Source organism: Eucalyptus grandis, chromosome 3 (genome assembly GCF_016545825.1).
Source record: "Eucalyptus grandis isolate ANBG69807.140 chromosome 3, ASM1654582v1, whole genome shotgun sequence".
Taxonomy (NCBI): domain Eukaryota; kingdom Viridiplantae; phylum Streptophyta; class Magnoliopsida; order Myrtales; family Myrtaceae; genus Eucalyptus; species Eucalyptus grandis.
In genome coordinates, this window is record NC_052614.1 from 66408423 (window position 1) to 66660764 (window position 252342).

Here is a 252342-nt window from a genome sequence, read left to right on the forward strand (position 1 = left end):
AAGGTCAGGGCCAGAGAAAACCGCAGACCCCAAGAACAACCATCGGGGAATCCTCGATCAGCAGCCGGCCACCGAACTACCTTCAAAAAGCACCGCGCCGAACACGACCTAGCAGAAAAAAAGAAAACCCCCACCCGCCCGCCGGACGAGCGGCGCCAGCGAAAGCAAGCAAGGCGCAGCGGCGTACCTTCGGCTAGGGTTCCACCCGCCCGCCGGACGAGCGCCGCCAGCGAAAGCAAGCAAGGCGCAGCGGCGTACCTTCGACTAGGGTTTTTGACAAGCAAGGAAGCGAAGGGGAGAGCGGCGGGCGATTCGATTTCTCTCTTCGATTTCGGCGAAGAGAGAAAGAGAGAGGGCCGAGGGTTTGGGGATTTCTGGAGAGCTCTCTCTGCGTTGCGGTGGCTTGGCTGGCTGTGCCTTCTGCGACTATAAACGAGGCGGAAGAAGGAATTTCCGTGAATTTAGGATTTGGGTCCAGCCCATTCCCCACAAAAAAAAGAAGCCCAGTGCCTGTAGATCCAGGTAATCCGTCTTGTCGCTCTGTTTTTTTTTTTTTTTTTTTTTTTTTGGTGAAAGTAAGTAATTAATATAATGGAGAAGGTTAATATGTAAGTAATTAGTATAATGGAGAAGGTTAATATGTATAACCAAATGGCTCCAAAAACTTACTTTCACCAAAAAAACCAAAAGCAAAATCGCCAGGCAATACGGCGTAACAACCGACAAGACACCTAGCCAAGCAGCCTAGAATCAGGGGAAGAGAAGATAATAGGATCCACCACCATAGAATTGTTTTAAATAATCATTTCACAATTGATTAACGAGCCTGGAATTGTTTTTGGACTCCTTTCAATTTCATGCAATCCACCATAGGGCAAAAAATAAAAAAGGGACGCTTGGTATGCTTATATTATTCAGACTGTATGACTCTACTTTTGAATGATAATCTTGCATATCCTTGATCTTTACTATTAGATACTATTAGATTGGCACTTTTATTCAGTGATTCCTTAGATCCTCTGATGCTAGACAAATTGTATAAATACGGTTTACATTACTATCTGAACAAACTGGTGAACAATACCATGAGGACACACGATTTTACCTACAGTTGCTAGTTCGTTGTGACTATCTGGGTTTACTTTTTTTTTAATCTTTGGCTACTGTGGACAATGCCCCTATGCAAGTGGCTTGGGTCCATGCCACTTGCACAAACTTTAGTGCATGTGTGCACAAACTTTACCACAGGGAAGAAAGGTATGATAAATAAAAGATCACAACATAAAATGGCAATTTGTCCTCAACAGTGCAGTTGGGGCTTTCCAGATGCATGGAAGCACTCGCCATTTCTCTCATTTCTCTCCTTTTAGTGATCAAGAAATGGAAGAGGCAATTGAGATAGCTTTTTGATTTTCCATATAGCAGTTGCCATGGATTGTCAACCATTTGGGATGGATGATAGCTACCGGGCTTTTATGTTGTGGATGTTCAACGAAGGAGATGAAGAGCCAGGACTGGATGATAGCTACCGGACATTTTTGTTGTGGATGTTCCATGAAGGAGAAGAAGGAGAGAACGGGAGAGATGGGTCGGGACTAGTCGACCAGCAAGAAGAGGATGTGGAGGCTGGTGAAGATGTGTTCGGAGCACACGAGATAGAGATAGAGCTAGAAGACGATGGGGAAGATGCATTGACTCCTCCTCCAGTCGACATTGATCATCCCAATCGGTCCGTTTTGATATCTCTTTATTTTTTATAAAACAAGTATCAATTGAGTATCGGTACAGTGGACATTAATTTCTAGTATAGTGGATAGTGGAAAGAGCAAGGGCTTGGTATAACATATATTTGAATAGAATAAACAAATCAATTGCAAAAGCAACATTAGATTAGAGTGAGGTTATTAAGGGCTGTTATCTCTTAATTGTTCATTGCCTAGTTTAACTTCTAGCGATCGAATATCATAACTTATAAAATTTTATATGATATTCTTTTATCATGCCTCTCATTTGAAGCTTGTGGATTGAGTCACTGCTAGACAGATAATGATACCTTAGTTGATCTTTATTCATTTTGTCATTGCTAGACAAGGAAGGATTGAGGACTTCGATCCTCCGGCGAGGCTGCTTCCAAACAAGTATGCCACAATTTATGCCTTAGCTGCCTCTTTGACCACCATTTCACTAGCTTATGGTTAGTCTCTCTTTTGTTCAATATTGTGAAGGGAAGACCCTTAGTCTAGTGATTTTGGTGTACTTTTTTGCAAATAGATTTTCTCATTTTTATTATTTTTTTGAATTTTGGCAGTTCAATTACTAATAAGCGGGTCTGCGCCATATTTCAAGACGGACCTGGCTCTACGCGATTTGCAACTTCAGCTCATGACGGCCATTCTTGCTGTGTCCTCATTGCTTGGGTTGGTGTTAGCGAGACTGATTTCTGATAAGTTTGGTCGCCGTTGGACAATTGTGACGGCGGGGGCCATATATTTCGTTGGGCCTGTCATTATGGGTTCGGCCCAAAGTTATGTCATGTTGCTGTTCGGCCGCTCCTTGGCCAACCTCGGTGCGAGCTTCGCCTTGACGATTGCCCCAGTCTATGCGACCGAGATCTCCCTATCTTCTCCCGTGGCATCTTGATCTCCTTTCCTGAGGTACTTATTTATTTTCATTTCCTTTTTTCCTTTCTAATTTTATGGCATCTTTTTCATTTTTTGTTTCCATATTTAGGTGTGTATTAGCTTTGGCACTCTTTTTGGCAATCTATCAAATTATATCTTCTCAAAATTCCTCCTCGAACATGCACGGCGTTTGGTGCTTTCTACTGGAGCAATCCCCTCGGTTGTACTCCTGCTTGCCTTCATAGTTTTCCACATGCCAGAATCGCCGGAGTGGCTCATCATGCGGGGCCACCTAGGCCTCGCCAAGCCCATCCTTTCCAAGACCTCCAGATCTGAGGAGGAGACTGCACTCCGGCTTGCCCAAATCAAGAAGGATGCTGGCATACCTGAGGAGTGTGATCAGGACATTGTGGACACCCACCAGAATATGGGCGCGTGGCGAGACATCCTTCACCCAAATAAGGGCATCTGTCACATGCTACTGTGCACTATTGTCATTCAGTTTGTCCAACAAGCCTGCAGCATAGATACCATGATGCTATTTGCCCCTATCATTTTTGGGAAGCTCGGCATCATGGCGTCCACCAAAAGACTCCTTGTGAGCTTGATGGTTGATTTGCTGAAGATACCATCCGTCCTCTTTGCCACCTATTTTGTTGACCGGCTCGGGCGGCGGTGGCTATTGCTTAGCAGCATTGGTGGAGTGGTCATCTCACTAGTCTCCTTTGGAGCGTGCCTCAGGTTCATTGAGGCCAGCAACACGAGGCCCTTGTGGGCAATGGTGACGTGCTTGGTCACGGGGATTGGGTACGTGATCTCCTTCTCCATCGGGCTAGCACCTATAGCAGCAGTCTACTGTTCAGAGATCTTCCCCACAAGATTGCGTGCACAGGGATACACAATTGGTGTTGGCGTGAAGCAGATAGTGAACATAGGGTTGTCACTGAGCTACATATGGCTTGCCAAGGCCATCACCCTCGGTGGGACTGCCATATCATTAGCCTTTATCGCCTTGGTTGTGGGGCTGTTACTTTATTGGTTGATGCCAGAGACTAGTGGGAAGACTGCAGAAGAGATCGAACTATTGTTTGGTACATCCACCGCAGCGAGGGAACTGCAAACAATTGATATAGCTACGGCGAGGGAACTACAAACAGTCGATACAGCTGCATGAGGGGGTAATGACGACAATGATTCTAGGAAGGCACACTAACTGTTAGGAGTGAAATTAACCCACTTAGTTTGTCTGATGATGTATAGGAAATTGAGGTTATATATATAGCTAGCTTTCCATTAGTAGTCAAGCACACTAGTTGAACATGCCTGAGGGGTTTGTACCCTTTTGTAAAAATGTTGTCTCTGGTAATTTCTGGGGTTTTATGCCCGAAAATAGTTTTGGAATTTGCACAAACAAATTATGAAGAGATTTATCTGGGGATATCTTTTAGTTTAATTTGACAATGCTGGTTTTCACTTTCCTTAGATGTTGTTAATGGTTTAGACTATCTTAATTTGAAGTATACTTCTAAGTGGTGTGGTACTATTCTGAATAGTGGCTCTGTTAACTGTTACTGATGATTGTAACAAGCTTGTAGGAATTTTTAGTAGGAAATGACCAGGATAGTAGTTGTTCCCATTGAAAAAGCTAGCACAAATGGAGAGGGAAACAAATTCCTCATACTTTGAGCTGTTTGCAAAGTGATAAACTTCTTTTTGGATATATTTTGTTCTTGCGTTTCTCATATTCATGAAGAGAGAAAGGGGAAGGGAAAAAGAGGGGGCTTAAGCTGACATTACCATCTACTTTGTGTCCTCTATGTATGATGAGTTGCTGAAAGATTGTCTCCTCTCCTGGTTTACAGAACTTGTTCTTCACATGCAGAGTCTTGACCATATAAAATGCCGGCTTTTGAAAGGTACAAATGCTCAAGAGGTCAGGGCAATGTTACTAGACATACAATCTAGGTTGTTGCTATATATGCTGGGGAAGGGTATTAAGTCTGCTTTGATGATTGATTGATCTACTTCATTAAAAAATTGAATGGAGGAATCTGTATTATCATGTGCTATGAGCAAAGATATATTTTTGACACCTTGTCTCTCTCTCTTTTATAAACTTATGAAGAGCCTTCTTATCTATGATTCCTGTGTACTTGATTATGCTTAAAATTCTTGTATTGTCAGAAAAGTTTGGCATCACGTAGCTTTATGCCCTTGCATATCTTCTAATATGAGATGCTTTCTAAGAATGAAGGCTTTGTGTGTATTGCTGTTCCAGTAAGCCATTTCCTGAGGAAAAGTGAACCAGAAGCGATGTCTGTTCCCTCCTCCATTTTTCCATTACTTTCAAAGTGATCTAATTCTTGTTTCATTTTTGTCTACCATGGTTCAGTGTCACCATCTTGCATGTTACTGCATTGGTTTTACCATCAGCTATGGTTAGCTTGATTTGTATTATCAGTCTCGTGAACGCTATTTGTTGTTTCGTTTGTTTTAAAATCAGTATAGGTAGCTTTCCTCTAAATCTAGTACTCTTGCGAATTCGAAGTCAACCTTCGAGGAAAGATTCCTTTCTCAGCAGTCGCAAACCTCAGGTATGTTGATTGCCGTGGTGAGCTTATTTATGGTATCATACCATTGAGAAGGATGAAGTAATAATATCACATGGATCACTGGTTGTTCAAAAAGCAGAACCATTTTTGCTGAGATTTAGCTCTGATTGACTTTTGGACGAGAGTAAACCTAGGAAGCCCCTTGATTGGATAACTTTAGAGGTAGAAATTTGGCATTTTACTTTCTTTTCATCTTTACTGTCTTTGCAGTTTGATTCAATCCATGCTCGATTCAATTCATGCTCTTGATCAATAAATCCATTATTCAGTCTAACACAATTAGGTGTAGGTATCTGTGCTGGCACTGTAATCCACAATGGAACTTTGCAGAAGGGTGACTTCTGGATAATGGAGTTTGATGTTGTACATTAAGGATTGAGAGAGATGATAGTATGAGTATAATCTGTATTGAAAGCTCTTTGATTTATGCCTCCTAATAACTTCATTGGGTGTTATATATACTTTTAATTAAAGATACAGAAAGTCCATAGTGAACCATGTAGGAAGCATGGGCATGACCTCTCCTTTTGAATACAGATTTATGACATTGTGACAACGATGACCTGCAAGTTTCTTCTCTCTCTCTCAATTTGAGTTTTGGATACCTGATACATGAACTTGTTGCAGCTAGATGGCCCAATTTTCTCTGCGTATGTTCCGTATTTTCATCTGGATCTGTTCAGTTAAACTGGTCCCAGTGGCCTCCAAGTCAAAGTGGTGTTGCGCCAAAGTGGTTTCACACAAGTAAAGGACTCTTGGGTGCTGGTCCCAGTGGGATCATGGCTGCTGATGCAATCACAACAGACAGTAGTGCGATGCATGTTGCAGGTGTTCCAATTGTAAACCCTTCAACTGTTGTTGCATGGGAGGTCACTCCTCGTCCTGGAAATGGATTTCAAGCAACTCTGAAGGTTAGTGCAATTCCTGGGGTCTCGCCCTCAGTCAATCCACCCAATTGGGCTGGCTTTGCTCCTTTGGCTGCATATTTGTTCAGTTGGCAAGAGTATTTATTGTCTGAGGCGAAGCAAGGCAAAAGGCGGACAGATCAAGATCTAAATGACGCAGTATCTCTGCATTGTTCACCCTTTTCTAAATGATCTGTCTCCCACAGTTCATAAATAGTCAATCCACTACTTTTTACAAGTCTCGATTCTTTTTTATGACAAATTCCCCTTTCTTCTCTCCTCTTTGCCAGGGCATGAAGAATCTTATAATCCTTCTTTAGAGTATATACCTACACAGGAAGAGATAAATTCGTACCAGATTATGTATGAGGAAGATCGCCCTAAATTTATTCCTAGAAAGTAAATGTGATATTTCCCATTTTCTTGGCTGGTCTTCCTTTTCTCATGCTTCCTGCTTATTTATCTATTTATCTTTCTATCTAGGTACACATCTCTCAGAAATGTGCCCGCGTATGAAAATGCCGTTAATGAATCTTTTGAGTGATGCACGGATCTCTACATGTCATATAGAGCTTGGAAAAAACGCGTAAGTTGTTATAGCTGGCCTGGAAAATACGAGAGGAGACCAATACTCTCTGAGTATAATCATGTACTTAATAGCAAGTAGCAAATGCAATTTAAAATTCATCAATGGATTGATTTTTGCAATGTAATGCCTCAGCTTAACATTGAACCCGAGTCTTTGAAGCCCAAGTTACCTAACGGGAAGGATCTTAAGCCATACCCAGTGACGTGTTATCTTGAGTACAGAGGTCATGAGGGTGCTGTTGTGTTGATTTCTACTGAAGCTTCAGGGCAGTGGATTGCTTCAGGTTCGTGTAATCTCACATATTCTTCTTGCTTTGAATTTCATGACTTTAGACTCGCCCAATCTCTTTCTTGTCATCTATTGTGGCAAATGAAGGTTCTGCTGATGGAACTGTTCGTATTTGGGAGGTTGAAACTGGCAGATGTCATGGGGTGTGGAGTATAGGTGAATCGGTCCAGTGTGTATCCTGGAATCCATTGTCTGAGCTTCCAATTTTGGCAGTTGCAGCGTGAGTTCCAGCAGCTTGGTGTTTAATCTCCTATCCTCGTCCTGGCTTGATTGTTTTTGTTGATATTTTCTTGCCTTGTTTGTCTTTACAGGGGCCAAGATGTACTGCTTCTTAACACAGGACTGGGTAATGAAGAAGATCAGAAGAAGATCAAGGATCTTCTCCAGGTTGAAATATCAGGGACTGCAGGTGACTCTGGTAGGTTTAGTTACCATTTTTATGCAACTTTTGAAGATCGGACAACTTTCGTGATATTTGAGTTGGTGAAGATAGAGCTTCTCACGATTTCACCATTTAATGAGGAGTTCTCATTGGATTGGGATTCTTCTCCTTTTATTCCCTAGGTATCCTGTAGTAAATTTCTCTTTTCTTTTCGGAAGAATTAGTAGTCTTATTATTAGGATTTGTGGGAGTTCAATAAGTTTCTTTTTTCTCCTATTATAAATAAGTCATTCTGTTTTGTGTTTAGACATTTCCTACTTAGGTCACGCTTGTTGTTTGGAGGTTTTCTACCTTAACTTGAAATAGCATTTAATAGTATGTCCTGTGGAGATAGATTTTCTACTTAATACAGTTTGAATTATTAGCAGCCGTTTGCTTTCATGTGATGCAATTAATGCTTAATAAACCCCAGTGGCGATCCTTTTGAGATATGATTCATTGTCAGTCACTTCAGGTTTTCAAACGATTTGGGCTCATTATTTTGGAACTAATCTTTCTTCTCAAATTTGTTTGAAGTTTCATTTGAAGTTGATTTTAGCTTTGTCGGATATATGGCTGTGAGTAGATGAGCAGCCCTTGGTGAGCTGGCTTCGCGATGATAGGCACAAGCATGAGGCAATCAGGTTAAGACATTTCAAGGTACCCTTTTAGAATTCAATAAAATTATTTTGCGGTCAGGTCGTTGTTATCTAAAGGCCTTTTTTCACTAAAGTTTTTCTTGCGTTTGTGCAGACCATGACCTCAGTTGAATGGCATCGCAAAGGAGACTATTTATCCACAGGGACGCCTGCAGATATCCTTGTGGTTTGGTGCTTTATGACCATGCATCTCTTTGATGGGTAGTTGAATATATGGTTGGAAGAGAAGTGAGTACTCCCAGCATTAAGATATATCTGTAGCACTGATAGTGTGGCTTACATGAAATAACCCAGGACATCCGTTGTTGTAGTAGGATAAACTTTTTTCTAGAAGGAATGTAGGGAAAACGATGGTAGAAACAAAATAGGGCGTTTCAGAGCTTTTGTATCCATGAGTAATTTTGCACAGTACTAAAGGTCTAAGGTTTTGAGCCAGCTTTGAGTAATCACAGAGATGATCGACTCTTCTTGAAATTCTCTCCTTTTTCTCTCTTTTTGTACCAGCCAAGAAATGGTAAGAGGAAATGATGACCCCCTACTTTTTCCTGTTACAAGATCTAATGACACTGCCGCATTCATAATCCTTGCTCTATAAGCCTACGACAATTGAGAACATTGTAGACAGACCTGTGTTTGTTTACTGTGGCAGTTGACTTGTGGTCCGTTCTTCCTGTTTTTCTGGTAGAAGCATCTTTTGTTGATCAGTTCCATTATGAGTACTGTTTTACCCACTCCAGCCCTCTTTTGGCCATTAGCTTCTGTCTTCTTTTAGTATTGTCCTAGGCAAAAATCGTTTGTCAGTTCATTTTTTTGATCGATAATTGTTTCAGTTGACTTCCCAAATGAAACAAGAACTTTTATTTGCTTCTTTGCATCTTCTGGTTTTGGATCGCCATAATTGTGTGGAGTGTGTGGTAGTTACTTTTTAAATTTGCCGAAGTTTAGCGACTTCTTTTATGAAGTTTCCTTTAACTTCCCATACCTGAATACACCAGTTGTCAAAGAAGCTTACTCAGAAGATCCCATTCAAGTTGCATGGTCTTCCAGTTACATCAGTTTTTCATCCTTCTCGATCCATCTTCTTTGTTTCAACTAAGAATGTTTGCGTGTATGACCTCTTGAAGCAGAAACTAATAAAAAAACTTGAGACTGGACTTCGCGAAGTTTCCTCAATTGCAATTCATCCTCAAGGTATGTCTGAAAATCTGATATTAGTGTTCTTCTTCTTCTTGATTTCTAGATCCCTGTATGTCTTAGTTGTGTTCCCTTGCAGGTGATAATGTAATTGTGGGAAGCAGAGAGGGAAAACTCTGTTGGTTTGATATGGACCTTTCATCTCAACCTTACAAAACACTCCAGTAAGTCCGCTATCATCTTCGTGACAATGTGAAAGTTGTGGGAATTGGATGAATTTATGTTTTGGGGAAGTGTAGCTGATCAAACTGAGTTGGTTGTTTGTGGTTACACTTTTGCCTCTTCTGGGTACATTATTTTATTGTTTGCATCTATACAGTTTGGCAGATTTCAGCCTTTTCTACTCTTTTGTTCTGATTGTCAGGTGTCATTCAAAGGACATTACAAATGTGGCCTTCCATCATTCATACCCCCTTCTTGCATCATGTTCTGGTGATTGCACAGCCTATGTGTTCCATGGCATGGTTTATTCAGATTTGAACCAGGAACCCTCTCATTGTTCCTCTGGAAATTCTCCGAGGGCATGTGAGCTCAAATGGAAGAGGTGAGCGTCTGTACTCTTTTATGTGCGGATTAGATGATGTGCTACAGTGCTATGTGAAATGAAAAAATAATTTTTATTGACACTGAGGAGGAATACCTGCCCCTAGCTTCATGAAGCGTTCTTTATATTTTATTTTTTATTTTTGTGGGGTGGTTTCAAGTCAAGGATGAGTGAGTTTCCATAAATTAGCTTTGGGACACTTACAGGTCCACAATTCTGCTGTATGTCACTTGGCTTAGTGCAATGCAAGAGTTTCTTCCTTTGTTGAAAAAGTCATCAAATATTTACTCAATATTTATTCGTGAAACATTTACTTATAAGTTTATGAATCGGCATTGCACGTTAAACCAAAATTCATGAATCAAATTACCCAAATTAAAATTTCAGGAACCACATTCTATATTGAATCAAATTTCTTGGATAATTTTTGCTACTATCCCTAATTCGATTCGCCCGATTAGAAAACTTGATGATATATATTTTTGTAATGCATTTTTTTAGCTCATTTGAAAATAAGATATATCTGTCCAATATAAATTCATGCTTTTTTTCGTTCAATCCAATAATGCACGTAATAATCTTGCATTACTTAGGCAAGCTAGAGGCTTACTCCCTTTGCTGTCAAGAGACCTAGTTGGGTCATGTTTTGTTGGGTTAGAACTTGTAATACGGCATTTCTTGTCCATCCATTTTGAAACAGAGAAGGTCTTTGTTCTGTCGGTACTGCTATGATAAAACTTGTTCATATTGTAATGCTGTTGCTGGGAATTTATGGCAGGGCTCTGTTAAAACAAGCAATAAAGGAAAATCGAGTAATAATCATGCCCACGATGATAGTGGAAGTTGATTCATCTGAAGACGAGGTCTGTTTACTTCTCTAGACAGCTGGGAGCATATTTAGAATTGTATGATGCTCACCTATAATTAATTGGCACTTGAGTAATTCACAGGTTCCTTCACGGAATGCAATTGGTGATGTTCCTCTTGAGTGGTACCGGAATGAGGAACATATTGGTTACGACGTAAAGGGGAAAAAGATAAAAAAGAAAGAAAGACGAGATAAATTGGATGCTTTTCTAGCCAGTGCTGACGACTCAAAAAATTGGTGAGTTCAACTTTCCTTTCAATAGTTTCTCTCTATTGATTTCCTCATAGAAAATGGAGGTATCATATGCCTCAAGGTCATATTTGTTATATCTGTCACTTCCTATAATTTAGCAATTTAACAGGGTATGGATTTCCTATCCAAAGATGAAAGATGGGGCATTGTTGTTCTCACTTTGACATTGATTCTAGTTCACTATTTGTTTTTTGCAGCGTCTGGTATTTTGTTCCCCTTTCTCATCCTTGTTCTTTTAATATTTAGTCATGCAAATATTTTTATTTCCCTGCTGGTTACTTTGTTTAGTCTTAAACTTTGGAAAATAAGGCAACGGATTAATAGATGTTATCATCAGATGCTTTTGCTTTTTAAAGTGCAGCTCTTTGTACGATTCCTTTCCCTGATTGTCTTATCGTTTTTTTGCCTCGATACGTCGGTTTTCTGCATTGCCAGTTGCCTTTATCCGATCAGTGCTTAATCTGAGAAGAGAGCTTGCTTAGGATTTTATTTTTTTTTAAAGAAAGTTAAAAATGTTTGCTCTTTTCTGTTACTTTGATTCATTGGTTTTAGATAGAAGTTTATGTGTTTTTTTTCATTTGATTTCTACTCAGGGCGCAAGATTCATGATGAGTACAATGATGAGGTAGTAGAGCTGACAAAAGATGAAACAAGACTTATACGTAGACTGCTCGTAGGAAAAGCACTGCATGCTGGATTTGATCCTTACCCGGTTTGTGCCACTTGTCATCATTGTGCTATATATAAACCAAGGTTTACTTATTGATGCGGCTTCAATGTGACCTTTTTCTTTGTAAAATGCAGGATTATGTTGACTTTTTCAAATGAGATGATGCAAAACACCCACTATCAAATGCCCCAGAACCAAAGAGACGTTTCATTCCTTCAAAATGGGAGGCCAAAAGGGTCAGTCTTTTCATCATTTCTCTATTTGGATGACAATATGGGAAGAAGTCAGTATACTTTTGGTTCTCATTCCTCTACCTTTCGGTGACAATGATGCAGCGTTTTACTTTTGGTTCCTCAAACGAATTTAAGATCCTTCACTGGGGTCTTGATCCTGATAGCTTCTGTTCTTGTAGCGGTTGGCTTCGAACTGTGCTTATCAATTGCTGCTTACTATTCCTAATAGCTGACATCCATCTCAGATACTCAAGTTTCTGCTATCCAATGCACTATTGCTTTTTTTTTTTCCTTGATATTTTGTTGACAGTTAAATTTAAGTGTCTTCTTTCTATACTGGGGAAGCCCCAAAAATATATTGCTGCACTGGGAAACTGAAGCACTCAATAGCCTGCCTATATTCTTTCTACTTTGCAATTCATTTTACGACCAATGGATGCTGAAATATCCGTTGCATTTTGCGTCAGAATATCATTGTGATCATGTGAACATGGCTCATGTTGGCACTAAACATTTGCGGGTAGCAAAGTATGTTAGGGCAATTCAGGAGGGATTAATTAAGTTAGACAAGCCAAAAGAAGAGCCACGTTTGTATAACCTGTGGGGAGATGATCTCAACTCAAAAGACATGGCTGGGCATCTAGCCTATATCCCTGCACCAAAACCCAAATTACCAGGTGATCCGTCTCCCACAGTTCATAAATAGTCAATCCACTATTTTTTACAAGTCTCGATTCATTTTGATGACAAATTCCCCTTTCTTCTCTCCTCTTTGCCAGGGCATGAAGAATCTTATAATCCTTCTTTAGAGTATATACCCACACAGGAAGAGATAAATTCCTACCAGCTTATGTATGAGGAAGATCGCCCCAAATTTATTCCTAGAAGGTAAATGTGATATTTCCCATTTTCTTGGCTGGTCTTCTTTTTCTCATGCTTCCTGATTATTTATCTATTTATCTTTCTATCTAGGTACACATCTCTCAGAAGTGTGCCCGCTTATGAAAATGCCGTTAGTGAATCTTTTGAGCGATGCATGGATCTCTACATGTCCTATAGAGCCTGGAAAAAACGCGTAAGTTGTTATGGCTGGCCTGGATAATACGAGAGGAGACCAATACTCTCTGAGTATAATCATGTACTTAATAGCAAGTAGCAAATGCAATTTAAAATTCATCAATGGATTGATTTTTGCAATGTAATGCCTCAGCTTAACATTGAACCCGAGTCTTTGAAGCCCAAGTTACCTAACGGGAAGGATCTTAAGCCATACCCAGTGACGTGTTATCTCGAGTACAGAGGTCATGAGGGTGCTGTTGCTTCGATTTCTACTGAAGCTTCAGGGCAGTGGATTGCTTCAGGTGCGTGTAATCTCACATATTCTTCTTGCTTTGAATTTCATGACTTTAGACTCACCCAATCTCTTTCTTGTCATCTATCGTGGCAAATGAAGGTTCTGCTGATGGAACTGTTCGTATTTGGGAGGTTGAAACTGGCAGATGTCGTGGGGTGTGGAGTATAGGTGAATCGGTCCAGTGTGTATCCTGGAATCCATTGTCTGAGCTTCCAATTTTGGCAGTTGCTGCGTGAGTTCCAGCAGCTTGGTGTTTAATCTCCTATCCTCGTCCTGGCTTGATTGTTTATGTTGTTATTTTCTTGCCTTGTTTGTCTTTACAGGGGCCAAGATGTACTGCTTCTTAACAAAAACACAAACCGTCCTTACCCTTATTCACGTATAATTTAAGATCGCAGAATCAGAATCGCATCACATTTCTATTCTCTCTTTAAATTCATTAAGCAAGATCATTGCCTTGAGGCCTATGCAACCGGACAATTCGTATTCACACGTGGTAATCAGCCATGTCAAAATCATGTCATAGAAAAACACTTTTGGCTACCTCTATCGTAAAATCTATGCGTTTAAAATTTATGTCATCATATCATACCAACTTATGATGCGTTTGTTTCACAAAAAATGGACGATTTAGAGAGTATATATTTTTATTTTTCACGAAAACATTCAGATGTATATTACCGTCGACGATGAAATCATTCTTATTGATTATTATTCGAGCGATTATTTTAAAAGATATTTTTTCTAAAAATCGTAAATCGTAAAAAATGGATGCTTTGATCGTCCGGCGTTTGAAGAGCTTCTCAACGTACTCAACTTCAAAACCGAACTGAATCTCATACTGAGAGATAGAGAGAGAGAGATTTTCTTCTTCATCGGCGGCGATCAGAAAGAGAGAGATGAGCTCGACGCAGCGGCCGCACTCGCTGGCCTTCCGGGTGATGAGGCTGTGCCGCCCCTCCCTCCTCGTCGACCCCCCTCTCCTTGGAGAAAATATTAGACTTTTCCATTTTCGAGCCGTCCAAGTCAGTGAACACGTGTCGACATTTCAGTGGAGCCACCTAGGCTCGTGCGCACTACGTAGGACGATGACGTGTTGATTGCTAACCACTGAATATTTTCTCCTTTTTGAGATGTCTTGTTGAGTTGAATTGCCCACTAGCTTGCAATTGGCTTTTAGGCTTGGGCAACAACCTTGAAGGACCCAGTCTGTAACCTATCCTTAGAGTTCCTGGTCTCTGATCCATCTCTGCTATTCAAGATCTTTTGAACCATTTTTGAAATCAAAGTTTTGATAGCTAGGTAATTTTTGCTGATTATAGCTTGGATAGGTCGGTCGTTTTATGTAGTTTTGCAATTAGGCACCAAAACTTACCCCCAAAGGAGCGCTAATTTTTATGAGCTCAAACAGAAGTTATCACAATACAACAATAGATGAATTTCAATTATATTTTGAAGCTACAACAATGGAATCAACAACCCTAGGGTGCAAAAGCCTTTACAGCTGAGCCAAGGAGGGCATACATGACAGACGCTACTTAATTGAAACAAAGAAAGAATTTGCTTGTACTTTTTCAGACGGTGGAACATCTCCTTATTCTTCAAATCTTTACACTCATTTTGCTACCTGCATCAAGAGAGAGACTTGGCAAATTCTATACACAAAAGGGATCCTTCGAATTTCTCGGCAAAATTCGCTTCGACGTCGAATCCTAGATTCAGCTCATATCGAGATGTCAAACATGTTCTTCACCAAGTTGTCCATCATCTGATTCGCGACTTCCATGGCGCATTGTAAGTCCAAACTCCGATTATCAAACTTACTATACAATGTGGATGGCGACGGGGCCTTGTTGGTTTTGGGGAGTTTGAGAGGGCAAGAGGACAGGGGAAGAACCGGCAAGTTGTCGCAGTTGCAGATCTCGATCATGTAACCATCCGGGTCGTGGAAGAACAGCTGATCGACCTGGATGCCGCCTTCTTCGACGACCGCGGTCACGTACTCGATGTTCATCTCTTCCAGCTTCTTCATCACGAGCTTCATGTCGGAGCACTGGAAGGAGATGTGGTTGTCCTTGGGATTTATAGCCGCCTTCTTTGCAGGGACATCCTCCACCTCAAGCAAATGGATGCCAATTCCATAGTTGAACAGCCTGAAAACGAGAAGGCCGATTCGGTCATCAGATTCGGTCCGCGCCATCGACTAGTGCATCAAACATCTTTTTTGAATTCAACAATTTCGACAGAAGAAAAAATTCAATACATGTAGGTTCCAAAAGTACTAAACATCTACCTAAACAGAACTGCCTCAAAGAAGCTATCAGGTGATGGATTAGAGACAATTTCTTATTCAACTAATCAAGGCAAGACTGCCAGGACAAAAGAGTTGGTGGGAAGTAGACAAGATCTGGTTATCCCAAATCTTGGATAATCGACCTACCTGCTTTAAATGCAGGGTTATGTTAAGTTTTTTTTTTTTTTTTTGGTGTGCTCGTTGAGTATTTTATTACGAAAAACTTGCATACTCTGAGCCGTCACGAGCTTCGCACTTGTTAAGCATTTGATTATCCCCAAAAAATTACTTTAGAAAATCGTAATTATACGTAATGATTGTTTCGCCAGCGCACTTGGGGCCATCTGCTAAATTAAAAAGAGGAAAATAATAAATAAATAAATAATTATGACAAACGCACCCCTAAAGGGAAACCCCTATCACCACATGTTTACTCCTCTGTCTGCTTCTTTTCCACACTGAACAAAAGTCACTTTAGAAAGGCTGCTACCATATAAAAGGACAAAACAAGCTGTCCTAAGGAGAAATCAAGCAAATTTGAGGCTAAAATTCTTTGTAATCTCAGAAAGACTTTTCTTTGTAGGTCCAAAGGGGTTTGATGATGGAGACCACATGGGAGTAAATTTCTTTAAAACCTCTCAAAAACTATAAAAGGAAGAAAAAAAAAACCCACAATTTGGTTTCAAAGATGCCATCATAAAGAGTTTTTGGTCGCAAATAAAGACTGCAATTTCGAAAAAAAAACGTTTCTCACTACAAGTTGAGAGGCTCGTTTCAAAAGCTTGTTGTCGATTTGAGTGAAATGGCATATGAAGGATTCATGTAGATCGGCTCTTTCAACTCCCACCAACCATCTACATGCTCGAACCACACTTACATTTCCGGTCGGACCGGACCGACCGAAACACGTGAAAAGAAAGAAAAGGACACGTCTAAGTCGGGGCCAACGTGGTACGATTTTTCGAAGCATGGATCGGGAAGCGGTCCGCCGACGAGGGAAAGCTAAAGAGAGGGGGGCACGGCGGGACTTACCAGGCGCCCTCGAAGTCGAAGGAGGAGGGGCGCTTGATGAGGACGAAGCCGAGGACGCGCTCGTAGAACCGCACGGTCTCGGCCACCGACTTGCACACGAACGAGACGTGGTTCAGCGACAGCAGCGGCAGCTTCGGCTGCTCATGCACCGACGACGACGACGAAGACGACGAGGAGGATTCCATCAGCCATCTCTGCATCTCCTCCTCTGCGCTCACTATCTCTTTCCCCTCTCTCTCTCTCTCTCTCTCTCTCTCTCTCTCTCTCTAGGTGGGGAATGATGGTCAGTGTTGGCGAGCTTGATAAGTGGAGAGAACTATATGAAATGAGTGGAGAAGGAGGGAGGAGGGGAGGGTTTATATAAAGGCGGAGACAAGAGGAAAGAGAAATGCCACGCTTGTCTTTTAATACAGCAAAAATATCTGTCATCACGCCCAAAATATATTTTTGAAAAAAATGAGAGAAATTACAAAAATGTATAATAATGTCAGAGCGGCAGAGCCTTTCTTTTCAGCATTTTTCAAATAAATAAATAAATAAAAGTGTCATTTTTGTCAAGTTTTTAATAAGTGATGAATTGAGAAGGCTTTTTTCTTTTTCTTTTTTTCAAACGATAAATGGAGAATGAGTCCAAGAGAATTGGTGAGATTAGCTCGTGGGCAGTGGGCACGAGACGATTCATCTTTTTAATGCAAGTGGAGATAGGACTTGCTCAAAAATATGACGTGGTGAAATTAATGCGTTCTATACGAAAGGGTGAGAAAGGGATTTTTTATCTGATATTTTTTTTTCCAAAATGTTACCAATTTCACTTTCTACCCTAAAGTATTACATAGCGGCAGTAAGTATTCATCTATATATGTACGATTTAATTTTTTATACCAGTAAATAAAAGTCACGAATATTCAATAGTCCTTTCTTCATGAAGCATCTCTCTATTCTTTGGAAGGGAGAGAGATCAAGAATTCGAGTTACGTTCAGACGATTTCGAGAAAGATAGAGTGAAAAATAACGGTTCAAAAGTAGGGATTTTTTAGTGATTAATTTTTAACTTTAGATGTGTGTAATTATGTCTACATCATTCAATCCTTTATATAGGTCAATAAAGAAATGAAAGTGAACCAATAATTCAAACATTAGAAAGAAAAATTGCCTGAGTAGCCTCCAGCTACTAATTACAGCGTATTTTTTTTAATCTAAATTCCGAAATTTATTGATGTGAATCCATCTTTTTTGCTTTAGAATTAAAATAATTGATGCCTTTTAATTACGTGAAACTTCTAAAACATTATGGTGATCACAACCCTTTTTTGCACTAGTGTCATCTTTAAAGCATGCGTAACCAGTTTTTGTTGTGGTCACGACGATTGACATCACTTTTGATAATTATTGTTCCATTTGGGATACGTGTCACCAAGTACTTCGTAGCTCTGGATTGCCCTTGTTCCCCTCTAAAATGACTCAATAATAAAAAAAAATTGATACCACCAAAGATTTAATATTTATTATGATGTGAATACCTGAAATTTTTACTGTGTCAAATAAATCATAAGTTATGCCCACTGCTGTGATAGTATTTGAATTTAAGAAAAATTACCCCAATTTGTACTACACATATTGTCTGGATATTAACTTAATTCTAAATTTTTGTTCGAAATTTCAATATAATCTTTTCGGTCAATTTTCGCTAGAAATCACTAACACAGCAATAATCCAATCATCGTTGATAATTCTATGTGGCACATCATTACATCAATGATTTTCGACCGGTAAAAGTAGGTCGGAATCTTTCACAAAAGTTTCTAATCATAGTAAACTTGAAAAATTTATGATCGAATTTGCATTAATATAAAATATGGCTTGTGACAATTTTTCCAATTTTTTGTGTTGTCAAAAACTTTAAATTTGTACCAACGTGACAAAAATTGAGGCTTTTTGTGGCATATAAATTCGGATACTTATATGACAGTGTGTATAAAAGCCATGTGAACTGGAGCTACGGCAGGCGAGAAAGAAGACAACGTATGAACAGGCGGGAGGAGTTGTAGGGACCGACCGGTAATCATTAGAATTAGACCGTGGTCTGGGAAAACTCATTGGACTCTCTCCTTTTTCACTTTATTCTTTATTTTTCCAAAAATAAAATAATTCATTTCTTGTATTAAAAAATTAATAAATATACATGTGGAGCGGCGATCTTATCCACACCGAACTCCTGAACGACGCGGTCCTTTTCAAAGGCACGTGCAGCACGTTGCCTTCGCTTGCTTCGCCGAAAAATTGGGTCTCGCCGGTTTTATTTAATTTAAATTCTTCTGGTCCATCACATTGTACTTTAATTTAATATATTATTTCAAAGTGCACAGAAATTAAAACAAGAAATGACGACGGTACACAATATCACGTTTATTCTAAATTAATTTTCTTGTTATAAAAATTCTTGAACCAATACATTAATGATAAATTTACCTTCTACTCACTTATATTTCCTCGAAAGTTATTGACAAAAAACCCTTTGAAATATAAATCGATATGAACATCGATAAAGAGTGTGTAGGGTTTCTTATTGATTCTTAGATAGGATGATTTGAAGAGGAGATCGAAGGTACCAAGATAAAATTAAATAATTTATATTCATTACTTCGTTGGCAATATCTTTAGTCGAACTCGAGTCCTATAAAAGAAAGCAAACATGTCCCATGTGGTTCCTGAAATTCAACAGCATGTATTTTATATGCAGTTCCTAAACAAATCCAATACTCGAAAGCCTCACTTCTCCACTTTTCACATCTAGCAATACTTTTGTGACCTGAGGCTCCACTTCCTAAAGTTTGAAACGGCCCATTTTTATCCTCTATTAATAAAAAAATCTTGAACCAATACATTCATAATAAATTTATTCTCTACTTATTTGTGTCTCGTTGAAAAGTTATTGACAATATGAATAGATACGAAAATCGATAGAGAGTGAGTAGGGTCACTTATTGATTCTTAGATTAGAAATATGATTTGACGAGGAGATTAAAGGTAGCCAGATAAAATTAAATAATTTATATTCATTGCTTCGCTGGCAATATCTTTAGTGGAACTAGAATCCTATAAAAGAAAGCAAACATATCCCACGTCATTCCTGGGATTCAACAGCATGTATCTATATGCAATTCCTAAATAAATCCACTACTCGAAAGTCACACTTCTCCACTTTTCACATCTAGCGATGACCAATAATTTTGGGACTTGGGGATCCACTTCCCAACGTTTGACACGGTCACACGGCCCATTTTTCCCGGCTTCTATGGTCGGTAGCCTCCGAGATCTTCGGCTCCATTACATCATATGATCGTGTCGGTGCCTTTTCTCTATAGCCATACCGCCCCAGCAAACTGTGTCCAAAACTATTGGTGCCATTACTTGGACAACCACCTGGTATCTAGCTCGCAGTGATTTGTTTTAGCCATGGCCTTCTTGTTGATGAAATCGAGCTTCATTCATCAACACTCATGTATAAAGAATCAATAATTTCCTTTTGTTTTTACCGTTTCCAAAACTTTTTAGTCGTCTTGTTGAATGCCTATATTTCCCGAGTAAAAGCACCCAACGCTAATCGAATTTTACATTTGTGGCATTTTGCTCGCCCTCTCCGAGTCCTAGTGGTCAATCGGCAACTTAGGCACTATTTTGTGTCGACAACTTCCGTCTAATATCCCCTTTAAAATACTAGCGTGAAAACATGTATGGCAAATAACTTGAATAATCGTTTTGCAACGTGAATTTAATGTGCGAACTCAGCATGATTGGGTTAAATACAGAGAAATAAGGTAGGGCTAGGGCATACATTATCTCTCCACAGTCACGTGGATTATTGTATACTTAAAGTTGTACAGCTAGATGTCTAGTCACAACCGCGTCATTGTATTTCCCACGAGGGACCAACTATTTATTGAACTCGGTCCAATCCGTACTTATATAAGATCATGTTCATTACTAATTAATTATAATCATGACATCACAATTAATGGGGATAAATCATTCAAGCGATGGCTCATTTTAGTTTAGTAATAGATTTTGAATATTATTTAGTCGCTGAATCATCTTTGGTATTGTAGGGTTTCCCAAAAACAATATCAGTATGACTTATAGCTCCTTAATTAAGAATCCATACATCAATAATCACTCTTAGGAACTCCATGAAAAGCAACTTATCTGTGGCGATCATCTATGAATTATTGCTTATGGAGTAATACAAGAAATCATGTGATAATTGAATTTCTTGGTTCACACTTTGAAATGCTTGTACATAATGACTCGATCATCAATAATTATTTTTTGGGTATTTTTCAATATATACGTACAAGTTTCCCCCGTCAAATCAGTTGACTCGGATTTTTCGTATACTCCAATTATTCAATGTGAACCACTCATGTATTAAAAAAATATAAAAGCCCTTGATTTTTAATTATTTGGGTTTGCCAACTAATTTGACCTGGCAAATATTGAAAATGCTAAGTGAGGTCATTCAACACCTTGGCTCGCATCAAACTTCCAAGAAGGCGTTATAAAATTCTTATATATCGATCGTGCAGGACTAAAAGTAGATAAGAAGTAATGATTATCACCAACCACTTTAAGCTTGTATTTTTCATATAAGCTCTAGCCTCGTACGTGATGATCATGTTTTGTCAATCATGTTGAGAGTTTTAATTTAGAAATAATAACATAAATAGTCCATGAACTTCAAATTTATTCAATGAGATCTTTGATCTTTTGGTACATGTTCAATTTAGTTAATGAATTTTATGAAAATATTCAATATTATACTTGAATTTGAATTAATGGAAGAACCATTAGTCAATTGCTTATAAAACAAACAAAAAAAAAAAAAAAACAGCTTAAATTTATGGGAAACAACTTCTTTCTGCTGCTTGAAATGTTGAAATATAATACTTATGTTGAATTGGTACAACTTTAATTTTCTGATTTATTGTTTAGGGAGGGTAAAACTACATTAAGCAAGTCGCGAGACCAATATTAAATAGTTTCTCATTCGGACAGTATGTCACTTAAGGTATTAATGATTCTAACTGGAGATGATAACTGGGGTTGGTAATTTTTTTTTTTTTGGTTGGAAATTGAATTACCAGCACCAAAAAAAAAAAAGTCCCAGATTGTCGATTGTTCGGCTTATCTCTGAAATTAGAATAGGGCCAACGGTCAATAATAATGAATTAGCACAATTAAAGCGTAGAATCTCCTCCAAATCGTCAGCTCGTGGACGATATCCCCGTTCATCTTTAGTAACATGCATTATGCCATGGTCAATTATATGATGCCACAAAAGATTCTAGAACTAACATAATATCTATCATTTTTCTTGGCGGCTACCCATGGTTGATTATTGTTATAATAATCTAAAGTGAGAAGATTCATGATTAAATTATCCTTTTTTTTTTTTTGGGTGGTGGATTTAGTATCACATCAGATCATTATTTTCTTGCAACAAACACTTCATTTCAATCCCACCGATTTAAAAATAATGATTATAATAAATATGACGGATTTAAGGGGCCCAGAAAATATCATTTCACAAAATAGGATTTATTACACTTTTAGACCGATATTTTTTAGATTAATAATCTAGAAAAAAATTCCTGAAAATTATCATTTATATCGTTTGAAAAAATTAGCCAATGAAAATTTTTTTCATTATTGAAAACAATATATATGGTAAAAAAAATTCATTCGTTCATTTTTGTAAGTAAATATAAATTATCATTTTTAGAAAAATATTTTTAAATTCATTTATTTTTCACGAAACAAACAGAGCATTAAGTCAATAACGTGCCGTACTTTGCAATTCCACAATGTCAACCCTCATAATTACTTGTTTTCCTTCATTGAACTTGCTGACCAACTTGAGATTCACCATATTCAATATGAGTGAAATATAAGATTTTGTCTAAAAGGCAAAAAAGTCGTTCGCGTGCCACTTGCACATCAATAGTCTCTTTTAATAAGTCATCCTCGTCTATTTCACGAAAGATAATTTGATTTGAAAAATATTTTATTAAAAATAATAGCTTATAGTACTTGTTCCATCATTGACAACACTTTACATCTTAAAATTTTCATGGACAATGAATTTTTTTTTCATTATTCATTTATGTAAACAATATAAGTAATTATTGTTAGCAAAATATCTTTCGAATCATTAATTTTTCCCGAAATAAACGTACCCTTAAACACGTAATAAGCCTTTTCTTTACAAGAAAAATAATCCTTTTTGGTAATTACTAAGCACCACACGTAAATGATGATTGTATTCCACGCAATCGCAATGGATCAACATGAGCCAAATAATGCTGCACTTCAATCCACCTGGAAAAAGTCGTGCGTTAAGCATCCGTACACGTGTCCAACGGCTTGTCCACGTAAGCGGGCAGCCTGTCTAATTGATTATCCAATTCGTAAGCTAGAATGTCATTTTCATTAATAAAAAATACTTCTATTTACTCAAAATGCATTTATTTGCCTGTGACATAGTTCAACCGTGTCAGGGGCATAGAATATAACTCTGGCTTTGCTCCCACGGGATATTTTCGAGGCGGGGTCATGCACCCCATGCCTCGTCTCTAAGTCATGATTTAAACGAAGTGTTCCATCTCTAGTGATCAATTCATATGATGACGCCCGAGGCTCATCATTGATGATTACTTCTCACCCTTTTTGTCAATATATTAAAAAAAAAAAAATTAGAACGAGTGCACGGTCCATTACCCAACCCTTTGATTTTGTTTGATTGATTAGTGCTATCCTTTTCAAAGACATATATATATGTATGTATATGTAATTTGATATCTAAATTTGGACTTTTTCCAAAGTGGCTCTCAAATCTATAATTTGTGACATCAAGTCCTCGAACTTTTAGAATTTTCCAATTATGTCCTTTGGATTTTCAATAGGGAAAAATTGGAGTTTGATGCACCTTTTTTTTTTCGTCGATCTTACTCTAACTCTTAAGTCTCTCTCAAACTTTTGCCCTACTTCTTTATAAAGTATAAGAGCGGAACCCCATACTTGAAATTAAACATCCCCACCACTCGTGAGAAGGACAGTCGCTAAGGCACTGTTCCTAATTCTGATTTTTTGTTTCCAGAATCAGTTTGGAATGAAATCACATTTGGTAAAAATTTTATTCTCGGGAACAGTTTTGGAAAATAATTGAGAATAAAAAAAATGTGATTCTCCGTCCGAGAATAAAAAAAAATCAAAACAATGAAAGTCTCCTTCTTCCCTTTTGTCATCCCGCAACTACCATCCACCACCACCCCCACCATCCGTTGTCGCCCGCCGCCATCGTCCGCCGTTTTGGGGCTCACTAGGCCGGGCGAGATCTAGCGAGCTTAGTGGCGAGCCGGCCTCACCGGGGTAGGCGAGACCGGCTCGGCCACCGACGGGCCGGGCGAGCCTCGCCAGATCGAGCAAGGCTCGCCCGCCCGGCGAGGCCGACCTAGCCACCGACAATACTCCGGTGAGCATCATCGGCCCTCGTCTGGCTAGTCACCGGTCCGGGGACCAGCCACAAGAAGAAGAAGAAGAAGAAGAAGAAGAAGAAGAAGAAGAAGAAGAAGAAGAATAGGAGAAAAGGGAAAAAAAAAAAAAAAGTAAAAAGTAAAAAAAAAAAAAAAAAATCATTTAAAAATTAAAAGAAATTAATTTGGAATAAAATCAATGAGCACGGTATCAAACGCAATTCTATTCCAGAATAAAAAAATTTAGACAGTTACCAAATGCGTTTTTTCGAATTAGTTCATCGGAACAAATAAAAAATAATCATTTGTCGAATCAATTCCCGAGAACAAAATCGTTACCAAACGCGCCTAAGACAACTATCAGTGGTTTTGACGTGCCTATCGATATTAACAAAAAGTGTGCTTTGGAAATATCAATATGCGCAAATCGAACCATACAAAAATTAATGCAATACACAATTCACAGTAGCATTAATTAGTTGGGCACCGATATACACTTGAGCTTTGATTTACTGGAATTTGCGATAAAGGGCCTCGATTGGGAAAAAAAAAACTATAATATCTAATTATTAATTGCAAAAGTTACGATATCGGAACTCATGTTAAAAAAAGTATTAAAGAAAAATAGAAGGGAAAAAGTCTCGAAACGATTAGCGACCCATACATACATAAAATAAAGTAAAATAAAATAAACTGTAAGGCATTTGTTAAATATGTATAATAAGGAGATGTTCGACTTCAAAAATATTAATTATACAAATTACAAGAGAAGTTAACATAGTCATCATATCTTATTTAGTGGGTTTTTTTTTCCTTAAACACGTATCCCATTTTGCACCAGGCGAGGGATGTGAAGAAGTCAACATTTCCATGTCCGGTAGTAGGAGATTTTGATGGCGATTTATACAGAAGAAACGAGAAAACCAAATGAAGGTGTCAACGGTGACTGAACAATAATAAAGAAAGAGCAAGAGGTTGGCAAGTATGGCAACAGTAACATGTATGTAATTGTGCTATTGTTAATGTAGATTTCTAGAACATGAGAAACCAAATTGAGTATGCACCGCGTTCAACGTTGAAGCTGATATGGAGAAATTTGTTTCCAAATTGGGGATCAGGAATAAAACAAATGATTTATCAGTAATTTCGTGGTGACGACTCGGTCATCAATAATATTTTTTATATTTTTTGTGTTGGTTTCAAACATAACTTACAAGTTTCGCCATCAGAGCAGTTCATTCGGAGCTGCTTACTTGTAAATGCTCAACCACTCGAGCAAACAAATGTATATTTTTTTCCTCGCGTGTTGCTGCCAACTAATTTGACCTGGCAAATATAGAAAGTGGTGTATAAAGGCGGTTCAACACGTTTGCCTCCACCAAGCTCACAAGTAGGCATTATAAAAATCCTTGTAAATTGACCACGGGAAGATTGACTAAATAGTTTGAAATTACTGAATAGTTTGAAATTAATTATACAACGTTCAAATTTATCAATTTAATCATAGATCCTTATGTGGCATGATCGTTATATCAGTGATTTATAGCCAAAATTAGTCGAAATGACTAAATTAGTAAATTGTTAAAGGATTTATGACTAAATTTGTAATATTGAATAATTTAAAACTAAATTGATTGCTTGATTTTCTTAGGGTGCATAGTAGCGGAGTTCATCATTTGATTGGTAATTCAAACAAATCAAGCAACTCCTGCCAATTGCTTGTAAAATAAAGCAAGAAGATAAAATAATCAACTTAAACTATATGGAACAACTTATTTCTATTTTTCGACATAGTGAGATGTTTTAGGTCACTACTACCTATTTTAAAAGTTTAAATTATTAGATGGGGATATGATTTAATATTTGAATATTCTATCAAAAAGTTGTAACATAATATATATACATTGAATTGGAACGACTTCGATTTTTTGATTCACTAACAAAGGAGGGTAAAATTATATTATTTCAATCATATAAAGATTCTCCAACTATATAATACCCATCATTTCGATCGATCCACATCCATCATGAATGGTCAAATGATATAATGTCACATAGATCCTAGAACTATAGAGTATCTATTGTTTTTTTTTTGTTGCCTATCCATTGTTAATTGTAATAACGAGGAAAAAGATTCGTGATTAAATTATCCTCTCTTCTTTTTTCTTTTTTTCGTTTGTGGTGGATAGGGTACCGCATAAGACCAATGCTAGATCTATGCAGCTTCTCTCTACTTATGTTTTGTGTTGACATTATTTTATTTCAATTTTCACTAATTACAATTTCGGACCCATATTCTTGTAGATCAATTCAGAAAGGTCCCTTGCACTTTGCAAGTCCATGATTTTTATTGGTCTTTACTAATCAATTCGAGATTCACCTAATCAAGATTGGCAAAGTATATTATTTCGTGGGTCAAACATTGATCATCGTAAGACCGGCGTTCTCGTCAAATGGTTTAGTTGCTCCCAATTGAAAAGTCATTGCGTGTCTCTTGTAATTCGAGTGTATAAGTTGCTTACATGGCTACGTGTCATTTATGAATTTAGATTTTCTAAAAAAAAAAAATTTGATATTGAATGAAGCGGGCAAGAATTTTCTTTTAACGTGTCGTGGTACGGATTAAGCTATTTTTTATAAAAAGAAAAATAATATTTTTGTTATTATTACTAAGAACCGCACGTTAATGATGATAGTATTCCACGCAAGCGTGTCTGTGCTTTCAATTCAATCCGCTTGGTAAAATCGTTTTTAGAATCGGTCCAGATTCAGCACCCACGTAAGTTGGCGGCCGGTCTAACTGATTATCCAATCCTTTAGCTATCATCTTTTATTGACCAAAAAAAAAAAAAACTTTTATTTTATTGAGACGTGCCAAGAAAAGGAAATAATAGGAGGCCTTCGACTTTTGGGTACAACGTCAGAACGCGTGCAATTGCCTCGATGATTGGCGCCGTAGCGAAGTACTTTCAAGGGATTTCGGGACAGTCTTTGGTCACGATTTTGAAAGACCCTCAGATTCTCCTCGATCTCGGGGTACGGATGTGCAAAACGGACCTTGGGAATGTCACTCTGGTTATTAATTCCTAAAAATGAAAATCGATTATATATTCTTTTTTTCAAAAAAAGTAATCAATTCTTTTATTTTTCCAGTATCAAGTAATGGCAAAAAAAAATCAATTCCATTAAATCGAATGGAAACTGAATCAGATGGGGAGCTAATTACCCTTATTTGGGGGTTTAGCCCTTATTTGTTGGCAGCTTGGGTTTGGACCACGCCACTTTGCCCAGATTAACTCCGGCTCGACTCTTGAAATTTGTTTGGTAATCATCCAAATGATACCCAATTCGATTTTTATTTTGGGAGTAATTTTGAAACAAAATCACATTTGGTAAAAATTTATTCTCATAAATAAATTTCTATTTTTTTGTTCTCGGAAGTAAATTTGGAACAAAATCAAGAATAAAAAAAAAGTTGATTATTATTCCGAAAACAAATCTAAGAATCAAAATCAACTCTGCTTCTTTCATTTCTCTTTTTCTTCTTTTTCTCTTTTCTTCTTCTTCATCAACCGTTATCCCGATTTGCTGTCCGCTGCCGTCCGCTATCGCCGCCGGCCGTCGACAACCAATCCGACGAGCTCGCCAAGCTAGGGCGAGGTCCAGGCGAGGGATTACGCAAACCTCACAATCGAACACTTACCAAACAGTTTAAAATATTTAGAAATTATTTTCTAAAACATAATAAAAAATTTATTTATTTTTTTATCACAATTTGTTCTTAGAACAAATTCGTTACCAAACATGCTTTTAGGAGGATTTTTCACATGAAAAATTTGGCCCAACTCCTCTTGCCCTCGCACCACATCATTGAGTTACGAAACATCCAATTATTAGTGTGGAACTCCTATTAGGGATCACCGACACCGAGTCGTCCGTTCTCACTATTTTGATGATATAAAAAGAAAAAGAAAAAAGAAATGTCAAGATTAGACAAATATCCCCCTCCCCCCCCAAAAAAGGCAGTCTCTATTTATTTTTCTACGACAAAAAAAAGGAAAATATTTATTTATTTTTCCCATTCGGCGTGTCGGGTGTGTTCCCACTTTGTCCTGCGAGGGGTGGTACGAACGAATCGGTTCCAATCGTACTATAAGACAGGACAGACGCGGGGTCCCACGCACGAGACCAGAGCCACGTGGCGGGCCCCACCCCAAGCAAGTCCCGGTCCGCATCGGACGGTCGCGATGGAGGCGGTCCCCCATCCTCCTGGGCCCCACGACAGGCGCAGCTCCGTGTCGGACTCGTCCCACGATGTTGACTGGGACTGGTCAGTCGGTGGGCCCCCACGTCGGATTCAATAAGGTAATGGTGGCTTATCAAGGAGGAGAGGACGGGCTATCATTTTTCGTCTTCTTCCTTTCCGTCGTTAATAAGCGGTGGGGCCCACAGAAAGAACTAGAAGGAAAGTCTTTTTCTCTTTCAACGCGTGGTTTTGTTGAATGGGGAGGAAAAGGAGAAGAAGAGGGGGAGTAAAAAGGCTGGACCACTTCTGGAATTTTCTTCTTGAATGGCGACCACTGTTGTAATTCTTAATATACATTATATAACTTTAAATTTTTATTTGAAAATTTTGTATTTTTTTATCAGTCCTATTTTATTCCTACTCTACACTCACTCTCAGATTTTTGCCCTGCCTCTTGCAGGGTGTGGAAGTCGAAATCCACTCTTGAAATTTACGTGTCCCCACCCTCATCCCCCTGAGAAGGTGGGGATTTGAATCCTCACCTCCCTTCCATGTTGAAGGGTGGCCGCTGAGGCGAATCCCAATGGTTAAAATTTTGCGTTCTGAATAAGTGTACTGGAGCATCTCTCTGAATGAGATCTTTTGGTTTGTTTTTTTCTTTTTTTTAGGCCGCACCATTTAAAGTGGGACACCACCTAATTTACTGCCTATCCTCCATTCAAACCATTAATGCCACTTCTGTATTTTGAAAAAGGAAGAATGAAAATTTTAGGGGAAATCTATGAATAATTTAAGAAAAAGCTCGAAAGGAATCTTAAACTTTTTATAATTTTTATCTTCAATTTTTCTTTCTCCAACCTATTCAACTAAGCCCTAAATATGTTTCGATCACTCACTCACACTTAAATGAGATCCTTCGGACATTGAATTAGAAAGTTGTCATAAAAATTTGAGTAAGGAGTTGGAATAAAGGAAGAAGAGTAGGCTTAGAGCGCGCATAATAAAATTTCCACTTCTCTATTTCTATGTTCCTAGAAACAAGTTTGGAAAGTAAACAGTTTGGTAACACAATTTGATTTTTCTATTTGTAGAAGCAGATTTTATTCCGAGATAGATTTGAGGAATAACTCAAAAGCAAAAACTTTGATCTATTAATTTATGAAATAGAAATTGAGAAATCAATTTGGCCAAAAAACAATTTTTGTTCCAAAAATTTTGTCATGCGCACCCTTATGTCAATGGCGTGCCTTTCGATGTGAACTTAAGTCATCATATTCATCGATTGATAAAAGACAATTGGCTTTCCATTATTTGTTTGACAAATGCCCATTAACATTTCAAATTTTGGATTTAGCCATTGAAAATGACTCAAGTCATATAATGATAGAGAAGCGCATAGCTACATTGAGTTGTTATTTGTTACAAGTTCTCAATAGCAACTTATGGGGTTGATCAAAACTATTATTTATTAGTTTGGTTCGATCTTGACATTGACAAAATTTTTAATGAGTGATAATAACACTTTTTCAAGAGAATAGATAAAGGGATATGACTAGATAATGTCAATCAAAACAACTACTCGTTAGTTTGGTTCAATTTTGACATCGACAAAATCTTGGAAAAACTTTTTTCAGGATGATTAAAAATAATGGATATGACTAGATAATCTCACTTGTGTATGAACATGGGCGGACAAATCAACGTTCGAGAACGTGGGAATTTGACTTAGATCTGTTGACCAAATCCATTTTAATAGATTATACTTAGCAGTTGGACAGCATGTGATATTTCATAATTCCGAAAATGCCCTTACATCACATGGTTCTATTGGGTCGCTAGGTACCTGATGACTCTTTGAATATTAGGTGGCCATAATCATTGAAAACGATCCGATCCGTATGATGACACGGAAGCAAGTAGCTACGTTGGGTCACCAAGTACCCAATGATTTTTTCGAATGTTAGGTGGCTATAATCATAAAAAAAATAACCTGATCTGTATGATGGTACGCAAGCGAGTAACTACATTGGATTGTTACTCATTACATGTTCTCACTAGCAACTTCTGGGGTCGAGTACAATTACTACGTATCAGTTTGGATCCATCTCAGCATCGAAAAAATCTGACCCAAGAAAAAAAAACCTTCTTTTTTTCCAATTTCAGTAGGATAAAAATTTGGGATGTTACTACCACCCACCTAGGTGGCGCTGCCGGCAGCGAGCTTTTCCCCTTAACACAAGGGGAGGAATTCGATTCCCGGGCGTCGTAGGGTGACTTACCTGGTAGCACGTGTTGTCTCTAGGGTTTACTTGCTGTTACCCCGGCCTTTCGGACTGTCCGTGTTGATACGGTGCGTGGGTTCCCCAGGTCACAAAAAAAATAAAAAAATCAGGATGTTACCCACCTACGCGTGGCTACGCTTGTTGAGGCCTGGCCTCCTAACCGTCAAGTCAAAGGTTCGATTCTCAAAGTCCGCCACAACTCCCAAAGCAGTTTTGTGACTTAAGCGAGGGGCTTCAGCTGGTGGATTGCTGAGCTAGTCTCTTCCGAGATATAATTGGTGCTGTGCTCCTATAAGGTGAACTAGGCCAGATTCTCGGCATAAAAAAAAAAAAATTGGGATGTGACAAAATGGTCTCACTTGGGTATGAACGTGGACAGACAAATCAAGGGTTGAAAAATAGATGAAGAAAGCGAAAACGTGGGAAATGAGTTGGATCTTGGTCGGAGTTGGCAGTTGGATTGCAATTGAGATTTCACTTATGAAGTGGAGCTGCGGTTGTTGGGGGATGTACATTCACACGAGCGTTTGAAAAAGAGGTTAGTGAGAACATTAAAAGAGCAAATTCTAGTAAAGCCAATTCGCTTCAATCACACCGGCATTTTCGGTAAGGCCAATTCACTTCCCCACGAGATATGCATGCAACTGAAAAAGAAGAAGAAGAAGAAGCGAGAACCACGATTTCAAATCGGGAAAAGCCTCAGCAGCACGCGCGCATTGCTCGATCAAAGTCAGAACAAGCTCTCATTTGCGAGGACCAAAGAATAGGACTTTAAGGTAATTCCGAGAGAGTGAGAGGTGTCCTAATCATTCACTCCGTCAAATCAAGGGTGAATAAGATCGTTTGTGGAGAACTTCTTTTAACCCCGCCAAGTGCAATGATGTGGTCACGAGAGGATGGAAATAATAAATTTAAAAATAATAATAATAATAAATTAAGAAATTTCGGAGATAGTTTTCACCACCGGCCGTGGTAGTTCCGCTGGGTACGCTTCAGTGACCATTTGCATAAGAGGGAAGAGGTTCGAAGCCTTTGCAATGCAAGGGGGTTGGCAGGAGACGCTAGGTGTATTAAGAGTGACTCCGTAGTAGTGGGTCCTGCGCTAGCGTCATCGGGGGATTTACGACGCAGTTGTCGGTTGCAAGCTAATTCCTCCTGTCTCAAAAAAATAATAATAAATAAATAAATAAATTTAAGAGATAGTTTTTTTCCTTTTTTTGACTTTTTTTTTAACGAGCAAAACGGATTAAGTAAATGGAAAATATTGATAACTTTTATCATGGCGTTGAGTATATTGAAAGAGGAAATGATAGGTTTCACCACCATGAAAAGTGCATAGGAGAATAGCGCCCAATACACCGGCAACTCCCATCATATGAAATGGGTTCGATGTCCAATTATGAAACCCTTGGAAAAAAAGGATAAGTTCATTAGTATGTCTAGACTCTTTGGTTAATCGAGAATCAAAGTGCACTTATCAATGAATCACGAAAAGTTATGGATCTTAAATATTATTTATTAATTTATTCAGAAGTAATTCGCGAGATCATGCATCTTGGAGAAAGGATTAATATTTGTTCTATTGTTCTTTAAAGTAAAAATGGAATATGTCGGGTGGACCCTGGTGTTGTTTCCTAAGTTCCACTATGAGAAATGGTCGCAAACGAGGTTTCTCATTTAATATTCTTGAACCTTCTCTTCATTTGAAATTTCTTTTTCTTTTTTCTCCAAAATTTTACCAATTTCACTATCTACCATTACGGCCCTAATTGCTTATGTGTGATCTAATTTTACACCGGTAAAAGAAATTCATGAATATCCGCTGGTCCTTTTCGTGGTGTCTCTCTGAGTAGGAGAGAGATTGAGAATTCAAGTCAAGTACCATTGATTTCAACAAAAATAAATGGTCTGTTTGTTTTAAAAACTATTTACGGGAAATTAATACTTAGATGGTGGAAAATTAATTGATCTATGGTGAACGTTTTCCATTGATTGAAGAAAATAAATTTAGACTAGAGAAAAATGACTTCTCTTTTTGGTAATAAATAAATTAATTTAGCTAAACTATCAAATAAAAGAAAACTAATCATTTGTCGTTTCCTTTATCACGAAAGAAGCTCTCAGTGAATAAGCACACTATAATAATAACCAACGATTCAAAAGCAGGGTTTCTTAATCTTTAGTTTTATTTTATTTTATTTTATATATGTGTAATTGTATAGAATTATGTCTATATCCTTCAAAACTTTATATTGGTCAATAAAGAAATGAAAGTGACCCAATAACTCAAACATATCCATACTACTTTTTCCGCATCGATACAAACCAATTGTAGTTCAAGTTTGGATCAGTATGAATCAAGCCTGTCAAGCATTATTGATTGCATCCGACAAAACTTTTCATGTGGAGAAACATCGAGAAAGATCACATATTGGAAAAAAAAAAAAACTTTACTTAATTACCTCTAGCTAATAGCTACTAATTACAACATCTGTATTTTTTTAATATTATCTTAATCCTGAAATTTATAGGTGTAAATCCACCTTTTTAGCTTTAGATTAAAATAATTGCCGTTTAATTATGTAAAACTTTCTACAACATTCCAGCGATTGCAACACTTTTTTGCACAATTATAATCTTTAAAGCACGTGTAAAAAGTTTTTGTCGTCACTTTAATCACTATCGTTCTATTTAGGGTTACGTGTCACCTCGTATGTCGTGACTTGGATAGCCCTTGTTCCCCGCTAAAATGACTCGTTAATAAATAAAAAATGCAAAAAAAAAAAATAAAAATTAATGCCCCACAACACCAAATATCAACTGCGAGTCTGCGATGGGAATACTTATATTTTTATTGCGTCAAAAATAAATAAATCTCATTCTATGCCCACAGCAACACCGATGTCCCAAATCCTTTTTTGGAAAATTACTCAATTAGTACTAAATATGAATGTATAGATGTTTGTTCAATACCGAACTATTTAACTTTGCTAATTTAAGTTTATACCTTTTACGCGAAATTTCAATATGGTTATTTCAATCAAATTTTTGCCTAAAATTGCCAATGTGGTGATTCATTCGTTGTGAACCACATTAGCAAATTTCATAAAAAAAATAGCTAGAATGGAATTTTGCGAGATAGTTTAAAATTAAATTGAAAAAATGAAAAAGTTTAAAATTGATCTAAAATCTATATATAATAGGTCTGTCCTATTGAACAATTTTTTGCTTTTTTGAGTCGTCAATACCTTCAAATTTGTACCGCCTGACAAAAATTCAGGAGGGTTTTTATTACACAAACATTTAGGAAAACATAAAAGCCACTTGAACTGGAGGAGTTCCGGCAGGTGAGAATGGAGACACCGTGTGGGAACACTCACGACACTTCTCTGCCTTTTCATTTTTTTTTATTAAATAAAGTGGATTTTTGAAGTAATAAATTAATTAATTATGTAGAGCGGCGATCCTATTCAGACCTACTAAATGATTTTTTCAAAGTCGCGTGAGGATTTGTTCAAAAAAAAAAAAAAAAAAAAAAAGTCGCGTGAGGCACGTTGCCCTCGCTAATTTCGTAAATTTAATTTAATTTATTTTTTTCTGGGCCTCCAAATTATTGCTTTTTCCTCTTCTTTAATCTTCTGGTCGAGGACATTATTGATTGTTAAAATGAGTTCTTCTTTAGTTCCTGAATACAAGTTTCCATCTCAAGCCGTGGCGTCGAAATTAAAATGGACACATAAATTTTTTCTATTTGTTGGCATTGGTTTAATTCTCTGGATAGTACTAAAAAAACCTAAAATTAGTAATCCATGCTGCATTTACTTCCAAGCTGACTTTCGTATAAAAGAAAAATCTCAAACCGGTACACTCGTGATAAATTTATCTCTGATGGCTTCCATCCGATATTATCGTTGATGTGAAAACACGAGTGTCGCGACCAATTTTTTAGGGTGTGAACCACTTAAGATTTTGGCTAATAGATTGTTAAGCCTAGACTTAACTCGGGCTCTCCCAAGCCCATACCAATTCGCGACTTAGGTTTGAATTGTTAACATGCAATTTTTTTAATTAGGAGTCGCCACTAATCTATTTTTGGTGGGTCGATTAGAAACCCAAGTAAAGTAATGGGAGATTCACTTTACTCCTACGAACCAGAGATTTATGAGTTCGGGGGACTTGATTACGCTAGATTTCTCTAACGCCCTTTCGGTACCTTTTTCTTTTATTTTAAAAAAATTGTTTGGCAAGCAACTTGAATTGATTTTAATTTCTTAACATGTGAGGTGACCATGCATGTACGCAAACCACCAATTTAACACTCAAGAAAGCAAATGAATAAATTGCAGGACTTACCTTATATCAACGAAAGCATCTGCGTTGTTAGTTTAGAATTCACATCAGCAGTCTAAATATGATTTCTAATTAACACGCAATTTTTGTTTTTGTTTTCACTTAATTAATGAAAATCATGCGATATGCAATGCATGCCGCTAATTTAACATGAAGTGATATGACATGGCAACATGACTTAGCTATATGACCTAAGCAATATGACATAACTAAGCATGTAATCTATTCTAAGCATGAGATGATTTATTCTAAATAAATTTTTTTGTATTTTCTGTGAGATTCGAAATTTAAGAAATGCAACATTTAAATATGCAATCTAAATTAATCTAATGACCTAATTCTAATGACGGGCAATTTCTAATTAAATGCATCTAACAAAAATCACTAAATGACGTGCATTGTATGAAACTAATTCTATATGACGTGCACATGATTTTTATTTTCCTAATAAGCATGCAATCTATTTAGGAGAAATTATCTAAACCTATAATATGCAATCTTAACCTGCAATGACGTGCAAAGAATGCCCTAATGCTACATGACATATGCATGATGATTTTTTTTGTGTTTTTTTTTATTAATTTCGAAATTAAAATTTTCACATGCAATTCAAATAATGATAAAAACTAACATCCTAAATGAATGTGCTTTTTCTTTTGGTTTTCTTTTCCATGATTTAAAATAAAATTCTTATTTTAAATATAAAAGATAATAACCAAACCTAATCTTAACTCAACATTTTTTGGATTTTTTTTTTTATGAAAATAAGACAATTTTCGACTCAACCAAATATTTTTTGGATTTTTCGAATCAAATAAGATAAGATTGATATCTAAAAATTGACGAACCATATCTCGCGCATGAGATCGGGTTGGCCAATTTTAAATTAAATCGCAAATCAAATCTCGGGCTTGAGATTGGATTGTCGATTTTTATAAGGGATTGCGAGTCGGATTTCGGGCGCGAAAATCGGACTGTCAATCCCTAGCTTGAGGGACTATTTCATATTGGGATCTCAATCACATATTTAGGAACAATTCTACTAAAACAGAATATTAAAGAAATAATAAAAATAATAAAAGAAAACTACCTAATCTGATTTTTCTTTTTCTCTTTTTCTTTTTTGTTTTTGAACGGTGGCTTGGCATCTCGTGGTGGAGGATGGCCGGCGTCGGAGCTCGGCGAGGGCACGCAGTGCACGGTGAGGAGCTCCGGCGAGGAGATTGTCGTGGGTCGGTATGGGCTGCGTCGCGGAGCTGCGTCGGGGCGCTCGGATCACGAGCTTCGGCCGGCGGGGCGCTGCGGACGGCGGGAGGCCTCGGTGGCTGCGATGAGGCTCGGCACCGGCGAAAGGGAAGCGTCGAGCCGGGTCCGGGACTTCGTCGTCGGGGACCTCGGATTTGCAAGCGGAGGGACTCGGGGCCGGATCTCGACTCGGCCGCGACTGCGGGTCACCGGTGGCTTGGGAGGTCGACGGCGAGGTGGTGCGGGCCATCGAGACGCCGGGGCGGAGGTGCGGTGGCTCGGCCGAGGCGGATCACCGGCAAAGTGGACACACAGCAGCGAGAACGGGAGTCACTCGGGGGAAGACTCGGATCGACACGGCGGCGTCGGGGCGGAGCGGGGCGCTGGGCGTCGCGGGCCGTGGGGCCGAGGGCTGAACAGCAACGCCGGGGGTGGAAAGGAGTGCGATCGGCTCGGGTCTAGCTCGGCGGAGGCCAACGGGCCGAGCTGCAAGTCCCGGGCGAGGCGGATGCGCGAGCGTCGGGGCTCGTGGACGGAGACCGGCGGCTACGTCGGCGCTGGGAAGGCAGCTCGGGCGCCCAGCACGGCTCGGGCCTACTCGCGGAGGGTGGAGTGTCGTCGGGCAGCGGCGGAGCGGAGCGAACGAGGGGCTCGGGCGGCGGTCCGTCGGGATCGTGAGATCCGGAGAGTGGACCACGGGCGAGGAATCCGGAGCGGATCGGGCTCGGACGGAGGAGCAACAACGTTGGTGTAGGGACGCGGCGATGGGGCGAGCGCACCAAGGGCGAGAGATGGGTCGCCGCTTCACGGGGGCACGAGCACACGGAGACGGGTTGCGGGGCCTCGGCCCGAGGTTGCAGGCGGTGTTGGGCGGATCGGTGCAGCGTTGATCGCACGGTGAGACGCGGAGGAGCTCTTGGCAGTCGGTGGGATGGAACAGCAACGTGGGCGGCGAGATTGGGGAGACCATGAACAGTAGGAGTCAAATCAACCTTTTTACTTTACCTTTTCTCCTCTCTCTCTCTCTCTCACATTCTGACTTTTCCTTTCCTTTTCTTTTTTTCTGCATTTTTTTTTCACTGCAGAAGCAAAACTTCCCTTGACCCACCTTTCTGATTTTTTTTTTTCCAAAGAAGCTCCCTTTTCTCTCTCCGTACACGATTGCTTTTATAGGTAAAAATAGGTAATCTTCGTAGAATATTTTATCTCGTTTTTTCAATATGCACGAAGATAATCTATAACCTCCCGATCACCCAAATCCTTATCTCAAAAATATTCTCCCCCGATTTCATCATCTATTGATAAAAAATAAGATTACAATGCGATTTTTTTAATTTAAAAAAAAACCATAATATCGCATCAAATCTTAATTTTTCGCAAGATAATCAATTAAAAATAACAACGGGCTTTGATTAATTTTATCCTTTCATGGGCCTAGCCCGGCCTATTAATTTAAAATTCAAAACCACCAATTCGACCCATCCGCCACCGGTCCAATAAATAAAATGCAAAATATGCTAACTAAATGTAGCTATGCAATTAATATTTTTTTTCAGGGATAAAAATTAACCCCTAATTTTTATGCAATAAATGACTAAATAGATCGCCAAAATTTAGGTGTCAACAGCTGCCCCTCTTTGAAGGTGAGCTCGAAGAGGTTGCCTTCAAAGACAAATTGAGATCTAAATTTTGACCATGCAAATGCACTGAATGATGATTTTTTTTTTTTTGTCGGAAAATGAATTCCATTTTTTAATGCAATTTATATAATGCATGGAAATGCTAATGCAAATGCATGATGTGAAAGGAAAGAGCGTACCTACAATTACTTACCAGTCAGTGCGGTAGAGCATCTTGAGGTATATGATAAGTCCATGTTTACTCTACAAGTACCTAACTCTCACTCAGGTTCCTTGAAAAGCGTAACAGGTAAGAACATTAACATCCAAAGTGAAATGTTCAACAGAAAAAATTGAGACATCCAGATCCAGACTGAGATGTCAAATTTTTTGAAAAACTCAAAATACCTAGATCCAGACTAAGGTATAATGAGAAGGATTGACAAACATTCACATCCAGAGTGAAATGTTTGAATGAAAATAATCAAGACATCCAGGTCCAGATAGAGATGTCACGATTTTAGAAGCTCGAAATACCTAGATCCAGACTAAGTATAACGTGAAAGGTCGAAAAACATTCACATCCAGAGTGAAACATTCAACGAAGAGAATTGAGACATCCAGATCCAGACTGAGATGTCGAAATTTTGGAATGCAATTTGTATGCAAATGGTAAAGGAACTTACCTGGAATAACTTACCTTCAAAGAGGGTAGAGTGATTCAAGATAGTTGGTGTTACATGTCCAGGACCCGTACCATTCTACGGTCGCCCGGAATAGTAACATGGTTTTGCAAAGAGACTGCTTCCTAGGACTCGTACCATTCTACGATCGCCCAGTATGACAGTGTTTGGTTGTGTCTAGGACCCGTACCATTCTACGGTCGCCTGAATAGGGAAATAGGTTTTGTCTAGGACCCGTACCATTCTACGGTCGCTAAACGGGATTTACCTTCCAAGACCCGTACCATTCTACGGTCGCCTGAATAGGGACATAGGTTTTGTCTAGGACTCGTACCATTCTACGGTCGCCTAAACGGGGATTCACTTTCTAGGACCCGTACCATTCTACAGTCGCCTAAAATAGGGAATAGGTATTGTCGAGGACCCGTACCATTCTACGGTCGCCTTGACGGAAAATTGATTTTTCAGGACCCGTACCATTCTACGGTCGCCTGAATAAGGAAATTGCTTTTCTAGGACCCGTACCATTCTACGGTTGCCTATTAGAGCAATAAATGTTGTCTAGGACTCGTATCATTCTACGGTCGCCTAAACGAGGTTTTGCTTGGCTAGGACCCGAACCATTCTTGGTCGCCCAGCCTTGCAATGAGAGGTCAACGACCGGGACCCGAACCGTTCTTCGGTCGCCTTAATCGATTGAATGGAGGAAAATCTTTGGGGGACAACTCGGTCGAGTGTCGGTGTTTTCAAAAGGGACTCAGGCTATGACAAAGCACGCCAAGTCAATATAAAAGGACATCGGGCTACAAAAGCACGCCGAGTCGATAAAAAGGGACTCTGGGCTACGAAAGCACGCCAGGTCAATATAAATGACACCGGGCTACAAAAGCACGCCGAGTCGATAAAGAGGGACTCTGGGCTACGAAAGCACGCCAGGTCAATATAAATGGACATCTTGACCGAGTCAAGTGTGAAGAATGGGTAGAGATATACTTACCTGATGATATATCTAATTCTTTGGGATATGTCTTTTGGAACTTAGATATCCTATGGAGGCCTCTCACCTCCTGAATATCAGGTGCTCTTGGGTCTTTGAGAAAACATTATCTGTCAGACATGATTTAGAGCAAAAACTAATATGCATTCATCAAAGACATAGACAATCTAAGCTACTCTAGAATGCACATTTCAGAATTCAATGAGGTTTTCATCAACTCAATCGGGGTTTATGCATAATGATCTTTGCATCACCCAAATTTCCACTGGAGAGAATTATCGTTCAAGATAATTTTCACTCATGACATGGATTTCTTAAGAATACTAAATGAGAGACTTTCGGTTAAAAAGGACTTTCGCTCACTCTCATTTAGAATGGCTATTTTATGAGAATCACTCAATTTTATCATATCGACATGGGTCCGAGTATTCTCGCAAGCGGTACGATCTTACCAATCTGAGAGGTCTTTAACAGGGATCATAATTGGGGCTTGGCCAACGGCTTAACAAAAGGACTCTTTGAGTCAAAGCTATTGAATGAACTGTCTTGTAATCATCTCCGGGTTTACAAGTCAAGAACCCTGCAAAATGAAAAAGAAATAATCTTGCTCGCACTTCTTCGAGCGATGCTTATAAACATATGAACTCCTACGTTAATTCAAATGCCCTAATCTGAAGAGACTTTATAAGGGACGTAACGTAGGTTGGGTTCATGGGTTGAGAAATGAAAGGATCATTAGGCTCAAAATGTGTGTAAAGGTGTGAATTGATGATCATCTTGGCATTGCCACCAGTTTTCCTTTTCACCATTGGGGACCGTCTTCATGAAATGCCCCATTGATTATGAAAACTCAACTTTTGAGCTCTTTGAGTATTGCTCCATTGAAACTCAATTCTTGCAATTGACAGTCACCTATCTTGACTTTCTTTTTTCATCTATGGGCATTGACTTTGCTTTTACCAGGCACACCACTTTTTATGCCCATAACTCTCATGCATTTTTTTCACTTCTTTTCATGGGCATTGGCCTTGCTTTTACCAGGCACACTGCTTTTTCATGCCCCTTAATTATATTTTGAATTCAATTCTTGCGCACAATGCATGCGTCAAGCAATTACACTTTGAATGACACTCGAACTTTTCAAGAGTCTTCATATGTCTTTTGCCTTGCCCCAGTATGGGGGATGATCATCAACTGGGTTTAAAGTGAAATGAATTCATAGGCTCAAAGGGGCTATGCAAATGATATAAGTATATATGATAGAGAAAGAAATGCTCTTCATCATCCTAAGGCACTTAAATTAACACATGAATTCAATGTAATAGCAAGACAAGAAGATTGATGCAAGTGAGAGCAAGAAAATTTCAATTCATTTTACTCACCTCATGATGCAATTTTATCTCTTAGTTGCCCCGATGTGGGGTGATTCTTGACAGGGGTAATTTGAAAAGAATATCCATAAGTGTATGGGCTCAAAGGGTTAAGCAACGGATCACCTGTAGTGTTTAGGATAGAGAAATGAATTGCCTCTCATCATTTCGGTTATCGTACCTTTTGCGAGAGAACTCTTTACCTTGCGGATATGGAACTTCCTACACTCATCTCACAAGTGTATCAAGTGTATAAGTATGGGACTGTGTATAGGATAAGGCTTGCCTTTCATCATCCCGATACGTCTCATTCAGCATTCTTAAGCATTGAAGTCACTCCATTAAATTGTATATCTTGACAAATCTCCACATGAAATTGGTGAGCTAAATCAATATGAAAATTCTCTTTTCAAAAGAGTCCAGCAACTTTAAGCATGAAAAGTGTTTGTGACTTCAAAACAAATAATTTATTGCACTCAAAACATGGTTTTCAGCATTCATTCAAGGAATTGTCCCATGGAGGGATTGTCTCAGCAATGGATGTCCTGGGATTGAAAATCCGCTTTTTAATTTGATGAATGCTCCATTCTTGCTTTTGCCCCTGCACAAGAGAACGTGCATGAATAGGATACTATGCAACTCAAAGTAAATTCAAATTGCACAACCATTTTGGCTCGGATCGAGATTTTGTCTCGTCATGTCACTACTAGAATCTGTAGTGCCCCCAATTCGTCATCTGCAAGGAAAAGAACAGAGCGTCATCTCCCAAAATTATTTATGTTCAAAGACGAGATGTACCTCTTTCACCAAAGATGGATGATCCTCTCTTAACTTGCCCCTCATTTAATGGGCAAGAATGAAAATTCCGTCAAGCATGGAAATGGAACACACTTTGTTTGGCTCTTCAAGATGGATATTTCAAGTAGTATCGAGATGTGACCGACATTAACTCTTTAGAAACTTGTTGAGTAACAATTGAACCAATTGCAACCTGATGTGCCTTTTTCAGATGCTTTCTTATCGGGTCAAGAAAGTAATGCTCTGAAACATGAAGTAAATGAGTCAGAAAATTAAACAGGGCTAATCTAATGCATGCTTTTGGAAATGGCTTAAAAAATGATGATTTTTTTTATATTCTTTTTTGGATGAGGAAGCATGAAGAAGCCCAGTCCTCAGAATTCTCCTTGGATGATATTTTCTTTTTATTGTTGGATATTGTCATTGGACTGGTTTGGCATACCCCATCATGTCCTCAAAACAAAACTTGTAATTCTATTGATATCCATCAATCAAATTACATTTATTGGAATGTGATGCTCAAGCACAGAATAAATTGAAATCAATCCCTAAAAAGCAATAAGAATTCCCATGCAGGGGAAGGTGCATGCCCCTAATTAAATGAGGAAATCGAACTACTTAAGACCATGAATCATGTGTACTTGAATTCTTCACCCTTCTTGATCTTGTGATGCAAGCCCTTCAGGTTTGATATTCTTCCATAGATATGTTGCTACCCTCTTCATGATGGCATCAAATTCGACTACCTCAGGAAAATGAGACGATTCAAAAGGTCTTATTGGCTCTCTTTTTGGAGTTGCAATTTCTCACTAAAGATAAATCGCAGCACTTTCGCTTGACGAGATAAGCTCTTCTTTTATTTGTCATTTTAGCTCTCAATCATGAACATATGGGTGAGCGGGATCGTTCCATATTCACCTAATTCAAATAAACGGGAACATGTAAGCATGAGGGTAAATAGAAAGTCGATCCATGACAATGATCTAATCAATTTTTCCATTTTTTTTCATTTATTCATGAAAAGTCTATGCAAGAAAGGAATTTCCTAAAAATGGATATCCTAATGAAACCAAATTTTCTAAACATGATGTAAAAACAAATTCTCCAAAGTTTTTTTTTTTTAAAATGCATCATTCCCTAGCAATTTCTTATTTCATTTCCAATTGACAAATGAATCAAATCAATAATTGACCTAGATTGTCATGGACCGACCCAAGAATATGACAAAATAAATTGCATGGTATAGGAAAAGAACACTTACTTCACCAAGGAGAATCAATGGCAATCACATAGACATGCGCATGATAAGTGGCTCGATTTCTAATCTATAAGGCTTATCAAGGTGGAGCCACAAGGATGATCGGACTAGCCACGGGCTTGTGGACTATGTCGGGTCCTCATGACTCCGGCTTGGTCAAAGAGCCGACCCGGGTTGCGAGCATGCAGACCGAGGTGGGTACTCTTGACACCATGAAAGAAACTTCGGAATTGAAATGGGCGACTCGTACCGCAAGCATGCGGTCGGAGTGGTATCCATCTCAACACCATCATAAATGATCCTATGCGGCCCAAGTTCGGCGGCAGGTTGTGTGTGCAATAGTGTAGTGCTAAATGCAGGGCATGCACAATAATTTAAATCAAATAACACTTCAATAGTTTGAATTTAAAACATTCATCCCCAACGACAACCTGCAAGGCAAGGGTTAGCAAAGACTTCTCCTTATACCTCCCAATCTGCAAGAACATTTAACACCTAAATGTTAGGGACGCACTGGAATCCTCGCTGCCAAACAAAAGCATTTTTTCAAAAAAAAGAAAATTGGCCTAAGTCCACTAAGAATTTCAACTCACGTCCCCAGCGGAGTCGCCAAGCTGTCGCGACCAATTTTTTAGGGTGTGAACCACTTAAGATTTTGGCTAATAGATTGTTAAGCCTAGACTTAACTCGGGCTCTCCCAAGCCCATACCAATTCGCGACTTAGGTTTGAATTGTTAACATGCAATTTTTTTAATTAGGAGTCGCCACTAATCTATTTTTGGTGGGTCGATTAGAAACCCAAGTAAAGTAATGGGAGATTCACTTTACTCCTACGAACCAGAGATTTATGAGTTCGGGGACTTGATTACGCTAGATTTCTCTAACGCCCTTTCGGTACCTTTTTCTTTTATTTTAAAAAAAAATTGTTTGGCAAGCAACTTGAATTGATTTTAATTTCTTAACATGTGAGGTGACCATGCAGGTACGCAAACCACCAATTTAACACTCAAGAAAGCAAATGAATAAATTGCAGGACTTACCTTATATCAACGAAAGCATCTGCGTTGTTAGTTTAGAATTCACATCAGCAGTCCTAAATATGATTTCTAATTAACACGCAATTTTTGTTTTTGTTTTCACTTAATTAATGAAAATCATGCGATATGCAATGCATGCCGCTAATTTAACATGAAGTGATATGACATGGCAACATGACTTAGCTATATGACCTAAGCAATATGACATAACTAAGCATGTAATCTATTCTAAGCATGAGATGATTTATTCTAAATAAATTTTTTTTGTATTTTCTGTGAGATTCGAAATTTAAGAAATGCAACATTTAAATATGCAATCTAAATTAATCTAATGACCTAATTCTAATGACGGGCAATTTCTAATTAAATGCATCTAACAAAAATCACTAAATGACGTGCATTGTATGAAACTAATTCTATATGACGTGCACATGATTTTTATTTTCCTAATAAGCATGCAATCTATTTAGGAGAAATTATCTAAACCTATAATATGCAATCTTAACATGCAATGACGTGCAAAGAATGCCCTAATTCTACATGACATATGCATGATGATTTTTTTTGTGTTTTTTTTATTAATTTCGAAATTAAAATTTTCACATGCAATTCAAATAATGATAAAAACTAACATCCTAAATGAATGTGCTTTTTCTTTTGGTTTTCTTTTCCATGATTTAAAATAAAATTCTTATTTTAAATATAAAAGATAATAACCAAACCTAATCTTAACTCAACATTTTTTGGATTTTCTTTTATGAAAATAAGACGACTCAACCAACAGCGAATCAAATAAGATAAGATTGATATCTAAAAATTGACGAACCATATCTCGCACATGAGATCGGGTTGGCCAATTTTAAATTAAATCGCAAATCAAATCTCGGGCTTGAGATTGGATTGTCGATTTTTATAAGGGATTGCGAGTCGGATTTCGGGCGCGAAAATCGGACTGTCAATCCCTAGCTTGAGGGACTATTTCATATTGGGATCTCAATCACATATTTAGGAACAATTCTACTAAAACAGAATATTAAAGAAATAATAAAAATAATAAAAGAAAAACTACCTAATCTGATTTTTTCTTTTTCTCTTTTTCTTTTTGTTTTTGAACGGTGGCTTGGCATCTCGTGGTGGAGGATGGCCGGCGTCGGAGCTCCGGCGAGGGCACGCAGTGCACGGTGAGGAGCTCCGGCGAGAGATTGTCGTGGGTCGGTATGGGCTGCGTCGCGGGAGCTGCGTCGGGCGCTCGGATCACGAGCTTCGGCCGGCGGGGCGCCGGGGACGGCGGGAGGCCTCGGTGGCTGCGATGAGGCTCGGCACCGGCGAAAGGGAAGCGTCGAGCCGGGTCCGGGACTTCGTCGTCGGGGACCTCGGATTTGCAAGCGGAGGGACTCGGGTCTGGATCTCGACTCGGCCGCGACTGGGTCACCGGTGGCTTGGGATCGACGGCGAGGTGGTGCGGGCCGCGGGAGACGCCGGGGCGGAGGTGCGAGGCTCGGGCCGAGGCGGATCACCGGCAAAGTGGACACACGGGCAGCGAGCGGGGGGAGTCACTCGGGGGAAGACTCGGATCGACACGGCGGCGGCGGCGTCGGGGGCGGAGCAGGGTGGGGCCGGGCTGAAGCGTCGCGGGCCGAGGGTGAACAGCAACGCCGGGGTGGAAAGGAGTGCGATCGGCTCGGGTCTAGCTCGGCGGAGGCCAACGGGCCGAGCTGCAAGTCCTGGGCGAGGCGGATGCGCGAGCGTCGGGGCTCGTGGACGGAGACCGGCGGCTACGTCGGCGCGGGAAGGCGGCTCGGGGCCAGAGCACGGCTCGGGCCTACTCGCGGAGGGTGGAGTGTCGTCGGGCAGCAGGAGCGGAGCAGAACAGAGGGGCTCAGGCAGCGGTCCGTCGGGATCGTGAGATCTGGAGAGTGGACCACGGGCAGAGGAATCCGGAGCTGGATCGGGCTCGGACGGAGGAGCAACAACGTTGGTGTAGGGACGCGGCGATGGCTGGCGAGCGCACCAAGGGCAGAGATGGGTCGCCGCTTCACAGGGGCACGAGCACACGGAGACGGGTTGCAGGGCCTCGGCTCCGAGTCACAGCAGGCGGTGTTGGGCGGATCGATTACCAGCGTTGATCGCACGGTGAGACGGAGGAGCTCTGGGCAGTCGCGGATGGAACAAAGCAACGTGGGCGCGAGATTGGGGAGACCATGAACAGTAGGAGTCAAATCAACCTTTTTACTTTACCTTTTCTCCTCTCTCTCTCTCTCACATTCTGACTTTTCCTTTCCTTTTCTTTTTTTTCTGCAGTTTTTTTTTTTTTTTTTTTTTCACTGCAGAAGCAAAACTTCCCTTGACCCACCTTTCTGAATTTTTTTCCAAAGAAGCTCCCCTTTTCTCTCTCCGTACACGATTGCTTTTATAGGTAAAAATAGGTAATCTTCGTAGAATATTTTATCTCGTTTTTTCAATATGCACGAAGATAATCTATAACCTCCCGATCACCCAAATCCTTATCTCAAAAATATTCTCCCCCGATTTCATCATCTATTGATAAAAAATAAGATTACAATGCGATTTTTTTTAATTTTCAAAAAAACCATAATATCGCATCAAATCTTAATTTTTCGCAAGATAATCAATTAAAAATAACAACGGGCTTTGATTAATTTTATCCTTTCATGGGCCTAGCCCGGCCTATTAATTTAAAATTCAAAACCACCAATTCGACCCATCCGCCACCGGTCCAATAAATAAAATGCAAAATATGCTAACTAAATGTAGCTATGCAATTAATATTTTTTTCAGGGATAAAAATTAACCCCTAATTTTTATGCAATAAATGACTAAATAGATCGCCAAAATTTAGGTGATTGCACTTTCTTTTTTTTCGGATTTTTTTTATTTAGGTGATCACCAAAATTTAGGTGATTGCACTTTCTAACAAGCTAAATGATTGCACTTTCTTTTTTTCGGATTTTTTTATTTAAAAATTCATAATAAGATTGCAATCCTAAATATGCAAGATGACAACGAACCTAATCCTAATTAAGATTTTTTTTTTTTTTGATTTTTACGAAAATAAGATTTGACTCAACCAACTTGACGATAGCAAATCAAATAAAAGATAAGATTGATATCCAAAAATTGGCGAACCATATCTCGCGCATGAGATCGGGTTGACCAATTTTAATTTTTAAATCGCGAATCAAATCTCGAGCTTGAGATTGGATTGTCGATTTTTATAAGGGATTGCGAGTCGGATTTCAGGCGCGAAAATCGGACTATCAATCCCTAACTTGAGGGGCACTTTCATGTTGGAATCTCAATCAAACATTTAAGAGGAACAATTCTACTAAACAAAACCAGATATAAAGGAAAATAAATAAAAAACTATAACTGGATAAGCAATAATAATAAAATAAAAAATCTACCTAAATCCCTTAAATGTTTCCCGGCGGAGTCGCCAAGCTGTCGCGACCAAATTTTTTCGGGTTTCAACCACCTAGGGTTTGGCTAATGAATTGTTAAGCCTAGACTTAACTCGAGCTCTCCCAAGCCCATACCAATTCGCGACTTAGGTTCGAATTCTTAACATGCAAATTGATTTTATTTATGAGTCGCCACTAATCAGTTTATGGTAGGTCGATTAGACACCTAAGTAAAATAATGGGAGAATTACTTTACTCCTACGAACCAGAGACTCCGCTGGGGACTTAGAGTTGAAATTCTTAGTGGACTTAGGCCAATTTTCTTTTTTGAAAAAATATTTTTGTTTGGCAGCGAGGATTCCAGGTATGTCCCTAACATTTAAGGTGTTAAATGTTCTTGCAGATTGTGAGGTATAAGGGGAAGTGTTTGCTAACCTTTGTTATGCAGGGAGGTGTAGGAATGTATGGTTTACTTTCATATATGAAGTGTTGCTTGATATAAATTGTCATGCATGCCTTGCATTTATCACTACACTTTGCACACACAACCTGCCGCCGGACCTGGGCCGCATAGGATCATTTAGGAGGGTATTGAGATGGATACCACTTCGACCGCATGCTCGCGGTACGAGTCGCCCATCTCAATCCCGAAATTTCTTTCATGGTGTCAAGAGTACCCACCTCGGTCCGCATGCCCGCGACCCGGGTCGGCTCTTTGACCAAGCTGAAGTCATGAGGACCCGACATAGTCCACAAGCCCGTGGCTAGTCCGATCATCCTTGTGGCTCCACTTTGATAAGCCTTATAGAGTAGAAATCGAGCCACTTATCATGCGCATGTCTATGTGATTGCCATTGATTTTCCTTGGTGAAGTAAGTCTTCTATCCCTATACTATGCAATTTACTTTCGGTCCGTCCATGACAATCTAGGTTAGTCGTTTGATCTAATTCATTTGTCAATTGGAAATGAAATGAGAAATTGCTAGGGAAAAAAACTTTGGAGAATTTGTTTTCAATTCATGTTTAGGAAATTGGTCTTTTAGGGTGTCTATCTTTATTTTCCTAGTCCATTTTTAGGAAATGCCCTTCTTGGAAGAACTTTTCATGAATAAATGAGAAAAATGAAAAAAATAGATTGTTGTCATGGATCTGTTTTCTCAGTATACCTCGTTCTTACATATCTCCATTTACCTTAGGTGATAACGGATCCGTCACGTTTGCCCATCATCACACGATTAAGAGCTAGAATGGCCGAACAAACCGAAATGCGTGATCGTGTCTCCGCTGTGGAGACTCAACTCCAACAAGTACTCGCCTCTTTACAACTTGTGACGGATCAACTCCAATTCCTCCGAGCGAATCCACCGCCTGCACCTGCTCTTCCTGAAGTAGTTATCCCGAAGCAAGCAAACAAGGTTCAAACGATTGACGACGACATGCCCGAGCTGGAAGATGACCCAGTCATTGTTGGAAAGGCCAAGCTTGACAGCGTTCCCAAGACAGATCGGGATGAGCGTGTTGCGAAGCTGGAGGAGAAAATGAGACAGCTGCGCAGAGTCACAAATGTCCCTCCCGTTCGACCTCTCGGTCTATGAGAAGGTCAAAATGCCGAGCAAGTTCAAAATGCCAGAGTTTGAGAAGTATGATGGCACATCTTGCCCAAAATCTCATCTGCAGATGTACCATGTGCGCATGGCCCAGCACGTAAAAAACGAGCCCCTCATGATCCAATCATTCCATGCAAGTTTGACTGGACCCGCATTAAACTGGTACGTGATGAAAAATGTGAACCCTTTCGACACTTGGAATGAAGTAGCGACGCATTCCTCAAACAATACAAGTTCAACATGGACATCGCGCCTTCTCGAGAAGACCCGGAGCGGATGGAAAAGAAAAGGAGCGAATCATTTAAAGAATATCTTTTGTGAGATGGAGGAACTTGGCGGCTCAAATTACTCCTGAGCCTACCAACAAGGAGCTGATGAAGTTATTCGTGAAAACCCTTCCGTCCGAGTTTCGCAACAGAATGGCCAGTACATACGTCGAAAGCTTCAATCAGCTTATTCCTGTAGGAGAACAAATCGAGATGGGGATAAGAGAAGGGTGGTTTACTGAGCCATCTAACAAGAGGTTTTCTACCAAGAAGGAGAGGGACCCTGAAGCTGAGATTAATATGGCCTACTCTCAACTGAATCGTGATACATCCAATCGCGCTCCGGTAATTAAGATTTCTACCGAGCAACAAGGTGGAGGATATCGTTCTCGGGTCAACGACGTAATGTTAGGAGGCAGCTTACACCTCTTCCCCGGACCCCTATCCAAAGTTTTGACTGTTCTCCAAAAGAAGGGATTACTCTCTACCGAGCCGAAGCGACCAAATCCCGAGTGTTATCCCGCATATAATCCCTCCAAGAAGTGTGACTATCACATGGGAGAGATTGGTCACTCTACCGATGATTGCTATGTTTTGAAGCATAAGGTTCAAGATCTCTTGGATACAAAGGCATTCTCTTTCAGCAAAGTAATCAGCAAAATCCTCCGCCCAACCCCGATGAAGGCGCAAAACGCTTTGAGTGAAGAAGTGCTTATCTCCTAGGATTTCAAGTTTTGCTTAGGATTCTTTGCTTTTGAAATTTCAATTATCGCTTTTACTTTTAGGGTTTGGTTTGTTTGCATTTTCCATTCCAATAATGTAATTCATTTGATTCTATTCAATGAAATTACAATTTTATTTCAATTTTGAGGACATGATGGAGTATACCAAACCGGTCCAATGACGATATCCAACCATGAAAAGAAAAATATCATCCACGGAGAAATCCCGAGGGCTGGACTTTTCATGTTTCCTCCCAAAAAACCTTTTCAAAAACAAAAAAAAAGCATTTCATTGTAAAAATGAAATAAAACAAAAAAAAACATTTTCCCAAAGCTTGTAGCAGATTAAACTTGTGTGTTTGTCTGACTCATTTGCTTCTTGTCTCAGAACATGATTCTATAGCTTTATGACAAGGGACATCTGAGAATGGCGTATCAAGTCTCAATGATCATAAACTTGACTTGTGATCAACAGGTTTAGAGCGCACTTGTAATGAAAAAGATTTGGGGCAAGTAAAAGATGACCATCATTCCCCAGTGGAGTCGCCAAGTTGTCGCGACCAATTTTTTTCAGGTTTGAACCACCTATGGTTTGGCTAATGGATTGTTAAGCCTAGACTTAACTTGGGCTCTCCCAAGCCCATACCAATTCGCGACTTAGGTTTAAGTTTATAACATGCAATTGATTTACAATTACGAGTCGCCACTAATCTATTTTTGGTAGGTCGATTAGGCACCTAAGTAAAATAATGGGAGAATTACTTTACTCCTACGAACCAAAGATTATGGGTACGGGGACTTGGTTACACTAGATTTCTCTAATGCCCTTTCGGTACCATTCTTTTAATTTTGAAAAAATGTTTGGCAAGAAGTTTGGATTGATTTTAAACTAATTCCCTAACATGTGAGGTGTTCATGCAGGTGCGCAAACCACCAATTTAACACTCAAGTAAAGCAGAAAATAAATTGCAGGACTTACCTCAAAGCAACGTAAGCATCGCAATGTTAAATTAAAATCCACATCAACAACCCTAGATATGGTTTCTAATTAACACGCAATTTTTGTTTTGTTTTCACTTAATTAATGAGAATCATGCTTTATGCAATGCATGCCACTAATTTAACATGAAATGATATGACATAGCAAAATGACTTAGCTATATGACCTAAGCAATATGACATAACCAAACATGTAATCTATTCTAAGCATGAGATGATTTATTCTAAATAACATTTTTGTATTTTTTATGAGATTCGAAATTAAAGAAATGCAACATTTAAATATGCAATCTAAATTAATCTAATGACTTAATTCTAATGACGGGCAATTTCTAATTAAATGCACCTAACAAAATCACTAAATGACGTGCATTGTACGAAACTAATTCTATATGACGTGCACATGATTTTTATTTTCCCAATAAGCATGCAATCTATTTAGGAGAAATTATCTAAACCTATAATATGCAATCTTAGTATGCAATGACGTGCAAAGAATGCCATAATTCTACATGACATATGCATGTGACATTTTTTATTAAAAAAAAAAATGCAATCTATCCTAGAAATTGCAACTAATTTATCCTAAGACAAATTTTATGAAATTTCAAATGTTCTAGCTAAATTAAGATTCTATCTAATTTAAACTAGGGATTAAGTCATATTAAATCCTAATTTAAACTAAAACATTATCTAAATCTAAAATGCCATTTATCTTAAAAAAAAATGATCTAAATTTAAAATGAAGCATGCAATTCTAATCTAATATGCACAATGATTTTTTTATGGTTTTTTTAATTAATCTCGAAATTAAAACTAACACATAATTAACATGCAATTCAAATAAAAAAACTAACAGCCTAAATGATTGCACTTTCTTTTTTGGATATTTTTATTTAAAAATTCATAATAAGATTGCAATCCTAAATATGCAAGATGACAACAAACCTAATCCAAATTAAGATTTTTCTGATTTTTTTATTTTTACGAAAATAAGATTTGACTCAACCAACTCGACGATAGCAAATCAAATAAAAGATAAGATTGATATCCAAAATTGGCGAACCATATCTCGCGCATGAGATCGGGTAGACCAATTTTAATTTTAAATCGCGAATCAAATCTCGGGCTTGAGATTGGATTGTCGATTTTATAATGATTGCGAGTCGGATTTCGGGCGCGAAAATCGGACTGTCAATCCCTAACTTGAGGGACTATTTCATATTGGATCTCAATCACATATTTAGGAACAATTCTACTAAAACAGCATATTAAAGAAATAATAATAAAAATAATAAAAGAAAAACTACCTAATCTGATTTTTTCCCTCTTTTTCTGTTTTCTTTTTCTGCCTTCTTGAGCACAGCTTGCTCGTAGGTCTCCAAGGACAGGTGGTCACTGATCGGAGGCGGAGCAGCTGCTGGGCAATCACGGGCGAGTGACAGAGCAGGGCAGGAGCGGCGTCGGCAGGGGAAGCGTCGAGCTGGGTTCGGGCCTTCTGTCGTCGGGGACCTCGGAGCAGCACAGCAACAGCTTCGTCGGACGGAACAGAGGCGTCACGGGTGGAGGCGCTGCAGGCTTAGGCGTTGTGGGTCATTGTTGGCGGACGAGCGGAGCAGCGGCGGGTTCGGGTCAGTCAAGCTCGGATCGGCAGCAGCTTCGGGGGAGGCTCGGAGCCGACGCGGTGCAGCGGTGCGGCGGCAAGCGGTCGCGGGCGAAACGGCGTGCGGCTGACGGTGGGGCGGTGGTGCGTTGGAGAGTGGCTCGACTCGAGCTTGGGTCGTCGCGAGGCAAGGCGTTGAGGCACGGCGCGGCGTCGGGGAAGGACGGTGGCGGAAGCTTCGCGGATGGAGGTTGCAGAGGAAGGGCAGTGATTTGGGGAAGATGGTGAATAGTAAGGGTCAAATCACTCCTTTACTTTTCTCCTCTCTCTCCCTCTCTCACGTCACTCTCCTTCTTCCTTCGTACTCTTTCTCTCTTTTTACTTTCAAACTCCACGGATGGCTTCTCTCCTTTCTTTCACTTTTTCTTCTCTGTCTTCTTTTTTTTTTTTTCGACGAAGAGAAAAACCCCCTTGACCTTTCTCTTGACCTTTTTCTGAATTTTTTCAAAGAAGCCCCTCCCCAGGTCATCGTACACGGTTGCTTTTATAGAGGGTAAGAGATAAGCTTTCGATTTCATCTTCAAATCTACATCTGCGATACATTTTCACCAACCGATCACTATTGATAAAGATTTAAGATTATGATAAATATTTTCTCGAAATCTAAATCTCGCAAAGATAAATCGCAATATCGCAATATTTTTTCATAAAATTCATCCCATACTGATAATGATTCAAGATTAAGATGAGAATTTTTCCTAAATCCAAATCTTTCAAGGCCAAATCGCAATATTTTTTTAACCATCTGTCTTATCTAAAAAGATTCATATCTCGGAAAAATTTTAAAATATTATATTCCCATGAGATAATTTTTAATTATTAAAAAACGCTGAACTTGCCAACCTACTCGCTTCGTGGGTCGATCCATCTAATTCGAATTCATCCGCCACCGGTCCAATAGATAAAATGCAAATAACAAAATAAATGCAAATATAAATCTATATGCTATGCAATTAATAAAATTAACCCATAATTTCCTATGTAATAAATTTCCTATTCCAAAAAATGAATGCATTTTTTGGATTTTTCATTTTTCAAAAATTCGAAATAAATAAATTTCCTATTCTAAAGATGCAAGATAACCCTAAAATGATGAATATTCTAAGACGAACCTAATCTAACTCAGATTTTTTTAATCTTTCCTTTCTTTTACGGGAGCAATCAAAATAAGATATCAAGAACAGCACGGCAGCAAATCAGAAGCAAGATATCGTCCATGTCCATTTTGGAAATAAATTGACGAATCGTATCTCGCGCATGAGATCGGATTGGCCAATTTCAAATAATATCGCGAATCGTATCTCGGCGTGAGATCGGATTGGCGATTTTCCGTGCGTTGCGAGTCATATTTCGGCGTGAAATCGGATTTGTCAATCATACGCACGTTATGAAATTAGGAAAATTTCCTAATTCATGAGGGGATTAAGAGATCTTTTGAATATGGCAATACGAACAAATATTCAAATAAATCGCGATCCCATGGATCGGACAATAAAATATAAGAAAATCGAATCAATCAAAAATCTTACCTAGCTCTCGATATCGCACCGATAACTTTTCCAAATTGGGATGTCGACTCGAAACCGTGGACCAGCGGCAAAGGGGCTCACAAATGGCGGAGGCTACATGGCTCGCGGTGTGGGCGGGCTCGCGGAGATAGAGCTTGCGGCTAGTGATCTCGAAGGAACAGGGAGAGTGCTTTTTATTTGGCCTCATCCACAGCCGATCCCACCGAACTTTGTCCACATACCTCTCTTCTTTTTTTCGTGCGTTGCCTAAATTCTCTTCATCGTTCAAATTAATGCGGTTTGCATTTTTATGCAAGTGCAGGGAAACATGCAATTGGCGGAAGCAAATTAATACACGATCAGGACATGTACAAGCTGACTAAACAGATTCCTTTCGCCGATTAACTATATGCTCATCTTCACGTGAAAGCTCAATCTATTTGAATATTGATTTTGCAACACTGGACCGACGGACAGTTCGGCTCGGACAGGCTGGATGGCGTGCTTGGCTCGACTAGGAAACCTGCAAAGAAAGACCGGTATTCGTCGTTCTTTGGGGATTCCGCGAGATGGCCTAATAGGCCACACGGATGTGGCTTGCGTCGGGGATACTGTAGAGATCTTGAACATTAACTCGTTTGAAACAAAACAACAACAAAATATATGCGATCAAGGACTTGTGCGACAATTTCTTGATAGAGAAAGGAGATGAAAGTGAGATATTGATCGACAATGGGCGTGCATCTCCACGGTAGCAAAAGAATTTGATTTTGAAGACTTAGTGGGCAACGGGATCTTCAATTGGCCGGGGCGGGTCTCATTCTTCACGATTTCTCTTTCATGTGTAGAATGTCCTCTCTCTCCATTCTCTGCTCATCTCAGGTGTGGCCGTCTCTTCACTATTTTTTGTCGCTTGAAATAAAGTAGCCCCTTTTTGCGAATGTTCTTCTAGCGTCCGCGAAGGTGGGCTGTGTATCCATTGATGAGGGGATGAGATCATGAACAAATATTGGAGAGAGAGAGAGAGAGCTCTCCCTTGCGAACGTGTTCTCTTTTCCTTCGAGTGGTGGCCGTTTGTATCGATTGTGTGGCCTCCTCCTGAAACCCTACGCGAAAACCTTTTTATAGGCTGAAGATTAGGGTTTTATTTTCCTTTTCAAATCAGCATCCGCGAAGATTTCTTTTTCGCACGCAATATCACTTTTCTTTTATTTTCCGCATCTCTGATTTTATCACCTAAAGATAAGATTGTAACCCGATTTTCTTAAATTCCAAAATCCACCGTAATATTATTTCAAATCTCCATTTAGGTAATTCTTGTCATTAAAAGAAAATGGGCTCGGGCCAATTCACTTGCTTCGTGGGCTTAGTCCGACCTAAATCAAACCCATTTGTCACCCGACCCAATGTAAATGCAAATTAAGAAATAAATGCACCTAAAACTATATGCTATGCAATTAACTATTTTTCAGGAATAAAATTAACCCTAATTTTTAATGTAATAAATGACTAAACGGGCCGCCAAAATTTAGGTGTCAACAGCTGGGGAGTGGCTCGACTCGAGCTTGGGTCGTCGCGAGGCAAGGCGTTGAGGCACGGCGCGGCGTCGGCGGGGAAGCGTCGAGCCACTCCCAGCTGTTGACACCTAAATTTTGGCGGCCCGTTTAGTCATTTATTACATTAAAAATTAGGGTTAATTTTATTCCTGAAAAATAGTTAATTGCATAGCATATAGTTTTAGGTGCATTTATTTCTTAATTTGCATTTACATTGGGCGGTGACAAATGGGTTTGATTTAAGTCGACTAAGCCCACGAAGCAAGTGAATTGGCCCGAGCCCATTTTCTTTTAATGACAAGAATTACCTAAATGGAGATTTGAAATAATATTACGGTGGATTTTTGGAATTTAAGAAAATCGGGTTACAATCTTATCTTTAGGTGATAAAATCAGGAGATGCGGAAAATAAAAGAAAAGTGATATTGCGTGCGAAAAAGAAATCTTCGCGGATGCTGATTTGAAAGGAAAATAAAACCCTAATCTTCAGCCTATAAAAAGGTTTTCGTAGGTTTCGTGAGGAGGCCACACAATCGATACAAACGTCACCACTGAAGGAAAAGAGAACATTTCGCAAGGGAGAGCTCTCTCTCTCTCTCTCTCTCCAATATTTGTTCATGATCTCATCCCCTCATCAATGGATACACAGCTCCACCTCTCGCGGACGCTAGAAGAACATTCGCAAAAAGGGGCTACTTTATTTCAAGCGATAAAAAATAGTGAAGAGACGGCCACAATTCTGAGATGAGCAGAGAATGGAGAGAGCGGACATTCTACACATGAAAGAGAAATCGTGAAGAATGAGACCCGCCCCTCGGCCAATTGAAGATCCTGCTGCCCACTAAGTCTTCAAAATCAAATTCTTTTGCTACCGTGGAGATGCACGCCCATTGTCGATCAATATCTCACTTTCATCTCCTTTCTCTATCAAGAAATTGTCGCACAAGTCCTTGATCGCATATATTTTGTTGTTGTTTTGTTTCAGAAACGAGTTAATGTTCAAGATCTCTACAGCATCCCCGACGCAAGCCACATCCGTGTGGCCTATTAGGCCATCTCGGAATCCCCAAAGAACGACGAATACCGGTCTTTCTTTGCAGGTTTCCTAGTCGAGCCAAGCACGCCATCAGCCTGTCCGAGCCGAACCGTCCGTCGGTCCAGGTTTGCAAAATCAATATTCAAATAGATTGAGCTTTCACGTGAAGATGAGCATATAGTTAATCGGCGAAAGGAATCTGTTTAGTCAGCTTGTACATGTCCTGATCGTATTAATTTGCTTCCGCCAATTGCATGTTTCCTGCACTTGCATAAAAATGCAAACCGCATTAATTTGAACGATGAAGAGAATTTAGGCAACGCACGAAAAAAGAAGAGAGGTATGTGGACAAAGTTCGGTGGGATCGGCTGTGGATGAGGCCAAATAAAAGCACTCTCCCCGTTCCTTCGAGATCACTAGCCGCAAGCTCTATCTCCGCGAGCCCGCCCACACCGCGAGCCATGTAGCTCCGCCATTTGTGAGCCCCTTGCCGCTGGTCCACGGTTTCGAGTCGACATCCCAATTTGGAAAAGTTATCGGTGCGATATCGAGAGCTAGGTAAGATTTTTGATTGATTCGATTTTCTTATATTTTATTGTCCGATCCATGGGATCGCGATTTATTTGAATATTTGTTCGTTATTGCCATATTCAAAAGATCTCTTAATCCCTCATGAATTAGGAAATTTTCCTAATTTCATAACGTGCGTATGATTGACAGTCCGATTTCACGCTCGAAATATGACTCGCAATCGCACGGAAAAATCGCCAATCCGATCTCACGCTTGAGATACGATTCGCGATATTATTTGAAATTGGCCAATCCGATCTCATGCGCGAGATACGATCGTCAATTTATTTCCAAATGGACATGGACGATATCTTGCTTCGATTTGCTGCCGTGTTGTTCTTGATATCTTATTTTGATTGCTCCGTAAAAGAAAGGAAAGATTAAAAAAATCTGAGTTAGATTAGGTTCGTCTTAGAATATTCATCATTTTAGGTTATCTTGCATCTTTAGAATAGGAAATTTATTTATTTCGAATTTTTTGAAAAATGAAAATCCAAAAATGCATTCATTTAGGATGTTAGTTTTTTTTTTTTTTTTTTAAATTTGAATTGCATGTTTAATTATTTGGCTGTTTAATTTCGAATTTCATAAAAAATTAGAATTATGGCATTCTTTGCACGTCATTGCATATTAGAATAAATTGCATGCTTATTTAGAATAAAAACCATGTGCACGTCATATAGAATTAGATTCATACAATGCACGTCATTTAGTGATTTTTGTTAGGGCCATTTAATTAGAAATTGCCTGTCATTAGAATTAGGTCATTAGATTAATTTAGATTGCATATTTAAATGTTGCATTTCTTTAATTTCAAATCTCATAGAAAATACAAAAAAATTATTTAGAATAAATCATCTCATGCTTATGATAGACTACATGCTTAGTTATGTCATATTGCTTAGGTCATATAGCTAAGTCATGTTGCCATGTCATATCATTTCATGTTAAATTAGTGGCATGCATTGCATATCGCATGATTTTCATTAATTAAGTGAAAACAAAACAAAAATTGCGTGTTAATTAGAAATCATATTTAGGACTGCTGATGTGAATTCTAAACCAACAACGCAGATGCTTTCGTTGCTATGAGGTAAGTTCTGCAATTTATTCATTTGCTTTCTTGAGTGTTAAATTGGTGGTTTGCGCACCTGCATGATCACCTCACATGTTAAGGAATTAAAATCAATTCAAGTTGCTTGCCAAACAATTTTTTCAAAAAAAAGATAAAGGTACCGAAAGGGCGTTAGAGAAATCTAACGTAACCAAGTCCCGAACTCACAAATCTCTAGTTCGTAGGAATGAAGTAAATCTCCCGTTACTTTATTTGGGTTTCTAATCGACCTATCAAAAATAGATTAGTGGCGACTCCTAATTAAAAATCAATTGCATGTTAAAAAAACTTGAACCTAAAGTCGTGAATTGGTATGGGCTTGGGAGAGCCCAAGTTAAGTCTAGGCTTAACAATCCATTAGCCAAACCCTAGGTGGTTCAAACCTGAAAAAAATTGGTCGCGACAACTTGGCGACTCCACTGGGGAAGATGGTGAATAGTAAGGGTCCTTCTTTATTGACTCGGCGTGCTTTTGTAGCCCAGAGTCCTTCTTTATTGACTCGGCGTGCTTTTGTAGCCCGGTGTCCTTCATATTGACACGGCGTGCTTTCGTAGCCCAGAGTCCCTTTTAGTAGACACGGCATACTTTTGTAGCCCGATGTCTCTTTCTTGACCTGGCGTGCTTTCGTAGCCCAGAGTTCATTTTATCGAACCGGCGTGCTTCCGTAGCCCGGATTTCTTTTATCGACCTAGCGTGCTTTCGTAGCCCAGAGTCCTTTACACCGACACTCAATGGAGTTGTCCCTCAAAGATTTTTCCTCCAGATTCAATCTGATTAAGGCGACCGTAGAATGGTACGGGTCCTGGAAAGTGAATCCCCGTTTAGGCGACCGTAGAATGGTATGGGTCCTAGACAAAACATTTCTGCCGTACTGGGCGACCGTAGAATGGTACGGGTCCTGAGAAAGCAGCTCCTTTCTGCCATACTAGGCGACCGTAGAATGATACGGGTCCTAGGAAAGCAGCATCTTCACAAAGTCATGTTACTATTCTAGGCGATCGTAGAATGGTACGGGTCCTGGACAAGTAACACCCACTACCTCGAATTACTCTATCCTCCTCGAAGGTAAGTTATTCCAGGTAGGTTCATTTATCATTTGCATTAGCATTTCCATGCATCATATAAGTTGTATTAAAAATGGAATTCATTTTCCAACAAAAAAAAATCATTCAGGCATGGTCAAAATTTAGGTCTCAATTTGTCTTTGAAGGCAAATTGAGACCTAAATGATTGCACTTTCTTTTTTTTCGGATTTTTTTTATTTAGGTGATTGCACTTTCTAACAACCTAAATGATTGCACTTTCAAAATGTTGTTTTATTTACAACATTGAATTCGACATCGAAATTCATCATAAATGCTCTCCTAAACAACCTTGCCGTGGGGAGCTGGCTCCAAAGAAAATGAGCTGGGATTGGGAAATATGCTAAAATTTGCTATTTTTGCCAGAAAAATTCCCTTGAATTTTGAAAACCTACTGACCATAAGATTTTGATAAATTTATCACTTGGAATTTTCGTCATGCGAAAAGGTAATATAAGGTAAATATGAAAGAAAGAAATAGGAAAGATACCACCGCCTTAGTGGCCACGATGGTTTGAGCTCTCTCCCCCTCACGAAGGGGAGGAGTTCGAATCCGCTCACGGTCGCTTGGGGTCTTAAGTAGGATCCGCTGTACGGGGTTCCCTAGGTATCAAAATATATATATAGAAAGAAAATGAGGGGAAAAAATTCAATTTAAAAAAAATTGTAAAAACTGTTATGTTAGTGATTTTCAGTCAATTTAGTCAGAATGGCTATATTGACAAATCATTAATAAAATATTTAGGACTAAATATGTCATCTCAGAAAGTTTAGAACTAAATAGATTTACTATTTTTTTTAGATAATTTTCCCGAGTACCATTAGTTGGTAATTTCCTCCATTTGTTTTGTTGTCGTAATAATTGTTTTTTCCAGATGTACTAGACAGTCCCACAAATATGCTAAAAAGTTAAGTAATTGAACTTGGCGTAAACTAAACGTGGGCTAGCTTCCAGATTGTTCAAATGGAAAGCCTCTCAAGTTTTGCCTCCAATGGGTGCTTGATTGGCGGGCATAGTACAATAATAAATCACAATATTCGGACATAGACAAAGAAAATATTCGTACTAATCAACGATAATCACGACATTACGTGATATGTCGGGTCAACTTCCGCTTTTTAAACTCGATCCAACATGACTCTTCAATCCATTCATAAACATAAGACCATTCCACAGTATCATCAGGAGTCGCTTTCATGTAACCTAACCCTCACTTTAAGTTAATAATAGATTTCGAGTATAATTTGGTCACTAAACTATGGAGATATTGTAGGATTTTTCGAAAACGATAGATCGACGTGACTTAGTGTTCCTTAATTAAGCATTCATACATCAATAATCATTCCTAGAAACTCTATGGAAAGCAACATATATATTTGGGATCATCTAGGAATTATTACTATTAGACTGATACAAGAAATGATTTAATAATTTAATTTCTTGGTCCACGCTTTGAAATGCATGTGGATAATGACTTGATCATCAATACTTATTTTTTAGTAATATTTTTCAATATTAGGCACAAAGTTTCCCCATCAGATAAGTCGATCCGGAATCTTCTTACTTGTACCTTACTTGTCCTACTCTCCGATATATGTTGGAATTAAAAATTCAAAAGCCCTTGATTTAATATTATTTTGCTTTGCCAACTCATTAGACTTGGCAAATTTGGAAAATGCGAAGTAAGGTCGTTCAACACCTTTGCCTGCATCAAATTTTCAAGTAGGCATTATGAAGGTAGGCATTATAAAATTGTCTTATATGTTGATTGATCATGTAGGATTAAAGTAGATAAGAAGTAATGATTATCACCAACCACTTATTTATCATAAAATCTATGGTCTCTCGTACGTAAAAATCATGTCCTGCCAATCATGTTAAGAATTTTAATTTAACCTAACTTAGCATTGAAGAGATGGTAGAGAGTCCCGCATAGGATGGTCTCCCAATTGCATGTTGTAGGTTGCCCATGCAATCGGCTGGATCCATGCGGATTCTCCCTCTGTTTGTGTTTTGACATTATTTCCTTTCAACAAACACTTCATTTCAATCCCAAAGTTTTTTACCCTTTTAAAAATATCTGACAAATTTAAAAGGGCCAAAAATCTTCTTTTCACAAAATAGGATTATTACACTTTTAGACCAATATTTTTTAGATTAAGCCTTGTTTGTTTTGTAAAAAATAAATGTTTTGGAAAATATTTTTGTAAAAACGATTGTTTGTATCACTCAAAATAATTAAGCCAATGAAAAATATTTTCATTATCGAGAACAATTTATAAATACTTTTGTGGACAATGAATAATTTTTTCATTTATTTTTTTATAGAAAATCGCAAAAATCTTTATGCAAAAATCTTAATTAGACATTTTCAGCCAATTTGGTCAAAATGATTACATTGACAAATCATTGAAATATTTAGGACTAAATTTGTCGTATCAAAAAGTTTAGAACTGAGAAGATTTAAGATTTTTTCGGACAATTTTCTAGAATGTCATGAGTTCGTGATACTTTTCATTCATTTGTTTTGTTGTTGTAATTATTTTTCCAGATATATTAGGTAGTTCCCACATGTAAACTAAGTTAATTGATTCCACTGGTGTAAACTAAACATGGGAAAGCTTAGGTTCGACTTTGACATGTTGAATTTCTAGATGGTTCAAATGAAGACAGCCCCTCAAATTTCGATTATAGTGGTTGGCTTAGATCGGCGGACATGGCACAATAAATAAATGACAATATCCATACATACATAAAAATCATATTCGTACTAATCAATGAATATCACGATGTAACATGATATTTCAAATCAACTTCTGCTTATCAGACTTGATTCGATCTCCCTCTTTGATCCATTCATAAACATAAAACTCTTATGTATGAGTTATTTCCATGTAACCTAACTCGAAGTAATTGCCTCGATTAAGGAAAAAAAAAACCTGCAAGTCTTAAGGTGCAAAAATTATCGGAACGACACCTTCCTTTAAGTTAGTAATAGATTTCGAATATAATTTGATCACTAACTCATCGCAACATCGTGGGGTTTCATGAAAACGATATCGACATGACTTGTCGCCCCTTTATTAAGCATTCGTGCATCAATAATCACTCAAGAAACTCCATGGAAAGCAACGTATCTTTGGCGATCATCTATGAATTGTTACTTTTAGATTAATACAAGCAATCATTTAATTATTGAATTTCTTGTTTCACACTTTGAAATGCATGTGAATTTGGCTCGACCATTAATAATTATTTTTTGTAATATTTTTCAATATGATGTACAAGTTTCCCCATCAGACCAGTCAATTTGAAGTTTTGCTTACTTGTACCGGACTCGTCGTACTCTTCGACAAATTCAATGTGAACCAGTCATGCAAAAACTTGGAATTAAAAAAATTCCAAAAGCCCTTAATTAAATATTCTTTTGCTTTGCCAACTAATTTGAACCGGCAAATATAGAAAAAAAAAATGATAAGTAAAGTCGTTCAACAAATTTGCCAGCGTCAAACTTTGAAGTAGGCGTTATAAATTTCTAGGAAATATCAAATAAGAACTTAAAATACCATCATTTTCTCAAATAAATTTTTAAGTGAACATTATTTCAAATAAAAGCCCGAAATGCTATTATTTTCTCAACTAAGGACTTGAAGTGAATTTTGTTTTAAATAAAAGCTGAAGTAGTCATATCAATTTCAAAAAAGTGTCTCAACTCACTATTTGATAAGGGCAATTTTGTCTTTTAATTAATTTATTTTTCTGTTTTTACCATAAAAAAAACTAAAATATTTTTTTAAAAAGGAACAAAGATGAGAGGGAAGGCTCCCTCCCACCTATGGCCACCGCCCCATCACTAGTGGGGTAGTGGTGATGGCTAGCAGGGTTGTTGGCACCTAGGCAAGGGCTAATGACCTTCACTGACCGGAGGTGAGGGCCTTGCTAGAGGTGGGAGAGGGCGATGACCCTCTCCCACATCTAGGCAAGGGCTATTGGCAGTTGCATGAGCGTGAGTGACCCTCTCCCAGATCTGGGAGAGGGCAACGGCCCTCTCCCAGCTTTGGCAAGGAACCTACTGGCCTTTGCCTCAAGTTGACGAGGGCTATCCAGGTGTCAACAATCCCATCGGCCAGCATCATTGCCCACTAGCAATGGGGCAATGGCCACAGGCGAGAGATAAGTCTTGCTTATTTTTTTTTTTTTTAATCTAATTTTCAGACCAGAAAAATTTAATTCAATATAAATTTAAATTGTGTTTTGACAAAAATCCTTTGGGTCAGCCAAAATTATAATTACTTCAGGTTTTTCTTTGAGACTAATATGATTACTTTATTTTACTTCAAGTCCTTATTTGAGAAAAATGAGTGCATTTTAGGCCTTTAGTTGGAATTTTTCCTAAATTTTTTTCTTATATATTGATCATATAGAACTTAAAATAGATAAGAAGTAATGACTATCACCAACCACTTTAAGCTTGTATTTATCATATATAATCTATAGTCTCTTGTACATGACGATCATGTCCTACCAATCGTGTTAAGAGTTTTAACTTAATGTAACTTGGCACGTTAAAGATGACGGAAAGTCCTATATAGGATTGAGTTGATCATACCCAGCATCTAATATGCTTGATCGAGTTTGAGATTAGGTTGTAAAACCCAAAAGAAGCTCAAGACTTGAGTTTATTTGAAAAGTACCTACAACCCTTAATTTATCCTCATGCTCAATCGAAAAATATATTCATCGTTTACAAAAATATTTAGGCACATATTATAGACAACAATGAAAATATTTTTATTAAATAATTATTTCAAGTGATACAAGTAATCATTCTTTAGAAAATATTTTCCAAATCATTCATTTTCACAAAATAAATAAAGCCTTAAATTATATGGAACAACTTTTTTTACTGTTTGAAATATTAAATTATAACACATATTGAATCATAACACACGGTAAAAATTTAATTTTTTGATATATTAATTAAGGAGGGTAAAATTACATTAAACATGTCATGAGACAAATATTATGAATCAGCACAATTATAGTGTAGAATATTCTCCAAATCATCGGATCGAGGATGATATCTCTGTTTATTTTTAGTAATAGCTTATCCGTCGATCCATGCATCGTGCCATGGCCAATGGTATAATGCCACAAAAGATTCTGGAACTTATATAGCATCTACCATTTTTCTTGGCGACTAGGCTACCCATGGTTTCTTATTACTATAATAATTTAAAATATGATTGAATTATTATTATTATTATTATTATTATTATTATTATTATTATTATTATTATTATTATTATTATTATTATTATTATTATTATTATTATTATTATTATTTGTGTGGTGGATTGAGTATCACATCAGATGAAATGCAATCCAGACTGTTTATAGATGGTCCCCTAATTGCATGTTCAAGGTAGCCCATGGAAATTGCTTGAAAAAGAAAAAATAAATAACAGTGACAGAATTAAGGGGCCCAAAAAAAACCATTCACAGAACAGGATTTATTACACTTTTAGACTGATTTTTTAGATTAGTGATTTAGAGAGCATTTTCTTAAAAACTACCATTCATATCATTTGAAATAATTAGCTAATAAAAAATATTTTTATTATCAAGAATGATTTATATCTAAATATTTTTGTGAATGATGAAAAAGATTTTTGTTTATTCATTTTTTTAAGTAATATAAATGATTTTTTATAAAAAATATTTTTCAAATCATTCTTTTTCCACGAAAACCAATGGAATCTTAATTAATAAATGTCCCTTGTACTTTGCAATTCCACAATGTTGACCCTCATAATTACTTGTTTTTCTTATCAACCTTATTGACTGACTCATAATTTATCTATTCAATATTAGTAAAATATGAGATATGTGGGTTGGAGATATATCTATGTAAGATGGGCTTCCTAATAAGAGGGTTTAGCTACTTGTGAGTGAATAATGTTTGGTCTAAAGAGGCGAAAACGTCGTCATGTGTAGCTTACTATGTCGATAATTTAAGTTGCCTTGAAAGGAATAATTACATGGGTATGTGTCGCTTATGAATTTCAATTTCTTAAAAAAACCAACTGTGAAATTGGGTTCGAAATAAGTGGAAGGAATCTTCTTTTCTTAGTTAAAAGTCTCATCAAATCTTTTAACGAGTCTTCAAAAGAAAACAAGCTTTTTGGTAATTACCAAACACCGCAAGTAAATGATGATTGTATTCCACGCAAGCATGATGAGTCGACACGATCCAAATGATTCGATTCTTGAAAATTTTGAGTGGTGAGCAATCCTCCACGTGTCCGACAGCGTGTCCCGGTCCTAGTCAGCGTCCACGTAAGCAGGTGGTCTGTCTAATCGATTGATTATCCAGTCCGTGAGCTAGACTATCATTATCATTAATAAAAAAAAATGCGAAACGCTAAGAACAGGAAGCAGTAGAGGGGTACTGCTGAATAAGTGTGAAAAATAAAAGGGAAAAATCTTGAAATGATTTTTTCGGTCTAAAAAAAAAATCTCGAAATGATTAGCAACCTGCAAAAATACATAAAAAAACCTTAAGGAATTTTTAAAATATGCGTGAGGAAGATATTCGACTTCTAAAATATTAACCGTACAAATTACAAAAGAATTTGACTATTTGTTATATCATTTTTGGAGGGTTATTTATTTATTTCCCAAACACATTTCATTTTGCAACAGCCAGGGGCTGCAAAGAAGTAAATTATTCCATGTCTAATGGTAGAGATGTCGAGGGTGTCGAAAATGATGGATTTATTATTATTGATCTTGACGATGACTTATATAGAAAAAATATAAGAATTGAGGGTGTCAATATCGATAGTTCAATAGAGAAAGATTGAGAGCTGGCAACAGTAGCACTAATGTAATTGCCCTAGTGTTAATGTAGATTTATTAAACATGAGAAACCAAACGAGTATGAACCAAGTTGGGTTCAATGCCAAAGCTGATGTGGAGAACTCTATTTCCCAATCAAGGATGTGTTTTAGTAATGCTTAAAGAAATTAAAAAAAAAGTAATTTACTAGTAATTTTGTGGTCATGATTCAATCATTAATAATATTTTTGTGTTAGTTTCAAACATTTTCGCCATCAAATTAATTCATTCGGAGCCACTTACTTGTAGCTGAGTCGCAATACTCTCTGAAAATAAATGCGCAACCATTCGAGCAAACAATACATAAAAAAAACGGTGTATAAAGGTCGTTCAACACCTTTGCCTCCATCAAGCTCACAAGTAGGCATTATAATGTAAAATGATTGTAGAACTCATTATGACAAAATTATTCAAAAAGTTCAAATTGGAATTGTAGCTAATTTTTACCAATTAAGTCATAAACCTTTTTTAGTATTTGCAAATATAGTTCTTCACAAGCGCTAGCTATTCTATATGAAATGACCGCATCAATAATTTCTGGCCAAAGTTACCTAGAATGACTATATTAGCAAGTCATTAAAAGATTTATGACTAAATTGGTAAATCTTTAAAAAATTATAACTAAATTGGCAATATTAAAAATTTAGGATTGAATTAGCCATTATACAACAAATTTAGGATTTTTTTTGGAGAGTTATTGCAACTCCTTACTGAGCCACGTTATATGGAACTCAAAGCAAATAAGAAGTCATGATCATCATCAACCACATTAAAGCTTGTCATTTTTTCATCAAAAATTAGCTTATCGAAGTCTACCATCGGTTGGAAAAACAAGGAGAACTATGCCCCTAGAGATTATTATTAATAATATAGAATCGATCAGTGATAATAATTACGAAAATTGCTCTCTTGTCTTTCCATTATCACCGATCTCCAAGCTTTGTCATTCACTAATCCTCTGTTAAGGACATTATATTTCTCTGGAAGGAATTAGGAGGAACAAGAGAAAATAATGCCATGGACGAAAATGAAGTTAATTATATGAATCGGGGGGGGCTCCTAGTAGTACCTCAGTTGACTAATTATTTTATGCCAATAATTTGCTAATAAATGATACCATGTCAGTAATTGTATATTCTAAAAAAGATTTAGTTTGACATTAAATAAAATTAAAGTTACTTGAGCCGGAAGATAGAAAAATTAATTAGAAAAAAGGTCCTATCAATTCTATCACATTGTTCTTGCAACCACCAACACATATCACTAAACAGAGGCGCCGGTGGCCTGTCCTAGCCATTGTCGAGGCCGGATGACTGGCCTAGGAGGAAGAAGTAAAAGAAAGAAAAGAAAAGCAAAATTAAAAAAATTAAAAAATTAAAAAAATGATTTTATTTTTTGAGATAAAGTCATGAAATTGATATTATTTTCCAAATAAGATTCTAACACTAAGAATTATATTTGGTCACATATCACTAAACAAAATAAAACTAATCATTTTCCTGAAAAATGATTTTCCACATTATATTCTTCTTTTTCATTAAATTTTCCTATAAACAAACACACCCTTAAGTTGAATTGGAACAACTTTAATTTTTAATTGGCTAATTAAGGAGGGGACATTACATTATTTCGATCATATGAAGATTCTCCAATATATATGACCCATCATTTCAATCGATCCCATTCATCATGCATGATCAAATGATATAATGTCACAGGTATTCTGGAATTATAGAGTGTCTATTATCTTTCTTGTTGACTATACATTGCTAATTATAATTAAGGAAAAAAATAGGTAATTTACGATTAAATTATCCATTTCTTTGTGGTGGATAGGGTATCACATAAGAGCAATATCGCATCCATGCAGATTCTCTCTACTTATGTTTTGTGTCGACATTTTTTCTTTATATTTTTCATTAATTACAATTTTGGACCTATATTTTTGTAGATTAATTCAAAAATGTCCCTCGTACTTCCACAATTTTGATCCTCGTAATTACTTATTCCCCTCATCGATCTTGCTAATTGAATCAAGATTTGCCTAATCAAGATTGGGTGAATATGTTGTTTCGTGGTCAGACATTGATCAATATAAAACGGGCATTCTCGTTAAATGTTCTAGTTGCTCACTGGTGAAAAAGTCATTATGTGCCCTTGTATTTCGAAAGTTTAAGTTGCTACAAAAAGAGAAATTACATGGCTGTGTCATTTATGAATATAGATCTTCTAAAAGGAATTGTAAATTTTTTATTTTGAATGAGGTAGGTAGGAATCTTCTTTTAACAAGTCTTAGTACGAACGAAGCCTTCCTTTTTTTTTTTAAAAGGAAAATAATATTTTTGGTATTACTAAGAACCGCACGTTATTGATGATGTTGTATTCCACGCAAATATGATTGAATCAACATGGTTCAAATCACTATTATGTGCCTTCAATTCAATCCACTTGAAAAATCATTTTTCAATATAGAAAAAAAAAAAATGGATCGTACACCTATCCAGCAGTTTGTCTCGATCCAAATCAGCATCCACTGTAAGTTGACGGTTTATCTAATTGACTTTCCGGTCCATAAGCTAGAGTGTCATTGTTAATAAAATAAAAGTACTTTTTTTATTATAAATAATAATGATAATAATGCGAAAAGGAAAAAGTACAGCATTGTTGAATAGGAGATTCCCAACTTTTGGCGCCGTGCTAGACCGAGCGTGGTCGCCGCAGCAATCAATTTCGTGACGTAGAGTCTAGTCTCAAATGATTTAGAACCTCTTTGGTCGCTTGCCAACCTCTAGAAGCTAGCAATGGTTTATGTGCAGTATGGATTTCATCGTGCCATGACATAGGGTGACTTCAGCTCTAGTCCGTAGGATTGTTTTTGCAGGGTATATTTGCCACCATTCGAGGTGGAGCCACATGATGCACAGATTCCTTGCATTCCGGACCCATCCTTTTAAGTTGTTGCTTGAACTAAACATTATGTCCCCAACGTGAACTTGTAACATAACGTCCGAAGGGCCGTAAACACTGATTGCCCTTTCACACTATTTATACCTATAAAAGAAAAACCATCTTTTGTTTGTGAGACAAAATTTTACTGTAAAGTTGAAATCGAGTTTAAAGATGAAAGCAAATATAGATCTCGACCTTTCCAATTTCCCTTGGAAGAGGGGATTAGTGTTCTCTCTATGCTTCCCACAAGGGCAGAAGACATGATTAGGTAGAGCTCGAGCAATGGTATCCAGTTGAAAACTGGCCTAGTCCACAAAATTTGTATGAACTAGGATGAGCTTGTTTGATCGGAAACTTAAGTGCAATCTTAAGATCCAATTCTAATCCGTCCAATATCAATATTGAAACTTCTGCTTCGGCAACTTCCAAATATATTTTCATATTTCGACCAAAAAATGTATATGTTATATATTTTCATAAGACTGCCACAGCATTATATAAGAGCAGTTATCTTTTTTCCTTTTTTTTTTTTTTTTTTTTTTTTTTTTTTTCTCATGTGCCTTTTTAGCTTTTCCCTTTTTTCCCACGAGGCGGCACGAAGCAATTGTACCTTTACCTTCCTCCTCCTGACGACCTGTACGTCCGCTTTTTCCCCTCACGTTGATTGGACGGGGGTGGGGCCCGCCACGTGGCGTTCCACTCTGGACGGTCGCGGTGGAGCCCTCTCCTCCCGACAATGACAGCCTGTCTGTTGTCCTGGGGTGGGGCCCCCCGTTCTCTCGGATCTAATAAGGTATCGGAGATGACGGAGAAAGTCGCCGTCGCCGGCGCTTATCAAGGCCGCCGCGTGATAAGGAGAAGGCGAAAAGCCCCTTCTTCTCGTGATAAGCAAGGGGGCATTTTCAATTTATTTCTTGAAGGACGAAAAGAAAAAAAAAATCGCGCACACACATAGGACCACATGTTACAATTTATTTCTCGAAGGACAGCTACTGAACCGCGTTGGATATCTAATTAAGAATTATTTTTGTAATTTTTTATGTATAATATATTTACCATAACGTGTGTATATTCCATTATATATTTAATTCGGATCAATATTGAGAAAACGACTTCACTATGAGTCATTGTTTGAAATATTTTTTCCTTATTGATGAGTGTGTAGGAGTGCTCTCCGACAATATGTTTTATTTTAGGTAGTACCATTTTTGTACCACTTTAAGTAGTATAGCATCTAACCTTTATCAATCCTCCAGTCAAGCCATTGGCAATGCTAACGCCATCTTTAAAATAACAAAGAATAAAAAATCATGTGGAAGATTGTGAAAATTTTTGAAAAATCTCGAAAGAAATTTATTTTTATTTTTTAAAAAAATTATCCATTTTTCTTTCCCCAATCTATCCAATTAAGCCCTAAACATGTTCCAATCACTCGCTCGCTCACACTTAATTTGGATCCCTCAGATATCGAACTAGAAAGTTGTCTTGAAATTCTAAGAAAGAAGTTTTTTTTTTTTTTGGTAAGAATTCTAAGAAAGAAGTTTAAGTTGGAGTAAGGGAAGAAGAGTAGGTTTATGTCAATTCCGGGCCTTTCGACTTGAATTTAATCCATCACGTACACTTCAAGTAGGATACCACCTACTCTATTGACTATCCTCCATTCAAGCCACTATCTGGCTTTTAAAAAAGAAGAATGAAAATTCAAGGAGAAAATTGTGAATCTAATAATGTCAAAAAACAAAAAAACTTATTCAATTTTTCTTTCCCCAGTCTATTCAATCCCTAAATATGTTTCGATCACTCGCTGGCACCTAAATTAGATTCTTTGGACGTCAAGACGAAAAGTTGTCTTGAAATTCTAAATAACAAATTAGAGTTTGACTAGAGGAAGAATAATAAGGTTTATTTCAACTGGGTGCCTTTCGACAAAAATTTAAGCGGTCCCATTCATAAACTAATCTCGTCTTTTTCCGTCAGCTAGAATGGTAAAAGACAATTGGCTTTTCCATCATTTGTTTTGACAAATACTCGATGGCATTTTGAATGTTAGGTGGAATTCGATGAGTTATCACTCGTTACATGTTCTCAATGGCAGCTTATGGGGCCGATGGTAATTCTATTTATTCGGTGGTTTCGATCTCGACATTGACAAAATCTTTGACAAGACATGGAGGATCATAAGTAAGGGATGGGACTAGACAATCTCACTTGGGTATGAACGTGGACAGAAAAATCAACGGTCGAGAATTGAAAAGAGAGCAAAAACGTGCCCTTGCAAAAAGCACATGTTCCAATAGCTATTCTTCCATGAGAAAGTAAGAGAGCTTGGGTGGGAAGCTTGACTCGATTGATCATCTATTTTTTGGCTGCGGTGTCATGAGTAGTATCGCTTTCTTCTGGGTTGCTAGATGTAATTTGCATTGACGCAATAGGTCTTGGGAGGAGAATTTACATTGGGCCGCTACCTTTTTGATGGGTAAAGATTTTTATAAATGCATTTGCCGTTTTTCCTTCGGCACTCTTTGTCATATCATTTGGAAAAATAGGAATAACATCATATCATCATCTCTCGATTCCAGCCATGAAGAACCATTTCTTCAAAGTGGTCCGAGACAAGGCTATCACCTTCAGGCACGTTGAAAATAATTTTAGGAACACAAGGTTGCAACGAAGTTGGGGTATTGATCCGATCATTTTCTCCGGGGACTCATAGCCTTGCCGGAGTCTCTTCGGTTTAGAGCCATGGGCTACTCTTCTCCCTGGATGTCACTCTTTGCTTGATTGCCGGCTGTCTTTGCCGTGCTTGTCTTTGGCGTTGCGTTGTAGAGTGTGTGCCACGTGCTCGTGGCTTTTACATCACGGCATCATTTCACTTCTTTTGATTTTATCATTTGGAGTGTAAGTTTTGAAGCCGTGAACTTGTGTATTTTTGGCATCTCCTTGATATATTTATTACCTTTCACAAAAGAAAAAAGAAAAAAAGAGAGAGCAAAAACATGGGAAATGAGTTGGATCTTGATTAGAGAGGGTAGTTGGATTGAATGCGATTTCAATTATGAAGTGGAGCCGCAATTTTGGGGGGATTACATTCACATGAGCGTTTGAAAAAGATGATAGTGAAAACATTAAAAAGAGCCGCCCCCGTACGTGTTCGTCGAGATGCTCGTGAAGTAAATTCTCGAAACAATGACGGGCATGGTGGCCCACTAAGATTGAGCTAGCGCGATCAATTGGATCCGCAGAAACATAGGGTCTAGAATATGCCACTCCCCGTCTTAGATTCATTGTCTTTTAGTTATGGTTGTTCAAGTTCGATTGGACTTTTGATTGATCGTACGTAAAATTTGTATTTCTTAATTATGAATTGGACTGGGTAAGAAATTTCAGAACGACCATCGAATCCAGCCCTCCCATTCGTGAAGTTTACTTGGTGCGAATTTGGTCGAAATTTATAATAAAAACAAAGGTTCTTGCTAATTAGAAGCTTCTAATTAATGCCATTGGGCTAATTAGAAGGGTTGGAACTTTTATATTTTTCTTATCATGTTGAAATGATCATGGGCATGGGGCTCGCAACGACCAAGCTAGCCCAATCGACTAGGTGTGCAGAATTATTGGACTTTGACAAGTCATTTTTTTTCCTTGGGTTTCGCCGATTTTGTCTTTCTTGGGCTTGGTGGCGTGCTAAGATTGAGGTAGCGCGACCAAGCGGATTCACATAAACATAGGGTTTAAAAGACATCACTCTTATCTAAGCTACACATGTTTAGTTAGGATTATTCAAGTTCGATTAGACTTTGGTCGATCGTATGTAAAATTTGTCTTTCTTAATCATGAATTTGTCTGGATAAGAAATTTCAGACCTAATGTTGAATCAACCCATCCCATTCATGATGTTTACTCGATACAAATCTAGTTGGAATTTGCAATAAAGACAAAGGTTTTCTTACTAATTAGAAGCTTCAAACAATGCCATTTGGCTGATTAAAAGTGTCGGAACTTTCATATTTTCTTATCACGTTGAAATGATTGTGGGCATGGGGCTCACTATGATTGAGCTAGCCCGATCAACAAGGTATGCAAAATTATCGGACTTTGACAAGTCATTATTTTCTCTTGGGTTTCACTGATTTAGTCTTTTATGGGCATGGTGGCCTGCTAAGATTGAGCTATCGCGACGGATTGGATCTGCATAAACATAAGGTCTAAAAGACGTCACTCTCATCTTAAGTTCCACTTGTTTAATTAGGATGGTTCAAATTTGATTAGGTTTTGATTGATGGTACATAAAATATGTATTTCTTAATCAGGAAGTGGTCTGGACAAGAAATTCAAGCCCGACGTTGAATCCATCTCTCCCATCCCATTCATGAAGTTTGCTTGGTCCAAATTTAATTGGAATTTGCAATAAAAACAAAGGTTTTCTAGTAATTGGAACCTTCAAGTCAATATCGCTTGCCAAATTAAAAGTGTTGAAACTTTCATATTTTCTTATCACGTTGAAATGATCATATGCATGGGGCTATGATCAAATGCATAGCTCGATTGACTATAGATGCAAAACCAATGGATTTTGACAAGTCATTTGTTTTCCTTGGATTTCACCAATTTAGTCTTTCATGGGCATGGTGGCCTGCTAAGATTGAGCTAGCGCGACCAATCGGATCCGCATAAACATAGGGTCTAAAAGATGCCACTCTTATCTTAAGTTCCACGTGTTGAATTAGGATTGTTCAAGTTTGATTATATTCTATTGATCGTACATAAAATTTGTTTTTCTTTATCATGAATTGGTCCATACAAGAAATTTTGGACTTGTCGTTGAATCCACCACTCCCATTCGTGATGTCTACTTGATACAAATTTTGTTGGAATTTGCAATAAAAGGAAGGGTTTTTCTACTAAAAAGTCAATCTCACTTGGCCGACTAAAAGTCCAGACTTTCGTATTTCCTTATCATATTGAAATGGCCTGAGGCTCGCTAGAGCCAAGCTAGCCCGATCGACTAGATATGCAAAATCACTGGACTTTCACAAGTCATTTTTTTTTCTTGGGGTTCTTCAAACTGATTTAGTCTACATTTTATTTATTTTCACCTTAGACTGGTTAGAAACTTTGATCGATTCTACAGGTTTAAAATGTATTTTTTTCACCTTAATCAAATCTGACTCCCCTTCAGGTTTATTTTATTATTATTATTATTATTATTATTATTAAACTTTCAGACCTGATGCCGAATCTGCCCCGAGTCACACTTAATACACCTTCGGGTTTTAGGTTTATTTGCTTTATAGTTATATTTATAAAAGAAGAAAAAAAAAAGACCTCCGCTAATTGTGAGCTTCAATCAAAGTGATTTGGCAGATTACAAATGTCAAAACTTTCACATTTCCCATCACGTAGAAGATTGTAAAAGGGTTAATGGTAGCTCCTTGTGAAACATTCCTTGCATGCTTTTGGTGCTCATCATTGATTTGGAGAATTTGAACTATCAAGTCATGTGATTCTCCCGTCGGACTTATCTAACCTAAGCTGAGAGATGCCATCTCTTTCCTTTAATTTTGTCGAAATTTTTTTGTTGAAACTTAACATGATAGCATCCTTTCTTTGTCACGCATTGATCTTAGGCCTTCGAAAAATACGACATCCTTCTAAAAACTATGAAATATTTCCATTGTGCGAATCTCATCTTTTCATCTTGCATCACATTTCATATTAATGGAAACACCAACCATTCGAAATATGCATATATACCTGCATTGTCTGTGCATTTATTTATAAATGAGACCATGGGCTTCTTTGGGCTTCCACATGGTAATGGACTTTTAAATTCTTGACCCAAATTGAACCATCACTCGTGGCCCAACCAATGAAATTTCCCGAGAAAAAGAAGAAGAAGGGTTTTTTGCTGAAAAAGGTAAATGATAATGATCAGGCAAAACGTCATTTACCATAGAGATCCTAAAAAATTTGAGATAATTACATATGCACAATTATCCTAAAAAAACGATAAAAGGACCTCTAGATTTAGAGAAACTACAGAGCTTACTATGTGAATATTAACTTTTCATATATATATATGCATTGATTTGGGAAGTAGTGGGTGGTTGTTATCGAGATTCTAGGTAAGTGAGAAATTTTTCAGTAAAAATTAAATTAAGCAACCATCACTGTTTTATCAATAGTAATACCCCGCCCACCGAATGGTAACTTTCAAGTCACTTACTTTTTGCTGCTACGACATGCTGCCTTTGTTGCATAGATTTTGATCTTCCATTTATGTTTGTTATGTTGTTTTCTCAATAGGGTTCTCGAGCTTCTTTTTCTTAATTGGTAAAATTCAATTTTTGCTTCCTCTATACATATTTTCAATCTCACTTGTATATACCTATTGATTAATTTTGCTTAAAACTTTTGAGCAACCTATTAGTAAACCCTTATATATCATTAATCTTTTCATAGAGAGAAAATCATTTTTGTGTATTCGAATTCTTGCATTGTGGATAATCACAATATTTCAATTTGGTACGAATCATTTTGAATGATCAATTTCTGTAATTGACTTGATAAACATGGATAAGTTTGGGATAAGCATCCACCCTCAAAAAGGCTTAATTTCACTTGCAACAACTTGATTTTTTGGAAACCAAAGTGGAACGTCTACAAAGAGACAATATAGTGCAAAACCAACGTTGAAATCAACCTAAGGTTACTTTATGAAATAAGCATGTCCATGTTCATCATTCAATGATTCAAGTCGAATCATTTTAGTTACACTTTTCTTAGAGCCACCAACAATATAATGCTAATAATTGGGCTGGCCTTAATTTTTGCTAGGACTGTTAAATGGACGAGTCGGGCCAAAATTGATTTGACCCATATCGACTTATTTATTTGTAATACAAATCTAATAATATATACCCCACCTAAATTACTAAAACACACTACTAGCGGCATTTATATGGAATACAGTTGGTTTCCTTGGTACAAAAACTCCATAGGAAAGTGAGAATTTCAAGCGAGCTCAACACAATACATGAATTAGTGACTTATCCATTTATTTTCACACGTTTCAAGTGTCGATGACAAAACACAGCCCACAAGCATGGTCTAACATGTTATTCCAAACTATCCATTGCAACAGCGGAGTGCAGAGTCTCTTCTAGCGCTTGGTAAATCATCCGCCCGTAATAAACCAAGATGATTTCTCAAAGCATTCAGTGATCTGCCACCGATGACGACCAAGAACAGATTATAACATGAATTAGTGACCCATTTTGACAGCTCTAATTTTTGCATAAGCTTGCCCATCACATGATTTCTTATCTACGATTCTTTTGGCACTTTGGGCTTGGCTGAGGTCCCATCGAGTTGGGCTGGGCTTTCTCATTATCTGCCGTTGCCTAAGCTCGTGAAAAATTGTCTTTGGGCCTTTGCGCTAAAAGTAGGGCCCAAGAGAGCTTATGTGTCCCTAAACTATCTACATATGAATTTCAATTATATTTGGATTGCATGGAACCTTGACTAAACGCTTAATGGAGGACTAGTCGACTAGTAAGTAAACACCTCATTTGAACAACCTCGGATATAAAAAAATCCTAAACTTCTTGGCATTGAACATTAATATCTTAAACTTCTTATTCTTCTTTTTTTTCATCTCATCGATATCTCTAAAATTTGTACCATCTTTTGAGAATTCGTTGTGACAGTATGCGTAACCGTTGAAATTCTAACATAATTACACGTGATAACGTGCCTCCATTTGCCTTGCATATTAAATACTTTCCTTGCAATATTGATAAATACTAGTGAAAATCTAAAATGCCACTTGGTATAAATTTAGAACTATTGGTAAGATAAATTTTTTTTGGGAGTGTTAATGCCCCAAGAGAAAAGCTCTAAGATTTCTGATGGAATTATTCTAATGTCTAGAAAGGACACGCGTTGGTAACCATTTTTAATAAAACAATTGGAGTATCAATGTCCCGTGGAGAAAAAAAATCTAAAGATTTCTAATAGAATCATTCTAATATCTGAAAAAGAAATGCATAAAATACTAATTCATTTGGCAACCATTATTAATAAATACTATCGTGTCGGGAAAATTATTAGGACTATTGGTGAGACGAAAAAAGGAATTGGAGTATTAATGCCCCATGGAGGAAAAAACTCTAAAAGATTTAAGGTGGAATTATCCTAATGTCTGAAAAAGGAATCTGTAAAAATCCCAATCCGTATCCACTCATCCCTGCGACGGACCGCAGGCGATCCACCCCCACTCGAACCAGAGGCTGAGGATATTTACCATCATTCCCAGACACGAACTCCAGAGAAGAAAGAAGAAGCTGAAACAGAGCTCCTTCCCCACCTCCCTCTCCTCCCCTGTTCCTCCCCTGTTTCTCGCTCTTCAGCCATGTCTTTCTCTCTCTTCAACGCCCCCGCCACGCCCCGGCCACGCCTCCTCCTACCCATCTCCTCCCCCGCCTCCCTCGCCGGCGGCGGCTGCGGCGGCAACAGGCTCTTCCAGACCCCTGCTCCTGCCGGTTTCGTCAAGCCGCTCCGAACCCACGATTCTCTTCCTCCGCCGCCGCCGAGGCCCGTCGTGGCGCTCTGCGCCAAGAAGGCGTCGCCGGGGATGAAGGAGCAGAAGTGGACCCACGAGGGCGTCATCGTGGAGTCCCTGCCCAACGGGATGTTCCGGGTCCGCCTCGACAACGAGGACGTCGTCCTCGGGTACATCTCCGGGAAGATCAGGAAGAATTTCATCCGGATGTTGCCCGGGGATAAGGTCAAGATCGAGGTGAGCCGCTACGACTCGACCCGGGGGCGCATCATCTTCAGGCTTCGCAGCAAGGATTCCGGGGATTAAGGCGAGTTTGTTTTGCCGACGGTGCCGCGCTTGACGTGTTTGATGAAATGACTCTGTTGGGTATTCCTGTGAAGTGGTTTGCTAATGGGATTGGGAAGAGGTAGGCACTCTGTTTTTTGCTTATGTAATTAGTTTGAATACCTGACCTTTTAAGTTCAATTTGGCATTCTGGGAAGTGTTGTCTTTTAGCTTTGCATACTTGAGCTGGTGTAAGAATTGCTCTTCGGTTGAATGGAAATGAAATGTATTTATCTCAGATTGTTCCATGGAGAAAATCCGGGCTTTACGAAGCTAATAGTTAGCATCAATAGTTATGCAATTCAGTCATCAATGCCTCTTGGGAATTCTACTACATGAACACTGGTTGCGAATTTCTTATTTCGATGAAACTGAATGTGTCAGTAATCAATCAAGTTGTATTATCTCTTTAATTTTGCGGCATGAAAGAGTTCTCCTAGAAGAGGCAAGCTCTCTCTTTGCGAGCAGTGATTGATAATTAATAATCTCAGTTGAAGTAAGTAAGCACCTGGTTTCGTGACTGTTTGACCTGAATTTTGTGATCCAATATCCAGATTATGCTGGAACTAGAATTGGAGATTCAAAATTATATGTGGAGGAGAATTTGTGTGTATTTAAGAGTGCAAATATGTAATTCGTGAGCTGATTCATTCGATAGAGTCTGCGTGAGACACTCTGATGAAATTAAGTAGGAAATCGACGTAGGCTATGGAGAACTTGCTGCAATAGTTCTATGTATTTTTGAGTGTTATGAACTCAAAATCATATAGCTGCAGAGAGAGATCATTACACTGTTTAGTGTGTTGATTGATATGAGAGGATATGCTAATATATCGAGCTCTAAACTTCATCGTTGTTGTGCGCCTATCTGACCCTACTCAGAAGGGGAATCTTTTTACTTGTTAGCTCCTACTTCAGATAATAGAGTAATTCCATCAGAGTAACAGTTCTGTTGCATCCCTGGGTGTAAAAAAGTGGAGAAGATGATCTTAAAAGAGGCCAAAAAAACAAAGGTTGAGTTCTTCAATCTTGCCTCTTCTCCTGCATGAGCAGTTTACCAATTTGAAGAAATACAGCCCTGGCATGCTAGCAAAAGTTAATTAAGTGCCGCATTAGTGAGAGGCCCGGTGCCACTCGAAGGGGAGAGGGTGCTCTAAATGACAGGGATGTTGTATCTGTAGAGGCAATTCGGCGCAGAGTTGTGGAGGAAAAGTTTGCACTTTCTGCAGCAGGTCTTGGATTTCCATTTTGCACATTGAAAATTCTGGACATTTAATGGAATTGCACTATCTACTGCTCGAGTCTCGCAAGTGCAGAGTTATGAGCATGGCCTGGATGTTGAAGACTAGCCACTTCAGAGTGAGGAGAAAGGAAGAGAGCGAGGGTAGATGGGCTTTGACTTGCAGAGTAAATAGAATGGCTTCTCAACAGAGCTATCGCACTAGTCTTCTCTTGAGCTTCACTTCATTCTTTCTCATTTCAATCTCATATGGTGTTCTATTTCTGTTAAAAAGGATTTAGTTTGCAAGCAATGGCATTGCTAAACTTGACATAAATACCATGTAAGAGAAATTACATGGAAGTGTAAACTTCCACCAGAAAAAGACTAAAGAGTGCAGTAGCAGGATGCTAAATCTGCTATTGTGTTTGAAGAACATACCAGGTTCTATTGAGAGAAAGTATCTTGTTACTAAGTCCTATAGTACTAATTTGCCATCTTCAACATAAGAGAATAAAATCTGCCCAGTGAAAACTTCTTTTAGGGTGCAAAGAGTCGAATTTGAAGTTGCACTGACTGTCAATAGTTTACGTGATAGCAGGATTCGTACATTGAGCTTTCAACTCCATTACAGTGCAAGGAGAAATCTTTACACTGCAAAGTGCTGATAGATACAAGAAAGTTCATACATTGAGCTTTCAACTCCATTACTGTGCTTATGTATGACAAGGAACTGCAAGAGAAAATATCCCATGAACCAGTGAGAAAACAAAGATAATCTTATTAGCACCCCAGACTTTGTACAATATATAATTTCATCCCGTTAACGGTCCACTTGCATCTATATCTGTACAAATATGGAGGACGCCTTCAAAAGAAGGGGAAAAGAAGAAGAAGCAACATTTAAATTCTTTATTCTTGCCCTTTTTTCCTGTACAAAAAGCTTATCATTGCTCAATTTGATGTAGATAAAGCTGTGTAATGCCTAGAAACAGTTACCTCCTTTTGATGGATCTCGAGATTCCAAGACCTACAATTTCACGTATCTCTTCACAATCTTCAATGTACAGAGATTTCAGGCTTTTGAAGTTCGATAGGTCTGGCAACTTTTCCACAGATTTGCAGCCAATAATTCTCAAGTTCTCCAAGGACTCCAATTGGTCAAGGCCTTCAATGTCAGTTACCTTCTCGCAATTCTCGATCTCCAAGTCCTTCAGGTTCTCCAAGTTTGACAAGTTTGGTAGTCTCTCCAAGGATCTGCACTCCGAAATCTGCAATCCCTCCAGGGATACCAATCTGTCAAGCCCTCCGATATCCTTGATCTTATCACAATTCTTAATTTCCAAAACTTTCATCTTTTTCAAGTTCGACAAATCAGGTAAACTCCTGATGGATCTGCAGTCGGATATCTGCAGTTCTTCCAATGATACCAATTTATCAAGCCCTTGGATCTCAAGCAACTTCTCACAGTCTCGCAGCTTAAATTCTTTCAGCTTTTTCAAGTTTGAGAGATTGGGTAATCTGTCAAGGGACTCACAGTTACGTAGAACCAAGCGTCTCAGGGATTTTAACTGTTCAAGCCCATCAAGCTTTTTCAATTTGCAGTATATCACATCGAAAACTTGAAGTGACTCCAACCCTTCAAGGCCCTGAATCTCTGATATAGCCGAGTGAAGGAGCTCTAACTCTGACAGATTTCTCAAGTTGGAAAGATCAGGAACAATTGTCATAGACTTGCAGTTCCCTATATATAGTGTAGATAAGCTTGAGGGAAGTTCAGTAAAGGATTGCAGATCTACACAAGACAATACCAGCTTCTTGAGTCGATAAAGCGAACCCAGATCAGCTGGTAATGTAGTGATTTTTGAGAGGGAAAGCTGCAATGTCTCTAACTTGGATAACATTCCAAGCCACATGGGGTTAGGATCTTGAACCAGCTTGGTTGGGTCATTGGTGGGAAACCCATGTAGATGAGAGCCGTCAGACAAATACAAATGTCTCAGATTAATCAGATTGGAGAGATTTGGGATTTTCTCCATTGACTGAGAACTAACTCGTAAATTAATCAAACTATTAGGAAGCTCTGGAAGCCCCTTGAGCTCTTTGCACAACTCCAAATCAAGGGTCTGCAGATGAGAGAGTCTGCAAATAGTTTCTGGTAAACTACAGATACGATTATCTGACAAGCTCAGGATTCTCAGATATGCAAGTTCCCCTATATCACTAGGAATGTCACCCTCCAGGTTGCAACCCTTGGCATGAATCTCCTCAAGCTTTTCCAGCATCCCAATGACAACTGGTATTTGCTCTATGTAACTTCCCTCCACTTTCAACACTCTCAGTTTTTTCAGATTGCTTATCGAATCGGGCAACTCAGTAATCCCTGTGCTGGAAAGATCCAGCTCGACCAATGACTCCAGTTGCCCGATGGTGTCTGGAAGTTTATTTATTGACCTGCAACCTTTCAGAGATAAGCGCTCAAGTTTCACTAGCTCTCCAATAGAGGCTGGTAGACGAGTGATTTTGGCATTATCCAATGCCAGGTATGTGAGAGATTCCAGCTGGCTGATTGAGCTCCTAATTTGGGTCAATGACTTGCAATCACGGGCACTGAGAGTTTCGAGCTTCTTCATGCCTCCAGGCATGATGAAAATTTCTTGTACAGAGGTTCCATCAACAATGAGCTCTGTCAAGGCTTCCATAGAGGCCAAGTTTTCAGGCAATTCTTGGATTGAATGGCAGTCCTTCATGTTTAATGAAACAAGTTGTTTTAAGCCACCAATGGATGCATCGATTCCTATTAAACTTTCACAGCCTTCAAGAATCAATATCTCGAGAACTTCATAGGGAGAAAAATCGGGGTTCCTGTATAAGCACGTACATCCCGTGAGATTAAGAACCTTTAGGTTCTTCGACATCTGCAAGAATAACAACAGTGAGAGCGATAAAAACATAGGTATACTGAATTATGGAGCCACGAATAACAGAGCATGTCCTACCTTGATTTGATGCCAGCCCTCCCAATATTCGCTGATCTTGCTCCAAGAGAGATCGAGTATGACTAGATTCCTCAAATAAAAATTGGTAGGCAAGAAATTTGAAGGGCAATAGTGCCAACAAAGCCACCTTAACTGTGGAAGAAGATTTTCAAAGTTACCAGCAAGGTTCTCACCATTGACCTGGAGGAACCTTAAGTTGGATAGACTTGAAAATTCAACTTGAGTGAGATAGTACTGTGACTTGCTATCAAACTTAAGACGGAGGGCTTCAACCATTTCAGTACCCTACAAATGCAACATGAAACAGAATAAGGACAAATGACACAATAAGTCTAGGTATAGATCAGCAAAATTGCTTGTTCCTAGTTTAGAGAATTTTAAGGAGGCCATTAGTCAAAGCTTGTAACAGCATTCGGCTTTATGCAAGCAAAGTGAGTAAGCCCCCAAAATGAACGGTTATTTACTTAAGATAAAGGTCAACAAGGAAAAATTTCTACCTTGTGATTAATTAATGTGTGCAATGCTTCCTCATGGTTCCATATTCTACTACGCCTCCCGAATTCCATGTTACCTTCTTGTCGAACAATTTCTCGACCAAGGTCTCTAAGCTGGTCGTGCATCCACAGCTTGTTGTCATCACCAATCTTTATCAAAGACATGAGACGAAGGACTTCAATACCTTCCTCTGGGAAAAAATCAGCTTCATCCCATAAGTGAACTACAATTCTCTTGTCAAATCCAATGAATAAACATGCTATGTCAAGAAAGATCTGCTTCTGCCAGTGATCTAGAGCATTGTAGCTTATCCTCAACTTTTTCTCAACTTCATCACGAGGTACTTTTTCCAACTTCTTCAATGTGTCCTCCCAAACTTTTTTTGTTTTCCTGGACAGAAACGAACCTATGGTCTCAAGAGCTAAAGGAAGGCCTCCAGTGAAGTCAACAACCTTTTTTGAGTAGGTCAAATAATCATCAGGTGGGCGGTCTCTTCTGAATGCATGCCTACTGAAAAGGTGAATTGACCGATCTGCATCCATCCCTTCCAGTTCATATTTCCAATACATTTCAGGCACATTGAGCACATCTATGTTTCGGGTTGTAACAATGATCCTACTACCTGGACCAAACCAACTACTCCTTCCCGCGAGCGCATTTAACTGAGCTCTCTCGTCAACATCGTCAAGAAGGATAAGAACTTCCTTACCAGAAAATCTCTCTTTGATTGTGTTGATGCCTTCATCAACATTAGTAATTTCTGGACCCTTTCTTTGCAGGATGTGTGAGATCAGTTGATTCTGCAAAAATTCAAGGCCCCTGTTCTGTGATGTTTCTCGTACATCTGTGAGGAAGCTACAGTACTCAAAATGACTTGAAAGCTGGTTGAAAACAACCTTAGCAAGAGTGGTCTTGCCGATGCCACCCATTCCATGAATCCCAATGATCCTTACATCATTGGAACCCACATTCAGCATTCTCATGAGTTTATCCATGTGATCATCAATGGCAACTAACTCGTCAGTTACATTCAAATGGTGCACCTTCAGGCTAACCAGCACTTTTCGAAGAATTAAATCTATGAGTTTTCCTTGAAGCCTGCATTATTTGGATAATTGATGGCAAGAGATATGAGAATACTCCCATGGAAAGATCATCAAATTATGGAAATCAGAATTTCAGAGAATGAGTTATGCCATTCTAGTCCATCCAGGGACTTGACAGTGAGATCGGATAAAAAACTTTAGTTCCAAACATCTCTTATTACTATTCACGGATACAGACAAAAAAAAAGGGAGAATATCAATAAACATGAGACAAAGACTGAAATTCGTTCTACTTCTTTTTTGCGGCTTCCCCATCTTTGTTTCGTTTCCATGATTAAGAGAGATAAACTAAGGTTCGAAAAAGAATTCACAAGTAATGGAATAAAATAGCAGCAAGAGAGGTGAGAATACTCCAATAAGAAAGATCATCAGATTAAGGCAAACAGAATCTCAGAGAATGAGTTATGACGTTCTAGTCCATCCAGGGACTTAAAAGTAAGATGAGGTAAAAAACTTTAGTTCGACACAAAGAAAATGACAATATCAATAAACATGAGTCAAAGACTAAAATTCTGGTTGTGCTTCTTTTTTGCAGATTCCCCAGTTTTGTTTCGTTTCGTTGATTAAGAGAACTAAACTAAGATTCCAAATAAAATTCACAAGTAATGAAATAAAATAGCAGCAAGGGCCTAAAGAAAGCTACCCATTAGTGTCCTTTTCTAACTCCCAGCCCTTGATCTTTCCAACCTCCTTCAGAGCCTCTTCCCATTGGTGCACAAGGTTGGGCTTATGCTTCTTCTTGTGTTTATGGAGGGCTTCTAAGTATGGTCCCTTGTTCAGCTTCACATCAGATGGATCCACGTCGTAGAATAGGGGCAGAATCTCCAGCCCAGTTAGTTTACTGCATTCCACCATCTGTGCCAACTCAAGCAGGCACCATTCACTCTCTGCATAGTCTTTAGAGAAGATGGGTATGCATATTTTTGAGTTTTTGATTGCTTGGAGTAGCAAGCTGATCCTCCCTCCAACGGGGAGCTCATCATTGTCTCTGAAAGCACGGATTCCAGCATCCACAAGCCTGGTATAGAGGCAATCTACAAACTTTTTGCGAGTATCTGGGCCTCTAAAGCTCAAGAAGACTTCGTACTCAACACCTGGTAAATCTGAAGAGCTATAAGATGATAGATCACAACTTTCCCCAACATCTGAATAACTGCTTTGAAGTCTTTTTCTCCGATGAGAATCTTCATGAAACCTGTTGCTCCAATCAAATTTCTTTTGTGAACATTGTGTTGGAAGAGCACGAAGAGTTTCCCAGATGCATACCTTCAGAGTTTTACGATTAGATCTCTGAACAACTTTCCTGGGAGAAAATGAAAAACGAAAACCAGAATTAGCAATGAGGGGTCTACTGTACATTTGGTTAGGGGTTGGAACATTTGCAAATGTTCTGCATATCATGATGAGATGATGCAAGAATTGAAACAGGTGAGAAGTTTTTATCCTTATAAAAACAGGCCAAATGAACGATATGTTTGATGGTGTCTTCAGCTGAGGCAGCTGAGCTCCTCATGTATCTCTCCAAAACCTTGTTTCAGTAGTTCACACCGCTGGCATTCAAATATTAGTTTAGTAGATGAAAGTCGTTAAAACCAAGATAGGAGCTGCAAGACTTCTAATTATTTATCTTGATTGCCATCACAACACGGTCTTGACATTTTAGACCAATAAAGATTCTTGGTGAGCAAGTTTTAGTATTACCAGCTGTCAACTCATTGGTCGCACCGCTAATGACATTTCTAATACTTTTCCAAATCTCGAGAAAATTTTCCCTCCAAATATCACTCTAAAAAATGACATTGGCTTATCCATTTGCAGTCACCGAACAAGTACAAAAGTAGGAGGATCTCAACGGTAAAACCTTTTTGCACCCCAACTAGAAGAAATTCTGCTTTCCCTTTTGAAGCCTCCTTTCCACAAACTGCAGAAGAAGCCTGCCCCGGAATCTGTTGAACTAATTCACAACATAACTTTATTATACCTTAAAATACACTATGTGGGATTTGACTTTGACAGATACAATATATATACAGAGAGAGACACACACACACACACGAATTGTTTAATTTCCGATGATTATGTGTTCAGACCAATGACTTCAGCCAAACCCAACCTCTTTTCTCATAAATTGCGTTGACATTTCACGTGCAATGTCCATGAATTTTAAAAAGATGCATTCTTGTCAGATCCATCAGATGCTTGGAACATATTTAAAATTCATTTCTTTATGAGCAAGCAATAAAAAAGAGAATGTCTCCTCAATCATAAGAAAGCAAAGACTTTTAGCTGCAAAAAGGAAACTTCGGCTCAGATGCTTCCGACGCGGGAACAACGCGGACGATTATGCCATATTTCGGAAATCTTGGACTTCCCATCATGCCCATATCACAGCACTGCCAAGGAACGAAGCCCGTCTAAATCAAGAGTCAAATTCCCATAAACGAAAGAACCAGTCTTGAACCAGGGCGGCGCGGAGAAGAGGGGAATTTCCCCGGAAACAGTGGCGATCTTTCATGCTCGAGTTCGAGCTGAAGAGGGGGCAGTCGCTGAAAAACCCGCAGCTGCTTCGAAGCGCATTGCCGGTCGCGAGACGAAGGGAAGCTCAACGGACGGAAGGACCGACCGGAACCCATCACCGGCTTGAATAAAGGTTATCCCGACATCGTCAGTTACGTCAGTTGCGTCAGTTAGGACCGGTTTAGGATGCATTCGAATTGTGACTGAAAATCATTCATCTTTATTTTATTTTATTTTTATTCTCTGCAAGTGGACGTGATTCGATTTTTTTTTTTTTTTAAAATTTGGCGAGAGGGAGAAGGAAGATGAAATAAATTAATTGCTTAGGAAAATAAATTCAGGAAAAATGAATTTTATCTTTTGAAATTCTGAAATTACTTTTCAAAATATGACTAGGTCATGACTTGAACGAGATACTCCGTGCTTGAGCAGTGGGCTAGATTTAGAGGTCGAGACCAGGTTTTAAGAGGTCGGGCCCAAGATCCCGGTGCATGTGTCCATTTGCTTGACAATTGGGCTTGGTATCGCTGAGGTCAGGCTCGAGATATTGATGCCCGTGCCTGGATCCATAGAGGTCAGTTTGAAATCTCGAGCACCATGCCTAGGCCCATCAAAGTCGAGCCTCAAACCCTGGTGCTCATGCCCCGGATCCCCAATGTCCAGGCTCAAGTCCACATAGGTCAAGCTTGAGTCCTAGAGGCTGCTAGACTTGGTTCCTTGACGCTCAGGTTAGAGTACTCGATGCCCAAGTTCGGGTCCATCGAGTTTGGACCTGGGTCCACTGAGGTCGAGCTCGGGACCCCAGTGCCCTTGCCCCAATTCAATGAGGTCAAGTCCGTAGAAATTGCCATGTGAAAGTAATTACCATGTTAAAAGGAAAAGAGTTTGCAAGCAATGGCAATCTAAACTTAAAATAATTGCCACGTGAAGGTAATCATATGGAAGTAAACTTCCCCCCTAAGAAAAAGACTTAAAAAAGTGCAGCAGTAGGTTTGCTAGATTTGGCATTAGGTGTTCTAAGAAGAACCCTCATTATATAGTCCACTACTTAAAGATATAATACTGGCTTGCGTGACTTTATGGAGCGAGGCTGTATATACTGTGATTCCAGGTTCCATCTGGGGAAAGTTTATTACTAGATCCTATAGCACTAACTTGCCAACTCCATCAGAAGAGACGAAAATATGTTAAAGGCAACAGCCTTTTAGGTGTGCAAAGAGTTGAGTTACACTGACAGTCACTACTAGTACGTGATGGCAAGATTGGTCCACTAAATGGCAATTGCCATCAAACTGTTTGCTATTTCTGCCTCGATTTCTCTTCAAAGCTCTGATCTGAAATGACAATCGACTCTTCATTAGCTCTCAAAGCTCATAGCAAGAGAAAACTCGACTCGAGGCCTGCTTGACATGAATTTCGTGATCCAGTATCCAGATTATGCTGGAACTAGAATTAGAGATGCAAAAAGAAATGCTGAGTAGAATTTGTACTGGGCTTAAACATCGAGTATGTAATTCTTGAGCTGATTTATTTGACAGTCTGAATAAGTAGCACTGCTGATATTAACGAGGGAATTAACAGACTTTTGGAGACCATGCGATGACTATCCTATTGACTTTATAGTGTCATAAACTCAAAAACAAATAGCTGCAGAGAGAAATCATTAGGCTGCTAAGTGCTGATAGATACAAGTAGGTTCATACATTGAGCCCTCAACTCCATCATTGTGCTTATATATGACAGAACCACAAGAGAAATTCTCCCCTGAACCAGTGAGAAAGGAAAGGAAAGGAAAGGAATTCTTATTAGCACCTCACATATACAGTAAAATTGTTTCATTATGCTAACAATCCTGTTGCATCTATAGCTGAACAAATATGGAGGACACTGTTTTTAAAAAAGAACGAAAGAAAGAAAGAAAAACAACATTCGAGTACTTTCTTCTCGCCTTTTTTTCCTGCACAAACAATTTGCCATTGCTTAATTTGAAGCCAATAAAGCAGTGTTACGCCTAGAAACAGTTATCTCCTTTGATGGATCGCAGGATACCAAGACCAGCAATTTCACGTATCTTTTCACAATCTTCAATGTACAGAGATTTCAGGCTTTTGAAGTTCGTTAAGTCCGGCAACCTTTCCACAGATTTGCAGCCAATAATTCTCAAGTTCTCCAAGGACTCTAACTGGTCAAGGCCTTCAATGTCAGTTATCTTCTCGCAACTGTCAATCTCCAAGTCCCTCAGCTTCTTCAAGTTTGAAAAGTCCGGTAGTCTCTCCAAGGATCTGCACTCCGAAATCTGCAATTCCTCCAGGGATTCCAATCTGTCAAGCCCTCCAATATCCTTTATCTTATCACAATTCTTGATTTCCAGAACTTTCAACTTTTTCAAGTATGACAAATCAGGGAAACTCCCGATGGATCTGCACTCGGATATCTGCAGTTCTTCCAATGACACCAATTTATCAAGCCCTTGGATCTCGAGCAACTTCTCACAGTCTCGCAGCTTAAATTCTTTCAGCTTCTTCAAGTTTGAGAGATTGGGTAACCTGTCAAGAGACTCACAGTTACGTAGAACCAAGCGTCTCAGAGATTCTAACCGCTCAAGCCCATCAAGCGTTTTCAATTTGCAGTATATCACATCAAAAACTTGAAGCGACTCCAACCCTTCAAGGCCCCGAATCTCTGATATAGCCGAGTGAAGGAGCTCCAACTCTGATAGATTTCTCAAGTTCGAAAGATCAGGAACAATTGTCATAGACTTGCAGTTCCCTATATATAGTGTAGATAAGCTTGAGGGAAGTTCAGTAAAAGATTGCAGATCTACACAAGACAATACCAGTTTCTTGAGCCGATAAAGTGAACCCAGATCAGCTGGTAATGTAGTGATTTTTGAGAGGGAAAGCTGCAATGTCTCCAATTTGGATAACGTTCCAAGCCACAGGGGGCTAGGATCATGAACCAGCTTGGTTGGGTCATTGGTGGGAAACCCCTGTAGATGAGAGCCGTCAGACAAATACAACTGCCTCAGATTAATCAGATTGGAGAGATCTGGGATTTTCTCCATTGACTGAGAACTAACTCGTAAATTAATCAAACTATCAGGAAGCTCTGGAAGCCCCTTGAGCTCTTTGCACAACTCCAAATCAAGGGTCTGCAGATGAGAGAGGCCACAAATAGTTTCTGGTAAACTACAGATACGGTTATCTGACAAGCTCAAGATTCTCAGATATGCAAGTTCTCCTATATCACTAGGAATGTCACCCTCCAGGCTGCAACCCTTGGCATGAATCTCCTCAAGCTTTTCCAGCATCCCAATAACAACTGGTATTTGCTCTATGTAACTTCCCTCCACTTTCAACACCTTCAGCTTTTTCAGATTGCTTATTGAATCGGGCAACTCAGTGATCCCTGTGCTGGAAAGATCCAGCTCGACCAATGACTCTAATTGCCCGATGGTGTCTGGAAGTTTATTTATTGACCTGCAACCTTTCAGAGATAAGCACTCAAGTTTCACTAGCTCTCCAATAGAGTCTGGAAGATGAGTGATTTTGGCATTATCCAATGCAAGGTATGTGAGAGATTCCAGCTGGCTGATTGAGCTCCTAATCTGGGTCAATGACTTGCAATCACGGGCACTGAGAGTTTCGAGGTTCTTCGTTCCTCCAGGCATGATGAAAATTTCTTGTACAGAGGTTCCATCAACAATGAGCTCTGTCAAAGCTTCCATAGAGCCCAACTTTTCAGGCAACTCTTGGATTGAATGGCAGTCCTTCATGTTTAATGAAACAAGATGTCTTAGGCCACCAATGGATGCATCGATTCCTACTAAACTTTCACAGCCTTCAAGAATCAATATCTCGAGAGCTTCAAAGGGAGAAAAATCGGGGTTCCTGTATAAGCATACACATCCTGTAAGATTAAGAACCTTCAGGTTCTTCGACATCTGCAAGAATAACAACAGTGAGAGCGATAAAAACATAGGTATACTGAAATATGGAGCCACGAATAAGATCACACGAGTAACAGAGCATGTCCTACCTTGATTTGATGCCAGCCCTCCCAATATTCGCTGATCTTGCTCCAAGAGAGATCGAGTATGACTAGATTCCTCAGATAAAAATTGGTAGGCAAGAAATTTGAAGGGCAATAATGCCAGCAAAGCCACCTTAACTGTGGAAGAAGATTTTCAAAGTTACCAGCGAGGTTCACGCCATTGATCTGGAGGAACCTTAAGTTGGATAGACTTGAAAATTCAACTCGAGTGAGATAGTACTGTGACTTGCTATCAAACTTAAGACAGAGGGCTTCGACCATTTCAGTGCCCTACAAATGCAACAAAAAGAGAGTAAGGACAAATGCACAATAAGTCTGGGTATAGCTCAGCAAAATAGCTTATTCCTAGTTTAGAGAATTTTAAGGAGGCCATTAGTCAAAGCTCATAACAGCATTCGACATTATGCAAGCAAAGTGAGTAAGCCCCCAAAATGAATGGTTATTTACTTAAGATAAAGGTCAACGAGGAAATTTTTTTACCTTGTGATTAATTAATGTGTGCAATGCTTCCTCATGGTTCCATAATCTACTGCGCCTCCCGAATTCCATGCTACTTTCTTGTCGAACAATTTCTCGACCGAGATCTCTAAGCTGATCATGCATCCACAGCTTGTTGTCATCACCAATCTTTGTCAAAGACATGAGATGAAGGACTTCCATACCTTCCTCTGGGTAGAAGTCAGCATTGTCCCACAGGTGAATGACAATTCTCTTGTCAAATCCAATGAATAAACATGCTATGTCAAGAAAGATCTGCTTCTGCCAGTGATCTAGAGCATCGTAGCTTATCATCAACTTTTTCCCAACTTCTTCGCGAGGTACTTTTTCCAACTTCTTCAATGTGTCCTCCCAGACTTTTTTTATTTTCCCAGAGAGAAATGAACCAATGGTCTCGAGAGCTAAAGGAAGGCCTCCAGTGATGTCGACCACCTTATTTGAGTAAGCCAAATAATCATCGGGAGGGCAGTCCCTTCTGAATGCATGCCTACTGAAAAGTTGAATGGACTGATCTGCATCCATTCTCTCCAGTTCATATGCCCAATCAACTTCAGGCACATTAAGCACATCTTTGTTTCTAGTTGTAACAATGATCCTACTGCCTGGACCAAACCAATTGCGCTTTCCTGCGAGCGCATTTAACTGCGCTCTCTTGTCAATATCATCAAGAAGGATAAGAACTTCCTTACCAGAGAATCTCTCTTTGATTGTGTTGATGCCTTCATCAACATTAGTAATTTCTGGACCCTTCTTTTTAAGGATGTGCGAGATCAGTTGATTCTGCAAAAATTCGAGACCCTTGTTCTGTGATGTTTCTCTTACATCTGAGAGGAAGCTACAGTACTCAAAACGACTTGAAAGCTGGTTAAACACAACTTTGGCAAGAGTGGTTTTTCCAATGCCACCCATTCCATGAATCCCAATGATCCTAACATCATTGGAACCCACATTAAGCATTCTCATAAGTTTATCCACGTGATCATCGATTGCAACTAACTGGTCAGTTACATTCAAATGGTGCACCTTCAAGCTAACCAGAACTTTTCGAACTATTAACTCTATGAGTTTTCCTTCATGCCTGCATTACATGGATAGTTGACAGCAAGAGAGGTGAGAATACTCCAATAAGATTAAGGCAGACGGAATCTCAGAGAATGAATTACGCCGTTCTAGTACATCCAGGGACTAAACAGCAAGACAAGGTAAAAGGACTTCAGTTTGACACAAAGAAAATGACAATATCACTAAACATGAGTCAAGAATGAAATTCTGATTGTGCTTCTTCTTTGCAGATCCACCAATTTTGTTTCGTTTCCTTGATTAAGAGAACTAAACAAAATATTCCAAATATAATTCACAACTAATGAAATAAAATAGCAGCAAGGGCCTAAAGAAAGTTACCCATTAGTGTCCTTTTCTAACTCCCAGCCCTTGATCTTTCCAACCTCCTTCAGAGCCTCTGCCCATTGGTGCACAAGATTGGGTTTATGCTTCTTTTTGTGTTGACGGAGGGCTTCTAAATATGGTCCCTTGTTCAGCTTTACTTCAGATGGATTAGCATCGTAGAATATGGGCAGAATTTCCAGCCCAGTTAGTTTACTGCATTCCACCATCTGTGCCAACTCACGCAAGCACCATTCACTCTCTGCATAGTCTTTGGAGAAGATGGGTATGCATATCTTTGAGTTGTTGATTGCTTGGAGTAGCCAAGTGATCCTCCCTCCAACAGAAAGCTCATCATTGTCTCTGAAAGCACGGATCCCAGCATCCATGAGCCCATGATAGAGGCAATCCACAAACCCTTTGCGTGTATTTGGGCCTCTGAAGCTCAAGAAAACTTCATACTCGACACCCGGTAAATCTGCAGAGCTATATGATTGCAGATCAGAACTTTCCCCTGTATCTGAATAACTGCTCTGCACTCTTTTTCTCCGACAAAAATCTTCATGAGACCTGTTGCTCCAATGAAATTTCTTTGGCGAAAATTGTGCTGGAAGAGCACAAAGAGTTTCCCGGATGCGTACCTTCCGAGCTCTATGATTAGATCTCTGAACAGCTTTCCTGGGAGTAAATGGATAATGAACACCAGAAATAGCAATAAGGGGTCTACTATACACTGGATTAGGGGTCGGAAGATTTACAATTGTTTTGCACATCATGATGACGATGTACGAGAACTACAACAGGTGAGGAGAAGGTTTGATCTTTCAATGAATGAACAGAGGGCAAATGAATGATTTGTTTGACGGAGTCCTCAGCTGAGGCTGCCAAGCTCCCCTTATATATCTTTCTAAAACCAAGCTTCAAATGGTCAACCCACCAGAATTCAAATTACCTCGATCGCCAACGCAACACAGTCTTGACCTTCTTGACCAATAACAGAGATTCTTGGGGACCAAGTTTTGAAATCTCTACCATTCAACTGGTCGGTCGGTTGCTCCTCTAATGACATTTCTAAAACTTTTCCTCCAAATCTCTTGAAAAATTACCTCTCCTAATGTCGGTTACGAAAACGACAGTGGCTTATCCATTTACACAGTCACCAGACAAGTACAAAAGTAGGATCTCGACAGTAAAACCTTTTGCGCCCACTTCTGACCTCCAACCTACAGAAAAAAGCCTACCCCAGAATCTGTCAAACTGAATATCAACACGCCTCTCTCTACTTTCCCGGAATCTACCTTGCAATACACCACATGGGATTTGACTTTGAGAGAGAGAGAGAGAGAGAGAACAAATGCTTACTTTTTTTCCCATGATTATTTGTCCAAACCAACTACTTCAGCCTGCCCATCATTGGTGTTGGGAAATTCATGTGGAATATTCTTGAATCTTTAAAAAAAAAAAAATGCAATTTCCTCGAACAACCACCAACTGAAAGCATTCATATTGCCTCCCCATCATTGTGCTGGGAATTCATGTGCAATATTCACGAATCTTTAAAAAAAAAATGCAGTTTCTTCAGTCAACCACTGTCTGAAAGCAAGCATTCAAAGCAAACCATCTCTTGAACGTATAAAAGGAAACTTCGCTTCAAGTGCTTCCAACGTGGGAACAACGTGGGCGATACATAAAATATCCCGGAACATTTGACTTCACTTCATGCACAGAATTCACGGCACTGAAACGAGACGAAGTCGGTCCAAGCTAAGAGCCAAATCCCAAGAAGCAATCCGGAATTAAGAAAGAATCGGTCTTGAATGAGGCCCGCCATCGAGAGCTAGGAATTTTCCCGGAAACCGTCGCGGTCTTCCGGACTCGGACGGCTCTTCCGTCGCTGGAATGTCGGCTGCTTCGAAGTGCATTGTCATTGCCGGTTGCAAGACGAAGGAAAGCTCAACGCAAAGGCTGACTGAAAACCATCACTTTTGTTTTGCTTTTCCGCGCTTGAAAGTAATCCCAACGTACGACCAAAAAAAAAAAAAAAGTAATCCCCACGTCACCATGACCATTTTATGATGCATTCGGATTGAAGCCGACGTCATTTTTCTCCCATCCTTCTTTCCATATATATATAAATTTATAAACATATAGAAAGGTTTGAATTTAGGATAAAAATATTGAGATTTGAATTTTTCTTTTAGGAGGGTTATTTTAGGATAGAAAAATTAGATTACAATTATGAAACAAGTGAGAGATTGCAGAGAATTATAATTCATATATTTACTCATAAATTCAATACTTGCGAAATGCATATATTAAGGTCTTTAAAATCCTTTAATAGTTGAAATTTTTTTCCAACTTTGTAAAATGCTATAGATTATGACTAACATGAGAGAATCTAATGCATGTGGGATTGCATCGCATCATCAATTTCATACGAATCATCAATAGCTAGATCGAGTAAAGAAAAGAGCCATTGAAGAATATGTCCAAGGCATCTAAGGCTTGTTTGATAATCATTTGGTTCCTAAGAATAATTTCTGCTTGGAAATTGTTTTTCTTTTATTCCCTAGATGAGTTTTTGAGCATTTGAAAGTATTTGATAACTGCTTAAAATTTATATTCTTAAGATAGAAATGCATTTAGTAAAATCTCAAATTATTTTGTGATTTAGAATTTCTTTAAAATTTTAAACAATTTTATTATATTTTTTTCCCTTTTATTTTTGTCCTTCTTCCTCTATGGTCAATCAAAAACCTAGCAATTGCTAGCGGCTAACCAAACAATGGCCAGCAACCTCGTCAAAGCATTGTCACCTCGCCCAGATTTGATAAGGCAGAACTTGCATAGCCATCGGCAAAGCTCAACCTTACCAGGCCACCACAAGGTTGGCCTCATCATGGCCAAGCGACATCGCTCTTGCAGCGGCCCGACGAGGCTTGCCTAGCCCTCGCTGAGGCTCGATCTCCTCAAGCCATCATGAGGTAGCCTCGCCCTCGTCCAACCACTGACAAGGCTCAGCCTTGTTGGGGCCAGTGATGTTCCGACGAGGTCGTCAGCCCTTGCCTAGCCAATCGTCAAGGACCGGCCAAAGAGAAAAGAGAAGAAGAAAAGGAAAAAGAAAGAAAAGAAAATGGACTTGATTCTAAAATTGTTTCTTGGAACAAAAGATCAATTTTTTTTTCTTCTATTTATTGAATCTGTTCTAAATCTATTCTAAAAAACAAAAAGTTTCCAAATTGATTTCCGTTCTGTTTTGATTTTTTTTTTTTTTTTTGGGGAATAAAAGAATGGAATCATTCAGACCCTAAATGGCCAAATGAGTCCGCGCCGTGGCAGAGATTGTGGCTCTCTTCTCTATGCCAATCACGTGTGCATAATGCATGTTGACTTTGGTATTCCACAGCTGAAACTGTAAACTGTTCACCAAATTTTCAATTACAAGTTATGGTATATCAGAACTATATTGAGAACTCTATTAGAGAATATTCAGCCACTATTTCATCAAGGAGCGTGAATGTTAGTAAGGACGAGCATTGTCGGATGACAGAAAAACAATTCAAATAAGAAATTTTGATAAAGAAAGACACGAGTTTGAAGACCAATATAACCTTAAGATACAATAGACGGATATAGCGATATGGTATGGATAAATACTCCAGCTATACCCACAATTTTCTTAGATCTTCGATCTGTTCATGGAGCCTCACACCTTTAAAACAATGTGAAGGCTACCAGACTGATAATGCCGAAGATAACTTGATGGATTACAGTCAGACATACAAAAGGAATCATGTAATTTGAAGGCTTATAAGGTATTATGTGCACAATCTCTTCTGCAGCCACTGTACTTGGATAGACGCATCTTTCACTTCATGTGCTTGAAGGATGGCATGAGAAACTTAACTTTGCAATCAACATCGAGTTCTGATGACATGAAGCAGATGCATCGGCCTCCAGACTGCATGGAAGATAGTGTCAAGAGAATCCACAGGCAAGTAGAAACATCATTGAGAATCATATTCGTGAACATCACACTATAAGTTGGATCTTACATTTTGGCATAACATGCCCAATTGTGAACAGGAGAAGACTGCTGAGATGCCATTTCATAGTTCAGTTGACAGGCGTTTGCTCCTGTAGCAACAGATGAATGATGGAGCTGACGACTTCATTGCTAGCAGATGTATCCTGAAAACATGGAACTGCATCAGCACACTGTGTATTACCATGTGCAAGAATACGGAACCAGAGATCAGAAGGATACTCTACAATTTGCATCTATCCACATCTAAGGAAACTGTATAGTAAATTGTGAACACAAAATAAGCATATGTTTGCAACTAATACTTGCAATTCATGTGAAGAAAGGGTATGATGCTCATATGTCCATATCTCCAATCAAACATCTTCAGCTTCGAAGAAAGCAATAAAGGTCATTTCTTCCAACTTGCAATAGACCAAAAATGAGTGTTGTCCAAAGTTTGTTGCAGACATCATTGCACAGCATCATTGCACAGGTTTCTTGTGCAATGATTTGACAGCGTAACAGCCAATCTGAGTACACCTTACGAACAGTAAAGTGGTTGATGCTATACAAGGCAAATGTTGTCCACTTTGTCAAGGTCAGCAGCAGGATAAGATTCCAAATTCAGACAAAACTCATTTTGAATCGAAGGATAAACTCATTCAAAGGCAGTGAAGGTAATGACTTGGAAGGTGGTGACTCAAATTGAAATTTAAAGATTCACTTAATCAGATCAGATGATGTCAAATGAGTACAAATTTTTTAGGCATATAAATCAATTTCAAAGTACTCCATAATTTCAGATGAAAGGGAAGCATACAGCAGTACCTCAGGATTTCTGATAAGCGACTTCAACACAGAATGAAGCATCAATCGAAGTTCCTTGAATATGACAGCTGTTTGTGCTGGTGCCATCAGTTTCAACCATCCATCGATGATTAGGACTCCGGACTGAAACAACCAATCATCATAACCACTTAGCGTGAAGAAAAATTCCCAACAATTGGAGAAATTCCAACAAGTTGGAACCGTATGAGTTTTTCACATAAAAAGTTACATCTGGAATACTTCAAGTCAATCCCTAAAGTTACAACGGACATCTTTACAAAACAGTAAAAATCCATTGGGCATGTTCAACTAGTGTGATTTTGCTATTCCAGGAGGCAGAAGACACTTATTACAGGTGCATCTGCACCCGTCAACATGAACACACTATCTCCCCTCAGTTCATCTTATCACTACTGAATCCTCACAGACTAAAAGTGGATTACCGTCATCATTAACCAGATCTTTTATGTGTCTTCTTTCAGAAAGAAAATGGAGAGGGGAGACTCTGATGTATTTTCTACTTCCTAGTTTACAAATACATGCATATATTCAAAGAGAAATTCAACAAGAAGACTACCTTATGCTGAATATCAATGGATCCCCCAAAAAGCAAAATTGAGTAAGGCGAAACAATGGTCGTATCCCGCAGAAATACCTTGCCGGTTTCTACCTGAAAAATGACATTGTAGTCATCAAATTAGCTAATCACAAGAAGGCAGTGAATATTTATTTCTTCTATACAGAATTGGATTTCAACAAGCAACAAGTGTCGGCTTGACGTGACCCATAAATCATATCTCACAGCCTACAGAGTTCTAGAGCTCAAACAAAAACTTAAGACATGTATGCCACTTGTGAAATGAACTGTTTGTCACAGAACCAATTTCACATCTACAAAAGTACTGACCTCCCTATACTCTTTAAGAATAGGCGCTTTACCATGAATGTGTGAATCATGTGGCCCGATTATAAGGAAAACCCAGATAAATTCCAGGTTTCAAAAGTTCACTCTATCATTGTCAATTCAGGGAAAAGCACTTTAGATCAGCTTATGCTTATTAGAAATATAAAAGCTTTATGCACTAACCAGAGAAACAAACTGAGCAAACTCTCCAAAACAACACGGTTATTCTATAAGGTTTATTGCAAACCTGAGCATTGCCAACATGGAAACTGATTCTTGTGACATCTAAAAGTCCAGGACCTAATTTATGATCAGATTATGTGCTGCCAGAAAGTACTGCTAGACAAATTGAATTCCTTAGCGTTTATAAATAACTATTTGTCTGACCAATAATACTAAATTCTAGCTAGATCAGTGTGCCCAGAAAAATTTGCAGTCGTCCTTACTGAAGTATACATGTAGATCAGGAACTTAGTGCATTTCAAGGTTGGAGGCAACTTTTTGAGCTCTTTCTACCAGCCTACAATTTGCTCACTGTGACCCCCTCTTGGACCCCTATTTAATATGCACTGAACTAGTCATGTGTACTTCCCCATTGAAGAAAATGAATGTCCAGTTGTTTCATGACCAAACCTTGCCAGTTATCCAATTCATGCCAATATAGAAAAAAGAATGAGTTAACGTGTCTTATGATCCTAGTTTTCATAGTTTAACAATAATAGAGAAAAGCCAGGGGAGAAGAAACAGGGGAAAGGTCGACAACAAGACTAAGAGGTGGAGGTCAGAAAAAAGAAAGAAATGGTATCAACAAGTCATAGAGCTGAGCTTGGAACAGATTTTTATAATTTGATAACACATACAAAAGTAGAAGATGAAGAAAACATTACTGCATTTAATTAGCTAAAACTTTACAAACCTTTTCAAGAAAGACCAGAAATGGGTACTGAAATGATCTAAGGCTACTGTTGATGGAAGTATGATGTATGTAAACTTCCCTTCTTCCATCATACCAGGCTAGACTACCCTTTGACAACAGACCAGTCGACTGTTTAAGATTGCTAAGAGCTGCCCCAGCCATTCCTAGCTCGGTGGCCGCCACATTGGGGTACAGACCTGCACACAGAATTGCCTACAAAGATAATGTAAATTAATAAACTACCATGATATCATCAGACAAAAAGAATATGGTATAGAGTCTGTGGACAATAGATGTAACCTATGAACCGGAAAACCAAACTCATGAAAAAATGTCTCCAACACAATAATAAAAAAAGAGCCAAATGTTACTTCAACCTATTCAACCATTTGACAAATCAACCACTTCTTAATGATTTGACTATGAATGATCTGAAAAAAGAAAATTGGGAAGAAAAAAGATAATGGAATTTGACGATAGGAGCCAAAACTTTTGAGGGAAAATCTTTTTATTACTCAACCATTGATCGCCTATCAGGCTTGAGGTGCATTTACTAGTATACGGTGTAATCAACAGTGGAATACCTGTCAAACCAGTTCAATCGGCCTCAATTTGATATCATAACTAGCACTGAAATTGCATGCCAAAGTCAACTGAAAGAAATTTTTTTCTTACCTTTACAACTGAAGGATGATGCGAGTGCCTATTGAAAGGTTGTGATAAATCAGAAAGCCAACTGTCCAGATTTTCCTTCTTTCTTGGCATAACCTGGGGCACATAATCATGTCACTGTTAGAACTTATTTAAAGGTGGGTTCTTTCCTTATGATGTAATGCACCTTTTACCACCTAATGCATAAAAGACTTAAAGCTAAATTCACGATGAGTACACCATAAGACTTATAACCAACAAGTTTCAATAAAGTAGTAAGTTAGGACTATATATGAAAACATTCCTAAGGGAAACCATGGGTTAAATAAGTAAAATAGCCTTTTAGTGGAAGACGATATACATTTTCTGGTAAGAAATTTCTACGTGAACCCAGCCAATAAGACACAGGGGAAGCGGGGGAAGGACAAAACATATCCAGGCAGGTCAGATTTAATTGGTGTGTATCTTCGTATTTTTTTTTTTTTCTTTTGGGGGGGCGCACTAAAGTTTTGTGGTTGGATGATCAGCCCATCCATGTGTCCTTCAAGTCTATTTACCATGTTGGATCCATAATCCATCTTAATGGACATATTACGCATGCACACGTGTGTGAGAGAGAGACTACTACCCAAAAAAAGAACAATGCTACCCTTGCCCTTAATCTTTTGCATTGGTTTTTATCTGGAGTTCCTGTTGTTGGATGAGAAGAATCATAAGATTTCACTAGAAACTAACGTGAGCTAGAATGTCCCATTCCATTCCAGTAAAATAATTATGCTACTGGCATAACAAAAATTATAGTTTGAATTTCGAGTTAAGAACAAAATGTTCATGCTATTTGCACTGTTTTTTTTTCCGCTAAGATCTGATTTGTCATTGAGCACATCGATGATAAAGTGATCTGTTGCTCATAAAAACAATGCATTATCCATAGGGCACATCATTTGAGAGATAAGAATTCTAATCCATAACTTAATATTTTGGATATATAGGTGTCAATTATATACTCTTTCATTTAATCACAAAGAAAAATCAAAAAAGTAAAGGAGTAAATATAATTCTCTACAGATACATGCCATTCTCCAAACCATATACTTTGACCAATTTGTCGTTGCTGTCTTTACTCCTCTACCAAGATTAATAAAGAAACAAAATTAAACATTTTCTGTTATTTTGAGTAGCTAGGTGTCAATCATGATTCTTTAATTATATCACCAAGAAAAATTGATAAGTAAAGGACTAAAGATAATTCTCTACAGTTACACAATATAGTACCAGCAACCATAGTATAATTCATGTACCAATTTTGTGGTAGCTGTAATATTTTTTTAATAAGAGAAAAAAGGAAAGATTGTGTAAATGGTGATATTTCTGATAAACAATTTCTAACTTCACTATAGCAATAAATCTGATCTCTATAAAATCACCTTTGATAACATTAAATGTAAAATGGTTGTATTATGAAACAACAGTTACAGCTGCTTGAGAATATAAGGATATCAGTGCTTACAGCTACCCAATAGTGTAATTATCGATCATTGAACATCTCAAATTAGCATCCTAGGTTGTAAATTATGTACTACAACTAACTTTACATTATGCAATAGTATAATGAAGAAAATGCATAATATACAGATCAACTAGTGCATTAACTGCAGGTAGAACACCCACCCGGTAATTCTTGGGAAAACTGATAAGGCCAATATCTGCTAGCAGAGTTCCAAACTGTACCCTCATGTCCCTACAGATTAGTACCTCCATCAGAAAATCAGAAGGCGGAGAAAGAAAGAAGGTGGTGTTGGACCAGTTGGCTTACTACCAACATGGAAAGTTAAAGAGGAATTCACCTTATCATGAACATAACTGGACTGCTCAAAAAGTATGAATTGCAAAACTGTTGAGCAGCTTTGACTCCTTTCTGCAGAAAAAACAACGGTACAAGTAGTGAACAGCATGTTTTGGATAGACATGGTTTTGTTTGAAAATTACGTATATTATATTTGTGAGATTCTGTGGGACCATTACCAACTACTCTAAAAGCTTAAGTTGTTAAATGAAGGTGTGGTTTAATATATGAATATTCTATCACTTTCCCTCCACAAAATCTCACTATGAACAAAAGAGAGTTACTTCACTTACAGAAGTTCAATTTATAAAAGAGAGGGAAATGGTAAATAACGAAAAGGTAACTGGAAAATAAAGTCTCTTTGGCACAATCCACCAGGCGAATACCCAACTTATGAAACTAACTTACATGCAGGAGATATTCAAAAGGAAAAAAGAAAGAAATAAGCATAGAAAAGGAGAAAACATATTACGATCCCATAATCATTGTCCTGAACATGCATTACCACTACTTATCATGAATTTCATAACTCATGGTTTTGGAGAGCTATTTGAAGACCTAATGATGGCGAAAGCCAGCAAACCTCATTAAGAACTTTTTCCCATTTCTTGTACACAACCATCATTAATAGATGGTCGGACTGCCGGTCGCCCTCATTTAGATCTGTCTTATCGGTCAGCAACGCCAGTTTTGCCCTTTCAACAGTTTGCTTCTGAAGATGAAAATATAATGTTGTCATAGACTTGCCCAAGTTCATGTGCAAAGTCATAAAACAGAATATAAAAGAAGTCTGGAACAAACCTCATCCTTTGGGTACACAAATGGGGATTTGTAGCTCAGAACAGCTGATATTGAAAGAATGGGTGACAAGCAGCCAAAAATTGCACCATAAAGCATCATCTGGAATTTGAATGAAAATTGCAAATTCTTTAGCAAAGTGACCAAGGAAAGAAATAAAATGACAAAACCAACCTTCATCAGCAAAGTCAGGTTCTCCCTGCCAACATCTCACCATATATGAAATTTGAGAAAATAAGTTATTTGGTGGAGACAAGTCTTAATTATAGGAAATTGCAAAGTGGAACAAAATATACTGTGGATATTGATAAAGCATATCCTAGGCTGCAATGATGAATTAGCCTAGAAAGAGATGACGTGTTTGTACACTGATGTTGTTTATGTAGTCAATAGAAAACTTTACCAATTCAGCTTCTGTGATCAAGGTAAATCAGATTGAAATCGTTCCTGAATTATTGCATTCCTATGTTCCACTCTATATTATCAGAATAACTTCCAATGCATTGTTAGATAGCTCATGATAATGAAAGACTTTCCCATTAGGGGTATGCCTTGATCCATCAACAAAATTGAAACAAATAGGAATCCAAGTACTTATCCCCCAATCAGATCAGTTTTATATACTGGGACGACTATATATATTACAGTGTAAGGCAAATTCGCACCTTTTACTTTCTTTTAGTATAAGTAGACATGCCTTTTTCTCTCATGACATGAGAAAAAGTGGACATGCTTAATATTTCAGTAACTCTAGAAGTAAAATAAGCTACGATTTGTATTCCCAAGTACAACATTGGACACAGAGAGTATAAGTGTTGAATTCGTTCAAACCTTCCCTATCAGTACGTCAACTGGAAGTTTTGCAAGATGATATCCGAGAGGAGTCAACTCTTCATTCCCTTCCAATGCACCAACCTATAAAAATAAAGTAATAAATAAATTTGCAGGGATACCACAATATTCAAAATACCTGAATTCAGAATTAATGAATAATAGTGAATATCTATTTATGAGTATGACAAACCATCAAATGATTCTGCTAACATCATCTTTCTGGCAAGTTTTAAGGTAAAGTACCAAGTCTCTTTAGGTTCCTAATTCAGAACCAAAACTTAAGATTAAATTACTGATGGTCATTAAGAAGTACCTCATACAACAATGAAATTGCTGAAGTCATAGCCTCTTCTTTTGGAGGTTCTAAGGCCTGCCAAGCAGAATAATTGAACAAAGTAAACTAATATCTTTACAAAATAAGAGGAAAAAAGACACTTGATTGAGAACGAACACTAATTACCTTGAACAGGAAGGATTTTATGTAACCCAGAGAAAGTAGCTTAATCTGTAAGCACAACTCTACCAAGGGCATTCGAAGCATCTCAGGAGCCTTCCATCATAAAACAATCAAGTGAACACAATAAAAACAAATAGAATTGACTGTCTAAACAATAGAAAACCATCAGAAATCAATTCAACAATAAGCACCTGAAAAGGCCGCATTAGCTTCTCAAATCTATGATGTGTATATAAGCAGAAACACGTCCCCGGTTTCACACGCCCGGCTCTTCCTCGCCGCTGTTTTGAATTCGCTTGAGATATCCAATCTTCTACCATGCTAGTTAATTTCTAGACAAAAGAATCAAGCCACTGTAAAAAGTGCATAAACTCCCTGAAAGTTACAGTTTCTCCAATTATCATGACCCATTCCATTAGGTATCAACTATACCCAAGACTTTTTATGAGCATAGCCCATAAAATGTAGTCAAACAAAGGTGCACAGATGGATTAGCATATGAACATTCACACTTTACAGAACAAGATCACAAGCTAATTTAACTTAACAGACAAGTGAGCCACAAACAAAAGCTTATTTTCAAGCAATAAGATTATGGACATAGCAGGTGTTCACATACAAACAAAGGTACTCTAAGCATGCCACTTATTTGCATTATTGAAGATCTGCCATGAATAGTAAACCATGATATGCCAGATGGTTATTCTAAGCAATAAAATGCAAACAAGACTATCCTGGCACTATGCTCTACATGCTTGCGGTGCAATGCAAATCATAATAGAAGAGGAGTGAAGCACCAACCTTTTGCGGATTATACCGATTTTCCTTGTGCTTTCCACTGTCAATGACATAAACAACATCATCGATTGTTATACTTGTCTCTGCTATATTTGTAGCTACAATGACCTATGAAAATATGATAGAAGAACTTAAAGTCATAAAAATAACCAACATATCATCAACATGAGAAACATGCTCTTCCAAGTATGAGAAAAGAAATGACTTAAGATTTCTTCTTTCCAGAGAAAGCAAACGGTAAGACAACTTCTTCGTTTTCTGAAAATAAAGGTGAAATGTGCTCCTGGCATCTGCCAAGCACAGATGCAGCTTTCTTCACCCAGAACTTTTGGACCAATCTAGCTTTACTGTCTAACCTCCTAACTCCACCCCGTTACAGAAGTTTCACTCAATGAGAATCCTTAATTAAAAAAAAAAAAGGCAAAGTTTCTAGACCACTTGGGTAGAAAACCCCGGTATAAGGTATAAAATTCCTACTTTAAATGTCATAGAAGGTCTTCTTGCTTATTTCATCTTCATGGTAAGGCACTGTCTCCTAGGTATTCCATGCTCGTTTGGATAACTACCACCAATATATGATAACGTACCAAAAGAAAAAATTCTTAATGCATTTTCTATTCCATTTTTACACTGGAAAAAATGAGTGTCAATTTAATCCCTTGCTTCAATCAACAAATGTTACAAAACTCGTTTAACTGCAACTACTCATTACGCAGGAAAATTGTGGATGAGATGCAGAATCAAATGATTAGACAGGAAAACTTTTCCCTTCTCCAAGTATCTACTTTTCATCATATATATCTGTTATCGAGCAAGCCATTATCAAGTGTATTGGCCATTTGAAAAACAAGAAGAGTGATTTTCTGCTTAGAATCAAGGTGAACCGCAGTCAGAAGAGTGCTTAATCTTGGGAACTGGGAAAATTACAACAGAAGCATACCTTGCGTATATTTGCAGGAGGCTGTGAAAAAGCTTTCTTTTGGTCATTTGGTGCCAAAGATGAATGTAAAGGAAGAATCCAATCAGATGATGGCCCACTAAAACGATAAGAGGCGGTCAACTTATCAACTAGCTGATGAATTTCATAGACTCCCTGTGTACGTGGTGAAAGAGGAGTATTACAGTTTTTTCAGTATGAAAACATCACAAAACCGAGTTTCCACAATAATTTAAGCGACTTACGGGTAAAAAAATCAGTATTGCTCCATCACCACAAATTTCATCAACATGACACACCAAGTCTTCAAGAAGATCATAGTCAATGATATCCTCATTCAATTTTCTCTGTATAGAAGGTTGTGAAGTTGGAAAATAGTAATTGGAAAGAAAAGTAATCCATTATTTGATAAGTGGATCCTATTAACACTTACCAAGTTCAGGCGAGTTTGCTCGCTATAAGCTTGGTAATTACTTGGCTCATAATATGGATTCACAGGGTCTTCTGACAGCTGAGATTCATCACCCCATGCAGACAAGACAAGATTCTTCTTCCCTCGATGGTTGTCCACACCTCTCTGAAATGAAGGCAGATACATGACAATTAGAAGGGGGGGGAACTCTGCATGATGAACAGATAACACCCAAGTTTCCAAAACATAGGTTGATGAACAGATAACACCCAAGTTTCCAAAACATAGGTTGATGTGTAAGGAAGAAATTCCACTAATGAGATTTTCAGTATCCTTGAAAAGCAGGTCATAAAAGAAAAAAGGAAATATGCAAAAAAGGAAGAATGGAATTCCAACAACTGAGTTATCTTCTGGGAAGAAAAATTAAAAACTAACAATTTTTGTTAACCAAACAGGCAGCCTAAACAATTGGCTGACGAGGAATGACAGTGCCGTGTACATATACAGCTTGGCAGATCAACAAAATCAAGTCCATGGCTTCTGACAGGAAAATTACTAAGCAATCATGTTTATCCACATTCTTGCATGTGCATTATTCAAATGCATTGAATTCAACAATAACAAAACATGTACAGCTAAACACGTCCACCTTGTCCAGAAACAGAACACATGTTACAGCTAGTGCTTGTTGTCTCTACATGAAGAGGGCATGTGACTAGCCATAGAATGTCTATATTTTAGCAGAGAGGGCATTTACTTTACAGCCATCGTTTGAACATTATTTCAAATCTTTAATAAGGACTGAAGGTGCCAACATAGAACCCTAATTGTTTGATAGTAGCCATCACTTGAATGCCGGATGCAATCAACTTTTCAGTGAACACAGAAAGCAAATATATTTTACAGACATAGTGCTGCTGATGTTCTAATCCTATCAAAAGCCCTCCAGTTGAGAGACATAAGTAGATTCTTTTTCAAAAAATTCAGTGATCTTTTTTGAACATTCTCGATCTTGGTCAGGGCTGAATGTCAAAAATTTGAACTTGGAAGTTGCACGTTTCACTAGTGGGATACCTTGTCTTTAGAGGATGTTTCCCATCTTATAGAAGCTGGAGAATCTGAAGCAAGACGGTACTCCAGCGTCTCATGTATATCCTCCAGAAAGTATGTTGTCACAGGATGTGTCCGGCCTTGTGCTGTTATTACAGGGCAGTTACCAAAGTATCTTGAGAACAAAGCCGAATCAACCGTCGCAGACCTGGTAAAGGAAAATAAAGCAGATGCTAGGCGTTACCTAAAGCTCATCAATCATCATAAATAAATTAGTTCAGAATGATTTTGTCCACTTTAAGAGGTCAACTTACATTAGAATTACTTTCAGCACCCGCCCATTGTGAGCAGACTGTCTCTCAAGAAGATTCTTCAAGACAATAAGTAGAAAGTCGCCCTGTCACGGGGAAGAAACTGGTCAACGTTTTTCCAGGCCATATCCTTCATTCCAGCAGCACAAAGAACATGCTAAAGTTACTCAGACAGAGATTTGACAATTGGGAAGTCAGAGGGAAGGGGATCGGATAAACATAACTGTTAACTGTGTGATCCAGTCATGTGTATTCACACCATAAGAGAAGTTTTCCCACTTCATTTATTATTCACCATAATAGAAGAATTCCCATTCCATCCTCCTTAGGCCACAACTTTATGGACAACTCCTATTACTTACACTACCTCAATCTTTAATATTTTAACCTCTTGTACTTGCTCTTATGCAAGGGTGTCTTGAATGTATATATCAATATGCCTGGCTAGCCTGATGGGCAATGATTAGGTACAGGGAACCAGTCAAAGAGGCCAAACTTGCGTTTGCATATTCAGAAAAGTCTATGCAACTCCAGAGAAGAACGTGTTTTAAGAAAATAAGGATCATTGCCCATTTTACTTTCATCTCACTCAAATTTGTCCATTTCACTTCTCTTGTCATATGTTTGAAACAATTGAATGTCCATTTAAATCACCTTATCAGACTACTCTTTGTTCTTAAGATCCACTAAAGAACTTCATGTCATTCTCTATTAAATAATGGTCTAGGCATGTAGAGCAACAAAGTGATGGGTGGTCCAACTAATCTACAAAGATTTATCTCTTACTATGGCCTTAGACAGGAAAATAAGGTACCATTAGGATATTATATGAAAGAGGAGGAGATTATAATTCTACCTCTCATCAATGACGAAACGCATTTGGAAATCTAGATGTAATCCTTAATTTTGGAGGAAACCTCGAAAATCAAATGAACTGACACTTAGAATGTACAACAGCTTGACCTAAACTTTGACATCTATTTTGGTTGGAATTCAACATGAAAGTTGCCATCAAAGCGACTCAGAAGAGTAGAAGGCATCATGACAAGGCCCCAAATTCAGAAGAATGCACTTTAAAGAATAAAATCAGATCATACAGTTTAGGTGCAAAGAACAACTGAAAGTACAACAAATCTCATTCACTGTTGGACAGGAAAACATATAGTCACAAATATGAATAGAGTGATAAAACAATAGAAAGAAAGATGCATGGATTGACCAACAACAAATAGATTGGCCCAGCAATCCTTTTCCAAGTAGAAGTAGGAAACTCACATAGAAGGAAACCAATCAAACAAGATCAATGACAAAAGTTCCAATTCTACTAGGCTGAGTTCTAACTGGATTAGGACAAGTATCCTAACATAACTAACAAAGTCAAAACAATTTAGTAAGTCTGCTAGGGCAACTGATTTGCATCATGAACAGATGCATTACTCCATCTTCACTAAGTTTAAGATATTCTCTAGAGGGAGATCACATGTATATAAGTCCAATGTTGACATAGAATACTTTACCGCCCCCTCTCCACATGCAAACCAGACTGAGACCAAATGGAATCAACGAACAGGGAGCCACATGCAAAACAACCATAAAGCAAACCTGGCTCCGATAGCATGTTACAAATCCAACCTAAAAGTTTAAGCTATGAGGCGGAGGGAAGAGATGTATTAAAGGCCATTGTAGACCTTTCATACAAGCAATGTCGATGGTTTGATAGAGTCAATACATTAATATCTGGAACAACATCTACTTCTCTATTATTTACCCACAATGGAGATACCTTGAACTTGAGAATCGATTTTACATTCATCCAATTTATCCCCATCATCATTTACTTGAACTAACCACAAGATGATAAATTTTGTCTGCATATGCTTACATGGTTCACCACAACCTTATCTACTCATTTATTTTGCTCCCTTGCATTGCATGTAAACTCGCTTCCAATCGATAATTTCTATTATTGAAATCCTTTGTTCTCAAGCATGATAAAGTCTTTGCCTTGAAGATCTCAGAATCATTCTAGAGAACAAAAGTTCCAATTGTGCAGATGATGACTAAAGAATGTGAAGACACTAATCAATAGACAGCCAATTTTCAATGAGGAATAATAATAAAATGCAGGCCTGCAGGGTACCAAGATAAGAATTTAACTAATTGGTCCTTCACCAAAAACTTCCAGTCCATGATCTTTCAACAGCACAGAGATCCCTTAGTGGCACTTTCTTCTTGAAGCAATAACACTCTAAAAGATTGAACTAATATGGCATTAAATTAAGAGTAGATTGAATTCAGTTTATGGCTGTTCAACTCAACTTGATGGAAATGAAGAAAAACCCTCATCTTATGTTACAGAAGCTAAAATGGCTTCGACTATTTCAAATGTTTCCGACCAATATGTATCGCATAAAGTTTCCATGTGAAACTTTAAGGAAAAACGTGGACACCAACAAGATAATTAAATATGTTTTTTCTAAAATTTGCAAATTAGGGTACCTTTTCACAACTGACATAAAGAACCAGCATACAAGGATAGTACTAGATCATAAATTGATCATACTTGAGTATTTTGCAATTAGGCTGTCAGAAGATTCACCCAAAAGCATAAGCTAATGGGTAAAGGGAAAACTATATGAATGTAAGGCCCTTAGAAACCCCATAGACAAGCGATATAGGATACCACGTGAAAAACCAGCTATGGAACAGCATGTGTAGTTGACAAACAGGGGCCACACAAGCAAAATAAACTTAGAGAAAAACTTGGCTCATATAGCATGTTAGAAAGTCTAATCTAAAAACTTAAGCCAATAGGTCGAGGGATAGACTACAGAATATAAGGTTCATAGAATCCCCCATAGGCAAGCAATGTGGGACCCTTTAATAGATGAAAACCATTAGAAACATGAGGATAGATAAAACAGGGGATCCCCATTTGCTAAGTTGTTAATGCTCAGGATCCCCAGATGAAAACCGTTAGAAACAGCATATTAGATCATACAGACACAATCTCATGAACACGATACAGGTTGTGAAATTGTCACAAACTCACCAACAATGACCGCTCATGCACTTCATCAACTATCACATGGGTAATGCCTGTCAAGTTTTTGTCTCCCTGTAAATCAAAAAAAGAAAAAAGAAAAAGAAAAGAGGAAACAATCAGATAGAATCAGGAGAATATTATGATGACATCTTTTGATAAAACAACTGCTTATTCATAAAAGAGCATCAAGGGTGCCTCCTAGTACAAAGCTCTAATCCCTATACATTTTCCTTACACCTAATAAGCTCTTCAAGTACACTGTCATATGGTAAACAATCGCTGTCAAGTTTTCAGAAAAGAGGCCCATGTTACATATCAATCATGTTTCTTAGCATCTCCAATAGTGCAGTGTCAAAGGCTTTTTAAAAATCATGCTTTATCAACCAAAGTACATGATTGCACACATAATAGCTAGCTGCACAGCTCCTTACCATGTGCACTACACAGATGGAATTAATGATTAGACCACTTACAGAAATGCTCCTTAGAAGAATTCCTGTCGTGCAGAAAAGAAGCTTTGTCTTTTCATTCCTGAAATATTCGTGAATAATAACCATCAATAACTGAAGTAGAATAACAATGAAAATGACCATAAGGAACCTATCCTGCAGCTTGATTCAGAAATAAACATGCCAAGGAATGCAGATTTGCCGGCGCTTGGTTAAGCCAAATTAAACTAGTACATCCTAAAGGACTGGATCTAAGGTTACATTCCTGGTGCCGTTCGTCCTGAAACATACAAGAGCACTCAAGTCCCTACCTTTTCCACAACTGAGTTTTGATCAATGCTTCCCTCAAAGTCACGACCAATTACTAGTTCAAGCAAATTATATTGCTAAAATTAAAGAATAAAAGATCTGTTAAAGCTTGAGTGAAGGAGGGCTAAGGTTCCGAGCAGTGCAGTCGCTTGCTTTTCTTAAATACTGAGCATGAGGATAGATACGTACAGCGCAGCAGACCCTTGTCATTACAGAAGTTTCAGCCCCATGCATAGACTGCATCACTCTGATATATTTCTCAAACAGATAAAAGGTGATAGGCACACTAACATGCTGAGTTTTAAAGCAAGGAAGAACATTTGCATATTCTCTTCCACTCGGGAATCTCCAATTTAGTTTCTTCATTGTTGTTTCATTTTTAGTTCTTAATGTCATACTGCTTCGTTTACCTATCCTCTTGACTGCTCCTCCCTGATTTAATGCCAACCATTGTGATTTCTCTTCATCAAAAGTGGTCTATTAACATGAAATAGCTTATTTATCACGATAAATCTTGCTGTAAACGTTACAACATCAAAGGTTTAATTCCAAAAGAAATGAGCAAGTAAAAAGATTGCAGAAATCAAATTGAAACAAAATTCAGTACTGGTGAATGATCAGCAAAGCGTTACCAGTTTACCACCACCACAACCTCAAATTAAATCCACATTTACTTAGTAGACTAAGAGAAGGAGATGAAGAATAAACATTATACCGAGCACTATCAAGCCTAACTTGATAACCAATTAAAGAACCCCTAGAACCTGGGGAACCTTCACAACGCTCCTCAGCAACCCTTTCAGCTACAGAAATAGCCTACAATGAGAAATCAGAACAAAAGTGACTTCTCCACAAAGCTCCTATATTAGTGCGCTAAGTTTAAAAATGCCATCAGAATTTGCTGACAGGAATAAAAATGAACAAAAGTGATTTCTCCACCTAGGTATTTGCCATTAATTTGCAGTTAAGATGAAAGTAAACGAGCTAATGCTTAATTAAATAGTCCTGTGGTAGAAGACAAGATTTTAGAAGTATAAAGACACAAGAATGAATACCAAAGGCTGAATGCTGACAGAAGCATGATAAAAGGTGTTAGAATATTGATCAGAATTGGGGGTCCTAAGTTCAAATTTTTCCGGAGGCCCATTTGCCTCTCCAATTAAATTTCCACACTTAGTATTAGGCAAAAAGACCAAACTAAGCGTGAGAGGGAGTTTTAGAAAATTTAAAATTAAACCATACTTTCATCTAACAGCTTAAGCTATTGGAACAGCTGGCTGTGGTCCCACTAAGATCTCACAAAGGTGTTTCTCTACTTCACATTCTAGCCCCTTCAGGGTCCATGTACATAGAAGAATACATTAGGACATCTTGTGGAACATTGTTAAGTTTGGTATGCGAGATAAAGATGGTTCAGATCAACACTAAGATTAGCCAAGAGAATTTGATCTGTTGAATCCTGAGTCCAACCTGCAAGCTTTATCACTTTATATTAGTGGCCACATACTACCAATATCGTGAGGTACGAGATTAAGAACAGGGTAGGCTGTGTGTAAAGACCGCAGTATGTAAGGCATAACTTTTGGTTCATTAACTAGGTTCGGAGGTCCTTTTGAAGAATAGTTGAGTTATCCCTCTGTCTCAGACAGTTTATTTGTAGTTATATTTGCTTTAAAGTGACAAGGTGCAGTTTAATCAAATAAAGAAGGCCACCACTCATTGAATTTGCTTCCAACAAATCCAAAATCTTTAATTAGGTCAAAAGAATGTTCTAAAATAAGCTATAAACATTAGTTGTCATCTTTTGACACGACTCAGTCACATTTACCACTCAATTGTATGAGACAAAATCATCTGAAGGATTAATCAAACAGAACTCAGAGTTTGAATCAAATTGACTATCATGATTTTAACATTGCCAATTTGAATTGCTCAATTTTGACAACATTGATGTGGAATACTGGGGTATGCGGAAGGAAGTATTATGAGGAGAAGGAAAGGTTCAGAGCAAAGAGGATAAGAGGAGTTGAGAGAGTTGTATTTATCAGTTGGAATGGAGCTTACAATCACTCCAGTGAGGAGACAGCAGGAGTGACTGCCAGGGATAGCAAAAGCATCTTGTTAGCTGGAGATTGCAAGAGAATACATCTGCAGATGAAGAAGTAAATCAGGCTTAAGAAATCAACGTCAGAACGGAGCTAAAGGGAGGATGAAAATCAAAGTGGAAGGATAATTCGGAAATATTTATACTCACTGCGAAAGGGGAAATGAAGATTATTTGAAAGATAGATGTCCATTGTTCAGCAATTAACAGAGGCAGGTACAGAATATTAAAAATTTTATGTTGGAAAAACAAAGCAGATGGATGTGCTCATCGGGTTGCTACTAGTTGTAGGAATAGGATGTACTCCTAGAATTGGGTTTCTTGACCCCCAACTTCCTCCTTTGAAGAAGATGATGCCAAAGGCTTTTATGCCATAGGTGGGCTGTAAACTGTTGGGTTTTTGCTCTTTCATAACAAAAGTGCATTCCCTTGTGCCGGAAAAAATTAACAAAGAAATCACCACCCCTCTACACATGGACAATCTATCAATGCTTGAAAGTTTAAGCACTGACATCACGACTCAGCGTCAATGAATGGTGTTAAGAAACCACAGCAACCATAATAACAATGGAGCAGGCAAAGAGATAAAGGAAACTGCTAATGAAGCAAACATTACGGATCTATTCTCCCATTAATAATTGCAAGGTCACCACTGAGAGAAAATGTTGATCTCGCTGGCAGGAGAATCCATTTCTTTTATTGTATTGTTAGGTGCTGCATGGCTGTCGTCAGCTCGTGTCGTGAGATGTTTGGTCAAGTCCTAAAACGAGCGAAACAAATTCTAAACTCACCGCTATTCTTCTTGGCTGTGTGCATATGATGTTACAATATCCACCACTTCCTGATTCAATCATGTCATCCAATATAAATTGGGGGACCTACAATAAAGGCCATTTGAAAGCACATAAGGAAATGGCCATCAAATATCACATCACCACTTGAGAATAATATGGTAAAAATCAGATTCAATCAAGCACGTCACAACCCATCCACAATCATGTTTTTTAAATCATCAGAAAGCAGACATTCTTTCAGAAAACTAGTATAACTTTCACCTGAGTTGTCTTGCCAGAACCTGTTTCCCCACAAACAACAAGAACATTATTCTCCCTCAGCAGTTGCAGAATCTCACTCTTTGAAGCAGCAATAGGCAGCGCAGCTCTGGCTCTCAGCATTTCCTGAATGATACAACAACATTGTTTATGTATACTGAAGTTTTATTGATTGCAGAGAGGGAAATCAATAGAGGTTTTGCTATTAAATAATCAACAAGAAAGATTGCAAAGTCTCTGTGTCAAAACATGTCTATGAAAAACATTGCAACTCTTTTTATGGCATATTCATATTTTCCTGCACATGCTCACTTGTATGTTAACTTCCTAGCTTCTTGTGATATCAAGCCAATGATGTGCAAAGTGAATTACACCAGCCAGTTTATTGGTTGAACCAGGAACCACACCGAGGTCTAAACCTCAAAGCAGTTATGGTCAGAAACAGGGTCATGATCCGGGCAGTAAGACAGGTCAACTAAACCAAGAACCTATTTGGCTCTGTTTATCAGGGGAGAAATGCCCAAAAAAAAAAAAGAAAAAAGAAAAATAGCAATAGCAGTAGGGTTCAAACCAATAACAGTACTAGATACATAGTGCCAGTATCCAGCCATCCCTCACTTTCACTAAGGTCTCAATCAACTCAATAGATGACCAACAAAAATGTGAATTGAATACATCATAAGCTTTATGAAAGGCTTGAACAAGAGCATTCCCTGTTCTTTACGTCTTCTGCTCTCCATGTTTTTACTTGACTCTGTTTTCTCTCAATTTTTTTTTCTTTTGATGATTTCACTCTGTGAGAGGAAAAGTATTTTGTATTATTCAATAATGTTCAATATGCAAATAAAAAATAAACCCTAAAGATCCTAAAGACTAACCCCTATACTCTAACACACTATTAATTGAAGACAATTTCTTCGAATTCTCTAACTTGAAGTAGAGTTTTGATGGAGCTGATGAAAGTGGGATAAATATAATGGAGCAGAAGTTCTGAGCATTCAGGGGGAGAGATTAGATTCTTTTCAAGAACTGGTTTGTTTGATGGGACGATGGGCTGACAAGTCACATAGGTGGGGGAAAGAGAGAGGTGGCAAAGAAATCGTATTAAAATAAGAAGCAAGAAAGCTAAAATCCAAAAAGGAACTTTCCTTGGTATATATGCTGCAACCCGGCAATAGATAAACCTCTCCGATTTTGAAATCAAACAATAAAAAGGTCCAATATCATCATCACAAAAGCTTGGAAAAATTTTCTGTAGTCTGCCTTCCCAAATAATATATCAACAAGTCAAAGCCGTCATAGATCCTCCTTCCACTTAAATCTATTGCAAATCCTAAAGGATTATTTACTCGGGTGCAAAGAATGTTCACTCCAAGTATGTGAGAACATTTTTGCATGCAGATCAAACTTTTAACTATGAAAAGGAAAAGGGAACGACTAAGAAGCCAGTACTGTATTCATCCTCCAAAAAGACAATCGTTTCCACAAAAAAACAATAGATTTGAACCATGAAACTGATACACACTATGAAGCTTGCAATCCTTATGATCGATTTTAGTGATGATACCCATTATTAGTCTAGATGAAGATGATAAGTGGACAGGCACTATATTACTGAAAAATAGGGTGCAGAACTGCAGATATAAATATTTCAGACCAGATATCAACATTTGCTTAAGAGTAGATAAGAAAAAACAATCTACTGACCTTGTATTTCTGCATTTTCTTTCGACTCTCATGCTCCTTTCTCAGGTAAGAACTCTCTGCTTCTTTAGAGAGCTCTACTCCTGTATATTGGTAAAGTTAGACCATATTAAATATCTCTGCCATGCTCTTCTCCATTCATTGAGATCCCACTTTTTCATGAGATAATAAACATCCTTAATCAATTGATGTGAAAGCATTGATGTATGATTTGTTATGACAAAATAAGATCGCTAAAGGAGCACCTGCTTTTCTATGCATAGAAGTCCATGGCACCAAAAATCTCTAAGGCTGATTAGCTACATCCATTATCGCGAAATATCAGTAGCACTAGTTACAAGTAAACAACCGCCCATCCAAAATTCAGAAATTCAAGATGTGCACAGATACATTGACATGCTAGTACCTGATCAGATATTTTCAGCCCATCTGCAATCTAAAAGTTTGAAAATGCTCAGACATACTGACAAGCTAGTAATCTTAGTGATCCCCTTTAGCCACCGTGACATGTAACAATCATACTATTAAATCATAGTTTCATAGAAAATTTGAATGGAAAAATCATGGGAAATGTTTCTTTTCTCCTCTGGGCCTATCCTGCCAAATTTGCATTAAGCAGGGAAGTTGGAAAAGTTCTCACAAAGAAGAGTATGAAGATGGGGTAGTTATCAAACAGAGAACTCAGCATCCTCTCTATTCTAAATGTCCCAAAATCAAAAGTGTTAAAAGACAACCAATGCATCATGTGGCACATCAAGCAGTTCAAATTCTCACATCATCATCAGTTCTACATGAAATAACTACAATAATCGATCTTAAAATCTCAAAGTCATGTCTGGTGCAAAAGGCGAGAGCGCTATGGCAGAAGGGAACAGGGTGTCCGGCACAAAAGGCCAGAGCATGCAGAAGGGAATGGTTCTTTTTCCCATGTGAAAAACATGTAGCTTTAACTTGTATTATTTCCACCACAACTGACAAAAAGATATAAGGACCCAAATACAGAAGAAAAGATATGCATATACAAAATCATTCTCCAATAATTTCTTTCACCAATCCAAGGTGAACTCGAAAAGTCGATAACATCTACATGAACATTCGACTGGCTGAATAAACCACTCCAACCAGATGAAAAAAATGGTCAGTAGTGAAACACGTAAAACAAAAGCTGGACTTGGCTTGGGCCAGTGTCCGATTCAAGAGAATGTGTTCATGCTGATTTCTTTAGAAAAATCATGAAGTGCGAAGAAGAGAAGGCTGCAAACAACAAGTTCCATTAAGTTGCAAAACATCATTAGAATATGAGAAAACAACACTGGAATATATATGTGGGAATGGGTTGAAGGGTGCCAAAATAGGAACTCATTAGCATACTGAATGAGAGAAGACGCAATTGAAAATGCACATTCAACACAGAAGTAGACTACAGAACGCACAAGAGGAACATACTTTGAGTATCTTCATCACTATGTGCACTCTTGTTTTCTTTAGCATGAGGCTCTTGAGACTTTTCCTTAAGCGATCTATCAGTGACATCCACCACTTCACTTGATCTCAGCAATGAGTTTACAAAATCAGCTCTTCTATCTTCCTCACTAGCTTCACTGTTAATTGACTGCTCCCCTGCATAATTAAAGATGTCAATACAACAAGTATTGCCGGCGAAAAGAATGATTACGAACATCCTGGTTTCAAATGGGCTTGCCCAGTATCGTAGGCATGCTGATTTAGCTAAACATGCACAGTAGAATATGATCCAAAAGACTGAGTCTTCAAAAAGAAACACTTAGAATGGACAAACACTGACCTTCCTTCCACTGCAGAACAAGTGACGCATAAGGCTCTATGATCATAAGATGAACAGGAATATCCGGAAAAAGGTGACACAGAGCGTAGGCTGCAACTTTATTTTGCCCATCCTGTCAAAAGTTGGAAGGAGGTTACACTAGCAAAGAGCAGCACTATTATTTACATGAACTAAAAGCTCTTGGGTCAGACTGAGAATTGACTGAATAACTAAAACAGGCTTCTAATAGCATCAAAGCAGACACTTGATGAATCAACCAATGCTGAAGGAAAGAACATGCAAAATGATGCAAATTACGTATAGCCAAGAGGGTGCTATCAGTGCCCAATGTCCCTCCGTCACAGTATTAGAGTTCAACTGCTAGGGTATCAATGACACCCAGGGCAGTAGGTACATTATCAGATGAATCAACACAACTACTTATATGCTAAATTGAAAGACAAGTACCACTCAAAACAGCTACCTATTTGTTAAATCCCAATGCCAATCATAAGATATAAGGTCTTATCTGATTTTAAGATCATGCAAGATTAGAAATAAAAGTTGAGCATGGCCCTCCAAAACTTAACATAGATCACACAAACAAAAGAATGCTCAGTTTTGAGAATTGACTCTTCTCAATGAAGCTATTCTAGGTAAACAGCTTCCGAGTTTCTCTCAGGAAAGAAATTCTCTCTGGGTAAGCATGATTAGCGCCACATACGGCTCTATTTCTAGTGGTTGGTACAAAAATCAATGTGAACTCTCCATGAGGGATTGATTGTTTGGAACATATCAGGAAAGTCTGGGATTCTTTTAGCAGGGGATCAAATTCCAGATAGGTGAATGGATGTACAATTTATTTCCTCTCCATTGTTTGGTGCAGTAAATCTCCTCTTAGATCTAGGTTTCCTTCTCTCTTCTCCATCACTAATGATCAGAACACATGATGATTTCAGACATTTAAAGTGCTGGTTCTGGATATGTCACATGGGCTCCTATTTTTGGCAGGAACTTTAATGATTAATCATGCTTCTTCCTTCCTCTCTGCCTTTTACAATATCAAACTTGGCAGTTTGGGAGAAAACAAGCATCTTCGGTGTCTCTCCAGCAAAGTCTTCCAGGTTAAAGCAGCATACCAGCATTTTCACAACTAAAGAAACTAACTTACATGCGAGCAGACATATCTAGAAAGAAGCCAAACCCGTGTATTTGGCAACTTTCTCCAACCAAAGTGAAAGTTTGGGAAAGTAATTGCATAAATGCACCTCAACATGCTCATCTCAAAACAAGAATATGCATGTACAAGAGAATAAGTAGGGAGACAGTCAAAGACAGAGAGAGAGAGAGAGAGAGAGAGAGATTGAGATCAAGGTGGAGAAAACGGCAAAGGCACCATAAGTAAATGAAGGAAGGGGCCAGATGGTGGACCAAAAAAGTTCAATGATCCTTAATAACTAGATAGACAAGTGAAGCTGGTTTCAAAATAAGTTTGATGATCCAACAGAATTTTTTTAAAAGTTTGTGTGGGATTTTACTTTTTAATCTTTGTTAATATTTATCCAGTTTTAAGATAAAGAAGGCAAAGGAAATGAACAAGTGTGCAACAAAGATAAGAAATAGTATATAACATTAGCTGATGAAAGAAGGAAAAAGGCAAATCAAGGAACAAATCATTCTGCAGAAGGACTTAAGTGTTTTTCTTCCTTTGTTTTTGGCGCTCTGACCTAGGCAGGTATTGAGAGGAGGATCAAAATTGAACTCAAATCCTCCAGAGCTTCATAAAAGTGGAGCACCAAGTTGACCGAGGCCCCATTCCACATACCAGTCTTTTTTTCTCTTTTACTTTTTAAGGAAAAGCCACTCCTTTCAAGGGCTTACACACATTACCTTAGCCAAATATAATATCCCCACACAAAGAGGCAGGAGTGTGAGAAACCAGGAAAAATGCATACCTCTGCTGATTCCAGAACTTCACCCTGGTTAGGCAGCTGAAAAGTCACGAGTCCTCCAGCTTTTCTGCTTTTGCCTCTTCCGCTGGCTTTACGGACCACACTGACAGCATAAGAAAATACTTTTGATTCTCCAAGTACTTTATTGAACTTTGGTGCTTCCCACCCTGATTTTTGACATAGTTGATGCAACACAGCTTTTGGTATTTTTGGTGGGTCCCCCTGACAAAATCTTGTCTACATTAAAATTTGCAAAAGAACCAAGAGACAAAGTTGCACCAAAAATCTATTATTGTCTAAGGACCAAGGAGCCAACTTGTTCCAAGTAGAAAATCTGAACAATAGGACAGCTGCAAATTCAATGAATTAGCTCTACTACACATGATAGAGTACATATCCATCTAAGAATGAGTAATTCCTTCTCATTAAAGAAAGTATAATTTTTTTCCTCCACAAAAAGTTGTGTTGTCCAGAGAGAACCTCTTTTTCTCTAAATACCTTGAACCTTCTCTTGCAAACTTGGATCAATGCACAAATTTCTTTCAAGTCATATCACCCTATCTGGTAGCACACTCTTCTCAGATGCATACACAAATATCCTCTGTTGATAAAGAATACCCAATTGCTGCCTCTAACAATGATAGACAGAAAGATACTCTTCACGACAACCATAGCAAAGAAAATTATATCACAAGACAATGTCTCTGACTACAATAATCAGTATCCAACCTAGAAAAAAATAAACAGAATCATAAAGTAAAGCAGCATCTGTGGACACCAATTAGATCATGTTTTATCTCATCAATCATCAAGCCACCCTATATCAGACATTGCACTTCTTTTTAATCAAAGTTCAAAAACCTCAGTCTATAATATCATCAACGAGTTAGAAGCTAAACTATAGGCAAACATCATTTAGATCTTTTTTCTTTCTTAAGATGACTAAGAATCGATATCTATAATGTGTAAAAGCAAAGACAATGCAAGCAAGCAGAAACACTTAGAAATGATATCAAAATTGTTGTTCCATTAATTTGCTCTTCATGCACTCAGGGATCAATCAAGCTAGTTCATCTGGAAAGAGCAATATCATGAAAAAGCCAGAAGGAGAAATTTTTTATGGTAAAACTCAAAGTATTAACACAAAATCAAAATATCAGGGAACTCAAACAATGGATCTGAAGCTATCAAGAGTTTCGAGCAAGCTTTTTCACTTCCGTTTTGTTCGTGCTGGAAATAATGTTAATCTTGGAAGTTTATCTGTTCCTAGTGAGCTACATCATGAAACAATACATTTTCCGTATGATAGGTAGCAAATTCATCAATTGATAAGGAATTTTGTAGCATTTAGATAGCACCACAAACAGACCACAAATCCAGCATTACCTTTCTCCAGATACCCTCCAAATTCTTTTCACTGCATAGTTCTCTCATTCTTTCTTGCTTTTGTAGTCTCAAAACTTCCGAAGTGACCAGCTCATTCTCCGGTGCATCATCTGAGAATAGCCCGCCAAGCTCTACTTCTCCTGATTCACCTTCTGTTGTGTTCTCTTCATGAATAGGTGGCGTCGGGAGGGTAGGTGTCTGAAGAGAATCTCGGGGGCCCAGGGAAGCCACCCTCCCGTCAACTTCAGTAACATCCACATGTGCAGACGAAGAAGACGAAAGACTGATATGTGTTGATCCTGTCTCCAGGTGCTCTGAGGGTAGCGAACCAGTCTCATTCTCAGAAACATGTTTGTAAGCAAGGTCCTGTGCCAACATGTCCTCAGATAATCCTGCTTGTGATGGTCAAGAGAACACAATTATTACAACATAATCAGAAAAGAATATAAATCATAAAAGCAATAAACGGACCTAGAGCAGACAACTCTTGCTTGAGGTTACGGATAATTAAGCCTGCCTTTTCCTGGCTGCTCTTATCTCTTTTTTCTTTAGCTCTTGAAGCATCCAAGCGAGCAGCATGGTACTCTCTGGCAATGTCATCATAGGACCTTGGTTCGCGTATCTATAGATTGCCAAAGAAAGACAGATGTGAAGATACAAAAAAGTAAGGGTTGCCCAAAACAGCAGTCAATCTGAAACTCCTTGCACTTAATAAAATCTTCACAACTCAGTACCATCTGATCCTTAAATCAGCTCCTTCTTTGTAAAGGTACTAAAAAGTCACAAGCACGGCCAGAAATGACTTTGTAATCTGAAACTTCTGGCACTTAATAGAAACTTCAAAAAACAGTTTCACCTAAACCATACAGCAACTCACAAGCAATGAACATCTCCATCATGAAGATGACAAGTGAAAATTGCAGGAGAAAACACATACAAGTACATAATTATCTCGTTGAAACTGTGAAAACATTTGCATTACATAATTAAGACCCTCTGAAGGTCTCAACAAACATTTCAGATCAAGACAACAAGGTATTAGCAGTGCCTCAAACACAAAGATTTCATCAGAGCAAGAGAGCCTTTGAAAGAGATTTGACTGAAAACCTTTGGTATAGTGGAAACAGGCATGTGGATGTAAATGCATTGATGGACATTGTAGATGCTTTGTCCTATGTTTGAGCTCCTTTTCATTTGTTTTCTTGAGTAATCATTTGGGTTTATACCCCTTAATGCCTTGTAATTAAATTTATTTACCCAGAAAAATATCTGGTTTTTCCCTGATAAAATATTTAGTATGAAGGATGGTAAGAAAGGAAAAGAAAAGAAAAAACCCATATACCACATCAATTCACTCACAAGTATCTCGTTTCCTTGAGTTTATAATACTCGAAAGTTGTCTCAGCATAGTGGGCAATTTCATCAGCACTAATATTCAATAAAAAGAAAAGCAATTTAAACTGCATTATAAGACAAAGCAATTAAAACTATAAAGCAAAAATATACCTTTTGCAAGTGGCCTTCGTCAACCATGCGATCTTCCCAGGTATCAGAACTATCCTGATGATGCAATACAGCATCAGGAAACAAAAATAAAAAGTTATGACAACCAAAAAAATCTGTGAAGATAACATAGAAAAGTAAACACGTGTAACTCCATACTTTCAGCAGGGGAAAATTAAAATTTGCGACATTGTCAACCACCACCATATAACAAGTCCAGGGGTGATTGATATGCAAGTGGATCAATTCAACGGCAGGCCCGTCAGTTAGAAACAAGCAAATTCCTGGTTGTGAACCAGACAACTTCCACTTTTTCTTTTTCTGTAACAAATCAAATAACAACGTCTAATATAAAATCTCATCTTTTAAACAAGAGAATTAATCTGGTTGAGTGATCACGTGGATGTGTTTCCATGTTGGAGCCCATTGTCCAAATCTTAGTAAGTCATTTTGCTAACTTCTATGAAGAAAGAAAACCGATTAAAAGCCGATTCAACCGTGGAACTGCCCCTATGAGACCAGGGACGTTTTTCGTGTAAGCATACCACTGGTTCCAGCCTATGCTCAAGTTAAATCAAACTAGCTGCGCAACCTCATCTGAGTTTCAATGTCATATGCAGAATTACCAAACAAAAGTTCGATAAATAGAAGAATTCTCTCGGCAAATCCACAAGTATACTCAGAAAAGAACTAAATAGTAGCAGCACGCATGTAATCCAATTTGAAAGGAATACAAGAAAATTTTCCAAATTCAACAGCAAAAGTGATTAAGTTGTTCTGACTTAATTTTTTTCTAATTAATAGGAAATAGAAAAAATCAATAAATATATCGACATCATTAAGCAAAATGCAAAAATAACACAACTTCCAAATTATACTTGAACCAACCTCTTCCTGCTGTTCCACATATCGTTTAATCCAATCTGCTTGGGATTGTTTGTGGGAATCCAAACTCTCATTGTCCCGATTGCCCTTAAGCTTAACAGAATACTTGGCAGCGTCTTCATCGACCCTTGAAGATGGTTCCACTGAAGGTGTCCAATCTTCCCGTGCTGATACAAGGACATTGACAGATCCTCCTAACAGAAAATACACAGCGCAGCATTCGGTCATACAGGATCTAGCTCGCCCATGCGGTAACACAGACTCAATCTACTCAAAAACTCCACGAGCTATGAGTTCACTGGTCATGTTATATTTACCTGTACTGGCAAGTGAAGAGACCCCACTGGAGAATTTCAGAGGAAGCTCGTTCCCGGGCAAATTCAAGCATAACCAATCAAGAGCAGCCTCAAAAGTGGCATTACCCTGCCCATTTTGCAAAAAGGATAAGAAAATCATAAACCCCTGCGCCGCACTAAATTGGTAAAGAGTTTAAAACATCACTGTTTCATTGGAACAACCACTCTTAACAGCTCTCTAAAAAACGTAAGAAAAGGTTGGGCAAAATCTTTTTTTGACGAGCAATAGGTAGTCTCTGAACAGCTACTAAGTAGCGTAGCATGAATGCTTTCGTCTTCGAACAAACCACTCTACTACATTTTAAGAAACCTAGATTAACATAGTAAGCCGAGCCTTCTAAATCAAAGGACCACGCAATCCGACATCATCTTGTGGGTCCGCTCTTATTCTCAGCGCTGATCGACAAAACTCCTGACGAAAAAAGTTATCGAAAGCAGCCAGATCATGAAATTTCCCACTGTACACAGTCCTCGGCGACTGATTACGACGAAACTGAATTGACATTTGGGAATTCACATCGAAACCTTGAGAGCAGAGAGCGCTCGTTCAATCTGGTCGTTGGAGAAGCCCTCGCAGGAGAGCTTCTCGTAGGCGGACTTGAGGCGCTTGGCCTTCTGGGCATCGGAGAGGCAATCCCCGGCGCCGCCGGCATCGGGCTCGGCCGATCGGCCGGAGCCGGCGGCGGCGGCGTTGTTGAGCAGGAGGCGGCGGAGGCGGCTCTCGTTCTCGGCCGACAGCTGGAGCTTCGGACCGGAGGAGGAGGAGGAGGGTTTGCCGCCGCCGCCGCCGCCGCCGCCGCCGCCGCCGGTCTTCTGCTTCGGTTTCTGCGGCTGCTTCTTCTTCGGAGCCATTTTTTTTTCTACTTGCTTTCTTCTCCGAAAACGGAGGGAAAAAGGGAGCGAGGAAGCATTATATACTGTTGCATCAGGAACTTACTTTACGTGAATTACGCGTTAGCCCCTACATTTTTGGCTTAATTTCATTTTGCCCCTCAGCTTTTTGGGTTTTTCATGGGGGATTGTCAATTTATCAACTCGAGTCTAGTTACTTGGAAAAAAAAATTTAATTTCGGTTGAATCGATTTCGGGTGTTTTTCTTGTTAGTAAAGATTGATTATCGAGATGGAAAAATAAAGTGAGAGAGAGATGTCTTGTGCAAGTGATGGGATCCAATGGTCGCATAATTGGAATTAAAATATGGCAATAAAACTAGATGAAAAGCATGAAGTTTCTAGAATTAATTTAAAGAGAGAGCCAAAATGAAGCTAATATAATCAATGGGGCAACTTGTATGAATACACTTTTAATTTAGACAGGATAACGCCATAAATCCTAAATTACGTTTTTTTAGACCAATTCCTTAAATTTTTTTTCCCACTAATATATATTTGCAAAAGTTTCGATAACATAAAAAATAGTTTGGGGAATCAATAAAACAATAACGTGACTTATAATTTTGCCGATATTAATCCTTTAAGAAATAAAATTAAATATGAAAATTAAAAATCATCATGATTCTATGCCTCTATCGACACAGGCAAGAGATTAACGAGCTAGTCCTCCCACTTCACCGCCACACCAACCAACTCTTTTTTTTTCCTTCTCCCCTCCTCTTCTTTTGCTCGTGACACTAACCAGATTCGCTCGCTTCTTGTCCTGTCATTGTACATGTCCGTCACAATTTTTCCTTCCCATTTTGCAAAAAAGTTATTAGATTGGTCCCTGAAGCTGAGATGCTACCTTTGTCTTTTAGTCCTCTGTCCCACAAAAATCCTAATTTCCCCCTAATTTTTCCTCCCTTCTTTGCACCAAACCCAAATAACAAAGAGCCGAAAATCGCCGTCTGCAAACATAACCATCTCCTAGAGAGAGAATTCAATTTCGACTGCGATTCCTCCTCCTTCTTCTTCTGCGCTGCGATCGATTCAGACCATCGATCCTGTCTTGCCCATCCCGACGTCGTGTCGGGACCTGCCTCGCCGTCCGCTTGTTACCCGGCAGCAAAAAAATGCAAACTTTGGCGGCGAACCGGCCCTGCTGCAGGTTCCACCGAACCCTGGAACCGCCGTCTTCTTCTTCGCCGGCCGCCAAGGTCACGCCTTTTCTTCGGTTCTTGCTTTTGCTCATGGAATGTAATCGTGGGTAGTTTTTTATTTTTGCTTCTGCCCCCGTTTTGCTAATGGGGTTTTCGGGAATTGGGCAGAGTTCCAGCTTCCTTGGAGCTCATGTATTGATGTTGAAGGGGATTGGTCCGTTGCCGCGGGCGTCGTGCGGCTTCCCGCGGGTTCGGGGTCCTGCTCCGGTGCGAAGACGAGGTGAGATGAGAAGCACTTTGTATAGAGGCCGCGTATGGTTGGCTAGCTAGTTGATTGCAGAAACAAGTGTGTCCAATAGTAGCGAGAGAAATTCTGTACCGTCCGATTGAATGTCGGTATCTTCATGTTATACAGTGTCGTGGTAGCGTTGGTTTGGGTTGGGTTGGCCATCTCTTTCACTGCGTAAGAGTGAGAGGAGAGATAACCTTGAGGTTTGTTTCCTCTTGGGTTAGTGAAGAAAGAACTTGTTAAGGTCTATCAGTTACTTGGACATGACAGTGAATCTGCGAGGTCTTGGTGGTTTTGGCTTTAGGTGGTGTTCAAGGGGCGCTGCGGTTTTGACAGGAGAATGAACGAAGTGTCACTGTCTATCAAGATGCATCAGAGAAGTCTGCCTTGTTAATTTACGAGTATGGGTGCTCTTGTTGAGATGCATCGAGTTTTGATTTGACTAGGGAAGAAGTTTTTTGGATTGACCTTATATTAATTCAATTAGAGATCTATGAAGATCTTCTAGTTGTCTTGCCAGATAACGGAACATGTTGAACAGTTTTAAGGCGTCTGCCTGATTTCTCAAGTCTTCTATATTTGCCAAAATAAGGCCTTGGCTGTGCAAGAAATAAATTTAGAGGTCCTATCTATGGGATTCTTCAATTTTGTAGTTTAAGCATGGTCTATTTGATATCCAACTGTCTTCTTCTATGGCTTTACCAACCCAAACAGCTGTACACATCTCTTCTTATCTTCCTCTGACAATCTTTGAGAGGTATCTTCTGGAAATGATAGCTACAGAGGGAGCCATCCTACTCAATTTTGAAACAAACTTTCCCCTAATATGCTTCCTATTTAGCCTCAGCATCTTCCTCATCTGGGGCACACTTTTTTCAGGGAAAAAGGATTGTAATTTCTGTGGATTTTGCTAAGTGATCCTCCTCTCTTGACATGTAGTTGTGAAGGCTGTCGCTACGCCCGATTCAATGGTGGAACTTCCACTGATGGTGGAGAATGTTGAGAGGGTGCTTGATGAAATCCGACCATATCTAATTTCTGATGAAGGTAATGTTGCATTGCATGAGATGATGGCAATGTTGTCAGGTTCAAGTTACAAGGAGGATGTAGTTCTTGTACAAGTTCTAAGGACAATGAAGATGGGCATTGAGCGCCGTCTGATGGAGAAAATTCCTGAAATCGTTGCTGTGGAACCGATAGCAGATGAAGAAACTGGCCTTGAGCTGAATGAGGAAAACTGAGAGAAGGTAAATAAGATATTGCAGCAAATGCATGTTGCTTAGCATCATTAACGTTTTTTTCCTTTAGGACTTTTTTTTCTAGGATATTTCTCCTTAAAGAATTTCTTTTTGTTAAATGCTTCAAGTTCTCTAATTAGGTACCTCTTCTGGCTTCTTGGATATTTTCAGTAATGGTGGTATTGGATCCCTATGCTCTCAAGTAATGATTGGCTTGTCCTCTTCCTTTTCTGTAAGCTTGATTTCTGTCTTCTGTATCATTTTTATGATGAATGCTCAGCATGAGGTCCTCCTCAACTTCATGGAACATACACTTCACACGTTGAGGATTAATCGCTGACCTCTTTTGAGTTAAGCCCGACTACATTGCATTGACTAATGATAGGTTTTGATCCTTGTGCTCTCAACTCAAGTGATGGTGTGTCTGTCTTTTTGCCTTTCCTGCTAAGTTCAATCTATCTTTCTATCTATCACTTCAAAGTTGAATAGTTAGCATCAGGTTCAGGTCCTCAAGTTCACGAAGAGCTCGCAAGCTGAGTATCTATTAGTGACCTGCCCAACTGTACTGCAAATAAAATGCAGTGTAGGAAAGACGTATGTGCAATTTATGCACTAAAATAAAGAACTTACCAAAAGAACAGAGAATGTCATAAAAAGGAGTTAACAAGTTGAGATCTGCATTTTGTCAGAGATTCTCTTTATCCTGGGACTGAACTCACACTCTTCTTTGCCAGAGCATTCCTGACCTTCTCTGTCTGTTTGTCCATCTCAAAGTGCTTCGCTTGAACAGGCCCCGATTGCTTTAGCAACCCCATTAGGAATATCCTTATGTGCGTGACCTGGAAATCTGCTGGCTAACATGTTTTTACTTGATTATTTCAAGTTCTTGAAGAGATAAGGCCATACCTTGTTGGTGCAGCAGGCGGATCACTTGAACTGGTGTCGATTGAAGAACCAATAGTTAAAACTAGAATCACTGGTCCTGCTGCTGGGGTCATGACTGTTTGAGTTGCTGTCACGCACAAACTACTGGAGAAAATTCCAGCCATTGCAGCTGTCCAACTTCTGTAATGTCATTGGGTAACGAAAGATGTAAAGCATTTAATTCTTCTTGTAGAAACAATTTTTATCATTAGAGGCATATGCAAATAATCTGTCTACAATTTCAAAGCTCACCTGATCAGTGCAGTAAATTATGTACAGTGAGGAGTCCTCTAATTTTGAAGCAGAGATAGTCATTGGTGTAGCTGCAATCCACCTTGAGCTGCAGCAGGGGTTGATCCTCGGCATCCAACTTCATGATTGTATCCAGGTTGAACACAAGTTCAAAAGGTTGATCTATTCAGGAATGTTCTCGAGTTATTGCCTTCTAATAAACAACAGCAAGATTATGAAAGTAAATATTCTCTCTTTTATTTTAACTGCAATACTCATTGTGGAGTTGATCAACAGCATTAATTCATGGGGGTTAACAGAATTCATATTTACACTTTTTTAACCTTAATGAGTTAACTGGATGTACTAAAACCACAATAATATTCGATGGGATTCTTTAAGAACTCTATGTGATTAATTTTCATATATTTGTTAGGTAGGAAATATTTCCAGAATTCCAACTGTGCTTATCTTTGATTTAGTTTACTTTTACAAGCCAACTTAATAGTTGTAGCAGGGCATATGATAGAATTAAAGGTGGGTTATAGAGTTTTTCCCCTTCTTTTCTCTCTTCAGAGCTGAATTTCCCATATTCTGGTTCTTCCGCTGGGGTCTCTTCTCCCTTTCCTATTGTGGGTCTTAGATTCTTTCATGTTGTTCTTTATTAAGTGATAGACTTGCCAACAAGGTGGGTTGGGTCAAGTCAAAAATAATCAGACTCAAATAAACTTATTTAATTCATTTTGACCCATTTCCATACAATGCAATATAAGAAAACTCATACCCAAACTGAGATGAGAGTATGAAATGAGCGAGGGAGGGATCGAGTGAGGGCGAGAGAGAACTTAAAAACAATCATAAAGGGAGTTAAATAAATAAGTTGTAAACTTATTTAACATCTATATCGTATTGGGCTTCACCATTCCAAATTCATTTACAATCCATTTATTGAATATAATTAATTTATATAATAATTGAACCTGTTGGATATGGATTAAGAAATGGGTCTATGACCCATTTTGATGGCCACATTGATTAGTAGAGCCCGATTTGTAGGAAACTAATTGCTAAGCAAAGTTACAAATTCAAAGCCTATGTAAAATTTGCTTTCTGATTATTGGGAGTACAAAAAGGTTCGAACGAGGAATAGAGGCGGGCTTGGTTTGTCAACCTTTTAGCCCAGCCCGACTCATGCCAACTCACGTATACGCCAGAATTTGAGTCATTCGAGTGATAATTCGGATGCTCCTTCATTATCTTTCAACTATTTCCCCACCGGAGCCAGTTATTCCTCCAACCTCTCCAGGTACAAGCGCTCTAATGGCTACAAGGGAGAAGCCTAACGAGCAAGATGGAGCCTAGGTCGCGGGGAGCATCTAGCTTCAACGCTTCTCGCGTAATTATACGCTCGATCAACTGATTAGTGCAGCAAATTGGCGAACGCAGCTAATCCAAGCCAAGTGGGTCTTGATAAAGATTGCTTCTATGTGGTCTTAAGAAGCATGAATAAAAACGAGACTGATAATGATCCCCAAACTAAAATGCGTTAGGGTTTAAAGGTAGAAATTAAACTTGAAGCTCGATTTCTCCTTCGGATGAACCATATAATCATTCCGGGTAAGGTTTACATCCTTTGTATTTCCACACTCTTACGATTACGATCAGTACATAAATATAACATAACTTGTTGAGATTTGACCTTTCCAAACTATACATGAACAAAGAGAAGAAATGAACAATATATGTAGCAACAAGAAGGAAAGAGATTTGTCACACCTAACCCTGCTTTATCTTAATTGTTATTTGAACAAGTTATGTATTGGTTCAAGTGGTGATAGCATCTCTCGACACATTAGGGCATCCCACTAGTAATTTGACTCAGGCTTATTCATCAGATTCTAATATTCACATACTAAAGTTATCGAGTCCGAATATGTCATATTTTAAATGACTGGCAATTGCCTTTTTAAAACCACTTGATGGCATCTACGTCAATCTTGTGTGTCTACCGTCCATTCTTATCTTCTGCGCCCTGAAATCCACATCGAAGATTGCATTCATCATACATGTATGGTGAAATCTTAACTCCCAAGATGTCAGCAGTAGCATTCTCTAAGGCTACGTTTGGTCGTCCGGATTTCTAATCGGGATAGGACTGGATAGGATAGGATATAAAATCCTATGATTTTTTTATATCCCGTCCTTTGTTTGGTGAATCATAATATTAAAGTCGGATATGTTTACATCATATTATGTACATTTTTTTTTATATAAACGGCATATCATTATAAATGAACTAAATGTTCATAAACAGAGATAGTGAAAATCTCTCGTAGCACTATTACTTAATTTATTTTTATTTTATTTTTCCTCTTTTTTATATTATTTTAATTATTATTTCTTTTTTCCCCTTTCATCATTCTTTAATAAAATTTTATCAATAGTAAATTGTACTAACATACCAAAAATACAAAAATACAAAAATACCTAAAATATATAATAAATATAAATATTTATTTATAGATTGAATATTTAATATAAGATAGAATTAAAGTTGAATATATAAATTAAAATAAGATTAATTAAAAATAAATGTTTATTTTTATTTCTTAAATTATAATTCAAATATTATTTATATTGAAATATAATTTCAATTTTGTTAATTTAATAAGTTTGTTATTCAAGAAAAATAACTTTCCTATTATGAATATTACAAATCCTATTTACCTTTATCCCACCTCCCCCATGGGATAATTTTATCCGGTCTATATCCCCCTTATATCCGACTTTATCCCGTCCCGAGTGAGACTAAACGTAGGATAGGATAAATCATATCCTATCCCGAATTTTATCCCGATTGCAAACGCAGCCTAACTTTATATCAAAATTCATAAACAAAACAATTGCGAGTTCCACGGGATACATTAAATTGACCACATACAGGGCAAAACTGAGGGAGGAAATTTATCTAACCGATAACTCTGCGATTCTTTACCAGATTAATGCTCAGAACATATTTGGCAAGAATACCAAAATTATTCTGGAGCTTAAGAGAAATGGTTGCTGGACGGCCTTCCCATTTCCATTTTGGTTTTAACTTATTCCACCATGCAGCATGACTCAGCATCAACCTCCTAGAGCGCAGCTCCGTTTAATTGTCACATTCAAGTATGCAGAAATCAAAGGATCATTTCTCTAGAGTCTTCTTTTAGCGTCAGTAAAGTCTGACCACAGAATCAGTACCAGCTATGAACAACCAAGGTTACCGTGGATGGAATTTGCAATCCATCACCCCTGCCGATAAGAAGAATAATAGATAAATAAAAATATACCCAGATGTCAGTTTCTTATCTGCATGGCAAAGCTAGTTAGCTTGTAATTAGATGTGCAGACAATGAAAGTGTGAGAGTGGAGGAGGCCTGACCCAGCAAAAAAGTTACGAACCATTTGGTTATAAGATTGGAATATGGCCCTGAGACAGGATGCGATTTTCAAATGTAACAAAATGGGGTCCAAAAATATGTTTTCTTCCCCATCGTAAGGTTTATGCGAGAAATCTCAGACACATATCAGAGCAACTCAATTGAATCATTAATTGAAAAAACAAAAAGGTCAGTTCTCTTTCATTCTGCTTGATGTTGAGGAGAACCTGATGCACCTTCCACATTTATCCAAACTTTGATCTGCTGCCAAGAAGTATCTTGGACAGAGAGACTGCATAGGTTTCACATGGCCCCAGGCTCTAGCCTCATCTTAAAGATGGAAGGCTCAAGACTTTGTCAATAAAGGAACAAATGAATGGTGACATCTAAAAAATCTTATGGCCAGAGCTGCTTTAAGACTTTGTCAACAAAGGAAGAAGCTCTTGCATCACACTAAGCCGAGTGACATACAGCAGAATTGTGGACCTTTAACCGTCCCCAAGCTAATTTATGAACTCTCATCTTGATAACTTCCAAACTCAACCCCCCCCCCCAAAAAAAAAAAAGTTCATGAAACTAGGGATAGGTATTCCTCCTCAATGTCAATAAATATTTATTTTTCATTTCACGTGGCACTTTAGGATATCATCAAATCTGCACAGAAAGAGCACGAACGCTCACCTACTCCATTTGAGCTCACATGCCCTCAGAGAATTTCCAAAGGAACAATGAGAGGGTTCTGGTTGAAATCTGAATAAACCATGCCATGGAACACATAGGCTGTGCAATGATCAGAACACGATGCAAAAAGTGGGTATGAACGATGGAAGGCCACATTTGTAATGTCCTTCAAATGACACCTGACAATCAGAACAAACAAGTAACAAGCTGAAATCTGCCAAACTGTATACATGCAAACAATGAAATAATCCCCTACCGAATTGCCCTAACATACTTTGCAATCTGCAAAATGTTCGGTGCCCAACATGAGCCGTGTTGACATGATAACAATGAAATTCTGATGCAAAATGCAATGAATATTTCAGCATCCATAGGTTGTAAGGTGAATTGCAAAGTAGAAAGAGTATAGGCAGGCTATTGAGTGCTTCAGTTTCCCAACGCAGTGGCATATATTCGTGGCTTCCCCAGTATAGAAAGAAGACACTTAAATTGAACAATCAACAAAATATTAAGGAGAAAAAATAAATAAATAAAGCAGTAGTGCATTGGATAACAGAAACTTGAGTATCTGAAACGGATGTCAGCTATTAGAAATAGTAAGCTGCAATTAGTAAGCACAGTTTGAAGCCAACCGCATCAAGACTAGAAGCCATCAGGATAACACCCCAGTACAGGATCTTATATGCGTTTGAGGAACCAAAAGTAAAAACGCTGCATCATTGTTACCAGCTCAGCCCGAAAGGTATGAGAACTAAAAGAATACTGACTTCATCCCATATTGTCATCCAAATAGGGAAATGCTGAAAAGACTGATCTTTTTGGCCTCCCATTTTGAAGGAGTGAAACATCTCTTTGGTTCTGGGGCATTTGATAGTGGGCGTTTCACGTCATCCCATTTTAAAGAGTCAACATAATCCTGCATTTTAGAAAGAAAAAAGTCACATGGAAGCCCCTTCAATAAGTAAACCTAGGTTTATATATAGCACAATGATGACAAGTGGCACAAACCGGATATGGATCAAATCCAGCATGCGGTGCTCTTCCTTTGGGTAGTCCACGAATAAGTCTCGTTTCATCTTCTGTCAGCTCTACTACCTCATCATTGTTCTCATCATGTATCTTGCGCCTGAATGAAATCAAATTAAAGCAAAAACATATAAACTTCAATCTAAAACCAATTAATCAAAGTGACGAATGAGTTTCCTCGTAGTAGTCCTTCTATGCCTCAGAACCAATAGATGTACAAACAACCTTACTCTTCTCACTAAGAAGCAGGAAATAAATCACAGTGAAGAAACAAAGAAGGCAATTAGCACGTACCTCGTGCTCTTGTGAGTCACTTTCTCCAGATTCCAAGTCCTATCTTCAGAATTTCCATCCTCAGAGAAATCCTACTACACGCACAACGCATCAATCGATCTCGAGGAGGCGAATCGACACGGACAAGAGCCACGGAGGAAAAGCTAAAGCCAAGAACTCGTAATCGGAGCCGGAATCAACAGGCGAGGTGCTCCTTCCTTCGCTTGCACCTCGGCCTCCTCGCGCTTCAAGCCGTGAGCCTCCGTCTCCTCCTTCTTGCCCTTCGTCTTCTCTTTCTTATCGCCCGCTCCCATCGCTGCTCTCTGAAGAAAGAAGGAAACGGCGGAGAGCTGGGAAGAAGAGGCCGCCGCCGCCGCCGCCGACGGTTGAAGGGGGCACAGGGTTTAAAGGCGGGAGGAGGGAACGAGAAAAGGGGCGGCTCTGCGTCCGTGCCACTATCCCCTTGCGTTGGCATTTAAAAAAAAAAAAAACTCAAAGAAAATGGAAAAAGAAAACAGAAATATTTTGTTGATTTAGGACCTACTACCAGAGACAAATGCAAAAATAATGCATAATATATATATATATAAAGAACGGCAAAACATAATAATAATAATAATAATAATAATAATAATAATAATAATAATAATAATATCCATTATTACATTTTCCGTTGAAGTTGCTAGAAATTGCCAATTCGAAATGTTTAGTATTTTGTTTGATTTTCAGACCATTCAAAATGATGTTGCTTTACCATTTCGTCGTATTGATTTCTCTGTTATGACTTACTGGGTCGTCGAATCTCATGTTAGCTTACGAGGTGATTACTTTTTCTCTCTTAAGTAAAAGCCGATATATTATTTGAGAGAAATGAAGATATTTTTGTGACTAGTTCATTAGAAAGATTTACATAGTAGATAGCTAATTGAGCAGTAGAACCCGCATCCTATGATTATCCAGCACTGTTGATAAGGTATCACTTACTGCAGAATTAATAATTGGTGTGAGATTTTTCTACAATGGTTCCAATTGTCATGCGAAGAATGAATAATTTAACTTTTTCAATAAATGACTGCATGTATTACTCGAAATAGATAGCCAATAAAAAAATACTTTCATTACTGATGACGGTTTTTATCTAAACATTTTCATAAATGATAAAAATGTTTTTCGTTTATTTATTTTTGTAAATGATTTACATGACTATTTTTTAAAAAGTAATTTCTAAGTCAGTCGTCTTCTGCGAAACAAACGCAAGTTAGCTCATTAGACTCGCAAAATAAGGTCTATCTCTTTGGAAACTCGAGATTGACCACCCGAAGCGAAGGCAAAGCGGGAGAGAATCTGTCTGCCAAACGCGGTGGTGTTTAAGGTTTGAAGAATCCTTGTGTAAAGTACTACCGACAAAACACTTCTTTGCGACACCGGCAGTCGCAAGTCGTCATAGAAAGGATTTTCCGAGTAATGTCGTCGCCAGTCGTCTATGATTGTGCTCTGAACGTCCATCGTCAAGCAAAATCAACGGGCGTGAATATCTTCACTTGCGACACCATCAGTCGCTTATCTTCTGTCGCCTTACTCATCCGACTCGCATAGGTGTTTAGCAGCGCTACTGATACCGCTACACAATGCGACTCGGTTTTGGCTTTGTGTAAGTATTAGCAGCAGCACCTGTATATCTTCCAAAGTGCATCGTGGAATTGCCATCGAACCCGATTGTCATCAATGACATAATTACAAGCCAATAAGGTCGCAAAATAAACTTTAGGATATTCCCACTCTTCCTCAGGTTCTAAAATCCATCGCTATAAACCAAAGTGGAAAATAACACCTATAGGAAAAGAAACCGCAAATCTGTCTGAAACAACGGATCTGGCAAGGCTACCAACATAATCCAGATAGAATATTCCTGATGAATTCTACCCCATTGATCTTCTCCAAAAGCCGGATCTCCTCCAACTCAGGTGCCTCTAGTCGACCTGAGCACCGGCTACCAAGAACTAAAGCCCGAGTTTGGACAGATTCTCCTCCCCAAGTTTGGACCGAAGCTCCTGCCATTTGGAATTCACTTGATCGTAAATCTTAGTAATCTGAGATACCTGAACTCTGCAAGCCCCCATCTGCACGATAAAAGTTTCAGTATATTCAAAAAGGTACTCGGGAGTGATATCAAGCTATGATTAATGGAAATCAACAGCAGCATATTTCTTCACTTGACATTAGGATGTGATTGGGGGGAAATAAATATTTTTGCATAAAGCAGCTCCGTATTGGCTATTTCCAAAATTAGGACTTACTGCTCTCAGCTGCTGCTGCACAGGGCTATCAAGCAACTCTTTAGGACCGCAAATGTCTATTGCATAGCTGTCTACAACCATTTCTCCATCACGTCGGTGAAAGACTTGATGTATGGCAGGCTCCTGTTAGTGCATGAGCAAAACACTTGCTTAAGTGAGAATGAGATAACTACACTTTAACCTTCAAATCGAGCTGGACCTCAACTTGGAGTATGACAAGAAAGGGCTCACTGCATTACCTCCAAACCAGAGAGTGTTAATTGACTGAATACTTGCTCAGCGACTTCCTCGAAACTACTCCCACTCATATACCCTGTCACCTGTAACAAGAATTAACACCGATTATAAAGCTGTCATCATGAGACTTGGATAAAGGAGTGATCCCAAGTATGTATCTGCAGTATCTGACCCGAGTACATTCTAAAAGGCCTTGTGCTGCACTTACCGAATTTTCTCATATTATTTCTCCCAAATTTTTATTGCAGCAATTTACTACTTAGCTACTTAGCTGTTGAATAAAAAATAATACTTTGAAAATGAGATAAGGTACGCTTATGTGCACAGAGTACTAACCACGTCCCATCTGATTGACACTGCTAAATTAGCTTCAACAGAAAACTTGCCCTAACATAAGTCACCCAGTTAAATTTTGTGTTTTGATGAGTTCCACTGATAAATCTTTTCTATGAAGCTCAGTAACATACTGAGTGAAGGGGGATGGCAACAGCAGATGCAGCTTAATTCTTGTAAACTCTAAAGGAAGTATGACCGGATGCTGGACAGGAAGTTCATCATCATACATACAATAATCTACACACCTTGAACTGGCCAACTGCTTTTAAATGTTCCTCCAATCTTTTAAGAATCTCATGAGTTGTGCCAAGAGCACCGACCCGATAGAGTAGTGACTTCCTGCTTGCCACAAGAACAGCCTGAAGGATATTCAGCCCTACAGTAAGAGTAGTTCGAAAAAGACAGAATGAAAAAATATTGCAACCTTGCCAATGCATTCAACACCCACCTGGCTTTCCAACGCTATCCCGCCATCAATTTCTCTCAAGTTATTTGCCCGTAGTGTTTCTCCAGTATTTACAAGGTCCAAAACAACATGAGCAGTACCCATCTGGATTTCCGAAGAAAAGAAAAAAAGTCAATTAAAGATCACGCAGACACAGCATCAATACTATAATGCCAATACCATCAATTTGCGTCGGTTTAATTAAATATGCCATTGCAGATGGGGTGCCACATGCCAAAATATAATGGCAGTCATACATATATTTCTATTCACCTAAATTGCAGCTTCTAAACAAGTACATGAATTGAACTACAGTTGATATACTTATGAGGTTGCTTTCCTACTGGCTTATTCAAAAAAAATTTAACAAGATGAAGCAAATGTCTGTAGAATTATTTTCTTCAAAGAAATAGAATTTTTAATCATTCAAATGAGAGAAAATCCAGTATATCATGCATTGATCACATCAACAAATCATATCACAAAGTGAATGGCCCACAAGATCTACAGACAAGGACAGAAAGATCCAACCATTGCATCATCGAAGGAAACTTCAAACTTTTTTAAAAGGATCCTGCAGCTAAAACTACAGTGGCTTGATGTAGTCTCAAATATACATTTCATCATCTTTTGTTTTTTAAAACAAAATTTGAAAGGGTCTGAACCTTTTTCGAACAGGAAAATGAAATGGTTTACATGTCTAGATTCTAAATTCTAGTTCAGCACACAAAATTGATCCCTCCTTGACATAACTCTACCAGAATATGGGTTCCCCGAACCCTTCTCTTGAATCTTTTAAGAGAGCTTCCACGGTCATATAAAACTCCAGTATTAGTTTAAAGAGAACATGTGCTTGGTGAAAAAATTCAACATGGCAATCACTAAACATCTGCCAATACAGGTAATAAGTTGGTAGACTAGAAAGATATGAAATAACTGAATTGGTAAATTTACCTTGGGTGCTACCTCCACTGCTCCTTTAGGAGAAAAAAACCTCACATGCTTCAGTCCCTTTTCTTTCATAAACTTCTGCCCCAGCTATAAAGACACAAGAAAGAAACTTCAACTTAAGCAGTAAATAAAGGGCAATCACTCTGGCACCCCATAAGGAAATTTGCTATTGAAGGTGGAAAGTTGGCACAATAAACAATGACATTTCAGATCTGAAAATGCAGAAATACCTTGGGGAAAGAAGTAGCAACTACGAGTGGTTCCTTTTCATTCCATTTGGGCATTTGTGATAGCTCCATCACCGAATTGATCTTCTCAAAGTCCTCATGTTCTTTGGGAATCTAATAGAAGATCAAAAGAACATATCAAAATAGCAATGAACCAATTGGAAAAAATTCCATCGGTATATCAAAAATTTGAGAGCATGAACTTTCTTACTTCGAGAGACAAGTAGCAATGCCCATAACCAAGAGCATTGTGAACAATAATAAGATCTTCTTTACCCTGAAAAAGGAGCACAAGCTCTTTTAAAATGGTCTACTATATCAAGTTAGTGTTGTGAAATCAACATTCTATGATATCATGAAGTTGAAAAGCTTGATGAAAATATATATATAAAACACTGCAAAAAGTTCAGAAAAAGCTCTGATGTATGAAGTTGAAACAATCAGGTAATTTTTATCTCTGTCCAGCATTCCTCACATGGTGACCACTCAATCATCATTCTATGATTTCTAAGTCATAGTTTTCCATCCACGCATCCTAACAAACACAAAAAATATGAACACTCTAACAACCTAAACTATCTAAAGACATCAGAAGTACATACCAAAACTCAACATTATCCAGTAATTCCGAATCCAAGCCATTCTTCTAAATTGTTTCCATGGAAAGGAGTAGACAACCCAAGTAGGGGAAAAAAAATACAACATTTTGTTTGATAAAGCGCTCTGGATATTCCAATTCATCCAAAGCAGGGGAAAACCGTGCAATAAATTGTTTTCACAGCTTCAGAGTATAAATCTTCAATAGCAGACGAAACACTAACAAAGAATGATGAGTAAAAGATCCAACCAATGATCAAATATACTGCATACAACATCTTCTGCTTACCTGCCCATATTCACTAACTGTGTCTAAACCCACTATTCCCATGTCTAGATCTCCAGACAGCAATAGTTTTACAATGTCCTCTGTGTTTTGAAAGTAGACTTCCAAATTAGGGATCTGCAAAATAAGTTAGCCACCAAATCAATTAAGAACAGTATGCAGTATATAGAACTAACACCTGAAATAACAACTATGTACAGTAAAAAAAAATAAAATTGAACAGTGCCGTGGAGATTTTCTTAGTTACTTTAATTACTTTTTCATGAAGAGTTTTCTATGTTACGTGAGCGAGAGCGAATCTATCTAAGAATAGAGAAGCACTTGTCTAGCTCATCACCACGGAAGTACTCTAAGACACAGACCTTTTCAACCACAGCCTTTGAGCAACTAGAGTGGGTCATTTCTTCTTCTTGCGTCTTGCAAAGAAGGTGTCAGCATTATGCTTTGGGTTCAAAACATCAGCACTTTGTGAAAATTACACTGTATCTTAATTAATACAGAGACCGCTATTTTACATTGATTTTGTGAAGGGTTAGTACTCCTTGGTTCCCTGTCCACATATCTCAGATATGAGGACTAAAGAATCTCTCTTGCTAACATATCTCTAATAGTTCTGAAAATCAAAATTGAGGTCGAAGTGAATTACAATAAGCGAACTCAAAATGTCCTACCACCATGTCTATACCAAAATAAGGCACAAATGGTCATGAAATTTCCGTACCTGTGGAATTTGTGCAAATAATTGTCGAGGATTATCCAGCGGGACCGGCAATTCGCAATCCTTCAGAAACAAAGTTGAAGAGAGTTATTATGCAGATAATAACCAAACCAGGAGTATCCTAGAGCGGCATGCCAGAGATTTAAGCCATTCATTGTCAAATTCAAATGTGATAACACCATGCATGCACGTCCATATTCACTCAGTTGTCTGTACACTTCACATTTGAAACCAATTCTTCAGCAGCCAAAACCACAATGCAAGTCGTGAAGAGCTAGCAACACCTTGAGGAAGCAGAGAGTGTCCTTGTGAAGGCGCTTGTTGCTTGGCAAACCAAGCCAAATCCCTCTCCGCTCGCCATCTGGTCTGCCATTGGAGTCTGTGACCGCGACCGCAGACGGCAAAGAGCCATGGCCACGGATGATCCTCGAGGGCGCAGATGTGTTCACGGAGACACTAGAAGGCATGTCTGAGGATGGCGAGAGGAGCTGCTGTAAACCATGGGATGACGAGGACGCCACTGGGACAGCGAGTAGAGCTCCGGGAGATTGCAGCTTCAGAGAGAATGATGGGGAGAGAGTGAAAAAGAGTGGGAATTTGTGTACATGGAAGCTGATAAATGTCACTTTTGTCCGGCAACAGCATTACAAAGGTGAAATCGACTACAAGCTTCCTCGTAGTAAGTCCATCTATGCCTCAGAACCGATACTAAATGTACGAATTATTTCACTCTCCTCACTAAGAAGCTGAAAATGAATTACGGTGAAGAAACAAAGAAGGCAATTAGCACGTACCCCGTGCTCCCGCGAGTCCCTTTCTCCGGAGCTCACATTTTCAGATCCATCCTAATCACGACACCAAGAAAACGTGATCAAGCCTTCCCTTGGGGGACAAATACAAGCCTTTCGCAGACAAGCATAACAGGTACCTGATCGGAATCCAGCAACTCATAATCATCGGGACCTGGATCCTCGGAGTAATCCTACCACACAACGCCATCAATCTCACGACGCTAATCGAAAGCAAAACCAAAGGTTGGAAAAAACAGCAAAGCAAAAGACCTCGTAATCGAGTTCTGAGGCATGGGCGGAGCAACTGAAATTTCCGCCGCGAAAACCCCCGCCGACCAGAGCTTCTGACCAGCGCTTCACGGCTTGAGCCTCCTCATCCTCCTCCTTATCATTCTCATTCTCCTTCTCCTTCCCATGCTCTTCCTTGTCGGCCGCTCCCATCACTGCTTCCTGAGAAGAAACGACGCAGGCTTGGGTGGAAGAACCGAAGGGAAGAAATCGCCGCCGCCGCCGCCGACTGCGCGCGCTTAGCGATAGGTTTTAGGGCACAGGATGAACAAGAAAAACGTGGTGCGACCATTTTATATTGCCATTTGCCCAAATATTGAGTGTTTAGGAACAGCCATTGAAACTTGCTTTCAAGGAATGCTAGCATTCCAATGGCTTTCAGCATTTTCGAAATGCCTTGTTACTATTTATGAACTGCTGTTTATCTTCTTCTGCGGCAGTGTAGACGAGCTTGAGAGGCCGGCGAGTCACAGCTGAGGTCGGCGAGATCGCAGCGACCATCACCGGCTAGTCGTGCGACCTTGGCGAGTCGCGGCGATCACCCTCGAGGCGCGCGACCCGACGAGTCACGTCGCATGACCTCGCGACGACCAGATCTAGTCACGGCGAGGTCGCGCGACCTCCCGGCTACTAGAGGTGCGTTTGTTTGCATTTCTATTTAAAAATTGTTTAGGGAATAGAAATAGAAAAAGTGTTTACATTTTAAACAATTTTTGAATAAAAAAACGCGTTTGATAAACTTGTTCGGAAATAAAAAATAAATAGAATCACGTTTGGTAAATTTGTATAATTTTTTTATTTCTTTTTTTTTCTATTTTTTCTATTTTTTTCTTTTTATTTTTCCTTTTTTCTTCTTTTGGCCGGTCGCCGAGCCCCTCGGCCATGGCCGACGAGGACGGCGGCCTCGCCCACCACGGCGAGGCTCGGCGGCCCGGCGAGGCTAAGCTCGCCTAGCGGTCGGCAAGGCATGGCCTCGCCGGCCACCGCCAAGCGACGTTGACTCGCCCGGATCCGGCGAGGCCGAGCCTCGCCTTGGCCGGGCGAGCTCGGCCTTGTCGGATCCGGGGCGAGATCGAGCTTGTGGGCCGGGCGCGAGGTCGGCCTCGCCTAGCTACGGCGAGCCTTGGCCTCGCCTGAGGGGACGGCGAGGGGGCGGCGAGTCTCGCCGTGGCCGGGTGAGGCCACCCCCTCGTCGGCCGGTCGCCGGCCATGGCCCAAGCCGGCGACCGACGAAAGAAAAATAAGAAGAAAATAGAAAGTGTTTCTGATTTGTTTTGTAAATAAGAAACACAAATTTATTGTTTCTTATTTCGTTTCTTTTTTTTTTGGGAACAAAAGAATAAAAAAGAACAAAAACGCACCCAAACTCGTTTGTTCCTTTTGTTCCGGGGAACAAAAAATAGAAATTTTTGTTCCCGAGAACATAAATAGGTGCCAACCAAACGCACCCTAGATCCGGTCGCACGGAGGTTGGCCAACCGGATCTCGGTCGTCGAGGCGGAGGTTGAACGACCACCCGCGACCGGATGGGTCGTGCGACCTCCGATAGACCTAGATCTAGGTCGGGCGACCCTCGCCGGAGGTCGCCCGACCTTGAGATCCCCGGCGGCCGCCCGCTTGGCCGATGAACTTTTTATTTTTTTTTAATCACCAAAGTTATTTCTTTTTTTTGGTGAAGATCACCAAAGTTATTTGTAAATGTGTAATCCTCCAAACACCATTTTACTCAAAGATACTTATAAAGGGCTTTCAAACTATAATTTATCAAACACAATTTGCATTTTGGAAAACACCTTCAATTCAAAGGTAATTACATTTTCCTAAAGATTTTTCCCAAAAGCTTTCCCAAACGCACCCAAAACATAAAAAGAAAAACAAAAGTAAAATGAGCGAAGCTCGAAAATTACATTGTCATTTGCTAAAAAGAAATGATTCACTTCGATCCCCCGATAACAGCAAACCACTCAGGCCTATCTAATGCAAGATTATGGGAAATTTTCAAATAAGGATTCGGAGTGAATCTATTTTTTCATATAAGAACTCAAAGTGAACTTTATTTTAAATAAAGACCCAAAATAGATCCATTATTTCAAATAAAGAATCGAAATAAATTTTATGTCAAATAAAGATCCGAAGTAATTAAATTAATTTCTATTAAGGACCTTAGCTTGCCGGAAGACATTTTCGGCGATTAAAATGAGGGCAATATTGTCGAAATATGCCATTGAAAAAAATGGAACATTCTAAATTAATTAATTTTAGGTTATTCATTTAGATGTTTGCATTTTCTTCTTTCTTCTCCCCACTGCTCCTCAACCAAATTGCTACTTGGTCATCGTGACAACTCAATTCTCATCACTCCTCGCCTTACTCGACCAGCGAAGAATTTGGGTCTCCACAAACAAATAATGAAGTATTTGGTTTTCTTTTTATTTTTGAATTCATGCCTCAATCGGCAGAGAATTTGGCTCTTTGACTTTGTGGAGGATGGAAACAAGGAATGGGGAGAACTTTGATCTTTAACTTTGCAAATGATGGATACAAGAATGGGGTATACAAGAATGGGGTACCGTAAAAAACCTAGGGTTTTTTTTTCTGTTTTAGGATTTATTAATTTTCCCTAGATTTTTTTTGGACAAAATTGAACAAACTCCAGTCATAAGAAATGTCACATGCTTGATAGCTACCAAATATATGGCTGATCGGCAAGCTCGGGTCCTTATTCGGAATTGATTCAATCACTTTATATCATTATTTGAGATAACCGATCTATTTTAGGTCTTTATCTTATACAAAGTTCATTTTGGATCTTTATTTGAGAAAATTGGTCTACTTTGTTGACACCTAAATTTTTGCAAAAAAAAAAAAAAAATCATTTCCGAAAAAATGGGAACTTGTTTTTCCACAAAAATATTTCATATCAAATTCTTGCATATAGATTATCTAAGTGTTTAGTATAGTTTTTTTTTTTTTTTTTAATGGAATGTGTTTTTCCTTTTAAAAAAAATGATGAAAGTTGGGGCCAATGATCTAAATGTGACTAGCCAAGCCTAGGAGGTTAAATTGGAATTAAAATGGCAAGTTGGGGCCAAAATGCAATTTTCAAAAGTTGAGGGACCAATTCGTGAATTTCGCAAAATTTTGCTCGAACCCTTAAATCATCATCTTGGTCACCAATTAAGTTGAAATTGAACTTGGGCCGAGTCAATAAATCAAATTGGGCAAAAATGACCAAATTTGCCTTGAATTGGATATTTTCAGATAAGAAAATAGTTAACTTTAAGGGACTTTTTTGCAATATTGGGTAGGCACAATTGCAAAATCCGGTCAAGATCTTAAACTACTATACATGTGCTTACTAATTGATCAAAAATTATAGCCAAATTGATGGATTAAAGCACTTAAACTAGTTACCAAAACCCAACCCACGAGTAAGTCTTAATTCAGAATTGTTGAGTAAGCAACTTGGTGGCCCCACCATATCCTCCTCAGCTGCTTAACCAGCTTGATATTTGCATGTGATGGAAGACCATCATTGGTACTGCAAGTGGACAAACATCGGTCAGAGATAAGCTACTAAAGGCAAGGGAAAATCGCACCAAATCCGGATACTCAATAGCTGCAGAAGTGAAAAAATTGACTAAGTTAGAGAGTGAGTAAAGTAGCCTTGTTGACAGGCTTGGTAAGTGGACAAAATACAGACCAACAATCCTCTAATTGAGAGGATAAGATCACTGAAGCAAAGTCTTTCGAGGGATGAGAGGTAAGAGATGAGAAGGAGAGGAGAGAGCTCACGGTCATCCTCCAAAAACACCCTCAGAAGCAACTCCAGAAAAGAAAACCCAGAAATTTCATACCGACCTAGAGAGAGAAAAGTGAAATTTTCATACACCTACGTCCAAAATTAGTCAAAACCTTCAAATAGAGAGTGAAACTCTACTCAAAGATCTTTCCATTCATAGGTCGAACATCCCAAATGGAGTTCGGGAAGGTCTCCTAAAGCCTCCCGAAAACCACCCTCCTGGCGGGCCAAGAAAGTTCAAAAATTTTTCTAAGTGTTTAGCCCAATTGGTCATGGGTGAAGGAAAGCAAGTGTTTTTGAGAAAATTGAAAGACAAATAAGGAAAATATTGACTTTCAACTCAAATTAGAATACAAATAGTTTGGTTTGGTGTTAAGTTTTCCAACAAAAGAGGTCCTAAAGTCTAATTTTAGAGGTTAACAAAAACCTTCGTTATCAATTCTTGTTTTTGTAGATCTCATTTTGAGTTTGAAGGAGTCAAATTCCACGTGCTCCCTGAGGATAATTTCTCGGTTTTCTTGGCCAAGAACCACTTGAAAAAGAAATTAGGAAGAAAGGTAAGTATTATAGATGTATTTTTGTTTGATTTTGAACGTGTTTTAACAGTGAAAAATCAAGAGGAAAACCAACTTGGAAAACTGATTTCTGAGGCTGAAATTTTTTTAAGTGTTTGAAGCCTCTTCAAGAGCCATATATGTTTGACTTGCTACTCCCCTTCACATGTATTTTCTACTTTTGTGACCTTGTCATATGGGAGTATGAATGATGCATAGGTTAGCTTGGTTTGGTCTTTAAACCCCGTGTGAATTATGAGATTGTCTAAAACTTTGGCAAAAAACCAAGCTTATCAACATTAATTCATGGCTAGTTAGTGTGGACTTTGCATGTGTGCTTCTTGGAGAGGTCGTTTTAACGTGTTCAGTTAGTTATTCTCTATTATGTTTGTTGCATTTAAAAATTCATGTTATCTACTTTTACTAGGATCAAGTAATGTTTCCCTTAGATCTTATATATGATGAGTGTCAGGGCTTGAATATGGGCATGCAACCTGTTTGCTTAACTTGAGTTCAAATCCATATTTCAAAATCAGCTCAACCCACATATTTGAGACCGATTTCAACTTAGTTATTTTGTGTTTTAAGCTGTGATTTCTATCTAATCTTGCTTCTTGCATGTGATAGTATAATCTTGATACTTTAGTTCTGCATGAGATTGCTTATGATTTGAGTTTGAAGGCCGCAAACATGACCTGAGGAAACTGGTTTTGGGTGATTTGATGCATGCCAAGTGTTCGATGAAATGCACAAACCGAGTTTCGATCTTGAAACGGTTGATTTGAGCTCGATTATTGTGATATTCATGTGATGTGTTATTCCATGTTAGCATAGATCGGTATTATTAATATATATATATATATATATATATATATATATATATATATAATAAAAATCTGAAAATTTCAAAAATATAAATAAATAAAAAAAATGTTACATAGTATCAAATTAGGGCATAAATGACATTTATTAGATTTTCCTAATTTTATAAAGTCATTTTCCTAACTTGATGCTATTTTGATATTCTATAATCATTTTTGTAAATAATCTATTTTGTATAGATTAAAATTAATTAGAGTAATTTCATGCATATTTAAATTCTCATTTTTCTTAGGGGTCTTGTCCCGGGCGTGATAATAAGACCATGTAATATTATTTGCCCGACTTATATCGGATCTTTCTTTTCCGCATTACTTTCAAGTTATTTCAATTTCTTGGATGTTATTTACCGCACCGCTTTTCAATAATTTGAGTATAATTTTATTTTCTAAATTATGTTAGGATTAGTCTAGAGATTAAAAAAAAAAAAACCTACAAAAACATTTGCATGGACACTTAGTGGTTTCATAAATATTATAATTGGTAATCAAGATTGTGTGGTCATTTAGATAAACAACTTTTCAAGTTAGTGGTACCACAAGGGAGCTAATAGAAATATTGACGTAGACAAGTCCCCGTTCCTAGAAATCTCTGGTTGCGTAGGAATTGAGACAACACTCCCACGTCTCGATTGGTTTCTAACCGACCCCAATAAGCTAGTGATGACTCCTAAAAATATTTAGGTTGTTAAGAATTGAAATATAAAATCCAACACCATGCGAGGTATGGGTTTGGGAGAGTCCGCGCCTAATCTAGGGCCATTGGTCTACCTCTTTAGGCAAATACCCATAAACCTTCTTTATTTTTCCCCCAAACGGAAAAAGAGAGGTCGCGACACACTTTGGGTCCATTTTAGGTCTTTACATGCATTACTGGACTAAAGGAAAAATGCGTGAATTTATATTGGACACAAATATCCTCTTCTCAAATGACTCAAAAAATGCATGAATTTTCATGGCAACAAAAGATACATATTATTAAGTGTTCTAACCATGCTTGCTCAAATTAGGGATAATAGAATGAAGGGATAAATAACACAAGTGATCTCTGACCTTTTACCCAATAAGCAATATAATTCCTAAATTTTACCTTGACATGCAATGTGGTACTTAAACTTTTAATTTGTTCAGTGTAGTCCTAGAAGTAATTTAATCCCTAAATTATACAAGTTGTTCAATATTGTCCCATGGAGACTAAATTGAACATGTACCAAAAGTCCAAGAGCCACATTAAATAATTTAAAAGCTCATAGACTATGTCAAATAAATTAAAAGTTTAGGAACTATATTGCATTTTATGTCAATATTTAGAGACCATTTGTATCGTTTCCCCTAGAATAAATAGTCCTTGAAATTTGGTTTATTGTGCAATATTGCCCTTAAAATTTTAATTGTTATATGTAATTCCCGAATTATTGGTAATGGAAACATTTAAAAATTCAATGCTCATATTAAACAAATAAAATGTTTATGGATCACATTGCACATTAGACCAAACTTTAGGAATCATTTGTGTTATTTTCCCTTTGGAATCTAATTTTTTATTTGATATGCAGGCTACTCATTTTTTATTTTTTCTATAATATGGTAGAAGCATAACAAGCCTTGACTCAAAAAACTTAAAAGCAACGATGCCATCAACTCACCATGCTGACGCGTTTTTTTGTGACGCGTTAGCACCGTTGGCCATGTCAAATCTCACATCAGCTTGAATGAACAGAAAATTTGAACGTAGTTATTTTTTTCTCTTGAGTTAAGGTCGATACATTTTTGAGAGAAATGAATATTTTTTCATTCAAGACGAGCATTCAGCCTATTGCTATCTGGGAAAAGCCGGCGTGCACTGCATGGACTTCTTCTGGAGAACAGTGCACAATTGACATTGATGAGGGTGTCCCATGTTATAGGGGATCGACATTTGACAACCCGCTAATCGCAACTATTAATCACATAATTAGCAAAATACATGTAATCACGGGAAGGAGAAGAGAATAGGTAAGTGTATATTAAATTCAATTCAGTTCTTAGATAAATACATATAATCATTATAAAATACATGAATGAATATTCATTATATTAATCTTATCTAATGTAATTATTATGGCATATTTGTATCATACATTCTAAGTACATCTCCATATATAATGAATGTTTATATCATATCCAATACATGTATTACTTGACATATTTATATTAATGATAAATACATTTTTGTTTTCTTATAAATAAGAGCTTAGTTTTTGTTGTAGACATAACAGTGATACACTAGAAATAAATCTTCTCCTTTGACTTTCTCTACTATTTTTGGTGTTTACCTACTTTTTCTTCTCAATCTTTTTATTCTCTCTATTACATATTTGTAACGCAATATTTTACAACATGTTATCAACATGAAAATCTACTAACTGAGTAAATAATTTTTGTAAGGTAGGTGTTCTTTTTATTAATCAACTTATACTTCATATTCTTCTATCAATTCTTCATTTTTATTTTTCTTGGCTCAAAACTAAATTTCAAATCTAAAAGTATCATTCTGCTCTTGAAGTTGTAGTAGATATTTGGAAATCTTTTTAATTAATTTAAGGATTTATTTTTGCAAGAATTATGGCAAATATTGAAAAGCCCAAATTCCACATCTTGGAAGTGAGTGGAAAAAATTATCTATCTCGGTGCCTTGACATAGAAATGTACCTTCAAGAGTAAGGTTTCACTAATGCAATTACAGAGAATGAAACCTCAAATGCAAAAGACAAAGCAAATGCGCTGATTTTTATTCGTTGTCATTTGCATGAGAGCCTGCAGACTCAATAATTATCCGTTCAAGACCCTTAGATCTTGTGGAGGAGGTTGAATAATAGATATGATCATACTTATTATCCTCTCTCAAGCACAATATGACTGGCAAAATCTCATACTGAAAATTTTAAATTAGTATCTAACTGTAATTCCGCTTTATTCGATATTGTTTTTCGGCTTGAGTTATGTGGCATCAAACTTGCTGATGCGGAATTATTAGAGAAAACTTTATCTACCTTTCATACTTCAAATATTGTATTGCAAAAGTAATATCGGCAGCGTCAGTTTGCTACATACTATAAATTAATTTCTATACTTCTTACTGCCGAGCAAACTAATGAATTACTAAATCATGATCTTCAAAAGCATTGCCTAAAGCACATGCTAACATTTGAGAAAAATAGTATCAATTTTAAGGGGCTATAAGCACAAATAAGAACATAATCCTAAAAGGGATAGCAAGGAATTTAATCGTCCTAGGAAACCTAACTTTGGCTCGAATCATAACAAAGAAAATAAATCATAAAATGCAATTAATTAAAGTATTTGTCATCACTGTGGCATGATTAGGCACTAGTCACGTACTTGTCATATGCCAAAATATTTTGTTGATTTATACCATGCATCTTTAAAAAATACGAGCAAGCGTGGTGAATCTCATGCTATTGAAATCAATTCTACTGTCATAACCACTATTGAGGCCAACAATAACTCTGTTGGTGGGACTCTTCTTGCTCCTGAAGTAGCAAATGTATCATTGAATGTCTCTGATTTTTTTGAGGACATCCAATTACTTTAATGAGACATTAGATTTTTATGATACTTGACACTTAAAGTTGTCAACATAAATGCAAATGGAAAATATCAAGAAAAAGGGAGATGTTTGTTTGTTTGATAGTGCAATAACACGTACTATATTTCCCAGTAGACACTTTTTCTTGAGTATGACATTGCGTAAGGTGCAAATCTATACAATATTCGATTATTGATGGTTTTAAGAATATCACAATTGTTTTGCCAAATAACACTATCCTACATGTTGAAAATGTGTTTCTAAGTAGTATATCAAAAAGAAATCTACTTAGCTTCAAAAATGTACACCGTAATGGGTACCATATTAAGATTATTTATGAACAAGATAATGAATATATTGTAATTTTCTCTTATAAGATGAACCTGAAGACCATTCATGAGAAGTTGGAAGTTTCTTCTATAGGTTTGTATTGTGTCATTATTAAGGTTGTTAAAACTTACACTATCACATCTTGGAGATTGGTAAATCATAATCAATTTGGACTGTGGCCTAATCGCCTTGGTCACCCTAGTGCTTCAATGATGCATAGAATAATTCAGAATACAAAATGGCACCACTTAAAGGATACAAATGTATTGTTGTCCAAAAATTATAATTGTGAAACTTGCTCACAAGGAAAACTTATTATCAAACATTTTATAAGAAAGGTTAATTTTGAATCCATTTTATTCTTAGGGTTAATACCCTAAAAAACAAAAAATTGGTACACTTGTGATAAATTTACCCCATACTATTTTTTTTACCATGAAAAACCCTAAACTAGTAAACTTGTGACAAATTTACCCCGACTTATTATAAAAAACGCTAAACTGGTACATTTATGACAAATTTACTCCAAACTAATTTATTCGACTGCAAAAAACCTTAAACTGGTAAATTTGTGACAAATATACCTATGCTAAATTGGATTAATACCACAAAAGAATCATAAAAATTGTAAACTGTGACAAACGGAACGTAAAATCCTAAATTGGTATACTGGTTGATTGTCACGTGTCATTTAACTTAATAATTTGAGAATAAAATTTAACGAAAATTAACATAGGGTAAATATGTCACAAGTGTACCAATTTGGGATAAATTTGTCAAAAGTATACCAGTTTGGGGTTTTGGTGGTCAAAAATAATTTTGGGTAAATTTGTCACAAGTGTACAAGTTTGGGGTTCTTTAGGATATTATCCCTTATTCTTATAAATAATTTAGGGTGATATTTGTTGACCAATACAACCATCAAGTGGACCATTTCGATATTTTATGGTACTAGTGGATGCATCCTGATCTCATGTTTGTTTATTATCTATGCCAAATGTCACATTTGCACGTTTACTTGCGCATATTATCAAGTTTTTGGCCCAATTCCTTGATTATTCAATTAATAGCATAAGGATGGATAATGCCGGTGAATTTACATCAAAAAGTTTTGATACTTATTGTGCTTTACTAGGAATCGAGGTTGAGCACCTAGTTGCATAAGTTCATACTTAAAATGGATTGGCAAAATTCTTGATTAAACATATCTGAATTGTTGCTCGCATTCTATTATTGAGAACGAATTTCAACAATACAGCATGGGGTCATGCAATTTTGCATGCGGTAGCTCTAATAAGATTGTGCCTCATTGCTAGTATTTTACAGTCTCCCCTTCAAATAGTTCTTGATTATAAACAATATATTTCACATTTACACACTTTTAGTTGTGCAATACAGGTGTCTGTAGCACCACAAAAAATAACGAAAATGGGTCCCTAATGCCTTTTGAGCATTTATGTTGGATTTAATTCACCGTCTATCATTAGGTTCTTGGAACCAACTACCGGTGATCTCTTTATTATCAGATTTGCAGATTGTCATTTCAATGAGATTAGGTTTCCATCAATTGGGATATCTACAACTTCCATGATTGCAAAACAAAAACCAATTAAAGTTTTTTTTTTTTTTTGTGATGAGAAAAAATTATCTCAATTAGACCCAATGACTCTTGAATGTGAAAATGAGGTGAAGCGCATAATCTATTTATAGGTTATGACTAATAGACTTCCTGACGCATTTAATGATGTTATTAAAAGTAATAAAGTCTCATATTCCAGCTGCAAATACTCCAGCTAAGATATCTTTCCAAAGGACAAGCTAAAATGGATCAAAATCCCCCGCACTTAAAGTGTAGTAGACGGATAGAATCAAAAAATACTATCTCTCAAAAACGAATGTGAAAGAATCAGGAATCCACTTTAGAAGAGCCTGGTATTGTGCTTACTCCCAAAGAACTTATTGCCCCTAAAGAGGCACAAACCTATTAAAGGAACACAAACCCTAGGAATACTGAGAATTCCATTATATATTGTAATGAAATTTGGGATCGAAATGAAATCATCATTGATGATTTTTTTGCATTCTCAGTTACTTATAAAATTATGGATGATGATTATGAGTCGCAATCTATGATTGAATGCCGTCAAAGGCAAGATTGACCTAAGTGGGAGGAAGCAATTAAAGTTGAATTAGCTTTCTTAGCTAAACGAGAGGTTTTTAGGCCCGTAACTCGTATTCTTGATAATGTAAAGCCCATTGGATATAAATGGGTATTTGTTCAAAAACGAAATGAGAAAAATGAGATTGCCAGATATAAAGCCCAATTCATTACCCAAGAATTCTCTCAGAGACTTGGGATTGATTATAATGAGACATATCCACTTGTGATGGATATAATTACATTTTTTTTTCTCATTAGTCTAGTAATCTCTGAAAGATTAGAAATGCATCTTATGGACGTTGTGACGGTTTACTTATATGGCTTATTAGACTCTAATATTTATATGAAAATTCCTAAGGGATTTAAAATGCTTGAAGCATGCACTCTCCACAATTGTTTCTCAATAAAATTGCAAAGATCCTTGTACGGATTAAAACAATCCGGTCGCATAAGGTATCAATGCCTAAGTTAATACCTAATTAAGGAAAGATATAAGAATGATCCTATATACTCATACGTGTTTATTAAGAAATCAAAACCAGATTTACTATTGTAGCAGTTTATATTGATGATATAAATTTAATTGGAACTCCAAAAGAGTTAGCTAAAACTGCTGAGTATTTGAAAATTGAGTTTGGAATTAAAGATTTGTGTAAAATCAAATTTTGTCTTGGTCTAGAGCTTGAGTATAAAACAAATGGAATAATTGTCTATTAATCAACATACGTTCAAAAATTGCTTAAACGCTTCAACGTGGACAAATCTTATCCATTGGACACCCTTATAGTTGTAAGGTCTCTAGATCCAAAAAATGACTCATTTCATCCTAAAGAATCTGATGAAGAGATACTTGGTCTTAAAGTACCATATCTCAATGCAAGTAGGGTTTTGATGTATTTGGTACGAGACTAGATATCGCTTTTGCAGTAAATTTATTGGCACGTTTTAGTTATGAGCCAACTCGGAGACACTGGAATAGAGTTAAACATATTTTCCGTTATCTTCGAGGAATCATAGATTTTGGATTATATTTCAAGAATTCCACTAACTCTAGTTTATTTGGATATGTTTATATTGGATATAAATCTGATTCACATAAGGCTCGCTCTCAAACCAGCTATTTACATTGTTATAATGGTACTGTTATTTCTTGGTGTTCTATAAAGCAATCGCTAGTAGTTACATCCTCTAACCACTTTGAGATTATTGCTTAATATGAAGCTGTAAGATCTGTTATGACGCATATTCGTAATTCTTGTTGTTTAATTCTGGTTACAAATTATTCTATTATAATTTATGAAGATAATGCTGCTTGTGTTGCACAAGTTAATGAAGGATATATTAAAGGTGGTAGGACATATCTCGCCAAAAAAAATTTATACTCATGAATTCCAAAAAAGTCAACAAATTGATGTTAAACAGATTCGATTAATAAATAATCTTGCAGTTCTTTTTAACAACATCAACTTTTGAAAAATTAGTATATGGCATTAGTATGCGGCAAGTTCACAAGATGCAAAATTGACTAATCTCAGTAATGGTTATATGACTCAATTGAGGGGGAGATATTATGAACTATACATTGCACTATTTTTTTTTTGTCCGATTTTTTTCCACAGGGTTTTTCTAACTTAAAGTTTTTAACGGGACAATTAATGTATTTATAAAAGAGAGGGATCATAAAATTTGCGCTCTGCACTCTTTTTCCCTTTTGCCTGATTTTTGTTCTACTAGGTTTTTTTGGCTTAAGGTTTTTAATGAGGTAGTATCATTCGATGCACATTCGTAATAAATATAATAAATATTAAAGGGGGAGTGTTATAAAATGGGTTAATACCTTAAAAAACCCCAAATTGGTACACTTGTAACAAATTTACCCTAAACTATTTTTTTTTGACCATGAAAAACCCCAAACTAGTACACCCGTGATAAATTTATCCCAACTAACTATAAAAAAACCATAACCGATACATTTATGACAAATTTACCTAAAAGTAATTTATTCGACCGCAAAAAACCCCAAACAAGTACATTTGTGACTAATATACCCTCCGAAAAATTAGATTAATACCACAAAAAAATCACAAAAATTATAAAGCGTAACAAACAGAGTGTAAAATCTCAAATTGATATACCGAGTCCGATTATCACGTATTATTTAACTTTATAATTTAACAAGAAAATTTAACTAAAACTAACATAGGGTAAATTTGTCACAAGTATACCAATTTATGGTAAATTTGTCAAAGATATACTAGTTTTGGGTTTTTGGTGGCCAAAAAAATAATTTGAGATAAATTTGTCACAAATATACCAGTTTGAAGTTTTTCAAGGTATTAACCCTTATAAAATACATGAATGGCATCTTACCTAATATACTTATTATAGTACATTTGTATTATACATTCTAAATACATCTTATTATATAATGAATGCTCAACTCCCTATCCAATACGTGTATTATTCGATACATTGATATTAATGATAATTACATTTTTTTTTTATAAATATAAGCTTAGTTTTTATTGTAAACATAACAGTGATATACTAAAAATAAAATTTTCTCTTCTGACTTTCTCTACTATTTTTGGTGTTTACCTATTTTCTCTTCTCAATCTCTTTATTCTCTCTTACATAATTACAATGCAATATTTTACAACAATAATAAATATCTCATGAATCATCAAAATTAACTTTTTAAGTCTTTTTAAGTTTTCTCATAAACTACGACACTCAATTTCCTCAATAGCACCCCACATCACTCGTCGTCCTTCTTCTCTCTCCCTCCACAATACCCATCTCTCGCTTGTGCCGCAACGCATAATGACCGTGTAGCTACATTGAGCAGAAAAATTACCAACCACGGGCTTAGCTCGTTAGGGTCACAAATTAAGTTAACTCGAGATAGACTGACCGAAGCAAAAGGCAAAGCGGGAGCCGACAGAGAATTGGTCTGCCAAATGTGGTTGAAGAATCCTTATGTAGAGAATACGGAGAAAACACTTCTTGGCCGACACCGTGCAGTCGAATACTCACTGTCGATCTTTCCAAGGAATGCCGTTGTCAGCTGTATGATTTTGCTCCGAACATCATTTCCATAGTAAAGGCCGCCATCAAGCAAAATTGATGGGTGTGAAAGCATCTTCATTTGCGATACCATCCATCGCTTATCTTCTGTCGTCTGTGCAATTCGATTATCAAAATTTTCTTCGTGTAACAGGCAGCTAAGTCACCTGACTCATCCGACTCGTGCAGGTATTAGCAGCGCTACCAATACTGCTAAACGATGCACCTCGGTTTCAACTTGGGTAGTTATTAGCAGCACCTGTATATCTTCCAAAGTGCGTCGTGGAATTGCCATCGAACCCAAGTGTCATCAATCATATAATCACTTACAAATGATGTCACAAAAATAAACCATGGGACGTTCCCATACGTCCTTGGATTCTAAAACCGATTGCTATAAAACCAAACAAAGAGGAAAAATAAAATACCTAGAGGAAAAGGAACCGCAATTCTAAAAGAACGGATGCCACATAGCCACACTAAGATACAACATTCCTGATAAATTTTACCCCCTCCTCTACTCCAAAAGCAGGTTCTCCAACTCGGGCACCTCTAGTCGACCTGAGCGTTGGCTTCCCAGAACTAGAGCCCGAGTTTGGAGAGAAGCTGCTGCCATCTGGGAGTCTCTTTATGGAGAACGTCAGTCAACTTAGATATTATGACTCTGCTACTCCCAATCTGCACGATAAAAGTTCCGATATATTCAAAAAGGCATTCAGGAGTGTTATCAAGTTATGACTAACGGAAATCAACAGCTGCAAGTATTTCACTCCATATTAGGATGTGAAAAGGGGGAAACAAGAATCTTTGCATAAAGCAGCTGCGAATTCGCTATTTCCAAAATTAGGACTTACTGCTTTCAACTCCTGCACAGAGCTATGGAGTGCCTTTCCAGGAACACAAATGTCTATTGAATAGCAGTCCCTAACCATTTTTCCGTTGCGTTGGCGAAAGACTTGACATACGGCAGGATTCTGTAAGTGCATGAGCAAAAGACTTGCTTAAGTGAGGAGGAGATAACTACAGTTTAACCTTCAAATCGGGCTGGGGCTCAACTTGGAGTATGAAAAATAAGGGTTCACTGCATTACTTGCAAACCAGAGAGTGTTGATTGACTGAACAATCGCTCGGCGACTTCCTCCACACTACTCCCACTCACATATGCTGTTACCTGCAACAAGAATTAACACCGATTATAAAGCTGTCATTATGAGACTTGGATAAAGGAGTGATCGCAAGAACGTATCTGCACCATCTGACTCAAGTACACTCTAAAAGGCTTGTATCACACTTGCTTTATTTTCTATATTATATCTCCCAAAATTTTATTGCAGTCCCCACTTTGTTGTCGAATAAGAAATCATACTTGACAATGAGATACAGTATGCTTATGTCCATAGAGTACTAACAATGTCATATCTGATCGACGCTGCTAAATTAGCTTCAACAGAAAACTTGCACTAACATGAGTCACCCAGTTAAATTTTGTTGTTTGATAAGTTCCACTGATATATCTTTTTTACACAGCTCAGGAACATAGTAACAAGTGAAAGGGGGATGGCAACAGCGGGTGCAGCATAATAGTAGTAAAATCTAACCGGAGGTATGCCTGGATGCAGGACAGGAAGTTCATCATCATATATACAATGATCTACGCACCATGATCTGGCCGACTGCCTTCAGATGTGCCTCCAATTTTCCAAGAATCTTGTGAGTTGTGTCAAGAGCACCTTCCCGATGGACAAGTGACTTCCTGCTTGCCACAAGAACAGCCTGAAGCATGTTCAGCCTGAGAGTAAGAGCAGTTCCAAAAAGACAGAACGAAAAAATATTGGAAGCTTGCCGATGCAAACATGCTGCCCACCTGGCTTTCCAACACTGTCCCGCCTTCAATTTCTTTCAAGTTATTTTCCCTTAATTTTGTCCCACTACTTACAAGGTCCAAAATAACATCAGCAGTCCCCATCTGGATTACCGAAGAAAAGAAAAGTAAGTCAATTGTAGATCATGAGGACACAGCATCGATACTATTCTGCTAATGCCATCAATTAGCATCAGTTTAATTAAATCCTTGACCTCCCCTCATAAAGATGCCATTGCAGATACAAGGGTGCCACATGCCAAGATATAACGGCAGTCGTATATATTTTCTGTTCAACTAAATTGAAGCTTCAAAACAAATACATGAAATGAACTACAGTCGATATGCTCATGAGGTTGCTATCCTAATAACTTTGGGTGGATACTTCAGATTCTTTTTAACAAAGGATGAAGCAATGTCTGCAGAATTATTTCCTTCCAAGGGATAAAATTTTCAATCATTGAAAAGAGAAAAAACCTGTAATCCATGGATTAATCAAATCAACGCCTCATATCACAAAATGAATGGCCACGAGATCCATAGGCCAGGACAGATAGATCCAACCATTGCATCATCGAAGGAAACACAGAAAGATTCAAGTGCTTTTTTATAAGGATCCTTCTGCTAAAACTATGGTGGCTCGATGTAGTCTCGAATATACATTCCCCGGGACAGGGCATGTACATACATTGCCCCCCAATGTGGATAGAAAATGGTCTACATAAGCACAATTTACCGACATTTAGAATACGAAGATTAGTAGGATGTACACAGTCTGTCCTTCCTTCACTGTATCTACCAGTCAACAAAGACACAGCGGTTTCCACTCCCTTCTTTTACTTCTTTCCCCTTTTCATAGGAAATATTTCTCTGCCTTTCTTGTTTAATGAAGATTCTCATGTAACTATATTCCCTGACACCATTTTTAATCTCCTTAATGGGGTGCACTTAGGAGTGACATAAAGGGCTGCACTCCGTAGACCGACCAAGAAAATAAGTGGGTATCGAGATATTTGCCAAAAATGTAAAAAATGTTGTAAAGAGTTGACCCCCGAAGGAGCACGAAAAGAATAACATAACCCTGCCATACTGAGCAAAAAAACAAAATTGTACTCACCAATCTTCTCATTCAGTACAGATCTTCTAACTGTCTAGGTGGAAAAAGAGAAAAGACATGAATCCAGAGCCATAAGACTCTCAATGCATTTTATTGTCTTTTGTTTCTTTAAAACAAAAATTGAAATGGTCTGAACCTGCGAACTGGAAATGTTTTAAACTTCTACATTCTAATTTCTAGTTGAGCACACAAGATTGATCCTTCCTTGACATAAACTCTACCAGAATATGGGTTCCCCAACCCCTTCTCTTCAATCTCTCAAAAGAGCTTCCACAGACATATTAACTCCAGTTTAGTTTAAAGACGACATGCGCTTAACGAAAAAATTTCATGGTGACAATCACAAACCATCTTCAATACAGGTAATGAGTTGATATTTTTACCGCAGGAGCTGCCTCCAATGCTCCTTCACCCGTTGAAAAGCTCACATGCTTCAGTCCATTTTCTTTCATGAACTTAGGCCCCAGCTACAAAGACACAAGAGAGAAACCTAAACTTAAGCAGTTAAAAAGGACAATAGCTCTGGCACCCCACAAGGAAATTTGCTGTAAGGTGGATAGATGGCACAATAAACAATAACATTTAAGATCTGAAAATGCAAACATACATAGCCAAAACCAGTAGCAACTCTGAGTGGTTTCTCTTCAGTCCATTGGGGCATTTGTGCAAGCTCCTTCACCGAATTAATCTTCTCAAAGATCCCATATTTGGGAATCTAATAGAAGATCAAAAGAACATATCAACACTAAAATTTTCGATAGCAATGAACCTATTGGAAATAATTCTATCAGTATATCAAAATTGAGAGCATAAACTTTCTTACGGCGATAGACAAATGGCAAACCCCATAATCAAGAGCTTCATGAACAATAATAAGATCTTCATTACCCTGAATAAAAGAAGCATAAGCTCTTTTAGGACAGTACTATATCAAGTTAGTGTTGCGAAATCAACATTCTATGATAGAATGAAGTTGAAAAGCTTGATGAAAACATAAAAACAAGACAAAAAGATCAGAAAAAGCTCTGATATATGAAGTTGAAGCAATCAGGAAGTTTTTGTCTCTGTCCAGAATTCCTCACATGGTGACCACGCAATCATCATTCTAAGATTTCAAGTCATTGATCTGTACAAACACAAAAAAATATGAACACTCTAACCACCTAAACTATCTAAAGACTTTAGAGATACATACGGAAACTTGACATCATCCCGTAACTCTGCTAATCCAAGCCATTTTCAAAATTGTTTACATGGAAATACGCAACTACTTTTGTCATTCAGGTAAGATCTTTGATCCAATTTCTCTGCTGCATATTTAACACATAGGAAGCACCCTGTCATCTGCTAACTACTAATCTGCACAATTGGTGGCACTCTATATGCCAAGTCAATCTTTTTTTTTTGATAACCGAGGACTCCACCACGGGCCCCCGTGCCCGAAAGGCTCCTGAGGGCCGGGCCTCTATACCTCGGGGAGACTAGCCTAGCAACCCACCGCCAGGGCCCCCACTTAAATTGCTAGCAACTGTGGGTTTCGAACTCTCGACCTCAGCGATGGGGGAGGGACTCTCAACCAACGCAGCTACCCACGGATGGGTTATGCCAAGTCAATCTTTCATCTCTGAAGGGCAACATATTGTTTATAAATAAGCAGCAGAAAGATGACATACTATTGAGGCTACAACTGAGCTTTGACAGAGTCCCCTCACCTCTTTTTCAAGTATCAAGGATGGCCCTTACTTCTAAAGACAACAGGAAAACTAGGATCTTCTGTCAGATGCTCACAGGGACTGTTTAAAGCAGGATTATTCACACAACTATTCCCCAATCAACTTTGTTCATAGCAACAACATGCAATCTGCACGCAGCATTTTCAATTTGCAGTGGCGCATCTGGTGTGACTTTAGTTTTAGCTTTTTGGCCGTAGCTGTTGCCCAAACACACCTAGTCTTGAAAAACATTTGAACATTAACATTTCAAATCGAAACGCATTATTCATAATATTTTGGTTTAAGCATGAAAGCTTATTGCAATATTTTTGCTTTGAGGGGAAAGCAAATACGGCGTTTTGTTTGATAAAGAGCTCTTAATCTTCCACTTCTTCCAAAAGCAGGGGCAAACCACGCAATAAATTGTTTTCACAGCTTCAAAGTATAAATCTTTGCATGCAAACGAAACATTAGTGAAAACTGATGCATAAAAAATCCAACCAATGATCAAACATACAGCATATAACATCTTCTGCCTACCTGTCCATGTTCACTAACTGTGTCAAAACCCACTATTCCAATGTCTAGATCTCCAGATAACAATTTTTTTACAATGTCCTTTGGTCGCTGAAGCCAGACTTGCAAATTAGAGAGCTGCAAGATAAGTTAGCCCCCAAATCAATTAAAAACAGCCTGTGGCATATACAACTAACAACTAAATTAAACAGCGCCATGAAGATTTTTTTAATTACCTTTTCATGGAGAGTTTTCTTTGTTATATGAATGAGAGAAATTCTATGTAAGATTAGAGAAGCGCTTGTCTACCTCATCACCACAGAAGTACTCTAAGACACAGACCTTTTCAACCACAGCATTTGAGTGACTAGAGTGGGTCATTTCTTCTTCTTGCGTCTTGCAAAGATGGTGTCAGCATTATGCTTTGGGTTCAAAACATCACACTTTGTGAAAATTACACTGTAGCTTAATTAATACATAGACTGCTATTTTACATTGATTTTGTGAAGGGTTAGTACTCCTTGGTTCCCTGTCCACATATCTCAGATATGATGACTGTAGAATCTCTCTTGCTAACCTATCTCTAATAGTTCTGAAAATCAAAATTGAGGTCGAAGTGAATTACAATGAGCGAACTCAAAATGTCCTACCACCATGTCTATACCAAAATAAGGCACAGATGTTCATGAAATTTCCATACCTGTGGAATTTGTGCAAAATACTGTTGAGGATTATCCCGCTGGACCGACAATTCACAATCCTTCAGGATCAAAGTTGAAGAGAATTATTATGCAGATAAAAAACAAACCAGGAGTATCCTAGAGCCGCATGCCGGAGATTTAAGACATTCATCGTCAAATTCAAATTTGATAACACCATGCATAGCACGTCCATATTCACTCAGTTTTCTATACACTTCACATTTGAAACCAATTCCTCAGCAACCAAAACCACAATGCGAGTCGTGAAAAGCGAGCAACACCTTGAGGAGGTGGAGAGTGTCGTCGTGCAGGAGCCCTTTGCTGGGCAAACCGAGCCGGATCCCTCTCCGCTCGCCATCTGGTCTGCCATTGGAGTCTGTGACCGAGCCGCAGACGATCCTTGGGGGCGTGGAGACACTAGAAGGCGTGTCTGAGGATGGCGAGAGGAGCTGCCGTAAACCATGGGGCGGCGAGACCAGCGACTTCGACGAGGACATGACTGGGACAGCGAGTGGAGCTCCGGGAGCTCGCAGCTTCAGAGAGAATGATGGGAAGAGAGAGTGAAAAAGAGTGGGAATTTGCGTGCATAGAAGCTGAGAAATGTCACTTTTGTCCGGCAACAGCATTACGATGTGAACAAGTTCATCATGGCAGAACAGACAGAACAAAGACCTTCTTCTCCGTTTCACAACGGAAGGACGAGAAATGACACATTACGAGTTCTAACCATAACTCTAGTATCGCATTCTACAGACTTTCCGTCGGGTGTTTCTCCTTCAGAATTTCCTTTCCTTCTATCCATTATGGAATTCTACTCGACTGACAAAGGTGAAATCGACTCTGAGCTTCCTCGTAGTAAGTCCATCTATGCCTCAGAACCGATACTAAATGTACGAATTATTTCACTCTCCTCACTAAGAAGCTGAAAATGAATCACGGTGAAGAAACAAAGAAGGCAATTAGCACGTACCTCGTGCTCCCGCGAGTCCCTTTCTCCAGATCCCAACTCTTCCACCCACTTATTTACATCTTCAGATTCATCCTATAATCACGACACCAAGAAAACGTGATTAAGCTTCCCCCCCGGGGGGTGGAAAAACACGCCAGTCGCAAACAAGCATGCAAAAACTGGAACTACACAAAAACAAAAGAGCCCTCTTCTCCAGACTGCACGTTATCTTCCGACAACTCATAATCATCGGGATTTCGATCCTCGGAGCAATCCTACCACACCCGACGCATCAATCTCAAGACGCTCGTCGACGCAGACAAGACCGACAGAGTAACGGAAAAGCAAAATCAAGGGCTTAAAAAAAAAAAAAAAAAAAAAACCTCATAATCTGGGTTTAAGGCATGGGCGGAGGAGCAAGGGAAAGATAGAAATTCGTGCTTCGAGCTGTGAGCCTCCTCCTCCTCCTCCTCCTCCTCCTCCTTTTTCTTCTTCATCTTCTCTTTCCTACCGACCGCTTCTGAGAACTGAGACGGCGTTTGGTGAGAAACCATGGGGTTGTAAGCGTTACGTCAATAGCGTGACGTCAGCTTATTTACTGAAATTCAATTAGACTTCGACGCAGGATTGGCGAGAAAATATTAGGTAAGACTGATTTAAAGCCACTCCATATAAAGGACGCCACGTGGCGGTGGGTCGCTTTCATTTCATCTCTCACCAACCGACACAACTTTTTTTTTTTTAAATTTAAATGCTTTTTTTGCTAAGTAATTGATTCTAATGGACCGGACGAAACCGAACCAATTCGTCTAGAACGGTCGCCAGTTCCGATCTGATTCCTAATTCCTAGGTAGGATCCAATTAGGAACCACGCACTCTTAATATTACCCAAACTTTTCTCTCAACCACCTTTCGCTATCTTCTTTGGTACACATCCATACCCACGCCACCTCCACCTCCATAATTCACGCCACCTCCACCTCCATAATTGACGCACAATGCGGAACTGGAGCTTCATTTGTGATATAAATAGTTCATGAATTTTGATTCAATATTCAATTTAGTCCATGAACTTTTAATTTATTCAATATAGTTCATGAACTTTTAATTTAATTTGTTTAATGTAGTTCTAGTTCATAAACTTTTGGTACATATGCAATCTTATACAGTACTTTCATAATTATCCAAGATCATGGACTATATTAAGCATTTTTATACAATTCAAGGATCGGATTAAATAAGTACCAAAAAAGTTCAGGGATTATATTGAACAAATTAAAAGTCTAAAGGCCACACTGCACGTTGAGTTAAAGTCCAAAAACTACATTGAACAAACTAAAAATTCAGAGATCAAATTATATATTGGGTCAAAGTTAGGATCTATTTGTGTCATTATCTCTTTTTCTTTTTCTATGTGGCCATAACCTCCGCAATGTGCTCGATCTCCAAGCATCTGTGACCTGATTTTTGTGCACCGGAAGAACAAATGTTGCTGAATCCACAGAGGCCGCACCAATAACAACAACAATTCTTGATACTGCAATACCGAAGACTGAAACAACCAAGCATCATAAGCACTTAGCATGAAGAAAAATTCCCGACAATTGGAGAAATTCTCAACAGGTTGGAACTTAGAACTTTATTGAGTTTTTCACATAAAAAGTTACATCATGGAATACTACAAGTCAATCCCAAAAGTTACCACCGACATCTTTACAAAACAGTAAAAATCCATTGGGCATGTTCAATTAGTGTGATTTTGCTATTCTAGGAGACATAGGACACTGATTACAGGTGCAGAGGCACCCACCAACATGAACGCACTATCTCCCCTCGGTTCATCTCATCACTACTGAATACTCGCGAATTAAAAGTGGATTAACGTCATCATTAACCAGTTCTTTTATGTGTCTTCTTTCAGAAAGCAAATGAAGAGGGGAGATTCTGATGTATTTCCTACTTCCTAGTTTACAAATACATGCATATATTCAGAGAGAAATTCAACAAGAAGACTACCTGATGCTGAATATCAATGGATCCCCCAAAAAGCAAATCGAGTAAGGCAATGGTCGTATCCCGCAGAAATGCCTTGCTGGTTTCTACCTGAAAAATGACATTCTAGTTATCAAATTAGCTAATCACAAGAAGGCAGTGAATATTTATTTCTTCTATACAGAATTGGAGTTCAACAAGCCACAAGTGTTGGCTTGACGTGACCCATAAATCATATCTCACAGCGTACAGTGTTCTAGAGCTCAAACAAAAATTTAGACAGGTATACTACTTGTGAAACGAACTGGTTGTCACATAACTAATTTCATATCTACAAAAGTACTGACCTCCCCATACTCTTCAAGAATAGGTGCTTTACCATGAATGTGTGAATTACTTGGCCCGATTATAAGGAAAACCCAGATAAACTCCAGGTTTCAAAAGTTCGATCTATCATTGTGAATTCAAGAAAGAGCACTCTATATCAGCTTATGCTTATTAGACATATAAAAGCTTCACGCACTAACCAGAGAAACAAACTGAGCAAACTCTCCAACACGACAAGGTTATTCTATAAGGTTTATGGCAAACCTGAGCATTGCCAACATGGAAACCGATTCTTGTGACATCTAAACAAGTCCAGGACCTAATTTATGCATCAGATTATGTGCTTCCGTAAAGTACTGCTAGACAAATTGAATTCCTCAGTGTTAATAAATAACTATTTGTCCGACCAATAATACTAAATTCTAGCTAGATGACTGTGCCCAGAAAAAATTGCAGTTGTCCTCACTGAAGTATAAACATAGATCAGGAACTTAATGCACTTTGAGATTGGAGGCAATGATTTGAGCTCTTTCTACCAGCCTTTCCCAATAAAGATATTAACAATTACAATTTGCTCACTGTGACCCACCGTTGAACCCCTTATTTGACATGCACTGAACTAGTCATGTATAATCCCCATTGAGGAAAACGAATGTTCAGTTATTTCATGACCACACCTTGCCGTTATCCAATAATTCAAGCCAATATAGAAAAAGAATGAGTTAACGTGTCTTATGATTCTAGTTTTCATGATTTAACAGTGATAGAGAAAAACCAGGGGAGAAGAAACCAGGGAAAGGTCGACAGCAAGACTAAGGGGCTGTTTGGTAACGTTTCTGTTCTTTTTTTGTTCCAGGGAACAGAAACAAAAAAAAGTGTTTCTGTTCCGGGGAACACTTTTTGAACAAAAAGATGCGTTTGGTAAATTTGTTCCGGGAATAAAAAATGAATAGAAACACGTTTGGTAAATTTTTGTTCTTTTTTTGTTTCTTTTAATTTTTAAATTTTTTATTTTTATTTTTTCCTTTCTTTTTTACTTTTTCTTCTTTCGGCCGGTCGCCGGCCCTAGCGAGGCCGAGCCTCGCCGTCGTTGGGCGAGGCTCGCCCGCCGGCGGGGCAATGCCGAGCCTCGCCCAGATCCGGCGAGGCCGCGCCTCGCCATGGCTGAGCGAGCTCGCCCGCATCGGCGACGCTCCGGCGAGGTCACCGACCCTCAACGGCGTCGCCGGCCCTCGACGGCCGGCCATGGCCGAGGCCGAGGCCGGCGACCGGCCAAAGAGAAAGAAGAAGAAAAGAGGAAGAGAAGAGAAGAGAGAGAGAAGAAACAAGAAACAAAAAATTGTTTCTTCAAAATTGTTTCTGGAACGAGAAACAATTTTTTTTTTGTTTCTCGTTTCTATTCTTTTTGAGTTCCGGAAAAAAAAAAAAAAAAACAGAAACGCAACCAAACGCGTTTCTGTTCTTTTTTTTTTTGTTCCCGGGAACAAAAGAACAGAATTTCTGTTTATAAACAAAAAAAAAAAAAGAGTGAAAACATGCAGCCCCTAAGAGGTGGAGGTCAGAAAAAGAAAGAAATGGTATCAACAAGTCATAGAATGGAGCTTAGAACAGATTTTTGTAATTTGGTGACACATACAAAAGTAGAAGATGATGAAAACATTAGCATTCAATTAGCTAAAACTTTACAAACCTTTTCAAGAAAGACCAGAAATGGGTACTGGAATTATCTAAGGCTACTGTTGATGGAAGTATGATATACGTAAACTTCCTTCTTCCATCATACCAGGCTAGACTACCCTTGGACAACAGACTGTTTAAGATTGCTGAGAGCTGCCCCAACCATTCCTAGCTCGGTGGCTGCCACATTGGTGTACAGACCTGTACGTAGAATTGCTACAAAGATAATATAAATTAATAAACTACCATGATATCATCAAACAAAAAGAATATGGTATAGAGTCTGTACACAATAAAAAGCTTTAGATGTAACATATGAACCGGAAAACCAAACTCGTGTAAAAATGTCTCCAGCACAATAATAAAAAAAGAACCAAATGTTACTTCAACCCATTCAAAGAGGAGCCAAATGTTTCTTCAACCTATTCAACCACTTGACAAATCAACCACTTCTTAATGATTTGACTACGAATGATCTGAAAAAGGAAAATTGGGAAGAAAAAAGACAATGGAATTTGACAATAGGAGCCGAAACTTTTGAGGGAAAATCTTTTTATCACTCAACCATTGATTGCCTATCAGGCTTGAGGCACATTTACTAGCACATTGTGTAATCAACAGGTATCAAACCAGTTCAATCGGCCTCAATTTGATATCATGACTAGTACTAAAATTGCATGCCAAACTCAAATGAAAGAAATTTTTTTTGTCACCTTTACAACTGACGGGTGATGCAAGTGCCTATTGAAAGGTTGTGATAAATCAGAAAGCCAACTGTCCAGATTTTCCTTCTTTCTTGGCATAACCTGGGCCACATAATCATGTCACTGTTAATACTTATTTAAACATGGATTCCTTGCCTATGATATAATGCACCTTTTACCACCTAATGTATAAAAGACTTAAAGCTAAATTCACGATGAGTACACCATAAGACTTATAATGAACAAGTTCTGATATAGTAGTAAGTTAGGACTATATATGAAAATATTCCTAAGGGAAACCATAGATTAAACGAGTAAGATAACCTTTTAGTGGAAGACAATCTCCATTTTCTGGTAAGAAATTTCTACGTGAGCCTAGCCAATAAGACACACGGGAAGTGGAAGTGGTGGGGGAAAGACAAAACAAATCCAGCCAGGTCCGATTAAATTGGTGGGTGTTTTTGTCATTTTCTTTTCTTTTCTTTTCTTTTCTTTTGGGGGGGGGAGGGGGAGGGGGAGTAGGGGGTGGGGGACTAAATTTTTGTGGTTGGACGATCAGCCCATCCATATGTCCTTCAAGTCTGTCCACCTCACTGGATCCATAATCCATCTTAATGGACATATTGCGCCTGCACACTTGTGTGAGAGAGAAAGAGAGTACTGCCCAAAAAAAGAACAATGCTACCCTTGCCCTTCCTTTATTTAATCTTTTGCATTGGCTTTTATCTGGAGCTCCCGTTGTTGGATGAGAAGAATAATAAGATTACACTAGAAACTAACGTGAGCTATAGTCCCATTTCATTTCAGTAAAATGATTATGCCATTGGCATAACAAAAGCTATAGTTTGAATTTCGAGTTAAGAACAAAATCTTCATGCTATTTGCACTGTTTTTTTTTTCCCCTAAGATCTGATTTGTCATTGAGCACGCTGGTGATAAAGTGATCTGCTGCTCATAAAAACAACGCATTATCCATTGGGTACATCATTTGAGAGACAAGACTTCTAATCATAACTTAATATTTTGGATATATAGGTGTCAACTATATACTCTTTCATTTAATCACAAAGAAAAATAAAAAAAGTAAAGGAGTAAATATAATTCTCTAAATACATGACATTCTCCAAACCACATACCTTGACCAATTCTGTCATTGCTATTTTTACTGCTCTACCAAGATAAATAAAGAAAAAATAAATAAACATTTTCTGTTATTTTGATCGGCTAGGTGTCAATTATGTTCTTTAATTATATCACCAAGAAAAATTGATAAGTAAAGGACTAAAAATAATTCTCTACAGTTACACGATATTAGTTCTAGCTACCATAGTATAATTCATGTACCAATTTTGTGGTAGCTGTAATTAATTTTTAAATAAGAGGAAAAAAAGGAAAGATTGCGTAAATGGTTATATTTCTGATAAACAATTTCTAACTTCACTATAGCATTAAATCTGATCTATAAAATCACCGTTGATAACATTAAATGTAAAATGGTTGTATTATGAAACAACGGTTACAGCTGCTAAAGAATAAAAGGATATCAGTGCTTACAGCTACTCGATAGTGTAATTATCGATCATTGAACATCTCAAATTAGCACCTGGGTTGTAAATTATGTACTCCAACTAACTTTACAATATGCAATAGTATAATGAAGATAATGTACAATATACAGATCAACTAGTGCATTAACTGCAGGTAGAACACCCACCGGGCAATTCTTGGGAAAACTGATAAGGCCAATATCAGCTAGCAGAGTTCCAAACTGTACCCTTATGTCCCTACAGATTAGTACCTCCATCAGAAAATCAGAAGCGAATAAGAAAAAAGGAGGTGTTGGACCAGTTGGCTTACGACCAACATGGAAAGTCAAGAGGACATTCACCTATGATGAACATTTTGCTTCTGGAGAGCTGTTTGAAGACCTAATGATGGTGAAAGCCAGCAAACCTCATTAAGAACTTTTTTCCATTTCTTGTACACAACCATCATTAATAGATGGTCAGACTGCCGATCGCCCTCATTTAGATCTGTCTTATTGGTCAGCAATGCCAGTTTTCCCCTTTCAACAGATTGCTTCTGGAGATGAAAATATAATGTGGTCATAGACTTGCCCAAGTTCATGCAGAAAGTGGAACGGAATATACTGTGGATATTGATAAAGCATATCCTAGGCTGCAGTAATGAATTAGCCTAGAAAGAGATTATGTGTTTGTACACTGATGTTGTTTATATAGTTGACAGAGCACTTAACCAATTCAGCTTCTGTGATCAAGGTAAATCAGATTGAAATCGTTCCTGAATTATTGCATTCCTTTGTTCCACTCTATATTATCAGAATAACTTCAATGCATTGTTAGATAGCTCACGATAATTAAAGACTTTCCCATTAGGGGCATGCCTTGATCCATCAAAAAAATTGAAACAAATAGGAATCCAGGTACTTATCCCCCAATCAGAACGATTTTATATACCAGGACAACTATATACACAGCGCAGCATTCGGTCATACAGGATCTAGCTCGCCCATGCGGTAACACAGACTCAATCTACTAAAAAACTCCATGAGCTAAGAGTTCACTGGTCATGTTATATTTACCTGTACTGGCAAGTGAAGAGACCTCACTGGAGAATTTCAGAGGAAGCTCGTTCCCGGGCAAATTCAAGCATAACCAATCCAGAGCAGCCTCAAAAGTGGCATTACCCTGCCCATTTTGCAAAAAGGATAAGAAAATCATAAACCCCTGCGCCACACTAAATTGGTAAAGAGTTTAAAACATCACTGTTTCATTGGAACAACCACTCTAACAACTCTCTAAAAAACGTAAGAAAAGGTTGGGCAAAATCCTTTTTTGACAAGCAATAGGTAGTCTCTAAGCAGCAACTAAGTAGCGTAGCAAGAATGCTTTTGTCTTCGAACAAACCACTCTACTACATTTTAAGAAACCTAGACTAGCATAGTAAGTCGAGCCTTCAAAATCAAAGGACCAAGCAATCCGACATCATCTCGTGGGTCCGCTCTTATTCTCAACGCTGATCGACAAAACTCCCGACAAAAAAAGTTATTGAAAGCAGACGGATCATGAAATTTCCCTCTGGACACAGTCCTCGGCGACTGATTACGGCGAAACTGAATTGACAACTGAATTGACATTTGGGAATTCACATCGAAACCTTGAGAGCAGAGAGAACTCGTTCAATCTGGTCGTTGGAGAAGCCCTCGCAGGAGAGCTTCTCGTAGACGGACTTGAGGCAATTGGCCTTCTGGGCATCGGAGAGGGAATCGCCGGCGCCGCCGGCATCTGCCTCGGCCGATCGGCCGGCGGCGGCGTTGTTGAGCAGGAGACGGCGGAGGCGGCTCTCGCTCTCGGCCGACAGCTGGAGCTTCGGACCGGAGGAGGAGGAGGAGGAGGAGGGTTTGGCGCCACCGCCGCCGCCGCCGCCGCCGCCGGAGGTCTTCTGCTTCGGTTTCTGCGGCTGCTTCTTCTTCGGAGCCATTTTTTTTCTACTTGCTTTCTTCTCCGAAATCGGAGGGAAAAAGGGAGCGACGAAGCCTTATATACTGTTGCATAGGAACTTACTTTATGCGAATTACGCGTTAGCCCCTATATTTTTTTGCTTAATTTCATTTTGCTCCTCGGTTTTTTTGGTTTTTCATGGGGAATTGTCAATTTATCAACTCGAGTCTAGTTACTTGGGAAAAAAAAATTAATTTCGGTTGAATCGATTTCGGGTGTTTTTCTTGTTTGTAAAGATTGATTATCGAGATGGAAAAATAAAGTGAGAGAGAGATGTCACGTGCAAGTGATGGGATCCGATGGTCGACATAATCGGAATTAAATATGGCAATAGAGCGAGATGAAAAGCATGAAATTTCTAGAATTAATTCAAAGAGAGAGCCAAAATGAAGCTAATATAATCAATAGGACAACTCATATGAATACACTTTTAATTTAGTCAGAATACCACCAAAAATCTTAAATTACGTTTTTTTAGAAATTTTTTGTTCCACTAATATATATTTGCAAAAGTTTTGACATAAAAAACAGTTTGGGGAATCCATAAAACAATAAACGTGACTTATAATTTTTGCTGATATTAATCCTTTAAGAAATAAAATTAAATATAAAAATCAAAAATCATCTTAATCCTACGTCTCTATCGACACGAGTAAGAGATTAACGAGCTAGTCATCACACGCCACTGCCACACTAACCAACTTTTCTTTTTTCCTTATTTCTTCCTCTTCTTTTGGTCGTGACACCAACCAGATTCGCTTGCTTCTTGTCCTGTCATTGTACATGTCCGTCACAATTTTTCCTTCCCATTTTGCATAAAGTTATTAAATTGGTCCCTGAAGCTGAGATGCAACCTTTGTCTTTTAGTCCTCTGTCCCACAAAAATCCTAATTTTTCCTCCCTTCTTTGCACCAAACCCAAATAACAAAGAGCCCAAAAATCGCCGACTGCAAACATAACTAGCTCCTAGAGAAAGGGAGAGTCTTCAATTTCGACTGCAATTCCTCCTCCTTCTTCTTCTGCGCTGCGATAAATTCAGACCATCGATCCGGTCTTGCCCGTTCCGACGTCGTATCGGGACCTGCCTCGGCGTCCGCTCGTTACCCGGCAGCAAAAAATGCAAACTTTGGCGGCGAACCGGCCCTGCTGCAGGTTCCACCGAACCCCGGAACCGCCGTCTTCTTCCTCGCCGGCCGCCAAGGTCACGCCTTTTCTTCGGCTCTTGCTTTTGGTTATGGAATGGAATCGTGGGTAGTTTTTTTTTTTATTTTTGCTTCTGCCCCCGTTTTGCTAATGGGGTTTTCGGGAATTCGGCAGAGTTCCAGCTTCCTTGGAGCTCATGTATCGATGTTGAAGGGGATTGGTCCGTTGCCGCGGGCATCGTGCGGGTTCGCGCGGGTTCGGGGTCCTGCTCCGGTGCGAAGACAAGGTGAGATGAGAAGCACTTTGTATAGAGGCCGCGAATATTTGGCTAGCTTATTGATTATAGAAACGAAGTGCGTCCGATAATAGCGAGAGAAATTCTGTGCCTTCCGATTGAATGTCAGTATGTTCATGTTATATCGTGTCGCGGTAACATTGGGTTAGGTTGGCCATCTCTTTCACTGCAATAGAGTGAGAGGAGGGAGAACCTTAAGGTTTGTTTCCTCTTGGGTTGGTGAAGGAAGACCTTGTTAAGGTCTATCGGTTACTTGGACATTCTGCGAGGTTTTGTCAGTTTTGGCTTTAGGTCGTGTTTAATGGGCGCTGCGGTTTTGACAGGAGAATGAACCGAGTGTTTGTGTCTATCAAGATGCAACAGAGAAGTCTGCCTTACTAATTTATGATTATGGGTGCTCTCGTTGAGATACACCGAGTTTTGATTTGACTGGGGAAGTTGTTTTTTGGATTGACCTAGTGGTAATTCAATCAGAGATCTTTGAAGATCTTCTAGTTGTCTTGCCAGATAACAGAACATGTTGAACAGTTTTAAGGGGTCTGCCACATTTCTCAGCATCTTCTATATTTGCCAAAATAAGGCCTACTGATAGATTTGGCTGTGCAAGATATAAATTTATAGGTCCTTTCTTCACTTTTGTAGTTTAAGCATGGCCTATTTGATTTTGAACTGTCTTCTTCTATGGCTCTACCGACCCATACATCTGTGCCCATCTCTTCTTATCTTCCTTTGACAATCCTTGAGAGGTATCTTCTGGAAATGATAGCTACAGAGGGAGCTATACTACTCAATGCTGCCTATTCAACCTCAACATCCCCTTCTTGTTTCTTTATCTGGGGCACTCTTTTTTTGGGGAAAAAGGATTGTGATTTCTGTGGATTTTGCTAAGTTATCCTCCTCTCTTGACATGTAGTTGTGAAGGCCGTTGCTACACCCGATTCAACGGTGGAACTTCCACTGACAGCAGAGAATGTCGAGAGTGTGCTCGATGAAATCCGACCATATCTAATTTCTGATGGGGGTAATGTTGCATTGCATGAGATTGATGGCAACGTTGTGAGGTTGAAGTTACAAGGAGCATGTGGTTCTTGTCCAAGTTCTGTAATGACAATGAAGATGGGCATTGAGCGTCGTCTGATGGAGAAAATTCCTGAAATCGTTGCAGTGGAACCGATAGCAGATGAAGAAACTGGCCTTGAGCTGAATGAGGAAAACATAGAGAAGGTAAATAAGATATTGCAGTCATTAACACTTTTGTCCTTTTCCCCCAACTGTCAGGACTTTTTTTCTAGTATATTTCTCCTTAAAGAATTTCTTTTTTTTTAAATGCTTCAAGGTCTCTAATTAGGTACCTCCACTTTCTTCTTTTTTTACAATTGTTTTGGATATTTTCAGTAATGGTGGTATTGGATCCCTATGCTCTCTTTGCAATGACTGGCTTGTCTTTTTCCTTTCCTGTTAAGCTTAATTTCTGTCCTTTTATCTTCTGTCCCTTTTTAATGATGAATGCTCAGCATGAGGTCCTTCTCAACTTCATGGAACGTTCACAAGTTGAGGATTAATCGCTGACCTCTTTTTGAGTTAAGCCTGATTGCATAGCCAATTAGGTCTCCTGAAAGTGGTTTGGGTATTTTAACTAATGATAGGTTTTGATCCTTGTGTTCTCAACTCAAGTGATGGTGTGTTTGTCTTTTGCCTTTCCTGCGAAGTTTGATCTGTCTTTCTATCTACCCCTCTAAAGTTGAATGGTTAGCATCAGGTTCAGGTCCTCAAGTTCATGAAGAGCTCACAAGCTGAGAATCTATTAGTGACCTGCCCAACTGTACTGCAAATTACTCAAAGCATTGCATCTTGGTTTACACAAATGCAGTGTGGGAAAGATGTGTGCAATTTATGCACTAAATCCTAGAGGTTACCAAAAGAATAGACTGTCATAGAAAGGAGTTAACAAGTTGAGATGTGCATTTTGTCAGAGACTCTCTTTATCCTGGGACTGAACTCACACACTTCTTTGCCAGAGCATTTCTGACCTTGTCCGTCCATTTGTCTGTCTCAAATTGCTTCGCTTGAACAAGCCCCGATTGCTTAGCAACCCCATTAGGATATCCTTATTCGCGTGACCTGGAAATCTGCTGGCTAACATCTTAGTACTTGATTATTTCAGGTTCTTGAAGAGATAAGGCCATACCTTGTTGGTGCAGCAGGTGGATCACTTGAGCTAGTGGCGATTGAAGAACCAATAGCTAAAGTTAGAATCACTGGTCCTGCAGCCGGGGTCATGACTGTTCGAGTTGCTGTCACGCAAAAGCTACGAGAGAAAATTCCAGCCATTGCAGCTGTCCAACTTCTGTAATGTTGTTGGGTAATGAAAGGTGTAAAGTATTTAATTCTTCTTGTAGAAACGATTTTTATCATTAGAGGCATACGCAAATAATCTGTCTGCAATTTCAAAGCTCACCTGATCAGTGCAGTAAATTGTGTACAGTTTTGAGGAGTCCTCTAATATGAAGCAGAGATGGATAGTCGTTGGTGTAGCTGCAACCCACCTTGCGCTGCAGCAGGGGTTGATCCTCTGCATCCAACTTCATGATTGTATTCCAGGTTGAACACAAGCTCAAAAGGTTGATCTATTCGGGAATTTTCTCGAGTTATTGCCTTAAAATAAACAACAGCGAGATTTTGAAAGTGAATTTTTTCTCATTTATTTTAATTGCAGTACTCATTGTGGAATTGATCACCAGCATTGATAAAAATTCACGGGGTTTAACAGGGTACATGTATACGCTTTTTCAACCTTGATGACTGAACAGGAGGTACTAAAACCGCAATAATATTTAGTGGGATTCTTTAACAACACCATGTGATTAATTTTCATATTTTCGTTAAATAGGAAGTATTTCCAGAATTCCAACTGTGCTTATCTTGATTTAAATTTTACGGGCCAACTTAATAGTTGTAGCAGGGCATATAATAGAATTGAAGGTGGGTTATGAGTTTTTCCTCTACTTTTCTAGCTTCGGAGCTGAATTTCCCATGTCCTGGTTCTTCTGCTGGAGTCTCTTGTCCCTGTTCTTTAGTGAGTCTTCGATTATTTCATGTTGTTCTTTGCTAATCGGTAGACCCATCAAACAAATGGCTCAAATAAACTTATTTAACTTGTTTTGACCTATTTTTATGCAATACAATTTAAGGACTTGTATCCGACTCAATTCATATTTAGTATATACGTAACTCAACTTAAATTGCTAAAACATTTTCATATTTAATCAAGTTTAGGATAACCTATACCTAAACTAAAGTAAAAGTAAGAGTGCAGAGCGAGTGAACATGGGATTGAATGGGGACGAGAGAGAATTAGAAAAGAGTCATAAAAGCGAGTTAAATGTAAATAAGTTAAAAACCTATTTAACATTCACATTAGATTGGTCTTTACCATTCTAAATCAATTTACAATTCATTTATCAAGTATTACTAATTCATACAATAATGCAGCCCATCAGATATGGACTAAGAAATGGGCTTGTGACTTATTTTGACAGCCACATTAATTTATAATAGAGCCCAATTCGTAGGAAACTAATTGCTACCCAATGTTACAAAATTGAAAGCCTATGTCAAATTTGCTTTCTGATTTTTGGGAGTAAAAAAAGATCGATCGAGGAATAGTGGTAGGTTTGGTTTGTCAACCTTACCCCAGCTCGATTTATGCCAACTCGCGTCTCCCAAAAATATTCTATATTACCTCCGGAGTCTCCAGGTACAAGCGCGGCTACCAGCCTACAAGGGAGAACTCAGGTGACACCCCCACGAGCAGGATGGAGCCCCGGTCGAGGGGAGCATCTAAGCTTCATTGCTCCTCGCGTTATTATAAGCTCGATCGACTAATTAGGGCTCCAAATTAGCGATCGCAGCTAACCCAAGCCAATCGGGTCTCGATATATATTGCTTCGTGGGGTCTTAAGAAGGACGAATAGAAACAAGACTGATAATGATCCTGAGCTAAAACACACCAGGATTCCGAACTCAGTGGTGGCAACCAAACTTGAAGCTTGATCTCTCTCAAATGAACCATACAGCCATTCCGGATAACGCTTGCATCTTCTGTACCATGAGTATTTTTAATTCTTTTTATACAGAAAAAAAATAATAACCACGCTAGAAGAGCTAATCAGCTATTTCTTTAATCACCCCGAACATGCATGGTATAGCTAAGGAGTCATTGAAAATTTGACCTTTTCGAACTCACTCTAGGATCAGGAAACAAAAAGAAATTGTGTACGAACAACGCATAGCATCAAGAAGAAGAAAAGAGATTCATTGTTTCTAATACTACTTTACCAATTTTTATTTGAACAAGTAAAAATTATATCTTGGTCCGAATGGGATAATATTTCTCGACACATTAGGGCATGACATTAGTAAACCATTAGTCAACCAACCCAGGCTGATTAATCAAGATTCTGATACAAAAGTCATCAAGCCCGAACATGTCGTATTTTAAATGAGTGGTAATTGCCTCTAAACCGATTTGATGGTAACTACAAGAATCTCAGCGTCTACCGCCCATTCCTATCTTCTGCGCCCTGAAATCCGCATCGAAGATTACACTCACACGTATGTTGGAGGAAACTTAATTCCCAAGATGTCAGCAGTAGCATTCTCCAACTTCACCTCAAAGTTCATAATAATAATTAAAAGAAGAAGAAGAAGAAGAAGAAGAAGGAAAAACAATTGCGAGGGATACATTCAATTGATCACATATATGTATGGAGGAAACTTAACTCCCAAGATGTCAGCCGTAGCATTCTCTAACTTCACCTCAAAATTCATTAAAAAAAGACATGCGAGTTTCAAAGGATACATTCAATTGATCACGTACAGGGCAAAATTGAGGGGAAAATTTATCCAACCGAAAACTCTATGATTCTTTACCAGATTAATGCGCAGAACCTATTTAGCATATGCAGAATTACAAAATCAATCCGGAGCTTGTGAGAAAAGGCTGCTGGATGGCCTTCCCGTCGCCATTTTGGTTTCAACTGGCTCCACAGTGTGACTCAGCTTAAGCCTCCTTGAGCAGCTCCGTTTAATTTGTCACATTCAAAGTACGCAGAAATCAAAGGATCATTTCTCTAGGGTCTTCTTTTAGTGACAGTAAAGTCTAACCACAGAATCAGCACCAGCCGTGAACAACCAAGGTTGCCGTGGATGGAATTTGCAATCCATCACCCCTGCCGATAAGAATAATAAATAAATAACAATATACCCTGATGTCAGTTTCTTATCTGCATGGCAAAGCTAGTTAACTTGTAATTAGATGTGCAGAAAATGACCATGTAAGAGTAGAGAGAACCTGCCCTAGCAAAAATGTTTCAAACCATTTGGTTATAAGATTGGAATATGGCCCTGAGGCATGATGCGATTTTCAAATGTAACAAAATGGGATCCAAAAATACTTTTTCTCCCCAATTATAAGGTTTACGCAAGAATCTCAGACACAAATATTAGAGCAACTTAATTAAATCATTAATAAAAAGAAAAGGTCGGTTATCTTTCAATCTGCTTCCACTATGCTGATGTCAAGGAGAACCTGATGCAAGATCCACGTTTATCAGAACTTTGATCTGCTGCCAAGAAGTATCTTGGACAGAGAGACCGCATAAATTTTACATGGCCCCAGGTTCTAGCCTCACCTTAATGAAGGAAGGCTCAAGATTTTGTCAATAAAGGAGCAAATGAATGTGACTTCTAAAAAATCTTATGGCCAGAGCTGCTTTAAGACTTTTTCAACAAAGGAAGAAACTCTTGCATTGCACTAAGCCAAGTGACACACAGCAGAATTGGGGACCTTTAAATGTCCCAAAGCTAATTTATAGAAACTCACTCATCCTTGACTTGATATACTTCCTACCCCCCCCTTAAAAATAAATAAATAAATAAGGCTTCATGAAGCTAGGGGCAGGTATTCCTCCTCAGTGTCAATAAATATTTATTTTTCATTTCAAGTAGCACTTTAGCATATCATCTAATCTGCACATAAAAGAGTACAAACGCTCACCTCTTCCATTTGAGCTCACATGACCTCGGAGAATTTCCAGAGGAACAATGAGAGGATTCTGGTTCAAATCTGAATAAACCATGCCATGGAACACATAGGCTGTGCAATCATCAGAACACGATGCAAAAAGGGGGTATGAACGATGGAAGGCCACATTTGTAATGTCCTTTGAATGACACCTGACAATCAGAACAAAAAAGTAAAAAAAAAAAGCTGAAATCTGCCAAACTGTATAGATGCAAACAATAAAATAATGTACCCAGAAAAGGCAATCGTGTAGCCACAAACAGCCAACTCAGTTTGATCAGGCTACACTTCCCCAACACGTAAATTCATCCAATTCCCACAAATTTTATGTTGTCACAAAGATAATAGTGAACTTACTGGAGTGTTTTGTAAGGTTGAGATGAAAGGTCCATATCAAACCAACAGAGTTTTCCCTCTCTGCTTCCAACAATTAAATTATCACCTGCAAGAGAAGACAACTAAGATATACAGGGATCTAGAAATCAACAAGAAGAGAACACTAATATCAGATTTTCAAACATACCTTGAGGATGAATTGCAATCGACGAAACTTCACGAAGTCCGGTCTCAAGCTTTTTGACTAGTTTCTGCTTCAAGAGGTCATACACGCGAACATTCTTCTTAGTTGAAACAAAGAAGATGGATCGAGAAGGATGAAAAACTGATGTAACTGGAAGACCATGCAATTTGAATGGGATCTTCTGAGTAAGCTTCTTTGACAACTGGTGTATTAAGATTGCTCTTGATTCACGTAAGGGAAGTTAAAGGAAACTTTATAAAAAAAGTCACTAAACTACTACAAATTTAAAAAGTAACTATCACACACTCCACAAAATTATGGTGATCCCAAACCAGGAAATTTAAAGAAGCAAATAAAAGTTCTTACTTATTTTGTTTGGGAAGTCGACTGACACAGGTCTGTCTACAATGTTCTCAATTGTTGTAGGATTATAGAGCAAGGATTATGAATGTGGCAATGTCATTAGATCTTGTAACAGGAAAAAGATGGGGGTCATCATTTCCTCTTACCATTTGTTGGCTGGCACAAAAATAAAGAAAAAGGAGAGAATTTCAAGAAGAGTCGATCATCTCTGTGATTACTCAAAGCTGGTTCAAAACCTTAGACCTTTAGTATTGTGCAAAATTACTCATGGATGCAAACACTCTGATTGACATTGATTCCTGTCTTGCAAAGAACGACCTATTTTGTTTCTACCATTGTTTTCCCTACATTCCTTCTAGAAAAAAGTTTGTCCTACTACAACAATAGATGTTCTGGCTTCTATCATGTAAGGCACACTACCAGTGCTACATATATATTTTAATGCTGGGAGCATTCACTTCTCTTCAGACCATGTATTCAGCTACCCATCAAAGAGATGCATTGTCATAAAGTACCAAACCACAAGGATATCTGCAGGTGTCACTGTGGATAAATAGTCTCCTTTGCGATGCCATTCAACTGAGGTCACGGTCTGCACAAACCCAAGAAAAACTTTAGTGAAAAAAAGGCCTTTAGATAACAATGACCTCAGCACAAAATAATTTCATTAAATTCTGAAAGGGTACCTTGAAATGTCTTAACCTGATTGCCTCATGCTTGTGCCTATCATCTTGAAGCCAGCTCACCAAGGGCTGCTCATCTATGCACAGCCATATATCCAACAAAGTTAAAATCAACTTCAAATGAAACTTTAAACAAATTTGAGAAGAAAGATTAGGCCCAAATTGTTTGAAAACCTGAAGTGACTGACAATGAATCATATCTCAAAAGGATCGCCACTGGGGTTTATTAAGCATTAATTGCATCACATGATTTCAAAGCAAACAGCTGCTAATAATTCAAACTATATTAAGTAGAATATCCATCTCCACAGGAAAGCATGTATTTACATACTATTAAATGCTGTTCCAAGTTAAAGTAGAAAACCTCCAAACAACAAGCATGACCTAAGTAGGAAATTTCTAAACACAAAACAGAATGACCTATTTATAATAGGAAAAAGAAACTCACTGAACTCCCACGAATCCTAATAAATAAGACTACTAATTCTTCTGAAAAGAAAGAGAAATTTACTATAGGACACCAGGGAATAAAACTACTTGCTCAATGAGGAGAAGAATCCCAATCCAATGAGAACTCCTCATTAAATGGTGAAATCATGCGAAGCTCTATCTTCATCAACTCAAAATATCACGAAACTTGTCTGATCTTCAAAAGTTACATAAAATGGTAACTAAACCTACCAGAGTCACCTGCTGTCCCGGATATTTCAACCTGGAGAAGATCCTTAATCTTCTTCTGATCCGCTTCATTACCCAGTCCTGTGTTAAGAAGCAGTACATCTTGGCCCCTGTAAAGACAAACAAGGCAAGAAAATATCAACATAAACAATGAAGCCAGGACGAGGATAGGAGATTAAACACCAAACTGCTGGAACTCACGCAGCAACTGCCAAAATTGGAAGCTCAGACAATGGACTCCAGGATACACACTGGACCGATTCACCTATACTCCACACCCCACAACATCTACCAGTTTCAACCTCCCAAATGCGAACAGTTCCATCAGCAGAACCTTCATTTGCCACAATAGATGACAAGAATGAGATTGGGTGAGTCTAAAGTCATGAAATTCAAAACAAGATGAATATGTGAGATTACACGCACCTGAAGCAATCCACTGCCCTGAAGCTTCAGTAGAAATTGACACAACAGCACCCTCATGACCTCTGTACTCAAGATAACATGTCACTGGGTATGGCTTAAGATCCTTCCGGTTAGGTAACTTGGGCTTCAAAGACTCGGGGTCAATGTTAAGCTGAGGCATTACATTGCAAAAATCAATTCATTGATGGATTATAAATTGCAGTTGCTACTTGCTATTAAGTACATGATTATACTCAGAGAGTATTGGTCTCCTCTCGTATTATCCAGGCCAGCCATAATAACTTACACGTTTTTTCCAAGCTCTATATGACATGTAGAGATCCATGCATCGCTCAAAAGATTCATTAACAGCATTTTCATAAGCTGGCACACTTTTGAAAGATGTGTACCTAGATAGAAAGATAGATAGATAAATAATCAGGAAGCATGAGAAAAAGAAGACCAGCCAAGAAAATGGGAAATATCGCATTTACCTTCTAGGAATAAATTTAGGGCGATCTTCCTCATACATAAGCTCATAGGAATTTATCTCTTCCTGTGTGGGTATATACTCCAAAGAAGGATTATAAGATTCTTCATGCCCTGGCAAAGAGGAGAGAAGAAAGGGGAATTTGTCATCAAAATGAATCGAGACTTGTACAAAATAGTTGATTTACTATTTATGAACTGTGGAAGACAGATCACCTGGTAACTTGGGTTTTGGTGCGGGGATATAGGCTAGATGCCCAGCCCTGTCTTTTGAGTTGAGATCATCTCCCCACAGGTTATAGAAACGTGGCTCTTCTTTTGGCTTGTCTAACTTAATTAATCCCTCCCGAATTGCCCTAACATACTTTGCAACCTGCAAATGTTTGGTGCCCAACATGAGCCATGTTCACATGATAACAATGATATTCTGATGCAAAATGCAATGAATATTTTGGTATCCATTGGTCGTAAAATGAATTGCAAATTAGAAAGAGTATAGGCAGGCTATTGAGTGCTTCAGTTTCCAACCGCAGCGGGATATTTTTGGGGCTTCCCCAGTCTAGAAAGAAGACACTTAAATTGAACAGTGAACAAAATATCAAGGTAAAAAAAAAAAAGCAATAGTGCATTGGATAGCAGAAACTTGAGTATCTGAGATGGATGTCAGCTATTAGGAATAGTAAGCAGCAATTGATAAGCACAGTTCGAAGCCAACCACAACATGAACAGAAGCTATCAGGATCAAGACCCCAGTGAAGGATCTTAAATGCGTTTGAGGAACCAAAAGTAAAAACGCTGCATCATTGTCACCAAAAGGTAGAGGAATGAGAACCAAAAGTATACTAACTTCTTCCCATATTGTCATCCAAATAGAGAAATGATGAAAAGACTGACCTTTTTGGCCTCCCATTTTGAAGGAATGAAACGTCTCTTTGGTTCTGGGGCATTTGATAGTGGGTGTTTTGCATCATCCCATTTGAAAAAGTCAACATAATCCTGCATTTTAGAAAGAAAAAGGTCACATTGAAGCCCCTTCAATAAGTAAACCTAGGTTTATATATAACACAATGATGACAAGTGGCACAAACCGGATATGGATCGAATCCAGCATGCGGTGCTTTTCCTTTGAGCATTCTACGTATAAGTCTTGTTTCATCTTTTGTCAGCTCTACCACCTCATCATTGTACTCATCATGTATCTTGCGCCTGAATAGAAATCAAATGAAAAAAACACATAACTTCTATCTGAAACCAATTAATCAAGTAACAGATAAGAGAAAACATTTTTAACTTTCTTTAAAAAAATCTAAGCAAGCCCTCTACTCAGATTAAGCACTGATTGGATAGAGGCAACTGGCAATGCAGAAAACCGACGAATCAAGGCTAAAAAATGATAACAATCAGGGAAAGGAATCTTAGATGAGTTACACTTTATAAAGCAAAAGCATCTGATGAAAACATATATTAATCTGTTGGGTTTTCTCCAAAGTTTAAGACTGAACAAAGTAACTGACAGGAAACAAAATATTTGCATAACTAAACATTAAAAGAACAAGGATGAGAAAAGGAAACAGAACACTAGACGTCGCAAAAAACAAATAGTCAACTAGAACCAATGTCAAAGTGAGAACAACAACGCCCCATCTCCTTCATCTTTGGATAGGAAATCCATAATCTGTTAAATTGCTAAATTATAGAAAGTGACAGATATAACAAATATGACCTTGAGGCATATGGTACTTCCATTTTCTATGAGGATATCAATAGAGAGAAACCATTGGAAGGAAAGTTGAACTCACCAGTTTTTTGAGTCATCAGCACTGGCTAGAAAAGAATCCAATTTATCTTGTCTTTCTTTCTTTTTTATCTTTTTCCCCTTTACGTCATAACCAATATGTTCCTCATCCTTATACCACTCAAGAGGAACATCACCAATTGTATTCCGTGAAGGAACCTGTAAATTACCCAAGTGCCAATCAATTATAGGTGAGCATCATACTTTTCTAAATATGCTCCCAGCTGTCTAGAGAAGTAAACAGACCTCGTCTTCAGATGAATCACTCTCTTCAGCCCTTTGATCCGATTCAGAGATTTCACTTCCACTATCATCTTGGGCATGATTAATAATCGATTTACCTTTATTGCTTGTTTTAACAAAGCCCTGGCATAAATTCCCAGCAACAGCGTTACAATATGAACAAGTTTTATCATAGCAGTACAGACAGAACAAAGACCTTCTCTGTTTCACAATGGGAGGACAAGAAATGCCATATTACAAGTTCTAACCATAACTCTACTATCAAAATCAATTGACTTCCCATCAGGTGTTCTCCTTCAAAAATTGTCTTTCCTTCTACCTAATATGGAATTTTTTCCTGCTCAAGCTTCAAGGTTGAGTTGACTCCGAGTCTCCTCCTAGTGGTCCTTCTATGCCTCAGGAACCAATACTAAATGTACCAACAAGTTCGTTCTTCTCGCTAAGAAGCGGGGAATCAATCGCAGTGAAGAAACAAAGAAGGCAATTACCATCTACCTTGTGCTCTTGTGAGTCGCTTTCTCCAGATTCCGACTCCTCCGACAACTCGAATTCCTCGGAATTCCCATCTTCAGAATCATCCTATAATCATAACACCAAAAAAAAAAGAAGGCAATTAACCCTCCCATTCCAGTGGCGAAGAAGCACGCACAAACTGGAGCTACACTAAAACGAAGGAGCACGCAACAGATACCTGATCAGAACCCGAACCAGCAGCGCCCTCTTCTCCGGACTCCACGTCCTCTTCCGACAGCTCGAAATCCGAATCCCCATCCTCAGAGTAATCCTACTCCACATACACAACGCATCAATCTCAAGCACGCGAATCGACGCAGACAAGACCGACAGAGGCGCGCAAAAGCAAAACCGAAGAAAAACCTCGTAATCGGAGCCGGAATCAACCGGCGAGCCGCCGCCGCCGCCGCTGTCGCCGTCCGGAGCCTCCGGCTCGGACCGAGCTCGCGGAGCTTCTTCCATTACTCTCTCTTCCGCCTCCTCGTGCTTCGAGCCGCGAGCATCCTTCGCTTCCTTCTTCTTCGTCGCCTTCTCTTTCTTACCGGCCGCTCCCATCGCCGCTCCCGGAGAACAAGCGACGCGAGCTCGGGTACGGAAGAAGCGACGGGAAAGAAGAGGAGGCCGCCGCCGTCAACGCCGCCGGGGACGGTGGGAGCAGGAGAGGGGCTTTAGCAGGTGGCGACTAGGGTTTAAGCCGGAGGAGGAGAAGGAACAAGAGAAAACGGCGGCTCTGCTTCCGCGCCTAATACCGTTTTCGCATTGGCATTTAAAAAAAAAAAGGAAAAGAAAAGGGCAAAAAGACATAAAACATGAGGAAGAAATTTGTGATTTAGGACTATCCCCAAAACCAAATGCCAAAACAAAATGAAGGCAAAATCCGAAAATTAGATCATTTTCCTCCGACAAAACATGACCCAACTAGATCTCTTAACGGCAAAGGGAGTAAATCTCTAGCTTGCCTATCTAATGCAAGATTATTACGTGCATTATTGGATTGAATGAAAAAAAGCATGAATTTATATCGGATGAATATATTTTATTTTCAAATGACCTAAAAAAAATGCGAGGATTTTCATAGCAACAAAAATATATGTCATCGAGTTTTCTAATCGAGCGAATGGGATTAGGGATAGTAACATAAATAATCCAAGAAATTTGGTTCAATATAGAATGTAGTTTCTGAAATTTTAATTTGTGTAATTTGATTTATGAATCTTGATTTAATGTGCAATGCAATCCATAAATTTATAAATAAATGTTTCGTGAATATAGCTTCTAAATTATGAGTAAATGTCGATGTAGTTGACAAACTATACAAAAAGATTTAGAAGTTCAAATTTCACATTGAAAAATTCAGTGACCATATTTTACATTGGGTCACATTTTAGAGAACATTTGTGTCATTTTCTCTTTAAAATACTAATTTTTTATTTGATTTTCAGGCTACTCATTTTTATTTCTATTTTCTAGTAGAACCATAGCAGATCTTGATTCAAAAGTTTAGAACCAACGTTCTCGTAAAAAACAACACCATCTCACTTTGCTGACATGTTTGTTGCGACATGTTTACTGCTATTGATCATCTCAGGTCTCACTTTAGCTTAAATGAACGGAAAATTCAAATGGAATTACTTTTCTTTCTCAAATTAAAATTAGATATATATATATATATATATATCTATATATATAATTTAGGAGAAATGGATATATTTGTGTGACCATTCGGCCTATCACTACTTGGAAAGCCCACATGTTGGTATAAGGTGGACAGTTGAAACCGACGAGGAGTCCACGTGTTGTATGGGATTGACACTTGACACCCTCTAATAGCAGCTATCACATAATTAGCAATGCACAGTCACATGAATAATGAGAAAATAAGAAAGTCTATATAGACTTATTTTACACATATTATGTATGTCTAAATATCTTGGCAGTGATTGAATATTATTATTATTATATTTTGTTTTGGTAATCCAGAAACCTCGTACAGCCGACAGTCGGCGAGGTAAACTCGGAGCGGTGCTAGCGCATGATCCACCATCACAACACCACGCTTAAGACCACTAGCGACGACGATAGAATTCGAACACCATCCCTTGTGTTAGGGGAAGGAGCCCGAAGCCAACGCCGCCACCACATGGGGTGGTATAATTTGGTAGCTTTTAAGTTCTTTCATAAATCACGATACTCGATTTCCTCACCCGTTATCACTCCTCGTCCTTTTGGTCTCCCCAGTGCCTGCGTAACGATCGTTTGGTACGGTGCAGTAGATTTGCGGATGACTAGTTGGGCAGAAAAATTACTAAGTACGAAGTTAATTGTTTGGGTCGTGACATAAGATTTAGCGCTTTGTAAACTCGAGATCAATTGGCTGAATCAAAGGCAAAGCGAGAGAGAATTTGTCTGCCAAACATTGTGCTCTAAACATCGTTTCCATAGCAAAGGCCATCATCAAGCAAAATCGATGGGTGTGAAAACATCTTCATTTGCGACCCCATCGGTCGCTTATCTTCTGTTGTCTGTACAATTTGATCACTACTCTCATCCAACTCATGTACGTATTAGCAGCGCTTGCTGATACCACTAAACAATGCGCCACAGTTACGACTTCTGTAGGTATTAGCAGCAACTGTATATCTTCCAAAGTGCGTCGTCGAATTGCGATCGAACCCGATTGTCATCAATGGCATAATTACTTGCAAATAATGTCACGAAATGAACTTTAGGACGTTCCCACACTTCCTTAGGTTCTAAAACCGATGGATATAAACCAAACAAGGAAAAGATAATATCTAAGGGGAAAGAAATCGCAAATCTAAAAGAACAGATGCAGCAAACAACATAACTAAGATACAATATTCCTGATGAATTTTACCCTTTCCTTTATCTTCTCCAAAAGCTGGAGCACTGGGCTTCCGAGAACTAAAGCCCAAATTTGGACAGAAGCTGCTGCCATCCGAGAGCCTCTTCATTGAAAATGTAAGTCGATGGAGATACTAGAACTCGACTACCCCGATCTCGATCTGCATGATAATAATTTCAATGTGTTCAAAAGGTACTTGGAAGTGTTATCAGGCTGTGATTAATGAAAATTAACAGCCGCGAATATCTTCAATTCACATTAGGATGTAACGGGGAAACAAGAATCTTTGCATAAAGCAACTGTGCATGGCTATTTCCAGAATTAGGAAATACTGCTTCCAACTGCTGCACAGAGCTATAGAGCCTGCTTTCAACTGCTGCACAGAGCTATAGAACTTCGTTTTTGGAATGCAACCAACCATTGCATTGTGGTCCCCAACCACTTCTCCATTTCTTTTGCAAAGGACTAGGTAGGGGTTTGGAATTGGAAACTACCCTCGGGTACAAGTTCCTCATTTTTTGGAATCTGGAACCTACCCGTCAGAATGATCCTATCCTACCCTATTATAGGTTCTAGGGTCGGTTCTAAGTTCTAGGTTTCAACAAGTTCTTTTATTTTATTTTTTTCATTTTCAAATTTGAAGAGCTCTTTTCAAACAGGGCGACAACATGCATCATCAGAAAACTCTAGGTTGATACCCGCAAGGTTATGAATTAATTGAAGCTTCCTTCATGGAGCAGCACATAAAACAGCGAATATCATGCAATTGTTTTTTCCTGTCTTCTTATCACTTATCTCTCTGGTACAACTTGACAGCTTGGCATATTTGTACATGGCGATCTCAAAAAACCAAATAGATCCAGCAAAATAGAACCACACCCAAATTCAGCCCGACCACATCCAAACAAACAACCAATCGACGCTCAACGAATGGGCTATTCCCAACAATCACAAGGGATGCCGAATGAAAGAGGGTTGTCAAAATTCGCAAGAAAAATCAAATCTTTGCACTCTCGGCTTACTCATCTCGTCGAGAGACGAGAACCGGGCGATGACCCATGGGCTTGCCCTTGAACTTTTCCCTCCCCATGGCTCAGAGACGCGCTTCCCCACTTGCAGAACACGATTCAGGCGCAAAAGAGAAGATCAACCCAGATTTGCAAGGAGACAATCGGCCTCGTTCTCGACGCGATTGGGTGGTTATTGTTTCGCGAGGAACGAGAATCTTCCACGGAAGAGCCAAAAAGAGATGGAGCTGAATCGATTCCTTCTTCCCCCTTTTCACCTCCCCCACTATCTTCGAATGGAAACCCAAACAGGAAAAACCAAATACACTTGTTTTCCACGGTCCCTATATCAAAAATAAGAGAATAAATCCGTAGTCAATAAGTCAAGGGTGAGCACTCGGCGATGGCAGCACAATGGCAACGAAGACACGAGTCTCACGGCACCAACGGCGGCACGGACGGCGCAGCGAAGATGGCGGTGGTCGCGGCTCAACCCAAGGCCAAGGGGGAAGATGAAAGAAGATGAAGATGAAGTAGTCGAGAGAAGAATTTTCTTTGTATTATGTATATTCCTCAATGTACAATGTTCACATTGTTTATAATACAAAGTGTGTATAAGAAAAGCAAGTAAATATTTTACAATATTTGGATTCGATACTAAATGAATGCGATTGATCCTTGAATGATATTGTGAATCTTCACATGTATTTTCCAACGCTCCTCCTCAAGTTGGTGGCTTGTAGATATCCAAGACGCCTAACTTGCTTAGGAGATACGAGTGCTAGCTTTGACACAAGGGTTTGGTGAAGACGTCCGCTGGTTGCTCTTACGTTCGAATCCCCAGTGTCTTGATTATCCCTTGCTGGATCTTTTCTCGCGTGAAATAACAATCCACTTCTATGTGCTTCTTTCTTTGGGTTTGAGGCAAGTTTGAGAGCCACATTGTTGTAACAAAACAATTTGGTTGGCCCATCAATTTGTACCCCAAGATCTCGAAGCAATCCGCGTAGCCATACTATCTCACATGTGGTCTTTGTCATGGCTCGATATTTCGCTTCTGCTGAGGATAATGAAACAGTCGGTTGCTTCTTTGTCTTCCATGAAAGTAAAGAATCCCCTGACTTGATACAGAACCCTGTTATGGACCTTCTATTCATTGGATATGTCGCATAATCTGCATCACAATATGCAATCATCTTCATATCACATTTCTTGGAGAGGAGAATCCCAAGACCTGGATATTTCTTCAAATACTTTACCATTTTGAGTGCTGCATTCATGTGGGACTACTTTGGATTGTGCATGAACTGACTAAGGGTTTGCACAACATAACCGATGTTCGGCCTAGTCATAGTTAAATAGATGAGCTTCCCAACAAGTTTATGATAACTTATTGGATCTCTTAGTACATGATCGGCTTCTTGAGAGATTCCAGCATCATACTCTGATGTGGCCAATTTGATATTTTGCTCGATTGGAATTATAGCCGGCTTACATCTTGACAGCCTAGCTTATGATATGATTTCCAAGGCAAATTTTCTCTGGCCGAGAAATATTCCTTGATCTGAGTGAGCAATTTCTATTCCAAGAAAATACTTTGGCGACCCTAGATCTTTTATATGGAAAGTAAAGTGCAAGTATTTCTTGAAAATTTTGACAGCTATCTCATCATTGCCCATAATCAATATATCATCTACATATATCATCAAGTATATGGATGACGTACCTTTGGTCCATGTGAAAACAGCATAATGAAATTTAGACTGCTAAAAACCAGCAGCTATCAGGGATTCAGAAAATTTGGCGTACCATTGTCTAGATGCTTGCTTGAGCCCATATAAGGATTTACGGAGATGACATACTTTATTCTTCCCTTGTCTTCGTAAACCCTGTGTTATGTCCATATAAATCTCTTCAGCTAAGTCTCCATGCAGGAATGCATTATGAACATCCATCTGATGTAATGGCCAGTCTTGGTAAGCTGCTATAAAGAGGAATGAATGGACTGTAACATCCTTGGCTACGGGCAAGAAGGTTTCATGATAATCAAAACATTCCTTCTGTGTGAAACCCTTTCCCACCAATCGGGTTTTGTACCTTTCAACTGAACCGTCAACTCTGTATTTGATTTTGTAGACCCATTTACATCCAATTGGTTTGCGATGTGGAGGTAGACTAACAAGATCCCATGTCTGATTGTCCACCAGTGCCTGCAATTCTTCTTCCATTGCCTTTTGCCATCGCGGATCAGTACTTGCCTCTTCATAGCTTGATGATTCTCGTTCTTCAGAAATTTGAATAATACAACATCTATGCTCCTCAGATAATAGATCGAAGGAAACATAAGAGGAAATGTGAAAAAGAATAACTGGTGGAGTTCTCACTCCACATATGGAATCCTTGGTCCAAGTTGGAGGACATGTGGCTCGTCCTAACCGTCTTGGCTAGATGTCTTCAGAAGAGGACTGAGTTGCTAGAATATCTACAGGGGAGGATTCCAATGTAATCCTCTCATTCGAGTCTTGATCCGTGTCTTCTACTAAAGGTGTCATTGCCATAGTGGGTGTAGGAGCAATACCTGTATTAGCTAAGGAAGGGATCGGCACATATCCCAGATCATTGATGGATTCTTCGATATGGTGAGTATGAGAATATCTCTGTCTATCTCTGTCTATCTCTGTCTGATTCCTTAGTAGAGAAAGGGAAAAAATCTTTTTGGAAGTGAACATCTCTACTAACGAAGAATTCACCTATAGAGGGATTAAATATTCGGTATCCCTTCTATAGGGTAGCATACCCCATAAATATGCAACAGCGAGCCCGTGGACCCATTTATCCTTAGGTCCTACTATAGATGCATAGCATAGACACCCAAAAATCCTCAAATGATTAAGATTTGGCTTCTTCCCAAAGAGAAGTTCAAAGGGGCTTTGATCGTTAAGAATCTTGGTTGACATACAGTTGATCAAATATGCTGCAGTCAATACACATTCTCCCCAAAAATTATCTAGAATGGAACCCTGAAATTTAAGGCCCTAGCCACTTCCAACAAATGACGATGCTTCCTTTCATTTTGTTGAGGTGTGTATATACAGGAACTCTCATGTAGAATCCCTTGAGATGATAATAAAGTCGTACACTCATAATTGAAAAATTCTTTCCCATTGTCTGTCTTAATTTTTTGGATAGTTTTCCCAAACTAAGTTTTCAACAAAGAAAGGAAAGTTTTTAAATGTGATACGACTTGACTCTTAGACTGCATGAGGAAAATTCATGTAGCCCTTAAATGATCATCCACAATGATAAAAAAGAAATGAGAGCCATCATGATTTAGTGTATGATATGGTCCTCAGACATCAATATGAAGTAAAGAGAAAATGTCACTTGCACGACTTTTATTCAATGGAAAAGGGCTATTTGATTGTTTTGCAAGTGGGCAAATGTGACATTGAGAATAGGGAAATAAGGAACTATGACCCAATCTGGAATGGAAAATGAAATTTTTATCATTGGTAGTCAAATTACACAATGATTGTTTATTACAATGAAAAAAATCCAGATTCTTGGGTGAACTTCTCTAGAAAAAGTCCTTTTGATAGATTACCCCATTCCATCAATTTCCTAGTTGAAAGGGCTTGAAATTGACAACTATAAACATTGAAGGAAACTTGACATGAATTCTCCTTATAGGCTATAGACACAGATATAAAATTGAACTGGAACTCAGGAATATATAGGACATTGGTGAGAATGATTTCGAGACTAAGATCAACTGTCCCAGTTATAATGACATGAGCAATATCCCCATTTGGTAATTGCACTGCAATAAGACTATCTAGTTCTTCATTAACAGTGGTAAACAATGCCTTCTCACATGTAATATGATCAATGGCTCCAGAATCAACAATCCAAGTATTTTTCGATATATTGTTTATTCGACAATGAGAAATACCTGTAAAGCTGCCCCCCCTTTTTTGAACATCCAATTTGTGCAGTGCCTGCATCAATTGCTCATATTTATCATTGAGTAATGGATTGATTTGTACTCACCTATCTTGTAAGTTGATATACTGCTGCTGATATTTCTTTGCCATTTTTTTTTCTCCAGGTCTGCCATGCAGCTTCCAGCAATTTTTTGGTGTGGTGGGGTCGTCTGCAGAATTCACAATATAATTTTCCCTTATTTTTTGAATTTGGCCCATAGGAATTAAGCCCAAAAGAATTGGGCCCATGAGAATTAGGCCCATATGGGGTTGGCATGTGATTTTTCAAAAAATTCTTGCCGTTGGATCCTTGAATGAGGGAATCATCTCCACCGTCCAGATCTCCATGTGCTTGCGCCCCTCTCCAACCGTCTGATCGTTGTGTGCGATCGTGACTGTCCGTAAGAACCCTAGGTTCGCATCGCATTTCCTATCTAGGGTTCGTGAGCCTCTCTCCGTTCTTGCGGTGAGTGCTAGGGTTTCCACCCCTTTCCCTTCCGTCGAAGCAAGCCTTTGGCTTTCTTCTTGCACGGCAAGTTGGAATATACGACCGATCGAGGGTGCAGGCTCCATCACGAGTATATCGACCTGAAATGGAGGTAAGAATCGTTAAGAATACGGAGGAATTGCGTCGCCTTCTCTTTGTCTTTTATCGCCTTGTATTGTTGAAGGGTGGTTTCGGGTTTGTTAAGTTTCTCCTCCGCTGCTTCTAGCTCATTCCAAAGAGCTGACAGCTTGTTGAAGCACGTTGTCACAGACGTGTTTCCTTGCTTCAGTTTGGAAAGAGCTTGATGTAGCGAGAAGATTCTCGCCCGATCCAATTTCTCGTACATTTCTCTTATATTTTTCCAAAAAATTCTTGAATCTTCAGTTGGGGGCAATCCAGCTGCTATTTATAGGCTGATGCAGTTGCCTATCCACGTCCTAACCAACTGGTTACACTTTTTTCATTGTCACCCTAATTTTTCATCAGTTGGGACTGGGATGGTTCCATCGATAAATCCCTCTTTGTCCTTTGTTATGAGGGTTCAACGGAATTCACGTGCCCAATTTGAGTGGTTTTCCGGTCCTGTGAGGGGTGACTCATAAGCTGCAACTCTGGTCCATTGGCGTTGGAGACATACAGCGCGTCGCCAGGTTCTGGGCAACCCATGGCGGCCGCGAATGGAAAAGGTATGAACCCTGTTGGGAATCCTGGATTTGTAGACTGACCCGCACTCGAATTTTCTTATCCGCCCGTCTGCTCAGGGCTGATGGTTGTGCCTGCCCTAGTGTTGGTTGGTAGGCCTCCATCGGTCTGCACACTCTGGTAGCCCGGCTATGATGTACCTGGGTTTATTCTTTGGATCCATGGGTATGGCATCCATTGATAAGGATAGCCCGAGAAGGGCAACCCTGAATTGAACTAAGCCGGAATTTGTTGCCACTGTGTGTGCTGTAATGGTGTTTGGCTTTGACTGGGCTGCTATTCAACCAGGGAGGTGATGATGGATGAGCCTCAATTGGGCGAAGCATGTGGTGTCGAATTTGTTCCCAACTGATCTTCAGAGGCTTGTGGGTTTATCATGACGAAAATTGCAACAAAAAATTCTATTTTGTAGATTGAGTTTTTTTGCAGATTGTGAATTCCTCCGGAGGCTGCTCTATTTTGCGAGTGTTGCAACAACAAAGACAGAAAAAAAAAAAAAAAAAAAAAAAACGGAAGGCGATTTGAACAGGATTGCGGAAGCTAGGTCAAAATCAGAAAGAGCTCTGATATCATGAAAGAAGATGAAGACGAAGTAGTCGAGAGAAGAATTTTCTTTGTATTATGTATATTCCTCAATGTACAATGTTCACATTGTTTATAATACAAAGTGTGTATAAGAAAAGCAAGTAAATATTTTACAATATTTCGATCCAATTAGATTCAGTACTAAATGAACGTGATTGATCCTTGAATGATATTGTGAATCTTCACATGTATCTTCTAACATAAGAGCTCGGTTTTGGCAGAGGCGGTGGCGGTTTGGAGCAACGATGGCTCGGATGGCCGAGCGAGCGGCGGCAAGAGGTGGTGATTGTGGCTTGGAGATGGCGGCAGTGGCTCACGGAGGCGAGGGGAGGCGCGGACTGCACGACAGCTTGTCAGGCTCAATAGCAAGACGGCTTGTCGGACGAGCAGTGGGTGGGTGGTGGTGGTTCGGTGGCCAAGAGGTGGTGGTGAGTAGGGCGTGGGACAGCGGTGTGGTGGTGGGTGAAGCAAGTAGCCGGGAAGGAAGAAGAAGAAGAAGAGAAGAAGGGGGTGTTCGGCAGAGGGAGGAAGAAAGAGAAGAGAAATAGAGAGAAGAAAAGAAAAAAGTTGAGGGGGTAGGAAGTCACGTGAAGAGGAAAAAGGGGAAAAGAAAAGAGAGAGAGAAAAGAAAGAAAGGGGAAGGGAGGGAAGAATCGGCGAAGGGGGAAGTGATGTGCGCTAGGTTTTTTTTTTTTTTTTTTACTCGACCAGTTCCGGTTCCCGAAAAAGGGAACCGGGGTACCAAAGACGGTCTCTTTAAAATCAGGAACCGAACCGAACCCTCCGGTGCGGTTCTCCGGTTCGGTTTTTGCGAGGAATCGTGCTCACCCCTAACGGGATCACCCCTAACGGGAGGTCCCTGTTAGCGAATGAGTACAAGAGAATTAGAAAATGAGAAGAGTGAGAATAAGAGAGCTACAGTTTAAAAACTTCAAATTGAGCTGGGGTTCAACTTGGAGCACGAGAAAAAATGGCTCATGCATTACCTGCAAACCAGAGAGCGATGGTTGATTGCATACTTGCTTAGCGACTTCCTTTGCACTCCTCCCGTTCGCTGTTACCTGTGAAAAGAATTAACACCAATTATAAAGCATTTATTTTGAGATTTGGATAAAGGAGTCGATCACAAGTATGTATCTGCAGTATCTGACTTGTGCATACTCTAAAAGGCTTTGTACCACAATTAACGAATTTTCTTATATTATTTCTCCCAAATTTTTATTGCAGCAATTTCCTATTTAGTAGCTGAATAAGAAATCATACTTGAAAATGAGATGAGGTACGCTTAAGTCCACAGAGTACTAACGATGTCATATCTGATTGACACTGCTAAATTAGCTTCAACGAAAACTTGCCCTCACAAAAGTCACCCAGTTAAATTTTGTGTTTTAATGACTTACATTGATATATCTTTTTTACGCAGCTCAGTAACATACTAATGAGTGAGAGGGGGACAGCAACAGCAGATGCAGCTTAAGAGTAGTAAACTCTTAACAGGAAGTATGTCTGGATAATGGACAGAAAGTTTATCGTCGAATATACAATAATCTACACACACACCGTGAACTGGCAAACTGCCTTGAGATGTGCCTCCACTCTTTCAAAAATCTGTTGAGTTGTATCACGAACATCTTCCCGTTGCATTAGTGACTTCCTTCTTGCCACAAGAACAACCTGAAGGATATTCAGTCCTAGAGGAAGAGTATTTCAAAAAAGACAACAAAAAAATATTGCAAGCGTGCTGCATTCAACACCTACCTGGCTTACCAACACTGTGCCACCTTCAATTTCTTTGAAATTATTTGCCCTTAATGTTGTCCCACTACATACAATATCCAAAATAACATCAGCCCCGCCTCTCTGAAATACCAAAGAAAGGAAGTCAATTGTAGATAATGCAGACTCATCATCAATACTATACTGCCAATGCCTCCAATCAGCATCAGTTTAAATCCTTGACCTCCCCTGATGGAGATGCCATTGCAGATAGAAGGGTGCCACATGCCAAGATACAATGGCATTCATACATTGCAGCTTCTAAACAAATAAATGAATTGAACTACAGTTGATATGCTTGCTTTCCTAATAGCTTAATCTGCGGAGGTATAAATGCACTTCAAATTCTTTTTAGCAAAAGATGAAGCAAACATCTGTAAGATTATTTCCTTCCAAGGGATAAAATTTTCAATCATCCAAACGAGAAAAAAACCTGTACTTCATGCATTAATCACATCAACGTACCATATCACAAAGCGAATGGCCACAAGATCTATAGACAAGGACAGGTAAATCCAAACATTGCATCAGTGAAGAAAACATCAAGAGATTGAAGTGCTTTTTTTAAAGGATCCTACTGCTAAAACTATGGTGGCTTGAAGTAGTCTCAAATACACATTCTCCAGGACATGGAATGTACACATATTGCCTCATAATGTGGATAGGAAAAGGTCTCCATAATCACAGTGTACCAACATTTAGAATACGAAAATTAGTGGGATGTACGCTATTCCATCCTTCCTTTCACTGCATCTACCTGTCAAGCGAGAGATGGCGGTTTCCACTCCCTTATTTTCCTTGTTTCCCCTCTTCAGTGGGAATTATCTCTATGCCTTTCTAGTTTAATAAAGATTCTCATGTAAACTAGATTCCCTGCCACAGAGAGGAAAAATGTCTGTATTTGCCAATCTGCACTTTCAGTACAGATCTTCTAAGTTCTAGGTGGAAAAAGAGAAGGGACTCAAATAAAGAGCCATAAAACTCTCAATGCATTCCATCATCTTTTGTTTTTCAAAACAAAATTTGAAAGGGTCTGAACCTTTTTTGACTGGGGAAATGAAATGGTTTACATTTCTAGATTCTAAATTCTAGTTCAGCACACTAGATTGATCCCTCCTTCACATAACTCTACCAGAATATGGGTCCCTTGACCCCTTCTCTTGAATCTCTTAAGAGAGCTTCCCCAGACATATAAACTCCAGTGTTAGTTTAAAGGCAACATGTTTAAAGGCAACATGCGCTTAGTGAAAAGATTCATCATGGCAATCACTAAACATCTGCCAATATAGGTAACAAGTTGGTAAGATAGAAAGATATGAAAAAAGTGAACAAAATTTGTAATTTTACCTGGGGAAATCCCTCCAATGCTCCGTCAGCAGTTAAAATGCTCACATGCTTCAGTCCATTTTCTTTCATGAACTTACGCCCCAGCTATAAAGACATGAGAAGGAAACTTAAACTTAAGCAGTTAATAAAGGCAATCGCTCCGGCACCCCATAAGGATATTTGCTATTGAAGGTGGGCAGTTGGCACTATAAACTACGATATTTGAGATCTGAAAACGCAAACATACATTGGGTAAACCAGTAACAACACGGAGTGGATTCTCTTCAGTCCAATGGGGCATTTGTGCTAGCTCCTTCACCGAATTGATCCTCTCAAAGATCCCGTTTTTGGGAATCTAATAGAAGATCAAAAGAACATATCAAGACTAAAAATTTCCATAGCAATGAACCAATTGGAAAAAATTCCATCAATACATCAAAATTTTGAGAGCATAAACTTTCTTACTGCGAGAGACAAGTGGCAATGCCCATAACCAAGAGCATTGTGAACAGTAATAAGATCATCGTCACCCTGAAGAAAAGGAGCATAAGCTCTTTTAGGACAGTCTACTATATCAAGTTAGTGTTGCGGAATCAACACTACAATATCATGAAGTTCAAAAGCTTAATGAAAACGCAAAAATACTGCAAAAAGTTCGGGAAAAGCTCTGATGTATGAAGTTAAAGCAATCAGGTAATTTTTATCTCTGTCCAGCATTCCTAGCATGCTGACCCCTCAATTATTATTCTAGGATTTCAAGTCATAGTTTCCTATCCACACATCCATACAAACACAAAAAAATATGAACACTCTAACCACCTAAACTGTCTAAAGACATCAAAGTACATATCGAAAATTGACATCATCCAGTAATTCTGAATCCAAGCCATTTCTCTAAGTTGTTTGCATGGAAAAGAGTAAACAACCCCAAATAGATTCATAAAACAAGTACTACAAACTCAAGCAAGGTAATAGGTGATCTGCAACTACTATTGTCATCCATTCAGGAAACATCTGTGATCCAACTTCTCTGCTGCATAAATGATACATAGGAAGTACCCTGTCATCTACTAACTACTAATCTGCACAATTGCAGGTGATCTATAAGCCAAGTCAATCTTTCATCCTTCAAGGACATCGTTCTGATTATAAACAAGCAGGGGAATGATGACATACTATTGAGGCTACAACTGAACTTTGACAAAGTCCCCTCACTCTTGCAGTGGGGCAACTGGTGTGACTTTACTTTTAGCTTTTTGGCCGTAGCTGTTGCCCTTAGCATTTCAAGGTTAACTTTTCTTTGATACCAAACACACCTAGTCTTGAAAAACATGCCAACATTAACATTTCAAATCGAAATGAATTATTCAAAATTTTTAGGTTTTAGCATGAAAGCTTATTCCAATATTTTTGGTTTTAGAGAGAAAGTAAAAATTGACTTTCTGTTTGATAAAGCGCTCTTGATCTTCCACTTCATCCAAAGCAGGGGAAAACCGTGCAATAACTTGTTTTCACAGCTTCAGAGTATAAATTCTTTGAATGCAGACAAAAGATTAATAGAGAATGATGAGTAAGAAATCCAATCAATGATCAAACATACAGCATTTAACATCATCTGCTTACCGGTCCATATTCACTAACTGCATAGGAACTCACTATTCCAACATCTAGATGTCCAGAAACCAGTAGTGTGACAATCTCCTTTGGTCGATGGAAACAGACTTCCACATTAGGGAGCTGCAAAAGTTAGCTACCAAATCAATTAAGAACAATCTGCAGTATGTAGAACCAACACCTGAAATACCAAATATCTAAGGTAAAACAAATTCAAACGGTGCCGTGGAGATTTTCCTAGTTACTTTATTTACTTTTTCATGGAGAGTTTTCTATGGTATATTAAAGAGAGTAGATCTATCTAAGAATAGAGAAGCGCTTGTCTAGCTCATCATCACAGTAGTTCTCAAAGACGCAGACATTTTCAATTACGGCATTTGAGTGACTAGAGAGGGTCATTTCTTCTTCTTTCATTTTGCAAAGATGGTTTCAGCATTACGCTTTGGGTTCAAACCATCAGCACTTTGTGAAGATTACACTCTTATCTTAATTAGTACGTAGATTCGACTCTCCATTAATGTTTTTGTAAAGGGTTAGGACACCTTGGTTCCCTGTCCACATATCTCAGGTATGATGACTGTAGAATCTCTCTTGCTAACCTATCTGTAGTAGTTCTTGAAATCAAAATTAAGGTCCATAGGAATTACCATGAGCAAACTCCAAATGTCTTACCACATGTCTATACCAAAATAAGGCACAAAATTTCGTGAAATTTCTATACCTGTGGAATTTCTGCAGAATACTGTCGATCATTATCCCGCGTGACTGGCAATCCGCAATCCTTCAGGAGCAACGTGGAAGTGGTTAGAATGCAGATAAAAAACAAACCAGAAGCCCCCTAGAGCGGCATCTCAGAGATCGTCAAATTCAAATCCGATAACATTCTGCATAGCACGTCTATATTCACTCAGTTTTCTATACACTTCACATTTGGAACCAATTCCTCAGCAACCAAAACCTGCAATGCGAGTCCTGAAAAGCAAGCAAAACCTTGAGGAGGCCGAGAGTATCCTCGACCATGCACCCTTTGCTCAGCACACCGAGCCGGATCTTTCTCCCCTCGCCGTCTTGCATGCCGTTGGGACGGCGTGCGAAGCTCCTGGAGCTTGCAGCTTTAGAGAATGAAGGAGAAAGGGAAGAAGAGGCTGACCCTTACTGAATGATACGAACTCCACCTCGTCAGATTCCATAAATCCCGAAATGCAACAAAACAAAGCTCTAAATTCAACATGTAATCTCAAATTTTCACCGTCCAATGAAAAAAAAAATTATGAAAATTAAAGTCGCCATATATGTCATTATAAGTGTGATCATGACCCGTACATTTATAATTTCCGTACATTTATAATGAAAATATGTTAAATTTTAATATACCGATTACGCATGACATGACATGAGAAAGACAGTAAATCAAAGAATAACAAATTTTATTTAGTAGTATTTAGGATACTTTTTGGTGGTACGAGTGGAGACCGCGTCCGATGCAATCGGCGAGACAAAACAAAACCGTCCGTCACATCATAAAGCCCAAGGCCGTGCAAGGTGGTGAGGAAAATGGCGAACCCGTGAATCGGGTCGAGGTAAATTTGGATGGGAATGGCGTCGAGATTCCATCAATGATTAAATGACAAACGCACCATCAATGAAAGTCAACTGAGTATGGTCAGAGCCCAGCTGACAAAGATCCAATGGAAATGGCTTTTGGGAACTAGGGTGCCGTCCATTGCACTTAAACAGCGAGGGGTCAACTGATAGTGCCAAAGCAGCATCAAATGTCACGACGAATCCAAGAGTTTACGAATATCTGAGCATCAACTATAGAAAGCAGAACAGGAGAAGGAAGAAAGTTCTAAAAGCAGTTCTGTCGAAAAGATCTTGCAGATACTACAGTGGAATAAATTCTTATAATAGTAAACAGGAAATATTAGAAGAAAAAATTCCAGGAAAAAGAACTGTGAGACTATATATATATATATATATATATATATATATATATATATCTAAACTGTGAGAAGTTCAGTAAGCAGAATTGTCGATGGAGAAAGACAACAACCGGCTAGTTAGGGGTTATTTGTTTAAATATGTTTCTGTTCCCTATAACACAATTTTTTTTTTTTTGTTCCCGGGAACAGGTTGTTGGAAAAAGTATTAGAATACATAAAATAATAATAATTATTGAAAATATATTACAAAAGATTAGAAAATAAAAAATGTCTGAGGCGTGCAAACGTTGTTCTTATGGATAATTCTGCCCCTCGGAGTACGTAACTCGGTGCGTAAGACTTTCCACCCCTTGGAGTACGTAACTCGGTGCGTAAGGCTTCAGCGACTATCTTCCCAAAGTATAACAGACCTTCTTCTATACTCCGTACTAAATATTAAAAGGAAACATAAAAACTTTTGTGTATAATCTAGCAAAAAGAAAAGGAAAGATGTGAGAACATATTGTATCTACAAAGACTGTAGTTTGAAGTTTAATTTATATTTAAACTAAAAAAAGAGATAGCTGTTAGGAGATCGTCATAAATCAATTGATAATTAAAAAGATGACCGTTATAAAATAATGAAAAGTTTATGAAATAATAAGTCAGAAATTATAAACTGTTAGATGACCATTATATGGCCGTTAGAAAGTCATTATATGGCCATTATAAAGTTGTTACAAAAATGATGACTTTCATGACAATCATAATTTATAATAAATATTTCAGAACTGCTGAAATATCCAACACAGATTTAGAACAGAAACAAGAAGTATAAAAAACTTGTTTATTGTTCCTGGGAACAATTCCGATAAATACTTTTTTTTTTCTCATTTTTCTTCTTCTTTTTCTTTGGCCAGTCGCCAGCCTCGACCATGGTCGGCAACCAGCCGTCGAGGATCAGCAACCTCGCCGGAGCGTCACCGTGGCTGGGTGAAGCCACTGGCCCTCGTCAGCCGGTCACCAGCCATGGCTGAGGCCGGTGACCGGCCAAAAGGAAGAAAAAAGAAAAAAAATATTAAAAATTAAAAGAAACAAAAACATTATGTAAGTTTATCAGCGTGTTTACATTCTTTTTCTATTTTAGGAATAGAAATTTTGTGCGATTACCAAATGCAATCTTCAGTTCAAAAATTGTTTTACGGAGCAGAAATAGTTTTCTATTTCCGTTTCTGAAACAATTTTTGAACAAAACATTATCAAACGCAACCTTAACTTCTTAGCTATTGGATCTGGCTACATCCGCTTTGGCAAATTCAATATCGAGGTCATTGATTAAATCAATCACACACCCTTTCCTTGGTACATGTTGTTAGGGCTAAATAAATCACTTAGAGGGGGATGAATAGGTGATATTCCAGAAAAAATAAATTTAAAGCGTTATTACAATAGAATAACTTTGACGACAAACCGTGCTATGATTAGATCTTACCAATATGTAAAATACTATCACAACGTATAAATAGAAGTTTAGGGATAAAGAAAATTGCACACAATAAAATTGGGAATTTGCTTCAATAATTTTTCATGCCCCGTTAAGATCCCCAGCGAGGATTGCACTCAATCTTTCCCAAATTTGTGTCAAATTCAACCATATTACAAAAATAATAAGTTTGCTCCACTATTTCACCAAAAGGGCTTAGTTTAATTAAGCTCAGAACCTTTCACTTGAATATATCCATCGTCGGTCCGATTAAATGCAATTAACCAAAATATGCTCCTAATGACTATGTGTAATTTAACTAAATATTTTTGCTAGGGGCTGGGATGGATTCCTAATTTTCTATGTAATGAATTATTATATAGAACGCCAAAATTTAGGTGTTAACACTCCTCCTTGTGCTCCAAGCTACGAAACCCATCTCCTTCCCCTTCTCTTTCCTATCGGCCACTATCATCTTTGTTGACGTAGGCTTGGATGGAAGAAGCGAAGGGAAGAAGAGGCGGCTGCCGACTGTGCAAGCAGGGAGGGGCTTAGCAATAGGTTTTAAGAAGCAAGTGAAAAAAAAAAAGGAAGAAGACACTACAAGTGTCAAATATTGTGTAGTATTATACAATGCTCATTTTAGTGCAAAAAATTTTCATTGTATCACTTAAATATCGAATTAGAGAAAAAAAATACTTAAGTAGCTCCGGCAAGAAATTTCGGTCAAAATTAATGCATGACTTTTGCAACTAAATATTTTGTATGAGTTAGCGTTACATTTAAAAACCCCGTCCACCTGTACTTGCAAAACAACACCGTTTCATCGAACGTGGCACCGTAGTCCCAAAAGCAATTTTGTTTCATGACTCAACAAAAAATGACGTCGCGTCGCACCATCACAATCTTCACTTCGACGACGCCATTCCTTCCTTCCGTTATGCTTAACCCTCGGTCATCGTCGAACCTCTCCCTTCGAGAGTCCCTCCCCACCCTCACCGTCGTCGTCACTTGGTTGCTGTTGCTTGCCATCTCTGTCAGGTTCACATCCTTTCCCTTGCTCGCAAAATTGACTGGAGGGCAAAGATTAAGGCTTTGAGGGACCCAAAAATTTAGGGCTCTTGGAGGGAGGGAAAATTTTGTGTTGTTGGTGCAAGCTTGGGACGATGGCACTACGGGAGGCATCGAGCAAAAAATTAGGGGGCAAATCAAATTAGGGTATAGCTTTTTGGTTGAATGGGATTTAGGGTTTCAAAATTGGGAATTTGCTTCAATTTAGGGATTTAGGGTTTTTATTTGGGGCAAGCCTACTAGATGACGTCGTTTAGGGGGTTAGATGCTGACTTAGCATGCCGACGAGCCACATCGGACTAAGAAATTGATTAAAAAAAATGGTTATGTCGGATTTCCAGCCACCAAGATTGGAATTGATACTTAATATATCATTTTTAAAAAAACTTCACATTTAAGTGAGCCTGTAAAAACTTTTGACACTAAAATGAATGTCGTATACAATTTTTGGCAATTCTAGTATCATTCCCCCTCTCTTGCGACTTTGCGGATGGCATTTGAAAAAGAGGTTAATACCACTAAAAAACATAAAGTGGTTTATATTCCAAACTAATCCCAAAATAGTATCCTATGACAAATTCTCATTCATTAGTTTTCGTTAAATTTTATCATTAAATTGTTGAGTTATATGACATGTGTAATTCATGAGTATATATGTTTGGAGTTTTACCCTCTATTTACAAGTTGTCATTTCTTTTGTGGTATTAATCCGATTTAACGAAAACTAAATAAGGTAAATGTGTTACAAATGTATTGATTTGAATTTTTTTTGTTATCAAGAATTTAGTTTTAGGTAAATTTATCACATACATACTAGTTTGAGATTTTTTCGTGGTATTAATTCTTTAAAAAAATATAAATCATAAAACATTAAAAAAAAGTCATGATTTAGGACTATTCCAAGAGCCCAGTCAATTGCTTTTTAAGAAAAAGAACAAAGCCCAAAAATTGCTTTGTTATCTCCTAACAAAAAATTATATACGGCACGGATTTTCATAGCAAAAAAACAAAACATAAGGAAGAAATTTGTGACTTAGGACTATCAATGAAACCAAATGCCAAAAGAAAAAGGCAAAATCCGAAAATTAGATCATTCTCTCCCAACAAAACATGACCCAACTAGATCTCTTAACAGCAAAGGGAGTAAATCTCTAGCTTGCCTATCTAATGCAAGATTATTACGTGCATTGTTGGATTGAGCGAAAAAGGCATGAATTTATATCGGATCAATATATCTTATTTTCGAATGACCTAAAAAATGGCATGGATATAGCAACAAAAATATATATCATCAAGTTTTCTAATCGGGCGAATTGGATTAGGGATAGCAGCACAATTAATCTATAAAATTTGGTTCGATATCAAATGTGATTTCTGAAATTTTAATTTGTGTAATTTGATTCATGAATTTAGGTCTAATGTATAATGCAATTGATAAACTTATAAGTAAATGTTTCATGAATATAGCTTCTGAATTATGAATAAATGTTTGATGTAGTTCACAAACTATAAATTAAAATTTCAGGGACCACATTTTATATTGGGCCACATTTTAGAGACTATTTGTGTCATTTTCTCTTTGAAATACTAATTTATATTTGAATTGCACACTACTCATTTTTATTTCTATTCTCAAGTAGAAGCATAGCAGATCTTGATCAAAAAATTTAGAACCAACATCCCCGTGAAAAACAACACCATCTCACTTTGCCGACATGTTTGTTACCACATGTTCCACATGTTTACTACCGTCGATCATCTCAGGTCTCACTTTAGCTTGAATGAATGGAAAATTTAAATGTGATTACCTTTTTCGCTCAAATTAAAATTGGATATATATATTTATATAATTAAGGAGAAATGGATATATTTGTATCCAGTAGGACCATTCCGCCTATTACTACTTGGAAAGCCCACATGTTGGTATATGTGGACGGTTGAAACCGACTCGAGTTCACATGTTTTATGGGATTGACATTTGACGCCCGCCAATAGCAGCTATTATCACATAATTAACAATGCGTAGTCACGTGAATGATGAGAAAATAAGAAAGTCTGTATAAACTTATTTCACACATATTATATATATAAATATATTGTAATTTTAGGCAAAAGAACGCTTTAAGTGCCAAAAGTTAGCACAAATGGATACTAAGTGTCAAAAGTTACGAAAGTGACACTTTAAGTGCTAAAATCAGAGAGAAATTGATCAGTGCCAATCTAGCCAAAATGCGACGTGCACAATTTCTAGCGAAGTAAGTGCAAAATGGCATCATTTTGCACACCGATATGGAGACAATGCAAAAATGACGTCGTTTTGATGCTGAAGTGGTAAAAAATTAATATAAAAATTAAATTAAATTAATTTAAAACTAAATTTATTTAAAACATTTAAAAATACAAATACAAATATTAAAAAAATTTATAAAAAAAAAAGGTGGAGCCCTCAACCGCCACCTCTCCACTGCCGCCAAAAAGGGCCAACGATAGAGGGGGGAGGGTCAACCGGGGTCGCCGAGCCCTAGCCAAGGGCCGGTGACCCTGGCCAACCAGCGACAAGGGCCCACGAGCCCTTGCTCAGATTCGGCAAGGACCGCCATCCGCCGGGGGTCGCCTCAGCATGAAAGACAAAGGCCGATCTCAAGGCCCTAAAATTTGACTTTTGCACTTCTTTAAATGATTGATCTTGACATGATATTGTGTTTTTGATTGTTTTGATGTGTAATGCTTATTTCTTTCCATTGTGTGCACCTAATTATAGGTTTCTAGATTAGGTTTAGATTAGGATCTTGAAGATGGCGAAAGCGCAAATAAGGTGGAGATCGATGTCCATCCCGACTATTATCATATATTATTCATTCCCCCGACATATGTATCGAGTTTCATTTGTTGTATAAAGTTCGACGTGTTGCGGGTTTTCTCTCTTCCTCTAATCTTTTTCAATTGTGTTTCTCTTTTATATTTTCTAGAATTGTATGGTAGATTTACTACTTTCCTCGATTGTTTACTTACGATCTCGTAATTTTAATTTCATTGATTATTTTCTTTTCTTATTTTCTAGAAATAAAATAGTATGAAAATGACCAACCACGTACAATCACTTAGTTTAGGACTAACAATCCCAAAAATGTAAGAAGAAATGCATGGACACGTTAGGTAAACACAATATGCTGTTTAGGTACCAAAAGGGCAATAATAGAAATATTAGCATAACTCAAATCCCCGAACCTAGATATTTGGTTACGTAAGAATTGAGGGAACATTTTCGACCATCGATTGAGTTTTCTAACCGACCCCTCAAACAAGGCTAGTGGCGACTCCCGTTTTATTTCTAGGTTGTTTTAAAACAACTAGGTTGTCTAAATAAACCCATCGCGAGGGGTACGAGTTTGGATAGAAGCCGCTGCCATCTGGGAGTCTATTCATCGAAAATGTAAGTGAATGAAGATACTAGAACTCTGCTACCCCGATTTGCACGATAAAAGTTTCAACATGTTCAAAAGGCACCCAGGAGTGTTATCAAGCTACGATTAACGAAAATCTACGGCTGCAAGTATCTTCACTTCATATTAGGATGTAACTAGGCTATTTCCAAAATTAGGACTTACTACTCTCAACCGCTACACAGTGCTATAGAGCGCATTTTTAGGAACACAAATGACTATTGCATAGTAGTTTGCAACGACTTCTCCTTTATGTATGCAAAAAACTAGACTTACAATAGGTCCATGATAGCATATGAGTACAAGATAATCAGAAACCCTTAAGAGTGAGAATAAGATAGCTATAGTTTAAAAGCTTCAAATCAAGCTAGGGCTCAACTTGGAGTACGAGAAAAGAGGGCTCATTGCATTACCTGCAAACCAGAGAGCGATGATTAATTGAGTACTCACTTAGCAACTTCCTTTGCCCTACTCCCCCTCATGTTTGCTGTTACTTGTGAAAAATATTGATACCGATTATAAAGCATTGATTTTGAGAATTGGATAAAGGAGTTGGTACCACATATGTATCTGCAGCATCTTAGTTGTGTATATTCTAAAACGCCTTGTATTGCACTTAAAGAATTTTCTATATTATTTCTCCTAAATTTTTATTGCAGCAATTCCTACTTAGTCGTTGAATAAGAAAATGTTGAACGAGTCATACTTAACAATGATTTAAGTAATGCTTATGTCCACAAAGTACCAACCACGTCACATTCAATTGACAATGCTAAATTCGCCTCAATAGAGAATTTGCACAACCAAAAGTCACCCATTTAAATTTTGTTTTTTGATGAGTGCACTAATGTATCTATTTTATGCAACTCAGAAACATAGTACGGAGTGAAAAGGGATGGCCACAGTAGGTGCAGCTTAATAATAGTAAACTCTAATGGGAAGTATGTTTGCAAGCTGGACAGGTGCAACATTTTTGATGAATTTTACCCTGTCCTTTGTCTTCTCTACAAGCTAGTTCTCCAATGTGGGTGCTTCCAGTCGACTTGAGCACTGGCCTACTGTGAACTACGGCCCGAGTTTGGACAAAAGCCATTGCCATCGAGAGTCTCTTCATCGAAAATGTAAGTCAACGGAGATACTAGAACTCTGCTACCCTGATCTGCACGATAAAAGTTTCAACGTGTTCAAAAGGCACACATGAGTGTTATCAAGCTACGATTAACGAAAATCTACAGTTGCAAGTATCTTCACTTCATATTAGGATGTGACCAGGGGAAACTAAAAATCTCTGCATAAAGTAGCTACGGCTATTTCCAAAATTAGGACTTACTACTCTCAACCGTTGCACAAAGCTATAGAGCGCTTTTTTAAGGAACACAAATGACTTTTGCATAGTAGTCTGCAACCACTTCTCCTTTATGTTTGCGAAAAACTAGGCTTACAGGTCCCTGATAGCATATGAGTACAAGATAATTAGAAACCCTTAAGAGTGAGAATAAGATAGCTACAGTTTAAAAGCTTCAAATCAAGCTGGGGCTCAATTCGCCTCAACATAAAACTTGCACAACCATAAGTCACCCGTTTAAATTTTGTTTTTTTTTATGAGTGCCCTGATGTATCTATTTTATGCAACTCAGAAACATAGTAAGGAGTGAAAGGGGGATGGCCACAGCACGTGTAGCTTTATAGTAGTAAACTCTAATGGGAAGTATGTTCGGATGCTAGACAGGAAGTTCATCAACATATATACAATAATGGGATAAGTGCATTGGAAGTCCTAAAATTTGTTATGAAAATGCAATTAAGTCCTACAATTTTCAAAAAATGTAATTAAGTCCTAAAACTTGTCACAAAGTGCAATTAAGTCCTAAAACTTTCAAAAAGTGTAATTAAGTCCTAAAACTTGTCAAAGTGGTTCAATTTAAGTCCTTCCATTGATTGCACTTTTGAAATTTTAGGACTCGGTTGTACTTTCGAGACAAGTTTTAGAACTTTATTAAACATTTTAAAAGTTTTAGGACTTGATTGAACTTTCATGATAAGTTTTAGGACTTAATTGCACTTTTTGAAAGTTTTAGGACATAATTGCATTTTCATGATAAGTTTTAGGACTTCTAATGCACTTATCCCTACAATAATCTACACATCGTGAACTGGCCAACTGCTTTAAGATGTGCCTCCAATATTTCAAGAATCTCGTGCGTTGCACCAAGAACACCTTCCCATTGGATTAGTTACTTCCTGCTTGCCACAAGAACAACCTAAAGGACATTTTGTGACATCTCGAATTTTTTATTCTGTTTTCAATTGAATGAGTTGGGCTTTTCATCGACGCACCTATAGTTTTTTTTTTCCTCTAAACCGATTACTCATGAGATAACTAGTCTATCAGGTGAAACCGTTAAGGAATCTAAACGTAATAGACATGAGAATTCGACCAGAAATCGACTGCTCGACCGTGTTAATCTGCAAGGGTTAATACGGCACTGTCAAAACTGACCAGAGAACGAAGATAGATCGGTTCGATAGAGGTATGTGATTAGTGTGTGGGTGATTTCACCTAATTGCAAAATTCTTGTCAAACGACACTAAACCAATTTTTCTGTCATTTCGTACCCTGTGCCCGTATTTAAAATTTCGAGATTTTTGCGACAACCGAGAGTCGCCAATGTGTCGAAGATGTACAATGTGGCTCGAAAATAATTGACCACGGGTCAATTGCACTAAAAATTCCTAAAAGCTATCTAATAGGTTAGGTTACGCCAAAATCGTGCCCGGTTGAAATTAACCATGAATTTAAACCCGATTTGAAAGTTCTGTCATATCAAGATTCATTTTAGGAACGTCGACTCATTATCCGAAGATTTTTTTGCAAACTCGATATTTCGACAAAAAGTCAAAGTTGGGTTATTTTGGACCAGGAAAATTAGATGGTCGTTTTTAATCGCATTTTTTGCCGTCAAGTTGGTTCAATTGAGGAGGAAAAATCATGAGATGGACGATGGCATCTCGACTAAATTTATGGGGACCGAATTGAGCTCAATTGATGAGAAATTGAATGAAATTTCGAGGAAAATTTTCCAAATTTGTAGCCAAAGGGGTGTAGCCACTTTTGGACCATTTCAATGGCTTATTAGGGAAGCCTTGGGTGTGCAATTGGCTGGGGATGAAGGTTGAAGTGGTGGGGGCCTTTGCAATGAGCAAATTGGGATATTTTCTTGGATATTTGAGGCCATTGGGTCCCCCTTTTCAACAGCTGGCTTCTTCTTCCTCCTTGTCCTACTTTTTTCCATTATTGAGAGTTTTGAGAGCTCAAAATTCCAGAGAGAACTAGAGAAGACCCCCTGTCGTCGACTGTCTCCCTTGTTGCCGTCGTGTATCATCACGCTGCCCGAGCCCCACGGGTCTGCGTGCCCGTTCGCTTGCATTCGAGCCTTCCGCCGCGTCTCGAGATATCTTGGTCACCGTCGCAACATCGCCGAAGCTCCACCGTCGCCGTTTAGCCACCGTTGAGCATCATCATCGCCCGTTGCAACCTTTTCCTCCCATCCCGTGCCGTTTCAGCCGCTCAGCCTAGCTCTCTCGACCCAGAGCAGAAGCCGAAACTTAGCCTCTAGCTAAGGCTTTGAGGCCCATTTTAAGGCCCGTCCGGACCTCCATTAGTTTCACCGTAGGCTTGTTTATTGCTCGCCTCTGTGTCGCTGTCACTGTCGCCGTGGACTCACCGGCCCGCTAAACTGGTGAGTTTACTTGCTAAAATCTACTTATGGAGTTAATGATGCTTAGTGGATAATTAGTTTGGGCTAAGTGTGGATTAGGTGGTTAGTTAGTTTGAATTAGTGATTTAATTATTTAATTATGCATGTTAGGTGGTTAGAATAGACTAATTAAGGGCTAGATAGATTATACTATTTATCTAGATAGATTCGGAAATTTTCTAGATCCGTTTAGGTGGTTAGATTAGTATTTACGGCCTAAGTTAGTATTTATTGGATTTATTTTGCATTATTTAATTATTTTTGTAATGTTTGTAATTATTTATTATTTTCTAAAAATTATACTAAGATAGCCAGTGATCAGAATTTCGTCTTTGGTTGCGGTGGTGTACTTAGTTTATGCAATTGAGTGTTAATTTGTGCAAATTGAGTGTTTATTACGAAATTTTGATATTTAATTAGAAAATCTTGGGTGTCGGGTTATGACACCAAAAAGGGTTTTAAAGACTATATCAAATAGTGAGATTTTAAAAAGAATGGTATCAATTTTTCTGATTCAAAGTGACCGTGTACCCACACAAGATTATTTTACCGTGTGTTTTTAATATTAAAAAAAATGGACCAAGTACATTATTTTAAAATGGACATTTGAGTGCAAAGTACGATGTCTTAGCCGGGATTGGATGGATGCATGAATGGTTATGAGAACCCATCCCCGAAATGAGTCAGGTGGACGTGCCTCTATATGGGATGCCCTAGCAATGGATGCCGGATCGCGGTAGAAGTCGGACCAAAGCTCCTTTGTGAATGTTGTCCCCGATGTGTGTCGGTTGGACGTTGCCGCGCTCAAGGGATGAGGTGATGCCTGGTTACACCAGAAGACCGTCGAACGTTGAGTAGGTCGTGCCCATTGAGCCGTGATTAAAAATTGGAACGCATGATGAGTGAAATTGACGCGCTTGATTATGGGACAATATTGTGTGGCACGGGACATGTCATAACGATTTGGCCTTATAATTGGGACCCTTGTGTTTATTGAGATGAAAGTGGTGGTGTTCCAATTGATTGAGTTTGATTTCTACATATAGTTGTGTATTTGAATTGTGCTGACCTGTAGGGAGGATCTGAGACAAGGTGAGTCTCTATGGTTGTGATTGTGTGCTATACGTATTTCCTTCTTAGTCGGAGTTCAGGGGGTGGACTTGCTAAGATGTTGTTTCACCCCGTCGTTGGCTCAATTCTTTTTAGGTCCTTAGATGGTGGTCTCGCTGGTTCGTCATGGTCAACTTCGGAGAGTTACTGAGCTGATCACTGACTTTCCTATTCCCGGAGGCCACTGGTCTATGAACTCATAGTGACCATCGTCTGGGTCAATGAGACCCTACCTCAGAGGATACCTCATCGATTTAGGGCGTGGTTTCGCTGCGGGCTTAATGAATACAAAGTTGTTTCCCTCCAGGGCTTTGAGATCCCTGCTATAGTAGTCGACACCGCTTTTGGCGATGGTGCAGCCGACCCTCCTGATAGTGCCGTGGAGGACCTGGCGCCCCCGAAGCCTGTGAAGTCCAAAGGATCAGTGAATGTATCTGACCAGTGGATTGTAGAATAGTTTTCTTTTTGAGGGCTGATATTTTTGGTAGACAAACTAGTTTTGTATATAAACCTAGTTTGTTTATAAAAGCGTGTTTTAGTTGTGAAGATGTTATCCTGCTTTTCTATCCCATATTGTTTGCTGTTAGGGGTTTTGTTTATTCACTTTCGTATGTACAATAAAATAAATGGGTCGGCGACGCGTCCTAGGACGTTACAATTTTATCGACCACCGAGGGACGTGCATGTGCTCGAGATTCGGGGCGTGACACATTCAGCCCTAGTTAAGAGAAGTTTGAAAAAGACAGAAAGAAGAAACGATCATAGGGCAAGCTTGCCAATGCAAACATGTTACCCACCTGACTTTCCAACACTGTCCCACCTTCAATTTCTTTTAAGTTATTTTCCTTTAATGTTGTCCCACTACTTACAAGGTCCAAAATAACATCAGTAGTCCCCATCTGGATTACCAAAGAAAAGTAAAGAAGTCAATTGTAGATCATGCAGACGCAACATCAATACTATACTGCCAATGCCATCAATTAGCATTCAGTTTAATTAAATCCTTGACCTCCCCTCATGGAGATGCCGTTGAAGATACCAGTGTGCCACATGCCAAGATATAACGGCAGTCGTATATATTTTCTGTTCAACTAAATTGCAGCTTCAAAACAAATACTTGAAATGAACTACAGTCGATATGCTCATGAGGTTGCTATCCTAATAACTTAATCTTTGGGGGCATACTTTCAGATTCTTTTTAACAAAGGATGAAGCAATGTCCGCAGAATTATTTCCTTCCAGGGGATAAAATTTTCAATCATTGAAAAGAGAAAAAACCTGCAATTCATGGATTAATCAAATCAACGCTTCATATCCCAAAATGAATGGCCGCAAGATCAATATTGCATCATCGAAGGAAACACCAAAAGATTCAAGTGCTTTTTTAAAAGGATCCTCCTGCTAAAACTATGGTGGCTCGATGTAGTCTCAAATATACATTCCCTGGGACAGGACATGTACATACATTGCCCCACAATGCGGATAGAAAATGGTCTACATAAGCACAATTTACCGTCATTTAGAATACGAAAATTAGGAGGATGTACACTAGGCTGTCCTTCCTTCACTGCATCTACCAGTCAAAAAAGAGACGGCGGTTTCCACTCCCTTCTTTTCCTTGTTTCCCCTCTTCATAGGAAATATTTCTCTGCCTTTCTTGTTTAATGAAGATTCTCATGTATATATTTCCCCAACACCATTTTTAATCTCCTTAATGGGGTGCACTTAGGAGTGACATAAAGGGCTGCACTCCATAGACCAACCAAGAAAATAAGTGGGTATTTGAGATATTTGCCAAAAACGTAAAAGATGTGGTAAAGAGTTGACCCCCGAAGCAGCCTGAACAGAATAACATAACACTGCCATACCGATCAAAAAAAAAAAAAAAAATTGTACTCACCAATCTGCACATTCAGTACAGATCTTCTAACCGTCTAGGTGGAAAAAGAGAAAAGACATGAATCCAGAGCCATAAGACTCTCAATGCATTTTATTGTCTTTTGTTTTTTTAAAACAAAAATTGAAATGGTCTGAACCTGCGAACTGGAAAATGAAATGGTTTAAACTTCTACATTCTAAATTCTAGTTGAGCACACAAGATTGATCCCTCCTTGACGTAAACTCTACCAGATTATGGGTTCCCCAACCCCTTCTCTTCAATCTCTCAAGAGAGCTTCCACAGACATATTAACTCCAGTTTAGTTTAAAGACGACGCGCGCTTAACGAAAAAATTTCACGGTGACAATCACAAACCATCTTCAATACGGGTAATGAGTTGGTAACCTACAAAGATATCAAATAAGTGAAAGAAATTGATATTTTTACCGCAGGAGCTGCTTCCAATGCTCCTTCACCAGTTGAAAAGCTCACATGCTTCGGTCCATTTTCTTTCATGAACTTAGGCCCCAGCTACAAAGACGCGAGAGAAACCTAAACTTTAAGCAGTGTTTCGCACCTAATTTGTATTTTCAAGTACATATATATTCTTTTTATCCTTCCCCGCGCGGTCGGGCCCGTTTCCCCCTGCGCGGCCCAGCTCCTCTTTCCTCCTTCGGCCCAGCCCGCGCCCAGCTGTCTTCCTCCTCCTCGGATCCTGTCTTCGCGCGCCAACCTGCAGCAATTGAAGAGACAGTAGGGCAGGGCGAGAAGACAGGGCACAGCAGCAGCAGCACAGCAGCAGCAGCAGCACGGCAGCAGGGGGAGCAGGGGAGAACCACCAGGGAGATGGAGAGAGCCAGAGGGGGAGAAACGGAGAGGTTTGCGCCTCCTAGCCGGAACCAACAAGGCGCAGCTTCCCTTGCTTCGATTCAAGTTTTTTCCGATCGTCTCCCATGAAGCCTTATCTCGTTGATCGTGGGTAGTGGTTGACGAGTTTTAGCGGTGGCGTTTCTCCGAGAGAGATCCTGGCGATGGTGTTGCTCTCAGCAAAGAAGAGAGCGGACTGAAAGCGAGGAGTTCTCGGGTCGATTGGCGCGCCTGAGTTTTGTTCAACGACCCCGGTACGAACTTCCCTTCTCCCGAGGATCTTGCCTCGGAAACATTGTGGGGGTGGTCGGCCATTGCTCGATTCATCTCGAGCTGGCCCTCCCGCCGCCGTCTCCGAGCTGGTAGGGAACCCCACGACTAAACGCTCGCTCCTCAAATCTTTCGGTGCCTCACCCTGGTTTGGCCAAGCCAAGAAACCGAGACTTAGTTCTTTTTGTTAGTCCGTGTGCGTGTTGGGTTTTTTCAGAGCTACTGCAGACCATTTATTTTGACAAAATGTTTGAACCAAGGTCCCACATATTTTCCTCTGATTTTTAGTCGCTGAAATGTGTAGTGATAGGTTTTGCTTAATGGTGATCTTTTACTAACCTCAACACATGCTGTGGTTCGATGTGCTTTTCCCCTTTGTCGAATCTTGTTCGATGCCTTTGTGGCCTTTGTGTGGTAAATGTTGGCATGTTCATAAGTGTGAGTAGATGATGATCGGGTGGTACTGGAGTCTGAGTTATGTTGGAGTTTGGAGGTGTTATGAGCCCTTTGATTGTCCAGAGTTCACATTCAATCTTCGGCTCCTTTTTTGTTCTGCAATAACAGGAGAAAGAAGACCGCGTGAGGCTGAGTAAAGTGGCCAAATAGGAGATGGTGTTGGGCTTATTTTGGTCTAATTGAAAAGAGCGTTGCTGTAGGTTAGCGCGGGCTTTGTTTTAGAAATCATACTTTGGTGCGGAATGTTAAAAGAGTCATGCTGGATGTTGGGTTTAATATGGTCTATGGAGTTTTGAGCTCCATCGAGTCTTGATCGGTTGGGTTAGATGAGTTTAATGGGTCTGGGTTTGCTTTGGCTTTAGTGGGTTTGGATAACTTCGGGCGTGCGGAGGGGATGCACGAAGAAGAAGACCAAAAGGGAATAGTAAAATAATAACAATAATAAAGAATAAGGAAAAAAAATAGAAAACTATAAAATGGCAAAAAGTGGCTTCGGGAAGGACCGTTGAGCAGAAGGTGCAGGGAAAAAAAGACTAAGAGCGCATTACAAAATTTATGTTTCTCGATTTTTACGTTGTTCAAAAACAGATTTGGGCAACTAGTTTGGTAACGCGATTTGATTTCTCTATTTACGAAACAAATTTCTATTCCAAATAGAGAAATTGAAGAAATCAAGTTCTGAAGTTTTTAACTTCTCAATTTTGAAATAGAAATCAAAACGAAATCAAACCATATAAAAGATTTTCTTGCTAACTTAATTTACTCATAACCACAACTTCACGAATTATTGCTAATTTTCTTTTTCTTATTTTACTCGTGTTTTTTTTTTTCAATTTTTTTTTTATAACTTCCTCTTTAGGATGAAAGGCAATCGAATGGGTCTCCAATTTTCAAAAAATGACCAAAGTTCTTAAATGCTTACTTAAAAACAATGGGGCTCTTTTCTCTTAGAAAAGGCACGTGCATGACCAGTTGAAGAAAAAGTACTTACGTAATAGATGAATGAAAAACGTGCCTAGAAATTTAACGCTATTTTTTTACGGATTCAAAATTCTTGCAAAATCAAAATAATTAGATTGTTACACAATCTTGAATTTTAATTCGAAGGCAAGAGATTCAAGAGAATCTCTCTCTTTGCTATGCAAGGGCCATTAAAGGTTCATTGAGCAACAATAAAGAAATTAGGGATGAGCAACTAGACTGATTCAATTCAAAAATCAAAATAAACCAACCTTCTCCCGATTGGTTCCTAACCATAAACGTTACTTTAAGGTAGAATTCTCATATATTCATTTGATAATCTTATATATACTAGTTTTCGATAAAATGACAATGTTGTATATGTATCATTGATGGCACCTATATTCATGTTTCCGTGGTACTTGTCTGAACCTACGCAGGATGAGCTTACAAACGATACATTGATCGAGGAGGGAAACCAAATAAATACGCTTAGGAAAACAATTGTTAATAAAATGGCAAAGGATAATAATATGCCGGAAATTCCATGAAATTGCATTTTCAACTTTTGTAATGTATTAATATTATTTCGACTATTATTTTGTATTTGAGAATTTCCTATGTTGTTATCTAATCAATTTATATTCCTAGAAATAGAAGTTTTGTTCTATTATCAAACGGATTTCTGTTTCAGAAATAGAAATTTTGAATTGTTATCAAATGGGTTTCTTTGCTTAGAAACTTGTTCGAAAAATAGAAATTAAGAAATTTTATCATGCACGGCCTAAGGGTCTATTTGTTAAAATGTGTTTGTTCCCAGGAACACAAATTTTTTGTTTTTGTTCCAGGGAACAAAAGGAATAAACGTGTTTGTTTGCGTTTTTGTTAAAATTATGTTTTTGTTCCTAGAAACGCATCTAGAACGGAAACAAGAAACAAAAAAGAAAAAAATTGTTTCTTGTTTCTGGAACAAAATTTATGAACACTTTTTCTCTCTCTTATATTTTCTTCTTCTTTTTTTCTTTCGCGGTCGCGGCCTCGGCCATGGCCGGCGACCGCGCCCGTTGAGGGTCGGCGTCGCCGACCCGGGCAGGCTCGGCCTCGCCTTGGCTAGGCGAGCTCGAGCTCACCCGGATCCGGCAAGGTGAGCTCGCCCGGTCGGCGAGCCTCGCCGTGGTGGGGGAGCCATGGCGGCGACCGGCCAAAAGAAGGAAAAAGAAAAAATAAATAAGAAAAATAATAAATAAAATTAAAAAATTAAAAGAAATAAAAAAATTATACAAATTTGCCAAACGTGTTTCTATTCGTTTTATATTTCTTGAACAGATTTACCAAATGCATTTTTTGTTCAAAAATTGTTTCGAAGCGAAATACTTTTTTTCTATTTTTGTTCTCGAAACAATTTTTAAACGAAATATTACCAAACGCACCCTAAGTGAAAAAAAAATCATTAAAAATATTTTAAATAAAAAAATTTGAAATTTTAGAAAATAAAAAGAAAATAAAAAAAGTCCAAAAATTCAGAATTTCATTTGAAAAATTTTAAAAACAAACTTTCCGAGCTATTTTCTTAAAAATGGAGGTTTTTAATTCTAAAATGTGCTAAAAAATTGAGTAAGCTCTTAGGGCTCTACGTTAGGGTTTCATTGGTCTTCAAATACAATTACTCTTGTCCGCATGCTTTTATTGTTTTGATCCCTTTAATCCCATTAAGATTAGCATTTATTTTTCCTTAATATTAAATATTTGCTCTCCATGTAATTTATTTAAACGCTTTCCTTGATTGCTAACTTTTATTTTAATGGTTGCATATCCGCATGATCACTTTGCGTGTTAGTGAATTGATCTAAATTAATCTAAATTGCCTAACAAAAACATTTTTTAAATGAATAAAATTAGATATCAAAAGGGCAATAATTAGTAAATTAGTATAATCAAGTTTTCGACTCTACATTTTCTAGTTGCGTAGAAAGTGAGATACACTCACCTGCTCCACTTGGTTTATGATCGGCCCAATAGGTTTTATTGCAAAATTCTTAAGAATACCCTAATGTTGCGCGAGGTATGGGCTTGAGAGAAGTTATGCTTAATCATGGACCTTAGGTCCATTTTTTAGGCAATACCTCTTAACCTATTCTCTCCCCGGAGAGGTAGCTTGCGACAAACAGTTAAAAAGGACAATCGCTCTGGCACCCCACAAGGAAATTTGCTATAAGGTGGATAGATGGCACAATAAACAATGACATTTAAGATCTGAAAATGCAAACATACATAGCCAAAACCGGTAGCATTTCTCAGTGGTTTCTCTTCAGTCCATTGGGGCATTTGTGCAAGCTCCTTCACCGAATTAATCTTCTCAAAGATCCCATAATGGGGAATCTAATAGAAGATCAAAAGAACACATCGACACTAAAATTTTCCATAGCAATGAACCAATTGGATATAATTCTATCAATATATCAAAATTGAGAGCATAAACTTTCTTATCGCGAGAGACAAATGGCAATCCCCATAATCAAGAGCTTCATGAACAATAATAAGATCTTCATTACCCTGAATGAAAGAAGCATAAGCTCTTTTAGGACAGTACTATATCAAGTTAGTGTTGCGAAATCAACATTCTACGATATAATGAAGTTGAAAAGCTTGATGAAAACACAAAAACAAGACAAAAAGATCAGAAAAAGCTCTGATATATGAAGTTGAAGCAATCAGGAAGTTTTTGTCTCTGTCCAGCATTCCTCAAATGGTGACCACGCAATCATCATTCTAAGATTTCAAGTCATCGATCCGTACAAACACAAAAAAAATATGAACGCTCTAACCACCTAAACTATCTAAAGACTTCAGAGATACATACCGAAACTTGACATCATCTAGTATGTGATGCAAGCCAAGGGTAGGCTTTCTCAAACAATAGGATCGGGAGAGTGACTCGCACACAAGAAAACAGGGCGAACAGAAATTTCAGCATTGCGCAAGCTCAGGAGAACAGTCGTGTCTTTGTAGATACAAATCGGAGCGACTTGATTCCAAAGCCAAATGAACAAAGACTTCTGGATCTACAATTTCTATGTTTTAGGTTTTCTAAAATAAGCACTGTAGGATGGTCGAAATTGGGTTGGAAATAACAAATATAATATGAAAAGATAGAAACTCCATTGGTTGCTCTTCTAGGCCTCCAAGGAAGTTGAGGGGGCACCGATTCTTCTAGATCGATGCCTGCAACTCTTCAAGGATGCAGATTTCAAAAGCTCTGACTCTTCAAGGAGGGAGTGAAAACTCTTCTAGGTTTTCAAAGGGATGAACTCTACAAGGTTCACAATACTTGCTTCAAAGCAAAGTTTTTTTTTTCATTCATCAAAAGTCGTTCGTCTTCTACAAGAAATTGGGCTTATATCGTCAAAGAAATAAAGACGGAGCATTGAAACTAGGAGAAATAAAGACAGAACATTAAAACTAAGAGAAATAAAGACAGAACATTAAAATTAGCAGAAATAGTAAAAGCATAACGTCTTCCGGGATGGACTCAAGATGTCAATACGGCTTTTCGGTTTCGTCGAGCTTTAATGCGGGCCAATCTTCTTGGTCGAGAGAGCTGGTCTTCAATGCGGGCTGATCAGTATGCTAATCCAAGCCATTTTTCAAAATTGTTTACATGGAAATACGCAACTACTTTTGTCATTCAGGTAAGATCTTTGATCCAACTTCTCTGCTGCATATTTAACACATAGGAAGCACCCTGTTATCTGCTAAGTACTAATCTGCACAATTGGTAGCGATCTATATGCCAAGTCAATTTTCATCTCTCAAGGACAACAGATTGTTTATAAATAAGCCGGGGAAGGATGACATACTATTGAGGCTACAACTGAACTCAGACAAAGTCCCCTCACCTCTTTTTCAGGTATCAAGGATGTCTGCACCTTCTAAAGACAACAGGAAAACTAGGATCTTCTGTCAGATGCTCACAGGGACTCTTTAAAGCTGGATTATTCAGACAACTATTCCCCAATCAACTTTGTTCATAGTGACAACATGCAATCAGCACGCAGCATTTTTAATTTGCAGTGGGGCATCTGGTGTGACTTTGGTTTTAGCTTTTTGGCCGTAGCTGTTGCCCAAACACACCAAGTCTTGAAAAACATGCGAACATTAACATTTCAAATCGAAATGAATTATTCATAATATTTTGGTTTTAGCATGAAAGCTTATTGCAATATTTTTGGTTCGAAGGGAAAGCAGATACGACATTTTGTTTGATAAAGCGCTCTTGATCTTCCACTTCTTCCAAAGCAGGGGAAAACCATGCAATAAATTGTTTTCACAGCTTCAGAGTATAAATCTTTGAATGCAAACGAAACTTTAGTGAAAAATGATGCATAAAAATCCAACCAATGATCAAACATACAGCATATAACATCTTCTGCTTACCTGTCCATGTTCACTAACTGTGTCAAAACCCACTATTCCAATGTCTAGATCTCCAGATAATTTTTTTACAATGTCCTTTGGTCGCTGAAACCAGACTTGCAAATTAGAGAGCTGCAAGATAAGTTAGCCCCTAAATAAATTAAAAACAGCCTGTAGCATATAGAACTAACAACTAAATTAAACAGCGCCAGGAAGATTTTTTTAATTACTTTTTCATGGAGAGTTTTCTTTGTTATATGAATGAGACTAATTCTATGTAAGATTAGAGAAGCGCTTGTATAGCTTATCACCACAGATGTACTATAAGACACAGACCTTTTCAACCACATCATTTGAGTGATTAAAGTGGGTCATTGATGGTAAGCTTTTTCATAAATCACGATAATCGATTTCCTCAATCGCCACCCACATTACTCCGTCCTTTTGATCTCCCCAACACCCCGTTTAACGATCGTCTTAACCATTTCAGAAAAATTACTAAGGATGGACTTCATTGTTTGGGTCGCAACATAAGATGCAGCTTTGAAATGATTATTGAATCAAGGGCAAAGCAGAAAAATTACTAAGGACGGACTTCATTGTTTGGGTCGCAACATAAGATCTAGCGCTTTGGAAACTCAAGATTGACTAGCTGAATCAAGGGCAAAGCGGGAGAGAATTTGTCTGCCAAACGTTGTGCTCTGAACATCGTTTCCATAGCAAAGGCGTCCTCAAGCAAAATCTATGGGTGTGAAAACATTCATTCGTGACACCATCAGTTGCTTATTTTCTGTTGCCGTACAATTCAATGTTCCTCTTCGTAACAGATAGCCGAGCCGCCTAAGTCATCCGACTCATGTGGGTAATAGCAGCGCTGCTGATACCGCTAAACGATGGACCGCGGGCGACTTGTGTAGGTATTAACAGCACCTGTTTATCTTCCAAAGTACGTCGTGGAATCGCCATTGACCCAGATTGTCATTAATGACATATCACTTACAAAGAATGTCCCAAAATAAACTTTAGGATGTTCCCACACTTAAATATTCTAAAACCGATTGCTATAAAGGACACAGAGGGAAAAAAATAATATCTAGAGGAAAAGAAATCGCAAATCTAAAAGAACAGATGCGGCAAGGCTACCCACATAACTAAGATACAACCTTCCCGATGAATTTTACCTGTCCTCTATCTTCTCCACAAGCTGGTTCTCCAATGCAGGTGCTTCTAGTCTGACCTGAGCACTGGCCTACCGAGGCCCGAGTTTGGACAGAAGCTGCTGCCATCTGGGAGTCTCCTCATCGAAAATGTACGTCAACGGAGACACTAGAACTCCACTACCCCCGATCTGCACGATAAAAGTTTCAATGTGTTCAAAAGGCACCCAAGAGTGTTATCAAGCTATGATTAACGAAAATTTACAGCTGCAAGTATCTTCACTTCATATTAGGATGTGACCAGGGAAAACAAAAAAATCTCTGCATAAAGCAGCTACAGCTATTTCGAAAATTAAGACTTACTGCTCTCAACTGCTGCACAGAGCTATAGAGCTCCTTTTTAGGAACACAAATGACTATTGCATAATAGTCTACAACCACTTCTCCATTACGTTTGCGAAAGACTGGACTTACGGTAGGTCCCTGATAGCGTATGAGTACAAGAGAATTAGAAACCCTTAAGAATGAGAATAAGATAGCTACAGCTTCAAATTGAGCTGGGGCTCATCTTGGAGTATGACAAAAGAGGCTCACTATATTACCTGCAAACCAGAGAGTGATGGTTGACTGAGTACTCGCTTAGCAACTTCCTCTGCACTACTCCCCCTCATGTTTGCTGTTACCTGTGAAAAATATTTGATTTTGAGAATTGGATAAAGGAGTCGGTAACATGTATCTATCTATCTTAATTGTGTATATTCTAATAGCTTGTTGAATAAGAAAAGGTTGAACAAGTCATACTTGATAATAAGTTATGCTTATGTCCACAGAGTACCAACCACATCACATCCGATTGACACTGCTAAATTCGCCTCAACAGAAAACTTGCACAACCATAAGTCACCCGTTTAAATTTTGCTTTATGTGTCCATTTTATGCAACTCAGAAACATAGTAAGGAGTGAAAGGGGATGGCCACAGCAGGTGCAGCTTAATAGTAGTAAACTCTAACGGGAAGTATGTTTGGATGCTGGACAGGAAGTTCATCAACATATATGCAATAAGATACACACCTTAAACTGGCCTGCTTTAAGATGTGCCTCCAATCTTTCAAGAATCTCACGCATTGCACCAAGAACACCTTCCCGTTGGATTAGTGACTTCCTGCTTGCCACAAGAACAGCCTGAAGGACATTCAGCCCTAGTTAAGAGAAGTTCGAAAAAGACAGAATGAAGAAATGATCATATGGCGAGCTTGCCAATGCAAACATGTGACCCACCTGACTTTCCAACACTGTCCCACCTTCAATTTCTTTTAAGTTATTTTCCTTTAATGTTGTCCCACTACTTACAAGGTCCAAAATAACATCAGCAGTCCCCATCTGGATTACCAAAGAAAAGTAAAGAAGTCAATTGTAGATCATGCAAACACAGCATCAATACTATACTGCCAATGCCATCAATTAGCATCATTTTAATAAAATCCTTGACCTCCCCTCATGGAGATGCCATTGAAGATACCAGTGTGCCACATGCCAAGATATAACGGCAGTCGTATATATTTTCTGTTCAACTAAATTGCAGCCTTAAAACAAATACATGAATGAACTACAGTCGATATGCTCTATCCTAATAACTTAATCTCTGGGGGCATACTTCAGATTCTTTTTAACAAAGGATGAAGCAATGTCCGCAGAATTATTCCAAGGGATAAAATTTTCAATCATCGAAAAGAGAAAAAACCCATAATTCATGTATTAATCAAATCAACGCTTCATATCACAAAATGAACGGCCACAAGATCCATAGGCAATGACAGATAGATCCAACCATTGCATCATCGAAGGAAACACCAAAAGATTCAAGTGCTTTTTTAAAAGGATCCTCCTGCTAAAACTATGGTGGCTCGATGTAGTCTCAAATATACATTCCCCGGGACAGGGCATGTACACACATTGCCCCACAATGTGGATAGAAAATGGTCTACATAAGCACAATTTACCGACATGTAGAATACGAAATTTAGTAGGATGTGCACTAGTCCGTCCTTCCTTCACTGCATCTACCCATCAACAAAGAGACAGCGGTTTCCACTCCCTTCTTTTCCTTGTTTCTCCTCTTCATAGGAAATATTTCTCTGCCTTTCTTGTTTAATGAAGATTCTCATGTAACTATATTCCCCGACACCATTTTTAATCTCCTTAATGGGGTGTATTTAGGAGTGACATAAAGGGCTGCACTCCATAGACCGATCAAGAAAATAAGTGGGTATTGAGATATTTGCCAAAAACGTAAAAGATGTGGTAAAGAGTTGACCCCCGAAGCAGCATGAAAAGAATAACATAACCCTGCCATACTGAGCGAAAAAAAATTTGTACTCACCAATCTGTACATTCAGTACAGTTCGAACCATCTTGGTGGAAAAAGAGAAAAGACATGAATCCAGAGCCATAAAACTCTGGATGCATTTTATTGTCGTTTGTTTTTTAAAACAAAAATTGAAATGGTCTGAACCTGGGAACTGGAAAATGAAATGGTTTAAACTTCTACATTCTAAATTCTAGTTGAGCACACAAGATTGATCCCTCCTTGACATAAACTCTACCAGAATATGGGTTCCCCAACCCCTTCCCTTCAATCTCTTAAGAGAGCTTCCACAGATATATTAACTCCAGTTTAGTTTAAAGACGACACACACTTAACGAAAAAAATTTCATGGTGACAATCACAAACCATCTTCAATACAGGTAATGAGTTGGTAACCTACAAAGATATCAAATAAGTGAAAGAAATTGATATTTTTACCGCAGGAGCTGCCTCCAATGCTCCTTCACCAGTTGAAAAGCTCACATGCTTCAGTCCATTTTCTTTCATGAACTTAGGCCCCAGCTACAAAGACACGAGAGAAACCTAAACTTAAGCAGTTAAAAAGGACAATCACTCTGGCACTCCACAAGAAAATTTGCTATAAGGTGGATAGATGGCACAATAAACATTAACATTTAAGATCTGAAAATGCAAACATACATAGCCAAAACCGGTAGCAACTCTGAGTGGTTTCTCTGCAGTCCATTGGGGCATTTGCGCAAGCTCCTTCACTGAATTAATCTTCTCAAAGATCCCATATTTGGGAATCTAATAGAAGATCAAAAGAACATATCAACACTAAAATTTTCCATAGCAATGAACCAACTGGAAATAATTCTATCAATATATCAAAATTGAGAGCATAAACTTTCTTACCGCGAGAGACAAATGGCAATCCCCATAATCAAGAGCTTCATGAACAATAATAAGATCTTCATTACCCTGAATAAAAGAAGCATAAGCTCTTTTAGGACAGTATTATATCAAGTTAGTGTTGCGAAATCAACATTCTACGATATAATGAAGTTGAAAAGCTTGATGGAAACATAAAAACAAGACAAAAAGATCAGAAAAAGCTCTGATATATGAAGTTGAAGCAATCAGGAAGTTTTTGTCTCTGTCCAGCATTCCTCCAGCATTCCTCACATGGTGACCATGCAATCATCATTCTAAGATTTCAAATCATCGATCCATACAAACACAAAAAAATATGAACACTCTAACCACCTAAACTATCTAAAGACTTCAGAGATACATACCGAAACTTGACATCATCCAGTAACTCTGCTAATCCAAGCCATTTTTCAAAATTGTTTACATAGAAATACGCAACTACTTTTGTCATTCAGGTAAGATCTTTGATCCAATTTCTCTGCTGCATATTTAACACATAGGAAGCACCCTGTTATCTGATAACTACTAATCTGCCCAATTGGTGGTGATCTTTATGCCAAGTCAATCTATCATCTCTCAAGGGCAACAGATTGTTTATAAATAAGCAGGGGAAGGATGACATACTATTGAGGCTACAACTGAACTTAGACAAAGTCCCCTCTCCTCTTTTTCATGTATCACCTTACAAAGACAGCAGGAAAACTAGGATCTTCTGTCAGATGCTTGCAGGGACTCTTTAAAGCTGGATTATTCAGACAACTATTCCCCAATCAACTTTGTACATAGCGACAACATGCAATCAGCACGCAGCATTTTCAATTTGCAGTGGGGCATCTGGTGTGACTTTGGTTTTAGCTTTTTGGCCGTAGCTGTTGCCCAAACACATCAAGTCTTGAAAAACATGCGAACATTAACATTTCAAATCAAAATGAATTATTCATAATATTTTGGTTTTAGCATGAAAGCTTATTGCAATATTTTTGGTTCGAAGGGAAAGCAGATACGACATTTTGTTTGATAAAGCGCTCTTAATCTTCCACTTCTTCCAGAGCAGGGGAAAACCATGCAATAAATTGTTTTCACAGCTTCAGAGTATAAATCTTTGAACACAAAAGTGAAAAATGATGCATAAAAAATCCAACCAATGATCAAACATACAGCATATAACATCTTCTGCTTACCTGTCCATGTTCACTAACTGTGTCAAAACCCACTATTCCAATGTCTAGATCTCCAGATAACAATTTTTTTACAATGTCCTTTGGTCGCTGAAACCAGACTTGCAAATTAGAGAGCTGCAAGATAAGTTAGCCACCAAAATCAATTAAAAACAGCCTCCGGCATATAGAACTAACAACTAAATTAAACAGCACTGTGAAGATTGTTTTAATTACTTTTTCATGGAGATTTTCTTTGTTATATGAACGAGAGTAATTCTATGTAAGATTAGAGAAGCGCTTGTCTAGTTCATCACCACAGAAGTACTCTAAGACACAGACCTTTTCAACCACAGCATTTGAGTGACTAGAGTTGGTCATTTCTTTTTCTTGTGTCTTGCAAAGACGGTTTCAGCATTACACTTTGGGGTTCAAACCATCAGCACTTTGTCAAGACTACATTCTATCTCAATTAGGACAGAGATCCTATTTTACATCAATGATTTTGTGAAAGGGTTATCACTCCTTAATTCCCTGTCCACATATCTCAGATACGATGACTACATAAATCTCTCTTGCTAACCTATCTCCAGTAGTTCTTAAAATCAAAATTGAGGTCCAAGTGAGTTACAATAAACGAACTCAAAATGTCTTACCACCATGTCTACACCAAAATAAGGCACAAATTTTTCAAGACATATATCCATACCTGTGGAATTTCTGCAACATACTGGCGAGGATTCACCTGCTTGACTGACAATTGGCAATCCTTCAAGAACAAAGTCGAAAAGGATCAGTAAGCATATAAAAACAAACAGACCTCAACTCTCCTAGGGGGGCATGTCAGAGATTTAAGACACTTTCATCGGAACCGATTCCTCGGCAACCGAAAACCGGCAATGCGATGTTACCTTGAGGAGGCCGAGCGTGTCCTCGGCCATGCGCCCCTTGCTCGGCAGGCCGAACCGGACCTCCCTCCGCTCACCATCCGGCCTGCCGTTGGAGACCACGACGGCTGTGGAGGACGGCGGAGGAGCAGCAGACGATCCTCGGGGCCACAGGGGAGAAGATAATGGACGTGTGGGCGCGGCGGGAGAAGGCGGAGAGCGGAGGCGCGACCGAGGACGGCGAGGAGGAGGCGCTGCTGGGGGCCGCGGGGCGGCGAGACGAGCGACATCGACGCGGACGCCATTGCGGCGGCGAGCGGCGGCGGCGGCGAAAGAGAGAGAGAGAGAGAGAGAGAGAGTTTCGAACGCTGCGCCGCCGCGAGTGGAGAACGGCGAGGGACAGAAGAGAGTCAAAAACAACGGGAGGAGCACGTGTGGAAGAGGTGAAATGTCGCTTTTGTCCGCACGTGCAATTGCGGGCGGATCTCGCGCTCCACTTGAATATCCCCTGGGAATCGTCTCGTGCTGCGTGCTACTATAAGGTGTCTCGTTTGGTCCATTTGCTAGAAAGTCCGATCTTGCCGACAAATAGTAGTTTTGGTTCCCATTGATTTCGGGTTTGATAGGAAAATAAGAGTACCTATTTAGATTACGTCTAATACAATCATGGGATATATTCACTAATAATCCTAAAAGCATGATTAAGTTTAAAACTTTTAAAAAGTGTAATCAAATCATAAAACTTATCAGATTGGTACAATTCAATGTTTTTATTAATTCCGTTCAATTTGATTTATTAAAAATACTATGTTCTCTCTTCTACATGGCATTGACTTGCCTAAAAAAAAAAAATAGGCCCACAATAATGTTGGTTTGGTCCAAATATGATTTTTAATATAAATATATATATATAAGGTAGCGAATGCAACAAGCCAATGATGGTAGGAAGAGTGAGAGTTGGTCGGGGTCAATGAGCCCCATGGTTATCAACCTTGACTGACTATAGGTGAAGGCTTGCTGGCCTCGCCTAGATCTCAATTAGCAACAATCATTGGCCCAATTTGAGCAAAGGCATCGACCATTGCCCAACCAGGGGATGGTGGAGCTTTGCAACTTGAGAGAGAGAGAGAGAGCTAGCTTGGAAGTGTAAGGATATGGGCCGCCACCACTAGCGGAGGCAGATGTGTCAATGGGTTGAGTTGGATCAAGTTTTTGTGATACTTGACTCAAGTTGAAACCTTATAGAGATTGCCTAATCCGAATATAAAGGAATGGGTCGAGCCGAGCCTGCACCAATGCTGATTAGCTAGGTGTTTCATCTTTGTTGAGCAAGGGTAGAGAATGAGAGAGAAGACTCATATTGGCTTGACTCGACCCAACCTAATCCGACCCTAAGCCAAACAATATCAACACTTGAAAAGCCCAACCCCAGAATACTCTAATTTTAGGGCCAGTGGTCAAGTCGAGCCAAATCGGACCAGCTTAGTTTTTTGACACCGCTAAGTGGAGGACGCCATCGAGCAGAAAGAAAGTCAAAAAAAGAGGGAGGAAGTTTGTGCATGCAGAGGCTGGGAAATGTCACTTTTGTTCGCACGTGTGACCGTGGCGAATATCGTGCTGGACTTGCTGAATATCTCGGGGCATCGCCCCCACACTCTGTGGTATTATGTAGGGGTGTCAAAAAAACCCAACCCGACCTGAACATGACCCGAACATGAAACAAGTATTATACTTGTTTTAGGTCTTGATGCTGTTTAAGAGACATATATAAAACAAGTAAAGGATATATGTTTAGGGTCGGGTAAAGTTTGAACATTGTTTCAACCCGGAACACGTTAACTCCTACTTGCGAACAAGCCAACAAACACAAACAGAAAACACGTTCTTATCTTTCTTTACCGTCAAACACATACCTTCTCATTCTCGGCTCCGCCTTCGCTCACGACTGCCAGTTTGGCCTCTTCTCTGATCGACGCGCCTCCGCCTCACCGTCGCCATCGCTATCCCTTGTCTCAACATCGGAACCCTAGTTGCCACCAAATCAGTGAATCATTGCCGTTCATGTCTCCATCTCTTGTCTCAACGCCGGAACCCTAGCTGCCGCCGAATTAGTCAAACATTGTTCGTTTTTAGTACGCAAAAAGCTCAATTTAGGTCTGCATGTGGCCGACCATCGTCGACGACTCGGGGACTAGGTTCGCTCGGTAAGTCTCTAGAAACTCGATCGCTAGTGAATGTTTCTAATTTTTCTTCCTCAATGATGACGGCATTATTAGAGTTGTTTGTTGCTAGTGCTTGTTGATTGTCTTGTTCTTGCTCTGTTTAGATTTCCGGTTGCAATCTTCTTGGGAGTTTCTAGTTTTTTTTTTTTTTTTTTTTTTTTTTTGGGGGGGAGGGAGGGGGTTTGTCGAATTTGTCTTGTTGAGCTGCACAACGATGGAGTTGCTGGTGTTGTGGTAGATCATCATCCAAAAGAAAACTAGTGCCAAAACTAAGAAGGGCTAGAATCTCGCCAATTATCTCTCTGCTGTGTAAAAAGTTTAAGGAAATTGCTTGTCTTGATTTTTTCTTGTATTAAGGAAATTGCTTGTCTGATGCATTTAGTTGTCTATGAAATTCTTTGGGTTCAGGTTAAAAGTTAAGTTGAAGCAGCTATCTGAGCAGTATGTGCTTTCTAAACAACATCATGAACATGAGGTAAAGTTCTTTAAAATTGATTGATTTCAGAGATTTATAGTCTGCATTTCTGAAGGACTTTGCTCAAATTCTGTCGCTTGAAACTTGAATATGCGGTTAAAGCAGAAAAGTCTAGAACTCCAGATTGCTGAACAAGTATCACAGCTACTAGAAACTAAGAAAAAAAACAGTTGACAACAAACAGAGAGAAATTACAGTGGTTACTTCCATCACTTGTTTCCCAATATTTGGAGTCGCATGAGTTAAGGTGTCTTTGCCTAATGGCAGTTATTTTGCCTTAAGGAAGTGCCTAAAGCAAGGAACTTCTACATTTGATGGTATTCATATAACTTGGACTGTCTGCATTTCTTTGGGGGTGTGTGCTTTTTGGTGGAAAGTTGGTGTTCGACCGAACCCAGTTGGAGATCTCGTGTGTTCTTTTGAATATGTTCTATGTGGATTTGAGAATCTCCCGTCGATTTATGTTGGATATTTCAATAATATTTTGAAATATTTATAATAATAACTTCGATAATAATTATGATTACATTGAAAACCATCATTATTTTTAACAGTCACATAACGGGTTTTTAACGGTCATACAACGGCTTTCTAATCATTTTTTAATGTTTAATTTATTTCTCAAATAAATCTTCATTATTTTACAACGGCTTTTTTAATGGCTCTATTTTGTCTGAATATAAAATCTCATAAGACAATCTTAAAAAAGACACACTGAATGAAACAGAGAATATTTTTTTTTTTTGAAATCTTTCCTTTCCTTTTCCTTGTTGGGTTACACACAGACGTTGTTTATGTTCCTTCTAATATTCAGTGCGGAATATAGAAGAAGGTCTGTTGTATCTTGGGAAGATAGCCGTCAGAAGTCTATCGCACGGAGTTTCGCACTCTGATGGGCGGAATTATCTTAAGGACAGTGCCTATGCTTGCACGCCTCAGACAAATTTATTAGTTCTCATCAGTTTTTTTCCTACAATCTTTAGGATAATTCCCATGGAGCATCAAGTCGATACTGCTATTGATGCCTCAATCTCCACCAGTCCAGTTGCACTACCACCACTACCACATATGTCCTATGCCAAACCATTCCCCGACATATCAAAGATCGAAGTTTTCAACGGCAACAATTTCAGAAGGTGGCAAGAAAGGGTTTTCTCTATTCTAGATGTGCACGGCGTGGCTTTCGCACTTACGGAGGCCGAACCAACTGATAACAAGCTTTGAGATCAATGGATACACGCTAATAAGGTATGTAGGCACGCAATTATTAGTACTCTTTCTAATGAATTGTTTGATGTCTACTATTTGTAAAAGGAAGCGAAACAAATATGGGACTCCATGATTACAAAGTACACTGCCAAAGATGTGGGTTGACAAAAATTTGTAATCGGAAATTATTATCGATGAGAAATGTTCATTGATAAGGAGATCAAGACACAAATCAATGAATATCACAAGCTAGTGGAGGACTTGAAGGTAAAAACATTAATTTACAAGAAGAATTTCTTGCAGGCCTGCTGATTGAAAAGTTGCCTGAGTCTTGGAATAACTACAAGCAACAATTCAAGCACAATGACAAACAATTGTCACTATCCGATTCGGTCGTGCATATTATCATTGAGGATACAACTCGCAAGGAGATCAAAATTGCCAAAGCTAAGGAAATTGCTACTAAGGCAAATTTGGTGCAAGGAAAATTTCAACATCGCCAAAACATGTATTATAACAAAAAACCTGATTACAAACCCAAAGTTGTTCAGCCCACCTTCAAAAAGAAAGGCTCTTGCTTTGTTTGTGGAAAACGAGGTCATTATGCAGCACACTACAGAAAGAGAATAATGAGAAATGACAATCCTGCTAAACCAAAAGTTATTTTGGTTAAAGCAGATGACTCTAATAATATAATTGTTGCGATTATTTCAGAGGCTAACATTGTGGCCAATGTGAAAGAGTGGGTGGTAGAATCAGGAGCTACCAGGCATATTTGTGCAAACAAAAATGCATTTTCCTCCTACACGCCAGTAGGGGAAGGAAAAGAAGTTATTTATCTTGGTGATTCAAGAATAACTCAAGTTCTTGGGAAAGGAAATGTTCTTCTCAAGCTCACATCTGGCAAGACTTTAGTCCTAAATGATGTATTACATGTCCCTAATATAAGGGCAAACCTAGTCTCAATAGCGCTTTTAGGAAAAATTGGGGTGAAGGTGTCATTTGAATATGATAAAATTGTAATGACAAAAAATAATGTCTTTGTGCATGGAGTTGGAAGAAGATCTTTCAACTTCAGGGCTGTTGTAAACAATCCTTCGGTTGGGAGGTCGGTGATGGCCGTTCTATTTCATTGTGGTTCGATAGTTGGTTGCCTTGTGGCCCTCTTCATCTACAAGTTCCTCAATCTTTTTTGTTGGACCTCGACGTTCCTGCGAAGGTGACTATGGCATCTTTATATTCTTATGCTGGCAGATCCTATAAATTGTGGTTGGAGAATTGTGGCTTCTCGCTTCCTCCTCTTTCGGTTGACCGCGATCATTTTGTGTGGCGTCAAGATTCTTCGGGGGCCTTCTTCGTAGCTTCTGCTTGGAACGTCATTAGAGCTTCTAAAGCCAAAGCACCTTGGACTTCTTTTGTGTGGGACAAGGATTTAGCCCCTCGGTTTCAATTCCTTTTGTGGCTTATTACTAAAAACCGCTTGCCAACGCAGTCACTTCTTCTCTCATATGGAAGGATTGATTACTCAGTTTGCACTTTTTGTAATACTCAGCCATACTCAACCGACCATTTGTACTTTGATTGCAATATTTCAAATACCATTGTGTACTTTTGGGCAACTAGGTGCAATTTGCCGTGGAGGAACGGCACTTGGGCGGAAAACCTTGCTTGGGCTATGAAATTCCTTGCTGGTAAGGACTTCTTTCATAGTCTCTCCCACTATTCTTTTGGGGCTCTTTGCTATCTAATTTGGAAGAAGAGAAATGCTATGATTTTTCGAGGGAATCTCTTGATATTCCCACTTTGAAGAACCATTTGATAAAGATGGTTAAAGATAAAGCAATTACCTACAAGGATGTCCCTGCCACTCCAAGGAATCGGTGTCTTCAGAGGGGTTGAGATTTTGACCTAATCATCTTCACTTAATCCTTCGGGGTTTTTATCCTTTGTTCCTGCTCGGTCATCTTCAGCTTGGATGTTTCTGGGCTTCGTTTTTAGCTTTGCGCTTTTTCCCCCTCTCAGTTTCCCAGGCGTCCATGGAGGTCTGGTGGCTGAATCTGGTGGTTGGGCTGTGTTTGTTTTTTGCGCTCATTCTGTTCTTGCCTCTCGAGGCTTTTGCGCGGCTCCCTTCCACTCTTTTGTTCGCATTTAGAGTGTAAATTTTGGTGCCGTTTGTGTACATTTGTCCAAAGGTTATCAATATATTCTTACCTTTACCAACAACAAAAAAATGTCTTTGTGGGAAAGGGTTATTGTAATCAAGGACTTTTTGTTCTTAACATTTCTAATGTCATCAATGAAAATGCTACTGCTTTCGGTTATTTGGCTGAATCTGTTGATTTATGGCATGGTAGATTAGGTTATGTCAATATTTTTTATATTAAGAAAATGCAAAAACAAGGTTTAATTTCTGGAATTAAAAACCCATGTTTTAATAAATGTATAATATGTGCCAAAACAAAATTAACAAAAAAGCTTTGTATTTCTGTAAATAAAGAATCTGATCTGTTGAGTTTAATTCATATTGATCTAGGAGATTTAAAACAAACTATGACTAGAGGAGGTAAAAAATATTACGTGACCTTCATTGATGATTATTCTAGATTTACTAAAATTTATTTGCTTAGGCATAAAGATGAAGCTTTTGATATGTTCCTTTGGTATAAAGCTGAGGTAGAAAACCAATTGAATAAAGGAATAAAAAGAATTAGATCAAATAGAGGTGGAGAATATGTATTGTTTAATAAATTTTGTGAAAATGAATGAATAATTCATGAAACTACACCTCTTTATTCCCCTTAATCTAATGGCATAGCTGAAAGAAAAAATAGGTATTTGAAAGAGATGATGAATTCTATGCTTGTTAGTTCTAATGCTCCAAATAATTTATGGAGTGAAACTATTTTATCTACATGTCACATCCAAAACAGAATACCTCATAAGAAAACAGGTAAAACACCCTATGAATTTTGGAAAGATTATCGTCCTAATTTAAAATATTTGAAAGTGTGGGGGTGTCTTGCTAAGGTTATGCTTCCTAATTCTAAGAAAAGGAAAATAGGCTCTAAATCATATGACTGCATGTTTATTGGTTATGCTAAACATAGTGCTACATATAGATTTCTTGTATTAAAAAGTGACGTGCTTGATAATAATACTGTAGTTGAGACAAAAAATGTAGAATTTTTTAGCATATTTTTCCTTTAAGTGTTGATAATATTTCTCCTGCACCTCTTCATAAAAATGTTTTCGAAAATTCAAATGATAAATTGAGAAGAAGCAAAAGAATAAGGAAAGAAACTTCTTTTGGGAATGATTTTTATACTTATCTTATTGATAATGATCATTTGACTTATTCTGAAATAGTATCTTCCTCATAAAGCAATTTTTGGAAAGAAGCAATAAAAATCGAGATTGATTCTATCTTACAAAATCAAACTTGGAAATTAGTTGATTTACCACCCGGTGCAAAACCGATCGGTTGTAAATGGATTTTTAAAAGAAAATATAATCCTGATGGTTTTATTGATAAATATAAAGCAAGATTATTTGCAAAAGGTTTTACACAAAAACAAAATGTTGATTATTTTGACACTTTTGCTCCAGTTACAAGAATTTCATCAATTAGTGTTTAAATTGCTTTGGCTTCTATTTACAAACTTATTATTCACCAAATAGATGTTAAAACAACTTTTTTAAATGGTGATTTGAAAGAGGAAATTTACATGGTGCAACCTGAGGACTGTATTTTTTTGGCCAAGAAAACAAAATTTGTAAACTTGTTAAATCTTTATATGGCTTAAAGCAAGCGCCAAAGTAATGGTATGAGAAATTTTATGATGTTCTATTTAATAATGGATTTTTCTCTATTGGAGTAGATAAATGTGTATATACAAAAACTGTTGATGGTGAATATATAATTATTAACTTATATGTTGATGACATACTTATTTTTGGTACGTGTATTGATGTAGTGAATGAAACAAAATGTTTTTTGACTTCTAAATTCGATATGAAAGACATGGGGGAGGCTAATATTATTTTGGGTGTTAGAATCATAAAGAGTGATAGTGGCCTAATGCTTACTCAAGCACATTATGTGGAGAGGCTATTTAAAAAATATGATCACTTTGATGTCAAAACTGTGAATACTCCTTATAATTCTAATACCCAATTAATGAAAAATAAAGGAGATGGTGTGGCTCAGTCTAAGTATGCTCAAATTATTGGGAGTTTGATGCATTTGATGGATTTTACTCGACCTGATATAGATTATGCTGTATGTAGACTGAGTAGATATGCACAAAATCCCAATGATGATCATTGGACTGCTTTGAGCAGATTAATGAAATATTTGAGAGGAACCATAAATTATGATATATTATATAGTGGATTTCCTACTGTATTATAAGGATATATTGATGCTAATTGGATTTCGGATTCAGATAAGACAAAATCCACTAGTGGATATATGTTTACCCTTGGTGGAGGTGCTGTAAATTGGAAGTTAGCCAAACAAACAATAATTGCTAAATCCACCATGGAGTCAAAGTTTGTGTTTCTAGAATTGGCTGGTAATGAGGCTGAGTGGTTAAGGAACCTTTTAGCGGATATTCCTTTGGGAATGAAACCGACACATTTTGTGTCTATGCACTGTGATTGCCAAGCGGCAATAGCCATTGCAAAAAATAGAACTTTCAATGGTAAAAATAGACATCCGATTGAGACATGATATAGTAAAGCAACTACTTAAAGATGTAATTATATCAATCGATTTTGTAAAGTCAGAAGTGAATTTGGCCAATCCTCTAACTAAACCTGTGGGAAGAAATTTAATTTATGACACATCGAGGGAAATGGGACTTAAGCCAATTGAGAAAAAGCAACAGTGATGGTAACCCAACCTATGTGATTGGTGATCCCATGAATTAGGTTCATATGGGTAATAACAAGCCACTTGTTGTTTTAGTGATGCACTATTAAAAATTAGTATCCATCCTAAGATGAGAATGGTGCAAAACTCCAAGGAAAAGAGAGGTTGAGCTAAGCTTTTAATGAAATTCCATAGCCATTATTGGTGGTGTATTAAGTTGCAGAATACACTTGATGGAATTACCTATATAAGTGTGGAGTGGGGCCGCTCCTATGAGAATTTTGGCAAAAATCTCTAAAGCACTTATGAATAAACCAAGCACGCGCATGGCTTATTAGCGCAAAACCGTGTTGAACAACAAAGTTTGTGGGAGTGCAATGTGATTGATGAAAAATTATAATTCACAAAAGAAATTTTTGGTTCATAGAAGTTTCAAACTTCACCAATAATTTCGTGAATTATATTTCATTTTTTCTAGGGCCGGTTCATAGCCTAACAAGCACCAGTTCCGATGCATTACACTCTAAAAACCTAGCATCATAATAATTTTATTTTCAAAATCTTTTGAAAAATGTGGGGGATTGTTGGATATTTCAATAATATTTTGAAATATTTACAATAATAACTTTGATAATAGTTATGACTGCATTGAAGACCATCATTATTTTTAACGGTCACATAACGGTTTCTTAACAGTCATACAACGGTTTTCCAATCGTTTTGTAACATTTAATTTATTTCTCAAATAAATCTTTCATTATTTTACAACGGCTCTTTTAACTGTTCTATTTTGTCTGAATATAAAATATCATAAGGCAATCTTAAAAAAGACACACTGAATGAAATAGATAATATTCTTTCTTTTTGAAATCTTTCCTTTCCTTTTCCTTGTTGAGTTACACACAGACGTTGTTTTTGTTCCTTCTAATATTCAGTGCGGAATATAGAAGAAAATCTATTGTATCTTTGGAAGGATAGCCGTCAAAAGCGTATCACATCGAGTTTCGCACTTTGAGGGGCAAACTTATCCTTAAGGACAGTGCCTACACTTACACGCCTCAGACAAATTTATTAGTTCTCATTAGTTTTTTTCCTACATTTCTTGGCTTGTGCAAGTTTCATGGGTCAAGCCTCTGTTTTTCCCCCCTTTTTGGGCTTCTGCTCTTTCCTTAATTTGGTTGACCTTGCTGTGTTTGAACTAGTGCATGAAGCTTGTAATGGAGGGCATGCTTTGCACCATAATGTGCACTTCCCTTATATGCTATAATGATGCAATACAATGTGTTTTATACATTGGAATTTTGTTCTATCGCTAGATCTTTTATTGGCATATAAATTATTGAAATAATAATTTGCTAGATGTCTTCAGCAGGGGTTCTAATGTCACAAATAGGAGGAGATCTACAATGTGGGAGCATTTTAAAGAGATCCTAGTCAAAAAAAGGCTGAGTGTTTATATTGTAGCGCCCTTATTGGTTGTGTTAGTGGGCAAAGGACTAGCTCAATGCATCATCATTTAGCTAAATGTAAGAAGTATCCATATATAAACGCCGGAAAAAGGTAAAAAAGTGCCTCGAGTCAAGTTGTTTGGGGTGGTAGTTCATCAGGTCCATAATAATTTGATCAGAATGCTAGTAGAAAAGAACTAGCGATCATGTTTATTCTTAGTGAGTTGCCTTTTAAGTTGGTAGAGCATGAGGGATTTCATCGATTTGTGAATATAATCTAGCCAAGAATCCAAAATTCTTAATCCCATCACGCAATACATTGAGGCATGATTGTTATGACTTATACGTGGAGGAAAGAAGAAAATTGAAGAAATATTTCTCCGAGAGTATGTCTAACAACCGACACATGGACATTTTGATCAAAACTTAAGTTATTTGTGTCTGACTGTTCATTTTGTTAATGCTGATTGGAAATTGCAGAATAAGATATTAAATTTTTGTCAGATCTCAGGTCATTCTGTTAAGATAATAGGAAAAACAATTGATAAATGTTTGACTGATTGGAGGATCCATAGTGTTTTTTCTATCACTATAGATAATGCTAGCTTGAATAACTTGAGAGTTCAATACCTAAAAAAGATACTTAACTCTTGAAACTCTCTGTTGTTAAGAGGTGAGTTACTCCATGTGAGGTGTTATGCCCATATATTAAGTTTAATTATTAGAGGGGTTAAAAGACATAAACGATTCAATTGCTAGAATGCGTTCAGCTGTACATTATGTGAGATCTTCCCTTAGCAAGCTAAGAAAGTTCAAGGCTTTTGTTGAGTTAGAGAATATTGAGTCAAAGAGTCTTGTATGTTTGGATGTGGAAACTCGTTGGAACTCAACATATTTGATGTTGGAATCAGTTTTGAAGTTTGAAAGAGCTTTTAGCAATATGGAACTTTAGAATAGTAAATATGCCCAAGAGCTTTTAGCAATATGGAACTTTGGAATAACAAATATGCCCAAGAGCTTTCCAAGGGGAAAGGGTTGCCCACTAGTGATGATTGGAATTATGCACATCACTTTTTTCCTTTTCTAAAGTTGTTCTTTGATACAACTATAAAAGTTTCAGGTTCTTCTTATGTCACTAGCAATAATATGGTGAAGGACGTGTATGGGATTTATATAATGATTGAAAGATATTGTAGAAATGAAGACAAAGCTTGTGAGAAATGGCTCAAAGAATGAAAACGAAATTTTGTAAGTATTTGGCAATGTGAACAACATAAATCTCACTTTATTCATTGCTTACGTACTTGACCCGCGACATAAGTGGAATTATGTGAAGTGGATGATTAGTCATGTTTATGAAAGCAATGAGGTAGAAATTTACAAGAAAAAATGATAACATCTCTGACATTATTGTTTGAGTAATATCGCACGGGTGTATGCCCTCAAAGCAACTTGAGGCTAAAGAGCACAAGGATGGTAAGCATGTCGAGGTCCCCGGTGGTTGGTGCTGATATTATAACTGAAATGTATTTTAGCCAAACTGGACAACAATATTTGGATGAAAAATCAGAACTGGACAAGTACTTGGAGGAAGCACATGAACATTATAACTCTGAATTTGATATCTTAAGTTGGTGGAAAGGAAAAAAAAAAAAAAAACAAAATGAAAGTACTTAACTTAAACAATGAGTCGCTTCTCTTTGTCATCATAGACCAAGGATATTATCTAATTTTGAACCCTTCACTCCCACATGTTCAACTTCAATTCCAAAAGGAGGGTGGGCCATCTTGTAAAATACAAGTTCGAAGTATGGCCCCTTGAATGTCATTGTTGCGATCACTGCCGCCACGATCTTAGCCCGCTCTTTCCTTTCTCTCTCTCTCTCTCTCTCTCTCTCTCTCTCTCTCTCTCTCCGACTGTCAATGTTCATGCTCTCTAGGACTGAAATGGAAGAGAAAATGAGTGGGCTGATGATCGTCGCGCTGTGATTGCAACAAATGACAGGAGGCCCTCTGGCCAAGAGTGGTAGATCAACCAAGTCACGTCTGAATGATAATATTCTGCAGAAACAGATAATATTGAGTCATATCTGAATGATGATCCAAAAAAAAGAAAAATGACAAAGTTCTGCAATCACAAGTTTAGTGATTCTCTATCTAAGAATTTCTACTGCCTTCTCAACGGGTGCACCTCCTAGCATGTTGTTCTCATTCTCAAATTCATCTTTGAAAGTACTCCAAAACGCAAGCCAATGGATAACCTCCAACTTGACAAATTGTTTCAGCAGAAACCTGCATTAATAAATTGAAGGCATTGTCAACCTTATTCTATGGCACATTATGGAAATAATGAAAGAGGTGTACAACCAATTATCTAAAGCAACTTAAAGGTGTACCTGAATTGGGAATTTTAGAGAGATTTTTATCCTCTAAAGTGACACTAATAAGGCTTGACTGCATAGGATCATGTGGTGATAAAAGCGAGCACCACCAGATTTTCCTCAAAACCTGCATTAAATTAAATCACATAATGAATAGTAGTGCCTTGAAAATTGTAGTGAAGACCTAACGACAAAAGAGCTTCAGCCTTGCCACAACCCCCAATCAAATCTTTCATCCAATCTAATTCAGGATGAGGGCAATGCCTTATTCCCATGCATAATCCCCTTATAGTTCAATCCCATTTGACTACATCTCCAATGATTCTACTCCCAATCCAACATGGAATGATTTTCTATATAATCGACTTCCATCTTCTTGATTGAATCCTATACATACAGCAATCCTGAAATCGATTTTCAAAGTTAATTTTTTTTTTCGAAACGTGGACCCTTAAAGTGCCATAACTTAGCAGAAAATGACACTTAAAGTGCCATAACTTAAGAAATGTACACTTAAGTACCAAAATCAGAGCAAAATGAATGGCTTAAGTGTCAATCCGGCCAAATTGCATGCATGGCATTTTTCCGGTGAAGCAAGCTCAAAATGACATCATTTTGTATGCTGACGTGACCAAATAATGCAAAAACGATGCTGTTTTGGGTTGACATGGTAAAAAAATAATATAAAAAATAATTAAAAAATTAATTTAAATTTAAATTTAGTTAAAATATTTAAAAAAATAATTTTAAAAAAATTTTTTTTTTAAAAAAGGGGGAAGAGGCGGCTGCTCGGCTATCGCCCATCGCCGCCACCTCCCCGCCGTCGCCAAGAAGGGCTAGCGACGAGAGGGAGGAGGGTCGGTTGGGGTTGCTGGGCCTTGGCCAAGGGCCGATGATCCCGGCCGACCGACGGCGAGGGCTTGTGAGCCCTTGCCTAGATTCGGCAAGGGCCGTCGACCCTCGCCTAGATCCGGTTTCACCGAGGAGGAAGAAAAAGGGGGAGGAGGAGGGAGGCGGTCGACGGCACCCTCACCTTCCGGCGACGGCGAGGGCTCAGCCCTCAATCGCGGGCTGCCTTCCTCCTCCTCTATTTTTTTTAATAAATATAAATTATATATTATTTTGTTTTAAATTAAATTTAATTAATTTTTATATTATATTAAAATACATAATATGCCAAAACGACGTCGTTTTGGCCAATTTAAGGGCTCTATTTTAGCCAACACCCGAAACTACGTCATTTTTGGTGAATTAGAGCTAACTCAGCTCTCCGGTGAGTCACATTGGCGATAAATATTAATATTTAATTGCCACGTATGATTTCCGGCCGGCTTCGCCGGAGGTGGCACTCAAGTGTCCCACTTTTCTTAAAATATGACACTTAAGTGTACATTTCGTAAGTTATGGGACTTAAGTATCTCTTTGTGCCAAGTTATGGCACTCATAGTGTTCTTTTCTCAAAAATCTTGCATGGGAAAATTAATAGCCACTGGACATAATGCTCTGACTAATCCAAAGGGACTTATCAGCATTTAGCATCGCATCACAATGAAAAGGAAAATACTTGGACACACGTTAACCTCGACAGCCCCATTCATTTCTAAGCAGTCAAGTGCTGAAGACTCGCTAATATCCTACCAGAAACGACGGATTCAATCAAAAGGGAAAAAGGAACTAACCCATCTCGATTCGCTTCTCTAGCAATCGGAAGGGGCCAAGCTCAAGGCCTAAGGAGGAAGGACAAAAGGGAGAGAGAAAGGAGACTCGACGAACCCCTCCTCAGTCGCTTGCTTCTCTTGTGTCTCTGAACATCCTGATTTGAGAGAGAAAATAAAAATGGTTAATAAAAGATTTCAGGGGAAATAAAGAGAGAGAGAGAGGTAAATGTGGGAATGAGAAATCGGAGGAGATCCGATTTTAATCCATAAAAGGTTTTCTCCACTGGGGTCACGTTCTCCACCTCAAAAGATCGTGGCCCGCGGCCAGGAGGGGACGCTTAAAAAAATGTTTAATAGATTTTTTTTTCACAAGAATTAATCGGTTTCATTAATTGCTTTCTTGATCAATGAAGAATTCGATTTTTTCATCAGCTGGGCTTTACAGTAATCAACGTCATAGACTTTTTCTAACGATAATTTCTATCAAATTAAATGTTTTGAATGCTTTATAACAGTTATTCTTTTTCTTTTTTTTAGAATATTAGTTGGTTTTCAAGTACATGGTAAAAAAAAGATCTTCAAATAATGGGAAAAAAATTGATTTTTGTGTTGCCTATAATTTCCCCTACATTAGAAATAAGGCATTGACAATGACATTGCAACACTATTTAAGTTAATTAAAAGTAGTAAAAGTTGTCTTTCTAGAGACTTTAAATTGAAAATTACATTCTCGAACTTATGTAAGTGTGGCAAAAAGTTAGATTGAAATCATTAGGGTATTTAAAGTTTATGATTTTTGATGATATCTCATAAAGATTTGCAAGTGTTCGTACTATAATGTGCATGGTTTGTTGTTTTTGGTGGTATTAGATTGCCAATTTTTTTTTAGAAATAGACAATCAAAGGAAGAAAATAAAAGACAAGTGATTAGTGATTGATTTGCCCACGCAAACCGAACCTTTCCGGCAAATTAGGAGGAAAATACCCCCCTAAATCATTCCATCACGTAGCAACATAGGAACCACGCGCTCGCCTCCGCCCTCCCTCTAGTAGTTTTCCCCCATTTTCAATCATCTTGTTGGCCTTTTAAATCTCTGAATCTTAGCCCCACCACTGCCTTTTTCCGAGGAATATCGCCTGGCACAGAGGAAGCTCGGGCTCGAAGAATCTCCAGAAGCACAAGTGATCCGACCAATAGTAGCTACGAAGATCTGGAACGCCATGGAAGTCGCCACCAAAGCCAGCTGCAATGACGGCGGCCAGGGAAAGCATCTCCACCGCAACGGCCGCGGCCCTGGCCCCAAGCAGGCTCGGCGTCGAAGGCGTTGAATCAAGGGTGAGACCAAGTTGGCTCGGCGCCACCAGGGCTAAAATACCCGTCGTCATCCCACTAGACATGGGAGGGGCATAGAAAGGCCGGCTGGTGGGGCAATCGGGCCGAGGAGCTAACTCGTTGAACAGCTCGTTCCACGCCATCTTCTTAGCCTTCACTTGCACCAAACTTTGATTTCAGTTTTTTTTTCTTGAATCAAACTTGAAATGTGTTTTTTTTTCCCAAAATAACAAAAACAAAAAAGCAATTAGAAAATTAGAAAAATATTTAATTGAGGATTTTATTCGATTAAGATTGAGATGAATGAAAATAATAACCAATGACATGAGGCTTGTTAATTGGTGTGGATGCATGTGAAAGGTCTTGAAGGAGGAGGAGATTTTTTTTGTTGTTGTCCCTTGTGAGGTAGACACTCAAATCACTTTCATGGCCATTACATGACAAGTTGATGTTCTAATCATAGATGATTCAGATCTTATGCTATTTGGCTATCCCATATTGAGTATGGCAGTTACTTCTTTCTATATCTTATCCAATCCCTCAAAATAGACAACCACCTAGTAAATTATAGCCTTTTTTGACCCACTTAATTGAATGTAATCACAAATGACTCGGATTGTATACCATTTGATTGTCCAAAAGCAAGTTATTTAGTAGCTACTTCTTGCTGTATTTTATTTATCCATTACAACACGCAATATATCCAGTCCATTGCATTTCAGATAACATATTTCACGTTTATATTTCTTGTGATTATGTATATATGCACTCTTGCTCCTCGACAACACATTACACAGTTGCTCTCCTATTCCTCACTACTATGAAGACCAACTTCGCCCCCATCATTCTCATCCACTACACCCACCCCTCATGGTTGGTTAGTTTTATGATTTAATGAAGGGACAAAATTTGAAAGAAAGACAAGACAACCCTAAATCACAAACAAGGAAGAGATAGAAACTTGGCAAGCCAATTTGTCATGAATTTTTGTAGGTGTTGTGATGCATTGAATATCACTCCCTTTGGCTATTCGCAATTTTCTCCGCGAATGATAGCAATAACTTTCATTATTTTCTCATATTGAATTGCCTCAATTATAAGTAAATCCCGTTCTTTTTATTTAGTAAACTATCTTTGACTCTTTTTTGGTGTTAATAATTGTGTTCACTAATTTAGTTTGAATAGATGACATGCACCTATTTTGCAATGTGTATAAGTCTAGACAGTATTAAGCTAGTTGCTAATTTATAGATGGCAAGTAGACTAAAAGTTTTGAATCTCATGGGATCTAAACCCTTAATCAAAACACATAAATCCTCTAGATAGAGAGCAGTTCCAAAGTAAGGAGCCAACGCCACAAAGGCTTAGTTGTGGCCAAAAGCTAAGGATGAGATGCAAGGGTGAGGTCGTGCTTGGTGTAACATTCTTTGGCTATCTTGGAACTACTAACCACTATGGCTGGGAAAAAGCCGAGCCTGATGGTGAAGAAGACATGTACTCGTCTGCCATGGACGCAAAGGTCCTGTGAGGAAGACGGGATTTTGCTAGTATGGGCAAATGCCCTACGACGGGCCATGCACCTGCAACTTTTGGTGGTGTTTGAGCTTGTGACATAAGCTTTTGAAACGTGCATGGATTGATAGGATGACAATGACTAGGATCACTCCATACAAGTGGCTAAAGTTCAGGTCTTGAAGTAGAGAGTCCACTTGCAATAGGTTCATCATTGAGCTGAGTTAGTATTTTTTTAAAGAATAACATATGACTATACAACTTCCCCTCCTAGCATTATTGATTACTTTCGTAAAGTATAATTAATTACATATTAGGCTCCAATTGTGCTTAAGAAGTCACTGCCTCGGAAAAATAATTAATTACTTCCCAAGTGCCTTGATGAAAGCACATCCCACATGCTATGAAAAAAAAAATCCTACGGAAGTAGGAGTAACTGGAATGGCTTTCTAGAGAGCTCAAGGACCAACAAAAGATGCTTCGTAATTAATCGTAAAAGGAGAAGAATGGGTCGATAGGCTTTCGGTACTACTTTCCAAAAAAGTCGTCTGTTGAGGCTGTCAAGGAGAGACATCTGGGGTGAGAGAAAAAAGGTAATGGAAACGGAGATGGGGTGAAAGAGAGTAACAGAGACCGGTAAAGGAGGGGAGGAGAGAGAGGAGAAGACTTTGGGACACTGGTATAATGAGTTCATCTCAACCACTTCGGTGCTACTTTCAAGAGGTTTCTCCTACGCCTCGAATGGTTATTTCTTTGCACTAACTATTCCATTATCCCATAACCGTCCCATACAATTATTCTTGAGTGATGTCCCACAATCTATTTTCAAAAGATCTGCTCGTAACTGCTTGTCTTCCTTCGAAAGACTAATTCTACATGGGAGAAGAGAATAGATCGTGGGACATCACTGAAAGATCTACTTTCAGGCGATTTCTCCTACGCCTCGAACGGTCGGAAGACGAGCAATTATGAGCTGATCTTTTGAAAATGGATTGTGGGACATCACTCAAGAATAACTGCATGGGACGGTTATGCGATAATGGAATAGTTAGTGCAAAGAAATAACCGTTCGAGGCGATAACTGTGCCATGCATAAATAACCTAAAGATTGAGGTGGAAGACTACCAGTTATGAGCAGATCTTTTAAAAATGGATCGTGGACATCACTCAAGAATAACCGCATGGGATGGTTATGGGATAATGGAATAGTTAGTGCAAAGAAATAACCGTTCGAGGCATAGGAAAAACCGCCTGAAAGTAGCACCGAAGTGGTTGAGATGAACTCATTATACCAGTGTCCCAAAGTCTTCTCCTCTCTCTCCTCCCTCCTTTACCGGTCTCCGTTACTCTCTTTCCCCCCCTCTCCATCCCCATTGCCTTTTCTCTCTCACCTCGGACGTCTCTCCTTGACAACCTCAACCGACAGCTTTTCTGGAAAGTAGTACCGAAAGCTTATCGACCCATTCTTCTCCTTTTACGATGAATTACAAAGTAGCTTTTGTTGGTCCTTGAGCTCTCTAGAACACCATTCTAGTTACTCCTACTTCCGTAGGAATTTTTTTTTTTTTTACATAGCACGTGGGATGTGCTTTCCTCAAGGCACTCAGGAAGTAATTAACAATCCTCTGAGGGAGTGACTTAAGCACAATTGGAGCCTAATTTGTAATTAATTATACTTTACAGAAGTAATCAATAATCCTAGGAGGGGAAGGTGTATAAGTCATATGCTGTTCTTTAAAAAATACTAACTCAACTCCATGATGAACCTATTGCAAATGGACTCTCTACTTCAAGACCTGAACTTCAACCACTTGTATGGAGTGATCCTAGTCATCGTCATCCTACCTATCAATCCATGTACGTTTTCAAAAGCTTATGTCGCAAGCTCAAACACCACCAGAAGTTGCAGGTGCATGGCCCATCGTAGGGCATTTGCCCATACTAGCAAAATCTTGTCTTCCTCACAGGACCTTCGCATCCATGGCAGATGAGTACGGGTCATTCTTCACCATCAAGCTCGGCTTTTTCCCAGCATAGTGGTTAGTAGTTCCAAGATAGCCAAAGAATGTTACACCAAGCACGACCTCGCCCTCACGTCTCATCCTTAGCTTTTGGCCACTGAAGTTATGGGCTACAACTATGCCTTTGTGGTGTTGGCTCCTTACTTTGGAAATGCTCTATATCTAGAGGATTTAGGTGTTTTGATTAAGGATTTAGATCCCATGAGATTCAAAACTTTAAGTCTACTTGCCATCTGCAAATTAGCAACTAGCTTGATACTGTCTGGACTTGTATGCATTGCAAATTAGGTGCATGTCATCTATTCAAACTATATTAGTGAACACAATTATGAACACCAAAAAAGAGTCAAAGATAGTTTACTAAATAAAAAGAACGGGATTTACTTATAGTTGAGGCAATTCAATATGAGAAAATAACGAAAGTTATTGCTATCATTCTCGGAGAAAATTGCGAATTGCCAAAGGGAGTGATATTCAATGCATCACAACACCTAAAACAATTCATGACAAATTAGTTTGCCAAGTTTCTATCTCTTCCTTGTTTGCGATTTAGGGTTGTCTCGCCTTTCTTTCAAATTTTGTCCCTTCATTAAATCATAAAACTAACCAACCATGAGGGGTGGGTGTAGTGGATGAGAATGATGGGGGCGAAGTTGGTCTTCATAGTAGTGAGGAATATGATAGCAACTGTGAAATGTGTTGTCGAGGAGCGAGAGTGCATATATGCATAATCACAAGAAATATAAACTTGAAATGTGTTATCTAAAATGTAATGGATTGGATATATTGCGTGTTGTAATGGTAAATAAAATACAGCAAGAAGTAGGTACTAAATAACTTGCTTTAGGACAATCAAATGGTATAAAATCTTAGTCATCTATGATTACATTCAATTAAGTGGGTCAAAAAAGGTTATAGTTTACTAAGTGGTTGTATATTTTGAAGGATTGGATAAGATATAGAAAGAAGTAACTGCTATACTCACTATGGGATAGCCAAATAGTATAAGGTCTTGAATCATCTGTGATTAGAACATCAACTTGTCATGTAATGGTTAGGAAAGTGATTTGAGTGTCTACCTCACAAGGGACAACAACATAAAAAATCTCCTCCTCCTTCAAGACCTTTCACAGCAACCACACCAATTAACAAGCCTCATGTCATTGGTTATTATTTTCATTCATCTCAATCTTAATAGAATAAAATCCTCAATTAAATATTTTTCTAATTTTCTGATTGCTTTTTTGTTTTTGTTATTTTGGGAAAAAAAAAGAGTAAACGTGCTCTTCAAGTTTGATTCAAGAAAAGAAAACTGAAATCAAAGTTTGGTGCAAGCAAAGGCTAAGAAGATGGCGTGGAATGAGCTGTTCGACGAGTCAGCTCCCTGGCCCGATCGCCCTACCAGCCGGCCCTTCTATGCCCCTCCCCACGTCAGGTGGGACGACGACGGGTATTTCGACCCTAGTGGCGTCGAGCCAGCTTAGTCTCACCCCCGATTCGGCACCTTTGATGTTGGGCCCACCTGGGGCTAGGGCCGCAGCCGCTGCAGTGGAGATCGCTTTCCTTGACCACCGTTGTTGCAGCTGGCTTCGCCGACAACCTCCATGGCATTCCATTCTTCACGGCTACTATTGGTCGAATCACTTGTGCTTCTGGAGATTTTTCGAGCCTAGGCTATCTGATGGAAGTTTTCTTACCATTGCAGACAGAGTGCCTCCTCTCTTCCCATTACAGACTATCTGATGGAAGTTTTCTTACCTTGTCTCCTTGCGCTCCTATGTCGTGAAATCCCACACATATACACACTCGTCTGTTTACGCCAAAGACTAACAAAGAGGTTTGTCTGTCACAATTTGTCAGGCTTTTGGAAATCTTCATCCGAAAGTCCTGCACGAATGGCCGTCAATTATCAGTTAGCCTCGCATGTCACTATTTGAAGCAATCTACACTATGACAAGGGTGAGGCGAATCATCTACGTTCAGTATCGGTCGAGGTTGCTACTTTTTCTTTTTTTGGATGGGTAGGGAATCAGGGAAAAGCCAGAGACAAAAGGTACAGATGGGCTCACTGATTATGACGATGACCTCTCCTCCAATTACGGTGGTACCAATGGAAGAGGAGAATGCACATAGCTTCGTAGAATTGAAGTAGTCTTCCTTCGGAAGACGAGCAGTTTTGAGCAGATCTTTTGAAAATAGATCGTGGGACATCACTCAAGAATAATTGCATGGGACGGTTATGGGATAATGGAATAGTTAGTGCAAAGAAATAACCGTTCGAGGCGTAGGAGAAACTGCCTGAAAGTAGCACCGAAGTGGTTGAGATGAACTCATTATACCAGTGTCCCAAACTATTACATATCCCGTTTCGTCCATTCTCTAAAATCCAATCTCGACGACAAATTGGATTTTTTATTCCCACTAATTTTCATGCTCAAGATAAACAAAGAGCACCGCCGACTTAGATTCCGTGTAATAGAATTTGAGATTACTTAACTAAACCTAGGACATCCATTTCACATTTGAATAAAAATCTGAAAAAACGCTCAACTATTCGCTGCCAACTACTGTCCGCCAGTCTTCAAAATTGCGCTTTGCCATCACTGACGAGAAGTATTCTCTCGTTGAAGACCAACACTTCTTCCAATCCAAACCATTGTAAAAGGAGATTGGTTGGAATGGGAATCCGTTTGAGGAGTCCTTATCCTGAAACCAAGCAGGGCTTATTAGTTTGGGGTCCGTGCATAGCACGGGCATGTTTTTACGTTTTCTAATTAGCTAAAAATACAGCAAAATAATACTATAGCTTGGTTTCAAAATAGATTTATGATTGTATAATGGAGGCCATAGCCACCACCTTGTGGGTTTGAGTCTTACTAGCCACATGTGGCCGAGGCGGTTTTAGGGTGCGTTTGGGAGTGGCTTTGCCAAGCCACTTTGGGCATCCAAAGCCCTTTGGGCTAAAAAATGGTGTTTGGGAACTTATTTTGTAAACATACTTGGGGAAAAGTGAGCATTTAAAAGACTAAAAGTCCAAGGCTGCCATAGTAATAACATGGTGAAGTGGTCCCATGGCAATTTTTATGCTTTGCTATAATTCATTAAATACAATATAATGAATTAGATGTCTATAATTCATGAAACTGAAATTAAGATGAAAGAAACAATCCATCCCACAAGGTTTTGTTTGGTCATTTTGATTTTTTTTTTTTTGTGAAATAAGATAACGAAAGGATTTGCAATTTGGTTCTTCCCCCTAATTCATCACCTGCCACATCTTGTAACTTCAAATTCCAACCCACCTTGTCTTCTCATCATCACTGCACCCTCTGTGTGGGACTTTTTAATCCGAATTTATGGTTAACATCGAATAAGATAAAAATTATCTAATTCATTGTTATATGTGATTCACTAAGCATAATATAAAAGAATTAATTTATACTGTCGCGACCTAAATTTTCGAGTGAATCGCTTAGGATTTGGCTAATGGATTACTTAACCTAGACTTAGCTCGGGCTCTCCCAAGCCCATACCAATGCGCAACTTAAGTTCAAATTTCTTAACATGCAAATGAATTTTATTTAGGAGTCACTACTAATCAATTTACGGTAGATCAATTAGATACCTAAGTAAAATAATGGGATGATCATTTTACTCCTACGAATCATAGACTTTGGGTACAGGGACTTAGTTACACTAGGGCGTGTATGACAAAATTTATGTTTCTTGATTTTCTGTTTTCTGTTCTCCCGGAACAGGTTTTGTAAATCCGTTTGGTAACACAATTTGATTTATCTATTTCTGAAACAGATTTCTATTCCAGAAATAGAGAAATTGAAGAAATTAGAAGCTGAAATTTTTAACTTCTCAGTTTATGAAATAGAAATCAGAAACTGAAATCAAACCATATAAAAGAATCTTGCAATTTCTTGCTAACTTAATTCACTCATAACCACAACTTCACAAATTATTACTAATTTTCTTTTTCTAATTTTTCTCGTGTTTTTTTTTTCATTTTGCATTTTTTTTATAACTTCCTCTTTAGGATGAAAAGCAATTGAATGGGTCCCCAATTTTCAAAAAAAAGACCAAAGTTCTTAAATGCTTACTTAAAAACAATGGGGCTCTTTCCTCCTAGAAAAAGGCACGCGCATGGTTAGTTGAAGAAAAAGTTCTTACATAATAGATAAATAAAAAACATGCCTAGAAATTTAACCTTATTTTTTTACGGATTCAAAATTCTTGCAAAATCAAAATAATTAGATTGTTACACAATTTTGAATTTTAATTCGAAGGCAAGAGATTCAAGAGAATCTCTCTCTTTGCTATGCAAGGGCCACTAAAGGTTTATTGAACAACAATAAAGAAATTAGGGTTGAACAACCGGGTGATTCAATTCGAGAATCAAAATAAACCGACCTTCCCCTATTGGTTCATAACCATAAACATTATTTTAAGGTAGAATTCTCATATATTCCTTTACACCATTAATTTTATTTTGTTAATAATCTTGTATAATACTAATTTTTCATAAAATGACAAGGTGTATAGGCGCCATTGATGGCACTCATATTCATGCTTCCCATGTACTTGTCCGAACCTAGGATGGGCTTGTAAATGATACATTGACCGAGGAGGGAAACCAAATTAATATGCTTAGGAAAATAATTGCTAATAAAATGGCAATGGATAATAATATGCCGGAAATTCCATGAAATTGTATTTTCAACTTTTGTAATGTATTAGTATTATTTCGATTATTATTTTGTATTTGAGGATTTCCTATGTTGTTTTAGTATTATTTTGACTATTATTTTGTATTTGAGGATTTCCTATGTTATTATCTAATCAATTTCTATTTCTAGAAATATAAATTTTGTTATGTTATCAAATGGATTTCTGTTTCGGAAATATAAATTTTGAGTCGTTATCAAACGGGTTTCTTTGCTCAAAAAACTTGTCGGGGAATAGAAATTAAGAAATTGATTTCTGGCTAGAAATCAATTTATGTTTTAGAAATTTTGTCATGTGCAGCCTAGACTTCTCTAATGCCCTTTTGGTACCATTTCTTTTATTTTCAAAAGTGTTTTTGCAGGCAGCTTGGATTTATTTTAAATCTATTTCCCTAACATGTGAAGTAATCATACGGGTGCGCAAACCACCAATTTAACACCCAAAAAAAGCAATGAATAAATTACGAGACTTACCTTGTAGCAACGAAAGCATATGAGTGCTTAAATCAAAATTCACATCAAAACCCTAGATATAATTTCTAATTAACATGCAATTTCTTTTTATTTTTACTTATTTAATGAGAATCTAATTTATATGCAATAGAATGTTACTAATCTAACATGAAATGATATGACATGGCAATATGAACAAACCATATGACATATGTATGCAATCTATCCTAGAGAATGAATTAATTTATCCTAAGACAATTTTTGTATTTTTTATGAAATTTGAAATTAAAATTGTCTAATGGTTAAATATGCAATCTAAATTAACCAAATGAACTAATTCTAATGACGAGAAATTCCTAATTAAATGAACCTAGCAATAATCACTAAATGATATGCATTTCATGAATCTAATCCTACATGACATTCGCATTATTTTTTTGTATTTTTGTATTTTTTTTATGAAAATTCGTAATTAAAATTGCTAAAAATAAAAATCTAGCTAAAGTAAGATATTGCAATCAATCTCCATGGAATGCAAATGCAATTTTTTGTATTTTCAGGATAAACAGAACAATTAAGATATAAACACTAAATTATTCATGGTCATCAAAAATGTTATCCACCATTCAAATTTAATTCAAACTTGATTATTTCGCTAATAAAATCGATAAATTGATCTTTAAGTCTTAAAGATTAAGATAACAATTTTACTCCCGCGTGAATAATTATTCTATCTAAAGAATTATAGATAAAATAAAAATTCATGTGGTTGCGAGTTGGGCAATAAACCATAATTGGGAATTAACCAATAATTCAAATATGCACGTAAGATATTGAAAAGCATTCATTAGGTAATCAAATATCCAAATCAAATTTAGATAAAATAATTACCTAATTTCGCAAATAATGCTACCAAATTTGAACCGAACAGAATCCACTCAACAGGTGATGGCGGTGCGTGGTAGTGCTCGGCTAGATGCAGGGACGGGTAGCCATGGGACAGCAGCAACGAAGTCAGCGGTGGGGCTGCAGTAACGTCATCGGTGAAGGAGCTGCGGTGACGTCGAGGGATGCTCGAAGAGGACAACCTCCTCTGTCCTTCTGTTGACTTATTGACCAGTGGACCCATACCACTTTTTTCCACTCTCGTCTCCTCTGTATGATGGCTCTCCTCCAATGGTGGCCGTGTGTGGTGGGGAGAACTAGCAAAACAGAAACTTGATAGACAACGCAACAAAACTCGCAAACCGAGGCACTGGATCAGAGTTCTTCTTTGAAAATTCAGCAAAAACCCATGCAACGAATTCAATTCGAATTTGAAGACAAGAATAGAATAGATTATCATACGTATATTTCTATATTTTCATGTAGAAAGATAAAGAAGAATAAGTCTCATTTATTTAATTATCCATTCCTTACACTTATTATAGTCACTTCGATATACTCAATATAATTATTCTAAGATATCTTTCTAACAATAACAGGTACAAATATTAAATTGAGGTACCCATTCTATGATAATTTTTAACAACTTACCCTCTTTCTTTGTGCGCCTAGTATTTCCGGCAATTGCAGTGGCTTCTTCATCTCTTCATGTTCAAAAAAACAAAGATTTTTTAGATTCGATAGGACCTGCCAAGAACAAAACACTGGAATGTACAGCAAGAGTTACTTCTTGTTGAGATCAAGAGCAAGTATTTAGATTAACGCCAGTGCTTGCTCGGCATCAGAGAGAACTTGGACGGCCACAAGCAAGTGTAGGAGTCCCGAGAACTTGTTCCTTCTTGTATGGTTGGAAATAGGCTTGCGGCTGCAGTGGCAAGAC

General features: G+C 38.4%; 13 protein-coding genes and 2 long non-coding RNA genes across 34 annotated transcripts in view; 4 read left to right on the forward strand and 11 right to left on the reverse strand.

Moving 5' to 3' along the window:
- Nucleotides 1-415, reverse strand: part of LOC104454865 — a 5925-nt gene extending 5510 nt beyond the window's left edge. For all 16 annotated transcript variants that reach the window (XR_005549629.1, XR_005549628.1, XR_005549623.1 and 13 more), the window contains exon 1: nucleotides 29-415. This is a non-coding gene — a long non-coding RNA (uncharacterized LOC104454865). The remainder of the gene's footprint in view (nucleotides 1-28) is intronic.
- Nucleotides 416-11980: 11565 nt separating this feature from the next.
- LOC104454868 (ribosome biogenesis protein BOP1 homolog) lies at nucleotides 11981-13600 on the forward strand. The gene is made up of 6 exons (XM_039309937.1): nucleotides 11981-12533; nucleotides 12636-12744; nucleotides 12829-12931; nucleotides 13067-13217; nucleotides 13310-13442; nucleotides 13534-13600. Exons 1-6 carry the CDS (start codon nucleotides 12293-12295, stop codon nucleotides 13598-13600), a joined length of 804 nt encoding a protein of 267 aa, XP_039165871.1. The 5' UTR covers nucleotides 11981-12292.
- Nucleotides 13601-14624: 1024 nt separating this feature from the next.
- On the reverse strand, nucleotides 14625-16873 carry LOC104452578 (virulence protein STM3117). The gene is made up of 2 exons (XM_010067031.3): nucleotides 16536-16873; nucleotides 14625-15363 (listed from the first exon to the last, which is right to left on the reverse strand). Exons 1-2 carry the CDS (start codon nucleotides 16733-16735, stop codon nucleotides 14934-14936), a joined length of 630 nt encoding a protein of 209 aa, XP_010065333.2. The 5' UTR covers nucleotides 16736-16873; the 3' UTR covers nucleotides 14625-14933.
- A 20105-nt stretch (nucleotides 16874-36978) lies between these two features.
- On the forward strand, nucleotides 36979-46154 carry LOC120292066 (spidroin-1-like). The gene is made up of 2 exons (XM_039309938.1): nucleotides 36979-37065; nucleotides 45186-46154. The coding sequence occupies exons 1-2, from the start codon at nucleotides 36979-36981 to the stop codon at nucleotides 46152-46154; spliced, it is 1056 nt and encodes a 351-aa protein (XP_039165872.1).
- A 31475-nt stretch (nucleotides 46155-77629) lies between these two features.
- Nucleotides 77630-78508, forward strand: LOC104452579 (translation initiation factor IF-1, chloroplastic). Its single transcript, XM_010067032.3, has one exon. The coding sequence runs from the start codon at nucleotides 77758-77760 to the stop codon at nucleotides 78211-78213; it is 456 nt and encodes a 151-aa protein (XP_010065334.3). The 5' UTR covers nucleotides 77630-77757; the 3' UTR covers nucleotides 78214-78508.
- A 1737-nt stretch (nucleotides 78509-80245) lies between these two features.
- On the reverse strand, nucleotides 80246-85561 carry LOC104452580 (disease resistance protein RUN1-like). Its single transcript, XM_010067033.3, has 4 exons — nucleotides 84694-85561; nucleotides 82947-84042; nucleotides 82450-82734; nucleotides 80246-82368 (listed from the first exon to the last, which is right to left on the reverse strand). The coding sequence occupies exons 1-4, from the start codon at nucleotides 85449-85451 to the stop codon at nucleotides 80446-80448; spliced, it is 4062 nt and encodes a 1353-aa protein (XP_010065335.2). The 5' UTR covers nucleotides 85452-85561; the 3' UTR covers nucleotides 80246-80445.
- Nucleotides 85562-88348: 2787 nt separating this feature from the next.
- On the reverse strand, nucleotides 88349-93379 carry LOC104452581 (disease resistance protein RUN1-like). The gene is made up of 4 exons (XM_010067035.3): nucleotides 92520-93379; nucleotides 91101-92196; nucleotides 90606-90890; nucleotides 88349-90510 (listed from the first exon to the last, which is right to left on the reverse strand). The coding sequence occupies exons 1-4, from the start codon at nucleotides 93275-93277 to the stop codon at nucleotides 88579-88581; spliced, it is 4071 nt and encodes a 1356-aa protein (XP_010065337.2). The 5' UTR covers nucleotides 93278-93379; the 3' UTR covers nucleotides 88349-88578.
- Nucleotides 93380-96045: 2666 nt separating this feature from the next.
- LOC104452582 (DExH-box ATP-dependent RNA helicase DExH7, chloroplastic) lies at nucleotides 96046-170544 on the reverse strand. Of its 2 annotated transcripts, none has more exons than XM_039308989.1 (35): nucleotides 170205-170544; nucleotides 123761-123866; nucleotides 123447-123637; nucleotides 122562-122615; nucleotides 121527-121677; nucleotides 121056-121447; nucleotides 119673-119891; nucleotides 117739-117850; nucleotides 117381-117554; nucleotides 115938-116017; nucleotides 114234-114356; nucleotides 113970-114056; nucleotides 111790-111890; nucleotides 110790-110847; nucleotides 110323-110388; nucleotides 107274-107356; nucleotides 106984-107167; nucleotides 105931-106074; nucleotides 105743-105844; nucleotides 105501-105653; nucleotides 104564-104668; nucleotides 103954-104094; nucleotides 103766-103855; nucleotides 103619-103675; nucleotides 103303-103386; nucleotides 102475-102573; nucleotides 102257-102385; nucleotides 101675-101745; nucleotides 101499-101568; nucleotides 99852-99944; nucleotides 99177-99389; nucleotides 97934-98026; nucleotides 97357-97479; nucleotides 96557-96692; nucleotides 96046-96462 (listed from the first exon to the last, which is right to left on the reverse strand). In XM_039308989.1, exons 1-34 carry the CDS (start codon nucleotides 170526-170528, stop codon nucleotides 96618-96620), a joined length of 4347 nt encoding a protein of 1448 aa, XP_039164923.1. In that variant the 5' UTR covers nucleotides 170529-170544; the 3' UTR covers nucleotides 96046-96462; nucleotides 96557-96617. The 2 variants fall into 2 exon arrangements, with proteins under 2 accessions (XP_039164923.1, XP_010065338.2); XM_010067036.3 differs by lacking the exon at nucleotides 170205-170544 and adding an exon at nucleotides 124325-124665.
- On the forward strand, nucleotides 125638-174676 carry LOC104452583 (nifU-like protein 2, chloroplastic). 3 transcript variants are annotated; one of them, XM_010067038.3, is made up of 5 exons: nucleotides 171528-171749; nucleotides 171866-171977; nucleotides 172900-173210; nucleotides 174151-174358; nucleotides 174472-174676. In XM_010067038.3, the coding sequence occupies exons 1-4, from the start codon at nucleotides 171666-171668 to the stop codon at nucleotides 174337-174339; spliced, it is 696 nt and encodes a 231-aa protein (XP_010065340.2). In that variant the 5' UTR covers nucleotides 171528-171665; the 3' UTR covers nucleotides 174340-174358; nucleotides 174472-174676. The 3 variants fall into 3 exon arrangements, with proteins under 3 accessions (XP_039164925.1, XP_010065340.2, XP_010065339.2); XM_039308991.1 differs by lacking the exons at nucleotides 171528-171749; nucleotides 171866-171977; nucleotides 174472-174676 and adding exons at nucleotides 125638-125891; nucleotides 126003-126114 and having other exon boundaries at nucleotides 174151-174339; XM_010067037.3 differs by having other exon boundaries at nucleotides 171530-171749; nucleotides 174151-174676.
- Nucleotides 133206-134288, reverse strand: LOC120291509. The gene is made up of 3 exons (XR_005549582.1): nucleotides 133940-134288; nucleotides 133628-133745; nucleotides 133206-133535 (listed from the first exon to the last, which is right to left on the reverse strand). It is a non-coding gene; the product is annotated as an uncharacterized LOC120291509 (long non-coding RNA).
- LOC120291274 (ATP phosphoribosyltransferase 2, chloroplastic-like) lies at nucleotides 135919-140424 on the reverse strand. Its single transcript, XM_039308419.1, has 11 exons — nucleotides 140347-140424; nucleotides 140016-140075; nucleotides 139298-139411; nucleotides 138623-138688; nucleotides 138415-138525; nucleotides 138188-138271; nucleotides 137237-137338; nucleotides 137034-137147; nucleotides 136455-136535; nucleotides 136216-136338; nucleotides 135919-136038 (listed from the first exon to the last, which is right to left on the reverse strand). Exons 1-11 carry the CDS (start codon nucleotides 140422-140424, stop codon nucleotides 135919-135921), a joined length of 1053 nt encoding a protein of 350 aa, XP_039164353.1.
- LOC104454871 (ATP phosphoribosyltransferase 2, chloroplastic) lies at nucleotides 155738-219766 on the reverse strand. Its single transcript, XM_039308992.1, has 9 exons — nucleotides 219760-219766; nucleotides 217813-217878; nucleotides 159057-159164; nucleotides 158833-158916; nucleotides 157336-157437; nucleotides 157131-157244; nucleotides 156562-156642; nucleotides 156326-156445; nucleotides 155738-156149 (listed from the first exon to the last, which is right to left on the reverse strand). Exons 3-9 carry the CDS (start codon nucleotides 159108-159110, stop codon nucleotides 156054-156056), a joined length of 651 nt encoding a protein of 216 aa, XP_039164926.1. The 5' UTR covers nucleotides 159111-159164; nucleotides 217813-217878; nucleotides 219760-219766; the 3' UTR covers nucleotides 155738-156053.
- Nucleotides 176718-184471, reverse strand: LOC104452586 (ribosome biogenesis protein BOP1 homolog). Of its 2 annotated transcripts, XM_010067042.3 has the most exons (19): nucleotides 184124-184471; nucleotides 183939-184031; nucleotides 183743-183826; nucleotides 183251-183370; nucleotides 183009-183163; nucleotides 182298-182415; nucleotides 182104-182205; nucleotides 181426-181582; nucleotides 181215-181323; nucleotides 181028-181130; nucleotides 180742-180892; nucleotides 180517-180649; nucleotides 180319-180425; nucleotides 179641-179714; nucleotides 179486-179546; nucleotides 178595-178822; nucleotides 178429-178513; nucleotides 178045-178223; nucleotides 176718-177217 (listed from the first exon to the last, which is right to left on the reverse strand). In XM_010067042.3, the coding sequence occupies exons 1-19, from the start codon at nucleotides 184313-184315 to the stop codon at nucleotides 177132-177134; spliced, it is 2337 nt and encodes a 778-aa protein (XP_010065344.2). In that variant the 5' UTR covers nucleotides 184316-184471; the 3' UTR covers nucleotides 176718-177131. The 2 variants fall into 2 exon arrangements, with proteins under 2 accessions (XP_010065344.2, XP_018733235.2); XM_018877690.2 differs by lacking the exons at nucleotides 183939-184031; nucleotides 184124-184471 and having other exon boundaries at nucleotides 183736-183826.
- On the reverse strand, nucleotides 186578-199201 carry LOC120291508 (ATP phosphoribosyltransferase 2, chloroplastic-like). The gene is made up of 11 exons (XM_039308990.1): nucleotides 199097-199201; nucleotides 198828-198887; nucleotides 198116-198229; nucleotides 196958-197023; nucleotides 196740-196847; nucleotides 196514-196597; nucleotides 195149-195250; nucleotides 194951-195064; nucleotides 194377-194451; nucleotides 186990-187116; nucleotides 186578-186780 (listed from the first exon to the last, which is right to left on the reverse strand). Exons 1-11 carry the CDS (start codon nucleotides 199178-199180, stop codon nucleotides 186686-186688), a joined length of 1029 nt encoding a protein of 342 aa, XP_039164924.1. The 5' UTR covers nucleotides 199181-199201; the 3' UTR covers nucleotides 186578-186685.
- A 905-nt stretch (nucleotides 219767-220671) lies between the features above and the next one.
- On the reverse strand, nucleotides 220672-226526 carry LOC104452585 (ATP phosphoribosyltransferase 1, chloroplastic; the record flags this gene model as incomplete). The annotated part of the gene is made up of 11 exons (XM_039309939.1): nucleotides 220672-221086; nucleotides 221259-221378; nucleotides 221498-221578; nucleotides 221968-222078; nucleotides 222175-222276; nucleotides 223700-223783; nucleotides 223922-224029; nucleotides 224138-224203; nucleotides 225337-225450; nucleotides 226022-226081; nucleotides 226224-226526. Coding segments are annotated over 11 exons (1248 nt in total), but the record flags the coding sequence as incomplete, so codon positions are not given.
- Between the last annotated feature and the right edge of the window lie 25816 nt (nucleotides 226527-252342).

Bases quoted from the DNA above. Each gene is read 5' to 3' on its own strand.
- LOC104454868 (XM_039309937.1), top strand. From the start codon at position 12,293: ATGCTGAAATATCCGTTGCATTTTGCGTCAGAATATCATTGTGATCAT. The intron at 12,534-12,635 runs GTGATCCGTCTC...CCTCTTTGCCAG, and splicing joins ACCAAAACCCAAATTACCAG to GGCATGAAGAATCTTATAAT. The intron at 13,443-13,533 runs GTGAGTTCCAGC...TTGTCTTTACAG, and splicing joins CCAATTTTGGCAGTTGCTGC to GGGCCAAGATGTACTGCTTC.
- LOC104452578 (XM_010067031.3), bottom strand. From the start codon at position 16,735: ATGCAGAGATGGCTGATGGAATCCTCCTCGTCGTCTTCGTCGTCGTCG. The intron at 15,364-16,535 runs GTAAGTCCCGCC...TCTCGTTTTCAG, and splicing joins TTCGACTTCGAGGGCGCCTG to GCTGTTCAACTATGGAATTG.
- LOC120292066 (XM_039309938.1), top strand. From the start codon at position 36,979: ATGGGTCGCCGCTTCACGGGGGCACGAGCACACGGAGACGGGTTGCGG. The intron at 37,066-45,185 runs GTGCAGCGTTGA...GCGTCGCGGGAG, and splicing joins AGGCGGTGTTGGGCGGATCG to CTGCGTCGGGCGCTCGGATC.
- LOC104452579 (XM_010067032.3), top strand. From the start codon at position 77,758: ATGTCTTTCTCTCTCTTCAACGCCCCCGCCACGCCCCGGCCACGCCTC.
- LOC104452580 (XM_010067033.3), bottom strand. From the start codon at position 85,451: ATGATATGCAGAACATTTGCAAATGTTCCAACCCCTAACCAAATGTAC. The intron at 84,043-84,693 runs GTAGCTTTCTTT...CAAATAATGCAG, and splicing joins TTAGAAAAGGACACTAATGG to GCTTCAAGGAAAACTCATAG. The intron at 82,735-82,946 runs GTAGAAATTTTT...TTGCATTTGTAG, and splicing joins ACACATTAATTAATCACAAG to GGTACTGAAATGGTTGAAGC.
- LOC104452581 (XM_010067035.3), bottom strand. From the start codon at position 93,277: ATGATGTGCAAAACAATTGTAAATCTTCCGACCCCTAATCCAGTGTAT. The intron at 92,197-92,519 runs GTAACTTTCTTT...CATGTAATGCAG, and splicing joins TTAGAAAAGGACACTAATGG to GCATGAAGGAAAACTCATAG. The intron at 90,511-90,605 runs GTAGGACATGCT...TTATTCTTGCAG, and splicing joins AGGGCTGGCATCAAATCAAG to ATGTCGAAGAACCTGAAGGT.
- LOC104452582 (XM_010067036.3), bottom strand. From the start codon at position 124,651: ATGGCTCCGAAGAAGAAGCAGCCGCAGAAACCGAAGCAGAAGACCGGC. The intron at 111,891-113,969 runs GTGAGTTTAGAA...TTCTCATTGTAG, and splicing joins CACAGCCAAGAAGAATAGCG to GCTATTTCTGTAGCTGAAAG. The intron at 105,654-105,742 runs GTAAGTCGCTTA...CCACGTACACAG, and splicing joins CAATACTGATTTTTTTACCC to GGAGTCTATGAAATTCATCA.
- LOC104452583 (XM_039308991.1), top strand. From the start codon at position 125,808: ATGCAAACTTTGGCGGCGAACCGGCCCTGCTGCAGGTTCCACCGAACC. The intron at 125,892-126,002 runs GTCACGCCTTTT...GGAATTGGGCAG, and splicing joins CTTCTTCGCCGGCCGCCAAG to AGTTCCAGCTTCCTTGGAGC. The intron at 173,211-174,150 runs GTAAATAAGATA...TGATTATTTCAG, and splicing joins ATGAGGAAAACATAGAGAAG to GTTCTTGAAGAGATAAGGCC.
- LOC120291274 (XM_039308419.1), bottom strand. From the start codon at position 140,424: ATGGCTCTTTGCCGTCTGCGGTCGCGGTCACAGACTCCAATGGCAGAC. The intron at 138,526-138,622 runs GTAAGAAAGTTC...ATCTTCTATTAG, and splicing joins ATTGCTACTTGTCTCTCGAA to ATTCCCAAAGAACATGAGGA. The intron at 137,148-137,236 runs GTGGGTGTTGAA...AATATCCTTCAG, and splicing joins GGATAGCGTTGGAAAGCCAG to GCTGTTCTTGTGGCAAGCAG.
- LOC104454871 (XM_039308992.1), bottom strand. From the start codon at position 159,110: ATGCCCCAATGGACTGAAGAGAAACCACTCAGAGTTGCTACTGGTTTT. The intron at 157,245-157,335 runs GTGGGCAGCATG...AACATGCTTCAG, and splicing joins GGACAGTGTTGGAAAGCCAG to GCTGTTCTTGTGGCAAGCAG. The intron at 156,446-156,561 runs GTAATGCAGTGA...ATGCACTTACAG, and splicing joins CAACACTCTCTGGTTTGCAA to AATCCTGCCGTATGTCAAGT.
- LOC104452586 (XM_010067042.3), bottom strand. From the start codon at position 184,315: ATGGGAGCGGCCGGTAAGAAAGAGAAGGCGACGAAGAAGAAGGAAGCG. The intron at 181,131-181,214 runs GTAAATGCGATA...CTTTCTATCTAG, and splicing joins CCTAAATTTATTCCTAGAAG to GTACACATCTTTCAAAAGTG. The intron at 180,650-180,741 runs GTGCGTGTAATC...TGGCAAATGAAG, and splicing joins AGGGCAGTGGATTGCTTCAG to GTTCTGCTGATGGAACTGTT.
- LOC120291508 (XM_039308990.1), bottom strand. From the start codon at position 199,180: ATGCAAGACGGCGAGGGGAGAAAGATCCGGCTCGGTGTGCTGAGCAAA. The intron at 197,024-198,115 runs GTAAGCAGATGA...CCTTTTCTTCAG, and splicing joins CAGTTAGTGAATATGGACCG to GGTGACGATGATCTTATTAC. The intron at 195,065-195,148 runs GTAGGTGTTGAA...AATATCCTTCAG, and splicing joins GCACAGTGTTGGTAAGCCAG to GTTGTTCTTGTGGCAAGAAG.